Source organism: Callospermophilus lateralis, chromosome 8, assembly GCF_048772815.1.
Source record: "Callospermophilus lateralis isolate mCalLat2 chromosome 8, mCalLat2.hap1, whole genome shotgun sequence".
In the NCBI taxonomy this organism is placed as follows: Eukaryota; Metazoa; Chordata; class Mammalia; order Rodentia; family Sciuridae; genus Callospermophilus; species Callospermophilus lateralis.
This window is the reverse complement of record NC_135312.1, coordinates 6,176,518-6,418,704: the sequence shown is the minus strand read 5'-3', so window position 1 is coordinate 6,418,704 and position 242,187 is coordinate 6,176,518. Positions and strand designations below refer to the sequence as shown.

The window sequence follows — 242,187 nt, the reverse complement described above, 5'->3', positions numbered from 1 at the left end:
AGAAATAGAGAAAGCAATCATGAAATTCATATGGAAAAATAAAAGACCCAGAATATCAAAAACAATACTAAGCAGGAAGTGTGAATCAGGAGGTATAGCGATACCAGACTTCAAACTATACTACAGAGCAATAGTAACAAAAACAGCATGGTACTGGTACCAAAACAGGAGGGTGGACCAATGGTACAGAATAGAGGACACAGAAACCAATCCACAAAACTACAACTATCTTATATTTGATAAAGGGGCTAAAAGCATGCAATGGAGGAAGGATAGCATCTTCAACAAATGGTGCTGGGAAAACTGGAAATCCATATGCAACAAAATGAAACTGAATCCCTTTCTCTCGCCATGCACAAAAGTTAACTCAAAGTGGATCAAGGAGCTTGATATCAAATCAGAGACACGGCGTCTGATAGAAGAAAAAGTTGGCTACGATCTACATACTGTGGGGTTGGGCTCCAAATTCCTCAATAGGACACCCATAGCACAAGAGTTAATAACTAGAATCAACAAATGGGACTTACTCAAACTAAAAAGTTTTTTCTCAGCAAAAGAAACAATAAGAGAGGTAAATAGGGAGCCTACATCCTGGGAACAAATCTTTACTCCTCACACTTCAGATAGAGCCCTAATATCCAGAGTATACAAAGAACTCAAAAAATTAGACAATAAGATAACAAATAACCCAATCAACAAATGGGCCAAGGACCTGAACAGACACTTCTCAGAGGAGGATATACAATCAATCAACAAGTACATGAAAAAATGCTCACCATCTCTAGCAGTCAGAAAAATGCAAATCAAAACCACCCTAAGATACCATCTCACTCCAGTAAGATTGGCAGCCATTATGAAGTCAAACAACAACAAGTGCTGGCAAGGATGTGGGGGAAAGGGTACACTTGTGCATTGCTGGTGGGACTGCAAATTGGTGCAGCCAATTTGGAAAGCAGTATGGAGATTCCTGGGAAAGCTGGGAATGGAAACACCATTTGACCCAGCTATTCCCCTTCTCGGTCTATTCCCTAAAGACCTAAAAAGAGCATGCTACAGGGACACTGCTACATCGATGTTCATAGCAGCACAATTCACAATAGCTAGACTGTGGAACCAACCTAGATGCCCTTCAATAGACGAATGGATAAAAAAAAATGTGGCATTTATACACAATGGAGTATTACTCTGCATTAAAAAATGACAAAATCATAGAATTTGCAGGGAAATGGATGGCATTAGAGCAGATTATGCTAAGTGAAGCTAGCCAATCCCTAAAAAACAAATGCCAAATGTCTTCTTTGATATAAGGAGAGTAACTAAGAACAGAGTAGGGACGAAGAGCATGAGAAGAAGGTTAACATTAAACAGGGATGAGAGGTGGGAGGAAAAGGGAGAGAGAAGGGAATTTGCATGGAAATGGAAGGAGACCCTCAGGGTTATACAAAATTACATACAAGAGGAAGTGAGGGGGAAGGGAAAAATAATACAAGGGGGAGAAATGAATTACAGTAGAGGGGGGTAGAGAGAGAAGAGGGGAGGGGAGGGGAGGGGGGATAGTAGAGGATAGGGAAGGCAGAGAATACAACAGACACTAGTATGGCAATATGTAAATCAATGGATGTGTAACTGATGTGAGTCTGCAATCTGTATACGGGGTAAAAATGGGAGTTCATAACCCACTTGAATCAAAGTGTGAAATATGATATATCAAGAACTATCGGGGCTGGGGATGTGGCTCAAGTGGTAGCGCGCTCGCCTGGCATGCGTGCGGCCCGGGTTCGATTCTCAGCACCACATACAAAGATGTTGTGTCCGCCGATAACTAAAAAAAATAAATATTAATTCTCTCTCTCTCTCTCTCTCTCCTCTCTCACTCTCTCTTTAAAAAAAAAAAAAGAACTATGTAATGTTTTGAACAACCAACAATAAAAATTTTTTAAAAAGGGTCACTTTTTATTTCTAAGAGCTAGATTTTCACTGTCACTGTTAAGCAGAAGAGCTTTGCAATGTTCTAAATTTAATTAATAAGTTAATTTTTTAAAAAAATCCATGAATTATATATTTGACTTCTTCATTGTATTCATTCAAAGTTCACTTAGCTGTTATTTGCTCATGTACTCAATGGTAGGGCAGCAAACAGCGCCGCACCTCTCCTCCTTGTCTTAAGAGCTTGAGAAGCATGTGGCATCCTTCCCATGGGAACTTCATCTGCTGTCATCTGGTTTGAGAAATGTCACAAAGTTTGGAGGGCTCTTATTACACCTGCTGTTTTAAAGATGCATTTCATTTAAGTAGTCGGTGTGCAGAATGGGGTACTTTTGATTCTTTCATGACTAATATCCCTTGGGCCTCCTCTAAAACCAGCTCCTTGCTTAATTTGGGGGACACACTCGGCTTTGAGAGAAGGGCAGACGTGGTTTGTCATTTCCCTGAATTTTGCGAGCGGTGGGAGGAGTTTGAAGGAAGATTCTGGAATGAACATGCTACGTGTGGTAGAGGATATCCAGGGAGCACAACGTTCCTGAAGACGGGATGTGAGACCCACCTGGCGTGGGGGCACGGCTGGCCATTAACCCACCTTTCAAGTTCCAGCGAGATCCTGGACGCACAGAGCCCAGTATAGAGCTGGCTCCTTTCGTACCCACCTCCCACACTTCCTGACTTGCAAGGGAGGCAGAAGCCCTTCTCCCCATTCTGGTGGCCTGCATGTCTCTGGTTTCCGAGGTCCCTGGTTGCAGTGCACAGCTAAAAACAGCAGAGAGCTGCTTCAGATCATGGCTGGCGGAGACTGAGCCAGGGTGCTGGATAACAGGCTCCGACCAGAGAGGCTAGAGGAAGCCCAGTGTGGGCCAGCAGCCTGGCGGGCCTCCTTCCCTGCCTCCAAGCAGGAAACCCTGTTTCCTGGCTGGCTGCCCTCAGAGAAACTGGCTGGGTCTGTTTTAAAACATCTGAAGTTGGCTGGAAGGGACAGTTCCCCTCACTGGCACTGGTTCTCAAGCCTGCCGGGCTCAGCAGGAGGCATGCCAGCCTTTGATCTCACTTCCTTTGTGGGGAGGGTGGCTACCAGGAAACTGCCTTGCAATTATCTTGTTTAAGATGAGCAGAGGAGATATTCACTCCCTGCAGGAATAACCTGAGTTTCGGGGGAGGTCTCTTTTTACTGGGAAATAATGAATATTATTCTAGTTCAGGGTGGGGCTAGTGTGCTGGCACAGACTTCCTGGCTTCTCACCTTCCTGACCCTGTTCAAAATTCCCTGTTCTCAGCTGCTTTCTGGGGCAGAGAGAGGAGTAAGTTGCAATGACTCTCCGAAGACATGCTGATGGCTGATACGGATGGAGTTTCTCTTCTTCCTCAGGTCACCTTGGCGAAAGCAAGCTCTTCCCCACTCGAACTCCAAGAAAGGTGGACTAGGGGATATTTTTGCCCATATAGTGGAGTTTTTAGGCAAGGAGCATTTTTCAAGGTGTGCTCCGAGACTGCCCGGATCTGAAACTCCTTACCAAAGTGTTCATTCCAGTTTCGCAGCAACTGTGGCAATGAAGCCTCAACCACCCTGCACCCATCGGTCTCACTCCTAAGTCCATACGGAGCATGGAGTGTTTGTGTGCATCCAAAGAAACAGATAAGGTTAATTGGGTAGCGCTGTTCAAAAGATCCCAAGTCTGGAATCCACCCAGATGTCCATCAACAGGAGAACTGGGGAACAAATGTGGTCCATCCATGTTCAGCAATAAAAGTAAATAACTTTGGATGAAGAGAATGCATTCAGCTTGCTGAGCAGAAAATCCAGGCAGAGTGTGAGTCCACTCACAGGAAGCTCAAGTGCAGGAGAAACCATGATGGCAGAGTTAGAACACTGGTGCCTGGAGGACGGTGGAGTTCCTGCTCAGGAAAGGCATGCGGGGGACAGCTGGGGCATGGGACACGCTCAGCACCTCCTTCTGAATGGTGGTTTTTTAAAGATTTGTGCCTACATGTGCAAACTTGCCTGAGCCATGTCCTTAAGATCCATACCTTTACTAAGCAGACACACATGCCCCTCTGGACTTCATCCAAGACCCACCATGTTGGAATCTCAGCCTGGGGCCTGGGGGCAGTCCTTTGCACCCCTGATGGGTGCCCACTAACCATGTTGGAGCTGAGCAATTTTGAGTGAGGTGTTTTGGTCATTTCCTAAAATCACAGTAGGCCTCTCTGGCTTTTCCTTAGTTGGTCACTAGCAAATAAGACCAGTGAGATATTTCTCATCTGTTACGATTGGGGCAGTAGGACCCTGTGACCAAACTTGTTTCCATTTTTACCCAAGATAGAAGCCACACTGTCATGGAAATAGAGGCAGGGGGATCTTTCCCATTTTTTTAAAAAATTGAAAACCAAAACCAATTATCTCCATTGTTAGTTGACAATTAAGGATTTTAGATTTATAATCAGTCTACATGTAGTTTTTGAATCTGTCTCCTTCCCCCCGAGTGTCCTACAGTGCAGTCAACAAGAGGAGGAGCAGCTGACTATTGCTGAGACTGGCACCTGGGCAAGGCCCACTTCAGAGCCCAGGCCGTGGTCGGCAGCCTGCCATTCCATCCTGGTGGATGAGAGGCTGCTCCTCGGGTCCCTGCGTGTGGCTGCTGGGAACATGGCAGCTTGCCTCTTCACAGCCAGCGAGGCAGAGTCCCCTGCAAGACGGAAGTCACAACTTATGCCACGTCGTTAGCCATGTGACCAGGCGCACCCCTCACCTGTGCCATCTGCAGAAGCAGGTGGTAGGTCTGTCCGCCCCCAGGGAAGGAGACCCACAACCCACACCCAGTTCCAGGTCACTTGCAGTTGTACGTATGTGTCCATTCGATTATGTGTTAAACTGGTTCTACCTGCATTTTGCAATTTCGTCTTAAGCCTACAATAGCTTTCATGATTTTTATATTTTTAAATCTGAAATGAGTTTTTTGGATGCAAGTGTGCCCAGAGGCAGCCAAGCAGAAAGAAAGTCACTGCTCTCTGTGTTCAAGGTTGTGTAAACTCTGGACCTGGGTCAAGAGGTACCTGCTGCGTATAGAGGCCACATCTCAAAAGGCTAAATATTCTTAGCTCGTTGTAAAGTTAGTGAGTGAAGTTTAGGAGTTTTATTCATAATGAACCTCACTTTCTTGCCACATTTCTTGTGTTTTGTTTTCGTTCCCATTGTGGACAGCCTCTTTACTTTTAAATATGATTCTCATGGATCATTCCTGTCACCCAGGAACTGGGCTGACTTTTGGATACATACCAAGTCTCCTGATGCTTTGCTGAACTCCCACTAATGCTAAGAATTTTAGTATTTATTTTCTTAAGATTTCTTGGTACATAATGTTGACATCTGGAAACTCTGCCAGTTTTTATCTCCTCCTTCCCGGAGGCCATAAGCCCAATTGAAATCTCATGGGAGAAAGTTCTTTAAAAAGCTTTAACACTCAGAGTTATAAACCTCAGACGATTATCGAGTTTCTTAGCCTCCCTGTGTCTCCTTAAGCATCTTCCTCAGAGAGCTATTGTGAGGACTCGATAAGATAACACTTGCTGGCACAATATTCACCTCCAAGCTCATAAATGGACAAAGCATAATAATTACAATAGGAACTTAGGTAGAGACAAGTTGATAACACCATGCTGCAGGGAGGGGTCAGGTGACAGATGGCGGTGACATCTATGGAGGACCCTCCCCCAGGGACAGAGCTGTCAGTCCACAGCCTTGGGAGATAAAATGGTCCCAGACCCCATAACTAACTGGAAGGCAAGTGGGACTCGGTCCAGCTGACCTTGCCCCAGAGCCCGTGCTGGCCCTGCTGGCCATCATCCCGGGGACAGGACTGAATGTTCACTCAGCCCGAGGCTCTCACTCCCAGCTGCACCTCGGGGATGTTGGGGGATCTCCAGCAGTGGCCATCAATGTGGAGGGGCTCTGACACCGTACCTTCTCATGGCTCCCAGGTGATTGCAATGGCCAGGGTGGCGAGCCTCAGATGTCCCCAGTACCACGTCTGTAACGCATACGTTTTGGGCAGTAGTCATGGAGGCCTGGCTCCCAATTCCAGATGAATCCAAGAACATCCACCCTGTCTTTGTAATAAGTTAATGTATCCATCGCTGTGAGGTTAATTTTCTGTGTCAACTTGGATGGGCCACAGTGCTCAGCAACGTGGTCAAATATTACTCTGAGTATTTCTATGAAGATGTTTTTTTTCAATGATATTAATATATAACTCTGGACTCTGAGTACAGCAGTCCACTCTCCACTAGGTGGGCGGGTCTCACCTCATCAGTGGAAGGCCCGCTTCTGAGGCAAGTGGGATGATGCAGTCAACCACTCGGGGGCATGTGTGGCTTTAATTAAGTTCCTAGCTGGCCACGACTCAGATGCTCTGCCCACAGCACCAGGCCAGGGTGAGACCCAGGGTGGTGAATGACTAAGCTGTGTAGCTGCCACTGTGGCGGTTTTAAATATCTGACAACCTTGCTGGAGGGCCCAGCACAGGGAGCTAGGAGGCCACAGCAGCCCTTCTCTGCTGAGAATCCTCCTCTGTGCTCACTGCCAGATGTGCACATTCGCACCACAACCTCTGCCCACTGGCATGCACCCAGGCAACCACAGCCGTGGGTGACAGTTGGGGCATAACATCTGATCTTGGGGATCGGCCCTCTGAGCAGGCTTGTTAAGAGTGGGGAAAGTGAACTAGGGGCTGGGTGACACTTCAGTTTCTTTGTCTGCAAATGAGGATGTTAAAGCCACTGAGATTCTTCGGATCCCCTGGGATGGCATATAGACATGGTTACAGACCCGTTGGGTCTTTGGAAACCGACGTCTCCTCTCCTGCTTGTCCTACATCTCAGGGGAGTTCCTAGAAGAATGCTAAACGCTAAGAAAAAATGGGCAGTCAGGACTGTGCAGAGATGCAGGTGCTTAACCTTAGGGGACACACACTGGGCTAGAGGCCAGCGGGGTAGCACCAGGAGGCTGGGGCATGAATCTCCAGCTGAGCGCTGGGGTCTGCAGGCAGTTCCCAAGGCAGTGCTGCCTGGGGTGCAGCTGCCAGCAAAGGGCAGGAAGGAGGAGGCCAGGGCGGCTCTGCCCCACAAAGCCAGGGCGGGCAGATCTTGAGACAGACTGAGACAGAGATGGCCTTTATGGGTGCCAGCAGGGTGGGGGGGCTCAAGAATCTATTCCCTCCAATTCCTTCCATTCATTCTTTTTTTTTTTTTTTTTTTTTTTTAAATATTTTTTAGTTGTTGATGGACCTTTATTTCATGTGCTTATTTGTATGTGGTGCTAGGAATCTAACCCAGTGCCTCACACGTCTGAGCCACAACCCCAGAACCCCCTCCCCATTCATTCTTTTAACCCTTCCTTCCACAGAGTGCTTAGCGCTGCCTTCCTTTCCTGTGGCTGCTGTAACAAATCACCACAAACTCCGGTGGTTCAGGCATGTCTGACCTGCCGCAGGTCGAAGCCCCTGATGCGCCTCCCTGGGCTGAAATCCAGGGGTCAGGCGCTTCTTTCTCGAGCTCTGGGCCGTCTCTGCTTCCTTGTTTTCCAGGCACCAGGGTCTGCAGACCTTAGCTCTTGGCTCCTTCTCACGTCCCATCTCTTTCTCCCACTCTTAAGGACCCTGATGATCGCACTGCAGCCAGCCCAGCAACACAGGGACTTCCCATCGTAAGGTCAGCAGGTGCCAATGCTGTCTGCAGCCTTAATTCCCCCTTTGCCAGGTAAGGTGACACATTCCCGGTTCCTGGGATTTGGGTGTGTACATCTTTCAGGGAGGTGAGGGCATTGCGTTCTTGCCACCAGTCCCTGGGCTGTGCCAACACTGTGCATAGTGTACGTGGGACAGATGGGAGGTGGTCTCCTCCCTCCTGGGGAGGGTACAGGAGAAGACAAGTAGAACAACGTAGCAATGAATATCAAGTGGCGATAAGTGACAAGGAAACCTTGCTATGTCCAAGGATGGAGGGTGAAGGGTGCTGTGTGTGGCCTTTCCAAAGCACATCGTGAAAAGCCTCTCTGAAGGTCACATCTGAGCAGAGACTTGGGTGTTAAGAAGGACCCTCCAGTGGGGGTGCTGTATTCCAGGCAGGGCAGGGCAGGGGAGGAAGTGCAAAGGCCCTGAGGTGAGTTGAGGGAGTTTGGAGAAGATCAGCCATGTGGAAGGGGGAAGTGAAAGGAGATGATGAAGGCAGGGGTCAGGTCATTCATCAGGACACTGTGTGCCAAGTGGCTTGGGTTTTGGTTCAGAGAACAATAGAAAATGGCTCCCCTCAGTTTGCAGGGGAGTGTGGGTATGGCAGGGAGGGCTACAGTGATGTGGGCAAGGGACACCTGGCTGGCTGAGGGTGGAGGGTGACCTTGGGCAGCTGTGGGGAGGGTTCTAGCAGCACAGCCCATGGGACCATGCCCAGTCAGGTGGCAGGTGAGAGGAAGAGAGGGAGGGGAGAGGGTTGGACTCCTGCCCAGAGCCGCTGCAGGGCCCCGCTGACCGAGGCTGATGGAACAGAATGGGTGAGAACCAAGGTGCTCTCCATGGGCACAGGCCTCTCAGGAGGGGCAGAGCAGCCTGGGGACAGAGCCTCTGTCGGGAGGCGTGAGCTTGAGAGCCTGTCATGGGGAACAGAGGTGGATCCTCTGGGGCCTTAGGCCCAGCAAAGGACAGAGAGGCAGATTCCATCCCACCTGGACAGGTCTGAGGGACGTGGTAGAACCGTGGGGGGAGGAAGTAGCCCTGACTCTTGGAGGCTCATGTCCATGTCCCTTGAGTAGCAGAGGGAACATGGGCCTGAGGCCACAGCAATGGCCACGTGCTTCGATCTCATGGCCCCGGCTTGCTCCTCTCGGCAGCGCGTGGTATTCAGAGGGCGGCCTGGACAGCCAGGGCCAGCTCAGGGACGGGGATACTTAGTGGGGGCCGTACAGGCCCAGGGCAGAGACCAGGCTGGGAAGCGGCTGCTCTGAGTGTCATCTCACCCCTCCTTGCCCTGGGACCTGGGCTCACACCTGGGTTTCATGGGGAACCCTGCAGGGGGTGCTGAGCCCAGGCAAGGACTTTGCCCAGGGCCCCACGCAGCAGGGGCTCAGGGGCAGGAGTGTGGGAGAACTCACTCACCTCACTTTCCTTATTTCTCTACAAAAACAGGAAGGAAAACTGGGGGACATCGGATTCACAAAGTCTCCTGAATGGATTTCAGTCTATGCGATTCTTTTTGTGAGTGTGGGCTCCAGGGGATGAACCCAGGCTCACTTCCTCCTGAGCTACACCCCCAGCCCTTTTTATTTTTTAAGACACAGTCCCTCCAAGTCCTTAGGCCCTTTCTAAATTGCTGAGGCTGGTCTTGAACTTGGGATCCTCCTGCCCCAGTCTCCTGAGTGGCCAGGTGTACAGGTGTGTGTCACCATGCCCGGCTGCAGTTGTTTTTAAATAAAGCCCTGTCCTTCTTTCTTAACTTGACTCTTGGAGGACAAACAGGATTTTAAGAGAAGCTTCAGATTTTGAAATCAGAAGAGAACAATGCGCCACAGGAGGGAGTAAGACGCACATGTTCTTCCCCGTGGCTCTCCCCCTGCCTTGTTGCCCACTGAAGTTGAGTGGGCGCGCACCTGCCATGGCCCCTGGGGCGCAGCACAACAGGAGGAGCTTGCAGCGGACCCTGCAGAGGAGCCTCTTTGGAGCCCAAGCAGCAGGAAAAGGAGTGATGGTGGGGTCTTGTGGGGGGACTGGGACTGGGAAGAGGAGACACGGCCTTGAGGGTCCTCAGCCAGGAGCCACAGGGGGCTCTGGTGAGTTTCCCCTGCACCTCCTCCTGGGTTCCGAGTGGAGGGGCAAGCAAGAAGGCAGGACGCCATTCCCTGACTGGTCACCCCTGCTCCACTCTCAGGGCTGCTCCAACTCCCGGCACAAGAGCATCAATTATGTCAAGGCAGCACATTGGAGCTGGCCCTGCAAACCCCCCACAGCTACACGGGCACCTGGCTCTGTGGTTTGCCTCCTTCTGCCCTCCAGCACTCCTCCTACTGTCTTGTGTTGAACTTCATGATCAACTATTGGGAAACAGGTAAGAGAGCTTGAGTCCACAACAGCTGAGTACCATCCAGAGCCAAGTCTTGCTCAAGAACACTCTGGTAACAGTCCGCCCACCTCTAATCACAGTGTATTCCTCAGCCGTTAACTTTCATGAGCATGTTCCATGAGCCAGGCATTGTGCTGAACAGACAGACGCCCTGGTTCCTGCAGAGCACAGCTCCCATTGTCCTGGAGAGGGCAGCCCAACGCCAAGTCAGCAGGCAGGAGGATTGTAAGAGGGACAGGTATAACAGAGGAGGACTGGGGAACAAAGGGAGGGTTGGCTAGAAACGCAGAATCCTACAGGCACCAGGGGGCGCTGTCAGGCCAGCAGACAGGAGAGCAATGAAGGCCCGTGGGACAGGAGTAGTCCTGTGGTGGAACAGGGCTTGAGATGCAGCCGGACCTGGAATTAGGGAGCTGCTGATTGTTAAAGAAGGTAAAAAGGAAGCAGAGGGGACCAAGGGCATTGCTGAGGGTTCTGGCTAAACAAGGAAGCTGCAGGGCTTTTTACTGAGATTTTGGGTCAATAGGGGATGGGAAAAGGAAATATTTGAGGTGGAAACTCAGGAGGCTGTGATTATCCAGAGGTGATGGAAGGTACACCATTGGAAATGCGAGCCTGAAGCTTAGAGCTGTCTGGACTCAACATTTTTTGTCCAGATTTTGCCTGTAAATGCAAATGTTTCTGATTATTCTTCCTGATTGGCATTGACAAAATCCCTTGGCATTGACAAAATCCCTTGGCCAATCAATAGCAGCATTCCCCTGCCTAAGACTGTGTCAGTCTGCACTGGGAGACAACCTCCCTCCCACCCGCCATCAGGCAGCAGCTGCACTTGCTACTTACTTAAGGTCCAAAGTCCTAGGGTCCTCTGCTGGGATGCATGCAAATTTTGTAGGTCAGAATTTGGTAAGTCAAAGCGGGTGTTGATGGGGGACAGCTATATGCCAGTGGTGGGAACATAAGGTAAGGGAATAATTCTATAAAATGGGCCCACTGTGCTGACCCCCACATGCTTTCTTTTCCAAGGAGCAAATTTACCTGCAGCTCTGCCTGGCTTAAGAGGACAGGTCATGTCAACAACCTACCTTTTATCTGCAGGAGAAATTCAGGCCTGAAATAATTCCAGTCAGAGGATCACAAGTTACCCAGAAGGGTGGGCTTCTGTGGACCTTACACAGATCAGATCCCAGAACTCAGGGAAATAAGGATAATTCCCCCCACCATAAAATCTGTAAGAACAGGTCCCAGTTGGAACCAGTTAGCATAGGCCCAAGTGACCTAGAATGGTCACGGCAGTGGGGACTTGGAAGTCTGATGTCATCCTGCTGTAGTTAAGAGTCAAGGGGTGGAACTGGATGGGACTCTCTGGAAACTTCCCTGGGACCCTACACTAAAACTGAGGTGTGGGAGGGAGGGGTGTGCTGTCCCTCTCCTCTCTGAGGGGACCCCCTCTCTCCCTGAGAGTACCTTTTCCCCTTTCCCGTCCCTCTAATAAACTCATGCTTCTCTGAGTGACATGTCTGAGGTCTTTCTGACTTGATCACAGGAACTGGGGTTTGACGTGGGGCTTTTCATGCTGCCTCAGTTTCCCAGAAGTTCCCTGGCCTGTAACAGTAGGACAGGGACCACCTGTCCCGCAGGCGTCAGGACTCAGTGTGGCCCTGGCCTCAGCGGCCTCCTCTGCGATGTGATATTGCTTCTTGCTCCCTGGGCACGAGGTGGAAGTTCTAATTCCTGCTGATCTTTCCTATGATTGTCACTCTACAGATCAAGGAATCATGGCCGAATCCAAAGTTCTGAAGCTGTCCCCGGCACCACCCCACCCGTAGGAGTTCAATAGTTTGAGGTCTTCTATTTAGGTCGCTAGTCCATTTTGAGTTCATGTTTGTATGTGCTGTCAGGTGGAGTCCAACCCCATTCTCTGGCATGGAGGTAGCCAGTTTCCCAGCACCGTGTTGAAGACTGTCCCTAGGCCAACGTTTAGCATCGGCAGCCTTGTTGAAGATCATGGGCCACGCGTGCAAGTCAAGCATTTACTGCTGGGCTCTCTGTTGTGTTTCGTGGGGTCTGTCCTCGTGTCTCATCTCCCTGTCTTTTGTTACTTTGTTTCATAGCATGTTCTGAAATCAGGGAGCGTGAGTCTCCAACTTTGTTGTCTTTCAAGATCATTTTAGCTTGTAATTCCATACAAATTTTAATATGAATGTTCCTATTTCTGCCAAAAAATGTAATTGGGATTTGATAGAGATGGGATTGAATCTGTAGATTGCTGTTAAAGAAGATCTCTATCTTCTTTGACAACTTCTCCCCCCTCCCCCTCCTCCCCCCTCCCCCTCCTCCCATCCTCTCCCTCCCCCTTCCCTCCTCCTCTTCCCTCTCCCCCTCCCCCTCCTCCTCCTCCCTCTCTCCCTGTTCGGTCATTTTCAGTATACAAGTCTTTCACTTCCCTGGTTAAGTTTATTCTTAAGGTATTTTATCCTTTTTTGTGCTGTTGTAAAAGTTTTTTTCTTAATGTCATTTTTTGAATTGGTCACCGTTACTGTAGAGGAACACAACTGATTTTGGGGTGTTGATTTTATATTCCAAAACTTGGCTGAATTCATTTGCTGTAAGTGTTCTGGCGGAATCCTCGGGCTTTTCTAAGTACAAGAGCATGCCTTCTGGGAACAAAGAGAGTTTCTTCTCCTTTTCCAACTCCCTTTTCTTTTCTTCCTCTTTCTCTCCTGCTGGTGTTGCAGAACTTCCATTGGTGTGCTTTTAGGGTTCACTGGTGGTGAGGATGGGCATCCTGCCTACTCCTGATCTTGGAGGATCAGGCTCAGTTTCCCCATCAAGGGCGAGGGGAGTTGTTAGCGTCTTGTGCCACCCTTTGTCATGCTGTGGTAGTTTCCTTCTATTCCTCGCATGTAGAGTTTATTTCACTTTGTTTTTATAAAAGCTGGCTCTGCCTCTGTTGAGATGATCATGTGCTTTTTGTCCCTCCTTTTGTCACAATGACTGATTTCTATGTGTTGAACCATCCTTCCATTCCAGGCTCACACCCACCTGGTTACAAGGAGCAGGCTTTCACTGTGCTCTCAAATCTGTTCTGCTAGTGTTTTGTTTAGGATCTTTGTGTCAGTACTTATAGGAATATTGGTCTTCAATTTTCTTTTCTCATTGTGTCCTCCTCTGCTTTTGTGTACCTTTGTCAGGGTAAATCTGGCCTGGTAGGATGGGTGTGGGAGGGGCCTCTTCACTTTAGTTCTGTGGGAGTGTTTGAGAAGAGCTGTGTTCCTGCTTCTTTCAATGCTTGTAGAATTCTCTGGTGCACGCGTTTGGTCCTGAACTTTCCATTGCTGGCGGGTATTTGATTACAGCATTCATCTCCTCACTAGTTACAAGTGAGCTCAGATTTCCTATTTTTTCATGATTCAGTCTTGGTAGAGTGTCTGTTTCTATGAATTTATCCATTTCTTCTAGGTTATTCAATTTTCTGCTCTTTTTTTTTAATTCAAAGTTATATACTAGTAGAGTATATCTGAGCATGTCATGCCAAATAAAATTATTAGTATGATTTTAAAAGGATCGTCCAGCAAAATAGAGCATGAGCTACTTTGCAGTTGTGGGATGCAACTCAAAACCCACAAGCCACTGTCTGCACTTTATTTTAAAATGAAGTTCAATTTTCATGATCAAATGTTTCCACGATTAGAAAAGAAAAACACAAGAGATTTAGAAATAAATTGAAAATGTAAAAGAAAAGAAAAACACAAGAGATTTAGAAATAAATTGAAAATGTAAAAGGAAGCAAAACCGAACACATATTCCTATAAGTACTGACACATTTCTGGAAAATACCACAAACAGATTTTGGTATTTGGCTCATAACCATTTGTTTGTTTACCGAGTACCTTGGCTGCCCCTGCAGGGGACATGGACTCTACTGTTCAAACTGCAGGGCCTGTTCAGGCGGCCACCTCCCTGCAGTTTCTTACAAAGGGCGGGTTCTGTTCTTGGCAAGGGAAGTCATCCAAACTTCTGCGACCTCCAGGCCTCTGGGCTGCCCGGCCCCTTCCGTTCTGCTCCGCAGCCAGGCCTCATTTCCTTTCCCTCCTTCTCTTGTTTGGCCTCTGTGGGGACAAGCAGGAGCAAGCGAGTCCCCAAGACTTTTCAGTTCTAGTGAAAAGTTCCAGCAGGTGTTCACCAAACCAGTGCCAGGGCTGGGCGAGTTGCCTTGGCATAGGAGAGTGGACCAGGGCCAGCACCCCAGCTGGACAGACTCTCGGCAGAGCTTCCCTCGCCAGCACACGGAGAAAAGGGTCTGGCTGGAGAATCCGCGTCCCCTGTGCCACCTCTTGAAGGTGACGTCCCGTGAGTACTGCTTGAAGGGTGGCTTCGTCTCCCTCCGACTCAAGTCACAAAGACAGGACATCTTGCAGTCAGTCTTGCTGCTGGAAGGAAGATGTCGAACTGAGATTTGTCTGTGGCTTGGCCGACAGCCAGCGGACACCACAGGTCACACAAGAACTGTCACTTAGAATGCTTTCAGGAGGCTCCTGACCAAATGGACCCCAGGGGTCCGGATAGGAGGGCTCACCTTCTTCTCTCCAGAGTCTAATCACTCAATCTCTAAATGGTCCTAACACCAACAGGAGCTGAGAGCTGGCTGGTCTAGGAGAGTTCCAGTCTCCTCTGCTCCTTGGCTCTTAATCAAATTCTCTAAAATTTACAAGAAATTCTAACTCTATTGTGCTGGTGAGAGTGCAGTAACTGCAGTTCAGTTTCTCTCATGTTTGGAGGGCAGCCTGGGGTGGGAAAAGATGGAGGAGGGGTCTGCCCCACTTCAGTTCCAGTTCCTGGCTATGTGACCTCAGGCAAGTAATTTGAGCTCTCTGAGCCTTTGTTTGTTCCTGTATTGCAAGAAAGCCAAAGTAGTTGAAGAAACCCTTGCACCGCAGATGATGAAGGCCAGCTTTCTCAAGGGGAGGTGAGCAGTAACTGGAAAGCAAGCTAGTTCCTCACAGGGCTCAGGGCTTTTCCCTTCCAAGGGCTCTTGGCTTGGCATCGCTCCATGCTTAATTCTGAAGATCACTCAAACAGTTACAGTTAAATGCGGATCAATATCAGTTCTCAAAAACAGAAGCCACTGCCACTTACTCAGCTGGCTGAGCGTCAGCTCTGAGCCTGCCACAGGCACTGGGTTTAAAGACCTGGATCCCAGAGGGGCATGGGGCCTCTGCCTGGGGCAGCTCACAGGCTGCTTAGGAAAGTCCAGCCAGTGAGTGGGACCTGGTCAAGTGAGGAGAGCAGGCCAAGGGAGGACCTTGCTGTGACGCTGCATGACAAAGCAGCAGTGGAGAAGAGGCCAGGGTGTGGGAAGCCCAGGGCTGCTCTGTGCCTAGGGCCAGGGTATGGATGGGGCATGGCCAGGACGGGGGGGTGCTGCTGGCACGACGATGCCCAGAAGAGGCCTGAGTAAGGGCCGCCCTTCCCTTCCCCTCCCCCTCCCCCTCCTTCTCTTAGTCTGTTGAGTCTTCATCCAAAAGGAAGTGGGAGGCGTTGAAAGCTTTGGAACAGAGCTGTGAAGGCATTATCAGTCTTTGAGGTAGAGTTCTCCAGGGGCGCTTCTCTACAGAAGCAGAGGGCGGAGACTGGCCATCGGGAGACCCGCAGGCTGATGTCCTGGTGGAGAGGCCAAAGGCCTGGGCCGGGTGGGATGGAGGGCTGGGTTGGCCAGTCCTTCAGCACTGAGTCGAATACCTTGATCATCAAGTTGTAAAGAGAAGAGGTTTAGCTTGGCTCGGTTTTGGAGGTTCAATCAGTGGTCGGCTGGCCCCATTGCTGTGGGCCCATGGTGAGGCAGCGCATCATGGAGGGAATGTGGGGGAGCAGGGCTGCCCACCTCATGGACAGGGAGCAGGAAGAACAGGACAAGGAGAGGAGCTTTTCCCCATGGTCCCCCTCGAGAGCACACCATCCAACAGCTTAAAGTCTCCCAGGAGACCCCACAACTTGAAGCTTCCACCAGCTCCCAACAGCAGCTCACTGGGGACCAAGCTGCTAACACAGGGACTTGGGGGACATTGAAGACCCGAACCATAGCAGGGACCATTAGTGACATCTGAGATAGGATGTGACATCAGGAGAAGGAAGGAGGTGGGAGATGAGGTGTGAGAGAGGGCTTGTCACAAAGAAGGCGATGCCACAGGGCGGACGTCAAAACCGTGGTGCTCAGGGGAAGGAGCCGGACACGGCAGGTCACACACTGCGCGATTCCGTTTTTCCAAAATGTCCAGAAAAGGCAGCTCTAGAACCTACAGAGACAGAACCTGGAGGACTGTTGCCAGGGGCTGGGAGCAGAGAGTGACTGCCGATGGGGCGATGGCAACCTCCCCCAAGTTAGACAGTGGTCATGGTCACCGACTCCCTGACCGCACTGAACGCCTTCAGCAGCACACTTACAAGGGGTCTGTTTGACGGTGTGAAAATCATACTCAACAAGCTTTTTAAAAAAGAGAGCAGTATTGAAAGGCCTCGAGGAATCATGGAGGAGAAGCAGCCTGGTTAACGCTGCCGCTGAGAACAACGGACCTCTGTCCGCCTCAGCCCTGTGAGAAGTGTTCATTCGTCGTCTCTTTTAATCCGGACACAGTGTGAAAAATAGGTGCATTTTTTTATTCCAGTTTTACAGATGAGGAGACCAAGACTCAGGTTTAAGGGAACATGAATAGGGTCGGGCAATTCACACGTGTGAAAATCCAAAGGTTGGACTCGTCGTCAGTGCTGGTCTAATAGGATCAGTTAACTCTTCCCCGTGCAGCCATCCCTTGGTACCCACAGGGAACTGGTACCCGGATGCCCCACAGATACCAAACTCCACAGAAGCTCAAGCCCCCTCTATAGAATGGCATGGTATTTGCGTATGAGCCCTGCACGCCCTCTTGTGGACTTTAGATCATCTCTGGGTGACCTACAATTCCTAACTTGATGTCCATGCCACATGGGCAGTTGTTACTGTGTTGTTTAGGGAATAACGATAAGAAAAATGTCTGTGTTCAGTACAGAGGCAGTTCTTTTAAGGGTACTTTGGCCAGTATAGGCTGAACCCACATGCAGAACCTGCAGGCATGGACAGGTGACCTTGTCCCTGGCCGCAGCCACGGAAGGAGCCCTCCCAGGGACAGCTCTGTGCTGGTTGCTCTTGTTCTCATTTTACAGATGCAGAAGCTGAAGTTCAGAATTGATCAGTGACAGCTCAGGGCCAAGCAGCCAGGGAGGAGGCAGCTGGGACCCCGAGCTCTGAGCACTGAACACCTCCTTCCCCAGGGTCTGGGAGTCCCGGGACTGAGAGAGCTGGCTCAGGGCCAAGGGCACTGTAGAGGGAGGACTTCAGTCTGCCTTCTGCTGAGTCAGTGGAGGGGGCTGTGCCCAGAGCCCATGGGCCAAAGACCAGGAATGTTGGTGACAGGCCGAAAAAGAGGCTTAGCACGGCAGCTCTGGGTGCTGGCAGCCCTTGGACCTCGGACCTCAGAAATCTGCAGGCCACACTGTTTTGCAGGGCATGGAGTCAAAGTGACAGAAACCAGAGAGGGCAGAAGATAGTGCATTGCCCAAGTTCAGTGTTTTCAACAGGCTGACGAGGCTGACGCGGGAGCCATCATCTAAGTTGGCCTAAAGTCAAAGGTCAACAGCCCCACCAGGGCTTTGTACCCGAGCTTCCCATGCCCAGGCCGAAAGAAAACCTGTTCCTGGAGAGCCAGGGGACTCCAACACGCCTCAGGAGCCGCTGTGGCCGAGGAGCTCAGCTTAGTTGTCCCTCTGCCTTTTTCTTGCTGGGTGACTTTGGGCCAGTAGTTTCACCTCTCTGGGCCTTGATTCCCCAACCTGTGACCAAGCATTTTCAGGCCAGATTCTGTCGGTATCTGTCGAGTGAGAAAATAAGTAGATGAGTATGGAGCAGGTATTTTGCTAGTCTAAGCAGGCAATGGCCCATTTGGATAGCCAACCATGGAGTCTCCCTTAGGTGTGAAGAAAGGATTCTCCACAGAGAGGGTGTGAGTAACAAATGTTCCAAAGAAGCCAGAATGAACGTTGTGCTCAATGGCATCTATGCCGGGTTCCTTTTTTTCTTTTTTTCCTTGTTTGGTGGGGCTGAGGCTGGAACCCAGGGCCTCACACATGCCGAGCAAATGCCCCATCTGTGAGCTAGAAATACAGCCCCGGCCCCTCAGGGTCTTTTCCCCTCTTCGTCCCTATCAACACTGTCTCCCTTACGGTTGAGAAAACCATGTCAATAAAGGATGAACTTGCCATTTTAAACTCCGTGGAGTCCCGGGGCATCTGGGGTCCTAGAGCCTCGAGTGCAGGGTTCTGGGTTGGAGGATGGAGTCATTAGCTCCCCGGCTGTGGCTGTTGGACGAACCTGGGAGGGAGGTGGAGGCAGCATCTGGACAGGCGCAGAGTCCAGGAGAAGCTGAGGTGATGGGCAGGAGGTTGCCGTGAAGCACGTGCTCACAAAGCAGGGCACGCGGCAGCGAGGGCCAGCAGGTAGGCCCCTGGGGCCACCCAGACCCCAGCGCCGAGGAATACCTGCGGCACTGTGCCCAGAAGGATGCTGAGGATGAGGCCACTGTGGGGACCAGGGATCAGTGGAAAGTGGCCTGATGGGTTCAGAACATCTGCTGCAGTGTGGGAGGGGAGTGCAAGGGCAGGAGCGATTTGCTCCTTCTTGGCTGATAGAGTCTGGAGAGGCGGGGGGACCATGTGCAGCCTGCCGAGAACTGAACTTGATCATGGGAGCCAGACAGGCAGAATGGAGAGAGAAGCCGCCCAAGACTATACGGGCAGAGCCAGGAGCGGGGAGCCAGGGTTGGTGGACAGGTGGGGTGTCAGGACTGCATATCTACCTGTCGTTGCCGGACAGCCTTCGTGCCTTCCTATAGCACAATCCAGCGTGACAGAGTCAAGTAGGCTGTGACTAGTCACCAAGTGGAAATTTGATTTCGACAGAGCCCCAGACAAAAGGAGCAAATTGAGTTTGGCACTCAGGGTCACGTGGAGAGGAGGTGCACCCCCACAGCAGAGCTGAGCTTCCGTGAACAGCTCCACAGTGTCCAGCTCTGGGCCTGGAAAGAGAGGTCAAGTTTTTGCTTTACAAAGAAAGGCACCTGCAGCTCTGCTTGGCCGCATGGCTTGCCATGGTCACCGGCTGTGCTGTCAGAGTTGGAAACCAGCCAAAGTCCATGTGCTGCCCGTGGAGCTGAGCTGCTCCCTCCATGTGGAGGAGGGTCTCACTTCCCTCTGCAGCCTGGTGTGCAGGCTGCATAGTCCCAGGTAGTGACAGTGGCCAACACAGGGCTCCTGCTGGCATGGGCCAGGCACCCTGGAGCTAAGCATGCAGGGGCCATCTCCTGCCAACCTGAGTCCACCTTCCAGTGATTTACTGTTACTGGCCTCAGCAGCAGTAATAGTCTATCTTTTCAAGGACCAGATTAATCTTCCTGCTTCCACTGTGTCACCATCTTCCAAATCTCCCCCAATCCCCACATCCCAGCTCCATGTGACCACAGGCAGAACTTTGTAAAGAGGTGACCCGATCTCCCCACCCAATGCTTTCCATTGCTCTCAGGACCCAGTGCCACTTCCCTGGCCTTGTCCCACGACACAGCCGAGAGCTCCAGCCACCCAAGTCTCTCAACCCCCAACTCAAGCTCCCCCCAGCCCCAGGCCCTTTCTTCCCGCTGTTCTTCCTGCTAGCCCACCCCACTTCCGGCTCGCACCGCGCCCCACCCCCCCCAGTCTGAGCAGTAGACCGGAGTCAGCTGGCTCGGCCTCTCCTCCTAACCTGTACCACTTCCTAGAGTTCACCTTAATTGATCTAAACGCCAATTAAGAGGTGTGGTTGTCGGTGACTAATTGACGCCCACTGGACTGCCGGCTCCTTCCTGCCTTGCACAGTGCCTGCGATCAGTGGGCCAACCATGGGCAGGGCTCAGCACACCACTGGGCGGACAGCAGGGCAACGAGTGGAAACCCAGGCTCATGGGACATCAGCCAACGCGCCCACGCCTCCCCAGCCCCGGCTTTATCTGTGAGAAGGAGCAGTGCATGGGGAGGGTCCCAGTGCCCCTGAGCCCACCCCACACAGTGTTCGGGGCAGTTGAGCCTGTCCACGTCAGCACCCTGGGTGCTGGGAGTCTGGGTGCCGTCCTCCAACAGTGCAGCTACCGAGCCGCTTGTGGCCAGTTCTACAAGGAAGGATTTCTGCCTGGCTCCTCTGTCCCTCCCTGGCAAGGACTGAGATTTGAGAATTTTACAACTGGAAACACTCACTGTTTCCTCCTTTAAAATACAATTAATGTGGGGGGTCCCTCCTGACATTCTACTGGGCTTCTGACCCTCCTCAAGGGTGGAAGATAGAGCCAACTTGGGGCTGGGAGCGGAGGGGCCTCCCTAACCACTTCGCAGGGCGCAGCTCCTCGCGCTCCACCTGGTCTGGAAACCTGTCCTCAGGGACGGGCTATGTCAACAGCGCAGGCTGTGTTCAGACTGTGCACAGCTTTGGAGAGATTAGGCTCTCCCAGAACTAGAGGGCACGGCGACCCAGCAGGCAAACCCTTGACCACCAAACCCTGGTCTTCACGCTGCTGATGGCAGCTTGGCTCCTCTCACAGGGTGAAGCTGCTTCTTTTTTCTGATCTTGGAAGTGGGAGGCGGGCAGAGGCAGGCAGTGTGGAGTGGCGGCTCCTCTGGGTGTGACTGGCCCTGGGCCCTCTCTCTTAGCTGATGTGCAGCCAGTGCACCGCCAGAGCCCTGGCTCCCCGGCCAACTCTGCCAGGAGCCCAGCCACTCACCCCTCTGCTCAGGACCTGGCAGAACAGCTTGAGAGGCAGAGGCTGGCAGCTGGGGCTGCGTCCTTGAGCTCCTAGTGTCTGAGAGTCAGCCTTCAGGAGCCTCTAAGCCTCAGTTTCCTGATCTGTGAAGTGGGGAGGTGAATGGCCTCTGGCTGAGGGCCACTGTGGGGACCAGAGATCCCACGTGGTCTGGCAGGCCCAGTGGACTGGAGTCAATAGGAAGAGTTCTGTCTTTTCCTAGACTTGGAACAAAAAGCCCTGGAGGGCCTTCACATCTGGCCCAGTGGTTCCCAAACCAATACAGCAGGACACCTGGGTTGTTGTGGGGGAACCGTCTTTGTCATTGTTTTAAGAGCACTTCTAGGTCATATTGACTCTGGGAGGAAGGTGCAGAGGTGCCCCACATGCCCCGCCCCCTCCACATGGGCAGTGCTGGTCACTGCGCTAACCCAGGAGGATAGACCTGCGTCCTGTCTGCAGTGGGCAGCCCGGGGCTTGGGGAGGAGGGAAGGAATGAAGAACGAGGAAGGAGACATAGGGAAGGATGGGCAATGTAAGTTTAGCCTGAGGTTCCACACACCTTTCCAGGCCTGTCCCTTCCCAAATTCTGGGACATCTGCCACTCTTAAAGTCACCATGAACTTAGGCACTCCTGAAGGTTCCCTGGTGCACAGTTAGACAGCCCATCATAGGCAGAAACCTGCAATTCAGGGGCCTTTCCAGTGTTATCGACTGCGGGATAATGGAGACCTGTGGCTGTGGCCTTCTCTTTGTGAAATCACAGCCTAAGTCGGCCATTTTAAGGTGAATGACGTGGTGGCATTTAGCCCGTTCCATGTTGTAGGACCACTGTGTCCATCTAGTTCCTGAAGGTCTTTTTCACTCCAAAAGGCGACGGTTACTCTTTAATAGGTGCACCCATTCCATGCTCCACCCCACCCTGGCCAACCACTAATCTGCTCTGTCTCTGGGGATCTGCAAATTCTAGGCATTTCGTATAAATATCATCATACAAGATGTGGCTTTCCGTGAAGGCTCCTTTCACTTAGCATGACGTTCCCAAGGCTCAGCCATGTTGTGACATATGTTGGTCTCACATTCCTTTTCATGACTGAATAATATTATTCCACTCTACAAATAGACTAGATTTTGTTTATCCCTCCGTTTAGTGGTGGACAGTGGGCTGTTTTCACCTTCCGGGTGCTGTGGAGAGCGCTGCCCTGGACGTTTGTGTACAAGCGTTGTTTGAACACCTGTTTTCACCTCTCTTGGGTATGCCCGAGGAGTGGGATTGCTGGATCACATGGTGACTCTGTTTGCTTTTTCAGAAATCACCCAACCATTTTCACAGCAGCTGAAATATTTCACGCTGCCCCTGGTGTTGTATGAGGGTTTCATTTTTTTCTCCATCTTTGCAAATACCCCTTAAGTCTTTTTATTTTTTAGATGGGTGATAGCAAGACATTTTCCTTCGTCGCCTGGAAGGATCCAACAGGGGAAGACATTGTGTGTGCTGAAGATAAATGGGATCACCGCTGCGGAGAAATTCAAGAGGACAAGAGGCACATGCCCGAGACCCAGGGAGGGGTCCTCCAAAATGAGAAGTCTGTTAGGTGTTGGACAAATGAAATGAGAAAAGAGAACTGCCTCTGCCTGCAAGGCCCTGGAGGGTCTCTGGTGGGCTTGTCCCCCTGGGTGAGAAGCTTGCCCACTGGGCAGTGGGGGAGAAATGGGATTGTGGGTGGTCTTGTTTTCAACGTCAGCTCTCACCCACAGATGTGGCTTTGGACGCGTGGTCTAATCCTTAAACTTCAGTGTCCACAGACACACAGCGGAATGCTCTGCTCTAGGACTCAGTGAGGCTTATGCATGACATGTGCCTGGCATACAGTAGGTGCTTACTAAATGTAGGTCCGGCTCCTTGGTTCATTCTTTCGATACATTGTGAATTATTGGATAGAAGTAACAGATTTACTGCTATTTGCAGCCTTCTTAGCTTCTAGCCCTATGCTGGGTCCTTAGTAGGTGCCCCGTAAACATTTGAAAATGAATAAATAAATGGAAATAATAATAAAGAGATATATTTCCCCTACAGGATAGTGAACATTCTAGACACTTGCTACATGGCAGGCAAGCTCAAGGGCAGTATCTCATTTGATCCCCCAGACATGACCTTGAGGAAGTAACTCCTTCCCCCACTCTGCAGAGGTGTGGTGTGTCCAGGGTGACTCGGCTAGGAAGAGGCAAGCTGGGATTTGGACCCAAGACATCTGACATCCAATCCCGGGCAGTCCTCATTGTGTCCTGTCCCTCTAGGTGTGGCTAAACCGTTGGCTGACCACCCTGGAGTGGGAATCCTGTATTACAGCTAAAAAGAGCCCACGTGCTAGCTGGGTATGCAGGCAAGGTCTGAAGGTCCTGGGAAGGCAACTCTTCTGCCCAGAGGCCACCTGGGCCTTGGTGCCTGTCCTCTTAGGCACAGGAGAGCTCTCCCTGGGCACAGAGATGCCATCTTCCTAGTGCCCGGGGGTGCGACATTGGAGGTTGATTGCTACAGACATCTCCTGCAGGCGTCTCCCACGGATTCGATGGCTTCTTCCTGCACTAGGCCACCCCTTTGTCAACACCATGACACCAGGGAAATGGAATGAGCCCAGAGGAGGTGGCCTGTTGCTCTGAACTGATGTTGGGGAAATGAAATAGGCCTTTCCTGGTTCCCCAGAGACCTGTTTTTCCAGACCTGAGTAGATGGCTGAGCTGGACACAGCACCCCTCTCCCTTGGGGCTGGGACCCGAGGTGCCCTTCCTTCCGTACTCCCCCTGAACACCGCCCTTGGCTCCCTGTGCCCTCACCTCTCGCAGGGATGGGCCTGAAGGTGGCTTTTCAGCCCTGGGTTGGGCTTGGATCCTGCCCTGGCTGCCCAGGTCACTCAGCTCTTCCTACCATGTCCCTCTGCCACTTCAGTGTTCCATGTGTCCCAGGCTGTTGAAGAGTGAGAAGAATTAGCAAGTGCGCGTCACTTTGGAGCTCGGGCGAGACGGCAACACGGTGTTCATGAAATAGCGACGACGGCAGTGGCCGTGGCACAGCACTGCACAGGTGGCTGCTCTAGGCGTTTCTCCACGGCTGAGTTCACGCCAACATGGACAGAGGAGCAGGAGCTCCCTCCTTGTGCGGCTCACCTGGACTCAGGGCTTGCTGTGCCTGTTTCATGTGTCCCTGCTTGGGACCCTTCCATGACACCTCATCGGACCCTCCCCTCTGTTCCAGCTGGGTCTCCACTGGAACCTCCTCATGTCAAAGAGAAGGGGTCTCAGCTATCCCACTCCTCGGTCTATGCCCAGAGGAATTAATCAGCATACTATAGTGTCGCAGCCACATCAATGTTTATAGCAGCTCAATCCAGAACATGCTGAGCCACACCTGGGCATGTGTGTTAGTCAGCATTTGTCACTGTGACCAAAATGCCTGACAAAAACAACTTCAGGAAAAGTTTATTGGGCTCACGGTTTCAGAGGTTCGGTCCATGGCCACCTGACTCCATTGTCTGGGTTAGAGGTGAGTCAGGACATCATGGTGGAAGGATGTGGCAGAGGAAAACTGCTCACCTCCTGGCAGCCTGGAAGCAGAGAGAAAGACGGACAAACAGACAGACAGAGAGCGGGAGGAAGGAGCCAGGGGAATAAGATATAGTCCCCAGGGGCACACCCCCAGTGACCTATTTCCTCCTGCCTACAATTCCCATCGGTACCGTGTCCTTTCCCATTATTAATCCAGCAAATGGATTAACCCACTGTTGAGGTACAGGTCTCTTAATCTTAGGTCACCTCTGCACATTCCAACATTGTCTATCCCATGAACTTACTGGGGGATACCTCCTATCAAAACCCTAGGAGCATGTTCTTAATAAACCCAGTTACCCACAGATAGCTAGCCATTAAGCTTATCAAGATGGGCATTAGAGACGTTTGTGGCAACAGCTGAATGCAGTTTAATCATTAATGCTGCTGTCTTTCACAATTTCTCCAGTATAACCGGATTCTATTAGGAGGTGATCTGTCGGTGACACACATCCCATTTGCTCTTTAGACTGGACAGGTGAGGAGAGCCCAGGACTCGGGTGAGTGATGCTCGCCGCATTGGGCCTGCTTTGGAAGGGTGTCTGGGATGACTGGCATTCACAGCTGGAGTGAGGGGTTTGACAGGTGAGGGATTTGAAAATCAGTCTTACAGGGTTCTGGGAAAGACTAAGCCAGAATGCACACAGGGTCAGTGGGGTGTCCCTGACAAACACTGATACGGCGTAGCGAAACCTACGCTGCTGACAGTGGCTGTGGTTATTACTGCAGTGTCTGATACCCAATGTGGTCACTCCCTCTCATCCTTCTCTCCTTCCTTCCTTGTATCCTCCCTCCCTCCCTCCCACTCCTCCTCCCCCACTACTCCATTCCCTTCTTCTATCTTCTCCCTCTTAAAGCTTCCATTTATCACATCTTTCAGTTTCTTGTTTTGGAATTGGCTTTAGTCATGGTGAAGTCAGCAGGGGCCCCGGAAGTGAAAAGCCAAGTCAGCCACTCAGTGGAGAGCTTGGGGCTCGGGTTGGGGTTTTCTGCTGAGAGCTGGTGGCCAGCAGCTTGCGGGAACCACGTGGCTTTGCTTGGTGGGGACAGGGAGTATAGTGGAATGCAGGCACTTCGGAGAAGGCGGCATTCTGTGGCCCATGCCAGAGAGGGAGAGGAGCCTGCGGCTGCTGTTTGCTGACCCTCTGTACACATCCGTGCTGGCCATGACTTTTCCTTTGCCTTTATCCTTGCACCCAACACAGCTCTGTGGGAGGCTCTGACTTTAGGCTGTCTGGGCTCAGATCCAACTTCTGTGACGGCTTCTCCTAGCATCATGTCAGAGGCAGGGGTTTAATATCATCGATGGCAGAAAGGGTAGTAGCCGAGGTGGTTATTTAAATATTTAACCTCGGGACAGCCTGGGTGTGGGCCAATGGGACTGCCTGGAGCAGAGTTCTGGGGCTCTGCTGTGCTAGGTATTAACCCTGCCACTGCCGGGTCCTGGGGAGCACCCTGGAGAGGGACATCGTGTGCTGCTGAGGTGGCAGGTAGGCACTCAGGGGATGGGGCAGGGGGCTGTTCAACCATGGGCACAGCAGCACTTTGCTCTAAAGAACTTGTATGGCCACACTGATGGGCACCGGCAGGCCGCTAGTCTTAAAGAACAGAGTTATCAGTGTTGTTTCTGGGGGTTGGAGACAGGGAGCTGACGGTACCATGCACAGAGCTCATGCTTATTTATCGTTTGTATTTTATTTTATTTACTCTTACTCTGTTTAAGCCTTAGATAATTATTTTGAGGGAGCTTAGGGTTCTCTATTTAAACACTGCATGGGCTCAGATGGGTGAGCCGTCTTAACCATCCTGAGGTGTCATCATTGAGTCAAACCGGAAGCGCTGCACCTGTGGTCTGGGAAGGCCATCCGCTGTGCTTCCAGAGGTGATCACGGTGGCTCAAGGGCACCTGACATCTGCAGCGTGCATCAGTAATGAACTCACTTCACCCTCACAACAGCCCCTGGGGTTCGTCCTGTTATTACCCCCATTTGAAACAGGAAGAAAGGGAGCGCAGAGGAGTTCAGGGTCTCTGGTTGGTTTACTAGCTGTAGAACTGGGGTGTGAACCCAGAGTCCCACTGTGCATGCTGCCTGGGCACACGCTGCCCACATGAGACCTCGAAGTGCCCCAGCAGACAGTCTCCTGCCAGTCATGAGAGGGCTTAGGGATGATGGGCATCCTGGACCCTGCCATGGTCTCGGCAGGATGAGTCCACAGTTGAGGGCTGTGCTGGGAGCAGCTCCCTGGCGGGGAGCCTTGTTGACTTAGCAGTCTCTTCCTCTTCCTCACTGGTGTGGGTGAGGAGAAGACCAGAGTTGATCCTGGAAGAGAAGGAAGCATGGGCCCCGCCCACGTCCTCCTGGTGCCCCACCCTCCCAGTTTGCGGCGTGTTTCCTGGGAAGATTGACAGACTCGGCACCCGAGCTGCAGCGCTCCTCGTCTCCCTTGACTGTGTGGGGCCTGCTGAGCTCACAGTCCAGTGCACCCCAGGCCCACGTTCTGGGTCCTTGTTTGTCACAGGGCAATGTTTTGCACACCGTAATTTACTGCCGCCCACTCCGTAGCTTCTCCCCCCGCACCCTGTCCCTCCCTGTGCTCATTCCTTCCTCAAACACCTGTGACCACACCTGCTCTGACCTTGATTTCCAGGTGGCTCCATGTTGGACGATTGTGGTGGAACCCAACAAAAGCCACACTCTGGTCACAGCTGGAATTGTGTTTTCTCTCCATGGGTAAACTCAAGAAGCCCGGGGGACGCTCTGAACACCCACCATATTTTCTTCCACTGTGGAGCCACGAGGGGTCCCTCAACACCAGCCCAAGGCCAACTGGACCTGGGTGTTAGGGCTGTTCCCTGGATTCCCTTATGACTGCTCCTCACCTTCCTACAACTGCCCGATCGTCCTCCTCTTTCCCCTTTCGTCGGTCACTTTACCTCACACTTCATGTGGACGCCATTGGACTATAGATGGTGTTAGACAGGATATAGAAGATGCTAGAATACAGGAAATTTGCACGGAGCTCCTGTTTTCCCACTTCCCGATCTGAAGTCTTCACCACACTTACCCATGTTCCGTCCTTGTCCCCACATGCCTCTCCCTGCACGGCCCTCACCTTCCCATGGCTGAAGCTGTATGAAGACCTGTCTTCATATGGGCTCCTCTTCCAGTGCTCCATCACTCCAGGGCCATTCCATCCAAGTCACCCTTGAAACAGTTACCAGTGAGTGGCCTCTGTGTGATCAAATACCCTGGACACTTTTCATCCCTCTTTCTTGACTGCCCTCAATCAATGTTGACACAGATGACCCCTCACATCCTCTTAAAGTTCTTGTCTTCTCCACACTTGGCTCTGCTTGTTTTTTCCAACTCAGTGTCCTTTGTCACTTACAGTTCCTTGTCTTCCCCCCAGGCTGGGTTCCTTAGGGATCTCCTCTTTCTACACTCCTTCCCTGGGTGGCCTTACCCAGTCCTTTGTCACTAATTCCCACTTAACTCATGTCCAGCCCAGACTACTGCTTGAGCACTCTTATTTCCAAGTTCCCAGGTGACATTGAGTCGTAGATGTTCCACAAACTGAAGGTCAGTACTTCTAAACAACCCTTCTTTCTTCCTACCCACAAATATGTCACTTTCTGAGTCTTCAATAGCCCCTTGAATGGCAACTGCCATTCATTAGACACCAAGGATTTGGCAGGCCCCTCCCAGGGCCACCTGAGTTCAGGATTCCTCATCTAACAATCACACTATGAGAGGGTGGCAGCTGTCTTTGACTGACGGACAAGGAAGCAGACTCGTGAATTAGTAACTTGCCCTCGGTCACAGTAGCAAAGCCAGATGGAGATCAAGATCTCTGTAATGGCCTCGTTCTTTCCCCTCTACTCATGTCTTTTCAAATCCTGGCTTCCGCTTCATCATTGGGAGACCATCTTCATTCTTAGGCACATGTAGGGCCACCATGTTGCACAATTCCAGGGGAAAGTCACAATGTCATCTGTGTGAATGGTGGTCCCTGGGTGGCACCGTGGCAGCCTTTCACTGAACTAGAATGGGAACAATCCCCAGGAGGCAGGCAGGGTGGTAGCCACAGAAACCGTCACTTAGCTCCCTCTGTCCCATTTTCTCCTTCTTTCCCTCTCCTCCTCCCCACCCCACCTCTTCTGCCTTCTGTGCACCTCTTCAGCCGGCATTCAGTCCGACTGTGGACAGGAGATGGACCACTGAAGCCCTCAAGTGTGAGAAGTAGGGGAGGGGGTGACTCAGGGTTCTGCAGGGAAGCAGAAGCAATGGGTATGCAGGTCCTCTTGTCTTTGTCTCTGTCCCCTGTTTCCCCTGGAATAGGCTCAAGCAATGGTAGGGTTGCCAAGCCCCAAAGCCAGAGGCGAGCCAGCAGACTAGAAATTCCAGCAACGCTGGGGTTTTACTCTTATTCCAAAAGACCTCTATTACAGTTTGAGGCTGAATTCCTTTTTCATAAGGGACGTCAGCTGCTTCTCTCGAGGTCTTTAGCTTAGTGGATGAGGCCTTCCACATCATGGAGGGCCATCTGCTTTACTTAAAGCCAGCTCACTGCACGTGCTAACCCTATCTAAAAGACACCTTCACGGCACATCTAGACTGTTCTCTAGACATCTGCTAAATGACAGCAGCATGGCCTAGGCAAGCTCACGGGTAAATGAGCCTCACAGGTAGGGACCGTCCCTGATGAGATCTCAGACACCCTTAGGCCATGCAATCCACTGGCTGTGGGCTCTGGGATGCACTTGAAGAAGAAACCCATAGATGATGGGAGGAGGTGAGCCTTGCAGGGGAGGCAGGGGAAAGGGAAGAGCCCTCCAAGCCCAGCAGCCTAAGCTGTGGCCCAGAGGCCTGCAGATGTCAGGAAAGCAGGCACAGGGCTGGAGTGGCCCTCCAGGTGGGCTGGGGTGGGACAGGTGTGTCAGCCCTTCAAGGCAGGGCCTGCAGTAACACTAAAGTGGAGCTCAGGCAGCTCACCAACCTGCATCCTTGTCAGACGGCAGAAATGGCTTCTGGATCCAATCAAGCTGCATCTATCCATCCATAGAAAGGCTGTGTCCTTCCAGGGTTGTATTTTCTGCATTAGAAAGAAGAGCATTCAGAGTTTATTATTATTATTATTATTTAAATTTTAACTCTACTTGGCAACTTGAGACTGTTAGGGCTTAATTCCGTTAAGAAAACTATTTTCTTTTTAATTTAAAGCAATTACAAAAACTTATCTAGTTATAGCAGTATTTTATTAGGGCCACCATGTTGCACAATTCCAGGGAAAGTCACAATGTGTGGAAAACTAGGAGAAAACAATAAGATATTAATTGGCCACAATACCACAGCCCAGGGGTAACTGCAGGTCATTTCCGGCTGTTTCTGACCTGTTTTCTATGCCCATAAATATGTGTTTGTCCCCTGAGCATCTCTACAGTCCTCCTCCTGCCTCCCCATGCTGGGCCACCACTCACCTTCCATATGTCAACACGGTCTCTGAATGCTCTTCTGATGTTTCTCTCCTCCTGACACCAGCTCCAGGAGGACGGGGGGTGGGGACACCCTGGCTCAGGATTATCCCCATAGCCTACCCTAGGGACTTAATATCTGTTAAATAAGTAATGCATAAATATTACCTTTTAAATTGAAGTAAGAAAACATGCAAAATTTAAGCACATCTAATGTTTCATTGTGTAAACCTATGTATGTATATTTTTAGTGTTGAAAAAAAGTATGTTCATTTATATATCTTCCCTTATTTGTCAACCACAATGTATTCTGAGCATCTCTCCGTGGCATCCAGTGTTCTTGTAGAACATAATTTTTAAGGACTACATAAATTTCCATCATGTGAATGTGCCATCTTGTAGTTAAACTTTTCTGCTAGGCATTTTTTATTTTTCTTTTTTTAAATACCATTTTTCTAACACACACACACACACATGCTGCACTGAATATTTTGGACTTCCATCTTTGTGCACACTTTTAGTCCTGCTTTAGGTTAAATCTTGTCGAACGAAGTTGTTGGGCCAAAGGGCAATAGAAACACATTTCCAAACTCCAGAAAAGCCGCGCAGTTTCTACTTCCGTCTCACCAGCGATCAGGGTGACGATGCTGGTGATCGTTTCCACTTGACAGGCTGTGAGATCAGCACTGGGTTTTCATTTCCACTGATTTCATTTTCACCTCTTGGAGACAGACAGTCTAGCATTTCTGAAATGTGCTCCTTCTGAAGAGAATGATGTGGGAGCAGCCTGGGTCTAGTAAGCCCTGGGGCAGGAGCAGGATGCACCGCAGCTCAGCCCAGCCCCCATCTTGTAAATGGGCCAGAGCAGGCAGGTGCCAGGTCCCAGGGCCTGAGTGAGGACACTGCAGTGTCTTACACTGGCGTCCTTTACACTGGAACGAACCTTTTGGAGGCCATTTGGAACCACCTGCTGTGACCTGCCATCTGTGGCAGCAAGTGTCTAATGGCTCCGTCCCTTTTCCTCTTTCTCAGCAACAACATCAACAAGTCCCAAATCTGAAGAATAAACCATGGAGCTCAGTGAAAAGGACACAGCAGAGAACAAGGAAAACAAATCGACAAGAAAGAAAGCGGTCAGTGCTGGCTTCTTGCCCTCCCCTTGCATGGGCATTCTGGTGGCCTGGGCAGTCCCTCCTGTCCCCCCTCGCCCTCTGTCCTCCAGGGTCAAGGTGAGGCCAGCAGAGAGAGGATCGAGCAGGGGCTGGGAGCAGAGCCCCGTGGGCAGAGCTGGGGGAACGAGAGGGGGTCTGCGGCTAGGCTCAAAAGTCGGGAGCCTCCATGGTACTGATCTGCTGGTGGCCTTCTGGACTTGGAGCATTCTTAAGGTCATTTCTCAATGAGGGAACATTGATGCTGACAGTGATATGTCATTGTCCTTATGAGAGACATGGAACCCCTTCCCTGCTCTCTCAGATGGAGCCAGTCTCAAACTTCAACCCATGTGTGCCTTGTCACCTCCCAAGGGTGTGGACGTAACCACAGATTGCAAGAAAAGATGTCCATATTCATAATAAGCCTCTATTTGGCAGGACAAAGATCAACACAAGTCTACTTGCCAAATGGCCAGGCTAGTGTGGAATTGGCAGTGTGGACACCATGGGCCCCATACAGTGTGTAATGACACCACCTGCCTCAAGTCACCCAAGGACATGGGAGAATTGTGTTAAGTAGATGGTGATTCCCTCTAAGTGATACTGTATCTTTTGGTGCTTATCTTAGGTGAGCCGAGCATCCAGTGCCTAGGTGTTTGGTGGAATGGGGAAGGGAGGTAGTCATTTCACGCATTCTGGTTAAATGACACTCAATAGAAAGCTCCTCTTTCCCCCAACACTTCCCTACTAGAGAATTGTCGCCATCTCTAAGCTAAACTTCTAGCCTTAGAAGTTATTTCTAAGTCAAACTTCTAGCCTTAGAACTGCTCTCTAGATGATTTGAGCTCAATAGCAAATGTGTATCCAGGGACCAGAGGCTGAGGCCGATGTGCGTTTGCTCAGGCTGCCGTGGAAAGCCCCTGAGACAGGCTGGCTTAAACAGTAGAACCTATGGTCTCACCGCTCTCAAGGCTGGAAGTCCAAGACCAAGGTGTGGACGGACTGATTCCTTCGGCGGCCTCTCTCCCTGCCTTGTAGATGGTGTCTTCTCCTATGTCCTCACATGGTCCCCCTGTGTGTGTATGTGTGTATCCTAATCTCTTCTTATATGGACACCAGTCAGATTGGATTAGGGCCACCAAAAGACTTCATTTTGACTTACTACTTCTTTAAAGACCCTGTCTCCAAATACGGTCACATTCTGGGATACAATTTCAGAGATCAGGACTTCAACATGTGAACTTGGGGGGGACTCACAGTCCAACCTGTGTGATGCACACAGTCCCTGGAGGCTCCTGTCCAGAGGGGAAGGCATACTTGAGTGGCAGCACATGGCCCAGAGAAGTGGCAGAGGGAGGTGGGGAGGGAGCTGAGCATTGAAGGGTGAGAACGGTTAATAGTCCGAAGGGCCCGAGCCGGGGCAGGGAAGCTGGGTGCGAGGGTACTCATTCAGTGCTGGGAAATGGTGTGTGAGGAAGCACTCGGTGGAGAGCAGGCTGAGTCCAGACCCAGAACACTGCGGAACATGGGTTCTACACCTGCCCCACCCCTAGAACACCTGGGATCTCCTTCATACCACACCTGTGCCAGGAGTCGAGCTTCTGTAGGATTTACTGCAGAGTTCAGGGCCACAGGCCACACGGGACAGACACTGCTCTGGGATTCGGAGGCTGACAGCTCCACGCCCTCTCTGGACTTTAGTTCACAGGACTAGCAGCTCCCCCGGGTCGAGGGGGAGGTGCAGGTTGTGGGGAGCCCTGGTTGCTGCCTCTGGTTCCTAGTGGGACTCCATGTCCTCCCTCAGGCTTGATGCCCAGCTCTGGGGCCCACTGTGTTGACAGCCTGGTTCCTGGCACCGTTGGAGTTTGCACCTGCAGCGGGAACTATGGAGCTGCTCATACAACAGGCATCCAAGCCGGCAGCCTCCACCCGTGCCCTTCCCCACTCAAATACCTCCCCAGGCTCGCCCATCCTGAGTGTGCTCCGGAGTCACCTCTCCCAGAAAGACTCCCGGATCCAGCTGAGATTGGCGCGGTGCCTCCCCGGCACTGTCCCAGGGAATTCTCGGCCCTTGCAGGCATGTGGTAACCCAGTGCTTCTCACTGGGCTCCTGTTCTGGACCCGCCATGCGGTGAGGAAGGCAGCCAGGTGACTGGAAACCAAGTCAAGAAATAGCCTGCTCTCGCAGAGGCGCCCCCCCCCCCCCCGACCAGTGCCCAGAGCGGCCAGGTTGCACTGCTCTGTGCCCCAGCCTAACTGTGGAAGTCTGTTAGCCATTTGCTCAGAGCAGCCGCTGTCCTGCTGTAGGGCAGTAGGGGCTGAAAGCTTTCTCACCCACGTGCCATTATGGCCCCCAGGACGCCTGCAGTTCTCCCCATCTTTTTTTTTTACGTGTGCTTTGCATTAAACCCAGTTTGCTGGCTTCTGCCCCTTATTTGTGGCCCGAGCACTCTGAATTCACCAAGCATGCCTCTGTCCCTTCCCAGCCTCTGTGTCTGCCAACTGCTTCCAGGAGCAAAGAGTAGAGGCCACCTGTCCTCGCCATCATGAAGGTCCTTCTCTGACATTTGGGGTGAATCAGCCGTGCCCTGGGTTCATCCTCACTATGTCGTGCTGAGCACCAGGTCCCAGCCTCTTGGCTCCTTTTACTGAGTCAGCCAGGGTGGTGCAAGGAGGGGTCCGCTCAGCCTGGGGCTGAGTAAGCAGGACAGAGTCATGGCAGCTTTTTGTTCTTGGGCTGCAGGGCTGCCCACGTCCATCTCCAGCATGCTGCTAGGGGTAGGGTGGGCCGTGGGGTTTCTGTTTCAGCCCTGGAGTCCCTCTGCAGGCAGCTGGAGTGAGACCAACAGCCCGTCTTGCACTGGTAATAGCAGCTCGGAGAAGTAATGGGACTCGCCTGAAGTGGAGGAGTCAGGACCTGAGCAACACTTGAGCCAGTTATTAGACCTCTCCCTGCCCCAGAGATTAGAAAGGTGCCCTGGGTTCATGCCAGTCTCCCCACCTCTGGAATGTTGGACTTATTAAAGAGAGAGAAAAAAAATGATAACAAAGAAAAAAAATCCATACCCTGGGTGAAAGTCCCCAGAGGACAGATTTCCTTTTTAGGATTTTCTCATTGCTGTAATGACTTAGAAACAAGGAAGAAAATGTTGCCCACTTCCTGTCCAGGCATGACCCAATTGCCCCATTTCCTGTCGGGTGCTCCAGGCCTCCTTCCAGTGGACTCTGCCTCCTCATTCACGGAGATGCCCTGGCAGAGTCCAGGGTCCTGGCCGAGCCGTCAGCTGGGCCACCAGGGCCCATAGTAAGGAAACCAAACATGGATTCCAGGGAACTGAACTCTGCTCCCCTGACACACGACAGGAGCTACCTTGGCCCTCCCGGATCAGGCAGGAAGCCGCCAGAGTGTCACCACCAGAGGAGGAAGAGCAGGGTGCCAAGTGGGAGGAGAAGAAAGGTAAACACTGACAGCCGCTGCGGCGGTGCACAAGGGCAGGCTGTGGGGAATGCAGGTGTGGGTGGCCCTGCGGGACACGTCTCCACCCAGGCCTGGCAGCTGTGTGGCTAAAGAGCCTTGGGCTCTGAGTTAGGGAGGCCTGGGCTTGGACCAGCCACTCTGACCCATGTGACCTTGCATGGTGTTTTGCTCTGAGCCTCTGCATCCTGGGCAGGCTCCTGGCTGCCTGGCTGTACCCAGAGAACATCCTCATGAGGCCCTGTCCTGTGTGTGCTCCGCTGCCCCTTCTCCCTCCCCAGGCATGGCCAGGCAGCAGCATGAGCTGTCAGGTGCCAGGAGGGGAGGCAGCAGGCTGGGCTGGCCACCCAGGGGCAGGGGGCTCCAGAGAAGCAGCTGAGGCAGGAAGGCCATGTGTCCTCCTCCACCCTCTGCCAGGGGCCCTCACACCCGGAGCTCCCATTCTGATGGGTGCTGATGAGAGGGAGGAGACCATGTCCTCTAAGGTGACCAGGACTGGGATCGAGGGAGTGTAGGGCCCAGATAATAGCACAGGACAGCTGGTGCTGACGGCTCAGGGAAACTGGCCGGTAGGATGAGACACAGAGAATGATCTTAGAGAGAAGAGGCGATGGAGACTGAGGGCTTTTTCTGAAGGGGACTCTGTCCCATCAATGGATCTCATTCAGCTCAAGCTGCTCCAACTGCAGAAAACCATGCCAGCCCCATTTCACTGGGCAACACCATCCCCCTGGCCACAAGCCCTTCCTCAGCCCTCCACCTGGTCCCTGAGCACCTCTTCTGCAGCAGGCTCAGAGCCCAGAAGCAAAGAGCAGGGAACACAGCAGCTGCCCTCCAACAAGAAGACTCCAGCCACCATCCAGCCCTGGCCACTGACACTCATGGGCACCCAGCAAGTGCCAGGCTCTCTTCTGACCCACTTAACACCTTCCCTAAGAAGGGGGTTCCAATATCATTTCCGTCTTCAAGATGAGGAAACTGAGCAGCCCTGCAACAAGCCAAAGATTACAGTCATAAGTGGCAGTTGAATGACAGATCTGTAGTAAAACAAGGAGGAGCAGCTTCCAGGAGATGGCAGGAGAGGAGAGGCTGGCTGTGGGTCGCAGATCTGAAGCTTCTAGGAGGGGCACTTCAGGTGGACCAAGTAGAGAGAACTCTGCCTGTCTGTTTGAGAAGCAGCTGGACCAGAGGGAGTGGAGAGAGAGGAACAAAAGGAGAAAACACTGTTCTGAACACTGGTGACATCTGGCAACCACTGACCCTCAGTGACCTGGGCAGCAATGTGGCATGTTAGTAAGAGCCCTTTTACAGGCAGGCAAGCTGGACTCTGAAAAGTCACACTGCTTGCTCAGTGTCGGCTGCTGGAGCCCCTCTAGGGAGGTTAACGAGGTGGTGGAGAAGGGAATTGGGATCAGGGACCTGTGTCCCTGTTCACCTGTCCTGCTCACTGCTGCTAACGCTCCCAGAGCTTCATCAGGGCCTGGCACCTAGAAAACACACAGACATGCATGCTCAATGGTAAATGATGGCCAAGAAATTGTCTCCCAGAGTGCCTGGTCCCTGTCCATCTGGCCCATGTTTCACAGGGCAGCCCGGGATGGTCAGTCTTTGTCAAGGGGCCAGATGTTTCTGTCCTGGCTGTGGCCATCCTTGGATGGAGCAGCAGGAAAGGCCCCTGTGGGGGCAGATGCCTTATTCTCAGGACCAAGTTCTATCTCTCTGTCTTCAGGTCCTTATTCCAAGGTGCTTGGACCAGGCTGTCGATCCATGCCTCAGCGTGAGCGTGTGTGCATGGGCATGCCTGTGTTCCAGACACGCAGGCAGGTGGAGTTGGGGGATTGGGGAGGAGCTGCAGCTGTGACCACCAGGTTCCTGGCCCCGCCCCAGGCAGCACCACAGACAACTCTGTGCCCTTTCCTCACTTCTGCAATAGGGTGCACCGGCACTGGTGGAGGGATTCCAGATGACGCCCAGAAAGCTCTCAGAACAGTGCCTGGCAGGGGGATCAGTGAGCACCGGGCACTGCCCAGCAGCTTAATCTAGCTTTGCTCTCTGCTCCTGTCTGGGTCAGACCCTAGCTACCTGTAGCTAAAATGATGCGTGTGGCTGCTTCCAGATGGCTTGCTAAGGGCAGCAGGCGGGCTTCTGTGCTCCCCGGCAGCCTGGCTGGGAAGACAATGGTGTGTTGTGGACCTGGAGGGAACCCTGACAGCTGCCCCCCACCCCCACCTTTCCATCTGCTCCCTTCAGCTCCTTTTTGGCCCCAGACAAGGAATTATATCAGGGAGGCCTCCCCCAGCTAAGGGGGACCGTCCAGGCTCTGCACCCAAGGGCCTGTGCTGATGTACTCTCCTCTCCCTTCACAGGACTGGTCCTGCTCCCTCGTCACCGTCTCTCTGGTGGGCGCCTTGGGCTCCTCCTTCCTCTATGGGTACAACCTGTCCGTGGTGAACGCCCCGACCCCGGTGAGTATCCGTGAGGAGTCTGCCCGGCAGAGGGCACTGGGGCCACGGGGATGCTTCGCGCAGCCCTGCTTGGGGCATTCCTATCTGCGACCCTCTATGGGATGATTGATCCAGACCTTGTGCGGGACATTAAGGGGCAGGGGACACAGAGTGGGACCAGCGCCCGCCCTCCGGGGGCAGATAGGAGACATAGGAGCAGACAATGGTGATGGTGTCTATGTGTGTTGGGGTTCGGATCCTTGTGGCTGAAGTGCGGGTATCCTGGGGGAGTGCTGGGGGGACCCTCCCCACCCCACCCCCACCGCAGGATGGATTCCTGAGGACTCTCATGCTGGGGAAGGAGCAGGAGAGACCTTAAGCCATGGAACTTGCACGTTGTCTCGACTTGCTCTCTGTTATCTCCAGATCATCACTCCTGTACCCAAGACCCCTCTGTGGCTTTTGCTTCAGCCTGAAATCAGTGCTAAGTGCGGATGCCCCAGGCCTCCTTCACAGGTGCTGGGTGCAGTGGGTTTGCTCCCTTACCTGAGCTGTTAGGGTGCTGCTCGGCTTCTGGGCGCGATGGGTGTGTAAGGGAGGATCCCCATGCAGGTGGTGGCTGAGCCCAGCCTTGGAGGTGGGGGCTGGCAGCCAGGCCTGAGGTCTGGGAACAGCTAGGAAGCACAGGTAGCAGCAGGTGGCTGCAGCCCAGGTGTGTTTGGAAGGTGCACAGGGGTAGACAGTTTCATGCTTTTTCTTATTTTGGGGCCAGCACCCCTGCATGCCAAATACAGGGGCCAGGGCCTGTGGGTTCCAAAGGAACCCTGGGATTTTGTGGAGGCTCCATTTGTGCTGGAGCAGACCTGGGTTCTGTTTAAAAGTTCTGTTAACTGTCTGACGTTTTGGAGATCTGTGAAGTTTGATCTGGAAAATTGGCTGTGGGCTGAAAAGCGCTTGGAAACTAGGGGCCTGGTGGCTTCTCCAGGTACCTGGAGCAATCCGCATTTAGCTTTGTCATTGTAGCATCATCCTGAGAAGGGGCTCTGACTGGCCCTGACTTGTCTCTGAAAGAGGACTGGGAATTTGGACTCTGCTTGATCCATTCAGGGTGTGGGAGCCTGTGCACGCACAGTTTGTGGAGAAGACATGGGAAATTTGAACTTGGAATAGCACGATGTGTGTTTCAACAGTGATGGTGGGGACAGGAGGGAGGACCAGTTCTCATGGATTCTTGCAAATATTTATTGAGCACCTATCACATGCCCAATGCTGGGAATTGGGGCAGGCAACCTGGAGGAGGCAGCGTTTGAGCTGAGCCCTGAAGGACAGGTAGGGCTCCCTCTGACATGAGAGGGAGGGGTGGGGAGCTAAAGCACACACACTGTCTGGTGTGTCATTTTGGTGGCATGTTGGGAACAGTAGAGGTGTGATGTGCAAGTGCCTAAGGGAGGGGAAAGATGGGATGGAAGAAGAGGCGGGAAAGCAGGGTGGATCAGGGGAAGACCTCAGCTCTCAGCCGAGAAGCAGGATATTGGTCTATGGGTGCCGAGGAGCCATGGCACATTCAGCAGGTGGGACAGAGGAGCAAGCGGGTAGGAGATAAAATTCAGACCATCCATGTTACCTCCATTTCACCACAAGGAAAGAGAGACACAGAGTTTAATCAAATTGCTCAAGATCACGCAGCTAGGAGAAGGAGGTGCTGGAATTCAAACCCAGCTCTGCCTGAATCCATCCTGTGCCCCTTCCACCCCCATGATGGACCACAGGGCCAGGACCCCACAGCCCAGCATTCTGGAGCCTTGGCATGGTCAACTAAGGCAAGGAATCAGCCAGGGGAGGTGGGAGGGCCACAGTGCACTGAGTGGGCTGTTCCCTGCCCTGCCCACCACCCCAGTACCTGTGCTGGGTTCTCCCCACAGCAACTCCAGGGTCAAGGGCGAGTTCCAATGATGCTCAGTGGCATTACAACAGGGACCTAGATTGTCAGAATCCCACCTGATCCTCCTGCAAGGAGCCCTCATTGCAAGGAGCCGTTCCTGTAAAGTGCACAATCCAACAGAAAAATGAAAGGCAGCTTTATTGTTAGCTGACCAGCTCCCCAAGTCTTGCCTTCCCATGGAGGTGTGGGTCACTGTAGCCCCTTTCTCCGTCTGAAGGCCCCAACGTCACGGGTTTCTAAATGTTTCATGGGGTAGGCTTCGTGGGGCAGGCAGCCTTCACTGGGCATTTTGTTCTGTCATGTGGTCAGGTGCTTGTTAGGGAGGGGAACAGGACACACGTCCACATCCCCCAGGGGCCCCATCAGCAGCAGCAGGGACAGACACTCCAGAGTCCACCCCACAGTGAGAGGCGGGCTGCGGGGTCCTGTGAAAGGGCTTCATCCTACCTGGGGAGTCGGAGGGCCTCGCTGGGGCTTTCTGGGCACGGTGAAGACCTGGGAGTGGCTGTGTGCTCCGAGGGGTGAGGGAGGAGGCAGGAAAGAGGGCCGGTGCCAGCTGGAGAAGGGTTGCAAAGGCCAGGCCTGGGGCAGGATCCAGGATGCCCGGGCTATGAGCACAGAGGTGGAGAAGGCAGGCTGAGGGCCAGACTCACCCCGGTGCCCTCGCAGGGCAGAACCACCCGCAGCGGGGCCTGCACAGGAATCCAGGCTCCACCCCTGAGCTGCCTGTGCAGAGTGTGGTGTGCACCCTAGTGAACTAGCTGTGAGAAGGAAAGCAGACGTGATGCTGCAGCAGCTCAGCCGGGTGTCCAGCGGGCACTCTGATCCTCTTTCCCTGCGGTAGGCAGAAGGCTGGGGAGCAAGGCTGTCCTAGAGGCAGGGGGTCAGGAGTGAAACAGGGACTCTGAGAAATGGAGCCCAACGCAGGTCAGAGGACCGAGCCTGGCAGGGCATGGGGCATTGTGCTCTCAGGAGAGCAAAGGAAGGCCTGGGACAGAGAGGTGTGGATACTAGGGCTATGGATGCCACCAGGGGTCGCTGTTAGAACCAAGATGCCACATGGACACAACCCTGGCATTAGCACAGGCACAGGCTCCTCAGGCCCCTGCTGGGCCAGCCTCTGCTACGGATAGCTGTGGTGCAGGGCATGGACAGGGGGCTCCAGCTGCTGGCTGCTCGCCACAGGCAGGCATGTCTCATTATTTGTGCCATTATATCCACATACACACCCTCCTTCCCAGTTACAGTCCTGGGGAGCCACAGCTAATCCCCCTGTATGGAAGAGGGCACTGAAGCAGGGGAGGTTAACGTGGCCAGGCTCCGAGGCTGGCCCATTTCCTCCTCAGTACAGTCACCCTACATGAACTGCATCCTGTCCACCTGGCTTCCAAAGAATCCCCAGAACCTGCCTGTATGGGACCCCTTTGGAGAGAATACTGGGTGTCTTGTGCATCCACAAGCATCTGGACCACTTTGGTCCCACGGATGTGAACTGAGTGTGCACGAGCCTGTGTGTGGCCTGTCCTCAGAGGACCCCGTGGGTCTTCAGTTCTCTCTTCCTTCTGATGGTGTAAGAACAGGACATAAACCTTCAGGAAATTTTCGTTGTCTTTGGCTGTTGAAAGCTGGGCTTCTGTGCAGGGGAGGAGTTGATGGCTTTGATTGAACCCAGCTGCTCCCCTCCTGCAGGCCCATCTGTAGCCTGTCACACCCTGGGGTCTTCTAACCTTCCCCGTCTCCACCCGACTCCTGCAGTTCATTCTGCACTGAAGCCAGAGAGGCACCTTGGACAAGTTGAGGTGGATCATATTGAGCCTCTGCTCAGAATCCGCGGCTGCCCATCACACCCAGAAAACAATCCACACTGCTGTGGCCCTCAGGGCTGGGGTTTGCTCCTAGTCACCTCTCGGTTCTCACCACCCAGTACCCCCCACTCCCTTTGCTCCATACACATGGCCCTCTGCTGCTGGTTGCCGCCCTCCAGAGCATTAATATTTTAAGTTTTGCAAAATTATATGGTCATTTTGCAACTATTCAACTGTACCTGTGCACTGAAAAAGCAGACCTAGACAACCTGTAAACTTGGGGGGGAGGCTGTGTGCCAATAAAGCCAGGCACAAAGGCAGGTGGTAGCAGGGAAATGTTGTCTGATCCCTGCACTTGGGGTTCTAGGAAAGGCGGAGCACCTGTAGAATCTCGCCATCTCTAGACCTCTGGGCAGAAGGCAGGCTGGCTGGCTGCACAGTTCTTCCGAGGCCTATGCTCTGTGGCATCTAACATGGGGGATAGATCTTCCTGCAGCCATTGTGTGCATTAATTGCCGATTATCCGGGTTTTTGTTTTTTCAGTTTCCAGTGTCTAATTCTAATTGGCATAGCAAGCTACTTAGCTAGCCATTGTCTCTATCATCTACCTGTCAATCTATCCTCCATCCATCCACCTATCTACATATGTATCTAAAGCATTCTGAGGGCCTTGTAAGAGACTGAATAAGAGCTGGAAGATACAGCGCACTGGTAGAGCATTTACCTAGCAACCACAGGACCCTGGGTTCAGTCCAAGGCCAGTGTGCACACAAGTCAGATGTGTAGGATGCCTGCCTGGATTTTCAAGCAGCCGAGCAAGCGGACTGAGGATGCTAGTCTGGAACCTGGCGCATGGTCTCAGATTTATGTCATTTAAGCTTTGACCTTTAGTAGGAGAATGTGGCTCTTCCAGAACCTGCTTCATTAGTACTGCCAGAAGAGTCTGGGACTGCAGAGTTGTAGTGGGAGGTGTCTGGATGGTACTGTGGGCCTGGTGTCTGCACCCACCTGTGAGCCAGCCGGTGAGAGCCAGGTAGACAGGAAGGCTGTGGCGGGGTTTCTGAGCCCCAGGGGCTGCTCTCTGGAGGCCTAGGCAGGGCTGGGCAGGGTGATCATGTCTGGGCAGGGGATGGATCATAGCGCTTCTTGTGCATGAGTGTCATCCAGAAAGCCTACAGGAAGGCTCTAGAAGCAACATCCTAAAGAAATGCAAGCTCCAAGCCAGGGTGGACAACATGGAGCCCAGCTTCCAGGACAAAGGGGCCCGGCAAAGGCCCAGTAGGATGGGGCTCAAGAGTGGGCCACGTGTGAGAGCCTCTGGCGGGGAGTGGGGGCCTGCTAACGCCAAGCTTCCTGTGCTGTGGGAGGAGGCCACAGGGCAATGAGCCTGGGAACAGCCGCCAGGCAGGATGGGCACTGGGGTGGATGTGAGGAGGGCCACAGGGAGGACAGAGGGTGAGTGGGAGGGGCCTGGAAAGCAGGCCTGGGATGTGCAGCCCAGGACAGAGGGAGGTGGGAAGGGCGAGCACGCCTTCAAGGAGAGAGGGCAGACTCCTGGGGCCTGTTTGCCCAGGAGGCTGGGGGAGGGCTTGGAGGCTCGGCAGACACACAGCAGACAGGACCCCCAGGGCCTTCCAGACCAGGTGTCATACAAAAAGCAGGTGCCCCGGAGGTTCACAGTGACTTCTGACACCAGCCGCTCAGACGCAGGCAGAGTTCACAGTCACCAACCGCCCTCACTCCAGATGCCAGACCCAAGCTTGGGGGTTCCCAGACCACCCACACCTGAACATCTGGGTCCACCACCCTTGGGTTTGATGACATGCAGAGTAATTCACCCATCTCAGGAAAGTGCTCTGCTTGAAATTATGGTTTCATTATAGCAAAAAGGATGGAAATCAACATGAGTCCAAAGAAGAGATACATCCAGTGGGGTTAAGAAGGTACGAAGCTTCTAGCGTTCTCTCCCAGAGAGTCAGGCACCCCCACAGCAGTGGGACTCCATGCCCAGAGTGCCACCTGCTAGGGACACCTCCCAAGCCATTGGGGCTTCCTTTTATAGGGCTGATGGATCTGATCATTGGCTAACTCGGTCTCCAGTCTCTGTCCTCCCCAATAGCATGAGGCTCAAAGCCCCACCCTCCATCACAGGCTTACTCTTTTTAGAATTCACCAGTCCCTGCCCTGAATCCTCTTTGCATACACCAGTCTGATACTTTGGATACTAAAGACACTGCCATGATTCAAGAAGTCCCAGGGGTGTGTGTAATCCCAGCTACTTAGGAGGCTAAGGTAGGAGGACTGCAGTTGGAGTCCAGCCTCAGAAATTTAACAAGATGCTGTTTCAAAATTAAAAGATTCATAAAAGGGCTGGGGACGTACTACAGTGGTAGAGTGCCCCTGGGGTCATTCCGCAGCAACACACATGCACACACACGTGCGCGTGCAAACACACACACACACAAGAAAAGAAAGGAGAGAAATCCTAAGGACTTAGAGGCTACTTCCTGTTATGGTCTGGATGTGAGGTGTCCCCCAAAAGCTCACGTGTGAGACAATGCAAGAGGGTTGGAGGAGAATTGATTGGATTATAATCATCAGCCTTAAACTAATCAATCGATCCCTGATGGGATTCGCTGAGTGGTGACTGAAGGCAGGTGGGGTGTGGCTGGCAGAGGTGGGCATTGGGGGCGTGGCTATGGGGTAGGTATTTTGCATCTGGAGAGTGGAGTCTCTCTCTGCTCTCTGATCACCATGTGAGCTGCTTCCCTCTGCCACACTCTCCCACCAGGATGTTCTGCCTCATCTCGATCCCCAAGGAACGGAGGTGGCCTTCTATGGACTGAGACCTCTGAAACCCTGAGCCCCCAAGTATATTTCTCCTCTCCTACAGTTGTGGTGGTGGGTGTTTTAGTCATAACAGCGAAAAAGCTGAGTAAAACACCTCCCAAGCCCCAGGGACCAAGCCCAGTCAAGTTCTTTCCTAAATAACCATTCAACTGTTTATTGTTTAACAATGTACATCATACAAATGTGTATTTTAAACGTAAAAACACTTCAAATGTTTATTAAATGCCTCGGTGAATGAAAGAAGGAAGGCCTGAGAAAAAGGAATAAATGAGAGTATAGTTTTGGGGGTCTAATGTGTTGCCCCTTTTGTACCCACTTAAATTAGGATCTATTTGGAGAAAAATATTAGAACCACAGAAATAACAGTGAATGGTTTGGCTTTATGGTGAATCCCTCACCTTTCCAGTGGTTTCTGAGTTGGAAATGCCATGTCTTGAGAGAAGCCTCAGATCTTGGCTCCCTGGTGTTGGCAAAATAGGCCCAGGGCTTCCGTGGTGCAATCAGTTGGGCTCCCCATCAGTTTCCCAGAGAAATGGTCCGTTCTATCACCTTCCTCTCCCCTGCTGCTTCCCTGAGGACAGATAAGCAAATGTGAAGAGTGAAACCAACAGCTCTCTCTACTCCAGCAGAGCTGCCTGATTAGCTGCAGATGTGGGGAGCTGGGCCAAGAAAAGATTCAAATGAACCAACAGCCAGCGAAGCCAAGTGAGCTCTGGGGTTTCGGGCTAGCTCTGTTGGCAAGGCCCAGCAGCTCTCAGATCAGGAGCCCGCAGCAGGTACCTGCATGGCCGGAGGCCCATTCTCAAGGCTAGTGGGAGGGAACGGTGACCTTAGGTGGTGGGTGACCTCAGGGCTCTGGTCAGTGGAGGCGGGGTGGCTGGACTCACTTAGTTGGAGAGGCCAGACCAGCCGGCCGTCACGACAATGAGCCGGTCCTACCTGCAATGCAGAGACTCTTTCCTTCATTGCCTCATTCTTTCTTCCTCTTGGTTTTGCATGGCCTGGTCTCAGTGTCATCAAAGCGACAGGCTTCTATCAGGAAAAGAAAACAACTCCAAGGCTGACACTTATTATAAGAACTACTGGCATGAATCACGTCCTGTGAGTCAGGGGCTGTCGCTCATTTGTCTACCAACCACGTGGGACAGACATTGTGAAAACAACCCCATTTTACAAATAGTGGGGAGACTGAGTAGTTTGCCCTAAGCTGTGAGGTTGGGAGCAGACTTGGGTCTGAGCATAGTGCAAACTGTGGCTCCTCCCAGGGCCCCCCGGGTAGTGCTTTCTTGAAATCCGAACCTTTGGAAGGACCTGCACATATGCTGTTCTGTATACTTTCTGGGCATCTCTCCACATTGTTGGAATTCCTGCATCACCACAGTGTCTAATAGCCTAGTGCCACACTGGTGGCCTCTCTGCCTAACGCAGGCCTCCTAGGTTGCTTCTCATTTTTCTCTAATAGAAGAGGCTGCTGCATTGTCTCAATTGGGAGCTGTGGTTCGTGGCTTGGTTGGTTTTCATCAGAGCAGATGGAGCCCCTGGCTGAAGGGAGGCCGGGCCTTCTCAGGCCTGCCGCTGGTGTGGGGGTGTTCCAGGGGCTGCCTGCCCGCCAGCCTGCTCCATCCCCTGGAGGCCGCAGCTTATTAGAGCCAGGCAGCCTGCATCTTTGCTTCAGAATTTTCTCATTTCGTTGTTTCTCTGAGGGAAAAAAAAATGCCACTTTTTCTGGCCTAACAGGGGAAGGCCCTCAGGCCCATCAAGCTTGCTGGGGTAGGGCAGTGGTCCCTGCAGTCAGAGCTGGGGACAGCTGACCCAGCAAGGTGGGAGGTGGGGAAAACCTGGAGCTGTACACCTGTGATCCCAGTGACTTGGGACCTTCGGTGGGAAGATAGTGACCTTGAGGCCAGCCAGAGCAACTTAGCAAGACTCTAGTCTTAAGTTAAAAAATGAAAAAGGGCTGAGAATGTAGCTCAGTGGTAAAGCACCGCCGGGATCCACCCCCAGTGCTGAAGCAAGCTCACAAACACACTTGGAGGGAGGTGCTAGAGAGGGACGGCGCACAGATGCAACCAGGCCGCCTGCTGACCAGGGGAGCCAGACCTAGGAGCACCCACTAGGGCCGGCACCCTGCTGGGGACTTCACCCACCCCATCCTTCTAGTGGCTCCATCTCGAAGCTTGGGGTCTTATTCTTGTTTACAAATGAGTTATTCCAGAATCTGCTCAAAACCACCAACCTGAGCTTGTAACGGATCCGATGCCTTTTGAAAGCCACCATGGACTTCAGGTGGCCTGTCCAGCCAGGAGCAGCCTGTCTGGTAATGAAAACACCTGCCCTTCTCTTCCTGTGGGCCAGAGGACATGCGGAAGGGGTGGGGCAGGGGGACACCACCTGTACGCTAATGATGGGTCAGGGCAATATAGTGACCCTCATGGCCAGGATTCATCACAGTGAGGGACACAAAGCAAAACCAGCAGAGGGGAAGGCACGGGGGCCAGCACAGGCCTGCAGGAGCCCTCTCTAGTGGGGAAGCACTGCGTCCCCAGCAGGGAGTCACCGTAGCTCCTGTGGCATCAGCTACCAGGAGGCTCCAGAGTTTGTATTAGGGGCTGGTCACATGGACCCCTCTGCTCAGCAGGTAAAAACTCCTCAAATCCCAGAGGGAAGCAGGTTCAGACTTCAGGGGACAGCATTGACCACACTGCCTGCAGACTAGGCACCGCGAGCCACGTGTGACAACTCTCCTGTGTCCTAGTCCCCAACCCTAGCCCAGGGCCAGCCTTGCCAGCAGGCCTTTCTGCGGAGAGCAGATTCAGGGCAGCTGTGAGAACTGCTGTCTGCAAGGAAGACTTGGTGTGGGAAGCCAGATGACATTAGGTGGCACTGCCAGGATTTTGTGGTTTGGTGGCCAGAACTTTTGTAAGAACTTTGGCATCGTTCTCCTCAGGGAGCAGTGGGGTCCCTGGTGCAGACCGTCTTTACAAACCCTGTGGGTTCCAGGGCGTGATGTGCTCTGCTCTGCAGCACGGGGGTGCCCAGGCCACCCACCAACTGTGCTATTTATGTGTGTTTTTATGGCACCCCTGGAAGGCGTGACATCTCTTTGTGAGTCAGTCAAGAAGATTAATACCGTGAGATAGGCGGCCTGGCAATTTCCCTCCCATGGTCTGGTGATTTCCACAGTTATTTGGAAGATGGAATCACACAGTTCAGTTTCTTACCAGAAGCCCGGCCCCAGGCTGGGAGATACTGGTAGATTACTCACAGATTATTGGACCTGAGAAGTAAATGTGCCTCGACCTTCAGTTTACAACTACAGAGATAATGACAGGGACACCCCCATTTCTGTCTTCCATTGCACGTGGACCCAGAGCTCTGCATTACATTTCCTCTCACAAAGACCCTCACAATAGTCCCTTTGAGAGGGGCAGTGACCTCACAAACAAGTGTCCTGAGGCACAGAGAGGTTAAGTAACTAGATCAGTCCCCCAGCAGAGAAGGGGCAGGGACAAGCGTGGAATAAAGTCATTCCAGGTTCCCAACCACTGGGACACTGCCCAAAGAGGAGGAGCACTTGAGGAAGGTCGCTGAAGGTCAGAGACGGACATAGGGATACAAGCAAGTCTGAAACCCGGGGCTCTTCCTTCCGCCTCCTTTTCTTACTTCACGTGGCCTCTTTTTCATTTCCTTGTGGCGTGGGCTCTGGTTAGTTCTCGTCCTATATAAACACTCCTTGATGAATTCATAAGAAATCTCCACCAGCCTCATGATCTCTCACCAAGTGCTGCAGCCTCCTCACCAGCCTGGCCTCATCTACTCTAAACTCTAAAATGGCCTTCACACCACACCTGCGATGAACACTCTGGAACAGATTAGAGCATTGATCCCATGCTTCCTGGCGCCCGCAGGGGTAAGTGTGGGTTCCTCGGTGAGCAGACGGAGCCAGGATACCCAGCTCCTGCCTCCTTCTCCAGCCTTCCCTGATGCCGAGCCACCCTCCAACCCCACTGGCCACTTAAGCTCCTCTAGTCAGCTCATGCTCCCCAGCTTCTGCTCCTTGAGAATCCTGGGCCCTCTGCCTGAAGGTCCAGCCTGAGCCCGCCCCACGGGCCCTCACTGCTCACCCCATCTGGTTCCATGGCTGGGTTCCATAGCCTCTCCTGGCTTCCTGCTGTCAGAGCAGTCCCACTGTGCTGAGTTTACACACGTACACAGCTGTTGTTCCCACTAGATCCTGAGCTCCTTGAAGGCAGGAGACTGGGACTTGTGTCTAGAAGACAGGAGGCACCCTCGTGGGAAGGAGGCAACTTGCAGCCCCACCAGCAGTGTATGAGTGTGCCTTTTCCTCTACATCCTCGCCAACACTTATTATTGTTTGTATTCTTGATAGCTGCCATTCTGACTGGAGGGAGATGAAACCTTAGAGTAGTTTTGATTTACTTTTCTCTGTGGTATATAAACACAGTGAAATATCACTCGGCAATAAAAAAGAACGACATTATGGCATTTGCAGATAAACAGGTGGAGAATATCATGCTAAGTGAAGTAAGCCAATCCACAAAAACCAAAGCTAAATGTTTTCTCTGATAAGTGGATGCTAATCCATAGTGGGGTGGAGAGCATGGGATGAGTGGAGGAACTTTGAATGGGGCAGGGCACGGGGGTAGGAAAGATGGTGGAATGAGACGGACATCATGACCCTTGGTACATGTGTGATTGATGAATGGTGTGACCCTACTTTGGGTATAACCAGAGAAGTCAAAAATTGTGCTCCATTTGTGTACAACGAATCACAGAACATTCTGCTGTCATGTATAACTGATTAGAACAAATAAATTAAAAAAAAAAAAAAAAAAAAAAAAAAAGAATGGCCTCTCTGAGGAGGCCTGATGGAAAAGTAAAATGTGGAATCTGGAAGGAGATGAGCTACAGTGGGCCTAGAGGTGGCTGTCACAGTGGTGTGGAGACTCTTTTATTGCAGAGTGCTTTCTTCGAGTGAAATCTCACAAATTCTCCCAAAACATACAAGGAAAACTCTAGGTACGGGCCCATATCTCCAGGCCTGCCCATCCTCAATGAAGGAGTTGGCTTCAATCTTGCTCCTTCTTCTTTTTCCCGCCAGGACCTTGCACGTGCTAGGCAAACAGTCCACTGCTGAGCTGCATCCTCAGCCCTTTTTGATTTTATTTTGAGACAGGGTCTTGCTAAGTTGCCCAGGCTGGCCTTGAATTTGTGATCCTCCAGCCTTCATCTCCTGAGTAGCTGGAATTACAGGTGTGAAATGCCATGTCTGGTTCATTCTCTCCTTCTAGAAGCCTCCTACCACAGTGCATGTGCTGGACTTTGGCAGTGGGTTGACTGTGTTCAGGAAAACCAGCTGCTGTAACAGATAAGCCTGAGCTTCAGTGGCTTAACACAGTGAAAGTTATTTTCTCATTTGTGTCACTATCTAAAACGGTGAGTAGGGGCACCCCTTCCCGGAAGCCATTCGGGGACTCAGGCCTGTCAATGGAGTGTTTCTCCTCTAGGGCTTTGGAGACCTCTGCTGGCTCCCTCCAGAATGGCCAGCTGACAAGGAAGGAATGAGCCTGGACAGCATTCCACTCCTAGATGCAAGGCACTGGGCAGTGTGGCTGGCCGTGTGACCAGGGAGGGGAAAGCGTAGGCGCCGAGAGGCCTAGCAGGCTTTTCCATTCCAATGGATTCCCCGTGGCTGAGGCTGCTTCTCAGCTCCAGGTCTCCGCTCCTTAAGGAGCCTCTCAGCATGCCTGCAGGGTGAAGGGCAGTGAGGTGTGCAGGGCCTGCCACGTGCCTAGCAGCCCACCAGCCCCAGGCCTCCCCTTCCATCCCATCCCTACCCTTCTCCTCCTGTCCAGTCTTTGAATTTTGCGGGTTAAGAGTTAGGATAAAGCAGTGGCTAAGACTGGGTCTGGAGTCCACCTGCCTGGTGGACTGGACTGGAGTCCACTTGAGCCCTGACTACACCCCACAGCAACAGTGTGAGCCTGGGAAAGACTTTACATCTCTCTCCCATTCCTCACCTGCCAAGAAGAGAGCTACAAAGATGGTGCCCTCTCACAGGGTCTTGGAGGGGAAATGGGTTGGTTGATGGGTGAATAGCACTCAGCATGTTGAAATATGATGAATGGGGCACCTGGTTGTTGTTGTTGTTATTATTATTATTACCTATCTATTCATTGTGTTACAGCCCAGCCTGCTTTTTTTATTTTTATGATTTTATTTTATATGAGCATTACTGACACAGTGGAAACTCAGTTTAAAACACAAACACGAACGTAAGCATCTGCTCCATGCCACTACCAGTCGTGTGTTCGCAGATATTTATGTCATGAATCTTAATAATGGTTTGAGCAATTAATTAGCAGAACAGTCCCTATCACCTGGGTCCCTCATCACCAGAACCTGTCATCAGGCCATTGCAAGCTTTTCAGCTGGAAGATAAACATTAATCACCAAAGGCAGCACTTGAAAACAGCTTTCAGGGAACTTTCGAGAAATGTGTGCAGGGGGCACAGGCTGTGCTGCAAGTCCTCCAGCTTTCTGTGGAAGCTTCTGCTCTGTGCTTTCCTAAAACCAGAGCACAAAACTCTGCAGACCCCTGAGGCAACACCTGGCAGGGAGTGATCTGAAAGTCCTCCTTTCCCCAGAAGATGTCCGGTGCAGCACTGCACAGAGGAAAAGAGGTGATTTCCCGCAAAACGGCATCTTTTAGTTTCCTCACTTTAATTCCAGGAGACTGGCCACTGCTGTAAGCTAGGCAGTCAGAGGCTCTGTGGAGCCTGTCTTGGCCAGACTCCTTGCAGGAGAGCTGTGATCAATGGGCGCAGCACTGCAGTAGGGACCAAGGTCACCCCCAGGAATGACCTTTGATACATGTGAAGGACAGTCAGGTGGCAGGCGGGTTGCCTGTGAATTCCTAGACACTTGGGTATGTGCCAAGGAGTGGGATGACTGGGTCATGATGGTTCCATTCCAAGTTTTCTGAGAAATCTCCATACTGCTTTCCAGATTGGTTGCATCAATTTGCAGTCTCACCAGCAGTGTACAAGTGTGCCTTTCCCCACATCCTCGCCAACACTTAATGTTGCTTGTATTCTTAATAATTGCCATTCTGACTGGAGTGAGATGAAATCTTAGAGTAGTTTTGATTTGCATTTCTCTAATTGCTAGAGATATGAACATTTTTTCATATAGTCGTTGATTGATTGTATTTCTTCCTCTGATCAATTCCTTTGCCCAATTATTTATTGGGTTATTTGGTTTTTTGAGTTCTTTATATATCCTGGAGATTAATGCTCTATGTGAGGTGCGTGTGGTAAAGATTCTCTCCCCTTCTCTAGGCTCTCTCTTCACATTCTTGATAGTTTCCTTTACTGTGAATAAGCTTTGTAGTTTGATTCCATCCCATTTATTGATTCTTGATTTTATTTCTTGTGCTTTAGGAGTCTTGTTAAGGAAGTCAGTTCCTAGGCCAACGTGGTGAAGATTTGGGCCTAGTTTTTTCTTCTATTAGGAGCAGGGTCTCTATTCTAGTGCCTAAGTCTTTGATCCACTCTTGAGTTGAGTTTTGTGCAGGGTAAGAGATGGGGTTTAATTTCATTTTGTTACACATGGATTTCCAGTTTTCCCAGAACCATTTGTTGAAGAGGCTATCTTTTCCCCAATGTATGTTTTTGTCTAATATGAGATAACTGTGTTTCTGTGGGTTTGTCCTGTGTCCTCTGTTCTGTACCATTGGTCTATGTGTCTGTTGGTGCCAATACCATGCCATTTTTGTTACTGTAGCTCTGCAGGTCTGGTATTGTGATGCCAACTGCTTCACTTTTCTTGCTAAGGATTGCTTTGCCTATTCTGGGTCTCTTATTTTTCCAAATGAATATCATGATTGCTTTTTCTAATTCTATGAAGAATGTCATTGGGATTTTAATAGGAATTGCATTAAATTAGACTTGATTTTGACTCTCAGGTTTAATATTTACTGAACAAGTCACTTGGTCTCTCTGAGCCTCAGTTTCTCTGTCTACCAAATGTGGTAAACTTAGGATCCATTCCCTATCTTTGTTAGAAGAGTCTCACACAGCATTTACCAAAGTGCTCAACGTGAAGGAATTGCTCTGCACAAGCTCTTTTGTGTGTGTGCCAGCTAGCTTCAAGCACAGGATGGAACAGAAGGAAATAACATGGCTTGTTGTTCATTTCCAGTATATCAAGGCCTTTTACAATGAATCATGGGAAAGAAGGCATGGACATCCAATAGACCCGGATACTCTGACTCTGCTCTGGTCTGTGACCGTGTCCATATTCGCCATCGGTGGATTGGTGGGGACACTAATAGCGAAGAAGATCGGAAAGTTTCTTGGGAGGTCAGTAGAGGACTGTCTGTGTTGGGGGGATGCTTCACAATGATCTTAATACAGCCGTACCACGGTCAGATCTCAGCAGACACAGAATTCCACTCCGACAGTTCAACTGGAGAGATGTGAAGGGGTAAGAGGAGGAAATGGGGCACAAGAGCCCAGGGGAAACTGGAGCCGGGGATGACTGGGCGGACAGCAGGGCTAAGTTGTGGAGGTGCTGGGCTGTGGCAGAGCCATAGAGCCCGAGTGATGGGGAGCAGAAAGAAACGCCTTGACCTCGCTCCCCGCCTTCCTTGAGCCATCAAGGAGGGCCAGCTCCCTGGGTGCAGAGTCAGGAGGAAGGGAGGATGGATCTGGATGTGGGGGCAGATGGAGAGCAGCCCACAGGGAGCCTTAGCGGATCTACAAAAGCACATAGAGATCTGTTTTAAAGTGAATCAGCCTCTTAGATTGTCTTCTGTTATGTTTATTTAATCACTCTCTAGTTGATAAACATTCGGGCTATTTTAAATCATTTTCATTATAAATAAGGCTGCAGTGAGTATCAAAACTTCCTGTGGACATTTCCACCCAGGCCCTCTCCAATTAGATCCACTTTACCTTGTGAGCTCACTCCTCGTTTCCATTTGAAGGGAGGCATCTCTCTAGAGAAGGTTGGTTCAGTAATCGCCCCAAATCCATGCTTTTTCTGTACCATTGCCTCTAGCAACAGCCTTCTGGGAACTACTGAGGTGTGCCTGGAAGCAGAGAGTCTCTTGAATGTTCATGTCTGACCTTGAATCTTGTGTCTTCTACTTACTCGCTGGGGGTCTTGGTCAACTCATTTAATTTATTTGAACTGAAGTTTTCTCATCTGTAAAAAGGGAATGATAGTCCCCACCTGTGGGAATGTTATGAGTGCTAGGGAAAATGAACACAGAGAGAAAGTCATCCTTCATAGTAGGTGCTCAACCAAGCTCCATACTGCATTGACTTGAGTTGCAGAGGAGGTTCATCATACCCCAGGACATCCCCCAGACCCAGGGATGCAGAGATGGTGCTGAGAAGGGTCCTACCTCTTCCTTTACATTCTGCCTCTCATACATCCCACCCAGAAGCAAGTTAGAGCAATGAGGCTTCAGGGATGGGGTGGTGTCTCATGAAGGTCTGTGGGACCCAGTAAGTGCTGACATTTCTCATATCCCCAAGGTCACTTCCAGAGCAGTAACTAATGGGGACTCAGTACCAGGAAGTACAACTGTCACCTTACAGAGTGCCATTTTCTGAGGTCCTTCAGTGCTCCAGGTACACATGTACCCTCAGAGAAGTGAGGGCATCTGCCCAAGGCTAGCTGGCTCTCACATGGCTGAGGTCACGCTGGGACTAACCACAATGTCCTCAGCACCTGATCTTTCCCCTAGCGGAAGGAGCTCTAAATTAAAGTCCTTTGGCAGTGGTCCTTCCTTCCTTCCTTCCTTCCTTCCTTCCTTCCTTCCTTCCTTCCTTCCTTCCTTCCTTCCTTCCTTTCCCTGGGATTGAGCCCAGGGGTGCTCAATCACTGAGTTACAACTCCAGCCCTTTATTAAAAAATTTATTATTTAGATACAGGGGTCTCTAAGTTGCTGAGACTGGCTTTGAACTTGAAATCCTCCTTTCTTAGCCTCCTGAGCCTCTGGGATTACAGGAGTGCACTACCACACCCAGCTTGGCAATGGTATTGTAAAGTCCATGTGGTGGGGCAATTGATCAGTGCCTGACCAGCGTCCAGACTCGCGCCCATGGTCAGAGGCTCTCGGGTGCTGTCACTAAGCCTGAGGTTCTTTCATGAAGCCCTCGGCCCAAAGCTAGACCCTGTTCACAGCCCTCGTGTCTATCCTTGTTCGATGGAGCCACCTCCTGCCTCAGGCTCCGTGGATTGTGATGCTGTGTTAGATTTTTGCCACTGTGACCAAACTTAGAGGAAAAGTTCACCTTGGATCCTGGTTTCAGAGGTTCAGTCCATGGTAGGCTGGTTCCATCACTCTGGGCCTAGGGCAGGTAGAGCATCGTGGCGGAAGGGTGTGGGTGAAGGAGCAGCACTCTGTTCACGGTGGCTGAAAGCACTTTTCTGGCCAAACCACAAAGTTTTAACATCCTTTAGTTCTTCTTTATGCTCTTGATGCTCATAGCAAACCTGCATAAAAGTTGCCAGTAATATCCATGCCAATGACTGAGTGCTGTGCTGCCTTGACATTTCTTCACCAGATTACCTCCTCCATCAGTTCTAAATCCAGCCTTTCACAAAGCTTCAGGACATGGATGAAATGCAGCCAAGTGCTTTGCCACAATATAACACCAGTGGCCTCTAGTCCGATTCCCACTAAAGTCTTCATTTCCCTCTGAAACTTCAGGGGCACAGTCTGCACTTCTGTCTGCATTCTGGTCTGAGTTCCACCAGATTTTCCCATTCCGTTCTGATTACAGCACTGTAAAGTTTATAACCTGCATCTCCAAACGCTTCAAAATTCCTCCTGCAAACCATTTCCAAAGTCTTCTGAGCTACAGGGTCAGGTCAGACCCAGCAACAACCCCACTTCTCAGTACCAACTCCGATTTTAGTTAGGTTTTTTTGTGACTGTGACCAATACCCGACAGGAGTACCTTCAAGGAGGAAAGGTCTATCTGGGGCTCACAGCTTCAGAGGTCTCTGTCCACAGATGGCCAACCTCATTGCTTTAGGCCCAAGATAAGGCAGCACATCGGGGGGATGGGCCCAGCAGAAGAAAACTTCCCAACTCATGGTGGGGTCAGGAAACAGAGGGGATGGGGAGGGGAGAGAGAGAGAGACAAGAGGAGGGGGAGGGAGGGGAGGGAGGGGAGGAAGGGGAGAGAAAGGAAAAGGGACACAGGGAAGACGTACACTTCCAGCACATGTCCCCAGTGACCCACCTCTTCTAGCCACACCCCCCTTCCTACAGTTACCACTCAGTCAATCCATTCCAACTAAGATGGACCGATTAGGTTCTAGCTCTCATAATCTAATAGTTTGCCTTTGAAAATTCCTGCATTAAGAGGAGCTTTGTGGGACACCTCATATCCAAACCACAATACCCCATTTCGGCATTTGGCCTTTGTACTCAGGAAAGACACAGCTGTGGCTGAGGGCTGATGCTTGGGCCGGGGTGTTCAGGACCCTGAGTGATTGGTGATGCAAGTCACCACGATCCTGGGCAGCACTACAGTGGGTAATAGAGATACAGGAAAAGGCAGCTGGCTGGCTCTTAGTTTTTAAATCTGTAAAGTACAGATAAGCAAATCCAGTGTTGGGGGGATTTCCTGAGGGAACAGCCACGGTGGGCGTCTGAGAGCACATTTACAGGGTATCTCATGTCATTCAAGAGCTTTTTGAATGCCTGTGGCAGGAATGCAAATCAAATTGGTTTAAGGCTGAAAGGGAATTAATTGGCTCAGATAACTGAAACGTAATTTGGTTGAATCCAGTTATGGTTTTATGTGATATCATAAAATAATCAAATCTATCTCTTTCCCCCATGTTCCAGCTGTCATCCTCCAGGTTGGCTTCATCCCCAGGTCCTTACTCCCATAGAGGGTCACAGAGGCCCAGCATGGAGAAACTGCCCCTTCCAATAGTTACAGTGAAGGTCCCAGGCAGAATGTCCTGAGTTAAGGTGCATGTCTTCAGGGTTCCCAGTCAGGGGACAGTGCACACCAGGCGGGGACTTTGACAATGTCTGGAGACTTTTTTGTTTGTCACAACTGGGTGCTGCTGGCCTCTAGGAGAGGCCAGCGAGGCTGTGAAACACCCTTCAGTACACAGGAAGCCTCAACACAGAATCCCCCAGCCTCGGGTGTTAATATGCTGAGGTTCAGAAATCCCCCCAAATAACCTTCTCATACACCAGATGAGAGCGTTTTGAAGATGTCGGGTGAGCCCTGTACCATGCACCCAGCTCTAGAGCCATAGTGAATGGAGACCTGAGCTCCACCGGCCCCCACACTGAGAGTGTGGGCAGGACCTGGGGTGGGAATCCATGGGACTCCTCCGAGAAGGATGGAGCTTGACCAAGCACCAACAAAAGGCATCCCATTCAGTATTTCAGGAAAACAGCAGGTTCTCAAAAATACTGTTTTCTCCTCATCGTATTCTACCCCAATCTTTTCAAATGTGTTTTTAGTTTATTGTAGTATAAAATAACTTGAGCTCCTCATTTAGCTGGGGGAGTCTGCCAAGCCTGTGCTCCAGCTGCCTTAACAGAACATCACAGACCTGGGGGATTAAACAGCTGACTTTGTCATCTCATAGTTCTGGAGGCTGGAAGTCCAAGGGGAAGGTTGCAGTAGGAGTCATTTCTCTTAAGGCCTCTCTCCTTGGTTTGCCGATGGCTGCTTCCTTGCTGTATCCTCATAGCGTCTTTCCCCTGTTGTACATCCCTGGAGTCTCCTTAGCTTCTTAAAAAGACACTCGTTACGTAGGATTGGACAACCTTATTAAGACCTCATTTAACCTTCATTAACTCCTTAAAGACCCCACCTCCAAATGCAGTCACAATGGGACTAGGCCTTTGACATGGGAACGTCAGGGGACACAGTTCAGCCCAGAATGGAGCACATACACTGTGCTCCTGAAGGTTTCTTCTTTTCAGCTGGACTTGTCTCCAGGAGCAGAGCCTGCGGCAGGGGTTGGGATACACGTTTCACCCAGGGAGGATCCTTTAGAAGGACCCTGTAAGGTGAGGGAAGCAGAAGAGGTCGGGCAAGGAGCCAGCAAGGCTCTGCTCTCAGGTCAAGTTCAGCCTCACCTGACCCAGGGGTGGTTCTGGAGCCAAAGTCACACCAGAGTTATCCCATTCAAGACATCCCACCACTGTCTGTCGTCAGCTGCAGGCTGCCTGGTAGGGAGGATCCATCTCTAGGCCAATGTCAGTCTCCTGAGAAGGGCCAACCAGGAGCCTTTGGCAGCCAACGCAGAGCTGGGGGCAGTGCGGGGTGGAGAGTGGTGGGTCTGGGAAGGAGATGTGGGCAGCTAGAGAGTCACCAGCCAGGAACTTAGTACTCCAGCCCTGGTCCTGGCTGCCTGCCTTGGAGGGCTTGCTTAGTATAGTGAGAATGGCAGGAGCTCTGGGAGATGGAAACCGTCCTGGGTTCATTACAGGCCTTAAGAAGGAAGCCTGGGCATGATTGGTGAGACCAGAGGACTTCAGGAATGCAGGCTTCTAGAGATGAAAACAGTCGGCAGGAACTCCAAGCACAAAGTTTCTTTGGTACTAGTTATTCCCTATTCATGTCTTTTCTTATGGACATGACCCATTTGGTATTGTAGATGCTGGAAAAGTGTGGCTGAAAATCATAGTAAGTCTTTGCCCTTGCTATGCTTTTTATGTGGTTTAAGTGTGTCCCCCCTCCCCAAAGATTCATGTTTTGAAAGCTTGGTCCCCAGTGTGGTGATGTTGAGGGGTGGTAGGACCTTTAAAAGGTGGGGCTTAGTGCAGGGTAATTAGGTGATGTGACATCATCCTTGGCAGGGTTTCATGTAATAGTATGTGGTTATACAAGTGAGTCTGACCCATGTGTCTCTCTTTCACACATATTCCTGCTCTGATGCCATCTGTCCTGTGGCCCTCACTAGAGGACAAATCAATGGAGCCACCCAATCTTGGACTTGCAGTTGCCCAAACTGAGCTAAATAAATTTCTTTTTAAAAAAAGCACCCACCCTTAGGTGTTTTGTTAAAGCAGTAGAGATGCACTCGCGTAACCTGTCCCCTCTCCTACCACATGTCTATGAGAAGAACCACGCTGGCCCTCTCTGAGCTCAGGCAGGACCTTCTGTTTCCCTGTCACATCGCGCAGCATTTTGTGCTGTGATCACTTTATTACATTCTGCCCTCCCCCGAGAAGGGAGCTCCCCAGGGTAAGAACCATGTCTGTTCAGACCCCAGCACCTCGCGCTGCAGCTTATACACAGCAAATTAATGTTGGGCGTGTGGGAAGAGCTTGATGTCCTTCTACTGCAGTCGCCCAGAGCGGCCATCCTGTGTCCAGGAAGCCTTTCAGACTTGCCTACTTTTGTTCCTTCACATGTATTTGCTGAGCACTTACCATGGGCTGAGCCCTGGGGATGAACACGGTTGTCGGAGTCCCTGCCGTCCCAGGCACGCAGTCCAGTCAGGCCACACAGGCAAGCAACTGGCACGTGGAGTATGTCACTTGGCCTGTGACAAGAACCACTGAGAAAAGCAGAGCAGGTTAGGAGGTGATGAGGTGCGGGGCAGAGGTACCGCTTGCTGGAAATGAGAGGCCTCTTGGGTGGGAGGGAACGAGCCACGCTCATGGCTCATCTCGGGGTGACAGCTCTTCAGGCAGAGACAACAGAATTGTAAAGGCCTGTGGGGAGGAAGAAGGAGAGGAGGAGGGGAGGGAGGACAGGCCCAAGAAACGGTGTGGGGACACAGCTGGGTCAGACCCTAGGGGCCAGGGTGAGAAGTTTGGCTTTTCCTCTAAGGTGGGGAATGACTGGGACTTCCTAAGGACGGGTCTGACCTACATTTTGGAAACCATGCTGTCCTCAGGGGACCTGGGAGGCTGCTCAGGAGAGCTGCCAGGTGAGAGGTGATATGTGGCACCAGGGTTGCCGAGACAGAGTGGTGGGTGATGAGAGGTAGGAGCAGGGATGGCCTGCTGGGGCACCAGGGAAGGCAGGGGCATGGGCACAGAGCAGGAAGGGCAGGGCATGCGGGGAGCATGAGGAGGGCCCCTGGAATGGCTGAGAATGGAGAGCAAAGTGACCAGCTGAGAATGAGGGAAAGAGGACTTGAGAGGACAGCAGGCTGCCAGATGGACCAGGAAGCTGTAGAATGGGCCACCCGAGGTTGGTGGTCATGAATTTCAGCTGAGACCAGTCCACAGGGTCATAGGTTTCATCCAGCTGCACTGAGCTTGCAGATGCGGGTGCACAGCGAGGAGACATTCGGCCAGGTGGGGTTCAGCCAGGTACATGTAATGAAATGGAGAGCCATGGACTCCAAGCTGCGGAAGCAGGAATGGATGGACATGAGGGTGGCAGAGTAGAAATATGGTGTGGTCTGGGCTATAGGACTCGGGAGGCTAAAGGATTGGAGGCTGTGACTTGATGATAGCTCACTCATCTGGCATGTGTGAGGCACTGGGTTCGATGCTCAGCACTACATAAAAATAAAATACATAAAATAAAGGTGTCCATCTACAACTAAAAAAAATTTAAAAAAAAGAATTTGTAGAAGAAATGTGAAGGCAGCCGGTATTTCCAGCATTCCCTGGTTTCACAGGGGATTGGTGAAAAGGACATTCCAAATTCAGGCTGAAATCGTATTCCTTGTGTCTTACACTACCTGATCTCTTCCTTGTGTGTCAAGAAAAACATGATGTAGAAGAAGGCAGCTCTCAGGCTTTCTCTGACCTTCCTTGGTCTGAGCTGAATGTCCCCAGTTCTGCTGAGCATCGTCTCAGGCAACCTGCTCTCCAGTCTCTTGAGATTGTCTGCCTGAGAACTGATGGTCTCCTGGGTCTCACAGGGAAGATTCTATACTCCTGGCAGAGCTCAAAATAATGAATCAGGGTCCTGGATAGAGTTCCAGGGGGTCCTGTGTCGTCCTCTCAGAATCCATCTCCTTGGTTTCTGTTTCTGAGTTCATCTTTGGGAAAAAAAAATGGAAATTCATAATTAAAGTCCCCATCCCTGCACCCCAGTGAGTCAGCTTTGAAACATTTGCAAATAAGGTTTCCATCCTCCTGGGAAGCTGTCAGGCTGGGGGTTATTTGGGGAAGTAATGTATCAATATGATGGACTTGCTTAGAAGGTGCACAGTCTCACTAGCAAGTGGGTCAAGTCAGACTCTGAAGCTTCCCTGCATAGGCCAAAGACACTCTCATGGCTGCTGCAAGAGCTCAAGCCAGCACCCTGGGTGACATTCTTGGCTCCTCTCTTTCTCTCTACCTTTGTACAATCCATGAACAAATCCCAGCAATCCCATCCTCAAAACACCCAGGGTCTCACCACTTCAACTTTCCTCCATTGCCACCCACCTGGTCCAAAGCAGCATGGTGTCCCCAAGCAGGCCTCCTGTTTCCACGCCTGCCCCTCAGGTCCATGAGCCACACGGGAGACTATGCATCTTGTTAAAACGTAAGTCAGGACCCATCATTCCTCTCCCGGGGGTCTCGCAGGGGCTGCCTGCCAGACCCAGGGTGAGGGTGGAGACCTAGTCTTCATGGCAGCATAAAAGCCCCTTCAGGAGCCCCTCAGCCACTCTGCTCCCCCATTCACCTTCTGCTGCTTGCTCTCTCGTCCTCCATTCCTCCAGCCATACTGGACTCCATGGTGGACTCCATACTGGACTCCAGAAGGGCCCTGCCTGGCTCTCTGCCTTGAGCGCTGCTCCCAGATATCCATGCGGCTCATTGATTCTTCTTCATGTTGGTGCCCAGGTGTCACCTCCTTGGGCACTCCCTCCTGGTCCACCCTGTAGAAGTCACACCACGCTCTCTGCTTTAGTTGTCTCCACAGCATCCACCACCTCCAGCATGCTGTATTTTTCACTCATTTATTGGGCAAAGCACAAAGTCAGGGACTTTGTCACATTCGTTGTTGAATGCCAGCCCTGGATGGTGTCCAGCGCCCAGTCCAAGCTGAATGAGTGAATGATTTTTGAAAGAATGAGTGGTTATGAGTGAATTGGTGGCCACCCCGCAGGTAGTGGAGCATCATGGCTACTGGGCTAGTAGGTCTTTCATTTGATAGTGTGTGACCTTGACTTGAGATTCTTCCAGATCTGTGCCCTCCAACGTGAATGGAGTGACAAGAACCTCCTCAGAGGGTAACTTTACACGATGAGTATAAAGTTCCTAAAACTGTGCCTGGCCCACAGTAACCCTCAGTGTTTGGCAGTTGTCATTATTGCTTTTATTTATTTTGTAATTTCTTGAGTATCCAAACAAGATCCAGGGGCCACCCAAAGAATTCCACATAAATCATCTAATTCTCATGGGAGCCTGTAGGATAGGAATTGTGATAAATTTTATAGTTAAAGACACCAACACTAAGAGAGTGTAAGTCATGAATCAGTAGGTGATGGGGTGAGTCAAGAAGTGACATTATTTGGAGGCAGATTGGGGAGAACCCCATATTTCCTGTGCTCAGAACTAGAAGTTGGACTGAGCCTTAGGACAGACCAAAGCTGGGTCACATGGAGGAAGCCTGGCCCAGCATGGCCTGGCTCCTAGAATCCATCCTCTTGGTTATGCAACAGGTATGTATGGGGCCCCTGCATGCACAGAAAGGGACTCAGTGGCAGGGTCTACAGTGGCAAGACAAAAATTTCTGCTCTCAAGTAGCTTACATACTAGTGGGAGAAATGGGCAGCAAACATGAAAACTCAGAAATGTACAGTGTAATTTCTCAGGTGTTGAGAATGGGAAGAAAAGAGCAGGGTTGAGGATGGGGCGGGTGGGCTGTGGTTGGTAGGGATGCTGAGGTGATCTGTGAACTGAGAGTAATGAGATAAGTCAGTCATGCACCAAGCAGAAGGGACGTAGAACCCGAGAGGAGACAGCAAGGACAAGGACCAGGAGTCGGGGACCAGCCTGGCATGCCCGAGGGACCATGGAGGCTCAGGAGTGCAGAGCAGTGGAGCGAGCCTGAGGGTATCAGACGAGAGCCGGCGGCAAAGGCCATCTCAGGTGGGGGTCAAGGCCCTGGTGTGGAGTCTATCTAAGTTCACTGAGCAGGGACCAGATGGCTTTAAACAAGGGATGGACGTCAGCACATGCTTTGAAAGGATCATTGGGCTGCTCTGTGGACAGTGAATGACTGCAGGGCAGGAGTGGAAGCAGAGCCATCTGGGGCCACTGCAGTGGTCTGCAGTGACATGGCCCCCACCCTGCCACAATGTGGGACTGGAAATGAGAGGGGTGGTTTGATTTGGGACATGATTTGGAGGCAGTGATGGATTGGATGTGGGCAGTGAGGGAAACAGAAGGTGCAAGTCTGATTGTTGGCTAACACCATGGGGAAGATGGGCTGAGTTTGCTCAGACGGGTGGACGGTGGAGAGGGGCAGTGCATGGGGTCGGGGTCCTTGGTAGTGAGAGCCGAGAGTTGGGTTTTTGATGGTCAGTGTGAGATGCCCCGAGGCATCCCAGAGGACAGATCTAGAAACTGTTAAATATGTAAGTGTGAAGCAAGAGGTGAGTCTAGGCCAGAGAGTTGGGGATTGTCATCCATTAAGATGACATTTCATATGAGACTGGGTGACACTGTCCAGGGAAGGAGTGCAAAGGGGAGAGATGAGCTGGAGCTTGGGGACACTCCATGTTCAAGGGGCAGGAGATGAGTGGGAACCAGCCCAGGAGAAGGGAGAAAGCAGAGGAGGGGACCCAGGCGTCTGGAGAAGATCATGTTTCCACCAAGAGGGGCCATCCAGCCTGGCAATGCAGCCAGAGGCCGCCAGAGGCCATATGAGCGGAAGACAAAGTCAGCAGTGGGCTCTGTCAGAGTAGATATTGCTGATGGCGCCTCAGGAATGGCCTCTCTGGGCGGGGGTGGGTGGGTAGGGATGAGCTGATCCAGGAGCAGCCTGGAAGGAGCAGCAGGAAGCTCACAATTGATAGTGAGTCTCCCCCTAAAATGGAGCAGAGGAGCAGGCAGGGATGAGGACAGAGAGGCAACGCGGAGGTGTGTGTGTAGGGCGACTGAGCAGAGGTGGAGTGAGTCTAGTGGGGAGACCCCACCCCAAGGACACCCACACGTCTTCTGCCAGAGCTCATTGCTGGCAGGCGGGCTGCTGAATTTGAGGCTGTCATCTGATAATGGCCTTTGCTTCCCCTTCTGTGAAGACATCCTTAGCACAGAAAGCTGCAGGTGGTAGATTAAGTGAGATAATCTGTGCAGACGCCACGACTTTTCTGGTATCATAGAGGCCTTGCGCAAGTCTGCACCGAGGAGTGAGATTCTCCGAGAATCTTTTTACAGTCACACGATGATGTCTCGGTCAAGATTCTCGTGAAGTAACATGGTGGCCGCTTAGGTACGTTAAGCACGCTGCACGCTGTCCACACATGGATGAAATTGCCTAACAACGCATTTCTAAGATGTATCGCTGTCACTGAATGACGTGACTATACATCAAGTGCCTTTGGAGAATCTGATGAGCATCCAGGCTGCACAGCCACCGGGAGGCTAATGGTGTGTTCAGGGCCAGTGTTCATGTCATCCAGAGCCAGGTGTCGTTGGCTGCAGAGGGCCGGGGAGAAGGTGTCTGGGAGCAGGAGCTGGGTGTGGTTTCTAACGAAGCCTTTTCTTCCTCGCCGTCTGTAGAGCAGGGAGCACACTGTGCCACCCGAGAGCCTGGCAGAGCATCCCACAGACTCATTTGATCTAGACCCTGCACAGCAGGGATGTGTCCTGTGGGGCCTCGTGGGGTGAAGCGGACCCTAGGTGGGAGCTGCAGGGAGAGTCGTTTGGCTCTGGTCTTTGATGTTTTACAGTCAAGCTCCTCCCACCCCTGGGATGCAGTCAAAATGGAGAGGCAGCATTTATTGGGGTTCAAAGGCCAGAGCCACCCTCTGGAGGGTCCAGGCGGCTGGGACCACAGGGAGAGGGCTGGTGGCCAGAGGAGTGAGGCTGCTGCTGTGGCAGAGGGGGAGGGAGACCTGCTCCTCCCCGCCCAGCCCTGACAGGAGGCTCTCACTGGCCCATCCTGCCTGGAGCTGGGAGGTCACAGGGTTCCAGAGGAAGGGGAAGGGAGGGAGGGCAGATGGCAGCTCTGTGCAGTGGCCTCCCTTGTGTGGTTTCTCCTCCCACAGCTTCAGCTACCTGCAGTCAACTGTGTTCTGAAAATATCGAATGGAAAATTCCAGAAATGAACAGCTCCTAGGTTTTTAATTGCATGTCATTCTGAACAGCATGAGGACATCTCACTGTTAAAATGTGTGGCTCCACTTTGGAAAAGACCCAATGGATGTAAAATTAAGGGTCCCTTTCCACTCTGCCCTCCGGTCACTCCATTCCCCACCCAGAAGGCTCCCAGCATTTCCAGTTTGTGTGCGTCTTTTCCAGCTTTTTGTACCTAGTCTACAGACAGACAGACAGACACACACACACACACACACACACACACACACAGAGCTTTTCCACACACGTTGTTGCACATTTACACAAATTTCTTCCCCTCTGGCGCTTGTACCTTGGGGTCTTTCCACATCTCAACCTGGAAAGGTCCCTCTCTGAACGCCCCACTAGGGGGAGGTGTTGCAATTTATTTAAACAGTCCCCTAACAGAGGACACAGGTTGTTTATGTCACTGCTACTACAGAGGATGTTGTAATGAGCCATCTTGGTACATAATCATGGAGCCACAAAAGTCAGTGACTAGGGGATTCTTTAGGAAGATGTAAAAGGGGGAGAAAATGTAATAGAAAGTTTGAGACAGATAAGTGGGATAAGTCAGATAAGCGGGGCAGGCTCTGGTGTGGAATCAAGAGACCTAACTCCTAAAAGTAATAACGAGTCTCCTTCCAAGCCCCTGGCTTCTCACAACTTACCAAACAAGACTATGGAGTCCAGTGGTTCCTTTGTTTGTTTTACTTTTCCAGTACTGGCGACTGAGCCCAGACCCTGTGCATGCTAGGCCAGTGCTCTACCACAAGCTACAGCACTAGCCTTTATTTTTTTATTTTTTTTTAATTTTGAGACAGGTTCTTACAAAGTTGTTGAAGCTGGCCTTGAACTTGGGATCCCCCAGCCTCAGCCTCCCCACTCACTGGGATTATAAACAAGTGCCACCACACCTGGCTCACTGAGTCTTTAGAGAGAAATAAGCTGTGAGAGCTGAGTCATTTCTCCAGCTCCTTGACTTGTTAATGGTACGACTAAAACAAGTTTCTGATTTGCCAGTGCCCTAGTTAACATGTCCACAAAATGGGGATAACAAGAATAACTACCTTAGCCAGGTGCTGTGGTGCACGCCTGTAATCCTAGCAGCTCAGGAGGCTGAGACAGGGGGAAGGTGAGTTCAAAGCCAGCCCCAGCAAAAGCGAGGTGCTAAGCAACTCAGTGAGACCCTGTCTCTAAATAAAATACAAAATGGGGCTGGGGATGTGGCTCAGTGGTCGAGTGCCCCTGAGTTCAATCCCCAGTTACCAGCCCCCACCAAAAAAAAAACAGTAACTGTCACTGGGACATTTGAGGATTAGATGAAGCTTATGGAAAGTGCTTAGAACAGGGTCTGTCATATAGCCAGAGTTCCATAAATGTGAGCTATTATGATCTTTTTGCAAGTGAGGAGAAAAAAACTGAGCAAAGATTCCCACATCCTAAAAGGTAGAACTGGTGCAGGAATCCAGGTCTCGAGGTCTTAGGATATGCTAGTAAAACAGCCATCCCAGTTCCGATACATGGCAGTTAATACTGATTATTGCCCTGGGAATTCACCTGCCCTTGTTCTAGGGGACACCTTGTTCTGCAGTTCATCAAGTCCAAGATGCATGGGGTAAGAAGTAGTGTTATGTATGCACCATGGAGGGGGTGGAGGTGGGGAGGAAGGAAGGTAGGGAAAGAGAGGGAGGAAGGAAAGGCAGAGATGGGATGGCGGGTGGGGGAGGGAGGCAGAAGAGGAAGGAGCCCAGCAGAGCGGCAAACACCATGCTCCTTATGGAGCCGCTGTCCACTCCACATACCCTGCTCTGCTCGGCTCGCTCAGCAGGCTGGGGCCGGGGCCTGCACCCCCCACCTCCATTTATCCTTTGCGGGCAGGAGCCCTGGAGGAGGAGAGAGGACTTGCTCAGCTTGGTTTGCCTGAATTTTCCACCATTCCCAATAATGCCCATGGCGGTTGATCACAGCTTCCAGCTCTTGTTCACACCTCGGAACTGTGCTCAGAGTTCCCCTTGGGGAAGCAGTACCAGTGGGCAGTACCCATGCCCAAGCTCTGACTGGTCCTTCAGGGCCTCTCTTTCAAAACCTCAAGTTATCAGTAGAATGTGGGCAGCATCCGTCCTCAGAGGTCCCCCTTTTGACATCTCACCACCCCCATACTTGCTTAATCAATTCCCTGGGTTAAATTCTCTCCATTAAAATAACTAGAGCATGGGGCTGGGGCTGGGGCTCAGTGGTAGAGTGCTCGCCTAGCGCGTGTGAGGCCCTGGGTTCGGACCTCAACCCACATAAAAATAAATAAAATAAAGGCATTGTGTCCAACTACACCTACAAAAATATTAAAAAACATAAAATAACTAGAGCGGGTTTGGCACCCCTGCCTGGGACCCTGACTTATGGATCATAAGAGGGACCTTATTTCCTGAAATCTTATACGAAAGGCTTCAAATTGATAAAATAAAATCCCACAACAGGGGATTCCCGGGGGCCAGGGCTGTCGGAGCTTTGGAAATGACCTAGTTGAGCCAGCGGGGAACCCAGAGGGAAGGAAGGTCTCTCAGCTCAAGTGGTGGGGCGGGGTCCTGACTCTCAGGCAGGTCCTGATGCTCCTCCATCTTTCTGCTTTGAGGATGGATGGGTCCTTGACATGCCTCATAGTGGGGTCCTCATCAAACCCCTTTCCTTCCAGGAAGAACACCTTGCTGGTCAACAACGGGTTTGCCATCTCGGCTGCACTGCTGATGGCCTTTGCCCTCCAGGCGGAAGCCTTTGAAATGCTCATAGTGGGACGCTTCATCATGGGCGTGGATGGAGGTGAGACCCCCGTGAGGTGGATGGGAGCAGTGACTCGTTCCTAGGAGGTGTCTGGAACTGCCGGCGGTGTTGGGGGCTGTCACAGACTGGGCTCCTGATGGGCATTGACTTGGCAGGACCAAGGATGCTGGAACTCTGCACAGGGAGAAAGTCCAGTGACATGAAACACTGTTGGCAATGCCCTGGCACCTGACTGAGAACCTCCGGCTGGCAGACCCCGTCAGCCCGCCCAGCTGGAGGTCTTCAGCACTTTATGTCCTCCTTCGTCACCTCCATCATGAGATCCATGTTCCAAGGAAATCTGGGTTCCCAGGAAGCTTCTGCGAGGCCCGTGCTTCCCGTCTGCCTGACTCACTAGTCACCCAGCACATCTAGGGCACCTGCTCTGCCTTGTGTCCTCGGGCCGAGACACAGCCATCGAGAAGACTCTTGTCCTGCAGCTCACATCGCAAGGGGTGGACAGAAAAGAAGCAGATGCACACATCCTAGGAAGAAAGCGAGGGGGCAGGGGTGGCACAGGCTACTCTATAAGGGCCAGTCGGAGAGGAAGCACGAGCAGAGACCAGAATGAACCCAGGGTGAGGCCAATACCCAGGGCAGAGTGATGCAGAGTGTGAGTGAAGCCCTGCACCAGGGAACCTGTGGGGAAGGGCAGCCAGGGAGGGGGTCAGACGCCAGGAGAGGCTATTCAGGTGTGGGGATGCTTGGTTCAGCACCCAGGGTCCAGAATGACCAGCCATCCTGGTCTGTCCAGGACTGAAGTTTCCTGGGATGGATGGTACTGGGCAAACTGGGATGAGCTTCTCATACAGCCCACCTCCTCCACCACTGCCTAGCCTCGGCTCTGTCCCGTCCCCGTGACATTTCACAATTGACAAGCAAGAACAGTCACCATGTATTGACAGCTTGATGTATGTCAGCGCTCTGCCAAGCATCTCGCACTTACCCAGCGTGTGCACAGCCCCCGTAAAGGCAATGACATCACTGTCCCAGCTTCACGGAGGAGCTAGGAAGTCAGCCCACGCCCTCCGCCATGACCCTCACTGCCTCTTCCATTCTGACTTTCTCACTCCCTCACTGTTTTGGGGAGTTGATGAGCATTTTGCCCCGTGAGCAGGAGGGCATCAGGGTAAGGAAGGTAACAAGATACTCAGGTGCTCATCAAGTGGCCCACGTGAGCCAGGAGCCTCATGGGCTGCCATTTCCTTCCCACCAAGCAGGAGGAAGTGAGGGTCCTCACCCCATCTTGCAGATGAGTAAGCTGAGACTGAGAAAGGGGTTCAGTCCACCCAATGAAGAAACCGCAATGCTGGGATCCAAACTCATCACAGCACGTTTTCCCCTTATTGTCCCGCCCACTGAGCACCAGGTGCTAAATGCATCGGGAGCCAGCTTTTTACTAGGAGGCCAGTTGCTCCTAACATACATGTTTTGGATAAAAAGTTCAAATTTCATCTGGTAAATTTTGTGACTTTCCAAATAATTTCTGTCTCTTGGCTTTTCAAGCTGTTTTAAGTGCTATGTCCTGGGCTAAGATGCTGTGGATGAGATTCTGAATTTATAATTGATATCCAGGTCATGTATTCACTTTCCTGGTCCCTCCACCCCTTAGGAAGGGCTTCCTTGGATACCAACAAGGGGGATGAACTCAGCTCATCTTGGAGCACACTTATTGGTCAGGAGCTATGCTAGAGGCAATGGGAAGCCAAAACTGGAAAGAAATTTTTGATATTCTCTCAAATTGGTAAAAAAATTAGACAATAGTTGCAAGTGCTGACAGTCTTAATTTGCACAGCATTTTGGAAAGAGGAGGTGCAGAGCATATCTGAACTCTCACAGAAATCCCGCAAAACTTAAACTCAAACCTTATCCCCTTCCACCTTGGGGACGGGAAACTGAGGCTAAGAGAAGCTCACAGCTTCTTGCCCCAGGGTCCTGCTGCTTGTGTGTCACAGGGCTTCCAACCAGGACCTCCAGAACATGCCATGGCTCCAGAACATGCCCCCAAGGGCTAAAGTCAGGAATGCACCTGTGGGAGCACTGCTACCAGTTTAGGCCTACACAGGGCCTTCAGAATAGCCCTGCCGGGCACAGGGACACCAGGCCTGAAACCAGCAAGGCCTCATTTTTATCAACAGGTGTGTGCAGTGTTTTTGTAAACCATTTTTGTAACTATGACTTTTACCTGACACCTGTCTGATAGGCCTCTGACATATAAATTTACTTCACAGGCACTGAGGTCATATGGGGGTGACCTATTCTGTAAAATAGGTCTGTCCCTATCCGCTGTAGCCAAGCCCCATAACTGAAATGAAGAGGCAATTCAAGCTGGTGGGAAAAGCTTAGGCTCCAGAGCCAGGGAGCTATTGGGACTCTTTGGACAAGACAACATCTTTGGTCATCTCTAGATGCCACTTGGTGATTAGGAAAGTTACTCAATATCTATGCCTCAGTTTCCTCATCTTTACAAGAGAGATGATAGTATATTTACTTCAGAAGGTTATAGGAAAAGCAAATAAGTTAATAGATGCAGAGAGATGGGTAGGACCCCAACTAATGGTAAGCACTATATGTGTTGATTATTATCATCATTATTACCACCCTCATCATCACCATCACCATCATCACTACCACCATCATCCCCACCACTATCATCACCTCCACCACCACCACTACCACCACCAACATCATGATCACCTCTACAACCACCATCACCACCACCATCACCTCCACTGATACCAACACCATCATCATCATCTCCACCATTATCATTAGCACCACCACCATCATTACTTCCATCACTAACACTACCACTGCCAACATCATCACCACCTCCACCAACACTACCACCATGAACATCCCCACCATGATCATTAGCAACACTACCACCTCCACCAACACCACCACTATCAGCTGTATCCTCTCCCAGGAAATGCACCTCCCAGCCATACCCTGTGGGGGGAAGGATGGAGTGCCCAAGGAAACCCTACAATTTGTGCAGCAGGCTGGGAATGATGCTTTGGCTCCAAGGTTGTCTGTCATCGTGAGCAGAGCAGAGGCTAGCGAGGGGCTGGGACCAGAGCGCTCCCCCAGGGAACACCGCTTTCTGACAGCTGTGTGCCTCCTCCTCAGGCGTCTCCCTCAGTGTGCTCCCCATGTACCTCAACGAGATCTCACCCAAAGAGATCCGCGGCTCTCTGGGGCAGGTGACCGCCATCTTCATCTGCATCGGGGTGTTCGTGGGGCAGCTGCTGGGCCTGCCTGAGCTGCTGGGAAAGGTGAGTGTGGCTTCTGGCCAACCCCGTCACTTCCTCTCACTGTTACCCTGTGCGTGAGTCCTTGCTCCAGGAGCTCATCCCCACGAGCCCCATCCTGAGTGGTCAAGCCCTTTACTTGTTATTGGAGAGAAGTGGTTGTGTGTCCCTTCATATTTTTAAGACATAAAGAACACAAACTCAACAAGCTCAAACCGTACAGGATGTTCAGATCCACCTACCCAGTGACTGTTGCCAGCAGCTCAATTCGCCTTTCATGGGCGTTTTCTGTGCTTTGAAAACCTACATAAACATCCATGGTTTGTTGTGGCTTATTCCATAGAGTCATGCCATACACATTGCTTTGCAACTTGCTGTTTTCATTTAATATAATTTGGGCACCTTCCAAGATGTTAGTTAACTATATTTCACTCTTGCGGTTTTTTTTTGTTTTTTTTCTTTTTCCTAAATAAGTAATCTTGCAATCTTCTGGTTTGGCTTGCTGTTTGGTGAACAGGAGACTGGATTCGAATTCCAGCTCAACAATGTTCTTGCAGTGTGGTCTCAGCAAAAGAGAAGGGTCTCATCCAGGTCGGGGAGGGGTGGGGTGAACTTCCACTTCCCAAAGGCAGTCCTCAAAAGTGGGCCCCCCAGGGTGAGCAGGAGCTAGGCCAGCGGTGGGGGAGGGGTGGGAGAAGACCCTCTGGAGAAAGGGAATCACGGAGAAGGCCCCAAGATGGGACAGAGCCCTCAGGAAACAACTGGGAGGGCTTGGGGGCTGAGGAGGCAGGAGGGACCTGCTCACTGGGCCCAGCCAACTTCAATAGGGGGACAGGGAGCGCAGGTGGCCCTAGAGCAGGGGATGACCAGATTCACACTGGAAAGGGGCTCTGGGTGGTGATGGGGAAGCACAGGCCACAGTGGGGAGGGGGAAGAGGGATGCAGGAGGCTTGGCAGAGGTCCCTGCTGCTGCGCTGGGCGGTGAAGGTGGGCTGGGGCCCCGGGGATAGGGAGGAACCAGTGGTAACCAGGGAGGAAGCAGGGCTTGCTGCCCGGTATTGGATGAAGGTGAGGGAAGGAGGGAGGGGTCAGGATGCGTCTGGGGGAAGAGCTCATGATGGTGGAGAGCCCAGCATGTGTCCAGCACGTGTTGCAGGTGCTTGAGGACCTCGGCTCCTGCGCTGCTGAATTCTAGCGGGAGGCGCAAGCAGTGGAGACATTCTTAGCCAGCAGGCTCGGCATGGAGTGCACTGGTGCCCGGCCCTTTGATTCCCGTGTCCTCCTCAATAGCAGATATGATGGCATGTCCCAAGTCCCTGAGCTCTGCTCAAACATTACTTCCTCTGGGAAAGTATTGCTGCAAAAGTGACTGTTCAGTGTGTCCTCAGAACACCTCATGCACGGGCCTCTCCTGCACAGTGATTTCTGTTTGCTTCTGCAACCTGCCCCTATAGTAGAGCAGCCAAGCTGACATGTGTGCAGGAGCCCAGAGGCGGTGGGTTTATCCGCCCACTCACAGGTACTTACAATATGAACCAGGCGTTGGGCTCCGCTGCTGGAGTGGTGGGCAGAGCCACCCTGCCCTGGGCAGCTCACAGGAAGGCAGTGGCCAGTGGGCATCACGTGATGGGAGGCAGAGGTGTCTCCGTGCAGGGTCAGGGATGGTTTTCCTGCCGAGTGATGACTAGGACTTGTCTGGGCCAGAGCTGGTGGGGAGAGGGACAGAAGTGGGTGTTGAGCAGAGGGAACAGTTTGGGGAGTCCCCAGACTCTAATTTAGAGGCAGAAAAACCAGAGGACCAGGGCATAGTGGTGAAGGAAGGGAGAGGAGGAGAGGAGGAGAGGGAGAGGAGAGAGGGAGAGGATGCAGGAGAGAAGAGGGAGAGGGAGGTGCCTTGGAGAGGTGGGTGGGTCAGACCCCTGGGACAGGAGGGCCACACCTTTCTTGTAAAAAGGACAGAAGAAGGCTTCAGAGGCCTGAGTGCTTGGGGAAATGCTCCCAGTCCCTCTGTGTCTCTGAAGCCCCTCCTGGTAACCACTATTTTATTTTATGGATGAGTATTTGATTTAAAGATAATTTTTTTTTGGTCCTCATGTAAGATCAGGCAGGATTTTTCTTTCTGATCCTGGCTGAGTTCTAGTATAAAGTCCTTCGGGTTCATGCATGTTGTGGCTGATGGCAAGACCTACTTCTTTCCCAAGGCTGCACAGAAGTCATATACATTCTTCGTTCAGTCTTCCACCCAGAGGCGCTTCTGCTGTCCCACACCCTGGCTGTGTGAGCAGGCAGTGACCCTGGAGAGCAGGCATCCATATGGTGTGGTGATTCTGTCTCCTTGGGTGTTCCCAGAAGAGTGACAGCATGGTCACAGGATAGTTCTATTTTTAACATCTGGAGGCACCTCCATGCCATTTTCCACAAGGGCTGGCCCACCCCTACCTCTGTCTTGATGAGAGCCGACCCCGTAGCTGTGAGGTACCAGCTCATTGTGGTTTTGATTGGCATTTCCCTGACCGCGAGTGCTGCTGGGCATCTTTCCATATACCCATTGGCCAGTGTTGTGTCTTCATTGAACAAACATCTATCCAGGTTCTTTTCCATTTTTGAAATTGGTTGTTTGTTTTTCTGCTATTGAGTTGTGTGGATTTTTTAATATATCTTGATACTAACCCACAGTCTGCCATTTCATTTTACTGGTTGCTTCCTTTGCTGGGTAGTTTGATGTAGCCCCATTATTTACATTGCACTTTTGCAGCCTGAGCTTTTGAGGCAGTATCCAAAAACTTATTGGCAAGGTCAATGTCAAGTGGCTTTTTCTCTATGTTCTATTTTAGGAGTTTTATGATTTCAAGTCTTATGTTTAGGTCTTTTATCCATTTTGAGTTGATGTTTGTATATAATAAAAGGGTCCAGTTTCTTTCTTTCTTTCTTTTTTCTTTTTTTTTTTTTTGCATATGGATATTCAGTTTTCCCAGCGCCATTTATTGAAGAGACTGTTCTTTTCTATTTTGTCTTTTCAGCAAGCTTCTCAAAATTTAATTTTCTATATGTTTGTTGAAGTTTATTTCTGGAGTCTCTTAGGTGTTCCATTGACGGGTGCGTCTGTTTTTATGCTCCTTTGATTACTAACACTGTGTAATATAATTTTAAATCAGGGAATGTGATGCCTCCAACTCCCCCCCCCCCTCAGAATTGCTTTGGCTGTTCAGGGTCTTTTGTGGTTCTGTGTGAACTTTAGATTTGTTTAACACACACGTACATGGGAAGGTCACTCTCAGTCACGGATTGGAAGAGTCAATACTGTTCACCTATTCATGCTATCCAAAGCAATATACAGATTCAACACAACCCCTACCCAACTTTCAGAGGCCTTCTTCACAGAAGTAGGAAGATAAACATGCTTAAAAATGCTCTTGGGCTGCAGCAAGGAGAAGACTGGCTCTCACCCAAGACCCGGGGGCTGGTCAGCCATGAGCCGCTAGGAGCCAGGATTAGAGCCGGTGGACAGGTTGAGTGAGGTTGGTGGGTGACGGGCACTGTCCCTGCAACTGACCCCTCTTCAGGTAGAACAGAGGGGCCAGACACAAGAAGGGGCCGGGGAAGAACATGAGCAGCTTTGCAAGGATCAAGAGGACAAATTCACTAACATGAGCAGCCTGAGAGGCAGAGCTGGACCAGGAACCTAGATTCCCAGGCAGGGGACTCTCCCTGGAACCACAGGGCTCACTGGCGGGATGCTGGTCAGGCAGCTGCCCGTGCCTGCCCCCTGACCTCCACCAGCAGAGAAGCCTCACACTGAAAGGTCCCTGGTCCCTGCAGGCTGTCTCTTCCCCATCAGGAATTTCCAGACGGTCTTGACTCTGGGAGGAGGGTGTGTGAGCAACCCATTAGAACCCTTTTTTGTTTGTTTGTTTATTTCATGCTCTTGGGAGGTGGCTATTGGGCTTCTGGTCCAGGCAGGAACATCAGGTGGAAATTTTTCATTTATCTCTTTGGGGATTTACAATGTTCCAACCAAGTGAGAGCCACACTTATTCGGCTGAGTTTCAGAATTTCACCTTCTGTATTTCAATCATGTTTGTCATTTACCTTCAAAAACTGAGACAGCTAAGCTTTGAAAAAAAATTAAAAAATAGAAAAGCTGTTCTTCTGTGCAGGCAGCTACTTTGAAACATAAAGGCTGCAGGAAGTGGGAGAAGGTGGTGCTCAGAAGAGGCCCCAGAAGGTAGGAGCGGGAGCAGGGTGGACCCTGGTTGCAGTCAGAATGTGCTCAGAGGCACTGTGAGACAGGTGGTGGATGGACACCCATGTGACACTTCATGCTTCCAAAGGATATTTTTTAAAATGCATTAAATAGCTATTTATCTTGCAAAAATGAAAATAAAGGAATTTACAATAGTCATAGGCAGACCTATGAGAAGAGAGATGGGAACAATGTGGGTCAGGAATGGTCACATATGCTAGGGACATCCATTCAGATGCAGTGCCGGGGGAAAGGCAAAGAGAAGCTCAGAGCCAATTGCTATTGTGTGGACTTCACACCCAACTCAGTCCCTATTGTTCCCATGTAGAAGAGTTTGTGCTCATTTCAGAACATTTAGAAATTAAAAAAAGGGCTGGGCACGGTGGCCCATGCCTATAATCCCAGCAGGTCAGAGGCTGAGACAGGAGGATCACAAGTTCAAAGCCAACCTCAGCAACTTACTGAAGCCCAAGCAACTCAGGGAGACCCAGTCTCAAAATAAAATATGGAAAGAGCAGAGCTGGGGATGTGGCTCAGTGGTTAAGTGTGACCAATCGACTGGTTCAATTCCCAGTACCGAAAGAAGCACTATAGAAAGGAAGCAAAGTCATTGAAATTCCATCGATGGTTTGATTTTTATGACTAGGATGAATCCACACCTAATGTATGCAATATGGAAGAGTTTGGAAAGTGAAAACATTAAGACTTTTATATCTCACTATCTCTGGGTGATCATCTTAACAGTTCTTAAAATTTGTTTTCATTAATTTTTCTAAGATCTCACACAATTTGATTCATTCCACTTCTAGCTTTTTGTGTGATGATTATAATTATTTACCATGATAATGTTAATAATTATAAAATAGTTATTCTATGGGGTCCTGATATTTGTTCCATTGTTCTTTATTTGATGGACGTTTGGATAATTCACAATAAGGTGGGGGAGGGGGCACTAGAGAAGAATAGCGTTACCTTAGAATAGGTAGAGGGAAGTGACGGGAGGGGTGGGGAAGGGATGGGGGAATAGGAAAGATAGTAGAATGAAACAGACATTATCACTGTATGTATATATGTGACTGCATGACCAATATGATTCTGCAACATGTGCACTCAGAAAAATGAGAAATTATACTCCATCTATGTATGATATATCCAAGTGCATACATGCATTCCACTGTCAACGTAAAACTAATTCAAACAAAAAAAAATTAATAATTTTTAAAAATTTTTAGAATAGGGTCTAGTTAAGTTATTTATGGCCTTTGACTAGTTTGCTGAGGCTGACCTCAAACTTACAATCCTCCTGCCTCAGCCTCCCAAGTCACTGGGGTTACAGTATGTGCCCTGGCGCCTGGCTGCTGCTGATTTTTAACTAAGGAAATAGAAACCATGATTCTCTTAAGATGTTCTCTATTTTGTTGCTGCTGTTGGAATTTCCTTTTTCATCATCTGTTCCTAACTGGTTATTAACAAACCATGGGAAAGCCACTGACTGACATATATGAATCTGGAATTCCCCGTGCTTTCTAATAGTCTTTGTTTGCTTCCCTAGACAAATCAAATAGTGATTGTTGACAGCATCTTCAAAGAGTGATCATTTTCTCCTCTTTGCCACACATCTCATTTCTTTTTACTGATAGGTCTCATTGAATTGCTTAGAATATCAATGATGATTAGCATTGTTGGCATTTTTCCTGATCTGTTGGCAATACCTGTTGTGTTTCATTATTGTGATCTTTTATTATTTGAAACTGACAATTATTTTGACAAGAATTATCTGTCTCATCTTAGTTCTTAGAGACCATCAGCAATGAGTGAGATGTTTTCTGATATTTATTAAGCTATTAATACTTTTTTGTTATCTGGTAGCTAATTATTGGGTGTTATGCCATCAAAGTGCCCTTCATGACACTGTCCTCACAACCCCCTGGAATACATCTTCCTGGTCATGGTAGACTCCTTTTTTCTTTCTTTATGGTGTTAGAGATCAGACCTGGGACCCAGCACCTGCTAGGCGAGCTTCAGAGCTACATCCCCAGCCGACTCTTCTTTTTATATATTGTCAAATTTGGTTCATTAATATCTTATTTAGAATGAATGTGCTTACACATAGATTAGATATGTATAGAATATTTTTAAAATTATAGTTCTAGATGACAGCATGCCTTTATTTCATTTATTTATTTATTTATCTTTATGTGGTGCTGAGGATCGAACCCAGTGTCCCACACATGCTAGGCAAGTGCTCTACCACTGAGCCAGCCCCAGCCCCTATATAGTGTTTAATGGTTAACCCACACTTAGATCATCAAAAGACCTTCCTTGTAAACTGTCTCAGCCGGTTGTCCTTTGGGGAGAAGTTCTTTGAAGACCTTTACCAGTCTTTCTTTTCCTTAATTAACAATTTATTTTTTTCCTTTTTTGAGTCAATTTTGTTATTTTCCATCTTTTCAATGGAGTCGCATATATCACTAAAATTTTCCATTGTGTTAGCATACAGCTATGTGGATTTTAATGTCTATTTATATTCTAATTTCTGTTTTTAGATCCCTTTCCTTGATTTAATTTAATGTGATTTTTCTCCCTTTTTTTACATAAAATTTCCAAAGGGTTACCTACAATTTTGTTTCCTGAAAAATCAAACTCTTTGAAATACAGATTTCAGTGTTCTCCAGTGTTACTAGTTCTGCTTTGTCGCTACTATTTGTCCTTTTTAAATATGACTTTCAGTGGTCCAGAAGTTTTGATGGGCCACATTCTCAGTGACAGTTTCTTGAACACTCTGTCATTGCGATTCCACCTTTAGAGTGTCCTCAACGTCACACCTGCTGTTCTGTTGTGGTCACTCATTTTCACCTTTGTTTTTCTCCATAAAGACAAAGTGATCCATAAATTCCTCTTCGGGGACCGGGTCCTGGTTTGCCTGCAGGTGCCAGCTCTTTCTGGCTCATGATAAAATACAGACTTGGCATCACAATACGATGGTTTCAGCAGTCACCGTTGTTGATCCACAAAGCAGAAAGGTGCTCAGACCAGAAGCGTTTCCCATGAGATTAAGAAGGGGTGACATTGTGTGGTGGCTATGTCCTGGAAGAGTGAACTCCCGCAGGAAGACCCCACATGGCTTTGTGCTGCCTCTGCCCCTGACACCCTGGCTCTGCATCCTGGCCTTCCCACCACTCGCCATGGGTCCTTGAATAGGCAGCTAACTTCTCTGAGCCTGGGTCCTTGCCTGTATATCGGATTAATGGTGACATATCTTTAGTGGGGACTCTATAAAGGGTTAAAAAAGAAATGTGCACCATTTGGAACAGCGCCTGGAGCTGGTGCAGAACCGATGTCGGCCACCATCTCCTTTCATTCAAGAAGCAATACCCAGGAGTGAGTATTGCTAATTTCTGTTTCGCAGATCAAAAAAGCTCAGACTCGGGGAGCTTCACTGCTTACCTGAGTGGTGCAGCAGGGCGGCAGTGGGAAATGGGCTTCCTCAGTTCCCAGCCGGTGATTTCTCTGTACTGGGGCAAGGCCTGACTCGATAGGGAGCTGGCAGGTTGTCCAGTGGTTAGGGCCCTGGTAGGAAGTCAGGTGAAAAGTCCTGTTCGGTCTCGTTTGTCTCACATGGATGAAGACGTGAGGCACTTGTCTTCCGTGAGCTTTTCAACTCCAGACCTCATTCGAACCCAGGAAGAGAGGAACTTTTGACTCTTGTCAAGAATACTAGAAACATGTTCGTCCCAATGAGAGTTGTTTGAAGCCCCAGCCGCACAGCAGCCTTCTCACAACTGACCTTGGCAATCACACTCTTCCTCCTGGAGATGAAGCATCTCATTTGTGGCTTGCCCAGGTGCTTTCTGCGGCTGGAGTAAAGGGTCAGGTGGGCAGGGAGCAGTCGTGCAGAGAACTGCCTTTGGAGGGAAATGGGACAAAAGCCCCCCCCCCCCGCCGCATTCCTAATGCCAATTCTAAGTCCAGAGTCCTTTAAAGGGTTCTGGGTCCTGACTCTCCTCTTTGGGGAGCAGTGAGTCCTGCAGTCTTGCTGTGTCCACTGCAATTCATCCTCCTCCCTAAGGGTAGGAAGCAAATGCTCTCCTGGGCAAAGTGCTGCCACCTGCTGGGCAGCCGGGCTGGTGTCTTGAAGAGGCCTCACGGCTGCAGGAGGATATGGCCCAGGTGCGCAGGGTCTCCAGGCTGCTCCAGGGCCGCACATCTTCATCACCAGCCAAGGAACTTTCCAGAGGGGGCGGACTCCCTCCCCGCCCGGCCCCATCCTGCGGAGTCAGATCTCTGAGATCCAGGGGACACAGTGATGGCAAACGCTTTCCTTTACCCAGGGGCCTCCCACCTTGGCTTTAATCAGCTCTCAGCAGCAGTTTTGTAAAAAACGATAGCCAGGTATCCTGTCCACATTCAGTCCACGTGTATCGCCAGCTCCCTGGGACAAGGTCTAGACTTCCCAGGGGGTGACAAGCCCGGCCTCTGTGGCCAGTCACTCCTGTGTGCTTCTTACCTCCTTACCCTCCGTCTCACAGAACATGAAGCCAGGGGCATCACCTTGGAATCACCTGGGAATTGTGAACCAGGCTTCTCGCCCCACTCCAGGCCTGAGCTTAAGCCTTAGGGGTGGATCCCAGGAATCTGCATTCTTATCAGACTCCCTGGGGCCCTCTGGAGATGGCTCCTCTCCTGACAGCCACCAGAATTAGCTATTCCTACCTCAGTGTTCCCCGGAGGAGACTCCTTTGCCTCTTAATCAAGTCCTCATTCACCTGTTGCTCTTGACCAGGGGCCTAGGTCAGATACAGAGATGAGACCTCTTCCCCATCCATCCAACTGCAACCGTGAGCTGGCCTCCCAATGAGGATGGAAGCACACATTTCTCTTGACCTTGGAATTATGAAGACCCTGGGACTGAACCCAAGGGCACTTTACCACTGAGCTACACCCCTAGTCCTTTTTATTCTTTGAGTCAGGGTCTCACTAAACTGCTGAGGCTGACCTTGAACTTGCAATCCTCCTGCCTCGGCCTCCCAAGTCATTGGGAATATAGGCATGTGCCACCACACCTGGCCTGACCCGTGATTTTGCTAAAGATTCTTTGCTTCTGAGAACACAGAGACCCCCATGTTCACCTGCAGAGATGTGCATGTTCAAAGTTCAGGCCACCAAGTACCCGGAGTGCTAAGACTTGGGCCGGTCACCTCTCCTGACCTCCAGCTTTCTGTGGATCAAGGGAGGCCTGCTGAGTCTCTGATTTGATGGCTAATGCTGTGCCGATACATCCTGGGGCAGGGGCACTTCAGCCCCTTGGTCAGTTCAGCTGCTGTCTCTGTCTGCAGGCAAGGAAGGTGGGAGGGAAACAGAGAGAGATGTAATAGCTCTTGAAGGCGTGTCAGCTGGAATTTTAAAGGAAGTCTTTGAAGCTTGTCTGAACTTTGCTGTGTTATCTGTGAGGCAGCCTCTGGGGAAGCAATTAGCTCAGCTGCCCTTTGAGTAGGTGGCCTCTAGTGGAGGCTGGAAGGGGGTGACTCGGGGTGGGCTGCACAGCTGCCCGGGAGGCCTGTACCCCCTGCATCTCTCCACTGAGCCCAGCCCTGTCCCCCGCACCACGCATGGCCGCTCTGTCTTGGCAATAGTTTCCCGAGCTCTGCGCTTCCCTGCTGCTTATGGACGCCCTGATGAGCCATCTCCTGCTGTCCCTCCCACTCAGGCAGGGGTACCTGTGCTACCGGTGACAGGACCAGGTACCTGCAGAGATGGGAGCTCAGTCCAGGAAAACAGGAAGTGGGCCCAGTGGGAGGAAGAAAGTCTCAGAGTGCTTGCCCAGTGCCAGGCTGGCCGTCAGCCCTCCATCTCTGCCCACTCTCCCCTCTGCCCAGGCGGGAGGGGGTCAGAAGATGGAGACTTGTGGGGAAACCTGTCCGGAGTGGCTAGTGACCCGGGGCCATGTGTCAGTCACTCGGCGTCTCTATGACCTCAACACCTGGCATGAACAACCTCAGGAGGAAGAGCTGAGCTTGGCTCTTGGTTTGAGTTTCAGTCCAGGTCAGCCATGCCTCGCTCTGGGCCCCAAGTGAGGTGGGGCACCAAGGCTGAAGGGCAGCGGCAGGGAGAGCTGCTCAGCTCACGGTGGGGGTGGGGTCAGGCAGCAGAGAGCGGGGGAGAGAGCCCCAGATGTGGCCTTCTAGTCACTCCCGACCTGTCTGCAGTTGCCACCCAGCTGTCCACTCAAACTAAAACGGACCGATTAGGCCACAGCTCTCAGAACCCAATCCTCTCTCCTCTGGGCGTTCCTGCATCAACACAGACCACAATCAGGGTCTGGGTGGGCGATATTAAGATGTGACGGCTCGTGCGACCTGACGGTGCCTGGCATCTCACAGTCCAGCTGCTGCCTCCTTGGGCTCCTCTCTGTGAGGGCAGGAGGATCCAGTTCACCTCTCCTGACCTCTCACAGCCCTGAAGACAGGACCAGATGCTACTGGACGAGTGGGTACCAGGCCCCTCCTCTGTCTGCAGAGGGCTTGCTTCCTGTCAGGTCTGTGCTAGGTCTTCACCAGCATGGCCTCATGCAGTCTCCACACTGCACAACGATGCTACCAGGGTGGGGGGATTCTGGTATCATGCCCATTTTGCTGAAGGTTGGAGAACTTGCCCAAGGCTACGTGCTCAGATACCAGAAGCCAGGATTCAGCCAGTCTCGCCCAGACCTTGCTCATGATCACTCTGTCTATAACCAAAGTCAGCCCAGGACCATACGTTTTGGTGCATACTTGTTAGGACAAGTGAGCCCAGAGGCTTCCAGGCCTTGCGTGTGTGGTGTGGGGTGCTAGGTCAGAATCTGCCCCGGGACCAGGCACCCTGCAGTGGGCACAAGCCCCAGCCTGTGACTTGGACAAATTTGTCCATTCATTATCCACTTATTCATTGAACGAGCATTTATTGAGCACTACTGTGTGCCTGGCACTGGTCTAGGTTCTAGCCAGGAGTGAGCCTGGTTAGTTAGACTCCTTCCCCTCACTGGCCTTGCGTCTTAGTGGAGGACACGGTTAGAGACAAACGCACACGAGTCCTGTGAAGCAGAACGGGGCAGGAAGGAGGCAGGGTGGCAAGGGAGGCCTAGTGGGCGTAGATAGCATGGCCATGTGGGAGCAGGGAGGCCTGAGGCCTGGGCGCAGTGCAGGCTTGGCCAGCAGCTCCCTGGGGAGGGACCCCAGCTCTTCCCCAGCAGGGACCCTGCAGGCCGCCTCTTCTCATCCTGGCTGCTCCCGCTTCCTGCTTCCTGCTGGCCCTCCAAGGCTCCCTGGTCTCATGTGTCCTCTCCCCTCCTGCCCCACCAAGTGCCCCTACATTCAGACCTCCTCACCTGGCTTTGGAGCCTCTGCAGCTGGCCTGCGTCCATCACCTCTGCCTCCTCCAGCCATAGCATACGATCGGCTCCTTCCATGGGATTCACTGAGCTCCCAGTGCCCGGACCCCAGGGCATGAGTCAGGCAAAGCCCCTGCCTGCAAGGCACTCGGCGCCAGAGAGCCAGGTGTCAGCTCCGACGGCAGAGGCCGGGGTGATGTGACCCACAGGCCACGGGGGAGCCCACGAGCGGAAGGGCCCTGGGAAGGGCCCTAGCACAACACAAGAGGGCGGTGGAAAACTTTCTAGAGAAGGTGCGTCCACCTTGCAGTCTAGGAGACAACGGTTTAGCCAAGTGGAAGGGCCACACTACGCTGGGTGGAGGGAAAGGTCAGTAAAAAGGACCAGGAAGGATCGAGAGAGAGCTCAACGTGTGTGGAAACCAAGAGTGGTTCAGTCAGGGTGCCAGGGAGACAGTGACCGGAGAGAGGGTGAGCTGGGCCACCCTGCCCCTGCATCCATCCACCTGTCCTCAGTCCACCTGCCCCCCATCTTCCCATCATGCACTCTGAGTGGGGCGCTGCAGCCCCCCAGAGGCAACGCCCTGACTTGGAAGTTGGGAAGTTGCAGACTTGAACTGACCTCTGTGGCTTGGACTAGGTACTTCAGTTCTTGGTATTTCAAAGGGGTGACAATCAGCCAGGCTCCGTGGAGTTATTGCAGCGGTTAAATGAGGCCCCCTGACTGAGTGCACGTTCACCTCTCTCCTCACCCTCTCAATCGCGTCACTCAGCCTTCAAGAAAGGTCCAACAAAACAGCAGAAGTGATCGTCACCGCCTTCTGAAAACGGGGAGGGGAAGCCAAGCCCCGCTGGAGCTGCACCCCACAAAGCCTCCTTCCCCTGTCGAGTGCTCACAGTAGGCGTGACAGGGCCTTCGCCAGGGGCTGCCCTGGGCGGCACCATCTTCCTGCCCCCCTCGGACTTCCCTGAGGGTCCTGGCTGCTCTTGTTCAGATTCTCCTTTCTGTACCCGTGGCGTGGTGAGGGTGTCACTGAGATTGTCCCCGACTTGAGCACTAGGTGAGGACGGCCCAGCAGTGCTCTCACTAACTGAGTAGGCTGGAGGGCACCTGGGGCCAGGGCGGGAGATGGCTCCCAGGAGGGGCCTGTTTGTTCCTCCCATGCTGGGGCCAATCTGCCAGTTTGAGTGGCATCTGAGTGACCTGGGGAGGGGCAGGTCCCGGGGAGATGCAGATCCAAAACCTGTGTTTCCTAACCAGGCGAGGCAGATGCTGCTTTTGGCAGATTTCAAGTCCTACCATGTGGGAGGATTAGACTCCTCTCTCAGGAGCCTCCTTGCCTCTGGGCTTCCTAAACAGCGCCCACTGACTCAACGCTTTCCCAGGCTTTGAAAGCTGAGGCAGAACAGCACCCAGTTAGCCTGGGTCCTTGCCGAGCAGGGCTTGGTGTTGAAACTGGACAGTGATTGGAAAGAAATCCACTTCTTTAGCTGCCAATCAGACCCAGGGTGTGACTCAGCCCTTCTGAGAGCTGTTCCTCTCCCTGGCTGTGTGGCTCACCTGCAGCTGGTGGAGCCTGAACATGGAGATGGGTCTCACCACCTACAACAAACCTCCAGGGCGTGCATGGCCTCCAGAAAAGTATCCCCTAGAAATTATTCATATTTCAATTTTATATCTGTCTTAAAACTTCAATTGGTTTAGTCATAACAATAGATAGAAATAGTTCAAAACATCCAACACACTAAAAGTCTTGTGGTGGAGAGTGGAGGGTCATTATCCCATCTCCTCAAGGCCCCCGACTGCCTTCCAGTGGTACCCCGAGAACACTGTTACCTGTTTTTTTAATAATTCCCCCATATTTAAAAATAATCGGGTATGACACTACTTCTAGATTCATTTGCTTTTGATATTGTCCACTAGTGGCCTCCTATGATAGTTGAGATCTTAGCATTCTTATACCAATATCCCTCCCCTTTCTCTAATCTACCAATATAAGTATAACCCAACTTTTGACTAACTCACTAGTTAACATTTGTATTATTATGAGTACATATTGAGTACTTTTCCTTTTATACAACTTTATGTTTTTCCTAGTGTTAATCATTTCTTTGTTATTTTTTCATTTGCTTAGAGTTTTTTTCCTGTGCCTATGATTAATCTTTTCCAAATGTTCTGATATTAAAGAGCTGATAATAAATTTGCAAAATGCTCATATATATCACAGACATTCTAGAAACTCTATTTTCCTACCTCGGCCCTCTAACCTATTCCTTCCAACTAAGTGGGTAGTTGCTGATCGTGGTCTAGAACGATCCTCCTGGGCTCTTTGCATTTGATTCCCGAGTAGGATCCTTTGTTTCCTGGACTTTGCATCTTTCTCTTCTTGGTTTATTTCTTCATCTTGTGGAATAATTTCTTCTAGTACTTTCCTAAGAAAGAAACAGGGAGGTTAAAAGCTTTTGAGACATTTCACATCTAAAAATGTCTTAATTCTACCTGCACACCCCTATAGATAGTTTAGCTGGATATTTTTTTCCTAAGGATTTTGAAGGCACTGTCCTCTGGCATCTGGCACTGCTGATAAGAACCCTGATGTCACTTTTATTTGAGTTATTTCTCTCTGAGAATTTTTACAATCTTCTTTTTGTTTCATTTTGAAATCTTTCCATTCTTTGGTTTGGGTCATTTTCTTTTGTTGTGCAGAGACCTCAGTCCTGTATCCCCCTGTCAACCTACGTACTAACTTCCTCTTATTCTGAGAATTCATTGTGTCGCTCCTTTGGTAATTTTCTCCCTCTCATTTTTCTATTCTCACACAATTTCTCTGAAACTCCTTGCAGTCAGTAAGACCACTCTTCTAATTCTGATTTTAATCTTTCTCTCCTTTCCTCTATCTTTATTATTTTGTTAATTTCTCAAATTTAACTTACATCTTGCCTAAGACATTTTCTTAGTTTCATATTTTTAAGTTCTAAAGGTTTTTCTCTGTTCCTTTCTCATAGCATCTGTTCTTGTTTGCTAGTTACAATATTTACACCTCTATTAATGAGTCTCACCTAGCCGCTGACTATATCAGGATGCCACTGGGAAGGAAGCTCTGGAGCCGTGGTTTGGAGGAGAGGTGGCTGTGCATCAGGATGCCCCAGGATAGTTTTTAAAAATCCAGAACTATTAATGATAGGAGTTTTTCCCCTTACATTTTGTTCTGCTGTATGTTTTCTCTCTTGGCTCCAGATTTCTTATTTTTCTTTGGTTTCTTTCCGCCCCTCTCCTCTGTGTTGGAGACTTTTTCAAATATCTGCTGCTTTCACTCACGTTTCAAAAGATGAGCAGAAGCCTGGGTGAGGGGCAGGTTCCACACTCAGCTGATGAGTATATGTGCAGCGTTTCTGTGGGGAGAGCCCCCCCATCAGTGTGTGGCTGACTTTTCTCTTGGAAGCAGATGCTATTCTGGGTGTAGATCCGCTGCAGGTGGTGGAGGGCTCTGAGGCTGGTTTTCCTGTGTGTTTGCCCTCTCAGCTTGCTTCCATGCCTGGAATTACCACGGGTCCACTGACTGTGCAAACAAACGTGGACTCCCCCTCCTGTACGAGGTCTGGCTGGAGCGAAGCCGTGGCGTGTAGTCTTTCTCCAAATCTCTCCATCTTCCATCTGCGGCCTTACCCTGCCCAGTGGTCCCTTTGTGCTGACCCACTGGGGTCTGGGGGTGAATGTCCTCAGTGCTCTACAGAGGCTCAGAGGACTCTTCCTCCTCTTGGTTATTCCATCTCCCAAAGCTGGACTGGAAGTCTCATGCCGCTCTTGCCACTTTCCCCATGTCCTCACCCTCACAGTCGCTGCCTTGGTAATGCCTGTGCCCCCAGGTCTAGGAATTGGAGAAGACAGACAAGTGCGGACTGCCTGCCATGTTGGGAAGTTTCCTTTAAAAAAATTCTCTACTGCTCAATAGAGAACACGCAATTTAGAATGATCCAATTGTAAGGTCTGAAAACACTCTAAGCAAAGCTTGAGCATTCATCTCAGAGCAGGGAGCTGAGTCTCACCTAGCCGCTGACTATACCAGGATGCCGCTGGAAGGAAGCTCTGGAGCCGTGGTGGGGGAGAGGTGGCTGTGCATCAGGATGCCTCATGATAGTTTTTAAAAATCCAGAACCTTGAGCCCTGCCTTGGGCCTTAGAATCCTTAGATGCATGGGGTGCAAAAGGATCACACTGAGCCAAATTTGGGATCTTTGAGAGACTGAGGCAAGGGTCAGACAACACCTCTTCTAAGTGTTAGGGTTGGTGGGAGGGCCCGGCCCTATGAGCAGGAAGCAGGCTGCTGGGTCCCTGCCACCTCCATCCACAAGAACATTTGAGTCTGTAGAGTGGGCACTCACCCATGGTCACTGCCACTGCCCGATGCAGGGGAGGGGGCAGAGAGAGGCCTCACCCCTGCGTGTTTAGGCCCTTACTAGATCAGCAACTCCACCAGCCAGCATGGACCAATGGCTGTCGCCCAATAACCCAGTACCCAGCTGTGCCTTAGGAGGAGCCTGGGCAGGGCGGGAGGCCAGGAGCATGCAGCCAGGTCCTCCTGGGAGCCCAGGGCAGTGGGAGCAACGGCTGCCCCTCCTGCTTACTGCAGCAAGCAAATGGCCAAGTCTTCAAGGAGCTTCCACGCTTGAGTCCCCTGGGCGCTAAGGCTCCTTGGGTTGCTTGAGTCGGTAACAATGGCAGCTGCTGACTGTGACGAGGAGCCAGGCCCAGGACAAGCACTTGACGTGAGCCTCTTGATCCCGTGCAGGCTGTCACAGGGTCCTGTTATCCTGCTTCACGGATGGGGAAGGGGCTCATGGGAGTTCAATGCCGGGTCCAAAATCACGAAGGGAGCAGGCAGTTCCGCCGAGTCAAACCAGGTGGGTGGGCCCTTGTGCCCACACCTGCCCCTGCCCCGGGCCTCCATGGCTGGGCCAGCTCCTTCAGGGGCAGGTGTGGCTGGGCTTTGGGATGGAGGAGTGGCACAGTGAAGGGCCTCTCCTCGCTGCCCCACTGTGCTGCCTCTGCAGGTGAGGCACTCACTCTGGACTTTGACCTCCACCTCTTCCCTGTGGCCACCTGGGTCTTCAGTGCCAGTAGGAAAACAGTAGGAAAACCTTTGTCAGGCTCCCAGACAGAGTGATCCGCATTGACCCAAACCCCCTAAAAACTTGGATTTTTAGAGTCTGAAGAAAGTAAGACTCAGAATTTGTGCATCACAACAGCTTGGTCATAGAACGTGTTCACCCCAGTGCGTGTTCCTAGGGTTGTTTCAAAGGATCTTGCAGAAAAGAAACGATGGCTCACTAGAACTACAGGACGTTCATCAGAGAACCCGCAAGTAGAAAATGAGCTTTGCAGAGATGACCCGACCCCTTCCAGAGTGCAGACACTGCCCCCTAAACTACCCTCGTATGGTTGTATTTGCTATTTGTCAAACACACATGAAGCGCTCCCCACACGGGGACAGATGAGCACGCTGAGCAGCAGAGGCCTGGGGTGGAGCATCTGTGGTGTCCGTGAGTGGCAGAGCCGGGATTCAGGACCCCAGCCTCGACTCCTCCAGCACCAGGGACTTGTGGGCTGCACCGTGGGGCTCAGAACCGCAGGGCTCTGTCTCCTGCCTCCCCACCACGCTTCTGCTCCAGCTATTTTAGTCCCTACTCTATTCTGAAATGATTCATTCACACGTTAAATGAATCCATTGTAAATTTCCTGTCTCCATCTGATAATTTCACTTGTCAAGTTATTTTTCTCAATTCCATGTCAAAAACTTTCATGTCTCCCTCCTCCTTTCTTGGGGGATAATAAGAAACATTTAAAAATTTGATTTCTCACATCCTAAGCTTATTCTTTTAGAAAGAAGTGTGTGTATATTTTTTTTTAACACAGAAATGACAGTTCTCAAAAAAATCCAAAACCCTGAAGTTCATTATTTAAAAAAATTTCTTTCTAAGCCCTTGGTTACATCTTCACACTCACCCTCAAGTTTCTGTGCATAGAACTTGGCAAATTGGACGAAGGTGGAGGTTTGCTCTGGCTGTGTATTTTCCTCTTGATGTGTGTTTTGAGATGATAAAGGATGTTTCTTTGAAAAAGAAGAGAGAAAGAGAAGAAAGGGGACTTAATTTTCTAATCCAAAGTGATTCCGACGTGTGTTATTCAGTTTTTTGTCACTGTGACTAAAATACCTGACAAGGACAACTTAGAGGAGGAAAAGTTTGTTTTGGCTCCTGGCTTCAGAGGTGTGAGTCCTTGGTGGGCGGACTCCATTGCTCTGGGCCCAAGGTGGGGCAGAACATCATGGCAGAAGGGCCTGGTGGAGGACCCGCTCTGTTCTTAGCAGCTGGGAAACAGAGAGAAGGGGGTGGGGGAAGAGGCAAAGGGAAGTGGCACCCCTCCAGGCCTGCGCCCGTGAGCCGCCTCCTCCAGCCAGGCCCCTGCCCACAGTTACCACGTCATCCGTCCATTCCAACTAGGTGGACGGACTAGGTGGGAGTCTGATCGTTAGAGTCTAAATATTGCTGCGTTAACCCAGGAGATTCGGGCGCCAGGGGAACGAGCATGAAAATGACATGGGGACCGTTTCAGAAAATGACATTTGGGACAACAGAGATGAGGAAATTGGTGTGGACACCTGAGACAGAAGTGGCTGTGACTTCAAAATCCGTGTTGGAGTCGTTCCAAGTTAATTAGCATCTCACTCAAAGGTGAGGAAGAGGCAGTGGCCGTCCGTTTCCCATTAGCTGCTCTGGTGACAGCCGTGGTAGGAGAGCTGTGGGGACGGGCCGAGGCGAGGGTCACTGGCGGGAGGGCTGGGTGGAGGTGCCGACTTCTGGGATAGACGTGCATCTCCTTCCCCCGCCCCCACCAGTAAGTTCTGCAAGATCAGAATCCAACCCCCGGGCCGAGGGCAGTCCCTGCCCCTCCTCTCTTCCTACCCAAGGCTGTATAGAGCCCAAGGCTGGCACGTGCTCTGCCGTTCTCCCTTGGGCCCCTCTTCAGCTCCTTCTGCCTGGGGAGGCCCTGGGATGACCGGTCAGCCCTGGGAATCAGGACTGTCACCTGCCTAACTTTCTGCTTAGTCCAGCAATCTGCGTGGAAGCAGAGTCTCTGCTGGTGATGGCTGTCCTCTGCTGGATCACGGTGAGGGGCCCTGACTGTCCTCTGAGTCCAGGGTGCCTCATGTCCAGTCCTCACGGAGGTCTGTGCCGCCTCTCCCATTGGAGGTTCTGCACCCCGGGAGCTTCAAGCAAGCTGCGCTGGAGCTAGGCCAGGGCAGCAGCCAGGGTCTTCATGCCTGCTCCTGGGACGCGGCTCCTTCTTCTCTCTCTTCTTCTCTCCCTTGCAAAAAACACCGGGATTCTGGGCTCCTCTCTAGTCTTTCCTTGGGAAACCTTGGATGACCTTAGATCCTAGACTACAAAAAAAACACATTTAGCACTCAAAAAAAAAAAATGCTCTTCATCTTTCCTAAATAACAACACAGGTTTCTCAGAAGCAGCAATGTGCATCCCCCCCATGCTTTCAAATCCTGCTAGTTTCTCTGCTTGCTATTTCCTGCTTGATTCCTATTTTACTCCTGTTAAACACAAGAATTGGAAAATAAGTTATGATTAAGAGTTGCTCCCATAGACTGAGAGGTTGTCAAATAAACAAACAAAACAAGTGCAGATGCTGGCCATGGGAGGTGTGATCACACAAACCAACCCCCCCCCACCACCAAATCAAACCCAGAGACCATCCCCACCACCACCACCACCAAATGTTAAAAAGGGAACAGAGGGACAAGAACTTGCAGCCCAGGAGCATCCACCCCAGTGGCAGTTCAGTTCCTGGGCTGAAGGCCATTGGGCCACCCTCTTAATGTCCCACTCAGAGACTCAAGGCAAGGTGCAGAGCTAGGGGATTATCTAGCCTGGAGGTCATTATCCAAAATTATCTAGACTGCTTGCTTCTCTGAGGGACAGCACTGAAGGTGTGGTCTCAGTGGCCAGAAGAAGCAAGCCTGCACAGATGGGCAGGAGGGTTCTGGGCCAAGGGCAGCAATGGCAGGCCCTCCCACGGCATGTCCAAGGACATGAAGACAGGGCCGGGTTCTGGAGTGAACTGGGAAAGAAGTACGAGGTGGGGCCGGAGAAGCGACGGGGACTAGATACATATGTAAACATGACGTGGAGACTGCTGCTCCCAAACACGATTAACCCTCCCACCCCAAACCCCTTGGAGATAGCAAAATCTGTGAAGCAGTTTTCACCCGCTGGACTGCAGTCAGGAAGGACCAGAATCAAACCAGGAACAGGAGAAACAGGAGAATGGGCTTGCATCTTTCCCAGAGGAGTTATAGGAAAAATATCAGAGAGGTGTGCGTGGGGGTGAGGGGGGAGAGAGAGAGAGAGAGAGAAATGAGAGAGGAGAGAGAGAGAGAGAGCGGGCGGGCATGTGCAGCACTCTAGGTGCCAGCAGAGGTGCGCTCAAGTCTAGCTGGATAATGATCTTCACATGCATCTGATAAAATGACCCAAAACAGGAATGGAAACGTCAGAATAAAAAGTAAGCCCAAGAATATCAGGAGTTCACACACATCTGGAAATAGTTGGGTTTCAACTGGGCTCAGTGGAAAGACCTCCTCCTATGCGGGCATTAGGCAGAATCCTCAGTAGTGGGGCTGAATCAGTCTGATATCGAGGGTGCTCAGAATTCCCTGGAATAGACTGTAGAGCTTCTAAAGAGAAACTGATTTCAAGGACCTCGCTATGTTCAAGAACAAAATTCAGCACTATCTAAAGAAATAGAGGAAAATGCCACAAACAACTATGTAAAACTCACAATAACTAACACCCAATTAAAAAAATTACCAGGCATGTAAATAAGCAAGAAAATGTAACCCCTAGCTGGAAAGAGAATCAACCAAAGGAAACATAACCAGAAATGTCGGACATGATGGAATTTTCTGGCTATGGTGTTAAAGCCCCTGGTACAGATGCACTCCATCTGTAGCAGAAGGAAGAGGAAAATATGGGCATGATGAGAGGAACAGAAGATGGAAACAGAGACCCAAGCCAAGCCTCCAGAGATGAAAACTGCAGTGTCTTATGCGCAAAGCATGCAGAATGGGATTAAGAGTCCATCGGACATCGTGGGAGGAAAGGCCAGCAACCTGAAGGTGGAGCAGCAGCTATCTAAATCGAAACTGACGGAAAAAGACCAAGAAAACGTTCAACCTGAAGTGGGCGTTTAGGAAAAAACTGAAACGCTACACTGCCCTGGAGAAGACTGGATGCCTGTTTAGTCAGCTTTGTCGCTGCTGTGACTAAAGGACCCAACAGAACAACTGTAGAGGGGGACGTTTTATTTGAGGGCTCACAGTTTCAAAGGTCTTAGTCCATAGAAGGCCACTCCATTCCTCGGCAGGGCTTGAGGTGAGGCTGAGCATCATGGTAGGAGAGTGCGGTGGAGGGAACCAGCTCACATCATGATCAGGGAGCCGAGAGAGACTTTCCTGGCCACATACAAATATATACCCAAAGCCACGCCCCAAGTCCCGCCTCCTCCAGCCACACCCTGCCATTTCAATAACCACTCACTTAATCCCTCTCAGAGGATTAATTCACTGATTGGGTTAAGACTCTTACAACCCAATCATACCTCCTCTGAACCGGCTTGCATTGTCTCACACGTGAGGTTTTGGGGGTGAGGTTTTGGGGGACACCTTACATCGTAAGGATGCCTTTCCCTGAGACCTGGAATGAAGCAAGAATGTTATCTCTCATCATTCCCATTTAGCCTTACAATCCAGGGCAATAAAGCATGAAATACAAATAAGAAACATACTGTTTCTTTTTTAAAAAAAGGAATCAACACTGTGGGTATTTGAAGATGACATGGCCATCTGTATAGTAAATCCTAAAGATTCAACAAAAAAGTCGGAACTAATAATTAGGCTTATTCAGGTTACAAGACACTAGATCAGTAGACAAATATTGATTGTATTTCTGCATGCTATCAACAAACAATTAGAAGTTGAAAAAAATCACATGCAATAGCATTAAAATGTGAAATACATATAAATTTATCAAAATATATGTAAGATTCTACACCAAGACATGAAAATACTGATGAGAGACATTTAAAAAGATATAGAAATAGAAAAATAAACCATACTCATGGAGTGGAAGACTTAATATTGTTAAAAGATCAATTTTCCTCAAATTTATCAATGATTCCAATGCCACCCGATCAAAATCCAGCAAGCTTTTAAAAAACTAAAAAAATTGATAAGCTGATTCTAAAATTCATATGGAAATTAAAGGAGCTGTAATAGCCAAGGCTATTTGAAAAGAAAGAACACAATCAAAGGTCTCGTATCACCTGATTTAAGACTTAAGTTAAACTCTAGTAATCAGTACAGGATCTAGAAAATAGATCAACAAAAAGAGCAGAAAAATTCAGCCATACGTGTCCATCAAGGTGCTGAGGAATTCTCAGGAAGTGGTTCCTGGGGGCTGGACATTTATATGGATCTGAGTGAAGCTGGGAGGTGGGTGATGGGCTTGTTCAGCAAGGGCAGGAGGAAGAGCTGGTCTGGGCTCTCTGGCTCCCTGCTCCTTCCTTGCAGAGATACTCTTCTTGACCAACAGGAGCAACACAAGTGTGTTTTTCTGGGAATGTGCACCATCTTAAACCTTCCACTTTGCAATGCTTTGCTTCAGATAAACATTGTTCTCCACTTGAATAGCTGTGGCCGTTACCCAAACTCCAGCTCCCACACCCACTCATCAAAAAAACAAAATCAGGGAATCTTGGGTTCACAGATCCTACAATGTGTCACCAAAACCCTCACAGTTTGGTCTACCTAGAAGGAACAAATCTTGAGCTCCTCAGCAGGCGTAGACCTCTCTCTGCAAAAGCTAGGGCTTACAATCAATCCTGCACTCAACTGATGGCCAGTGATCTCCCACATGACCAGCTTCTTGATGAGCTGACCCCAGTGCATGAAGCAGGCTTGAGGGAAACATTTACCCAGCGCCATATTTAAAAGGCTTAAGAGAGGTATGTGCCCGGGGAAGCATGGGAAAGGGACACTCTGTGTCTGTGGATACAGGGTGACCCCTGTGGAGCAGGTACTGTTGCAGCTGGTTTAAAAGAGAAAGCAGAAGATGGCTAGGGAGGCAAGAGAAGTCAGAGGTCTCCCTGATGGAGTGAACAGCACCTCCCAAGGCCCAGTGGTCTCAGGGAACAGGAGCTCTTGGAGCAAGCTGGACACAGAATGTGAAGGAGCCCCAGGCAGGAGCTGAGGCTGCCTGGCCACCACCCGCAGTCCCTCGTATGTCAGGGTAAAGAGCAGGGGCTTTGTTCCAGTAGTTTCTCTTCCCGATGTGGTGTATTCTCTCCTTCTCAGAGCCCTGGACACAGGCCACACCATGCTGGCTGGGCCCTGTGCTTACCCCATGTACTGGCTCACTTGGACTATGTGTCCTGGGAGGGGGGAAGCCCAGGAGGGGCCAGCGGCAAGAAGCCAGGCCAGAAAATCACCCTGGGTTTGCATTCTCCTTACCTTCTTTGTCCTCCCGGCCTTTAAGGTATCACAGGTGAGGGTGACTATACCCAGGGGCCACTCCTGTTTGCCAGGCCCCCACCAGGCTGGGATATGCTGGACCGCAGCTCTGTGGAAGGCGGGTGCATTGAGAGCAGGGGAGTCAGTGCCACGGGCCTGTGCCAAGGTGCCCCCTACTACTGTTTTGCTGTCTCAGACCTTCCCATCCTTTCTGGGAATGTCCACAGATAGAATGAATGATGTCCCGTACGAGTGGAGGGATTGACGTTTTCTTTATCACTTTGAAAACCAAGCTGCACACCTAAAGAGCGTCCCAACGGAGGGTGCTCAGAGCCCCAGGGCATGTGCGATGGTGCCCAGAAGGGAAGGTGCCAGGCTCGGTATCAGCAGTTCTGTAGGACCTGACGGAGGTAGGTAGGAGGTACGGGGGGAAGCCAACAGAAGGCAGGGCAGACCCCCAGCAGCCCCAAGGGACCTAGTGATGGTCACCAGCGCTGGGTGAAGGGCTTCCAGGTCTTCTCCCTAGTGGCACAGACACCCGCTGTGGGCTGGCTGGTGGGGTCACTCCCACGATGCTCATTTCGCCCTTCCTTCTAATTCAAGGAGATGGGAAGAGAGTCCTAAGATCAGTCCCATGGTCTTGGGATCCTTGTCACAGCACACACCCAAGACAGTGAGTCTAGAATAGCACATTGACTGCAGTGAATGGGGGCATCTTGGGAACTGGATGGCACTCTCTAGCTCAGGTGTGGCCATGACCGCAGACTGACCCTTCAGGGCCAGTGGCAGGTTGATGCAAACAAGGCTACCCACATGCAGCCTCCAGGGCTCTGTGAAGCTGTGGCCACAGGGTCCTTCCCTGGAGGGTGGTTGGGGGATGGTGAGGGCTCCATGGGCATTCATGGACAGGTGCTGCCTCCTTGTGGGACCAGCTCCTGTGGAAGGGAAGAGTGTTCAGAGGGGTAGAAAGCCACCCTCTCCAGGGAGCGCAGGTTGCCCACACCCTCTCCTCCACAGATGGTTGACACACGCTGTGCCTTGCCTCGCAGTGGTGGGCCCTGTTTGGTAAGGGCTTGAGCTGTGGGAGCTGAGCTTGAACAGTTCCGGTGAGTTCCCATGGAATGTCCTGTAGAGGGACGGGGACTGGCTCTGTCCACTATCCTCTGCATGAGACTCCCTTTCAGCTGGAAGCCAAGGTGAACCGTTTGGTGCTGCTTTGTTCTGAGAACCACAGGAGCTTAGGAACAAGGTCAAGAAAGTAGCCCCAGGCTCTCATCCAGCTGGTCCCCTCTTAGTGACAGCAAAGGACCATGACTTGGTTTGCCCCAGAGGCTCTGGACTCAGCCCCCATGTCTCCAGCATGCCCTGACCCTTCCTGCCTGGTGGTCCTGCCGCTGTGTGTGCACATGCTGTTCCTGCCCAGGCTGTCCCATCTCCTCTCTGCCCCTCACCCAGGGACACTCCAAAGGAAACCGTCCCTGGGACGTGGCCCTCTGTTCTGATGATATGGGGAAATGGGGCTTGACTCCCACCTGTGTGGTACTGGCCGGAGGCCCCAGCACGGGTGTTTCCCTTGTCCAGCCCCAGAGTGCAGCTGCCGTGCCGTCCCCTCCAGACTGCTGCGAGGTTGACTGTCAGAGACAATGACAGCAGCCCTCGCACCCGGCCTGGCGCCCGCCAGAGCTTCCTCAGGTGGCCTTCCTTGCCTTTTCTGCCCTGCTGCCTTTGCCTTTCCTGAGAAAGCAGCCAAACTCGGAGAGAAACAAAGTCAACGCCAACAACACGGCTAACAGTCATCCCTCCTGTACACGCAGGGTGGCTCCTGGGTTCCCACGGGAACCAAGATCTGCCAAAGCTCCAGCCCCTGCGTAAATGTGTCCCACTTGCATGTGACCTCTGCTCACCCTCCCTTATGCTTCAAGTGCCCTCTCAGTTACTTACAGTAGCCAATGCCACACAGAAGCTGTGTAAATGGTGTGACTCCGTCTCCTTGAGGGAATAATGACCACAGTGTTTTCAATGTTTCCAATCCACTAACAGAGGGCGACTCTATGTCCTCCTTCTTTCTCCCATGGTTTCAGACTTTTAAATTGAGATAATTTGCATATCATAAAATCCATCCTTTTACAATCGATGATTCAGCGGATTTTAGAATACTCACAGAGTTGCCGGGCCGTCAGCCTGACCTAATTCTAACATATTTCCCTCACCCCCAGGTGAAGCCCCTGCCCATTAGCACTCCGCCCCACTGCCTGCTCTCTCTCCCTCTGGCCCCTGGCAGTCCCTGGCTGCTTTCTGTCTCCTCCTGGGAAAAGCCAGTCTAGTCCTGCGGGTCCCCCGTCGTGCAGGCCCGTGGAACCAATGCAGCTAGATGAATAGCAATGGCCACTAGGTTCAGAAGGGGACCAGTGCCCGGGAGGTCGGGCTGGACCAGCACTGGCCCAGTGCCCCTGTGGGCCTTCCCAGCTCACTCTGCACTTCAAGGGTCCCTGCTGCTCTGCCCTTGTGGGGTCCAGGACCTCGCATGGGGTCTCTGCCATCAGGGACGCTACAGGGAGGAATTCTGCAGGAGGAGGGGGAAGGGCCACTGCTGGTGCCCAGGCCCTGAACTGGTGGAGGCTTCGCCAGGACTTGAAGTCCCTCCAGGTCCCAGTGTGCCTGCTTCCCCGCCGTCTCCTTTTCCTCTCCTAGGATAAACCGTCTCCAGAACTTGGTTCTCCCTCCTGCCGTCGCTGTCCTCTTTCAGTGGCGCTGAGAGGGCTTACTGTGACGCTGGGCGAGGAGAACTGCGGATCGGGGAGGGAGCAGCCTCGATGGACGCAGTGGCCTGGGCGAGCACTGCTGAAGCCACCAGGTTCCCATGAGCGGTGCCCGTTGCAGGGGCCTGTTGCTCTCAGAGCCGGAGGGGGAAGTCCCCTGCCTGAGGGCAGCCTGAGCCCCCAGGGCCTCCATCCTGGCTTCCAGACCGGGGTGTGCCCGACCGCCCTTCTTGTGTCCCCACCAAAGATGGTCGATACAGCGGCTGCAGAGGGGTCCTAGGGGAGGCACCAGCGCTGCCTCGGTTCGCCTGCTGGGCGCGGGGCTCTCAGGAGGCATCCGCTGATCCACACCCAGGCACCTGCACGGTGGCCCTGCTGGAGAGAGGCGGGCCCCGGGGCGCTCAGGCCCACCTGGGTACCTGTGGTGAGGGAGTCGGCCAGCGCTGCCCTGGTGCCTGGCCACCTGAGGCCCTCAGGGCTGCCCTCAGGTTGCTGTCCACAGAGGGCTCAGGACTGGCATGTGCTAAAATGCCCTGTGTGCAAGGCAGGTGCCTCCCTGGCTCAGTCCCCTGCCCTGGCCTCTATTCATGGGACCATGCTGGGTAGGGAGGCCCTTGGCAGAGTCAAAGCTGCTCAGTCCAGTGCCCAGTGCCCAGCACAATGACCAAAGGGCACCCTTCAGCAGCATCTTCTCCCCACAGGAGAGCACCTGGCCGTACCTGTTTGGTGTGATCATGGTCCCCGCTTTCATCCAGCTGGTGAGCCTGCCCTTCCTCCCCGAGAGCCCTCGCTACCTGCTCTTGGAGAAGCATGACGAGGCCAGAGCCATGAAAGGTAGGGCCACTTCCCCTCGTCACACAGCTCTGCTTGCACACGGAGCAGGTCCAAGCTGGGCACGGGGAGGGCACCACGTGACTGCTCTCTGCAGGCACCGTGTTGGGCAAAGAGGACATCTTCCTGCTGTGGAGGGCAGAGGGGCACGGGGAGTCACCTAGGGAGTCTGGAAAAGCCAGCTCAGACAGGATAAGACCAGGTCCCCTGCTTTACAGCCACCTCCTGATGGCATCCACCCCCAGAGGTGGAGCAAGTAGCCTTTCCCAGTGGCTTGGGTGTGTGGCCGCGCCCCTTGTCTTCGCACTGAAGGGAAGGAGAAGAGGTGAGCTCAGAGTAAGTGCACCGGCCTGAGTGCTCCTGTCCAGTGACCCTGGGGTGTCCCCAGTGGCCCTGTGAGGGAGGAAGATTTTTATAGGAGAGGATAATGAGGCTTGAGATGAGGATAAGGAGTGGGCTCAGGTCACTTCCTGAGACCCCTAAGAGGCAGAGTGCTGGACCAGGTTCAGAGCATGACTTTCAGAATCAGAGATGTGCCGCAGAGACCCCGGGAAAATCTCTTTGCCCCGAGATGGCCAGTGCAGAATGGATGACCAAATTCTTATTCTTTTGGTTTATAAAACAAGACCGGCTGACAGTGCTCTGGTGAAGCCTGAGGGCTTGGAGCAATCGGGCAGCTGTGTACCCCAGCTCGGCCTCTGACCTTGAGCAATTCGCCCACCTGTCTGAGCCTGCAAACCCTGGTCTCTGACAGGAAATGCCATCAGCCTCCTTCAGGGGCTTGGTGAGGACTGAGTACACGGGAGGTTCAGGGCGTTAACCGCTGTCTCACTCCCGAGGACCTTGCCCGGTTTTTACCCACAGTCTCTCCTCCAATCTAAATCTCACTACTGCCCATGCCCAGGGAAAATTCTGAGTATTATACACATAATTGTGCAGCATCCTTTAGAACTTAAATTGCCAGAGAGACCCTAAGCAACTTAGTGAGACTCTGCCTCAAGATGAAAAATAAAAAGGGACAGGGATGAGCTCAGAGGTAAAACACCCCTGGGGTCAATCCCCGGTACCCACCCCCAAATTTAAACTACCTAAGTGTTTTTGAATTGACCAATCGTAAAGCGAAACATTAATAATTGTTTATATTTATACAAACAATATTTATATTTATCAAGCAGCTTATGGTCCAGATCTTCAGATCTAGTTTCTTATCTATAAATAACATTTCCTTGAAGTCAAGTCAGAGGACGTTGTCATTACTTTCATTTTGCTGTTGAGGAAACAAGGGCTTTAACTAGGGTCACCAAGACTCTGGTTTGGGCTTATAGAGGCTCACAGAGGCCTTTATTAGAAATGAATGCCCAGTGCCCCTGTACGCCGGCTCTTGCCTGCAGCTTGGAGATGGACTTGGGCCTTAAGCCCCGGGCTCCAGAAGTCACAGGGACCCTGGTTAACACTCTGCCCTGATTCACAGCCATTAAGACAGGCGCCCAGGGGCTTTCTTCCCTGCCCTGGCAGGCACAGAGGCACACTGGGAAAGGCAGCTAGTGGGCGCTCTGGGTGACTCCCTGCAGCCAGTGGGCAGGAAAACCACGCCAAAGTGGGGCTTCCGATGGCTGGAGGCGCTGGAGTGAAAAGGAGGCGGCTGAAACAGAGCCCGGGACCCGGTTCCAGGAAGCAGCAGGCTTGTAGGGAGAAAGCAATCCTTCCATCAGAAATGCAGTCCCCCGCCCTGGGAGGGCCGCCCACCCCTGGCTCCCCAGGGACGGCCCTTGGAAAAGCTTCCTCTGGCACAGAGGGAGGGGCAGTGCTGAAAGTGCCGGAGTGAGGAAGGCTTTAGAGGGTTCTTTCACAACACAGTAGAACGCGAGGGGGCGGGGGAGTGCAGCTGGGAGACAGGATGGACATGATGAGTGTGCTTTATATAAGGAGCAAAAAATATCAGCGTCAGGTTGAAACAGAATCTTGAAATGTACATTTCCACTAATAAGAATACCAATTTTTCTTTAGCAAACAGTAGATATTTACATGCCAGGCATTCTGCCAAGCAAGTGCAAAGACAGGGACATTAGATGGCACCCCTGCCGTCCAGGTGGGAGGGTGATGTGCCACGGTGGACAGACACACTCGTTCATGGCTCTCAGGTGCTGAGAACTACTTGACTCTCAGCACTTTCCCTGTATCAGCTCATTAAATCCTCACAACAGAGAAAGTAGGTCCCATTTTTATTCCTGTCCCATGTTGTGTCTGTGTAGTGAGTAGCACACCGCCCCCCATAAAGATGTGCCATTACTGCGCGTCAATTAAAAGTGAAAACAAATCACAGGAAGGAGATGCAGAAAAGGGGCAGCTATTGTGGGAGTGGGAGTTTCTGGGGTTTCTGAGGACTGAGGATTGGGGAGGCCCGGGAACGGAGCAGGAGGTGGCACCCCGCGGAGGCCCAGCCCTCCTGCTGCCTACCAACCCTCTCCAGCCTGGTGCTGCTTTGCAGGAAGAGAGACATCATGATGCAGCCTCCTCAAGTGAAGTGCCCGGGGTGGCTCCGTAGCCTTACAGAACCGCCAAGCACGGGGAGCCGGTTGTACGCACTGGCCTTTGGGATTCTGCCTCACCTTGCATTTGAAGAGAGGGATTCTATGGCTAAAAGGAGTGTGGAGCCTTTGCTCTGGGGCTAGAGAATCTTTTTTAAATGTTGGGTGGAGAAATCGCCCCCTCTCCCCCTCAGCTCACAAATCAACGTTGTCCCTTATACCTGGGTAGTGTGGATTCATCCACCAGGTTGCTTTTATCCTTCCTGTCCCCTCCCATCTTTGTGTCCTAAGCATGTTTCCTTGTCTCTATCTTTATATTGTCACGTATGACCAGTGGGACACTGGCCCCAAATATGTTCATATCCTGATCTCCACAGCCGGTGACTGTGTCACCTCAGATGACAGAGGGACTTTGCAGGGGTGATAAGGATTCTGAGATAGGAGGTCACCGGGGATTATCTGGAAGAGCCCACTGAAATCACAACCTTCTTGTACGTGGGAGCAGGAGGCAGAGGGTTAGGGAAAGTGACGTGATGCTGATTGGAAGCAGAAACCCAAGAAAGAGAGGAAGGGAAGGAGAGAGAGGAGAGAAGATGCTGAGCTTTTGGCTTTGAAGATGGAGGGGCCGTGAGCCAAGGAAAGCAGGCAGCCTCTTGGAGCTGGGAAGTCAAGGACATGGTCCTCCTTCAAGCCTCCAGAGGAATTCAGCCCTATTGTCCTCCTGATGTAGCCCAGTGAGTCCCACTTCAGTGTGTGTGCTGAAAATGACCCCACACACACACCAAGACAAATACGTCAGTCAGAGACGGTTGATCCACTGGCGACTGGGTTTCAGGCTCAGAAACGTTCTGCCGGAATGTTGTGGTTCATGCATTTGAAAAGCGCCAGTGTGCATCTACTGCATCAAAGAGCAGTTAGTGAGTGTCTATCTTCCTAAATCTAAAAATTCTCCCCCAATGCCAGCTTCATCCACTTAGTTACAAACAGTCATAGGATAATCGCAACATGACAAAGTGGGCTAAGCACACAGCGTCCTGTGGAAGAAAATAAACATAAATAAATCGCCATCACCAAAATGCAGACACAGGTGCGGGGAGGGCAGGAGGCTGGGCGAGGGATAACCTCAGAGGCAAACTCTGCCCTGTCCCCTGCCCAGTCACTTGCCTGCCAAATGTGCCCACTCAGCCAAGACAAGCCTCCAGGACAGAGGCCGTGGTGACCCGCTTCTCCCAGGCCCCGCTGCCAGGCTCTTACCTGGAGCCCCTGGGCATACCTGCACCCACCTGGGGGTGACCACAGAGCAGAGGATGCTTTTCCCTGTCGCTCAACAGATGGCGCTACTTCCTAAACTTGGGAAGGGAGCTGGGCAGAGGAGGCATGGTCAGTTTGCCTCCAAGCCCTCAGGCTCTGTCTGCCGGCAAAGTCACCTACTCCCCCAAGGACACCAGGGTCCTCTCTGGGGTCACTCTGATTTTGTCTTTAAGGTGTGAGCCCAGATGGGTTAGCTGGAGAGGCCTCTCGTTTGCCCTTGGACTTGCCACGTGCATCCTGGCTGCCTTTTCCCTGGCTGGAGAGCAGCGGGGTGCAGGGAACTGAGCAAGGTTCTCTGCCTGGGAGAGGGGCTCCTTCCTGCAGCACCTGCAAGGGCCTAATGGGGCAGGCAACAGTGGGGAGCACCCTCCACACACCCCGCCTCTCCCACAAAGGCAGGCCTGCAAGGGCTCCAGGGTGTCTGCATCCCAAACAGCAAGCACCTGAGCGTCCACCATGAGACTCCTCAGACCTAGAGAACGGCTCTGGGTGCCGCTGGGGCGGGGATGCAGCTTGTCCCACCTGAGGCTGGTGCACCTGGTGTAGCTGCTGAGCCGCTGGGGTTTCCGCTCCCTTGAGAGCCAGGAGGAACCACCTGTCTGACCTGGGGCACAGACAGGTTCAGCGCCCTCTCCTGGATTTCTCTGAGGTCCTGCCCCTTCCTGAGCCCCAAGCTGCCTCTGCCTCCTGGGCACCAGCTCTGTGGCATCCTCCTCTCACAATAACCCCAACCTGAGACCAGCGCCTCCAACAGCAACTGCACCCCCAACCCCTGGGGTGTTTAGGGAAGAGTTGGGGCTGGGGGGTCACCGGCTCCTCCTTCCTTCCCCTCTCTCTGCCTCTCAGAGGCCCCTGGAGCCCTGGTTGCTTCCCCCTCTAGCGTGTTGAGCAGCTGCTCGGCTCCCAAACCCGGAGCCAGCTGACGTGTAGACTCGCGCCGACACCCTGGGTGCCAGGCACTTATGAAAACCTTCTCAGCCCAGGCGGCACCTTCCTGGAGACATCCTGCTGAGCCGATGAGCACTGCTTCTCTCGCCTGCTGTGTACCTGCTAACGTCACAGCTGGCAGTGCTCCCGGGCTCCATGGAAGGCCTGCTGCGTGCCACCGTGGAGGGTCGCCTGGGAGTCCTGGGAGCTAGTCCAGCCTCCCTGCCCTGCCCCTAGCCGTGCTAACCCTCTCCCCGGCAGGCTGCCCAGGTCGGAGGTCGGCTGTCTCACTGTGGAATGGAAGCAACACAAGTGCTTATCTCCAGGGACCAGAGGACGGTGGAATCCCACTGTGGACGTGGGGATGCTTGGCGGTTTGCACAATGCCACAGCTGCCCCGGTTGCAGGGACTGTAATCGCATGGCCGACATCAGACCATGACAAGCATCATCATGTATTAAACAGGTTCTTGTCCAAAGAGTGAAAGAATTGACTTCTGAAGCTGCTTCAGGCACCTGGACCCAGCCAAAACCTCAAAGTGGCACAGAGAGGTTTGGGCCTGAGGGCAAGACCCTTCCACCATCCTGTCACCCAGAGGCCTGTCTCAGTAGTCACAGAGGGCAACTGAGAGGACGGGGGATGGCTGCCCTGTGTCAAGTGCTCGTCCTTCCCGTGGGCCAGCTTGTTCCCACCTTGCTGGAGGCCAAGTGCTCGTCCTCCCCGTGGGCCAGCTGTTCCCTTTGCTGAGGCTCATGACAGCTCCCCAGGAGTACGGGCTTCTAAGTGTCTGGTTCACCACATATGTCAGTCTGGTCCCCCCAAGAAATAGACTGTCTGAAATAGACCCATTTTCTGTTGCTGTAACTGAATACCAGAGACGGGGAAATTTATAAAGAAATTTCCTTCTTGTCATTCTGGAAGCTGTGAAGTCCAAAAACACGAGGACCGCGTCCGAGAGGCCTTCTTACTGCATCGCAACGTGGCAGAGACATCACATGGCAAGACAGAGCCGTGCCTAGCTCAGGGCTCTCTTCTCCTCATAAAGCCACTAAATATCATGACCCCATCTAACCCTACTCAGCTCCCAAGCCCCACCCCCACATGCCCTAAGCAGAGGAGCTCAGTTGGAGCCCCGCCCTCTTAATACTGTCCCAATGGCCACTAAATTTCTCATATGAATGGGGGTAGCTGGGCACATTCTAGCCATAGGGCAGAGCACGTGATTAAAGGAGAGGGGACGTCACTGGAGTCAGTTTCCTGGTGAGAAAACGGGGAGAGTCCAACCCCAAAGGGAAAGGAGGGACGGAGGTTGGGGAGAAGCACCCCCCACCCCCGGTTGCTGTACAGTATGAGGAGGGTCCAGAGAGGCCCCAAGAAGTCCTGGAGCCACCGCTGCTCCCAGGGCCACCGTGCCTCCCCAGAACAAGGCTGCCTGGTTTCCCTGCTCTGCCCACCACTGCAAGAGAAGCCCTGGGGCGTGCGGCCTGGGACCCGGGGGTCCGTCCTTGTCAGCTCCCTTCCTGAAGCTGCAGGCTGAGGCACATTCTCGGGCCCCAACACTGAAGCCACCACCTGCCCCTGGAAACCGCGTTCAGCTGAGGGCTCGGTGGGGAGAAGTGCACTCTGCCGCCCCGGGCTGGGCCCAGGACAGCCCCTGGGTGGCTCAGGGCTCCCCAGGGACACAGGGCCAATAGGACGCCCTCAGAGGAAGATGCATTTTCAGGAAGTGGCTCATCGACTGTGAGGCTGACCAGCTGAGCTTCGCCAGGCAGCTGGCCGGCTGGAGACCCAGGGCAGCGCTGTCCTAAGGCCGAGGCGGAATTTCCTCTCCCTCCGGGAGTCGGGCCTTCTTTCCTGAGGTCTTCAACGGTGGAATGAAACCACCTTCCTGGGGGAGGCTGCTCTGACTTGACCTTGAATGCTCCCCAAAGTCATGTGGTGGGCCTCGGTCCCAGGCCAGCACTACTGAGGGACGGAGGAGTCCTCAGGAGATGCACCTAGTGGGAGGTCCCTAGGTCATTGCCCTCAAAGGGGACCGTGGTACCCCAGCCCTCTCCTCTCGTGCTTCCTGGCTCATGAGGTGAGCAGTTCTGCTCCAACAGACTCCCCCACCCTGATGTGCAGCTCACCAGAAGCTCGAGTAGTGGGATCAGTCAGTCATGGACCAGAAACTCCAAAACCGCGAGCCATAATAACCTTTTCTCTTTATAAGCTGATTGCCTCAGGTATTTGATGATAGTGAATCAACAGATGGGATGGTATCAAACTAAAAAGCTTCTTCACAGCAAAGGAAACAAGAATGTGAAGAAAGAGCCTAGAGAAGGGGAGAAAATCCTTGCCACTTGCACCTCAGAGAGAGCATTAATCTCCAGGATACACACAAAGAATGCAAAGAATTGGACACCAAAAGAAAAAAAAAAAAAAACCCTAATCAATAAATGGGCAAAGGAACTAAACAGATACCTCACAGATGAAGAAATATAGCTGCTCAGCAAATATATGCAAAAATGTTCTAACAATTACAGAAGTGCAAATTAAAACTACACTGAGATTCCATCTCACTCCAATAAGGAAACAAACAAACAAACAAAAAACCAAGAGGAAGTGGATCAGGAGAGCTCAACAGCCTTCCAGCTCTAAAAGGGGCTGCCACTGGCTGAGTTCCGTTTATGTGCCAATGTGGAAGGCAGAGTAAGGGCCTGTGCCCCTCCCCACCCCCAAGAGAAGCCCACCTCCTAGCCCCCAGAACCTGTGACTGTGTTGGGCTCCGTAACAAAGGAATTGAGGTCACACGTGGAATCAAGGTTGCTAGTCACTGACACGCAGCCTCCCAGGCTTGATTTTAGGGACCTGCATCCGTTACCTGAAGCCTGACCACCCACTCCCTGCCCTGCCAAGGCTCCAACTTCCGACTTCTTACGTTATGGAGGAGGAGACCAGGGCGCAGAGGCATGAGGGCCTTGGTCAGTAGTCCACTCAGGGAAACTGGGACTCATTTTTCAGAGCAGCAGAATGATCGTGGAGGGCAGAGGGGCTGGGGCAGCCAGGACAGTCGGGCAGCGTTGCCCTCCGCATGGACGCTGCTCGATGCTCACCCACAGCGCCTGGGCAGGTGCTGGAGCTGCTGTCACTGTTTGGCTGATGTCTTTGCTGCTAGTGATAGTCCAGTCATAGTCCTGGAGTCTGAGCAGGAGCAGCCACCGCAGAAGGTGCTGGGCTTTGGCTGGGAGCAGGAGAGGACTTCTTTGTCCTTGTCCTGGCTCTCACAGCCTCGGGGGTGGCTCTAACTGGGATCTGCCACCCCGGCATCAGGGAATGGGACTGCAGGCTCCTGGCCAGCCATGCGGGAGAGATCAAATGGGAGTTGCCGGCTGTCCAGCGGCCAGACCTGGGCAGGAACAGCAGATGGCTGGTGCCCCTCATCTCAGCGCCCCTGCCCCCGCTGGCTCCTCTCCAGGGTCTCTGCCTGGCCCACACTCCCTCTCTTCCTTCGCCTGGATCCCCACTAAAACGACCTCTTCCCCAAAACGTCTCTCTCAGCTGCAGCAGCTCAAACCACATCCCTCTTCCCACCGTCACCTGCTCTGATGGTCTTTTTTCTCAGCCCTGACCGTGACCTGAAATGGCCCGTTTATGTCACCTTGATCAGTATCTCTGTCCCCACTGGGAGGAAGAGCTCCAGAAGGGCAGGGACTCCCGCTTGGCTGACTGCCCAGCACAGTGCCTGGCATACAGTAGGTGATTACTACGCGCATGTTGAATGGAGGAAAGAGATCAAAGTGCACCTAAAACCAAGGCGTGTACTCAGCTCACGGAAGCCCTCTGCTTCTCCAGGCTCTGTCTGCACAACAGGAGGGCAGGAGGCCGAGGGAGACAGGAGGGGGAAGCTCCGGCCAGCAGCCCTGGTCACTGGGGAGGCGTTTCAGACAATTGCTTGGGATCTCTTGTCTGGATAGTTTCTACCTCTGCACCTGAGAAGTCTTCCTCCAGGTAGGGGCTTCGCAAACCAAAGCAAAGCATGGTGGATGGACGGATGGATGGAGAGATGGTCACTCCCATTTTGTGTCTTCTTGCAGTGGCAGGAGGGTTACGCAAGGAGGGCTCTGAGGTTTTGATGTGAGCAGAGGGAGAAGGAACCAGACAGTGAAGTATTTACAAAGTGCTAAAAAAGGTATAGGCTCTTCATGCTTAGGAGGGCTCCACTTTAAAGCAGTTTAGTTGGACATTGAAATTGACAATGAACTCTACAAAGGAGGACCTTTCTATCAAGTCAGATCTCATGCACTAATTGCTGAGATTAGGACCCGACTTTTGGCATATTATTAGAGCTCTCTTTTGGCATATAATAGCTGCTCAACGAATGTGCATTGAAGAAATGAACAGATCGATTAAGCCACTCAAAACACAGTTCAGTGCCCTGGGAGGGGGAAGGACAGGGCCTTGTCACATACTAAGGACCTGTGGCTACAGGTACCTTCTCTAGGTGCCCCTGTCACTGCATTGTCCAGTGCTAAGAGATTTACACATGAGAAAACAGAGGCTCAGGAGGCTGGCGTCAGCGGTCAAATGCCACTCAGTCTGTAAGCAGTGGGGCCACACCTTGAGCCCCAATGCACCTGACACCAAAGCCTGTGGATGGTGGGACCTAAACTCTTGCACGGAGGATGAGTGGTTCAGAGGATTGGCTGCTGTGACCTCCTCCCAGCAGTGCAAGCCCCTGAGCCAGGCATGTACCACCCCTGTGGATGCACAGCAGTGCAGGGGTGGAAACGCTAGCTCTCCTGTGGGACTCCATCCCTCTGTGCCTCAGTTTCCCCATCCATTAATGGCAGTGAAGTTCCTGACCTGGAAGCCGTCCCTGTATCCAGCACCGTGCACCTCAAGGGCAGGGGCTGGCTGGACCGGCCTCTCCTTCCCTGACTGCAGCAGATCTTTGCTCCCATTTCCTGGCACACGGCAAGACCGCAGAAGCTCAGGTTCATGGAGATGAACTGAACTTGATTCTGCAGCTCCTCGGTTCTGCAGTTCCTTTTCATCTATCTTTTGAGGTGTGTGGAAAGAGAGTAGGTCAGGGTCTCACCCCAGCTTCTACCTGGGTGATCTGCGGGGCATTTGATAACTTCCCTGAATGCAATGGATGGAGCAGTGCTCACCAGCGAAGGCTGTGGAGTTGCGAGGGTCTGTGGGACACCGAACCCTGAGCCTGGCGCACAGTAGGTTCACGACAGCCATCAGGCGCCTCACCCTGCTCCTGGCTGTAGCTGGAGCCAGATCTGACCACTGGCCAGCTTCCTCTCCCAGCCCAGTGTTGGGGTGGACCGAGCTGCCCAGGGGGTTTCTCTCCAGTTGGGAAATGCAAATTTTCTTCCTTTCAAGTTCTTTGGAGCTGGTGATGGAATATGGCTAGGAATATGAATGAGGTGTGAGCCAGGGAAGGCTTCTCACTTTCAAGCTGGAGAGAGCTGGGGCGTGAGCCCTGGGGAGTCCTCGCATGAACTTTTATCAGACTAGAGAGGCACAGGAATGAGCTCTGGCCACGCCACTTTCCACAAACCAATGTCTTTTTGAGATAAGCTCAGAGACTCCAGGTTGCTTGGGTCATTTATCTTCTCTCCAAGGTCAACCAGTGAAAATCTAAAGTCTGTTCCATCTCCTCCCACCCGTGGAAGCCATCGTCTCCCCTCCATCCACGGAGCCTCACACTCTGGGACCTGGGTTTGCCGGAAGACCCCCTTTTGCATCTGCCTGCCGGTTCCCCCCGGGTGCACAACCCTCCCACAGCTGGTCCTCGAGCTCCCCTTGTTCTCCTCCAGACATGGAGGACTCCCTGCTCCTAGCAGGCCGTCCTTCCACATGGTGAGCCGATGCCCACCGTCACCCCCTGCCCGGTCCTGGCTTGTCCTACAGCCAAGGACAGCAACCCAGCTGCATCCGGGCTCCTCCTCTAGGATTAAACATTGGCAAATACGAGTAGGGCTCAGTTACCTTCATCCTACATGGTCTGAGCACCTGCTGGATGTCAGGCCCCAGGCCTTGCAGGAGCACAAGCAGCCGCCCTGAGAGAGCCAGGAGAGGTGGCTGCCCCTTACCTGCAGCAGCACCCCTGCTGTGCCTGCGGCACCCCACTGTGTGCACTTCCCGCCCCTTTGTGAGTAGACTCCGTTCCAGAGGCAGCTCCCAGGCCTTCACCTGAAGACTGGCGGGAAGGGGACACAGTTCCCTGCAGGCCCAGGGGAAGGAAGGCAAGCGCTGAGTCCAAAACTCCTCACTGTGCTCACGTGCCCCACGGAAATCCACAGCGACCTGAGGCGCAGGCATTTCTCACTCAAGGGAATAAACCCCGGTCTGGCAGGGGTGGGTCTGGAGAGGTCCTGGAGCCCTGGCCCCCAGCACCATAATGCTCAAGGGGCAGGGGCCAACGGGTGGGGGACCAAGGCCAGGGATGCTTCTGGTCTTTCAGACACTCTGGGTGTGGAATGAGATCCAGAGGGCAAGGGAGCACAGAGGAGAGGCAGCAGGGGGACAGACTGCCTTTCCAAGGCTCTCCGTCCCTCTGATAGACTGAAGACTGCACCCTCAAAGTCCTGCACGGAAGCTGTGACCCCCAGTGGGATGGGATTTGGAGGTGGGGACCTTGGGAGGTAGTTAGGGTCAGGTGAGGTCATGAGGGTGGCCCCGTGATGAAATTCGCGCCTTATAAGAACTCCTCCTGACCACCACCACCCCAGCTCTCTCCCTCTGGCCTGCGAGGACGCAGTGGGAAGGCAGCTGTCTGCAGCCAGGAAGGAATCTGCTCCCTGTCCAGGGGACTGAGTCTGCTGAGACCTGGTCCCAGACTCCCGACTGCGGGAGATGCACGCCCACTGTGTGGCCCCCGCCCATGACCAGTGCTGCAGCAGCCACACTGCCACAGTTTTGTTCTCTTTTAATGCTGAGTCATATTCATCGTGTGTATGCCCACAGCTCCTTTATCCATTCATCCAGTGACGGCACCTAGGTTGGCTCCATAGTTTAGCTATTGGGAATTGTGCTGCTAGGAACATTGATGTGGCTGTGTCCCTGTAGTCTGCTGTTTTTAAGTCCTTTGGGTATAGACCAAGGAGAGGGATAGCTGGGTCAAATGGTGGTTCCATTTCCAGATTTCTGAGGAATCTCCATATGCTTTCCAAAGTGGCTGCACTAATTTGCAATCCCACCAGCAACGTATGAGTGTACCTTTTCCCCCACATCCTTGCCAGCACTTATTGTTGCCTGAATTCTTGATAATTGCCATTCTGATGGGGGTGAGATGGAATCTTAGAGTAGTTTTGATTCGTATTGTTCTAATTACTAAAGGTGTTGAACATTTTTTCATATATTTGTTGATCGCATGTATTTCTTCTTCTGTGAAGTGTCTGTTCAGTTCCTTGGCCCATTTATTGATTGGGTTATTTGGGGTGTGTGTGTGTGTGTGTGTGTGTGTGTGTGTGTGTGTGTGTTGAGTTTTTGAGTTCTTTATCCATCCTGGAGATTAGTGCTCTACCTGATGTCCTGTGGCAAAGATCTGCTCCCCTGCTGTGGTCTCTCATCACCTCAATGATTAGCAGCCCACACTATCTAAACAGATCCCAAGGACCGCCAGGGGACATTGGCAGGGGACTCCAGGAGCACCAGCAGAATGGGGAGATGAACTGTGCCTACCTCAGGGAGTCACGGGATAATTGAATAGGAAAGGCACCCGAGCCTGCAGGCCAGAGCCCAGCACAGGGCCACAAGCCTGAGCCGAGGTCACTTGCCTCATTTGGCTCTGGCATGCCTACTGGTCTCCTGACAGGGCTTGACCCCTCAGAGAGGACAGTCCAGGTATTCCCTTGCTGAGCCAGGCTCAGGGATCGGGCTCTGCTATGGCCCTGGGTGGCAGTAACGGTGCCCTAGACACACAACCGCGTAGCCACCTGTGAGCACCAGGAGCAGGGGATGAGGGCTTTCCCGCCCGTGGTTGGGGGCTGTGGCAGCCACAGGGGGTACGCTGCTGCCCTCCCTCAGCAGCTGGCTCAGCTTCCTGCGGCTGCTGCACAGAATTCCACAAAATTAGGGGCTTAAAGCCACACTCAGTTAGCATTGAAGTTCCAGGGGTCAGAATTCAAAGTGGACCATGCAGAGTTTGCCTTGAGGGTCACCAGGCTGCTCCTTCTGGAAGCTCCAGGGGAGAGTCCACTCCGAGCCTTTCCTGCTTTCTAGCATTCCTCTGTGGGTGTTCACATGTGGCAAAAGGTGACCGTTTCTCGGGGGCTGGAAGTTTGCATTGTTCAGTTTGGGAACAGCATCAACAGCAGGCTGAGTTGGAATCCGGGAAGACGTGCCCTGTGGGACTGTGCTCATGGTGCCCGGTCCAGAGGGCGTGGGAGGACCTTGGAGGCGGAGGTTCCTTCCCCTCCAGCCCTTGGGGCATCCTGGCCCAGCGGGGATCCCGCTCCTGCTGGAACCTCCCATAAGGCTGAATGTCAGGCCCCAGGCAAACAGCAGGCGCTCAATGAATGTCCAGCCAGGCAGCAAGGGTGCAAGGGACCCCGGGGCACCTGCCGGGAGGTGCCTGCTGGGCCTAGGGGCGTCAGAGACCAGGTTCTCGCTCAGCCATCTGGGTGACCTCAGCAAGTCACTGTGCCCCTCTGGCCTCTGATTTCCCATTTCTAAATAAGCGCTTGGGCCCCGGGGCTTCAAAGTCCCCAGACAAGGGTGCAAGTGGTGGGACCGGCACCTCGGGCTGCATCGGTCATGGGACATCCTTGCCCCGCCCTCAGCCTGTGCCTGTCCCTGTTCACAGCCTTCCAGACGTTCCTGGGCAAAGCGGACGTCTCCCAAGAGATGCAGGAGGCCCTGGCCGAGAGCCGCGTGCAGAGGAACGTCCACCTGCTGTCCGTCCTGGAGCTGCTGAGGGCCCCCTTCCTCCGCTGGCAGGTCATCACCGTGGTAGTCACCATGGCCTGCTACCAGCTCTGTGGCCTCAACGCGGTGAGTGCTGGGCCCCCACCAGGTGTTGTGCACGGGAGCAGGAACTGAGGAGGGAGGCGGGTGGCTCAGGGCTCGGCTCTGGGTGCCCAGGTTCAGACCCAGCTCTGCCAGCCTCCATGAACTCGGCAGCATGGGGCAACCACAGGACTTCTCTGACCCTCGGTGTCCTCCTCTGTGGGATGGATACAGTGATGTGGAAGGAGACGCTCCAGGCACGGGACCCAGTCCCAGGCTAGAGCCAGCCCCCCATCAATGCCACTACCATTCTGGAGTCCTGCTCCTCAAAGAAAGGGACACTTAGGAAGTCACCACGCGGAGACAGGAGAGGCTGAGGTGACTTCCACAGAGGAGCATCTTGGCTGGGCTGCCTCCCGCCTGCGACTCTGGCCTGGGAAACCTCCAGGCTCTCAGGGGAGCCCCGGGCCTGAGCTGCGGCTCTCTCCGGGGTTCCAGACCCGGCTGCCTGCGGCCACCCCTTCTCTCTCCAGGGCAGTGGCAGCTTCAGCCCTGCTCCCTGCTCCTAACCCCTCCAACCTCCAGGTCAGCTCAGCTCTTTACAGGCCAGGGGCAGAGGCCTGGCTTCCTGCCCCCATGTGGCCATGAACCTGCCCTGAGAAACCCCTGCCAAGCACGTCCCCACCCTGGCTTGGTGCCCTCAGCTGTACGTGCACATGTATTAGCAGGAGCCGTCCCATGCCAGCCCTGTGAGTTAACCCCCACTGTTAGGCACAGAGACATCAAGATGCTTTCCAAAGTCACACAGCTGAGAACAGTATGAGGAGGACTTAAGCTGTCTGGCCCCAAGGTCTGGGTGCTTAACCCCTAGCAGGGAGGTCACCAAGAGCCCCTGAGAGGATCCCCCATATGTCACTCAGGCTGTCTCCAGCTCACCCCCAGGCAGCCACGAAGAAAGTCCAGCTTCTTGCATTTGTGGTTGGAGCAGCAAGTGCCAGCCTCCAAGCTGGTCCCTGCCCATCTGGGTCCAGGGTCTGCCCATCTGCTGCCCTCCAGTCCAAACCCGAGGCCAAGGAAGAGAGCAACCAGATCGACACCACTTGTGCCCTGTGAACTGGCTTGAACCCTCTGTTTTACCAGAATTCACTGGGGACACGGCCTGTCCTTTGGGACCTTAGTCGACTTGGCCAGGTGCCTACTATTTGTCACCTTGCTCCAGCCCCAAGCCTTCTTGCAGGGCAGGGGCACCATCCCCGTTTTCTGGATGAAGAAGCTGCAGCTTCCCGAGGTCAGGGGCCTGCCCGGGGTCCCAGGTGTAGCACCTGCCCTGGCAAACTCCTCTCCAGGCCTGTGTCTGGGGCGTCTGCTGGCGTCCCTGGGTCCTCGGCTCCAGGAACAGGCAGCACTTCTGAGCCGCAGGACCCTGGGGGCCAGAAACTTCACTGTCACAGGGGCTGCAGGATGCCCAGCAGTGTCCTGGGCCTCTCACCCCTGGGTGCCAGTGCCACCCACCACCTGTGACAACCAAAGTGTCTCCAGAAATGCCGAGCACCCCCTGGGGGCAAAGCAGGCCCCACTGAGAACCGCGACCTAAACAAACGTGACTTTTGCTCAGTGACTCCGGCTGAAGCGTCCCTGAATGGCCGTCCCATGCTTTAGCAATCAGTGAAGTTGAGTTTAACAACACTGAGCTATTTCCAAATCTTTTTTCCTCTGTGACTCACAACAGCTTTCAAATCCCAAAGTTAGACCTGTCACTTAAAATCACTCACCTTAGGCTGCTGTCCCCCCGAGCAGCCTGGCCTCTGCGTGGACACTGGGCTTCTGGCCAGCTCCTGGGTCAATGTCCTTTTAGCGCATGCCATTCCCAGGAGGGGGGGTTCTGTAGGGAAGAGCGGGAAAAGTGGGCGAAGGGTGGAAACCGAGGGGCCGCTCACACAGCTCCAGCGGTGGCTGGATTGGATGTAGGAGTTACAGCAAGGTCACACTGACCTTCCTCTTTCTTTCCCACGTTACAGATTTGGTTTTACACTAACAGCATCTTTGGAAAAGCTGGGATCCCTCAAGAAAAGACGCCCTATGTCACCCTGAGCACGGGCGGGGTCGAGACCTTGGCCTCCATCTTCTCTGTAAGTCCTGTGGGGGATTCCCGGCTGGGGTGACACAGGACCCAGGCAGCCACGGTGGCCTTCCCAGGGGCACGCCCCCCTGTAGGTGGCCCTCGGGATGTCTGACCAGCTGGGAAGGTATCCCTCGGTACTGTCACCTCCTGCTAACCCCTCCCCGGTCACAGTGACACAGTCCACCCCCTGTGCCTGAGGCCCTGTCCTCCCTGGGAGTTCAGGACCTGTGTGTCTCGGATCTCTTGCTCTGACTTTCAAAATGCTCCACAACCATCATCTGTCACCTGGTCACCCCAGACAGGTAGGAGTTTAGGAAGCAGAGGAGGAAGGGCAAACCCCGTGCCGGTGAGGGCCAGGTGGGTAACGGTGCTCAGAGCAGAGACTTGGAACCCCACTCTTTCTCCACCAGTGTATGCTAAGTAACATTTGCGGGGATTGGGGAGGGGGAGGTCCTGGGAGAATCCGGAGTCTAGGAGGAACTTGTCCAGGCTTTGGAATCCGGCCAGACTGGATTGAAGTCCCAGCTCTGCAACCCCTTAGCTGTGTGATGTTGAACCATGTGCACAAACTCTCTGAGCCCGTTTCCCTCTTGATGCCTGCTCAAGTCCCTGGGGTCTCTCTGGGTGGGTCCATGCCCTGCATTTTAGCACACAGCACCTGGGGAAGGAGCGAGGACTAAACCAGAGAGCCATGCCCCCTCCAGGGGGCTGCTCCCCAGATGGAGCTGAGGGTGTTGATGCCGGTGCAAACAGGCAAAGCTCCTGGTCCTATTTCTGACTGATTTCACTCTATCTTGCTCCTTGTTCTTATGGAGTCATTCTAACCCAATACTCCTGACTCCAGAAGTCGCTCCTTCCAGCCCCACTCTGGCCAGCAGATTGTCCTCGTCCTTGTTAACAGCTGATATTGAGAGAATTCCTTGGAAGTGCCAGAAGGGAGGTCAACAGCTCCACCCTCCAGGAGAGGAGGAGGGACTGTCTAAGCTCAGGACTCTCCTGGACTCTGGAGAGTGCTCCTTCCAGCCCCTGTGCCTCCTCCAAGTGGCTCCACAGTGGATCTCAGCCATTTGGAGCCGGGAAGGTTCGTGATGGTGCCCATCGGCCCGCTTGAGTCCAGCTGCTGACCTGTGCACCTTCCTGTAGGAGCTCACAATCCAATGGAGGCGGGCATGACCCAGGGTGGAATGAGGTCGTGCCTCTAAGGGCACAGCTCTGTGGACCCTGAGGGAGGAGCAACAACTTCCTCGCTCTGGGGGTGGAGCCATGTAACCAGGCACCTGTCCACTTCACAGTCACCCTAGGAGCTCTCTACGGACTAGGGGTCACCCTCAAGTTGTGGTGATCTAGAGAGAAAGACCCAGAACAGATAATGACTGCATGCAACACTGAGTCAGCTCCTGCGCGGAGCTTCAGGAGGGCTCCCTGGAGGGAGGGGACCAGGAAGCCTGGAGCTGAGGGAGCCACAGGACTCGGGAGAAGGGGAGTGAGCTGGGCAGCTGCCCACCTTAGCTTCTAAAGGACCTGGAGAGGCGAGGGCAGGTACAGAGCAGTCCATGGAGACTGCTTCCCCAGCCCTGGACACCCATGAGACCCCATGCAGCACAGTGCTGGGATTTGGGACGGACGCTTCTGCTGAGCAACTCTGAGCAAAATCCTGATCCTCACTCACCAGCTGAGCGGTCTTGGGAAACTGCCTGGCATCTCTGACTCTGCTTGCTCATTTGCAAAATGTGCATAACTGTGGCCATCTGTGGTGGGCACAATTTTGGCTCCCAAAGAGGTTCACATCCGAACTCCAGGAAGCTGTGACTATGTCCCCTTGCATGGCAAAGAGGGACTTGCAAATGTGGTCAAGTTAGGGATGTCCAGATAGGGAGGTCATCCTGGATGTCTGGGTGGCCTCGGGGTTATGACGGGTTCTTTTAAGAGAGAACAAGAGGGTCAAGAAGAGAAGGAGGCAGGACCCTGGAAGCTGAGGCAAGAGGGAGGCCATTGCCGCTTGGAAGATGCCCTCAGGAGCCGAGGACCTCTGGAAGCTGGGAAGGGGTGGAGACAGATCTCCAGGAGGAACCAGCCTGCTAACTCGGTGATGCTTTTCCCTGGGGCATGCTACACGTGGGTTATTCTAGGCTAATAAAGTTGGTGGTCATTGGTGACTGCAGCAATAGGAGCTGCCTTCTGGTTGCCATGGAAACTAGACTGCATGGGTGTGAAGGCCACTCCCTCCTCCCTGACGGTCAGCACCCAGCGGATCCCTTGCTATTTCAAAGTGCTGCTGACCTTGTTCCCAAATCATCTGACCTTTCAAGTTAACCACCTATCAAAAAGGACCTCTCAATGTTTTCATTTGCACTGAAATTCTGACAGCTCAATGCACTGGCTCTGAGCTGGGGACATTGAGGAGGAAACACTGTGCATCCTAACCGCGGTTTGTTCTGGCCAAGGCTGTCACTCGGCAGCTTGGCAGATGCACTAACTGCCACCCTGCGGGATGACTGCTACTCCAGGTTGAGTCTTCTGTGTGGCATTACTCTCCTGAGCAGTGGACGTCCAGCGAGTGTCCTCCAGACCAAGCAAGGCAGAGGTCTGCAGCCACATGAGGTGGGGGTGGAGTTCACAGCAAGTCCTTATTCATGGCAGGAGGCATTTGTAATGGAGGTGGGGGGCTGTGCCCTAGGACTGAAGGCAGTAAATCCTTACTAGGACTCACTGCCCACAGTCCACCCACTCCCAGCCAATCCCATTTCAAAGTGAAAGCCTTCAGATTTCACGCCTGAGGCTCAGGACATGGGATCATGCACGTGGGCCAGGAGAAAGTGGGCAGAGGTAGCAGAGCTAAGTGGTGGAGCGTTTAGGCTCTGAGGTTCTGATTTCCCAACTGGTAGCCTTGGGCCAGATGCGTGGCCTCTCTGATTCCCATTTTTCCTCCTTGGGAATGTGAGGTAATAACAGTTCTAGGTGTTATTGTGAGAACAGGGCAGTAATTCCCAGATCTGTGTACACAACAGGTGCTCAGTAAATGTGATCCAGCAGACACTTCATAATGCAGTTATGGTTGAACCATCTCCATAAATTCACATGTTGAAGTCCCCAAACCTCAGAATGTGACCTGATTTGGAAGCAGGGTCATTATGGATGTCACTGGTTAAGCTGAGGTCATACTGGACAAGGTGAGCCCCTGTTATGGTTTAGATGAGGTATCCGCCAAAAGCTCACGGGTGAGACAGTGCAAGAAGGTTCAGAGAGACGACTGGGCTATCTCCTTAACCCAGCCAGCGGATTAACCCCTGGTAGGATTGACTGAGTGGCCACTGAAGGGGTAGGCGGTGCCTGGAGGAGTGGGAATTGCAGTGCGGCTTTGGGTACGTATTTGTGTCTGGCAAGTGGAGACCTCTCTGCTCCCTGACCCCCATGTGAGCTGCTTCCCCTGTCACACTCTGCCTCAGCCTCACCTCGAGCCCCGAGGAGCGGAGCTGGCCTTCTGGGGACTAAGACCTCGGAAACCCTGAGCCCCTAGGTACACCTTTCCTCCTTTACAGTCGTCCTGTTGGGTCCTTTAGTCCCACCAGTGAAAGGCTGGCTGAAACAGCTCACATTCCACATGCGTGTCCTCATGGGCGTGGAGATGCACACACAGGGACAAGGCCAAGCAAGTATCAGGGCTGAGCCGGCAAAAGACAGGGAGATCCGGAAGCGAGGGCCCAGAGCACCCTCCTAGCACCTTCAGGGGGGTGGCAGGTGGCCCTGCCAATGCATCCATCTCCTATCTCTCCCCTCCTCTGGCCTCCAGGCTGGAGACTCCACATTCCTATTGTTTAAACCCCTCAGTTTGTGAGGTTTGGGACAGCAACCCTGGCCAACGAAACACGATTGCTATCGGTTCTAATATTTTGAAGTGAACCAAACATGGAAAATGCTTAAGCCATTCAGCCTCTCAAAGACTAGAAGATGAGGCTGGGGTCACATTCAGCCAGTGGTCATTGGCTGCCCACTGTGGGCCAGGTGTGGGTCCATCAGCAGGGAAGTTCCTCATGGGGAGTGGGCAGCAGACACAGGTGGGTCAGGGCTTTGGACAGGAAGGCGCTGAGAGAAACTGGGGGGCAGAGAAGGGGCAGAGAGGTGGGCGGTTAGCCTCCCAGAGTTGGGCGGGCCAGGGGCTGGCTGCCTGGGCATCTGGGGAAGAGCCTCCCAGCAGAAGCAGCTGCAGGAAGAGAGGCCAGCTCTTCCCTCTATCCAGGAACAGGGAGGGGAGTAGGATGGGAGGCCACCGCTCAGGACCTGTGACCTTCAGTAGAGGGACACGATGTCCCCGCAGCAAGGGAGCCGGGGATGGAGCTGCAGCTTCATGCTCTCCCTTGCCACCCCCTGATTTCTGACTGCGGAGCGGATTTCGGCTGGACACCCCTGGAGGTCAGAGGGCAGGGGACCTGTGACGTGACTTCCAGAGCAGGGCCAGCGTGAGACTGGGGAGGTGAACAGAGGGTCCCAGAGCAGTCAGGGCGGGGAAGGAAGGCGCCTGCGCATTGGAGGAAGCCCAGGGGCGGGGCGGGGAGCAGGGTGCCGAGGGCCAGTACTGCGCCTGGTCTTTGTCTCATTCTGACTTGGTCGTGGTGTTGTGTGGGTGTCGCTCAGTTTGTGTTTTGGTGCCAGGATGGACCCCATGCCTTGCCATGCTGGGCATGCACTGTACCCTGGGCTTCACCCCCAGCTCTTTTGTTATGAGACAGGGTCTTGCAAAGTTACCCAGGCTGGCCTCAAACTTGTGATCCTCCTGCCTCGGCCTCCCCAGTTGCCAGGGTTGGAGCATGCTCCGCTCAGATCATGTTTAAAGGACCCTCTGGCTGCCAAGAAATAAACAAAGACAGGCGAGGGGAGAGAGGCGGAGGCAGAGGGGGTGTCCAAGACGCTTGGAGAAGAGCCGGTTCCCCACCAGTGTTCTGTGCCCTGACACTGTCATGAGAGGACAGAGTCGAGGTAGTCCCTCTCTGAGGACATCCATTTTTCACTAATAAAAATTCTGAGGCATTTTCACGGGCCACACACTGGCAGGAACCCCCCACCCCCACCCCCACACATTTACACATCCACCAAGATATTGCATCGTTTCCGGTTTACTGAGCAAAGGTCACAGGAACTTAGCAGAAGGTCAGGACCACATCAGACAAAACAGAGCCACCTTCTCCCTGGCCCCCACCCCAAACTCCCTGGGGGACATGGTGGCCCCCAGAGGCTCCCTGTAAACTGGGCTGCACCCACAAGATCTGAGAAATTACAACCCAGGCTGAGCAGCTTTCCACATCTGGTGTTTCCGCCATCATCATAGAAGCGCTGATGGACCTAGGACCCAGGAAGCATGCCCCTCCACCTGGGTCTCTCCTGGGCTTGGAGGGGAGGAAGGAGGAGGAGAAACAGGACAGGCTCTGGCATCCGCGCTGTGTCCAGGATTTGCCAACCCAGGTTCATTCATGCCCCTCTGCTGTACAGGACACTTTTTAATCAGGTGGCTCTGTGTCTGAGCAGAGGGAACCCAGAAAACTAAGGTTGCCACCCTAACTCAATGGGGGAAGGGGAGTCTTTTCCAGAAATGGTGCAGTACACACTCAGCATCCACATGGGAGAAGAATGGCAGCCCTTATCATGGCAGATACAAGAGGAACCCAATGGACCACTTTTCCAAACGAAAAAAGTTAAAACTATACAACTTCTAGACGGGAACACAGGAGAATGTGAGATGCAGGGATTTGTAGATTCTTTGTCTGGTGAATTCAAATAATGAGACTCCCAGACACAAAGACTGAGGGTGAAGGAACAGCAAGAGCTTGGGGGTGGGGAGCAGTGTCAGGTGCCACTGTCTAGGGGCCTGTGTGATAATGTTAGGCCACAGGTTAGAGAAGTTAGAGTGGGTCTTTGAGTCCAGTCACACCAGGGCACCTGGTGTCCATGCACCCCTGTCAATCAGGGTGCTGATCACAGGCTACTTTGCCCCAGGGACTGGCTAGGGTCCAGCCTAGACCTTCAAGCTCCAGTGGAGTCGCTGCTCACGAGCTGTCACCCCATTTGTGGTGCCTGCCTAACACACCCCTATCTGCCTCCTGCTCCCAAGAGCTTCGCAAAGTTGAGATCGGCATAGGTTCCTTAGATAGGGTGGAAAAAGATTTTTAAAAAACAAATACTTTGGACTTCATCACAAATGTTTAAAACTGAACATGTTTAAAAGCTGGGTCAGCAGGGACGTGAAAAGGCAAGCTCCTGAAGGGGACAGTGAGTGAGCACACGTTGCCCAGGCCTCGGCTCAGGACACGCCAAGCGCTCCTAGAGCTCAGCAATGCGGAGCCCCCCAGGAAATGAGCACAAGGTGAACACGTGCCTTACCCCAGCAGACCACCAAGGGTCAAACCCAAAGACTCATACAACGACTGCACCATTCGTCACTGGGAAGGTTAAAATGGACACCCGCACTGAGAAGCCACCACTCACCATAAGGACAACTCAAATGTAAAGGGCTGGTGCTTGGGGTGCTGCCGGGGAGTGGGGACACTGGAGTCTCACAGCACCGGTGGGGACTTAAAGTGGTCCTCCCCCAAAATTTTGGAGTCTCTTACAAAGCCTTCGGCCAGGCCACCCTGCCAGTCCACTCGGCCAGTCCACTCGGCCTGTCCACTCGGCCAGTCCACTTGGCCAGTCCACTCGGCCAGTCCACTCGGCCAGTCCACTCGCAAGCATTCGCCCGGGAGAACTCACACAGCTGTGTCTACCAGAGCCCAGAGCTGGAGACCAGCCAATGTCCCTCATTCGGCGAATGGAGAGACACCTTGCACCGTCAGGCAGGGACACTGCTGGGCATGGAGGAGGAGCTACCGATCCACACCACGACCAGCACATCTCCAACCATCACCAGGAGCAACAGGAAACCCCAGCAGTGGCCAATCCCACCTACCTCTGGAAAGCAGATCAGTGCTGCTGGGGGTGAGGAAGGGGCATGAGGGAGTCTGGGGGACACTGGGAATGTTCCAGGTCTTAACTGTAGTTGTGCTTACAGGGCATGAGAACTTGCCCAAAACATCAGACTGCATGCTGGAAATGGGTACGTTTTCTTGAACAAAAACTATAACTGCATACAGTCGAGTCCTGGAATCCCACCCAGAAAACTTGTGGCCATTATCATTCCATCAGAGGTCCTGGTGCTGGGGGAGCGAGGCGGGGGTCGGGGGGTGTTGCTGACAGGATGAGTGACCCTGTGGCTCCGGGGGAGTCCCCGGTGGGATTCTTGGTGGCTCAGGGGTCTGACAGCGGGTTCCCAGGTGACGTCAGTCAACTTCAGGAGTGGCTGTGGTCTTGAGCTGATGTCTTCACCAGTGACTTCGATGTTGAGGGGAAGTACCAAATGCCCTGACCCCTCCTGACAGGCTGCACTAACAGGGCTTAAAGCGGGAGGAGGAAGGAAGGGGCTGGCAGGCTGTGCTGTCGCCCATCAGGATGAGGAGGGCTCTTTCAAGTTTCTTCAGGGTCTCGCTTTGAGAGGTGGCTTCCAATCAGAGTGTTTCCAGCTTCACCTTGGCTCGGCTTACTGGTTCAACTGGAGACTTCAGTGAAATGAAGCAGCCAGGTCCCCTCCCCTGCTGCATGGAACATGGCATCTTGGTGTAAAATAACCGCCACTGGATGGCTTTGTGCTTGGGCACACTTTCAGGCACTGAGATTTTTGTGGCTCACCTGAGGAAACTTTGTTTTCTTGAGCGTGATAGGCAAGTGCCCCACACTGAGCTCTACCCGCAGCTGAAGACACTGTCTGAAAAACTCTCAAAGCAGTGAAATCAGCAACCAGCATTTAGTAATTTCAGTAGCGACGTAACAATGTAGCAATGTGACACACTGACCTCAGGTGAAGACATCTTAATCTCCGTGGACAATGTAACACGTGCTTATCTCAGGGTAACAACATACTGCCTAGTATGCTCCATGTTACAGTACACTAATCTCAGCATGACTGACATGACTTTAGTCTGGGTATAACTGTGATGTATGTTAACATCGGGGCAGCAGTGTAACTCTGGTGGTACCCCCGTCACAGTGGAACATGTGTTGGTACCACTGTACCCACATCTCTCAGTGACTGATGCTGCCCAGTGGTAATTTCTAGTCATTTCAGTACATGTCACCATTTCCAGTGCTGGTTTGAGTTTGGGCAGGGCCCTGCTAGTTGCAGAATGGCTACAATATCCTTAGACTGCAGAAGATCAAACTTTGCCAGTGTGGGTGTTAGGGGACAGGGATTTGCATACCCACACACTGACTTTGTTTAATCTTTTTTTTTTTAAGTAAAATGTCTTCAACTTAGAAAAAATTAAAAATGATTTTAATTTTTAGGGGCTGGGGTTGTAGCTCAGTGGCAGAGCACTTGCCTTGCACATGTGAGGCACTGAGTTCAATCCTCAGCACCACATGAAAATAAATAAAGATATTGTGTCCATATCGAAAAAGATCTTTTTAAAAAAATTAAAATAAACAAGTGAAGTAATAATCATATTCCCCCACCAGGGATGGCCATTAAAAACTTTCTCCATACGGGTTTATTAGTTGTAATATATATAACTGCATATATCCTGCTTTGCTTAAAACTGTAAAAAAAAAATTAATAATTTTTCCAAGTTATCCAAAAACTCTTTAAAACTATGTTAGTTCCTACATATTCATCATCTGGATATTCCAGTATTCATTTTTACCAACTCAATTGCAGGTGAACCTGTAGATCATTTCTATTTCCCCATTAGTATAAATAATCCAGCAATGAAGCTCTTGGGCTGTAAATCTTTTACCTGTTTCCTTAGGATAGAAATCCAGAGTCTGCCTGACAGAGTTCAAGGGCACAGATGCTTCTCAGTCACCCCTTGAAGTGGGAGAGTGTCCACCCCAATTCCTCATCACCTCCATGTGGCTTTTCAGGAATCCCATCATTGCTCTGGGCCTCTGATCTTGGGTGTTTCTGACCTTCTTCCGTCACCTCCCAGGGGTGTGGCTGTCCCTGGGCCAGCCCCGCTGCCCACATTGTTCTGGCCCCAGCATCCCATCAGTGTCTCCCCTTGGTGGGTCCAGTTCAGGAGGACCTGGCAGGAGGGGGGCTTATTTGCAGTTCTCTCTCTCTCTCTCTCTCTCTCTCTCTCTCTCTCTCTCTCTCTCTCCCTCCCTCCCTCCCTCCCTCCCTCTCTCTCTCTGAAATGTCTGCTCTTCATGGCCACCACTGCCCTGACTTCCCTCCCCAATTCTACTTCATAAGGATGGAGCTTCCTGTCCCTTCTGCCCTCTCTGGCCTCCCCATGTCCCCTGGCCTGAGAATGAAGCATGCAGGGATAGGCACTCGCTCCGTCCGCAAGTGTTGGCTTGACACCTACTGTCAGGCATTCCTCGGGTTCTGGGGAGCAGGAGGAAGGCCCTGGCCTTCAGGTGTGGAAGGGTGCCAGGGGGCGGGAGAGAGGCGCACCAGCAGATGGTTGAGCACTCTTCGTCTCCGTGTTCAGGAGTTGAATGTCCAGCCCCTGCAAAGAGGGACAGTGGGATATTACAAAGTAGTGGCTTTATGTACATCTAGTTTGGGAAATAAATCTTAATGTCTCAACAATCAGAAAAGACTTTGTGAATGATCCCAACTTTGCCACTTACTAGCTATGTGACCTGGGACAAGTTCCCCAAGTCTCTGCGCCCCAGGATTTTTATGCATATACTGAGATGATTAATAGGAATGACTTTGTAAAGTCATTGCAGGTGTTAAATTAATTGATGCATGCCTGCCTCAAACATAGGTGCTCAGTAAAGAGCCACCAACTATTTTTTATCTAGACTAAATGCGTTGGCATCAGAAAAGGGGAGAAATTAATTCACAAAAGAGTTGACCAACTTTTTCAAGGCCTTACAAACAGCTAGAGGCAGGAGCTGAGGCCAGACCCCTTGACTGACAGGAAGAGTTCGTCTTCTGCCCTGCCTTGGAAGCCCCTGTGGCCAGGAGCCTGCTTCAGCCACTGTGCGTTCTCTCCCTCTGATCTCAGCCCCTGCAAAGAGGGTGCTTCCATTCCCACCTTTCAGGTGGGGAAACTGAGGTTTAAATAAGCTCAGTCGCCATCCTTGGTGCAGGGACGGCTAGTGCAGGGTTAGGACTTGAACCCAGGTACTTCTGGACGTTGCCTATGCTGCCCTGTTGGCCCAGATTTTCAGAGGGCTGAGTCTGGAGGCCTTGGTCAGCTCCGCCCAGAGCCAAGCCTTTCGGAGAGCAAGTCCTTTCCCTGCGGCGTCCATCAGCCAGGCCTGCTTTCCTCCTCACCCTGACTTTCTGCCCCAGAGACCCCCTCCTGTCCCCCAGTGCCTTGCCTCAGTGACTGGGAGGCCTGTGGCCCCAGAAGCACCGCGTGGCCTGGCGGTCTGGGCTCTAAGCAGAGCAGAGCGTGGGGCAGGAGGGAAAGTCAGAGGCGCTGATGTCCCTGCAGTGAGCCTCCCTGGGAGAGAGGCCCCAGGGCTTTGGGGCAGCTTGCAACTGTCCGTCTCAGTGCTCTGGCTTTTGACCATCGTTGGAAGGCCCATGTGCTTGGCTTCTCCTTGTCCAAGCCAGATGGCCCTCTTGGAAGGGGCTCCAGCCACCAGGCCTCTGCCCCTCTGCCTGACAAGCTCCCTCCATCTCTGCCAGCTATTGCCTCTTCCAAAAAGCCGCGCCAGATTGCTCACTGAGCCAAACCATGAATTTCTGTACAGACAACCGAGATTCAGTTCCTGGCTCTCTCACTTCCCAGCTGTGTGGCATCTGCTGAGTTACTTCACCTCTCTGTTTCTCTTCTCTTTTTGTGAAATGGGGATGGGAGGACAGCCCCCGACATAATCAGAGTACCTAATGTGTGTGCCGCGTGCAGTCTCGTTTAACCCCCGCCCCTCCAGACACCCTTGTTGGAGGTGTTTTGGTTCTCCTGTCACAGATTAAGGCCCCAGGCCTTTGGGAAACTGACCCTCCAGACTTTGGGGGAGGAGCAAAGGACCACACCTTCCCCAGGGCCTGCTGCCCTGTGCCCAGCCTCGGGAGTCTGACCCTATGGAAGTACACCATGGGGGGCCAGAGCAGTGGCCTTGGTGGCAGGCTGGCTCTGCAGGGCGAAGGGCTGCGGTGACCACATCCTTCCAGCAGAGCAGGTCCCCTGAGGCAGAGCAGGAAAGAGACAGCTGACCCACGCGGGCACTGGAAGCTTCTCTCCCTCCTTTCTTTGTCATGAACACCCTTGCTCCTCCGGCTGTGGCCATGGAGGACGGGGCCAGGCTGTCTCAGGGTCAAAGCCAGCCTTGAACCACGGCCCACACGGGTTCTCAGGGCCGTTTCCCTCCTGCTGTGAAGGTGAATAAGAGCGAGCTCTCATTCATTCTCTCTCTCTCTCTCTCTCTCTCTCTCTCTCTCTCCCCCCCTGGACTAGGGCTTGGTCATCGAGCGCCTGGGACGGAGACCCCTCCTCATAGGAGGCTTCGGGCTGATGGCCCTCTTCTTCGGGGCCCTCACGGTCACGCAGGTGCTGCAGGTGAGTGGGTGCAGGTGCTGCAGGTGAGTGGGTGCAGCTGCCACCTCGGGGGAGGTCAGCTTGGAGCTCCTTCCTGGCTTCAGCAACTCGGGTCCTTTGGTCAGCAGAGCCCGTCTGCCTCCAGGCTGCCTGTGATACAGCCCTCCCAAGGGGTCAGCTCCAGAGCAGCCGGCTGGTCACCAGAGGTCTGGCTCTGGTCCTGTCACGGCCACTGATGAGCTGTGTGATCTTGGGCAAGATATGACCCTCTGAGCCTCAGTGTACCCATCTGTTGGATAGAGGAGATTGCACAGATGACCCTAGGATGCCCCTTCCAGCACAGGGCGCCATTAGGTACCTCTCCATTGCCACCCTGTAGCCTGGAGTCACCCCGCAGGGGCCCTGGAGCTGGACCACCTGTGTGTGAATCCTGGCCTTCCCACTTGCTCACCCCGAGACTCGGCAAGCCACGCACCCTATCTGCTCCTCTTGGGGCCCCATCTCTAAAATGCAACCCTTGTCCCTATACCCTGGGGTGCTGCAGGGGTTAAATGAGACAAATGCTTGTTGAACGCATGTTTTGCAGAGGGATGGCGATACTCTTCATCCTTGTGAGTTTATCGTTTTCTCCTTTTGTGGATATGAGAAGCCCCCAGTATGCACGTAGTCAAATGAGCAGAGCTGGGGATGGATCCGGAGTCTTGGGTTCAAGCCCCACTGACCCCTGTGCCGTTCAGGGCAGCTCACATTAACTGGGCACTTACTTGACATCTAAGCCAGTCCGTTGGCAGCAAGCAGCATCTGTTAGCATTTTTCTAGAATGAATCTCAGTGTTGAAGTGGTACAAGTTTCTCACCGGCCAGATGTCTTAAGGTCCCAATGTGTCTACAAGAGGCGATCGTAGCATGGTGGGGACCAAGGGACCTTCAGAGGGGAGGCGATAGGGAATGTGCTGACCAGCAGGAGGAGGTTGGTTCCTTCCCATGGCCAGGCCTGAGGTCGTCCTCAGTGAGGGTGGCCATGCAGGCTCCTGGACCTCAGAGGTTCTGAAAAGCCACATGGGCAAGGTGCTGGGCAGGGTCTTCTGCTGCCGCATCAGATGCTCGAGAGGCTGCAGCACACGCCCTCTCCAAGTCTTGCTTCACAAGGGTCCAGAGCTCTCCAACTGGCCACCCTGGCCTCCAGGGCCACTCTCCAGGCAGATAAGTGGCAGCCCATCCAGACACCTTCCACGGTGTGGATGAGCTCCCCTCCTAGCTCACAGGATGGCAGGGGTCCCAGTGTGGTGCCGTAGGTAATGAGAGGGACAATTGAGAGGACTGTGAACATTCTCCCACTGCCTGCTTCAGGCAGCACCCTCAGTCAGCCGAGCTCTTCATCTAGTCACCACTTCCCTGTGCCCAGGGCTCCAGGGACTCTGCCGGCGCCATCTCATTGCTCCTCCAGGAGTGGGAAGTCAGTGGATGAGATGTTCTGAGTAGTCCTCATTGTCTCCATGTCATGGGTGTTGAAAATGGGACACACAGTGGCCTGTGGTGGTCATGCAGATGCACTGAGCCGGAGGGGGCCAGGTCCTCCTGTCACACCTCGCCTCGTCCCCAGCCTGCATCGCCATCCTCCCGCAGGACCATGCCGCCTGGATCCCTTACCTGAGCATCGTGTGCATCCTGGCCGTCATCGCCGCCTTCTGCAGTGGCCCAGGTAAGCCCCCTCTGCCTCACACCTGGACCCGGGCTCGTGACTGCAGCCAGCAGAGGACTGGCCTCACAGACGGGAAACCAGGACCCAGGCAGGGGAAGGAAGGGGCCCTGCCTTCCCCTGAGCCTTAGTAAACAGGGGGCTGCCTTCATTCCACCCAGAGAGGGCCAGCAAGTGCTGACCAGAGGTGAGTGGACAGCACCGTACACAATGACAGCTCTCTGAGGACTGTGGGCCAGATCCAGAGCTGGTTTGTGGTGAATCGAATCTGGCTGAGGTGCGCTCTGCCCAGGGAGAAGTTGTGGTTAATGTGGAGGAGGGAACAGTGAGGTGTCTACACTGGACTAACGCACACTAGGTGTGTTAACTCACTTCAGACCCTGGCCATCTAGAGGAGGCAGAGGCAGAAGGTGACTTTCAGGAGTGAGCAGGTGAGGGCGCTGCCTGGCCGCAGGCTCAGCCCTAAGCACCACCTTGTGTGGGGCCTGCGTGAGTCTGGGGCGTGGAGGATCCTAGCCCCGCTTGGTCAGGACTGCCATTTCCTGGCCACGGGTCATTGGGAAAGTCCTTCGTCTTCTTGAGCATTGGTGTGCCCATCTATAGGATGGAATGCTACCGAGGGCTGTGCCACTCCTTGGCCCTGTGTCCACGTCCAGCAGAGGCCTCCATAGAGGTCAAGGTAGGGCAAGGAGATGGGCCGGGGCAGGGTCTGATGTGGCTGTGAGCTCTCTCCATGAGATGATGTTTGTGGCTCTTGGTTTTTATTTCTCTGTTGATGAAAAGACCAAGTTTCCATCAAAACCAATGGAATTGAACTTCTGTCTTTGTGCTGCTGATTTTCATGGTCCTCATGTTCTAGATTCTGTCATGTTTGTGATGGATGAAAAGAATTTGTCCCTGTCCAGGACATTGGGTGGCATAATGAGGTGGCAGAGTGGTGATGCAGTGGTTGGGGAGGGCAGTGGGCACATGCACACATCCATACCGTGCCAGGGGCTGGTCGGAACAGCCGAGGCAACAGAAGCCACCTCCCAGGTGGGCAGAGAACAGCAGGTGGATGAGCAGCGGCTCACGTGGGGTTAGCTGTGGATTCAGGAGTCGCCGTGCCTGGACCACAGCGTGTCTCCCCCTAATAGAAAACAAGGTCCACGAGAGGCCTTGTCTGCCATCCTGATCCTGTCCTGAGAAGCTGGAACTGGGCCCAGGAGAGAGGAAGTGCTTCATTAAGGTCTTTTAAATGAGATAACTGAGGGAAGCTGGAAGGGGCCGTGGCAGTTGTGAGCGGGTGAACGGTGGAGCCTGTCCGGCCGACAGGATCTTCCAAAATGAAGCCTCGGGGGCAGGGGCGGGGGGGCATGGAGACCAAAGGTCCTCCGTTGTGTGATATCCCTGGAGCTCCAAGAAGAGGCTGCTGGGGTTTAATAGCATCAGAAAAAAAGGTGAAGCCAATCGATCGCATGTAGCAAAGGGGTCAGTGGAGCCAGTTCAATTCTTCATTAGAGAGAGAACAGCAAGAAGGTTCGATCCATTCACATGGATTTCCAGGCTCTGCTGAGCACCTGGGGGAGGGGACAGCAGGCAGAGGCAGGGAGGTAGGTGAACTCCACGTGTGAAGCCCTTGCATCGACCTTCCTTCCACCTCGGCCGGGCGCTCCTTCACTGCCAACCTGAAGGGTGGTCTTGGGACTTCTAACCAAACTTACTCACTTAAAAACAATCCCGAGGTGCTGGGGCTGGGGCTCAGTGGTAGAGTGCTCACCGGGCACATGTGAGGAACTGGGTTCAACCCTCAGCACCACATAAAAATAAAGATACTTACAATGAAAAAAAAATACATATTATACATATTTTTTAAAATCCCAAGGCCACTGACCAAGAACAGTAATCCTTAGTAGCACACTCAAGCAATGTGCCTTGAATGCTTGCTACTGTAGTCCAAATTCTGAGCCACTTGAACAGCTCGTATTAGTCACTGTGGCATGAAAACATGTGCCCAAGCGGTGGTGGCTCAGCACAGCAGACATCCATTTCCTACTCACGTGACCGTCCGTGGCTGTCGCCCCAGGCAGGTGGGTGGCCTGGGTCCAGGCTCCTGTTGTTCTCTGGCTCTGCCAGCCCTGGGGTCTCATAGTCTGCATATCCAGTAGGCAGGAGGGGAACGGACTGGGCAGAGAGCTTCCTAGAAGCCTGGGCCCAGGGAGCCCTTCTCGTCCACTCCTGTTCCAGCACGTCTCCTGGCCTGACCTAGATGCAGGGTCTGTGCTACGAACACCAGCTTCCCAAGAAGCTCAGCACTGGCCTGAATCTAGAAGGTCCTCAGCAAGGGCATGTGGGTGGATTAATTATGACCAGGGAACTCTGAGAGAAGGGGCCAGGCAGATGCTGTCACAGCAGAGAGCAGTGAGGTGTGGACAGCAGAGGTGCTGAGCCCACAGGATCCCCCAGAGTGATCAGCTCCACTGGACGCAGGGGCTTGGGTCTGCCCAGCCCTGTCCTGCCCTCTGCTGAGTCCTGGCCAGGCTTGCTCGGTCTCCACTCACTCCAGCATCAGGGCACTGAGCGTTCTTGAGCACTGACTTTAGCCCACACGCTGCCCTGGCTGGCCTGCATCCGTCACCCTAGACTGCATGAGAGCCTTGCAAATTAGAGCCAACCACTCCTTTTACAAGGAGGATGCTGAAGTCCAGAGAGGTTGCAAGGCCCCACGAGCATGAAACAGCTAGTATGCGTTGAACTTGGGATTTGAACCCAGATCTTTAAAATCTTGTTCCTTTCATTCCATTGCAAAGCATAAGAACTTGAATCCAGGCACTGCCCTGAGCTTTCCTTCATATGTTCACATCTTTTTCTGTCTTAATCTGTTGTGTGTTGCATTTTTGTTTGTTTATTTTTAAGTATGAGTGATTATTCTTTTTGTTAACTAGTTATCCATGAAAGAATGCATTTTGACACATCATACATAAATGGAGTATTACTTCTCATGATGTAGAGTCACACCAGTCATGTAATCATGTATGCGTATAGGGTAATAATGTCTGATTCATTCTACTATCATTCCTACTTCCAAACCCCCTCACTTCCCTCCACTCCCCTCTGCCTATTCCAAAGTACCTCTATTCTTCCCTATCCCCTCTCCTTTATTGAGAATTAGTATCCACATATGAGAGAAAACATTCAGCCTTTAGTTCTTTAGGATTGGCTTATTTCACTTAGCATGATATTCTCCAGCTCCATCCATTTACTGATAGTGCCATGATTTCATTCTTCTTTAAGACTGAGTAATATTTCATTGTGTATGTATACCACATTTTCTTTATCCACTCATCTTTTGAAGGGCACTTAGGTGGTTCCATAGTTTAAGTATCATGAGTTGAGCTGCTATAAGCACTGATATGGTTGTGTCACTGTAGTAAAGCATAAAAAGTAAAATCAAGAATCAATAAATGGGATGGAGTTAAACTAAAAAGCTTCTTCTCAGCAAAGGAAGCAATCAATAACATAAAGAGGCAGCCTACAGAGTGGGAGAAAATCTTTACACCTGTACCTCAGATAAAGCATTAATCTCCAAGATATATAAAGAACTCAAAAAACTTAATACCAAAAGATGATAATAACCCAATCAATAAATGGGCTAAAGAACTGAACAGACACTTCACAGAAAAAGAAATAGAATTGATCAACAAATATATGAAAAAATGTTCAACATCTCTAGCAATTAGAAAAATGCAAATCAAAACTAGTCTAAGATTTCATCTCACTTCAGTCAGAATGACAATTATGAAGAATAAAAGCAACGATAAATATTGGTGAGGATGTGGGGGGAAAGGTTCACTTGTACGTTCCTGGTGGGACTGGAAATTGATTCTTTTTAATTAGCATTTGTTGATTCTTTATTTTACCTCTTGTGCTTTAGGAGTCTTGTTAAGGAAGTCAGTTCCTAAACTGACATGGTGGAGATTCTGGCCTACTTTTTCTTCTATTAGGCACAGGGTCTCTGCTCTAGTGCCTAAGTCCTTGATTCACTTTGAGCTGAGTTTTGTGCATGGTGAGAGACAGAGGTTTAATTTCATTTTACTACATATGGATTTCCACTTTTCCCAGCACCATTTGTTGAAGTGGCTATCTTTTACCCAATGTATGTTTTTGGCGCCTTTGTCTAGTATGAGATAACTGTATTTATGTGGGTTTGTCTTCTATTCTCTATCATTGATCTATGTGTCTGTTTGGTACCAATACCATGCCATTTTTGTTACTATGGCTCTATAGTATGATTTAAGGTTTGGTATTGTGATGTTTCCTGCTTCACTTCTCTTGCTAAGGATTGCTTTGGCTATTCTGGGTCTCTTATTTTTCCACATGAATTTCATGATTGCTTTTTCTAATCCTATGAAGAATGTCATTATAATCTTAATAGGAATTGCATTAAATCTGTATAATGCTTTGGGTACTATGGCCATTTTGACAGTGTTAATTCTGCCTATTCAAGAGCATGGGGGACCTTTCCATCTTCTAAGGTCTTCTTCTTTTTCATTCTTTAGTGTTCTGTAGTTTTCATTGTAGAGGTCTTTCACCTCTTTCATCAGATTGATTCCCCATTTTTTTTTTTTGAAGCTATCGTGAATGGGGTAGTTTTCCTGATTTCTCTTTCAATGGATTCATCGCTTATATATAGATCACATTTGATTTATGGGTGGTGATTTTATATTTTGCTGAATTAATTTATTAGTTCTAGAAGTTTTCTGGTAAGTAATCTTCGACATGTAGAATCATGTCATTGGCAATAGGGATAGTTTAAGTTCTTCTTTTCCTATTTGTATCTCTTTAATATCTTTCTTCTGGATGCCCTTGCTAGGGTTTCAAGGATGATGTTGAATAGATGTGGTGAAATAGGGCATCTCTGTCTTGTTCCAGTTTTTAGAGGGAATGCTTTCAATTTTTCTCCATTTAGAAAGATGTTGGCATTATAGCTTTTATACTATTGAGGTATGTTCCTACTATCCCTAATTTTTCTAGTATTTTGAACATGAATGAATGCTGTATTTTGTCAAGTGCTTTTTTTTGCATCTATTTGGATAATCATGTGATTATTGTCTGTAAGTCTATCGATGTGATGAATTACATTTGTGGATTTCCATATGTTGAACTAATCTCTCAGACGAACCCCACTTGATCATGGTGCACTATCTTTTAAATATGTTTTTGTATATGATTTTTCAGAATTTTAATGAGAATTTTTGCATCTAAATTAATGAGAGATACTGGTCTGAAGTTTTCTTTCCTTGATGTGTCTTGTCTGGTTTTGGTATCAGAGTGATACTAGCTTTATAGAATGGGTTTGTAAGGGTTTCCTCCTTTTCTATTTCATGGAATAATTTGAGGAGTATTGGTGTTAGTTCTTCTTTGAAGGTCTTGTAGAACTTGGCTGAGAATCCATCTGGTCCTGGGCTTTTCTTAATTGGTATGTTTTTGATGGTGTCTTCTATTTCATTTTTTGAAATTGATCTGTTTAAATCATGTATTCCTCCTGATTCAGTTTGGGTAGGTCGTGTCTCTAGAAATTTGTCAATGTCTTCAAGATTTTCTATTTTATTGAAGTATAAATTTTAAAAATAGTTTCTGGTTATCTTTTATGTTTCAGTAGTGTCTATAATGATATTTCCTTTTTCATCACAAATTTTAATAATTTGAAATTTTTCTCTTCATTAATGTGGCTAATGGTTAATCAATTTTATTTTTTTCAAAGAACCAACTTTTTGTTTTGTCTGTTTTTTTTTCTGTTTTTGTTTTGTTGTTTCCATTTCATTGACTTCAGCTCTGTTTTTAATTATTTCATCTCTTCTACTGCTTTTCTTGTTGATTTATTCTTCTTTGTCCAGGGCTTTATGATGTAATGTTAGGTCGCTTATTCGTTGACTTTCTATTCTTTTAATGAATGACCTCAATGCAATGATCTTTCCTCTTAGCGCTGTCTTCATAGTGTCCCAGAGATTTTGATAAGTTGTATCACTATTCTTATTTTTACCCTTTATTTCTTCTCTTATCCATTCATCATTCATTACTGTATTATTTAGTCTCCAGGTGTTAGAGTAGCTTCTACGTTTTATTCTAGCATTGATTTCTAATTTTATTCCATTATGATCTGATAGAATGCAGGGTAGTAGCCCTACTTTTTTTTTTTTTGTATTTGCTAAGAGTGGCTTTGTGACATAATATGTGGTCTATTTTAAAGAAGGATCCCATGTGTTGATGAGAAAAAATCATATTCACTCATTGATGGATGGAATATTCTACATATATATCTGTTAAGTCTAAATTATTGATTGTATTATTTAGTTCTATAGTTTCTTTGTTTAGTTTTTGTTTAGAGGATCTATCCAGTAGTGAGAGAGGTGTGTTAAAGTCACCCAGTGTTATTGTGTTGTGGTCTATTTGATTCTTGAAATTCAGAAGGGTTTGTATGATGTATGTAGATGCTCCATTGTTTGAGGCATAAATACTTACGATTGCTATGTCTTGTTGTTGTATAATTCCCTTAAGCAGTATGAAATGGACTTCTTTGTCCTCTCTGATTAACTTTAGCTTGAAGTCCACTTTATCTGATATGAGGATAGAAACCCCTGCTTATTTACGAGATCCATATGAATGATATGCTTTTTCACATCCTTTCACCTTCGGTCTGTGGATTGCCTATGAGGTGAGTCTCCTGGAGACAGCATATTGTTGGGTTTCATTTTTAATCCAATCTGCCAGTCTATGTCTTTTGATTGATGAGTTTAGGCCATTAACATTCAAGGTTAATATTGAGATATGATTTGTATTCCCAAGCATTTGGGTTATATCTGGTTTATAATTTGAATTAGTTCCTCCTTTGATTGACTATTCCTTTAATGTAGTTCCCCCCTTTGCTGGTTTTCACTTTTTTAAACTTCATCTTCATGGAATATTTTGTTGAGAATATTCTGTAGCACAGGCTTTCTAGTTGTGAATTGTTTTAACTTTTGTCATGGAAGGTTTTTATTTTATCTTCAAATCTTAATTTTTCTGGGAATATTATTCTTAGCTGGCATCCATTTTCTTTCAGCGCTTGATAATATTATTTCAAGACCTCCTAGCTTGGAGGGTCTGGGTTGAGAGATCAGCTGAGATCCAGGTTGGTTTCCTTCAAAGTGTTAAAGAAAAACTGTTGTTTTTCTCTGGCAGCCTCTAAAATTCTGTGTTAGTCTTTCTTATTATAATGTGCCTTGGTGTGGGTCTGTTGTAATTTTGTACATTTGGGGTCCATAAGCCTCTTGTATTTGATTTTCCATTTCATTATTTATGTTTGAGACATATTCTGGTGTTATTTCATTGAAAATATTGTGCATTCCTTTTGTTGGTAGCTCCATGCCTTTATCTGTATCAAGAAATCTTAAATTTGGTCTTTTCATGTTATCTCATAATCCTTGGAAGTTCTGTTCATGGTTTCTTAACATTCTGTGTGGTCAACTTTATTTTCAAGATTATATAGTTTGTCTTCATTGCCTGAGGTTCTGTCTTCCAAGTGGTCTAATCTGTTGGTGATGCCTTACATTGAATTTTGAATTTGGTTTATTGATTCCTTCATTTTGAGGATTTCTGCTTGATTTCTTTTCAGAATGACTATCTTTATTGAAGTAATCTTTTACCTCCTGAATTTTATCTCTGATTTTACTCCTTACATCGCCCTTTGCCTCACAGATCAATTTAACTATGTGCATTCTAAACTCCTTCTCTGACATTCCTTCCACTATGATGTCACTGAATTCTATTGTTGGTGCATCTTGGTTTGTTTGAGTTGATTTGTTCCCTTGTTTTTTTCATGCTGTTTGTGAATGTAAATCATTTTGACCAGCACAGTTTCCGGTCACCACTGCTTCATGTGTTGTCTCAACACAGAAGCCAGAGGCAGCCCTTGGTCTTTGTCTATTAAACCAGACCCCAAAATCACAGGACTTTGTGTGGATGGATGGCTATGCCCATGCATGCTGAGCTTCAAAACAAACAGAGGCAGAACAGAGAAGGAGAACAATGTCAGAGCTGGAGGGGACCCCAGAGGTCACTCAGAAAATGAGGGAGCATTTCAGGGTCTGGAGTGATTTAGAATTCAGGTGTCTCAAGTTCGGAAGAGGCCAGAAGATTTTCTAGTCCAGTCGTTCATTGGAAGCTTAAGTTCCAGCTATGGTTTCCTGGCCATGAATTTGTCCAGCTATGGCTTGATTGCTCCTATTGATAGGGAACTCACTACCATCCAAAGCAGATAAGATCCAGCCCATGGCCTATTTTGCATGTTATGTCTCAAAGGCAAAAAAAAGGAAGTAAAAGGATATATGTCAGTGACCATGTGTGGCCTGAAAAGTCTCATACAGCAGAAAATCTGTGTGAGATTTTCTCTGAAAAAATCTCTTGTTACAGCGATTATCTACTTTTACAGGAAAAAAAAAATTGACAATTGACTCTGCAGTCCCTTGATTCTGACATTCAGAAGTAGTGAGAGTGAGGTATTATATGAGGGACACATGAAGGAATTCAGGCAGCAGAAATAGCCAATAAAACTGTCAGAGATAAAATGAAGTTAATATCAATGGAACCACAAATAAAACCACTTAGGCCAGAGTTATATTGCTCAAAAATGGTTCTATCACCTAGAAAAGTTTTTAAAGCCCCAATACCCAGGCTGCATTGAAGTTTAGGCAAGTCACAATCTCTGGGGGTCAGCTGCAGGCTCAGGATTTTCTAACAGTGCATGATTCCAAAGTACAGCACCTTAGCTAGTACAGGGCTTCTCAAACCTGGCCAGATGTGGTAAGACCCACTGGGCAGCTAAAATACCACAGCTACACTGGCTTCATCCGACATCCACTGAGAGGACATCTGGGTGGTGCCCAGCAAGACCCACCTGGCTGAGGTTGGCCCCTTACCAGCCCCTGCAAAGGGTCACGCGCCTTGGGGTGAGTGCAGGTCACAGGTGCAAGGAGACTTCCCCTCTCACTGCGTGGTTTTAGAGCTTTCAGGCTAACTTGGTCTGCAGCAGCTGCTTTCCCAAGAACAATCAATGTCCGCCTTGTGCCTCCCTGAAAAGCCTGGCCTTCCTCCTGCCTATCTGTTCAACAAGGAAGCCAGGTGCATCCACGAGCCTGCCCAAGGTGCTCTGCTGACCAGACCACAAAGCTCTGCCTTCTGTGTCTTCTCAACCCTCCCCACCCTTGGGGTGATGAATTCCCCATCGGGTGTTTGCAAAGTCCTTATCACCCTTGGGGTGGGCTGCATCTCCAGGGCTCCACGTGCTGAGTCCCCACAGAGTTGAGGGGACTCCCTCCAGGGAAGGCTCCGGCACCCCACAATCACAGATCAGCTGTCAGCCCCTGCCCTCCACTTCCCGAGTCCCCCCGTGTTCACCGGCAGCCAGGCCGCCCCAGCTAGCCACGACCTTAGGCTGGGTCAGGAGCGTCTTCCAACTCACCCTGAGAGTCCACAGCTTGAGGCCCTGTGAAATCAGCTGTCTGGGGGGAGCTGCTGCTTGGATTGTGAGGTCATCTCCCTCCTCCAAACTGGACAGGAAGGAGCAGACCAGTGAGTGAGGCTGGGAGACGCCAGTGGTGGAAGCCGAGACTCCTCCTGGTTTGGGGCTGCCCTCATGGTTGAATGGGCCTCCAGGAGGGAAGCCGGGCATCTGCCCGAGCTTCTCTGGGGAGCAGATCAGTGTAAGGAGACTTAGCAGGGAGTTAAAACTAGGGGCAGGGGAAGAAGGAAGGCAGTTTCCTGCCATGTTTATTGGTGTGTATAACCCCGAGGCAGCGGGCGGAGAAGTGGCAGATGAGGCCCAGTGGAAGAGCCTTTCCTTCTGGGGAAGGAGGTCATTGCCAATGCCTGTCATTCTGGCTTGGAAAATCTTATTATGGCCTGATAGCTGCCCACACTAAACCTCCCAAGGGGAGAACAGGCCAGCGAGAGGGACCGTGGTCAGTCACTGTGAACATAAAGGTGCAAATTAGGTCCTGGCACTCCAGGAGATATGCCAGGCTCCTGCTCAGCAAGGCCTGGCTTGAGAAGAGACTCCTGTTTATCATGTGGATTTCTTCTGCAAAGACATAAGGGACCTTTGTGATCTGTCTCTGTCTGCCCCACCTACCTCTTCTCCCTCTGTGCACCTGTGCATTCTCCCTGAGCTCCAGCCACCCAGAGCCAGAGGCAGCTGACACACCCTACACACACACACACACACACACACACACTTGCATGATCACAGCCTTTGCACACGCTGCCACCCCCACCCACACAGACCACTCTATTCAGCCACTGCAAAGACGCTTCCCATCCTCACCAAATCAGCTCTGACTGCATCTCCAGCCTATCCTAAAACCAGACAGGCCCCCTGTGTGGGCCCTGGATTCATGCAGCCAGTACTGCAATGGCTGCTGTGCTCAGCTCCTCGATATCTGGGCTGCTTCGAGGAGCTGTCTCCCTCACTTCCTTACTACACAAAGTTCAGTTTGCAGCCACACATCAGAAACCAAGACGCAGGTGATGGTAGAAAAAGAACTTTCTCACCATGAGCTAGCTGATCACCCAGTCAGAATGGCAGCTGTCAAGAACCCAAACAACATTAAGTGTTGGCGAGGATGTGGGGAAAAGGCACACTCATACACTGCTGGTACGACTGCAAATTGGTGCAACCACTCTGGAAAGTAGTTTGGAGATTTCTTGGAAAGCTTGGAATGGAACCACCATTTGACCCAGTTATCCCTCTCCTCGGTCTATACCCAAAGGACTTAAAAACAGCATACTACAGGGACACAGCCACATCAATGTTTGTAGCACCACAATTCACAGTAGCTAAACTGTGGAACCAACATAGATGCCCTTCAGTAGATGAATGGATAAAGAAAATGTGGTATATATACACAATGGAATATTATTCAGCAATAAAAGAGAATAAAATCATGGCATTTGCAGGTAAATGGATGGAGTTGGAGAATATAAGGCTAAGTGAAGTTAGCCAACCCCAACAAACCAAATGCCAAATGTTTGCTTTGATATAAGGAGGCTGATTCATAGTGGAGCTGGGAGCAGGGGCGTGGGAGGAATAGATGAATACTAGATAGGGCAGAGGGATGTGGGAAGGAGGGGGAATGGGGGTAAAAAAGATGGTGGAATGAGATGGACACCATTACCCTAAGTACACGTATGAAGACACGAATGGTGTGGATATACTTTGTGTACAACCAGGGTATGAAAAATTGTGCTCTATGTGTAATATGAATTGTAATGCATTCTGCTGTCATGTATAACAAGTTAGAGTAAAAAAACAAAAATAAATAAAAGAAACAACCAGACTGTGGTGCTAAGGACTCTCTTAGAGGACAAGAGCAAGCTAAGGACTTATACAGGAAATTGAAAGAAGTGTATTTTTAGCCACGGACAGGTGGGCACTAAAATAATCGTTAATCCTCCGTGGTCCAGTTCTTGGATGCACATTCTGATGTCATCTGAAGGTCACCAGATGTGCTGGGTTCTGCAGATGATTGACTAGGAGCCGTGGACTGTCCCCAGGAACAGGAGTGATGTATCTTTTGCTCTTTTTTCCTGAAATAGTTGACTCTGTCTCTTAATCATTTAGCTGCAGCTCTTCTTTAGAACCGAGAATGCTGGGCACTTGCAAACCTAACACATTTGCAAAGGATAAGTTAACATTTGGTGGCTTTAATTCTGTACCCTGGATGCCAGCACCTGATGCCCGCTCTGCCTCCGCAGATGGTGGTGCGTTTCCTGCACCCATTCCACACGCACGTGCTCAGTTCTCCTTGTGTGGTGCGTGGGGACGCTGAGTGTGGGTGTTTTGGACACCGCGTACATGTCGTGACTGCTCGTCAGGCCTCCGCTCTCCAGCACCAACAGGGAGCAGGACCGGTCACTTGGATTCCAATGCTCCCTGCCCGGGGGGAGCGTGGACTCCACACGTTGAAGGGTTCATCCTGCAAGTCCCCATGTCAGTCAAAATTGGGGTCCTCAGGTGACCCATGCTTCTGTCCTGAGTTTGGGGACTCCCAGGTCCCCCTCCAGGTTTGTTAACGTACGAGGATGCCTCACAGAATGTGGGGATGACTCTACTTGAGGTCACAGCTTGGTTATACAGGGTGGCCAGGAACCCCAGGGTTAGAGACCCGTGGGGGGGCTGCAGAGCTCCTGAGGCCTCCCAGGTGTGCCCCTCCCAGCACCAAGGGCGGCCCGCCAACCGGAAGACCCCACCCGTGGTCTTGAGGTTTCTGTGGAGGCTTCATGAGTAAACATGATGGATTCCATCACTGGCCATTGGTGATCGAACCCACCTCCAGCCCTTCCCCCTCCTTCCTCTAAGCACGGCCAGCTCTGCCTCGGGGGCCAGGCCTGGGTCACTCGTTAGCATAGACCGAGGTGCGTTGGAAAAGCGCACCTTGTGAGTAGCCAAAGTCACTCCTGTTCCTGGGGACAGTCCTCGGCTTCGGGGGCTCTGTGCCAGAAACCAGGAACAAAGAGCCAATATGCCAAGTCCTTATTCCACCCCCGGGCCAGGGCCTGGGCCAGGAGTGGAGAGGAAGGCTGAGCGAGACAGTGTCCCTGCTGCAGGGTCAGATGTCCAGTACGGACAGCTTGACCCCACGTATGCCTGGCACTGTGAAGCCCTTGAAGTGGGTGGCCACAGAGGAGGGACGGGAACAGGAGCCCTCCTAAGTGTCAGCGGCAGGTCGACGTGAAGGCTGAGAGGAGCCCTCTTCCCAGAGGACGTGAGAGCCCAGCCTGGCTCTGCGCACAGTGGGTCCTGGTAGGTCCTGAGGGGAAGATTCGGGCCCAGCAGACCCAGGGGAAGCAACTAGGATGGGATGGTCAAAACCACGGCCTGCTCCATGCTGACTGAATGCAGTGCTCCACGAGGGAGGACGTGGAAACTCCCCTGCCCGGGGGAGTCCACAGGGAGAACCCTGTTCACTGGAGCCCCGGGAGGGGAAACCAATTGTGCTGAGGGCCCAGAATTTGTATATACGTCATTCATGCATAATTCCTTTTAATTCTGTCACACCTGCAAGGCTGGATCTGTGATCTCTGCTCATGAGCAGAACTGCCATGACGTTGACAGGCTGCCAGAGAGAAAGGCCCCAACTCCCTCTCCTCCAGTCCTCCCGCATCCTGCCAGTGGCTCTATCAGTCAGCTCAGGAGCCAGCCAGAGGATTGGAGGCCCACATTTGCAGTCCATAGGGGTCCAGAGCAAGGCAAGATGGGGGATAATTGAATTAGGGTAAGGGGAGCAAGGAGAGCAGAGCTCGGGGCTAAGGCTATTTTGCCATCTGTGTTAATCAGCTTTCTGCCACTATAACAAAATACCTGAGATGAGCAACTTATAAAGAGAAAAGGTCTGTTTGGCTCACGGTTCTGGAGGTTCCAGTTCATGACTGGTTGACCTTTTACTCTGGGCCTGTGGCAAGGCAGCGCATCATGGTGGGAGCACAGGGCAGAACAAAACAACTCACATCCCAAGGCAGGAGTGGAAGAGAAAGATGAAGGGCCCCCAGCCCCTTGCAGAGCACACCCCGTGACCAAACCCTCCCTCTCGGCCCCCTCTTGAAGTTTCCACAATCTCCCAGCAGCACCACCTGGGGAATGACTGCAAGACTTGGTCTGTGAGGGACACTAGGAGCCAGGATGATCGACTCATCCAAATAGGTCCTCACATCTTCTAGTTTTAAAGATTTTCTTTGTTCATCACCTCCTGGGTTTTGTTTGCTTGTTCGTGTGTTTTGTTTTGTTTTTGCAAAAACTATTGCGTTCATTTCCCAGGGATGGCATCACAGGCTACCACACATGGGGTGGCTTAGCGTGTGTTCCCCCACAGATCTGGAAGCTGAGGTTCAGACTCAAGTGGCCATCGGGGCCAGGCTCCCTCAGAAGGCTCCAGGGAGAGCCCCCTCCAGCCCAGCCTGCCTTCCACTGCCGCAGTTTGGCTGGGCAAAATAACCGGGGTTGACAAGCAACTTGTGAAGATTGATACAGCGGGAGCCGCTTTATTGTAGGACAGCAGGGGTATATATACATAACTGAATACACAGCTTGTTTCAATTTGGCATCATCCAGTTACAGCAATCAGTCATTAAGGAATCCTCATCATCTTAATGATCACACACAGCTTAACTTAACTGACATAATCTAGACACAGCAGCCAGTCATTAAGGAATCTCCATCATCTTAATGGCTCATTGGCGTTGGCTCAGAAACCACTCCTCCTAGCATACTGCCAGGTACCATCTTAACTTGGTTGTGGCCCTCATCATTCCACTGGCCATGACCCTTCTCTGTGTGACCATCGTCCTTCACTCTGGCCTCAATTTCACTTGGCCACTGCTGCAAAGACCCTTTGGCTAAATAAGGCCACATCCACAGGTACCAGAGGCTGGGGCTCCAACGTGCAATTCAACTCACAAGAGCGATGCACGCACATAACAGAAAATTCAACACAAAACCACAACCCGAGAGGGGAAAAAATGCCCCTCCTCTGCAGCCAGACAGGATCGTGATTAACACTCTAATATAACACCAGGGAGGATTCAATAAGCACTTGCAATGTCGTAGGTATTATTCAGAACCCTCTATGTGAATTATTCCACTTAATCTTCAGAGCATCTTATAAGGTAAATGTTATTACCATCCTCATTTTACAGATGGAAAAGGTTACACAACTTGCACGCGATTACTCATGTGGACCATTAGCAAGGTTCCATCCGAGTGGCCTGACCTCAGAGGGGTGTAGGAGGGAAAGAAGGGAGAGGGAGGAAGGGAGGGGAAAGTGAGCCCCAGCCTTTTACAACACATCTGTCTGCATTTAGACAGATGATAGACAGAAACATAGAATAGCTATGTAAATGGGGACCATTGTTTCTCAATTACTTCTCCATTATTGACCCCAAGGATGAAAGTTTAAAATTTAAATTTAATGGAGATTAATTTTAATCAAATCACTTAAGCTACTTGAATTACATTAATTGACTAAGTGGTTCATAATTTTGATTGTTTACAATTAATTTCTCCATAATTGCATACTAAGAGACAACATTTTTGTCCAAAGTGAGCTTTGAAGTTCCACAAGCCACTGTGAGATTTAAGGTTTCTTGCTCCTCCCCCAAACCCAAAGTCTACCTCCATGGAAAACGTGTACTGTAGATAAAGACAGATCCATTTCTGATTCAGACATAGATTCATTTCTGTGTTTGCTTTAAAAAAAATCATTCTAGGCCCTGAATACTAAGCAGATAAATTCAACAATGTGTTTTGCTGTTGCCTGCAGCCTGGTTGGGCTCCCCAGCTCAGCCCCACACTTGGATGTTGTTTTACAGGCAACTCCTGGTACCAGTGTAGGTATGGTCAACAATGCTGAAGAGGCCAGGTACAGTGGCCACGCCTGTAATCCCAGTGACTCGGGAGACTGAGGCAGGAAGATTGAGAGTTTAAAGCCAGCCTCAGCAATAGCAACTCAGTGAGACCCTGTCTCTAAATAAGATACAAAATAGAGCTGTTGATGTGGCCCAGTGGTCAAGTGGGTCTTGGTATGGAGAGGCTTGGTAGGATGAATTCAGGGAGCTCATAAAGGAATTTGTATCAGTTAGCTGTCACTGTGTAACAAATAATCCCCAAACCTACTGGGTTAAATCACAGCCTGTTGTTCTTGTTCCCAAGACTATGCGTCAACTTGGTGGTTTTGCTTTTGTGAGTCAGACTCTTCTGATCTCTGCCAGAATTCTTGTGTGTTCAACCAGCAGTTGGTCAGACACCAGCTAACTTAAAGTGGGCTCACTCGTCGGTGTGGCATGAGTGGGGTGACACGGTCACATGTCTGTCATCACCTAGTCTGACTGAGTTTGTGTACAGAGAAGAAGAGGAAGTGTGCAAAACTGCCTGAGCTCAGGCCGGGGGGCCTTCTGCTGCATTGTCTGAGCCACAGCAAGTCAGAAGGCCACCCCAGAATCCCGGGGTGGAGAAGGAGACCGTACCTCTCACCGGAGGGGCTACAGAGAACTCTGGTCATTTTACAATCTCCCCAGAAGTTTTAACCCTCCAGTAGGCTACAGGTGACAACAAGGACTCCTGTCACAGGGAGGAACAGCCACCGTTCGTTCAGCTATGTACCCTGCACAATTGTCGCGTGCCTGCTATGGAGCAGGCATCCTCCGAGGCCCAGGGAGGCACTGGCGAACCCAGCACATGAGCGCCAAGCCTCTGCCTTCAGGAGATGCAGGTAGCCGTCAGGGCAGGGCGCCTCCACCCCGGGAACAGGCAGCGCTCTAAAACTGGGATAATTTGAGGAGTGTTTGATGAAGCAACCAATCGCAGGGGCCCAGGAAGGCCCTGGAGCAAGCTAAGCACCTTATTATCTTGGCAGCTTCAGCGTATGATGCTCGCTGCCCAGGGTCCTATCCTCCGCCTGTAGCTATGCAGGAAGCAAAGCCAATTCATCAGAAGTCAATGCGCTGAATGGTCAAATGGCTGGAAGCCAAATCCAAAGAAGAGCAATTTCCTGGATTTACCTTAGTTCTTTTAACAATTCCCGAGGAACGTGCAGAACTATGTGTGGATTGACTTTAACAGCTGTTGTAGATTTCTGTGAAGCTCTTCTTTTTGTCTGTATCATGGATTCTGCATTTTTTTCCCTCTCCCTAAACCCGGCTGCTCCTCCCCAGCTCCCCTCCCTGGGTCTGAAGGCTGGTGCTCCTGGTGCGGTCCTTGACCATGGACTCACCGCAGACTCTCTCCAGGGGGGGTGGTGTCATTGTCCACTCTCCTCTGGGGGCTCCCAATCCGTGTCTCCCTGCAGTTTTCTCCTGAATTCTGGACCCAGGTGTCTACTTCCCTACAGAGCAACTCCACGGGAACATAGGCCCCCAAAACTCACCGTGCTCAATCAGAGGTCCCCACTGTTCTCCTTGAATCTTCTCTTCACCTAGCAAACCCCCAGCTAGGAGAAGACATGCTGTTCCCTAACTTCATCCTAGACGCCTTGTTCCCAGCTCTCTCATCCCCCACTTCTACACTGGCTGTGGTCTTGAGGTGGCCTCAAAATACCACTCTCAGTGTTTAACAGGGAAACTAACAGATCTCAGCAGGATACTGAAATTAGACAGTTCTCTTCATCATCACCACCACTATCATCATCACCATCATCACTATCATCACCTCCAACATCACCATCACCTCCACCACCATCATTGCCTCCATCATCATCACCACCACCATCACCACGCCCTGTCTTAGTCTATTCTGGTTTCTATAGAAAAAAAGACCACATACTGGGTGACTTAAGCAACAAACAATTATTTTTCATAGTTTGGAGGCTGGGTGTCCAAGATCAAGGTACCAGAAGATTCAGTGCTGGGCGAAGCCTGGCTAATGGGTGCTGCCTTCTTGCTGTGTCCTCACATGGCGGAAGGAGCGAGGGGGTTCGTCATGGTTTCTCAGAAGGTTATTAGTGCTGTCTATGAGGACCCCACCCCATGACCTGCTCACCTCTTCCTGCCATCCCACTGTTGGTTAGGATCTCAACATTTGAGCCTCTGGGAAACACAAACATTCAGTCCATGACATCCCACCATCCCCACCATCATCACCACCACTGTCACTGTCACCAGCACCCTCATCACCAGGCCGTTCACAAGCACCTATGCTCCAGGCATGGTGCCACATACTTCACCTGCGTTATCTCCCTACCGAGAAACCCAGGATCAGTGTACGGAGACCATGGGGCTCTCCGCTTTGTTTGCCTCGGCTGGTGGTGGGAGCCCCTGGTGCGGACCGCAGGCTGGCGCAGGTGCTGGAAGCGGCCGTGAGGGCAGCGTTCATTTCTTCTTTCATGGTTTTAATGACCCAGCTCTTGTGGGAGCCAGGGATCAGCATTCACCTTTGTTTTAATTTGCACCTTTCCAAGTGAGATGTGATTATGTGATAATGATTCATTTCTCTGATGTGTCAAAAATCAACTGCTAAAAATGGAAATGTGGCCCATCGCCCTCACGAGCCGTGCGTTGATGATCTGCTAATCTGAGGAAGGCAAGATTCACGCTGCTGAGTACTTGGAGGGTTTCTGTCCGTCTCCCCATATTGGCCGCAGTATGACCAGCATTGGAAGGAGATTGAAGGCACCAAAACCTGAGTCTTAAAGGGCACAAGATGACTTTGGGGTGGAGACTTGGTGGCTCTGAGTCCACCGGCCTCCGTTTGAATCCCCCAGGCAGGGACAGTGTGGTCTTGACTGTTCTTACCTCCCTGTCATTTTGTCACAGGCAGGATGGGGCATGGGCATGGTGAGGATTAAGTGAGACGCCATAACAAAGTGAGTGTAAAGTGCCACTCCCCACATATGCCATGTGTCCTTCAGATCTGCTCCCTTCTCCTCCTGGGGACAAGTACCGTCAATCGGCACTGTGACCACGGTCATGGGTGTGCCGTTCACCAAGTATCCCAGGTCTGGCTGGTCTTCCCGCCCCAGTTCTCAGATGCTTGCTCACCTGAGCCAGGAAGCTAGGCATAGGAAAGAGACAAAGTGGGCTTTCTGTTTTAGGAGTTTGGTCCACCTTGTTCACATCCGCCTTTCTGCACCTGTCGATGAGAGCCACGCAGGTGGAACAGCCCCGGGGAGCTCCACATCCAGGCAGGGAGCTGGGCGACAGCCACCTTATAAACAAATGTGAGCCAAGTCACAGCAAGTCCCTGCAGGGGGAGCATGCTTAGGAATAGAGTGACAGAACAGAGTAGTAAGGGAGGGGAACATGCATTGTAACTGAAGTCACCAGGAAATGCCTCCCTGAGCCTGTGACGTTTGCACAAAGACCTGCAGAAAGTCAGGAACTGAGTCCTGTAGGCAGCTAAAGGGGAAATCGCCCAGAGAGAAGGGATGACTGAGACAGGAACCTGCAGGGTATGTTCTAGAATGGTGCTGCCCAGCGGGGGTGAAGTGAAAACCACCCAGGTGACATTGCAGTTCTAGTAGTTACATTAAAAAATAAACGTGCAAAAACACTTTAAGTGTTCAGCCCAGCATACCCAAAACGTTGTCATTGGAGCACACAGAAAACATCTCTGCTCCAGGCTTGGTCCTGGGAGGCGGTGCGCACCCCCACGCAGACCTCAATTCCAACCAGCCACGTTCCGAGGGCTTAAGCAGCAGCACGTAGGGCTCGAGGCTGCTACCTGTGACGGTGCAGGTCTAGAAGCAAGGAGGCCTGGAGTCAGGTAGGCAGGGAGAGAGGGAAATGAGTCAGAGAGCAGGAGGAACCCGTAGCCGCTGGAATCCAAGTGCAACAGGACACGACTGGAGGGCTTGAATCCAAGGCCGACTCGATCCAATTTCTATGTCAAGTGGTGCCTGTGGCTGCAGTGCGGCAGGGTTGGAGGTGTGCTCAGAGTGCACGGCACAGGAGAGTTGTGCAGGGGCGGGGGCGTGGGGGCTAGCAGCCAGTGCCTTGGTAGTAGTCCCAGTGACGCTGCCTGTGACTGTTTCATGAGCAAGGCTGTCACGTGCATCAGGGCCCACACCTGGGGCTCAGTGAGTAACAGTGTCAGCGCCAGGACTGGGGCTCTCCCACACCACAGTCCCTCCCATGCTGACCTGTCCATCAGTGGCGGCAGATCTCCAAAGACTGTCAAATGCCCGGTCAGCTCCCATTCACTGTCTCCTGGAAGAGCAGAGAGCTCACCCCAGCCCCAGGGCACGGAGGGAAAGGCTCCCCTCACTACTGGTGAGACCCTGGGAAGGCCTTCACTCGCCATAGGGATGATGTGAGGTCCCCTGAGCGCTGCACACTGTGCCTGGCACAGATGGTGGCCGGGGAGGGGTAATCCCTGTCCTCTTTCCGTCCCCTTATTAGGCAGGTGTAAGTGCATACTATAGCAGCACAAATGGTAAATTCAGAGTTCTGGAAAGAAATGGTTAGTGGTCTGACAGAAATTTGTGGCTTTCTTTTTTTCCGAAATGATGAGCATGTGACAGTTGCATGAAGCTCCTGCGTGACTGCCTGGGACCTTCTGCGGCAGGCTTCTCCACCCAGCACTGCCGGGGCATTTTTGGAGCCAAAAGTACATTGCCGTGGGTTCTCACCCTGGGCACTCTGTCATGTTGCACAGCCCCCTGGCCTCTACTCACTAGCGGCCAGCAGGACTCCCTGCCAAAAGTGTCTCCAGACATCTCCAGGTGTCCCTGGGGTCAAATCCACCCTGATGGAGGATCTCTATCAGCCGCCACCTGGTTCTGCAGAACAAGTACCAGCTTGGACACCTCGAATTTGCTGTGTGATGTGGGGCAAGTTGGTCCCACACCCTGTGGCTGTGATTCCCAAAGCAGCGCAGAGAAACACCAGAACCAGGGAAGCCCACGTGCTGACGCTCAGCTGCAGAGGCAGACCACTGGGCCTCATGTCCCTCCCCTGGCTCCATGCCAAGACCTTTCTAAGTCACTGTGTCCAAGACACCTGGATCACCAGGACTCCCCCTGTCCTCCTGACCCTTCGCTCACCCACATCTGTGAAGTCCTTATTGCCATGTAAGGTCACAAGTCCACCTGGCCTGGGGACCAGCACATGGACCCTGGGGAGAGGGGAAGGGGCTTCATCTGTCCAGCACAGTGTTCTCTATGTGCTGAGTGTATCGGGGGAGGAAAAAATGGGACTGGGTGATGGCATTTCTGCTACTTGGTCCTTTCCAGATGAGAAGCTTGAGCCAGTAGAGGAATTATTGGCTGTGGCCTCTCCCAGCCTTGGACTGGAGAGCCAGGACCTCACTTAATGGCTCTGTGACCTTGGGCAAGTCAGTTCACCTCTCTGATCGGGGTCCCACCTGTAATATCAAGGGCCATACAAAGCACTCAAGAAGTGGCAAGGATTGTGACTTCCTGAAGCTGCAGCTCAGCTTCCTGAGGTTGGGAGCACTGGCCCTACTGGGTTGCCCTGTGTGGAGCAGAAGCCTGGCTTCGAGCAACTGTCCCCAAGGGTGCTGGGACTTGGAGGCTCTAAGGAAGCACAGGCCCAGGTGCTGAGGCAGGAAGTTGCCTGCAAGCTCTGGAGATGCTGGAGCGTGGGCAAGACAGAGATGTCCCCCAACCCTCACAGGTCCTCAGTTGGAATGAACCCTTGTAACAAATGACAGACTAATAAGAGAAAATCAGCCGAAGCTTGTTAATAGGTGTGTCTCACAGGCACATGGGGGACACTCAAGGCATGCATCGTTCTCCGAGAAGGATCTTTCAATTCCAACTTCAACAAAGAACAGGAAGTACTCAGGGAACTGGCAAGATGAAGGAAAAGGATCACAGCAGCAACTGTGGGAGCAGAGGCAGATAAAGGTTAGGGAGCACAGCTTGTGGACACGGAGTCCTCTGGCTTCCCCAGGCCAGGCCAGGCCATTTGCAGTGGTTACCCGTTGCTCTCCGTGGAGGGGTGGGTGGGTGCCTTTTGTCTTTGTAAATCTGCTTTAGGCACGTAGAGGGAGCACGGGGGTCTCTCACCCCTGCCTCTTCTTTCTTAATGGATTTCAGTTCAGCAGTCCTTCCAGATCCTCTGTCCTTCTCCCTCATATTTTGGGAAAGCATAGCCTGGCCTCCAAGGAGAGAGGGAAAATGAGAGATGAAGTTGGAAGGACGGTGGGGATTGATGGAGGGTCTCGCAGCACCCTGGAGAGGGGCTGGGTTGGTTTTCAGTGCTGAGAAGCCCCCTGCATCTTGCAGGTGGAGTCACAGAAGCATCCGTCCCTTATCAAAATGCAGCGATCTGAGTTCGAGCACAGCCAGTCAGGAAGATGCCGAGGCAGGAATGGGTTCGTAGCATGCGGCAGAATTTTCTGGAAACTTTCTTCTCCACCTCTCTGAATCTCGGCATGGCTGGCATATCGAGCTCCTGCCCCTCCAAGCTCCCAGACCTACTTCACATTTGAACCAAAGAAAGAAGAAAGATGATCGTGCCGTCCATGAAAGGAAGCCAACAGGAGTCTGTCGTGAGCGGTAAATGCAGACACGACTCCTCTGCCATCTCTGTCCTTTTGAACCAAGGCTGCTGGCAAAGGAGCCCGGGATCTGGAGGCAGGAGACCCCGTCGTGACCTGTCCCCCCCACTCACAAGTGGGCCAGTACCTCAGGGGCCCCTCCAGGCCCCGGAACCTGCGCTTCCCACACTGAAGTAACAAGTCTTCATTCATGACTGGGCCACAAAGAGGGACTTGACAAGGCACAAGAAATCATTTTTGTGTGGATATTAGAGTCCATAAAAATAGAGGCCCAGATGGAGAATCTGAAGGAATTCCCTATTCTGACCCTGCCCCAGTCCACAGTTCTGAAGCCTGCTGTTCAGCACCCTCACAGCTACCACGAGAAACGCCAGCAACGGACCTTCAGGAAGCTGAAAAGCCACAGATAGTAGGAAAACATGGTCTTCCCAGCCTCGACTGTGGCAAATATATAACAAAATGAGCAGGAAAAAAATAGTCTTTAAAAACAACTTAACTAGTCAAGAGGATTTTGAATGTTCCCAACACAAAGGAATGGCGAATATTTGAGGTAATGGTGGTGCCAGTTATCCAGTCTGATCACTGCACACTGCACCCACAGTCTGTATAATCATTATGACAATTAAATTTTTAAATTAGATTTTTAAACACCATCAATGCAAACAAGAAACTTCTCCCAGGGGGAAAGCCGTGGCCAACAGCAGCCAAACCAGGAAACATACCACAGGCCTTAGAGACTGGCACTGATAAAGGGTGATTCCACCGCTGTGTGTCCTGTCTCCACTCTTAGAGGACAGCCCTGGTCAGAGGAGGACACCCATGAAACCTCAGAACTCCCCCAAGAAGCCCGATTTGGAGGGCGAGGACAAGGGAACAACATGAGTGGCAATCCAGGGGTAAGACCGAGAGAAACCTGCCCCGCCACAGCCTCTCCGGGGCCCTGGCTGGCTGTTTTCCAAGACTTGGTCCTAATTTGAGGAAACCAGTTAAAGCCCCTGGAGTGGAATCCACCCCGAACCGTGTGGAACGGGTTCCAGCGCAAGTCACCCTACAAAATCTCAGAGGAAAGAGCAGAGCCCCAGCCCCCAGAAAGGCGTGAGCAGCCGCAGGCTGGCCTCCTTCCACCCCAGCGCTCCTCTCCTGGTTCACAGACGCAGGGCTGGAAGGCAGCCTTCCGTCCACCCTGTGGGGCATTGGCCACCTCGGAACACGCATGTTGAGGGGGACATACAGCAGGCGATTGGGAGAAAGGTGTCAGAGATGAGTCATCTGCCATCCACGGACCCTGAGCCCTGCTCCAGCCCACAGTGGCCCTGAAGCAACAGAGACATGCGGGGACGGAGGTGGCCAATGCCCTCTGTGTCACAAGTCAGCTGCCATACTGAGGTTCCAGCGGGGAAGTGCTGTGGAGTCTCCCGGGTGCTTCTGAAAACACCCCTGGACGTCCAGGGAGGTGGCGCTCCAGTTCCCAGCCGCTAGGGCTCCAGTCCAGCTGGGAGTGCTGCAGGGTCCCAGCTCTGCTAGCAGCGAGGCCACTGGGGGTGTGACACAAACACCTCCTGGCATGACATCTCGGCATCGGCAGGACCTGGAGGCTGTCTTAGCACATCTCAATGTGTCACCACTGTCCTCACACACTTTGACAGACACCTTTCCCCTTTATTAGAGCATCATAGCTGCACACGGTAGCTGGGCTCCTCCCCACAAAATCACCCACGCTGGAATCTCACCACCCCTCCTCAGTCCCGGCTCCTCGCTGCCTTCCTCCCACCCGACCCCCTCCACTCTGCACATCCGCCCCTTGCTCGTCCATTCATCAGTCCTTGATGGGTGCCGTCCACACACTGATGAAATCCCCCGTGGTGTGTTTCTGTATGCACTTAACATTAGTTTGTTCAATTCGCTCTGCACTCCCTCCCTCTCCTATCCCTCCTCATTCCTCTACCTCCCTCTCCACGGACATTCCCTTTAGGAAATCCGACCCCCTCCTGGCTTCTTTCCCTTTCTCTAGCTTCCACAGGTGAGAGGAAATGATCAACCCTGGATTTTCTGAGTCTGGATTATTTCACTTCCCGTGATGTTCTCTGTTTCCATTCATCTGCCAGCAAATGTCATGATTTCATTCTTCTCTCTGGCTGGGTGAACTCCACTGTGTATCTACCACATCCTCTTCATCCCTTCATCTCCTGACAGGCACCTCGTCTGGGGAGTAGTTAGGCTACTGTGAATCGTGCTGCTGTGAGCACTGAAGTGGCTGTAGCGCTATAGGACGCTGAGTTTAGTTCTTTTGGCTAAACACTGAGGAGTGGGTAGCTGGGTCATATGGTGGTTCTATTCCTGTCCTCTGAGGAATCTTCACTGCTTTCCAGATTGGCTGTACTAGTTTGCAGTCCCACCCATGACATAGGAGTGTACCGTGGTCCCCACATCCTCATCAACATTTATTATTTGTATTCTTGACAACTGCCATTCTGACTGGAGTGAGGCAAATTCTTAGTGTAGTTTTGATTTGCATTTCCCTGATTGCTAGACATGATGAGCGCTTATTTTCATATATTTGTTGGACAATTGTGTTTCTTCTTTTAGAAATATCTGTTTGGTTCTTTAGCCCATTTAGTGATTGAGTTGTGTTATTTTGGGTTCTGTTCTCTGTGTGTGTGTGTGTGTGTGTGTGTGTGTGTGTGTGTGTTTTAACATTTCTGAGTTCCTTATCTGTTCTGGCTATTGGTCGGAGGAGTAGCTGGCCAAGGTTTCCCCCATTCCTAGGCTTGGCCTTCACGCTCCTCACTGTCTCCTTTGCTGGAGGGCCTCCCATGTATTGATTTTCAGTTTTACTTCTTGAGCCTTGGGGTCTTGTTGTGGAAGAGGTGCTGCACCTGCATGCTGGAGTGTTGACCTTGGTTTCTTCTAACCCTGCACAGTTTCTAATTCCCAGATTTTTGACCCATTTTGATTTGACTTCAGTGCAGGGTGAGAAAGAGGGATTTAGTTTCACTCTTCTACATATAGATCTCCAGTTTTCCCAGCACCATTTGTTTAAAAGGCTGTCTTTTCTTCAACATCTATTTTGGAGACTTTTGTCAAGTATCTGAGGCTGTGAGTGTGTGGGTTTGTCTCCGTGTCTTCTATTCCATTCCATCGGTCTTCATCTCTATTTGATGCCAACGCCATGCTGTTTGGCCACCACAGCTCTGTGGTATAATGTGAGAGCAGGTGTTGTGATGCCCCCCACATTGCTCTTCTTGCTCAGGACAGGTTTGATAGACAGCTTTAAGATGTGGAGTTTGGCTTTCTACATGGCAAACTGCATGGCCGATAGTCCAAATCGTGAACATTTAGTAAATATCGATGGTATATCTGACGCCTATCAAACATCCCAGGCAATGGAGCTGGTGCCGGCCCAGGGGTTTCACGGTTAATGGGTGATGGGGTGATGCCTCACCTGGATCACCTGTGACTTGCTGGAGTCCAGGCGCACTGGCAGCAGGACAGAGCAAAAGCCCTGGAGAGGGCCCGGCCTGCGCTGCTCCTGGCTCTGTGGCTCTGGGTGCTAGGTGGGTGCCCGTGGTTGAGTGCGGTGCTCACACAGGAAGCTTTGCCTCCACGGGCTGACGAGTCTCTGAATCTGGCCCCTTGCTCTGCCTCCACGGCCACCAGCCCCTCCCTCCTGCAAAAACCATAGCTGAAGCTCCACCTGTACACCTTCCCCCTCTCCCCAAAGAGCAGAGATCTCCATGAAATGCACAGCGCACCTCCGCCCCATGTGGAAGCCCTCAGTGGTCTCCTCCAGGAGCAAAGCCCTCTCCTGGGTCTACAGGAAGCTCCTCCCTGGCCTGGCTCACCTGGGCCACTTCAGCCCGTTCCTGTCCACTTCCTTCAGTGTCCAGGCAGATCCACCCAGTCCTGGACGTGACCCCATTCTTTCACCCAGGGCCTCTTCCCTCCCACCCCTCCACCTGGCGAGACCTCCATGGATCTTCGTGTCCAAGGCCACCTCCCAGGGCTGGGCACCTCCTCCAGGGGGCACATCCCACTTGGCAATTATTCATTCTCTCCCTTCCTGTCAAGAGACAGATCACTCTGACCCCCCCCCCACGCGAGGGAGTCCACCAAGGGAGGGGCCTTGCTGCTCTTGACCCCAGCTCCCCAGCCAGAAATAAGTGCTGACAGAACCGTGAGGCCAGCCCAGGGATTTCTGAGCTGTGCCTCCTAGAGCTTGGTAAAGGTCCCTCGGGGGACCCCTCCACTACTCACCCTGCCTGGTCTGAGGAGTGCCAAGGTGCAGATCTGATTGGCAGAGTGGCAACTCCAACTGGGGGCCCAGGGGTGCAAACAGGACCCCAGATTCACTGAGCAGCAGGTGCCGTTGGGGAGGGTGCAACCCAGGACGGCAAATGGGGTACATGCAGGTGGCTTAGGTTGCCATGGTATTGGAGAGGTGGTAAACATCCTGCACAGACGGTCTCTGGAAATAAGGAATCGTCCCACCTCAGTGTCAGTAACACTGAGCTATGGGGCCACTTAGGAACAGGGGACCACCTCACCCCCAGTCAAGGAAGTTAAGGCGCACAAACAGGAACCAACTGGGCCGGGGCGTCTCTCCTCTCAAGTAGGGATTGGCAGGTGGAAACCCGAGACTTGGAGGCCAGGGTCTCAAGCCTGTGTTCTGACTCAGCTACCTGGGAACTGGGTGACCTTGGGCAAATCTAGTGACATCTCTGGGCTTCAGAGTTCTCACCCAGGGATATGGCAGCCAATTCCTGCCTAAGTTATTCTGAAGATTAAATTGGAAATATCCTGACACAATAAACAGATGGTCCCCAACCTACCAGGGTTTGACTTTTTGATGTATGAAAATGACATGCACTCAGTAGAAACTCTACTTTAAATTTTTATCTTTTCCTGATCTAGCAATGCAGTGTGGTATTCTCTTCAGATGCCTGACTGTGCGCTAATGCAAGTGTTCTGAGCGCTTTTGAGGCGGACTACCCTAAGCCACCGTACTTGGTAGTTCGGGTGTGCAAGATGCATTTTTGATGTCTTCAGCTTACCGTGGGTTTACTGGGACATAAAATCCCTCTGTTAAGGAGCACCTGGACTCAGTGATAGTCGGTTGTGTTCTACGTATCGAACTTGCACACGCAGTTCTCTATTTCTGATGGACTGTGGCTTGACTGAGAGGGCATCCAGAGAGCCGAGAGGAGGGTGGACCTCTCACTTGGATGGTCAGGGGAAGGTTTGTGTTTTTAGAGCTTCCGCACCAGGATCACCTCGCCGCAGCACCCCTCCTAAGGCCACCCACCAGGGCAGGGCTGGCTTGCTAAGAGAGCAGCCCCTGGTGCCTGGGTGTCCTGCAGCCTGCCCTTGGGGAGGAGACTGGGGGTCTGGCCTGCTCAGGTGATTGATCCGGTCCTGCCTCTGACGTTGCAGGGGGCATCCCGTTCATCTTGACGGGCGAGTTCTTCCAGCAATCGCAGCGGCCAGCTGCCTTCATCGTGGCGGGCACTGTCAACTGGCTCTCCAACTTCGCCGTCGGGCTGCTCTTCCCGTTCATCCAGGTTGGTGACGGAGGCTCGGGGCCGGGGAGCCCATCTGACTCTCAGCCTGGGAGGGGCGGTCAGGGGCACAGGTGGCTCTCTCCTGCTCCTGCTGGTATCCCAAGGAAGAAACTGCGGCCTGGAATTCCCGTCTCCCCTGTCCTTTCAAGCTGGCCCTCCTGGCTGTGGTGGCCTGGGAAGGCGGGGCCGCTCCCTGCTGAGGGCTTGCGGGGAAACCTAGAGGGACCGCCACTTACCTACCATCCCTGGGCTGGACATGGTAAGGACATGATAAGGGCAGTGCACGCTGCAACCCTGCCGTGCATCGGCCTAAACGTAGCTAATGGGCCTCCATCCCAAGGGCGCCAATGATTGGTAGAAAATGCCCGTATACTTAGGTACCAGTCCTCCTGGGCAGGTGGAGAGTCCACACATCACTGACTTATTAATTCAGCCGGTGTCTACTGAGGCCCTGCGCTTCAGGCTGTGGGGATGGAGCAGGAACAAAGCTGTATGACAAGTCCTGAGCCCAGGGGAGGCAATGGGGACAGAAGTGCCACTTGAGAAGGAGTGGCCCAGGAAAGCCACTCAAAGGAGGTGGCAAGGAGCAGAGATGTGAGTGCAGTGAGGGAGCAGAGCACTCCTCACAGGGAGTGACAAAGTCCAGGCCAGAGAAACAGACATGCAAAGGCCCTGAGGTGGCCTGTGGAAGGAACAGCAGAGGCTGAAATGGCTGGAACAGCGTGAGCAAGGAAGATGGCAGAGCAGAAAACGAGAACGGAGCCTGAAGGAGGGGAGGTGACACGAAAGATCAGGATCTACAGGGTTCTGCACAGAGCAACGGCCAGCAGCATCTGCCTAAGGAGGGTGAGGCTCCCTGCTCCAATGCCCACCAGGGCTGCCTGCTGCCCAGACAGCCAGTGACATCACCTGGTGAGGCCCCCTGGAGAGGGCGAGACTCCGGCAGGATCCTCTGAGAAAGAGCCACCGAGCCTCCTCAGGGGCCGTCAACCCCGCCTCCGGCCAGCTCCTCAGAGCCTGTTTTCCGTCTGCCTTACTCACACCAAGCCCAGCGCAGCCCCGAGCCCCTGCCAGCAGGGGGACTGAAACCAGCACCCAGCACTGCAGCTGGCCTGAGAGAAGCACCCACCCTGCACCAGAGTGTCCCAGGGCAGTCCCCCCCTCCCTTCGGGTGCCTCCGCCCAGCGGCCCTTAGACATGACCTCTGTATTTTCAACTGTCCTCAAACCTCAAGGCCAGCAGAGCCAGGGATGAGAGGTGCCGTTTCTCCCTGTGGAGGAAACCCACGCCCAGTCAGCCCTCTCTCAGCGCCTTTACTAACGAGGGGAGATTCCAGAGCCTTCCACAGCCTGTCACGTGGGGCCGACCACTACCGTCTGAGGGACTTGGGGGCGGGCAGGTGAGGGTCTTGCAGTACCTCCAGACCCCCACGGCCACCTCATTTCCCACCAGCACCGACAAGCCTCTTCATCACAGCGCTTATGGAGCACCTGCTGTGTACCCACCAGGCCCAGCCCCTCAGGGCGAGGAGGAGGTGATGCCCTGTCAGTCCATGGGACAGACCCCAGGTCACACTGGGAACCGGCAGAGCCTCTCATCTTTACCAACCAGACCAGGGAGAGAGGAGCCCTTGGCGAGGCCACAGGCCGCCCCATCCAAAATCATCACAGGCACATCCCTCACGGGGCCCCTGCGGATACTGAGTTCCTTGAAATCCTCAAATATATCGCTGTACCTCTCCCAGAGAGGCCTCCAGCTGCAGCTGGCCGCCCGACCTCCACTGCCCAGGGCTCAGATCTGGCCGGACACAGCCCGCCACGGCTGCCCTGAATAGTGACACCGTGCAGTGTTTCCCGTGGGGTCGCTTAAGACTCCACGGGTCTGGGCCCCTGTTTTATGTTCAGTTCCATAAATTCTGCAAATGCTCCTATCTCAGCCTGCACAGCTGGATTACCTGACAAGCAAGAGGTCAGGGAGGGACAGTGACCGTGAGTTGAGCATTTATTAGGTGCCATTTGTCATGTGTACTCACCTCACGGTGTGGCCAGAGTTTCCTTCCTCTGAAAGCCTGTTCTCTGCCGTCCGGTTGCTTCTCAATGCTTTCAAAGTCGCCCCAATTAGCACAAGTGCCAACTGAAGGTCAGTTTGTTCCCGGGGTTGGGGGTGTGTCGGGATGTGTCATAAGCCGGCAGGTCAGAAGTCCAGCAGCAGAGTCCTGAAAGCATCCAGGTCCCTCCTCCTTCCTGTTCATAGGTCAGATGTTCTGTGTAAGTAAAAGCTTCCAAACTCAAAAAGGAGGAGGGTACAAATGGATAATGCATAAGATGATTCCAGGTGTATTCAAGCCCCACATGTGAAGAGTAAGACGGAAAATCCAACAGGAGACAATGCCCAGTGCCGGGGGGCGTCTAGGGGACCCAGGCTAGAGAAGGGCAAGATCCCAAAAACACAAATAATAAGGACAAAAACGAGGTGTTCGATTTTCAGAAGGAAGGAAGTCTGCCCAGTGAGGAACGGCGTGAGCAAAGGCCCTGCGCACGACAGAGCAGGGGAGTCGTTCCCAACAGCTCACACTGATCAGGGGTTAGTGCCTGCAACATGAAGGAACTCCGCAAGTGAGCAAGAAAAACAGGGTGCTGCTCGAAAGGTGGGGCGAGAAGAAGAAGGGCACTCACAGAAAGGGAGGCCTGACTGGTACCTGGGAGGGAGAAGCGCCCTGGACTCTCAGTGTTCAGAGAAAGGCTGACTGAACAATGGCAGGCTTCTGCATATCACCAAATTACCAAAGGCAGAGATCTGAACGATAAGTGTTGGTGAGAACACAAGGAAAGGGGACCCCTGTGCACCGGTAAGAGAGGACAGTGACCATGAATTGAGCATTTACTAGGTGCCATTTGTCACGTGTAGTTACCTCATGGTGACCCAGCTGAGCATCCATCTGCTCTAGGCCCCGAATCCACCTCTGATTACATACCACGGGGAACCTGCAGAGGTCCATGAGATGGAACCTACAGAATATTCACTAGTCCATCACTCGTGGCAGTGGGGACCTAGAGGTGGCTTGGGTGGCCATCCAGAGGGGAAAGCAGAGCAGGTGCACTCTGCAAAGAGACTCGGGCAAGGAGCAGCCAGGAGTCGGATACGCCAGGCACCTGCTGGACCGACCCTGCATGCGGAGGAACCCCGTGCCGGGAGAGCAGGGCAGAGTGGGTCGCAGCCCATGTACTGTTGGTGCAAATGGAAAACACACATGAATCAGTATCGTGGATTTCCATAAGGAGACAGATGACTAATAGACAGACAGACAGACAGACAGAAACACAGGAAGAGCCCAAGCTTCCTCCGCTGGCATCTGGGGAGAGGTGGAGGCGGAGGTGCTCCCACAGTCCCCACCCTGTGCCTTGGAGCACTGCGAGACACCTGGGGCCATCGTCCAGGGACACCAGTGCTTCCTGGAGCATCTGTGTGTGCGAAACTCCACTTGAATGACGGCATGCACTTCCTCCGGGATCCTGGCCCAGTGCTTCCCCCGGCTACTATCTGAGGGTGTCTGAGCGGGTCCCTGGGAGCAGGACACAATGCTGCCTCCTAGTTCCCAGAAGAAGAGCCATGTCCCTCACGGGGATGGGGGTGCACGGGGCTGCACAGGGAGGTAGTGTCTGGTGGGGAGAAGGGAGAGCACTGGCAGAGCCCGGGGCTGGCAGAGCAACGTCCAGACAACTTGGAGCCTTGATGGTAATTCCAGAGGGAGCACAGGGAGGTCAAGGCCAAGGACAAATCCTTCAGGCCTTGAAGACCTGAGAGTCTCAGGGTTTATCCGGGGACTCTGGGAAGCTGCTGCAGGACTCCAAGGCACGATCTGTTTCACATTTTTTAAGGACCTCTCTTTAGCTGCTAGCAGGGGCTGGATTGGGGGAAGCTGCTCACTCTTGGAGTGAACAACGTGTTTATCACCATAAAACCAGGTTACTCTGCGTCTAGGGCAGGGGGAGCATTTGCCTGGGAAGCAGCGCAGAGCACTTCCTGACTGGGAGATGGGTTCCATATCTGGATGGAGGTGCTGGTTACACAGCTCTATGCTTTTTTTCTAAACAATGAAATGCAGCCCTAAGATCTGTGCATGCCACTCTACGCAACTTCTGTCTAATTTTTTTAAATGTCACAGGGCAAAGTCATCAGGACTTAACAGAGAGGGAAGAAGCAGTCCAAGGTGATTTCCAGGTGTCCTGGGCAGGTGGGAAGAGGGCAGGCCTCTGCTGGGAACAGGCAGGGGAGGGGCAGCCTTGCTGGGGAGGGAGGCGGGGAGGCCAGTGCAGGCAGGGTTGCTAATGTGGCCTCCAGCAGGCCACCGCCTGGATGTGTCTACTTCAAAGGCTCGTGGACAGCTCCAAGATCTTTAGTCTACAAATGACAGTGGCTCAGGAACCTCAGTGCACACCAGAGATGTAAGCCAGCATTACGATCCCTGCTCCCTTCTGGCTAGCCCGTGAACATCCTAAGCTGCAGGTCTGCTCTGCCCATAAAACAGGAGAACACACACCTCACAGCTTCCTGCAGATGGAGTGAGCCACGGGCGTTTAAAGCGTTTGACTTCCCATCAATCACTAATGGCAGTACAAGCACTGACTCCTGCAAGGCCGCGAATCACCAAGAGCCAAGGTCAGCCCTGTGCAGGGAATGGAAACCCCACCCAGGCTTCAGAGGAATTTCAGTTTAGTCACATTGTGACAATCTAACAGGACTTTCTCTACCTCCATGCGTCTCCATAGAAGTCCTCTGACTCCATCCAGGCATCCTTCATGCAAAACAGTTATTAAGTATGAATCAGGCACTGTCCAGGGCCAGGGGACACTGGAGGGAGAGCAGGTAACGCGTGGAACCTGAGGTCTTAGCCAGCCGTGATGACCTGGGTCTGTGACTGTAGGCGGCTCCTGGCTGGGCTTCAACAGGATGTGCAATGTCCCACGCACGGGGGTGTGTGGGTGAGCCTTTTCCACTTTCAGAAACGATCTTTTCGTCAACCTGTCAAAGAGGCCTGCAGGGTACACAACGCCACTGACCTTGCCTCTGCAGGGCCTCCGCTCAGCTGCGACCCCATCCTTCAAGGCTCAGCTGAGAAGTGTCTACTGCAGGGTGGCTCAGCTTGCCAGCCTGGCCTCTCCCCGGCTGTGGACCGATGGCTTCCGCGCCCCCACTCATGTGGCGAACCCCCAATCCCTAATGGGATAGTATTCACAGGAGGGCCTTTGGGAGGGAGCAAGGCTTCTATGGGGTCCTGAGGGGGGTCTCATGATGGCATTAGTGCCCTCATAAGATAAGGAGGACCAGGCTCACCCCTGTCTCTTGGCCACGTGAGGACACAGAAGGCAGCTGCCCACGAAGCCAACAGGAGAGTCCTCGCCGGCCAACTGAACTGGCTGGCACCTTGACCTTGGACTTCCAAGCTGCAGAATTTGGAGAAGATGAATGTCTGCTGTTGCCGGGAACAGTGGCACGGTGACACAGGCCTGTAACCCCAGTGACTTGGGGGGCTGAGGCAGGACGATGGTGAGTTCAAAGCCAGCCTCAGCAAAAACGAAGCGCTGAGCAACTCGGTGAGACCTTGTCTCTAAATAAAACACAAAATAGGGCTGGGGTGTGGCAGTGGCCAAGGGCCCCTGAGTTCAATCCCTGGTACCCACCTAAAAAAAGTCTGCTGTTTAAGCCACCTAGTCTGCGGCATTATGTCATGGAAGGTTGACACCCCACCTCCTAAGTATACTGGAAATGAAGAAATCAGGACACCTCTGAAAGGTGGAGAGCAGGTGACCCATGGAGGACACCTGGCCCAACCTGCACCCAGGACAGAGCTGGGGAAAAGGACTGGCCAGGGAACAGAGCAGAGGAGTCCCCAGCCTGCAGGACGACGAGCCCAGCACACTGCCACAAAGTCCTCCGAGACAGGATGCCGTGGAACTGCAGACCCTGGGTTACAAAGAAACCCCTAAACGTGTTACATGGGGAAACCTGAGAAGAAATGACAGCACCGTGGCAGCTCGCCTCTCCTGGCCAAGGCTGTCCCTGGGAGCCGGGGGTGCTGACCTCAGAGTCTTGAGAGGAGAGTGTTCCGAGGTTGGAGTCTGAACCTGGCCAGGGCAGCCTCCAGGGTGAGAGCAGGGAGGGGCCAGCTCAGAAGCCAGAGGCCGCCGAGTGTTTCCCTCCCATGGTCAGAGAGCCGAGTCCTCTCTGCTGGTCCTCTCCGTGTGTGTAAGTAACTTAGCTGGACACGCCACACCTCCAGAGCCTGGCCCACAGGCGCCCGCTCACTCTGTGTTCACGTGACCTTGTCGTGGTGTGCACCCATGAAGGGAGGGATCTCTCTCCCCCTCTTACAAGGGCACCAAGCCTGTCAGTGTAGGACCTCATTTAACCTTACTGACCTTCCAGAAGCCCTCTCCTCTAATGTGGTCACTGGGGTTGTGGCTTCAACACAGCAATTGTGGGGAGGGGCGCCATTCAGCCCCCAGCAAGAGGGAACCTCAGCGCGGCAGGTTGATTTGCTTGCTCATAGTCACCCACTGAGCACCCAAGCTCTCCACATGCTGTGCTGGGCACCAGGCCACGGGCCAAGCAGACACAGACCTGGTCCTGCTGCCCTCGGGGAGGGTTCCATCTGGCAGGAGGCCATCCTGGATCAGGCGCACCCTGGGAGATCACTGCAGCCTGAAAGGAAAGAGGGGAGACCTGGAGGGGTGACAACAGGGGCCTGGTTCAGGGAGCAGGGCAGGCTGCCCGGAGGACGAACATGGGAACCAGAATGAGGCAGAGGAATGGCAAGGGAGGAGGCAGGGAGGCCCAGGAAGCAGTGTGAGGCGGCTCCAGGAAGCCTGCAGGGGGGGGGGGGGGGCGGCGGCAGGGAGACCCCGCCCAGGCCTCAGGGCCAGCCAAGGAAGGGGCCTCCATCCCGGGAGCAGTGGGAATCCATGGGAGGCGTGAGCTGAAGGAAGGCTGGGGCGTAGCTTGTGTTTCTGAAAGCCCCTTGGGCTGCAGAGAGGCCACAGGGACAGGGCCACAGTGGAGAAGGGAGGGGTCAGCGATGAAGTGGGCACACCACTGATTCTGGAAAGACAATTCAGCTATTGAGATGGAGCCTTGTACCGACACCCAAGTGCCAGTGTCCATGGTTACTCTCAAGCACAAGGGCAGAGCCATGTGGCCCTGACCAAGACCATGTGGCCTGCATAGAACCTTGGCCCACCCCCAGGCCAGACTTCCAGAGTGGACATGAAGCCATGAGAGGCTAGACCAGGGGGCAGTTAAAGAAAGGACTTGAGGAGGAGGCCCCACCTGGGCTGTCGAGGGTGACTCTCAGGTTTCCGGTTGGCAGAGCCCATCCCCATCACGTCATCTACCTTGTGCAGAGCCCCAGAGGGGGAAGAGCGGCACCCTGAGCCCAGATGGCAGCCGCTGGAATGGCTGGGACACACTACCAGGAACTCACACCAGAGCTGTGAAGGCTTAAATGTGAGGTGTCCCCTAAAGCCCAAGTGTGAGGCAAGGCAAGAGGGGCTTAAAAGTGGAATGAGCCTTAACCCAACCAGTGCCTCCACCCAGTCAATAAGGATTAAGTTGATGGAAACTGTGGGCAGGGGGCCTGTGGCTGGAGGAGGTGGGCCACGGGAGGGTGCTTCGGGGGTGTATATTTTGTCCCTGAAAAGGGAGCATTCTCTCTCCCTCTCCCTCTCCCTCTCTCTCTCTCTCTCTCTCTCCCCCCCTCACTCTCCCTCTCTCTCTCCTTCTCACTCCCTCCCTCTCTCTCTCTCCCTCTCCCTCTCTCTCTCTCTCCCCCCCACTCTCCCTCTCTCTCTCCTTCTCCCTCCCTCCCTCCCTCCCTCCCTCCCTCTCTCTCTGTTTCTCTCTCCCCCCTCCTGGTGCCATGTTCTCAGCTGCCTTCCTCGGCCACACACTTCTGCCCTGATCTGCGTCACCTCAGGTCCTAAAGAACAGAGTAGGCCACCTGTGGACTGAGCCTCTGAAACTGTGAGCCCCAAAATAAACGTTTCCCCTTCTTATTGTTCTTGTCTAAAACAAGAGCAGTTCACCCCCAAGTGTCGTGGTGAGCTCTGGAGACCCGGGAGGACTGACATGTGCCCCCTGCCCCAGGGAGCTCTCTGCCGGGTTGTGACAGCCACTAACAGTGGGCCATGGACGAAGAACACTTCCTTGCTCTTGACAAACCGATTCAATGGCTACTGCTAAATTTAACCCAGAATCACATGAGGTTATTATTTAGGTACCTCCAGAGAAAATTGGCTCTCTGTGACGAGGTTTCTGGGCAACGGCCACGCCCCTCCCCTGGGCCCACCCAACACCACGGATCTACAGAGGAACCCGGGGTCTAATTTGTGGGAGCGCAGGGCGACATTCCCAGCATGCACTTCTCATCTATTTTCCTTCTTTGTGGAAGTTGTTACATTTTCACGCAATTCAGATGAAAGGGAGTAGAAAAAAGCTGAGATTTGTCTTTAATATCCAGGAACTTTGCCAAAATTGCCTTTTATTTTTAGCATAATTTGACATTATACCCTATTTTGAAAAGAAATGTTCTTCTTACGATCAGAGAACATGGAACATTTCATGACCATTTCTAATAACATAAAAGATATATTTTTTCAGCAGAAGTAAAAGAACTACAGTAATAGTTTTTATGTAAGAGGGGAAGGGAGAATGGGAAAGAGCTTTCGCCTTGGCGGGAGGACCAAGAGGCCACCCCAGCGGTTCTACCTGTCTATCACTTTCCCACTGCCTCAGTTGTCTTGGGAGCTCCCGGGAGGTCCCCAGGCATTCAGGGGTCAGCTCTGACCTCCAGAACGTCCTCAGCTAACCCACGCTGGTAAAATTCCATTTGAAGCTGATTCAGGTAAAGTTCCATTTGAAGTTCATTCACCTTGTGCAGATTGCTGCTTGGTTTTCAGCTTATGCTGTAGACGCTACTGTATCTCTTCCCTATTTGTGACTCAGGAACTCACTGTCTGGTGTCTTTTGAAAAGATGTACTTATTTTTTTTCTTAAGAAATTTTTTTTAATTTTATTTATTTTTATGGGATGCTGAGGCTCGAACCCAGTGTTTCACAGGTGCCAGGCAAGCGCTTTACCAGTGAGCCACAACCCCAGCCCCCGTCCTTAGTTTTTTAAGTAGCCAAATTGATCAAATACTTTCAGGATGGGTTACACTTTTTAAATTGTGAAAGTGTTTTTACAGAAATCCTCCAATGGGATTGTGCCCATGTGCTCTTGGGCAACAGAAGGCCCAATAGTGGGGGTGCTTCCCGGGTCACATGATAGGTCGACTTTTTGGTGGAGGCAGATATAGAATCAAGTCTGGTGGTGGGGCGGCACTCACTCCAGAAGTGCCATCTAAAAACCACTTGCTGGAGACACTGGGCAGATCCTCCCTCCAACAGGAGCCCAGGAGAGACTGGCTCGCTCTGAAGCCCCTGGACACACGCAGGCTGCCGAGTCCCTTTGGGGTGGAGGAGGAGGCGGCAGGAAGAGAGTAGCCCACATGCCCTCTGCGGGAGCCCTTTCCATGGTGGCCTCTGCTGAGTGTGCATGGACAGGAGAGGCAGGTACAGAAGCAAGACTGTGGCTTCTGGTCGCCCACCTGGGTTCGAATCCAGATGCAACCCCCACAGCTGGCCGCCTCTGGTACATGGTCTGTGAGAGAAGGTGCCAGAGCCCTGCCTCACAGGTGCAGTGGGGAAGCCCCGTGGGACCCCAGCACCCTTTGGCTGCCCCCCCATGTATTCCAGGGAGGGAGTGGGGGTAGAACCCGCAGAGAGCAAGAGCCGCCAGCCAGGCTGACCCGGCCCCAGCTGTCCACTCATTCCTCTGTGGCCTTGGACATGTTTCAGCAGCACCCTGCAATCCCCAATTTCATCTCTCGTAAAAAGGAAATGAACAGCTGTGTCCAGCGTGGCCATGGGGGTCACACCACGTAATGTCTGTAATATCGCTGGCACGCAGTAGGTGCTTAAAAGTGCATTTCTCTTCTCGGATCATGTGCAATCGCTACTTGCAGCAGTACTGGGTTGTTGCCTGATCAGGGGCACAAAATTATTTCTAGCAAACACATACCAACAAATGTCCGTCATCTGCCAGATCTAGGTGACTTCCAGCTCCTAGCTGGGAAGGCTTGGGGTCAGCCCCATAGAGGGTCTTGCTCCTTCTGTCCACATCGCCCTTCTGTCCTGCCCAGCCCTGGCCCTGACCTTCTCTCTCACCTCCAGGCTTGCGGGAGCTAAAGGCTGTGGTTTCTTTCCCCTGCTGTCCGTGGCCAGGCCTCTGCATGTCTTCTCACGGAGCCTTCCTTTCCAAGCATTGAGCACAGTGTGGCAAACACAGGCTCCGGGGTCAGGTGGCCAGATTGAAATATCAGTGTTGCTGCACAGTGTCCCACCTCCCACCCCCTCCCCTAGAAAAACCTGGACCAATGTCTTAGCCTCTTAGGGTCCCCATCTGTAGAACAGCACCTGCACCCCAGGGTTGGGCGGAAGGTTGGGGGCCAGCAAGGCCCCACTCAGCAAGCCAAACCAGACCCCGGCTGCTCTGTCACCAGCCTTGCCCTCTGCTCTCAGCCAGACCCTGGTTCCCCACATCTTCACCCTGGAGGCTGCAGGCCAAGCGTCCTTTCCTTCCCAGGATGGCCGCGACAGTCGTGGGTTCTTAACTCAATCCTGGGAAACAGAATGACCTGAGCAATGCCCATCGGGTGTCTTGGGAAATGAAGTCCAACAGGCAGCAGCTCTGTAGGTGGCAGAGAGGCCTCCCACATCCCCACAGGTGACCTGGGAGCCCCTCTGAATCCAGTCCCTTGTGAATTCAGTAAATGTCTACTGAGGCTCTGCTGTGCTGTCAACCGCCCTTGGGATATAAGAAAATGTCGGAGCCTGCCCTCAGGTAGCTTGCCTCCTGTGGGGAGAGGGCTGATGAACAGGGGGTTCCCTACGATAGTGCCGAGCAGGGGTGAGTGCTGGGAGAACAGCGGATCCCAGCTGGGAGGGGCCCTTTAGACATGGGAGCCGGAGAGACCTTTAAGCTGAGATGAAAGGAAAGTGAGAAAGCAGGAGGAGCAGCTGTCGCAAAGAGTATTCTGGGAAGAGGGCCGGCAAGGGCAGAGAGCCTGATGCCTAAGGAAAATCACAAGAGCCAGGAGAAAGCAAGAAGAGTGAGGTCAGAGAAGGAAGGGGCTCAGGGTGAGTAGGCCTGGAGGCCATGGCAAGAACTTCGGCTTGACACAGAGAGACTTAGGACATCATGGTAGGTTTTGAATGGAAGAGTGAGAAGGACTGGCTGGCCTCAAATGTGCAATCCTCCTGCCTCAGCCTCCAAGGCACCCAGATAGCAGGTGTATGCCATCACACCCAGCACCATTATGCTCATCTTACAACCATGGAATGGAGGGGAAGAGTCAGACTCTTTGTCTGGTGGATCTGGAATGCAAGCTAGAGGTCAAGCTCTTCAGCATCATGCTAGGCTCCGACGAGAAATGTTTTTCAAATCAAAAGAACTAAATGAAATGGACTAAACTTCAGACATTGCTTTCTGTGATGCATCCTAAGACAGTGTCACTTTTCTTTGGATCAGTAGATGGTGTTGCGTGAAAGAGTCACATCCCTGACACCTAGAACCAGAAAGTCTTTCACTGCACAGACACCAGGAGCCACAGAGGTGACCGTGTCACTGTAAAACTCAAGGTCTAATCCAATCGGTAATTAGGCACATAAGATATGGCTGCCTCCAATATTTCTCACTCCTGGTCTCCCCATTTGTGCAAGACTGTCAGTGTACTAGTCAGTGTGTTAGATCTTTTTGCATACTAGAAAAAATGATATTTTTCTTGGCCTAAACTATGATCCATATTTTTCTTATGATCTGAGATATTTCTCTTCATGTCTGGCTTACCTGTGTCTCATGTGCATAGCAGAAGAGGAGAAAGAATGTGAATAACAGCAACTATAAATTTAAGATAATATTCAGCATTACATTTTGCTTTCGTGGTGATTCATTTTCAAATGCCTAATTTGCAAAAAGTAAATAAAACCTGTCATTTCCTCATCTTTACCAGAGCAGGGAGCTGGTTTATTCGTGCTTCATTTGGGAACACAGCAACACAGCCCCTTGCCTCACAGGGCCAGCCTGGCATGCATGGTGTTGTGTCCAGGAATACTGACATTTGAGTGGGAATCGTGAAATGGAGCATCCTCCCAGAGATGGTTTTACAGCCACATAGTTCACTGATAGCTTATCTGATCTTTTCCCTCTGCTTTTCCACAGAGAAGTCTGGACACCTACTGTTTCCTAGTCTTTGCTGCAATATGTGTCATAGGTGCCCTCTACTTCTATTTTGTTCTGCCTGAGACTAAGAACAGAACCCACGCGGAAATCAGCCAGGAATTTGCCAAGAGAAACAAGGCGAGTCCGCCAGAGGAGACAGGGGACACAGCCGTGGCTGAGAAGGCAAACGGAGGGCCAGGACCGGACTCCTCCTCCACGCTGGACAATGGTGTCAAAGACAGAGCTGTCTAAGTGGACCACCCCCCATTTCAGGAAAACATGCATCTCCACATCTGGAGGGCTTGCACCTGGCTGAAGCCGTGCACCTCTTACATTACAAGAATCAGCCTGTGATCCTCCAGCACGACACCCTGTATTCACAGCTGAACCACTCAGACTTGAAGTCATCTCATGGTTTGGAAGAGCCAACCTTCTTCTCACAGCTTAGTGGCCTGCCTTCTTCCTGACTTAGCCCAGTATCGAAAATTGGGAAAATGGTATCAAAATTCCATCTGAAAAGAAAAACATCCAGTCTGATGAAGGACTCATTGGAGCAGAAGTCACAGGCTGAGGTCCTACTCCCTGCTTCCTCGAGTAGCCTTGCCCCGCCCTCTGCCTGGATCCTGGAGCTTGGTGATCCTTGACTTTGGTCCTGGAAGTAGTCTTTCAGCATTCATGGCAACTCTTTGTACCTCCTAACAAACACCTGTCACCAACCTTTGGCTTTGCCTGTGGGCCTCAGACTTAGGAGCGCCTAACCCCAGTGCACCACCCTGAAGCGTCTGCCTTCCCCAGACTGTTTCCCTGGGCTCGAGACTGCCAGGTCTGAGTCTGTCTTCAGCTGGGATTGTTACAGAGGCCGTAAAGAAGGTCAATGTGGGGAAGGCCTAGAGAAGCAGCTGTAAGAAAGCACTTCCCAGTACCTGGGGCAGGGACTGCAGGTTCAACTCTGTTCAGTTAAAACACAGCATTGAGAATGATTCTGAGCCTCGACCTCGGCTGATGGGAAACAACACTGTGGCTGATAGATGGCATCCAGTTCAGGTGCAGGAGCGAGACATCAGCTCCTGTGGCCATGTTGGCCAAGTCTAAAGGGATTCATCTGAAGATGTACTGAGCTGCCTTGAAAAACAGCTAGCCCACCATCATTTCAGGTGCTCAACAAAGGCTGCGTGGAGACTCGGCTGCTGTTAAGGAAATCTAAGTGACAGTTTTAGAAAGGTAATTGGAGTAGACATGCCTGTGTGCCCTTCCAACGTGCCAGGATCGTGTAGCTGCAACAACCTACAACCCATCATTGTCACGCTGACCTTATGATTTGGCTGACTCCATATGCTCACCTCCAAAATGAACCAAAGTGCAAATGACAAATTTCATAAGTGACAGTGTTCTTGAATTAGACCCATATGTTTGGATTTAGAGTGTCACAGCATGTCTGGGGCCAGAGAAGAAAGACTCTGGATCTAGCAGCTCCACCAAGCCCTCCGTCTCCTCTGACCATTCACAACAAAGGATGTGACAGCCAAACCCGAGTTCTGATCCTTCTTTCCGGTAAAGCATTCTTGCACCTGGTCCTCTCCTTTGGCTGATTGCTGACTGGCTGGATAATTTGGGCAGCATTTGTCAACGTGGAGAGGAAGTGAAGTGTGGGTACCAAAAGCATGTGAGACTAAACAGAGCCAAATAAAGTGTAAAGTGGGAATCTTAACTTTAGCCTGTGGTCACTCCCTTGGAGACCTGGGACAGTCAATAAATATTGTCAGTCACCTACCATGCACCAGGCACTAGCTGGGCACTGATGCTGCATACGCAAGGTAATGCCCTGCCCTCACCTGCACACGCACGTGTCTGACAAAGAAGGTGGAGAATCAAAGGATTGTTAGTAAGATACCCTCAGGAATTGGGGAGGGGACAATGATATAGGAACATGCGACAGGAATGGTTGGGGTGACAGGTGAGAAGCAAAAAATCTTCCCAAATAAGCAACCAAAATAAAAGAAGGTGACAGAAGAGGAAATTTTCTTACAGGTTGTTACATTTGAAAAGATAGTAGAGCCACATTAAGAGTTTTTAAAATAAAACAGTAGAACACACATCATTTCCTGTGCTTCATTCTCCCTGACACGACCATTTGAATTTCCATACAATCATGTCCATTTTGTCTACTGTTTACCCAGTTTCAATTGCAGGATACATAAGATACAACTGCAATCGTCTTTCTCTGATCTTCTATTTTTTCCACTTGATATTAAATCAAAGTGCATCATCTCAATTCTAAAGCCTTGCTCATGATCTAGTTTATCCACAGCTGTGACCTTTTTTAATAGTTGTTTTTCAGACACTGAAAGATAATGCAGAGTGATGAGTCAGAGAAATAGACATTTCTGGGAGCTTCACCCCACGGGCTTTGGTGCTTTGCTGAAAGGCACCAAACATTCACAGCACCCTGTATGTGTGCACAGAACCAGAAAGAATCTCTAGTCAAATTGACAGGCCCCCTTTCCTAAATCCTGCCCAAATGTTAAGGCTTAGGTACTGTTTTACCTATTCCCTGTATTCAAGCCATGGAGGCTGGCATTTCTTCCTTTTAGGTGGCTGAAAGAAAAAGTAAGTCTTTCTTACTTAGCTTTAGCTAAGATGAAGTAAGCACACGCCACCCCACTTCTGTCACTTGTTAGAACTAAAAACCCTGGACAGAATCATAATTCAAACAGGAGCACTCTTAAAAAACTGTAGCAAGCAAATGGAGGAGGGAGATCAAAACTAAAGCACAGCTAACATGGCCGGGAGCTTTCTGCTTTCCCCTCCCGTGTTTCCTGGCTTACACTCCAGGGCAGGCCAGTTCCCAGAACTGCACAGTCAGCATGGACAGAAGATGCTCAGGAGAAACCTTCCCTGTGTCCCTGTCCAGAGTGAAGCAAGAGATGAATTTATGGAAGAAAAATATGGACCAAGGCTAAATTGCTAATACGGTGGCAGCTCTGGTGACCACAGACACACCTAAAGAAAATCCTTCTCTCTGATACAAGGACCTAGAAGAATGGGCCTCTGTGGGCCAAATAGGGTGGAAAATGCCTGTTACTTTCCTCTCTTTTTTTTTCCTATTGATGCTTCAGCTGTCACAAACAACAAGGAGGACGAAACCTCGAGTGTCAAGCTGAAAGACCAGGAGAAGTGAGAACTGGGAAATGGAGAGGGAAGGGAAAATCATGGTGAGGAGAGGATAAAGGGAGTCCCTAAATCTATGTCAAAATCCTGGGCTCATCTGTAAAATCCACATGTCTAAAAATTAACTGCAAGTAATATGTCAAAACCTTTGAGAATCAAAATACATTACAGACACTTTCACAGTTTTGGACCCCCAGGTGGTACCCACACAGAGCAGACCCAAAGAGTTCCACCAGTACTTTCAAAATTAAACTGAAATTGGAATCACAGTCCACAGAACATGGGTGAGGACTTTCAGTCTAAAGATAACTAGCGAAACAAGTTTGCCTGTTTTAAAATGAAGTTGTCCAGAAAGTTTTAATAGCACCTCATGTATAACACTCAAAATATCCAAAATATAATCCAAAATTACTAGACGTAAAATAATCTAGGAAAACCCCACCAAGTCTCAGAGTAAATATGAACAGGTGCCAACCCCAAAATGATCCAGACACAATAACTACTCTAAAGTAACTATTATAACCATGTTCTGTGAATTGAGGGAAAACAACTCTGGAAATTAACAGAAAAAAATTAGAAGTTCTCATCAAAGAAATAAAAGTAGATTTAAAGAAATAATAATTGAAAACTACCCAAATGTGGTGAAAGACATTAATTTACATATTCTAGATCAGTGAACTCTAAAGAGAATAAATTCAAAGAAAATCAACCTCAGATACGTCATAATCAAGGTGATGAAAAGCAAGTTTAAAGGAAAAAAATATCAAGAAGGTGAAAATCAGCACATTACATACAGTGACAAAATGATTTGTATGATTACAAACTTCTCATTAGAAACTGGCCAGGTGATACTGGAACAATATTTCAATGTTGTTTAAATGCTGAGAAAAAGAACTATTAATCTAGTTTTAATTTATAAAAGACCCATCTCTATGCTCTTTCTAATAAGCCCACATTAAATTCAGTGTAGATAGGTTAAAAGTAAGAGTAAGAAAATATGTAGCATGCAAACATGAATAAAGGAAAACCAGCAGGAGTGCTTGAGTTTAGAAAAAGTAGATTTTGGAACAAGGAGAATTGCCAGTCAAAATGAGGGAAATGATGGGGTTAGAAATGGGTCAAAGCACAAAAGACATAAAAAGTTTAATTGTGCATAGACTCCAAAGCAAATTTCAAAATACATGAAACAAAAGAAGGTAGAACAGAAAGAAAAACTAAACCAAAATATTTGAAGACATCAGTGGTCTCTCTTTGTGATCAATAGAACAAGCAGGAAATAGCAAGGCCATAAAGAATTCAAGCAACACTATGAAATAGCTTGATCTAATTGACATTTGTAGAACACTTCAAATAACAAGAGTAAAATATAGAAAATAGTTCCATATCCACTTGAAGAAACTGAATTCATAGCTAAAATTTTCCAACAAAGAAAATTCCAGGTCCAAATGTTGTTACTGGAAAATCTTTCCAAATACTGAAGGAAGAAATCATACTGATTCTACATCTCCTCCAGACAAGACAAAAGGGTGAAATATTTCCTATCTCACTTTATAAAACTAGCACAAACCTGATGCCAAAATCAGACCAAAAAGAAAATAAAACCCAGACTAATACCCATTATAAACACAGGCACAAAATTTATCATTAAAATATTAGCAAATTGAATCAACCACATAAATAGAATAAAACAATGGTCCCCCCTTCTCCATTGAGGATGTGTTCCAAGACCCCTGGGGGGGATGCCTGAAGCCACAGATGGTACTGAATCCTATATACTATATGGGTACTGAATCCTTTATACTATTTTTTATACATACATACAAATATTTAATGCCTTCCATCTTAGCTAAGCTCTCATCATGTCCTGTGGCTGTAACTTTTGCACTTTGAGGTACAACCGAATCCTAGCATGAATTTCTCTTGTTCACAATTTAACAGAAGAATGGGTTCTTACTGTGCATCTTAGCAACCTCAGCATATGATTTTTTCTTCCTTATCAAATCAAGTACTTTTCCATTTTCATTTGAAGGAAGGGGCTTGGTGGCTGCTCGTTGGCATATCCAAGTTGTCAGCAACATGAACCTTGCGCTTTGGTGCATAAAATAGGGGTTATTTGAGCACAAGGACGGTGACACCATGACCACGGACCTAATGGCTAATACGGTGGCAGCTCTGGTGACCACAGACACAAGGTGGCTCGACCATGGGTAGCATACAGAGCATGCTGTAGCACGGATGAGGGATGACTCGGATCCCAGGGAAGATACAGAGAATGGTGTGAGGTTTCCTCATGTACACAGAAGGCAAGTAGCTTGAAACTCACACTTTTTTCTGGAATTGTCCATTGAATATTTTTTGGACTGCAGTTGATCGTGAGAAACTGAAACCACAGAAATTGAAAGTGTAGGGTAAAAAACCTCAGATAAGGGGTGACTATGTATACACAGCTGTAAATTCATGTATCTTATCTGATTAAAAAAATCTGAACTAGAAAATAGTCTTCAATTTTTAGAGGAGAAGTAAAAATGGTTAGAGAAAAGAAGTTTCTGTTAGTAGAAACAGCAAGACAAAACATCACCAGATTTCCCAATATTTCTACATTTTATTTTTTTCAATTTTTATTATCATTGACAAAGATTTAGAGTGGTCGACCTGATGCTTTGATATAAGTACACGTGTGAAAGGGCGACCCCGGGCCAGCACCTCACCTTACCCGTTCCTCACACGTTGGGCTTATTCTTTTCCCTTTGCCAGCGGTGGCCACACTCAAAGTCTAGCCTCGAGCCGACTCTAAGCTGCATCATGGTTCATTGCTGTGCCCAAGCTGCTCATTAGAGCTCCAGTACTGACTCACCTTGTGGAACCAAAACATCACAGCTTCCAGCAACCAGCCCCGGGTGACCAAGGTGCTCCTCCTTGCTAAGCCACTAGGTTTGTGGTGGCATCTGACAGCGGCCAGAGGAAACCAAGACAGATGCCCCCAAGCAGTCGCCTCCATGGTGGGTGGTGAGCAGGCGCCCACAAGAAACCTCACTGGGTGTGAGAGGAAAACAGGGGGAAGGCTTCTTCTATCTTTCTTCTGAAGTGAATATCATTTGACTCATTTTACATGAGGCAAACCCCGTCCCTGCCCAGGCCAGCCATTACAGAGATGGCGTGTCTCAGCTCCTTCTCCCCGCAGACATTTGGGGGGAACTTCTCTTCCTCCTCTCCTCAGAGTCCTGGGAGTGCTGACTTTTAATCCTGCACCTCTAACATCCTTTAGTCTCTCAACAGCACATAGTAGGCACCAGAAAAATTTGTCTATTTGGAGGAATGAATCAAAGGACAGGGGTATAGTGTCCCCCCCCACCCCCCCACCCCCCCACATGATGTCGAGGGCCACACCCAAGGGTGTGGGCAGTGGGCTGGACGGGCCCTGAGGACTTCATGAGCAGAGCCGCCCAACAGCCTGGGCTTCCCCTCCAGCCTGGGCTTCTGACAGTCACGACTTCTGTCTTAGCTGCTCTTATCTGGGGTTCCTCTTACTCATGAGGAAACCTAAGCTTGATTCCAACAGGAAAGAGCCCGAGGCAAATCAAACATAATTCTTCAGACACTTGGCAAGGGACTCCCCAGGAGCCCAGATGCCTCAAGGTGAGAGGTGATTGTAGAGTCCCTCAGCAGCAGCGCCCCCCAACCACCGCAGGAGGCATGGAGCTGTCCGTGGTGCTGACCCAGGCTGCTTCCTGCCTAAGAACACTGAACACTGAGTCTGAGACGATGCTTTCTTACTATTGCCTGTGGTGCTGGGAGTGACCTGTGGAGCCAGTGTTACTGGTTCATCTGATCTAGTCCAAACCCCGTTCTTCCAGCTCCAAGATCAGCCAAGGTCAGCGCCCCTATCCCTACCCCCATCCCTACTCTGTTTCCCTACCTGTGGGTACTACATTTACATGTTAACCCCTTCCACAGCCTGACACCTGCTGTCCTTGTGGTGGACGACTGTAACATTAGTGGCCTTGCTGAGTCATCCTCCTGGTACTACCACCCATGGAAAAATCCATGACCGCATTGTCTCTAGACTTGGCCACACGTTTCTTTGTCCATGGATACATCAAAAAAGGTGACCCAAGCAGAAAAGTATGATCAGTGTGCCCTAGAGACTTCCCTCTTAGACGTTAATGCCGCTGTGTGAGCCAACTCAACCCAGCTCCTTGAGATGGCAGACCACAAGTGAGAGGCCCAGGATCTCCACGGTCCCAGCTGAACCCCCATCCAAGGGACCATCCAGTTGAACACATCTGTATAAGAGACTCCATAGAAAGTAACAGAAGAACCACCCACTGGATTCCCAGAAATACAAGAAATAATAAATCACTGTTCCGTCAAGCCACTTACTTTTGGTATAGTTAAATAGCAATAGGTAGCTAAGAAAGACCCATTACTCATGATTTCTGATTACATTTTTCTCATTATTAAGTGAGTTCCTTAGCACTGTTCAAAGCCCAGTTGCCCAAACAAGAGCAGAATTAACATTCTCTGGATTAATGGCTTCTTCATTAATCTCCCAAACATTTTGAGCACCTAATGTATGCCTAATAAGATGAAAAATAAATGAAACCAAATACAACCTTCAAGCAGTTGAGAAAATGGAAGCCAAGCCATTGACAACCATCCTGCATTAACTTTCCCTCTGTGGAGACTGACTTGCTCCTTCTTTTCACTTGGATAACTTCTACTCATCCTCCATGACTATGCAGAGGAGCCCCTGCCTCCAGAACTCTCTAAACTCTTCCCTTGATTTCCTTTGTCCTTGACTTTGTCCTCTGCTGAATCTCAGATCCTTCAGTACATCAGATTTATCTCAGGACCCCAGGTGCCTAGGACCTGGTAAGGGCTCATTACATATTCAGCAAACAAGCAAACACCATGACACTCGTATGGGCAGATGGGGGAGTGAGCCTGGCCTGAGTGGTTAGGTCAGGTGCCTCTGAATGGAACCTGAGCCACATCGCAGATGAGGACTAGGACTGAGTCACACTGAGAAGAAGGAAGGACAGGGGAATGAACAGGCAGGTGGCCTATGCAGAAAAGGGCAGTCAATGGCTTAGTCAGACATGGTGACCATGAGGGTAAAGGTGGGAGACGAGACATGGACATTGTGAAAACCAGGACTGCCAACACCACTTGCTAAACAATCCTGGGGTGAAATCTGCCCCACGTCTTCCATCCAGGACTAAACATGAGTCTATGCCAAGGACACCTGATTCTGTACTGCCACTTAGTTGAATAAGTGATGAGGCTCTGGAAGGTCAGATCAGCACAATCAGTCTTCCTCTCACTCTGCCTCCACTGAACATTCATTAGCTGTTGTGAACCCCAGAGAACAGAGGTCACACTGAGTGACAGAAACGCAGCAGCTGCTCACATTTTAGGCATTTGCTGTAATTTACACGAAGATGTGGATGTAATTATCCTTATCAGAATAACTTCCCCTGGCAAATTTGTACATTAAGTCAAGTAAATTTCTTCTCATTAAGTCATAGCATTTGGGGACTACAGTTTGTCTCAGCCAAGAACTAGAGCTTAGAAGTAATAAAGGCAAAAAAAAAAAAAAGAACTTGGGTTCTCACAGGAAGTGTGGGTGGTGACAACAGAGGCAGTATTTCAGAAGTGTGTTGGAAGCCCAAACCTCCAGCAGCTCCGCGATGATGTGCCTCTTCAATTTAGAGCAGTCCTAAAACTGCGGCACTCCTCAGCTCTTCTTGCCTCAACATTTGGCAAACTAAGAATGTCGCATCGGGCTGGGGATGTGGCTCAAGCGGTAGCACGCTTGCCTGGAATGCGTGCGGCCCGGGTTCGATCCTCAGCACCACATACAAACAAAGATGTTGTGCCCGCCGAAAACTAAAAAATAAATATTAAAATTCTCTCTCTCTCTACCTCTCTCTCTTTAAAAAAAAAGAATGTCGCATCCATTAAGACCCAGAAGCAGACCAGGACATATGAAAGAAGACATGTCCCACGATGGGAGCAGGTACTTCAGGGAGGGGCTGATAGTGTCCTCCCAAGAGTGAGAATGAAAATCAGTGTTTGTCCTGGAACTGACTCCGGCTCTTGAGGGAGCACATGCTGTCTGATCACAAACGGGCAAAGGGGGTGAAAGGCATCAGCGTGGCCAGCTTTGTAAACCACCTACCACACCCAATGTCCAGGTGTGGACCTCACAAAGATTCCGATTGGCCCTTCCAGGTCACATATGTTTCCCTGAGTGACAGTGGCCTGGGAGGACAAGTTGCTCTTGTTGGCCAGCCTGGAAAGTACAGCCAGCATGGTCCAGGGCACGCTCCAGGCTTCATAAATGATGGCCAGGTGTGAAAGCCTGAGATGGAGCTCAGAACATCAAAGGGCACTGCCCATTGGCCCCATAAGGACGAGGATGCCCTGACCTGCAGACTCCACCTGACTGATTGCTCCTTGTTTTATAAGTGAAAGCATGACTCCCTGAGCCTGGTGTCAGAAGTCACCAACACTGACACCAATTAGCTCACGTCCCTTTTTCTCATTCCATGACCCCGTGACCCCTTGGCAGAGTTCTGATCATAATTTAGTTTTCAGCAAACTGGTCAAACCAATATGAACTCTGATGTTTCCTAATAATTATATTTTATAGAAAATTATCATGGCTGATATATATATATATCAGTCCCTTGTGAGACTAGAAGCTATGAGTCCTCTCCCAGTTTGACTCTTTCTCTGACAATAAGACAGAACCACCCAATCTTGAACTTTCAACCTCCAAAACATGAGCTAAATAAACCCCTTTCCTTTATAAGTTATACAGCCTCAGGCATTTTGCTATAGCAACAGAAAACAGACAAATACAGGTGGTCAGAGAAGAATAATACAACAACATGAAAGTGTTACCCATAGGCTGAAAGTATCCACCAAGAAAATAGAATGACTGAACAATATGACATTGTCTTCATGCATAAGCCCAGCTGGGTAGACTGCTGATTCACACATCGCGTGAATAAAGGACTTGATGGGTGCAGACAGGTCAGCATTCATCCATCAGGACAAGTTAAAACCATTAACAGTAATAGCAGCACCTATAATTTATTGATACTCTGATAAGTGCCCCAAATGAATCATCTCTTACCCTGTGACAGTCCAGCCAGTGTAGGTATTAGTCGTACTATTTAAGCACTGAGGAAACTGGGATTCCCTGAGGATTGAGATAACTCATTCCCAGATAAGATGAAAGGCCAGAGCGCCATGAGCCCTGTGGATGAGTTGAAAGGTTGTTTGGAATTTGCTCAGCTGTGCTTCACTTCTTCCTCCTCCATCTGGCCACTCTGTCCCCTTTTGCTGCCACAAGACATGCAAGAGGCTTGAGACCAGGCTCCCACTGGTCAGCAGAGCATTTCCGTTTGGATGGAAGGACAACTGGCTACCACAGCCAGCACCACTCCCTCCAGCCCTCACTAATCAGGTGCTTCCCCGGCCATATCCCAGCACTAAGGGTCCCTCCAATGAGCCTAACAATGGGACAGCTGGGCTGGGACAGCAATATGGAGACCAAGGACTTAGCTACACCCACCGTGCCACCACCTTAAGGCAGGAGTATTTACTGGGGATTTCCCAGCAGAGGAGTGACAGGGTTTAGATTCAACACTGAATACCCCTAGGCCCTGGGCTGATATGCAGGCCTCATGATCTCCAAAATATGAACAGGTTTTCCCACAGGGCAAATCAGAGTCCTCCTCGGCATGAAGCTCACACACCCATCTTTTCAATTGCATCACAGACCTCCCAAGAAAGACCAGTCAGCCCCCACACAAAGGGCCCTCACGTCCAGAGCTTCAGTGAAAACCCTGGCATCGGGTACGAGAAGGAACTGGTGCCTCCCAGATGGGTCCAAGCTGATGCTGCATCTTTGGTGTGACCGGACAGCAGCGCTGACTCCAGTCCAACAGGACAAGGGGAGAGATCTCCTCCCAGAGTCACACGGCTCACCTCAGAGCATGCTGCAAAAGGAAGAGACCAAACCTCTCAGAGACTGGACCCATTAGGCTTCCTGCTGCATGTGGAAGAGCTTTATCTGTGGGTGCAGGTGCTAGCGGAAGAATCGCCGTGTCACATGCCTGTAATCCCAGCACCTTGGGAGGCTGAGGCAGGAAGATTCCAAGTTTGAAGCCAGCCTCAGCAACTTAGCAAGGCTGTGAGTAACTTAGTGAGACCTTGTCTCAAAATAAAAAATAAAAAGGGCTGGGGGTGTGGCTCTGTGGTTAAGCACCCCTGAGTTCAATCCCCAGTAATAAATAAACAAACAAACAAACAAATAAATAAGGAGCCATACTTTTAATCTCAGGCTGTAGGAGGGGTGTAAGAGACAGCACCTCCTCATAAACTGGACAGGACTCCCAATTAGGGAACTGCTGGCGGCTGATAACCGCTCTGCCAGAGAGCATGCTGCAGCAGGAACTGCAGCGCCAAGCTCTGCCTCGGCCTCCCTGCGCCCTCCATGAATTCCAAAACCATGCGGGAGAACTCGGTGTGGGGGCAGCACCGGGGATATGGGCAAATCCAAAGTGCCCCCTGTTAATGAACTCTGGTGATAAAGGCAGCCAGGGGAACCCACTCAGTGGGGGAGAGTGTTGGCAGACAGCAGGGCGTGGGGCACCAGGGAGCTATGGCAGAGCCCCAAATCAGAGACTCAAGAAGTCTTCCTGAAGGAGAGGCCTCTCCCTGGATGGAGCCGGAGATGAATGAGGGGAGGGCCAGGAGCAAAGGCTCACAGGGAGCTGCGACAGGGGCTCTATGGTAGGGACCACTGTGGCCCATGAGGACACACCTGTGTGGACCGCAGGATGTTTCTGTGGTGGGAAGATGGAGCAAGATTCTAGACTCAAGCACCAGGCAGGACCTTGAGTTCCCTTTGGAGGAATAAGGGCTTTGTGCTAAAGGCAAGCTGCTCCCTGGGATCCTGGCCACCAGAAGCCCTGGGCAAGGGTGGCTTGAGGGGGCTGGGGATAGAGCTCAGTTGGCAAAGTGCTTCCCTCGCATGCACAAAGCCCTGGGTTCAATCCCCAGCACCACACACACACACACACACACACACACACACAAGTGGTTTGAGGGTGAAATGAGTCTAGGGAAACCTTCACACTATTCAGTCTCCTGGGGAGTATCAAGGCTGATTAGCATACTAATAAGAGCTGTTAGCTCTGCCTCCCCTCTTCCCAGAATTACAGACACCCCACAGGCCTTCCTGGGCTGTCCCTCAGAAGGCTGGGGATCCCAGGACCTCGGGAGACTTGGGATGCTTTTGAAGCACAAGACCGGTGTGGCTGGGTGGCTGTGGTGGAAAGGGAGTGGCCCTCTCGTGCCTCCTCTGGGTTTCCCCAGGCATGTTGCCAATCGCACATGCTATAAATCAGGTGACCGGAGCTTCCACAGTGCCCCCCTTCCTTACCAGCTGCAGTCACTGCTCAAGGCACAGTTCAGATGTCACCTCCTCCAGGAAGCTCTCCTGGCCCACCAGGAGGTGGGATGGCCCCACTCTGGCCCCAGTGAGTTGTGACACCCCAGCCCCTGGTCCTGCTCCCTCTCTGAGCCCTCCTGCCGAGTCCCTTGGCTGACCACGAGCCGGGCCGCAACTTCAACCTTCAGCCTTTCTCACACCAAATGCTGTCCCCGGACCACTGGTCTCTCAGGACTGGGTTTCCGTCGTTCTCGTCTCGTTTCTAGGTCTCTACCTACCCACCTGAGTCCAGGGGGTCATCCTACGAGCAGCCCCTTGGCGTGGCCACACAGGTGCAGTTCTGGGCTCAGCCATTCTCTTGTTATGGGATCAAAAGGAAGTGACTCAACTCTCTGAGTCTCCTGTGTGTAGACTGGGAATAGGGAGACATGGGGTACGTGGAGAATCCAAGAATTCAAGTAGGTCCTGCTGATCCCCAGGAGGGGTTGCCTGTCCTGAGGGATACCTCTGTCCTTGTGATGTTCACTCTGTGGTGGGGATGCCCTTAGGGCCGAATCCCTAGTGCTCTGATCACTTCCTGGGAGCTCTTACACACTCATGTTACCGCACACCCACTGAGCCGTGTACTTCTCCATCCACCCCATGTGCTTGGTCACGTGCTTTGCCTTGGCCCTTAACGTGTGAGGGCACAGAATGAGCACCACACCCAAGCAAGGTCAATGAGTGTTCTCGTGCCATTTACACAGCCTCTTGGGATCCTGTCCTCTGATGTGAGGTGATAATGCCTCAGATGGGCGCTGCTGCTGCCCTGTTTCCTCTGATGAGCACCAAGTGAAGCAGACACGCACCCAGTCTCAGTCTAGGGCCAGGCTCACTGGGATCAAGCCAAGCCCAGCAGAGTCCCGCAGAGCCACAGATGACCTTGAATATGAGAATCAGTGTGTGTTGTCAGCACTGGGAGGGTGGGAATTTTTAATTATGCTTTATCTCTCACACACACACACACACCACACACACACACACAAACTGCCACTCATTCAGGGCACAAAATGTCTATCCAAGGCAGTGGACATATTAAAATGAGGCCATCAGAGGAGCAGCATCCATCGATGTGGCTGATTGCAATTCCTGTCTCAGTTCTCATAGATGGATACGAATAACAAACACCTCTGCCTTTAGCACTTTCCAATTCATAACCCAGCCACATCCCATTCATTATATCTAATCACAGCAGCCAGAAGCCTTAAATAAAATGGATAGATTGACATTTGGGGGCGAGGTAAAGAAGCGACGCTCTGTACATAATAATTCTCACAGTGATTTGGTTATAAATAACCCATGAAGACAATGAGCTTCGTCTGGAAGGACCTAATGGCAGGGGGTGTGGGGAAATTTATGGGTAGGTCCCTCAGTGCTCCAGAATTGGTCTACTGGTCTCAGAGTGGCCTGTTCTTTCACACAGTGCCATCGTGTCGAATAGTGCGTGTTGATTGTTTTCCCTGTGGCTGGAGCTAAGAGAAACAGGATCAAAATGGTGGGACTTACACTCAGATTTCAAAACGGCCTTAGGTAGGCTGCAGGGTCTGGAGAGAGGATAGAACAGCGGACCTGGGGGGACCACTGGTCCTTGATGGTACCTGTCATGAGTGGATGGTGGGATGCCTACTCTTAAAACAGTCGGAGCCAAACCTTCCAGGATTCCTGGAAAAAAGGAAGATAACAAAGAGATTTGCCCAGAGTAAAATAGCCAATAAGTAGCTGAACCAAAACTCCACCCTAGTCTTCTTTCCTTACGTCTAGCCACGAAACCACCCCATCTGCCTGGATTAAAGAACTCTTAGCCATGGCAGAGTCGTTTGTGAAACCATAACAAGAAAGTGAGGCACTAAATGAAGGGACTGAGTTAGCAATGTAAGTGGCCACTCCAAGACCAACGGACCAACCCTGGAATATTTGAGATTTGCTCACAAATTTCTCATGGACCAATAAAAAGATAATTCCAACTAACTGTTTTAATCTGATTCATTACAAATATTGCTACAAATCATCAATAAGAAATAAAACTGGTTGGGCTAGGGATAATAGCTCAGTTAGTAGAGTGCTTGCCTCACATGCACAAGGCCCTGGGTTCAATCCCCAGCACACACAAAAAAAAAAATGAAAGAAAACTGGCAATCATAAAATTAAATAGAAAATTGCTATAAAGAACTCTCTTCATGCACACACAAAATACAGTGGCAAAAGATGTCAATGAAATTTTATGTGGAGGGGGAAAATGATCAGTACACCAGATCTTCATTGTGGAGTTAGTTTGAAAAGGAAAAAAAAATTGATTCAATAAGAATAAGTATAGGAAGATAAAAGCAGAAAATGAAAAGTAGCCCAGAGAATGGCTTGATTACACCAAAGGGAAAAAACAATCGATAATCAATGCATTTAATTGACTCTGTGCCTTGTGCCCCAGAAGGTACTTGTTCGGGGAGATCTACCCACGTTGATATGCTCGCAGTTCAAGTGTTCTTTCCAGAGTCGGACTATCTTCACTGTCCAAACACCCCTCCGCCTGCTCAGATGCCCGTTCCTCTCAAGGTCTAGTCCACCTGTCACCATGGCGACAGGTTGTTTCTGAGGCCCCATCCAGATGGGAATGCGCCCTCCTTGAGCTTCCTACCTCGTGTCACCTCTTGTGGCACCAAGGACTTTCAGCCTTGATGACAGTTAACAGAATCAAGCAATTGCCCTTCACACTGGAGTCTACACAGCCGACCCACCTCTGCAGTCCCAGGGCCAGTGAAGAACCCCAGCACCTGAGAGCTACTCAGGGAACTACTGGGGAACACCAGGTGGATAGAGAGCCAGCACTGGTCACCGCACACCGGTGTGAATTTAAGTCCATGTGCCTTCCCTAAACCGTTCTGCCTCTTTGCATGGGATAAACTCCCTGAGCCCCTGTCGGATGATTCCTGGACCATGAGAACAGGTGCGGCAGATGTTGTTGGAGAGTGAGTTTCCATATCAGACGATGAAACGCTCACCCAGAGGTGATGCGTGTTCCACTGAGGCTTCTGGTCAACCTCGTTCATCTCTCTTCCCCTTCATGTCTTGCACCTGAATGAACCAGGCCCCTTGTGTCCATTAAAACCACAGAACGAGCTTTTTGGAGAAAGAGCAATGGAAATGGTCTGAGGAAATGCTTCAGAATGACAATGTTAAAGTCAGAAAGATGCTCTCAATCACCTTAAATGATTGCTGACCCTCACACGGACTTGAGAAGACATGGGACTTGACGTCTCTAAGATGGGATATTTGATGACCCTTTCTTGGCCCCCAGGACTCAGGCCTGAGGTGGCAGGAGCCATATGGCCACAAAAGGCAGGGTTTAGTGGGAAGTGTGAGTGCTGATCCTTCTGCTGGATCTGAGTCCCAAATCCACTGCACATACTGGGTGACCTTGGATCACACACCAAATCTATTGATGGATGTATCACCTGCAGGATGCTGACATTACTAGACGGTATTACCTACCTCCTGGATTTGTTGGGAATATTAGAGGAGCTAATAGTCATACAATGCTTAGTCAGAGCCTTTGCATGTAGCCAGCCCCCCATGTGTGCTCTTCAGGTCCCCCTGAGGTCTTGGGGAGAGACAGCGCGTAAGAATTCCCTCGGTTCATGCAGGGAAACAAGACCTGGGACTGGGGTCTGTTGGACGGGGTTAAGGCTGCAGACCTCCAATTGCTTTACAAACATATTTTCCTGAGGGCCCTTCAGCGTGGCCATCACAAAATGTTTATAGCTCTCAGGGAGAAAAATTTCTGACACATGCTAAGTCCAAAATAATTCAAATGAAGCAAAATCAAGTCACCAGAGAGAGTGGCAGCAGACTGAGTGGCTCAGACAGAGGAGCCACAGGGCCTAGAGGTGAGATTGACCCATGACTGACCAGCAGGGAAGCCCAGGATGGCGTCCAAGGAGCATCTTCCTTGAGGTTTCAGCTTTTGCTTCATGTGGTTGAGGAGTAAATTCCTTCACCATGCCATGCTGCAGGGACAGTGCCAGTTCTGTCACAGTGTCATTGTGAGGACTGAGTAGGCTAATACGTGGGGACCTTGGGCAGAGTGCCTGGCTCAATTTCAGCAGTCAGTGAGTGCTGGCCACTACCTGTGTTCCCCAACCCTGACCTCCACTCTGGTGCTTGCTGGGAGCCATCAGCCAAGTAGGTATGACAAATTCCTTGCCAGCTTACTCCCATGCTGTCTAGTGGAAGGACTTCTGAAAGGTGACCTTGCTCAAGGACCAGAGCAGGATCCGTGTTTAGGGTGTTCCCCCTTTAGAATAGGGCAGTTTAGCATAATAGGAGAGTAGGGTGTTTCCCCTTTAGAATAGGGCGGTTTAGTAATAGGAGATTAGGGTGTTCCTCTTTTGGAATAGGGCGTATCCTGCTGCTGAGTTCCTCTTGAGTGCTTAGGGTCAGACAGTATATTTTTGGGAGACAGAAGCCCATGCGGTGTGGATTTAGGCAGGAGTGGATTTGGGCGGATTGGATTTGGGCAGAGAACCTGGATTCCCCCAGAACGTGTTTGTAGACTGCCGGTGTGAGTTCGGGAATAAAGAATTGCTGTTTGAATCTACAAGCTGTGTGGAGACTCGTGATTTGTGCCCAGCCGAAAGACTGCGGCAGGTGCTCACCTCAGAAGCCCACCCGAGTGACCATGTGCTCCTTAAGCCTGAGACCAAAGCCAGAAAAGCATCAGGCCCCTCTGCGCTCCACCCTCAGGCCACTGAGGGCTCCACATACAGTGACATTGGGTCCATGGAAGTGAGGCTGATGCTGACCTGTCTTTAATTCTAGGTTCTAACACAAAAGCACACAGGGAACCATCAGTACCTTTTTGGAGTGTATGGGTTTTGTTTTTATATGTAAAACTTCCCCTGTGGGGTACTGTCCAGCTGGCTAGGTGTGGGTTTGAACCCTCCCTTTGTCACCTGTTAGCAGTGTGACCTTGAGTGGAGCTTGACCTCTGAAATTCAGCACCCTTAGTTTTCCAATGCGCATGAACAGAACCATTCAGGGGGCTGCTTCAAAGGCCCAAGGAGATCACTCTGTACAGGCCTAGTATGGTCCCTGGTGTGGAGTAAACTCTAGTGAGGTTTTTGTTTTTTTGTTTTTTGTTTTTTGCATTAATAATGACATTGCACTGTAAGCATGATATTTTCCAGTATTAGAAATGAATGTCCCAAACTCAGAAATCGTTTACTTAGAGTCACAGGCATGGGATCAAACATGAGCCCTCTGTTCCGCAGTCTGATGTTCGTTCTTTGTTGCCTGAAATGTGCAAATTATTTTACAGAGAAGAGGAGGACACAAAATTGCTTCAATTCCTGACTTCACCTTAACAGCCTCCACCCTGCAGGAAGCTCGCTGTAATAAAGGCCTAGTGTCTTGAGTTTGGTTTTGATCCATTTTTAAAATCCTCTTTCCCCCTTAGCTCTTCTTTGAAACTGGCTTCCTGCCACTTTGCACAGAAAAGCCTGCTTTCTCTCTCTCTCTCTTTCTGTCAGTGCAAAAAACAAACAAAGCACAGGCCTTTGAAATGCTGTTTTGGCCCCTTAAGAGCTAACATTTTCAGTTGTAATTATCACTCTCCAGGCCTTCTCCAGTCGAGAATTAATCAGGGTCCTCAAATCCCTGCACATCTGTAGCTGATCCACAAACAACTGTCCCACCAATGTTCCACCTTCACAGGGGATCACTGTGGGAGAAGCATAAATGCCACCTGCTTCTGCACTTGGAAGGAGCAATTCAGAATGAACTTCCTTTGCACTCATGGTCTCCTTTGGAAATGCATCCCAAGGACCAGGGGAGCTCCCCCCACCAAGGCTGCACAGAGCCACAGAAAAAGCAGGGACCTGGGAGTCCAGAGGCCCAGATTCAAGAACACACTCCTCTGTCGGGTACTCAGGCAAAACTTTTAACCTCTCTGGCCTCGTTTGTGCATCCTGCAATGAAAGGCTTGGAAAAGTGATCTCTTAAGTCTCCTTGGGAGTACACATGACTCCTAGAAGATAAGTCCTCCCTACCTGTGGGCCTGTGAGGCTGAGGAGACCCTCTGGCTTCATGCACCCCGCACACCCTGGCGAGGCGGGCACCGGGTAGCTGCCGTGTTCTTTGCCTTTTTTTCCCTCCCTAGATTTTTAACAAGTATTTTGATTTTTTTATTTCACCAATTCATTCATTCAACAACTATTTATTGGGTATTTACTATCTATTCCTCACTTTTTTTTTTTTTTTTTTTTTGCATTCCAATTTTACCAATAAGAAATCTGAGAATTTAGGCAAACTCTTAATGTCTGGGTTCACTGGACTGTCCCCTCTGAGTGAAAGGATCCCTGGGGCTCTCCATCCATAAGAAGTTCAAGCCTCATCAGCAGTGAGCTTTGAGTGGGTTTGGCTATTTAGCTCATCAAGTGAAAGAGTGATTCTTTGAAATCTTTAATGTGGCAGAGCATCTAAGAATAATTCAAGCCAATAAGAGGCCTAGAGTGTTGCTAGACATGGTCATTTCTAATAAGACCCTCCCACTGAAGCCAAAGCCCAGCTCCAGGCAGCGTGTTGGGATCAAGGCAGGTAGATCTGAAACGCACCTGATGATACTAAGGACCAGCTGTGTTTCTCGCGTGTGGCTACACAATGCAGCACATTTGAATTTTTGAAACACCAAAAGGTGTTTAAAAGGTTAAAAAGGAAGAGGCTTAGACCATATTCCTCAGAAATTATGACTCAGCTGATCTGGAGGGAGTCTCAGACATCAGTATCTTAGCCCTCAGATGGCCCCACGGGCATAGGGTTGGGGGCTACTGGTGGACCCAGAATGGCGGACACCTAGAAGTCATCATGGCACGCATGCTCGCCTCCAAAGCCCCCAACAGACATTACTGCTCAGCCAGTCCCTGGCTCCCACCTGGATGGCAGCCTATGAGTCTTCTCATCACTTGACCCCAGGCAAGCACTACAGTGAAGCCACATGGACACACAAGCTGGACATCCCTGTTGTTTCCAACAGCCCACTTTGGGTGTGATTTTCCTACTTCACTTTGGGCGTGATTTTCCTACTTCACTTTGGGTGTGATTTTCCTACTTTAGAAGTTGTCTAGGGTGTGCCAGGTAGGACGCCCCCATGCTGAGAAGACCTCACCTGGCAGAGACAAGTGAGGGCCCATGACCCGCGCGTTGTTAAAGGTCCAAGGGAGAGAGAACTCGCAGCCAGGTCTGGCAGTAGATGGCTTCAGAACCCCAGGGTGCTCAGCCAGGAAAGGGCCTGAGGGCCTCAGGTGTGCAAGAGTCCACCCAGGTCTCTCCAAGGAGTTTCTGCGGGGAAAGCTCTCTTCAAATCCCACGGCTGTCACTAGAAGAAGCAGGACCTTGCACAGAGGAGTACTGTACCCCGGAGCCTCTGCCCCTCAACACTTTTAGAATGAGGACAATGGTGCTTCCTTAACCTGGTGTTTGTATGAGAAGCCAGACAAACTCCACGCGGAGTCTGTGGCCAGCAAATGTTGGCTACCGTTCACCTTGATTCTATTGCTGTTGGAGTGCTGGTTGCAGTTCCCTGAGAGCTTTGAGGGTCTGGATGCTCCTAGAGGAGCATAGTAAATAGTGTTCTCAGTGTTTCCCCCTGGGCCCAGCATTGTGTCAATATCCTGCAGAGGGGACCCATGTGTCACCAGGCCCATACCAGGAATGTTAAAATTGTGTCTCATTAACAGGGTTAAAGCAGAGGTCCAATGACCCTGGCCCCTGCTTGTGAGTGGATGTACTCAGGGTCCTTTCATGTCCTTCCCCCCAAACCAGCACGGAGACCTCGCAGGGCCCACACGGGCTTGAGACTGCTCTCTTCACTGGGCCCACATGTCAGTCATTTCCTCATTATCAAGCTCACCACCTTCTCTGGTTTCCTGGGCAGCCATTCTACCCTCCTCCTAGATCTTGGCCCTGTGCTCTTGTCCCCCAGAGCTCCCTAAAATGAAGCACAGAACACTACACAGAACAAAGAGGTCCTGCCCTGTGCTCTTGGCTATTGAGGGCACAGTCACAGAGCTGAGGGCTTTAGAGCTACCATGAAGACGACATTGACTCCTCACTGTTGAGCGCTTCTTCTTATACATTCCACATGCACCACATCACCCGGCCCTGACAACACACTACACGGTGAGCAACTTAACATTTAAATGTGGGTGGGGAAAACCCAGGCAGGTAACAGCCTCTTTGATTTCTAGGGCTCGTGAACAGGAAGTCAGGGAGTCAGGGTTGAGCCAGGCAGAAGGTTGTACCACACGTCCCTGTGGGACTCGAACATGTCATTAGCTGGACCTAGAAATACACACAGGGGCTTCTGGGTTTGTATACACGCACATAGGAATCTTAGGAACCCGTGTGTGTATATACACAGGCATCCATTTCTCAGCTGTCTTTTGAGCAGGTTTAGCGATGTCCCAGAAGCAATGAAAACCTCAGAACCCAAATCTTGCTTTCTAAATACCTTTCTCTACTAAAAAGAAATAGGGCTCCTCAGAGAAATGGCTGGCTACAGGACTTAGGCAGAGAATATCCAAGATGTGCCTCAAATACCTTGTGTCAAAAAGTAGAAAAATGCTCAAGAATATTAACACATGTCTAAAACACACAGGACATGGATTTGAAAGGGTTCTCACTGGCCAATCTAGGACCTTGTGAACATCATAATAAATATAGAGAGTAAAGGATTATCACCTATTGGAAAAACGAGGAACCCGATAATCTACATTGATAAAAGCAAACACATAAATGTTCTTCTTCACAGGGGAAAACCAAGAATAAACTTAGAAAGTTTATTTATTTATTTATTTAGGAATTTCTTTTAATAAACATCCCTTGGCAGCCACAATAGTAATTTATTTAGAAAAGGATCGTTAATAGGTGCTAAAAGGGAAGGGTGAAAGTCTAAGGATGAATAGGGTATCTGAAGCCGTGTATTTCTCCAAAGGATACATACTCATTACTCAGGGCATTGATCAGGGACACCACAGTCACGCCCTGAGCAATGGGAGCACTGCTACTACTGGGCTAATTGACAGCACCGTCTCCTGTGATGGCACTGGAGAGGGACTTTCTAGCTTCCCGGAGGAGTTCCGCTCCACACGCGTGTCAGAATCCAACCAGGACCAAACACCAGACACCGAGCTTGAGGACAGCCTGCCGAGTGACTGGTGAGGTACCATTCACACTGTCAACGTCATGAAAGACAAAGAGGCAGCAACTGTTTCAGACTGAGGGGGGGAGGAAGCACGGTGACTTAACGCGCCCTCAGGCTTGGCTTGTCCTGCTGTGGGGGGATTAGCAGGAGAGCTGCTGGAGGCCTGTGGGTTAGACAGGGAGTGCCCTGGTTCCAGACAACCTGCGCCCAATGTCGGGGGAAATAGGTGTCACACTCTAGATGATGAGGAAGAGAGAAGTGAGATATTCATGTTGGAGGACTCTGGGTCAACGAGTTCCTTATACTATTTTGCAACCTTTCTCCAAGTCTGAGGTTATATCCAAATAAATGTTTTGAATGAGGCAGCATGAAGCATCTCCCTGGCCAATTCTTTGGTGCTTTTCCCATAGAGAGGTGAAGTCCAATCCGCTCCCCCTTGAACATGGTCTGGATGTGGTGACTCCCTTCTAAAGAGGGAGTGTGGCCAGGGAGGCCAGGTCACAAAAGGAGACCCAGCGTCCACCTGCTTCTCCTCTGCTGCACGCATCTGGAGCCCTGGGATATTGTGCAGGAAGTCCAGCCACCAAGAAGCCACCAGACTGGGAGACCTCCTCAAGGTGGACATGGCTGGGGAGCCTCTGCCATTCCTGGGAGACAATGGTCCCCCCCAAAAGCGGCCACATTTTGTCTCACCAACTGGCCTCAGAACTTTTTCAAAGTGGGGGACAGTTTGTTCCTGTCATCACATACACCAGGACTAGAGTCAGGCAAATAAGATGGAAAGGTGGTATATGTGACTGCATGGCCAATATGATTCTGCAACCTGTACACGCAGAAAAATGAGAAATTGTATCCCATCTGATTCAAATGCACAATATGTCAAGGTCATTACCGTCATGTGTAACTAATTAAAACAAAAAATAAAAATCTAAAAAAAAAAAAAAAAGAAGAAGAAGGAAAGGTGGTGGGAAGGTGCAGGAATGACAGGCAGGCACACTCAAATTCAGTCTGGTGTCTCTGGTTGGGTGACCTTGGGGCATCCCTGGGGCCCTCCCCACCTCAACTGACTCAACCAACCAGCAGGCAGGTTGCATGGCCTCACCCAGCATTTGAGCATCTGGGGATCCTGTGGAGGCCCCTCCCTGGTGGACCCCAGGCTCCACTGTGCTGCAGCTCATGGCACTTCCTTCCTGGGGAACCCTTAGCCCTGTACATCCTCCTGGTCCCAGATCAGTGCTGACCTAGACTGAGACTTGCTGAGCAAATCACCGAGATACTGCCTCATTACAGCACCCAGCACTGGGGGACATAGGGGCCACACATGTAGAGAGAGAGAAATAGCACTCACTGGGCACCGCCCTGTGTAGACACGGTTCCAAGCTGAGAAGGTGGTGCTGGGCAGGATAGATAGCTTAGCTAGGAGGCAGCTCTAGTTGGGCCAGGGGCCTCCAAGTCCTCAAGGCACAGAGCTCTCTACAAGAAGAGGATGGGATGACACCAACGTAACCTCCGCATTACCTGCGCCTCTGGTATCCATGTGCCCATCGCTCAGATATAGAAGTAGAAGCTCAGAGAGGTGCCCAAATCCAGACAACCAATAAATGGCAGAGCTCAAATTCCAACTCAGGGTGGGGAGCTGCAAAGTCCAGGTAGGGTGGGCTTGGGTGGGCGCTGGGACCTGGAGTCCCTCAGCCTGGGCTGAAGCCCCTGCACCATGACACTCTGTGCCTTTGGGTCTAGATGACTCTCTGTTGTAGGGCTGTCTGTGCACCATGGGATGCTTACAGCATCTCCAGACTCTGCCCACGAGAAGGCAGGAGTACCCTCACCCAATTGGGACAACCAAAATGTCTCCAGGCATAACCAGATGTCACCATGCGAGAGGGGGCAAATTCCCAATTGCCCCCAATTGAGAAACACTGGCCTAGATGTAAACACTGGCTCCACCACTTCTCTATGACCTTGAACAAGCAATGTAACCTTTCTGTGCCTCAGAGTCCCTGTCTGTAAAATGGAAAGATAATAAGAACATGTGAGGTTAATGTGAAGATCAGATAAGAGTCCAAGAAAGCACATGGCCCCTCCATGTCAGGCTTGCTCCATGGCTGTTCTGCCCACTACCCTCAGCTGCCTTCCCTTCAAGCCTGGATCAGGTGCACATGAAGGTCCGCTAGCACCTACGTAGGAATGAACCCATCAGCCAGTTAATGCAAGTGTGCAAACAGTCAGATGTTACAAAATGAGCATCAGAGCATCTGCTGATTAGGGAGGTCCTGGCAGCCTCTCTCATCATCAAAGGGCAGTTAGGATTTAAGAACCTAGGGCCCGGCTCCCTGGGCTCAGTCTAGCTCTGCCACTCACGAGTAGGGTGACCACCGGCCCATGATTAAGCATCCTCATCTGTAAAATGGGTAACAAAACTGCTGCATGGGGTCATGAGGGTCAGATAAATCAATGTATGTGTGGGGCCTGTGCAGAGTGAGTGTCCCTATTGCTGTCATTTCTGTTAGCCCAGCACACTCCCCTCTTCACCGCCACTCTGGTCACCCTCCTCTTCTCGGCTGTGCAAAACACAAGCCAGTTCCAGCGCTGGCACCGCCTTCCTCTCCTGCCTTGCTCTGCCTCCCAGACACCGCCAATGCCCAGCCCCGACTTTGTCCCAACTTCCTTCACCATTCCCTCCGCGAGGCCTCCCTGGCCATCCTTCACACAAAAGCAGCTGACCACCCTGCTGGCTCTATCTCCTGGTGCCTGATGCTGCGCACGGTGGTCAGCAGAGTGCAGTACAACACGCCCAGGATCCAGCAGCTTGGGTTCATTGGTGTGGCTCCCCACAAGTTCCCAGATGCAGAGAGGTTGACGAGAGGCCTGCCCAGCCTTCAAGGCAGTGCACGCATCCAGGAGATGTAAATAATTACAGGACGTGAGGATGATATTTACAGAGGGAATTCCAACGTCCTCACGTGGTGCATTCTCCCCAACACAGAACTTATTTAAACAGGAGCCTAGAATGGCATTTGCCCTGAAAGATTCTGTTCGTGACAATCTGTCCTGTAGAATAGAATGGCTGCATGTTAGACAATTCCAGACAGGTGTTTTTAAACTGTGTTCCCTGGAACTGCTGACTCCAGAGAAAGAGTGACAGAATTCTACCAAATGAGGATTCATAAAGTCAAAGACACTGGGAAACAAGGCAGAATCCTCCCGCATTTGGGGACTCGTAATGCTTAGGAAATGCTCTAAGGCCCCCTGTAAACAGGCTCTGAATATGAGTTTACTGGGTTTATTTTATTACAGACCCTGCCCATGAACATTAGCATCACAGAGCGTGGTGATCTCGTAAAGGCCTCCCTAGTGCACACAAAGTGAGGCCCAGAGAGCTTAGCAGACTCACTCAGGGTCACACAGTCATCTCCCAATCCTAAAGCATCGTTCTATTCACTGGCCCTGATGTTTTGCTTAGCTATTTGTTCATAAAATGTCAAAAAAACAGACTTCAGATTCCAATATCAGTTTTATGAAATCAAATATGAAAATGAATGTGCCAAATGGGATTTTGCTTTCCATCGCACTGTTCCAGAAATAGTTATTCATTCAACAAATATTTATTAAGCATTATGTGCCAGGCACTGCACATTCTGCAGTGAACAAGACACGGTGACACACAAGACCAACAACAAAATTATCCTTGAGGGGACCAGAACAGATCGAACTGCCCTTGACAAGGCTGCTTCAAAGCCGGGACTTGTGAGAAGCTACCCATTCCCATTCCATTTGCTCCCATCAGCAGTTTTTACATTTAGTCTAATGGCAATAACACGCCCCCCACTGCAGCGGGGCTGGAGTAAGAAGCCTTGGCTCTGCACATTGCAGGGGGAAGCGCAGAGATTGGTGTGAGTTGAGCTCTTTTACTGAGCAATTCAACCTGCAGATTTTCCAATTTCAAATTCATTCCAATGTCATCTCAGTTAAAATGCATCCTCTTATTTACTATCGTCTGCAAGTAAACGTGTCTATTTAACAGTGGGATTTCTTTTTCAAAGTGTATTGACTCACAACACTCAAAGCCCTTCAGAAAACAGTGTACCAAAAGCCACGTCATTTTAAAACACACCCTAGATTAGAGATGGAGGAAAATAGTGCTGTTATCCCGGATGACCTCTTCAGTGAACTGACAGCCACCATCTAGGAATCAGAAGAATCGTCTTATGTTCTTTTAAATAGAAAATGCCAAGTGAGAAAAAAAAATCAGAGCCCCAGGCTTAAGCAGTCCACGTATCTAATGCTGTAGCTATGAAACCAGCCTTCGATACATACTTGAAACGTGTTCATCTAACAAAAAGAAATCAGAAGCTCTTCAAGGTCCTTTGTCCTGTGTGTTCATTTAAGGTCAAAATAAATACACGCTTCTACACCCAGCAAACATTTCTGGTGCTTTTTAAGGGTGTACTCAAATCCCAATTCTGGGGAAGGAGGGCATGCCATAGCATCTCCAGGGGCAGTCCTGAAAACCAGCCTTGCCAAGCAACAGGATTCACCCCACCATACACATGCCTTGTGTTTATCAGACACCAGAAGCACTGAGGAAGAACTCCTCAGCCTCAGTAAAGACCCAGCAGAAGCCCAGGACCAGAGAAGCAAGACGCAGACACCCCACTGCACCCCAGCATCACCACTCACACCGTGAACATGGTGTTTAAAACTCAGCCAACCAAATAATCACTGAACAAGTTCTTTGTTTGAAAGGGGAAGGGAGAGTGTATCTTTAAAGGACCAAGCTCCCCATTTTCTTCTAGGACCACTGGTCCATCTGTGCTAGGCTGGATCTATTTGACCCAGATTATTCCCACTGCTTCTGCCAATGCTTTCAGATAAGAATCAATAGGGCGGAGCTTCTAAGCATGTGCACACAGAGACAGAACAGTGAAGAACCGAGCAGCGAGCAGCGCTGAGACTGTGAACATGGTGAGCAAGAGTGTATGCTCACAGAGGTCTGTGGGGTTTGTAGTCCCAGGAGGGCACTTCTTATGCAGTATCAGGCAGTCCATTTGGGGTGAAAGGTGTTATTTTGCCTAATGAAATCTCCCCCTCGCAGTCCAGGTCACAGACAGATTCAGCAGCAGGATCACCATCTGGGGGCGTCTGAAAGGTCCCGGATAAGTGATCTAAAGGGCCCTCCTCCTCCTTCTCCTCCTCCTCGTTGTCCACCTGCCTGTCTCCGGGCGCCACCGCGTTGGGAATCATATGGATATAGGGCCCTACTATCTCCTTGTGGAAGACCGTGTCTTGGTTGTAGGAGATGAGCTCATTGCTGATGTTCACCGTCTCCACACGCGTGCGGGAGCAGAGGTGACTGCACCCCAGCAGCTGTGCGAACACCTTCCGGAAGTCAGCGTTGAAGGCGTAGATAATAGGGTTGAGTGAGGAGTTGGCCCAGCCAAACCAGACAAAGACATCGAAGGTGGTCTCGCTGACGCAGGGGAAGCCGGCCTGCTGGTCCCCGTTGCAAAAGGGAACCATGCAGTTGAGGATGAAGAAGGGCAGCCAGCAGCACACGAACACCCCCATGATCACAGACAGGGTCTTGAGGACCTTGGTCTCCTTCTTGATGGAAGCCCGCAGGTTGGTGTCGGGTTCTCCTGGGGCTCTGCTCCTGCAGCTCTGCGCATGCTCCGCGGCCCTCTCCAAGGAGGAGATCCTGCGGATCTGCACCTGCGCGATACGGTAGATGCGCGTGTAGGTCACAATCATGATGGCCACAGGGATGTAGAAGCTGATGAGTGAGGAGGAGATGGCGTAGGTTCGGTTCAGGCTGGAGTCACAGTTCTCTGCCCTCGCATTGGGCTCCCCGGCTTCCTCCCAGGGCGTCCCATTGGCCAGGTTGGATGGAAGGTCCTCCTGGCCCCGGGAGCCCGACTTGTCTCTGTGCCAGTTGAACTGGACAGGAATGAAGGAGATGAGGATGGACAAGGTCCAAGCCAGACCCACCATGACTAAGGCCACAGTCTGGGTCATCTTGCGCTCATAGCGGAAGGGCCTGGAGATGGCCCAGTAGCGGTCCACACTGATGATGCACAAGTTCAGGATGGAGGCCGTAGAGCACATGATGTCAAAGGCCACCCAGACGTCACAGAATACCCCAAAAGGCCAGTAACCAGCCACCTCGGCGACTGCCTTCCAGGGCATGACCAGCAGTGCCACGAAGAGGTCGGACACTGCCAGAGACACGATGAAAACGTTGGTCATCTTCGCACGCAGGTGGCGACTGCGCACGATGGCGGCGCAGACCAGCACGTTGCCAAACAGGGTCCAGACAATCAGGAGTGTCAGGAGGCCGGCGGTGACCACCTGCACTGGCCCCAGGGGCGCGGCCCCAGCTGAGCCGCCCAAGGCGCCCCCCTGAACCAGTTGCTGCTGCAGCCTGAACCGAGCCCAGTACGCGGTGCCATTGCGCCCGGGAGGCAGCATGTCCGGCTTGGGGGCAGCGGCAAGCTAAGCGTGGTTACAACTTCAGCCCTGTGTCCCCCAGGAGGCCCCATCGGGCACCCCAAGGGGTGCCCCAGGACCCGCAGCCCAGAGACCCCTGAGCCCCGAGGAGCGCTCACCGTGCACTGCGCCGGGACCCGGAGCGGTGGACGCCTTGAGCCCTCCAGTCCCGAAGCTGGGGCAGCAAGCGTCTGGTGCCCGCGGGCGGCAAGAGCTGTTTCCAAGAGCCTACAGCGCGCCGGGTGGCGGTGGCAACAGCGGCCGTGTCTGGTTCGGAGCCGGGGAAGGGAAGAGCGTGCCGCCACCGAGGGGCGGGGGCCGGGAGCCGCGGGCGCAGGGAGAGCGCAGGAGCTCTGCCGCCCGCCGTCCCGCGCCGCTCTGGGTCCCGCGCTCCCGCCCTTCGCCGCGCGCTCCTTTCCCCTGCTCCCGCCCCACCTGGGCCCTGGCTTTCTAATTCTCTGCGCTCCGTCTGTCAGAGCCCAGGGGCAGCCCACACTCTAGAAGGTGCGCCAGTGCCAGACCCTCGCCCGAGCCAGGGAAGGTGCCTGGCCTGGCCCAGCCGTGCAGCCCCCGCCCTGGCCACGTTTGGGAGGCTGGGTGGGGGGGTGGGGAAGCTTTGTAGAGTGAAGAAGGCCTCCTTGGATTTCTCACTGACCTGAGCCCCAAATCCAGACTTATTCCTGGCTGCACGACCTTGAGCGCCCCATCTAACTTCACCTGGCCTTGGTTTCTTCATCAGCAAACGTGAGATAATTATTCCTACATCTCTGCACATGTCAGGACCCAGGGACACCACCCAGGAAAAGGCACAAGTACCTACAGCATCTCCTGGACCACCCTGCTCCTCCGAAACTGCTTCCCCTGACCCCTTGAAGGGAGGCCTTTCCCCACCACTTCCAACCTGTGAGCGATTTTTCCTTTAAAAAATGATTTTAACTGAACTCAGAAGAAAAGGGAGGGGAGGACCCTCCCCAAAGGCTGGAGCTGCCTCCTGAAGGCACTTTCACATTCTCTTCTTGTTTTAATCTTGGGAGGGATAGATAATAATAATAAAAAAAAATCTCAGCGTTTTTCAGGAGAGGAAACTGAGGCCTGGAAAGATGTTTCAAAGTCTAAGCAGGTTGGGGAAAGCAGGTGGAGGAAGAGTGAAGAGAGACAGCAGGCTTCCCAGCCCTTAGAGCACCTCCCAGAGGACAAGTCCCACTGGGAACCACTCCAGTCTGGCTGCTGGTGTGAGCTCAGCTGAGCTGCAGGGAGGGAGGTGGATGGGAGCAGCCTGCTCCTCGCTCCACCTGGGACACACACCTGCAGCATGTGAGGTCTGCAAGCAGGACTGGAGCTTCTCATCCCCTCCCTCCCACCACACCTGCGCTGCCCCCTCTGCCGCTGGACCAGCACCTGCAGGAGCCCCAGATTCTCAGCCTTGAACACCCCCCCCCCCAGTGCTTCCTGTGGCTGGACATGGCAAGACAGCTGTCAGGGTGACTGAACTGAAACTAGAGAGCCCTGCTTCCTCCGGTCTCTCCTCTCTAGCATTGCCGCCTGTGCAGGACTGGGTCTTCTGTGCCCTGTATTACAGTGACACCATCTTAGCCTCCAGCCCTGATTCTCTGACCACCCACCACTGAACCACAGGTAGAGTGCTGTTTCTAAAACCTGGCTGTGACCGTGTCCCTGAGAGTCCCAGCCCCGGCCAGGCATGCAAGATCTTTCCAACATCTTGCCCATGCCTTTCCCACCGCCCTTGCTTCTCTCCTGCCACTGCTCCACATGCAGCCTGCAGTGGAGACAGCACCAGCAGTAGAAGCAAAATTGATCACTCACTTGCACTTCCCCAAATGGGCTGGGTGGTCATTCCAGAACCCGAAATGACCTGCTTCCCCTCTGTCTTCCTGAACAACACTAACTTGTGGTGCAGGAGATGAACTGGGACTTTTAAGACAGGGGTTTGAAGTTTGGCTATTCATTCTTGCATTCAGCACATACTTATTGAGCACTTACTATGTTTCAGATGCCATTTACACACTGGGTATATACAGAGAGAGGTATAGATATGACTTTCCTTTCCTCTAGAAGTTTGCAATCTGATGCTAAAGATAGATGTTAACCTAAGGATCATCCAAGGAAACATACATTTTCAACTGAGATGCCTGCTATGGAGCAAGTTTAAAGTGTTAAAGAAGTACACACTAGGAGGGGGCCAGCCAAGACAAGATGTTTATTGAAAACCTCCCTGGAGAAGTTTCTCTTTGCATTTGAGTCACAGGTGAAGTAGGCAAAGAAGAAGAAAGAGAAGGAAAGACATGGCAGGCCGGAAGAACAGGTACTTCCCAGCTTTGGGGTCCTGGGAACACCATGTGGTCTCTCCTGGCCTGTTTTCTCGTCTGGAAATGGGGAATGGTGGTAGTTGAAGTGGTGAATGTGATGAGACCAAAAGACCTGATCACAGGTGTTCTGAGCTTCCCTCCTTCCCTGCTCGACACCTGTGCCACACCTTGCCCCCGGCTGCTCTCCAGGGAGGATTCTCCCCTGGCTTTTGTGCAGGCAAGTCCCAGAGTGGATGCTTTATTGGAGGCTGGAGGAGGAAAGAAGGGTCCCAGAAGGAAGAGACCCTGTGTATCTTCACAGTAGAGACAGTGAGGTGAGGAAAGGGTCCAAAAGTGGGACAGTGTCTTTCCAGGGAAGACTGTGAAAGAGGTGAGGCTATGGGAGCATGGGAGAGGTAGATAGGAGAGCAGGAGGGACCAGGAGCAGGACGCCCCACTGCACCGGCAGAAGCAAGCAAAGAGCTTGGGTTTGGAAATTACCTCTCGGCGCTGGACACGACACTGCTTGGAGACTGCCACAGGGATTGGGCTCTGCGTCCTCTGGGATTTATGGCAATCACCTCTTCTGGACCAAGCAGGAGTGCTGAGCAGGGGGCGGGGGCTGGCTCACGTGGCAGCTACGGTGACACTGTATCTGCATCTCACCACTCACTGCAGGGCTGCTGGCCCGCCAGGCACTTGGCTTCTTGAATCAAGAAACTGTCTCCATGTCTTGGTTCTTTGCTCCAATACAAAGATTGGGTGCCTGACAAATCTTCACTGGTAGATGAGCGGAAAAGGGGAATCTGCCCAGTGCTGTGAAATCAATGGACAGAGGATTTAATTAGCCAAGAAAGGTACACACATGCTCCATACACAGTTCTACATTTGACTTCAGATGCTTCTGGGAAATCCATCCCCTCGTTCATGCAACAAGCCCCATTGATGGGGGAGGGTACAGGATGACATGTCGTGGCCAGGGTAGGTTTGCAAAATGGTTACAGGAAAGTTCCAGCAGGAGGTGATAAAGTACACCGAGCAAGGGCTTTCTCTTCCAATTAGCACAACATTACAGTTGGAGCTAGGAACTGAGCTGTGACTCACAATCCCTGTCTAGACCTTGGAGATACAGGAGAATCCTGTAATGGAGGGAATGGTGCAAGCATTCGCTCAGAGACATGAAGCTGCATGGGGGGTAATACAAATTTCCAGAGCTGTGATCCAAAAGACCATGCTTCTCATCACTCTTGGAGACAGCGTTTTTCCTCTGCTGCTGAGACTGTGCTAAAGTGAGCTCCAGGGTCATGGGGCCATGGTTTCCCATCAGGACTGGCTGCACCGTCTCACCTGGGCTCTTTTCCACGTTGTCTAAAGAGCCTGGCAGAGGAAAAGCAGCTGGAAGCCAGGGCATCTCTCCAGCCAGCCTCAGGAGCCAGCCTCCTGGGCAGAATTCTAACCACCTAGAGGGTTAATAAGCCCCTCTTTATTTATCCCAGGCAGAGCCCGGATCTCAGGGGACACAGGTGGGAAATGGTCCTTCCACACATTGGTTTCTGCAAAATTGGACTAAGAGGATTTTTGTAGAATATTTTAGCACAAAGGCGGTTTTCCTACTCTGGTCAGCAAATAGTCTTCTGTCTGAACTCATTGATCTCCCTTTGTCTGAAGACATATTTTAAATGGGATTTGCTTCCCTGAGACAAATGATAAAATCAGTAGGAAAATGCCCAGGATTTCGCTGCTGCTGCTGCTGCTGCTGCTGCTGAGATCAAAAGACTCAACTCTGCTTTACAGCAGGAAAAGCTCCACTCCTTGGCTACAAGATGCCTCTGAGCCCCCAGACCCAGTCCTACCCATGCACCAGCTTCAAAGGATGGAAGCTGGGCAGAAATCTGCATTGCCTTGAGCCCAGACCCACTGTGGTGGTTCTGATACCCCCTCTTCAAATAACAAGGTCAGCCCCTGATCCTTCCTCTCCCCAACTCAGGAGCAACAAGGCTTCTGACAGTCAACATGTCCCTTCCAGAAGTTGGTTTATTCATGAGGTAGCACTGTGTAGATAGACGGGAGGGTAGGGTTCCAAGACAGTCCTGGATTCAAATCCTTCTCTGACATTTTAGCTGCGGAAACTTGACAGAGTTACTGAACTCTTAGAGCTTCAGTTGCCTGATCTGTAAAGCAGTATTGATACTGTTATTACACCATGCAGAGATAGAATAGAGAAATGAGAAGCTACACTTAAGAAATCCAAGTGTGGCCAGGCACAGTAGTGCACACCTGTAATCCCAGCAGCTCGGGAGGCTGAGGCAGGAAGATCACAAGTTCAAAGTGATCAGCAATTTAGCAAGGCCCTAAACAACTCAGCAAGATTCTGTCTCTAAAATATAAAAAGGACTAGGGATGTGGCACAGTAGTTGAGTGCCCCTGAATTCAATCCCTGGTAACAAAAAAAAAAAAAAAAAAAAAAGAAAAGAAAAAAGAAAGAAAAAGAAAAGAAAGAAAAAGAGAGAGAGAGGAGCGGGGAGGGGGAGGGAAAAGAAAAGAAATCCAAGTGGGTGTATTTGTTAGGTTTTGCTACAATGATGCTACCTAATAAACAGCCCCAGGATTTCAGCAGCCTAAAACAGCAAACAGCTATTTCTTGCTGACTACCACAGTGAGCTGGGAAGCTTTGCCTCAGCTGCAGGTCAGGCTCTGTTGGCTCCAAGTCTCTCTCATTCCCAGGCCAGCGCCCCCTGGAGTTGCTCTTCTCCTGGCACAGAAGAGAGCCAACAGGGCCACCCAACCGCAATTCACTCAGAGCCTCTGGTCAGGCGGGGCGGGGCGTGCAGGAACTCTGTTCCAGCCCTCAGACTTGTGGGTCACGTGAGTAAACAAGAACTCTCCTCTGTCCACAGGGAAGCCAGGCAATGTAGCGGGGGAGCCAGGAAGAACTGTGAGCTGATGATAGGGCCACGCAGTCCCCAACCAACAGAAGCCTTGATGTTCCATTACCCCGAGGTGGGTCCACAGCCACCCCTTCTGTCTGTCACCTCTGCCCCTCTCTAACTCAGATCCTCCCTGCTTTCTGCCTGCATGGCTGCCAGAGCTTCCAGCAGCTTCTGGAAGCTTCCAGTGCTGTCTTCCCCGGGCCCATCCAGCCAATGCTCTGCCCTTCGTGTTCCCAGGATTCATCCTGATCCACATTAATAATTATTAACCCAACCAACAGAACTAGACTCATTAACTCCAGATGCCTTAGTGTGGTCTTCACCACCTGGCCTCCACCTATGTGCCCCACCCACCTCTGGCCACCAGCCTTCCTGCCTCAGTAGAGCCCATCTCTACCACCTGGGGTCCTGTCTTCCCCCAGCCCAGCTCTTCCCGGCCCCGTGCCTGCGCATGCTCTCCTCCCTGTCTAAATGTCCTTCCCTCTCTTTCCTGGAGTCCCACTCACCTGTCAACCTGTACCAACGCACGGTCCTTCCCAGGACTCCAAGGAGGGGGCCACTCCCTTTGTGCTCCCACCACCCACTCGCCCCAGGCCCACCTGTGGTGTGAAATGTGCCCACGTGTGTCAGTGTCACACCCACGGTGACGTCATGAACAAAGGGAGAAACTGGAAGCTTATTCCTCAGGTCACACGAGGCAAGGACATGCCCTCACCACTTCTGTCGACAGAGTACAAGAGTCGTCCTCAGGAGCAGTTAGACAGGGGAAAGAGAGCCACTTGGAAAGCAAGAAATAAATCCCTTTTACCTGCAGGTGACGTGGTCATATGAGGAAGACCCCAGGGACTACACATACACACACACCCACACACACACACACACACACACACCCAGAAAGTCAAATCTAATAACTGAATTCATAAAATTTCAGGATATAAAATCAACATATAAAAATCTTTGACATTTCTATATACAAATAACTACCTAGACAAAAAAGAGAAATCAAACCCATGTATGATGGCATAAAAAGCTGATTAAATAGGAATAAATTAACAAAGAGGTGAAAGGCCTACACATTGAAAACCATAAAACATTGATGAAAAAATTAACATATTAATGGACCAAAAGAATTAATATTGTTCAAGTGTCCATATGACCCAAAGCAACATACAGACTCCACATAATCCCTATTGAATTCCCAATGACATTCTTCATAGAAACAAAAAACAAAATTCTAAAGCTTCTATACAATATCCCCACCACCTCCCACTCACACAACACACACACACACACACACACACACACATACAGCCAAAGCAGTTCAGTTCTGAGGGGAAATCCAAGGAGGAGGCGTCCTGCCTCCTGGGTGTGAGTTGCATTACGATGGCTGGGGCGCAGCGCAGTGGTAGAGCATGCGCTTAGCGGGTGCAAGGCCCTGGGTTCAATTCCCACCAACAAATGTGTGTGTGAGAGAGTGAGTGTGTAAACAACCCTTCCACAATGTCAAACCCATTCAGCCTCCAGAACCTGGCTGGCCAACCCTAGCCTGGCACCTTCGCATGCCTCCTCTGCACCCTCTCCAGCCGAGCGGGTCCAGCGCACGCGGCTGAGACCATCAGGCAGACCTGGCACACAGGGGCAGCTGCTGCTGTCAGAAAGGCAGCGCGAGTCCCCTTCCTCCACCGAGGAGGGGGCCATTGACTGCTGGCCCACCCCTGGGGAGAACAGAGCCCGCTGCTGAGCTCCTGTGGGCCTGTCCCGCTGTCCCCTCCCTTCCAGGTCTGAGAGCAGGAGGAGGGAGAAATTCAAGGTTCTGTGGGCCCCTCTTCAGGGCCAGGTTTAAAGCGCCCTCTTGTGCCTTGAAGGCGATCAGAGGGTACATGCCTGCCAAGGCCTCCCGAGCTGAAGGAAGGTGGCAGTCCTGAGTGCCACAGTGTCCCCAGCATCTTCTCCTGCTGTGAGGGCAGCCCACATGGTCATGCAACTGTTCAAGGCAGGCCCTGGGAGAGGAAGGCAAAGCTCCTCCCTCCCCTCCCCTCCTGGGGGCTAACCCTAACCCTAACCCCCCAGGTAAAGACAGAGGCAGAGGCCAGTCCAGGACTGGGAAAGGGCCAAGGGGAAGTGCAGCAACAGGGGTTCTGTTGGGTAGTGGTTAGGACTTCACTGCAGAGGGAGAAAGAGCTGATCCTAGCATGAGGCTGCCCATCCCAGAGAGGCACGTGCAAAGGTCCAGAGGGGCAGAGGTTGGGGGTATGGGAGGCAGAGAAGGGAGCTGCCTATGGCTGCAGCAGGGCGCAGAGAGGGTGCAGGGGAAGGGGCTGCAGGGGATGGGGGCCACATGAGATGAAGCACCATAGGCCAGGTGTGGAAAGGACTCACTGAGCCTGAGCAGGAGTTTGTACTGTCCTCTAAAAGCAGTGGAGGGCCATTGAAGGAGTCTCACTAGGTGGTTTGATTTGATTTACATTTTTTGAACAATTAGCATTATTGTCAAGGTGGTCCCTGTGCTATCAATGTCACTAAAGCAGAAAGCCACTTTTCAGATTAAAACACTGCACGGCCCCTCCTCCTTTCCCACCCCCATCCTCTCCTTAGGGTGTGCTCTTAGCGGGAGCTGATAGCCCTTTCACTCCCCAGGGGACCCGGCAGAAGGGGCCCCCCATCCGCAGCTGCCCCAGCCTCCTCCCTGACTCACTTCCACCCGTGCAGCCCATCACACCCCACGGGAACCTCCTGCAATCCCCGGAGCCTTCCAACGCCTCTTGACAGGGACAAGGATGCCCACAGGGAGTGACAAGCCTGTCCCCTAGAGGGAACATCCGTGGGGACCATCCAGGCTGCCCTTGGCTTCCCTAAGAGACCTGGAAATCCCCACCCCCATCCTTCACCTGGCAGTGGTGACAGGCATCTGTGATACATGCCACGGGGGTCCTAGAGAGCACGTGCAAGGGGGGCTCTTGCGCCCGCCCCTCATCTGTGACTCCCAAGGCTAGGGCCCACCCAGGCCCACCCACCTGCTCCTGGTCTTTGGTTTGGGCTCCAAGGTCGTGAGGCAGCGCGGCGGGAAGGGCACCGGCGCCCCCTGCTGCCCACGCCACCGCAAGGCTCCCGTCCCTGCGGGAGCACCAAACGCGCTGCGCAACTTTAAACCAAGTGTAGTATTTTGTAACTGGGGACAGTGTCAGCTGATTTTCCTGAACACCTACGCCCAAGAAACAGCTCTGAGGGGAGAGGGGGTGGTTAACTGTGCTGACTTTGTTGTTAAGATGATAAGGTTGATTGAAAGGTAAAGGGCCAGGTGCCTGACCATACCTGTGATCTCAGTGACTCAGAAGGTGGAGTCAGGAGGATCCCAAGTTCAAGGCCAGCCTGGGCAAATTAGCAGGAACCTCAGCAATTTAGTGAGACCCTGTCTCAAAAATAAAATAAATTTTTAAAGGACTGGGAATGTAGCTTGGTGGTAAATGACCCAAGTTCAATCCCCAGGGCCCCGGAGGAGGCTGGGGAGGGACAGCGTGAAGAAAAGGCAGCGGAGTTTTAAAATCTGGCAGAAGCATCTATTGCTGCAACTTACTAGCTATGTGGGCATGGCCCAAAGTTCCCCCGTGTCCTGCCTGAGTGGCCATGCCTACCTGACCAGGTCACTCAGCCAACTCAGCTGGGACTCATAGACATGGACAGCCATAGCTGTGGACATCAGAAGAGCTTTGAAGTGGGGAAGGTTGTGAAACCGAAGACAGCAGCTAGCGCAGTTCCAACTGGATCCTCTACCATCTGGGTGGCCAGACACAGGAGTCCCGATGCACACGTGGGCGGCTGGGAGGTTTGGCTCAGCAGTTTGGAGGCCATCCTGTGGCAGGGATGCCTTTCCTCGTGCGCACCAGCTACCACAGGAGCCAGCTGTTCCCTGGATGCCCAGCTGCACAGTCCCGCCCCTCCACTCGGCGGCTCCAAGAGCCCCGCACCAGGAACACGAGTCCAAATCCTGGTTTCAGAGCTCAGGCACACGTTGAAGCTGCCAGAGGTGCCCGCTCCCTCTGCCTCTGCATAAGGCCACAACAGAAGGCGTCGTCAACTCAGGCTGCTATGACAGAATGCCAGGAACTCAGCGGCCTGTCAACAGTGGGCATTATTTCTGGCAGTTGTGGGGGCTGGAATCTGAGATCAGGGCGTGAGCACAGGTGGGTTCTGTTGTGGGCCCTTCCCGTCGCAGATGGCAGAAGACAGCTCTGACTCTCGCTCTTCTTACAGGGCACTAATCCCGTTCCAGAGGTCCTCACCATGGTGACCTCCTACCTCCCAGGTCCAAACAACGTCACACTGGGATTAGGAGGGGTTTAACCTACAGATCTGAGGGAGGCTCAAGCAGTAAGAGAGGATAATTTGTGTGCCCCTAGGGAGAACTATGGGGACGGAACCAATGTCAAGTTCCCCGTGAGAATCGTCCCTGTGGAGCCAGGCAGCTGCTCTGAACAGCTAAGCACTGAGCTACTCAGGAATCTGCCCGCCTAGGAGCCCAGACGATGCTGGCTTGGACGCCCACTGTTCAGCCATGATGGGTGGACACGGGAAGTGACCGTCTCTGATGGCTCTAAGTTCATCTCCCTTATGGTGACTCTTTTTTCTTTCTTTCAAATTTTTTTTTACAAAATGTCTCCTGCATATGAAAATGTACCACGGAAAACCCAACAGACGCCTCCTTCATGTAGTCTCGGTGCTTCAGACAGAAGGCGCTTCAGATGCAGCCTGTGCTCCGCCCTTGGTCTCCATCCAGCCTGCCCTCCAGCTCTGCTGAGCCCGGAGCCCACTCCTTCCTCGCGTGTGGCTAAATTTGACTCCCTGTGGATGTCATTCCAATACCGGGGAGTGTTTTGCTGTTGACCTTGTCAGTTGACATTGTTTGGGGGATGGTCCACGTGGACACGTGGAGTTCTGCCTGTTTGTTTTCACTCCTGTGAAATCAATATTCCCCGTAGGAGCAGCCCCTACTCGGTCCAGACTCAGGCTGTTTCCCAGGCAGGAGCAGCGCAGCGGGAACTGCCCACACACCCGAGGGGGCCTCTGGGGATCGCGCTGGGGAACGGGGTTCCAGCCTTCAGGAAAGCCCAGGCTGCCCACTGCTCTCCCATCTTCTACCAGCTTTCTCTCTGGCCGTCCCTCACATTGCTACAGTTTGGTTGTAGTTGTCCCCAAGGGTACATTGTCTCAGAAGCCTGGTCCCCAGTGTGCCAGTGTCAAGAGGTGGTGGAACCTCCAAGAGGTGGAGCCCAGTGGGAGCAGGTAGGTCACTGGTCATGTTGACATTTGCTGTTCACATGGTTCCTGGGGGACCCTAAGTTAGTTCTCATGAGGGGGTTGTTATGAGAGGGAGACCCTGGCCGCTCTTTTCCTTTAACTTCCTATCTAGCCACGTGATCTCACCTGCACATGTTTCTGCCTTGGGACTTTCAGCAGATGTAAGCAAAGACAGCCTCCAAACTGTCAAAAACTGGTTTTTCAGCCTCCCAAACTATGAGCTAAACAAACCTTTTTTCTTCATAAACACTCAGATTCAGGTATTTTGTCATAGTAACAGAAAAGACTAACACATGCATCCTGCCACCTTTGCTAATCTGATGTGTAGGAAGTAGTATTAGTTATTGTGGTCATTTGTCTCCCCTTATTATAACCCTGAGATCCTAACACTTGTATACTACACACGCTGGCTCCTCTCCTGCATGTTGCTTTGGTGTGAAACAATCCATTTTCCCGGTTGCCTAAGCCAAAGTCAGGAACTTGTTGACTTGTGGGTGAAGCTGATGACTGAGGCCTCACCCCTCTGTCTGCTTGGACTGAGAGGCTCCAGTTTAAGGTCCACCCTCAGAAGCTCAGAGCCCAACAGGCTGTGCAGACTTGCCAAGCTCCGACAGGGCCGTGCGACCAGCCTGACACTGCCACAGCCCGAATCAGTTGTTCCCGGCACCTCTCCCTTCATCACCTCACCGTGGTGGCAAAGTCCCCAAACCAGAGGCTGAGGCCCCAGGGTGCTTAGAGCCCCGAGAGCATTCACGCCAACAAAGACGGAGACCAGAGTTCTCCTGCAGTGCCCGAGTCAGGGCAATCCCGCATTTTGTCCCTGTGGGCAAAGACTGCTAGGAGCTCACCATGGGGGCACTCGTAATAGCAACCCAAAGAGGGAAGCCACCTGAGTGTCCCCCCGCACAATCGGCTGAATGAAGAAACGTTCGCTCCTCCAAGAACGCATTGAGAGCCACCCAAAACCATGGGGCAGAAGAGCACCCCGGTCAAGGGAGCCTCTCAGGAGCCTTCCTGTGGGTCCTCAGACCCCCTGCAGCCCACGGGCCTCTGCCGACCGCTGCCTCTGAATGTCAGCGGGCGGACAAGGGTCCCGAGGGCTCCCAGAGGTTCCTGTGCACACTAACAGGGTGAGCTCGGCACCACAGGGCCCAGGAAACACTCAACAAGCTCACTGTGAGTTAAGAGGAAGAAAGCAGGTTACATGGCGATTCAGTGCATGAAAAAGTGATCCCGTGTGTGTGTGTGGTGTGTGTGTGTGTGTGTGTGTGTGTCCCGACAGGTGCCTAGGAACCCCGCTGACAGCAGTTACCTATGCAGTTACCTCCAGATGGTGATTTCTGAACCTCGGCTCCATCCCATCTAGGGCCTGGTGATTCTGGGGGGGCGGCTTTCCTGGTCACTGCAGGATGCTCAGCGCGTCCCTGGTCTCCTCCACTAGAGGCCAGTAGCACCTAGCAGTGATGGCAATCCACGGACACCTCCTGAGGGCCCCAGGCAGATGGGAACCAGCGCTCCAGATGGAAAGCATCACAGGGGGCCTTTCCCTGCTTTTAGGATGTGGGCCTGTTTTTATATTGTTTGTTGCTGGTTTTCACTAAAATGAATATAAAGTATTTACTCATATTAAAAATGTAAAAAAAAAAAAAAAAAAACTTGGTGTTTCTTAATGGTCCATGGCCTGTGCTGTCAAAAAATAAAAACACTCAGATAAGACATTCGTCTTGGTACGTACAGTAAGTAAGCCAATTTTATTAGCATTTTAAAATAGTTATGGAAAAACATAAAAGTCCTACCCAAATGTCAATGTCCTTTAGGAGACGTTAAAATATTTCTAACCTTTGGACAAGGCCTCTGGATTTGAGGCGTCCAGTTGTCCTTTGGTGTCCTCAGGGCTTGGTTCCAGGGCCCGTGTGGGTACCAAAGCCTGAGGATGCTCAGGCTCCGGTCCTGTGCACAAGTGGCCTGGTGTGACCTACATCCCGTGCACATCCTCCATACACTTTGCCGTCTCTGGATTACTTACAATGCCTGATAAGGTGTACGTGCTGGGTAAACAGTGGTAACACCGTGGTGTGCAGGCTAAGCACAGAGACACCTTTCCCTCAAATGTGGGTTACAAAATTGATCATCACCGAGCCGTATAACAATCAAAAGAATCCCCACATCCTCCTGATAAGAATAAATACATCCGGAGGTTAAAACATAACTGTTTAATTGGATAAAACCATCACAGGTGATTTTTTTCCCTAATATTCTGAAGTGTCCAACTTTGCTATAATAAATATGTACACATTTATAGTGAAATAAAGAAGAGTGAATTTTATTTTTAAAAATACATCAAAATGATCACAAAATTTCAGGTAAGGAATGTGTCTTTACATTAACCTATACACAAATTTCCATCCAGGTGATCAAAGTAATTTTGTTCAAAAATTAGACCTACTCAGAAACTAAAATATTAACCAAATGTGTCTGTAGCTACAGTCAATCAGCTCTGAGGACAAAACTGAAGTGCTTGCTCTGTGGATAGATGGTCAGTAATAAGGCTGTAAGTGGTCACTGATAAATTACAAACAGGAAGTACTTTTTATGAAAAACAAACTATGCATTTTGTTTTGACATTTTTTTCCCAGCCTAAGATCACATTTTTCTAAAATAGAGGGTTTCACTCAGAAGGAAATAAAATGATTTGGGTTTGATTAGAATCAACTAACCAAAGGACGGATCTGGGCCTCCTGGCAGGCTTTGATCTAATTGTTTGCCCACAGGACACACAATCACGCAGACAAAGGTGCCTCCTCAGGTTAGTCAGGCGATGTTTGCCCAGCCCGGCCATTCCCAGGTGGCCCCGGGCACTGCCCTGCCAGCTGACCCCAATCCTGTGTGGACCAGACTAGATCTTACAATAGACTTCAAAGAGAGAGGCAGCCGCGTGCATTCGATAGAAAATAGAAAACGGCATGGCCAGGTTGACCACAATTATCCAGGGTTCGAAGCCGAAGACAACTTCCTCCAGTCCGTTGTCGTACTCAGGGCGACAGCCAAAGGCGGGAGGTACCCAAAGCTGCAAAAGAAGAGGGAGTCTGTCAAGGTGAGCGGCTTCCCATCCTGGAGGAGGCCGCACTACCGCCATTCACCACAGGGGAGCGCTGCCCAGATCCAGGAGCCTGTGTCACTCCTGGCAGGATGCTGAGCCCCCCAGGTTCCTGTCTCCATGGAAACGCCCACCCACCAGCCTCCATCCTCACCCACAAGTCCTGGCAGTCAGTACCGTGGGCACCTGTCCCCTCCTCTCCTTCCCCACCAACCCACCCAGCCTCAGTTTCCTCATCTGTAACACAGGAAGTCTTAGCACCTCTGAGAGGCCCTAGGTGAGAATTCAGTTGGTAAAATGTACAGAAATGACCCGCACGCCGGCCCCACCCCCCTCAGTCTGGCCAGGCCCCTTCCCCTCCACCACTGTCAGTGCACCCTGCTGGGTCCGGGACTCTTGCTCCTACTGTATGCTTCTGGAGCGCCCTCCACTCCCACTCCCGGCAGCAGCCCCTAGCATGACCCCAGTGTCCCCAGCTCCTGGAGTCACGGCCTGTGCAGTTCCATCCCCTGGAGTGCAGGAGAGCCCACTGAGCACTCCTAACAGAACAGGGCAAAAGTCACCTCCAAAGTCAGATCTGCCATCTGCAAGAGAGCAGGCTGGGGTCCTAGACTGTCCCAGGCTGAGCCACCCTCTGGAGAGGCCTGGGGTTGGGTACAGAGAAGGTCTCAGGCCAGTAGCCAGCAAGGAACACAGGCCCTCAAATAGCCCCGAAGGAGCAGAATCCTGCCAGTAGCCATGGGATCGGGTCTGGAATGAGATCCCCAAATGAGGCCTTGGCAGGGACGCGGCCTGCCCACAGCCTGCAGCCTGGAAGGGCCCTGAGCAGACCCAGCTGAGCTGCACTTGGATTTGCAGAACTGAGACGCCATGAAGTGGTTAATGTTTGTGGTGCTGAGCTGCCAAGCTTGGGGTGGCTTCTTACTCAGCAGAGGTCACTGACACGTGTGGCCTCATAACATCCCCAACAACTCCCCCAGCCTGCTCCCGAGCCTCTGGGGGCCCTCCTGCCACTTCCGCTGGTCCTTTCCAGTCCCTTCCACCGGCTTCTCCTTTGCTCAACCTCTTATGGCCGTCAGGTCCCAGGCTCTTCTGGGCCCCTCCCTTCTTTGCATACGTGAGCCCCAGAGCTTTCCCCTGTCCCTGGTTGTGACTGCCACAGGCCACCAGGAAACTCCGGCTCTAGAGAAACCCCAGGAGCAGGCCGGCTTTTGTCCCTACCTCTTCTCTCCATGCCACCACTTCTGCCTTGGTTCACGCCCGTCCTGTCCTGCCTGGGCTGCTGCGGGCCTCCTCCCAGCCGCCGACCTGACCTCTGCCCCCTTCCTGCACATGGCTGCCTGGGCATCTTTCCAAGACGATGCCAGAGCGCCCCGTCCTGCCCTCAGCACCAAGGCTGAACCCCAGCCCAGGCAAGGAGGCCACTCACGCCAGAGCCCACCCAAGGGGACCTCCCCTCCTGTGTCCCACTCTGCCTCTCTGCTACACATGGATGTGGTCCATGCTCTGTGCTCCCAAAATATGCCACAGTGTCCACTGCCTCTGAGTCTTTGCACATTATAGGCCTCTGCCCAAAATGCTTTTCCCTGTCTTGGCCACTTGGTCCCAACCAGTCCCTGAGGCTGAGTCAAGCAACTTTATGTGAGTGACCACAGCTTCTCCATGATTGGCTTCAGTCACGGGGCTGGAAAGCAAACTCTCCATGCTTCCAGCATCTTTGCAGCAAGGGGTGGCCATGGGAGAGACACTGTGCAGCATTAACCTGTCCCTTCTGTTTCCCATCTTGAGCCCAAACCTGATGCCCAGTACTGCTGCAACCATCTTAACACCATGTGGCAGCAAGCACCATGCAGAGTATGGCTGAGAGGAAAGGTGGAGTTCCATGGCATGATTCAGCTTCAGACCCAACCCAAGCAGAAGATCCTCAGCGTCCTGTGAGATTGGTAAAAGTCACTGAGACATAAGCCCATCATCTGCAACCAAAGTAATGCTGATACTGACAGGATCCACCCTCCTATTGCACATGGCAACCTGCTCGACCTTCCCAAGGGAAGAGCTGGCGTCCTCTCACCTACCCTCTGCGTGCCCTGAGCTCTAGCAGGATTCCCAGGACTCAGTCCCCTTTTAACCTCACATTCACTCTCGTACCACCCACCCCCACCCCTGATTTGGAAAAGGTGAGGAAAACAGATTAGCTGATTGGCAGGCCACCCCAGGAGCTTGGAGAGATTACCGAGATGTTGCAGAGGAACAGGAAGACGGCCACATTCCTCAGGACGCTCCTCCTGGTGCTGCCCTGCAGGACACGAGGCTCGCGAGGCCAGCGGCCCCGCTCCTCTTCCTCTTTGCCACAACCGGGCTGCAGACTCCCGTTGACTGCCCCGGCCGCCGCTCCCCTCCGGGGGCCCGAAGAGGCCAGGGAGGAGGTGCCGCCGCTGCAGACGGCGACCACGCGGAGCGTGCGGATGTCCTCGCGGAGCGGCTGGGGCTCGCGGTGGACCGACTCGATGATGAAGAGGTTCTGGATGTACTTCTCGGCGATCACCAGGGCGGAGTAGGGCAGGTTGAACCAGGTGTAGCGCGGGCGGGTGGTGGCGCAGAGCATGGCCAGGATGGAGCCCCAGGAGATGAGCCAGGAGCCCGAGGCCGTGCCCACCAGGAGGTCCGCGTCCAGCTTGCGGGCCGGGTTTTTGGACTCATCCAGCGACTGCTCGTCCATCCTGCAGATCCAGATTCCCAGCAGCCCCGCGGCGCCCATGAGGGTCAGCAGGCTGGTGGCCGACAGGTAGAAGAGCACCAGCGCCCACTCGCTCTGGGTCCTGGAGCGCCCGATGTGGACCAGGTACACGGCCACCACCCCGATGGTGGCCGCCAGCACGCCCAGGCCCAGCGCCGCGCCTGCCATCCCCCGGCGGAACCGGAACCGCATCTCGGGGCGCGCGGGGCTGTCCACCCGGCGGCCCACGTTCTTCCACAGGACGTAGAGCATGGTGGAGGCCAGGATCTGGTACTCGATGTTGAAGGGGTACAGGTAGTAGATGACGCGCGACACGGCCGGGCACAGCGCGGGCGGCGTGCAGTTGCACTGCGGCGTGTGGTCGTCCAGGACTGGGGGGACAGGAGAGCCGGCCGTCAGCACAGAGCCGCCACCCTGGACGCCAGGTGGCCTCCCACCCAGCAAGCCGCGGACCCCAGCCGGCCGGCCGGGCAGGGAGTGCGGTGGCCCTGTCCCTCCGCGCGGAGAGCACGGGCAGCTGTAGGACCGGCCACCCCCAGTGCCCCCAGTGCGCTCACCGGCTGCTCTGAACTGAAACAGGGCCCCAAGAGGAGACCCTGCCTCCACCTTCGAGAGATAGAGACTCGGCTGACACCTCCGCAGGCTGGTGGCCCACAGCTAGAAGAGCACCAGCGCCCACTCGCTCTGGGTCCTGGGGCGCCCGATGTGGACACGAGCCAGAGGGGAGCCGTGGGCACAAAAATCCCGCAAAAGGGAAGGGATTTCTGTTTCCCTCTGCGTTGGCTTTTCTGTATTACTGAATTTTCTCGTGAATATGACTGATGTGTGTGGTTTTAAAAATTAGTTTTTAAATGCTCTGTAGGTAGCAAAGGCTTTCCCTGAAGACACAGCCCTGGGCAGAGTGGCAAGGGATGGGCACACGCAGACACCGGTGCCGGCGGCAGAAATTGGCACCAGCGCTAGAAGACAAGGGAGCCACAGAACAAAGGGCCACTTGACCCAGCTATCCCACTCCTCAGCATGTACCCCAAGGACTTCAAACCAGCATGCTATAGTGACCTGGCCACATCAATGTTTACAGCAGCTCAATTCACAATAGCAAAACTAGGGAACCAACTGAGGTGCCCTTCCACAGATGAATGGAAGGAGAAAATGGGGCATATATACATAATGGAATATTACTCAGCCTTCAAGTAGAATGAAATCATGACCTTTGCCAGTAAATGGATGGATCTGGAGACTGTCATGCTAAGTGAAATAGGCCAGCCCCAAATAAAACAAAGGCCAAATGTTCTATCTGATATGTGGATGCCAACACACGGGGGAGGGAAGAATAGAAGTTCAGTGGGTCAGACAAAGGGGAAGGAAGGGAAGGGAGGGGAGGTGGGAATAGGAAGGACAGTGGAATTAATCGACATCACCTTCCTATGCTCATATGTGAATACATGACCATTGAAACCCCACATCTTGTGCACCCACAGGAATGGGATCCTAATTGCAGTGAGTTATTCTCCAATATGTATAATATGTCAAAGCACACTCTACTGTCATGTGTATCTAAAAAGAGCAAAAAAGAGAAACCTGCTGAAAAATGAATTTAAAAAATCCATGCCAAAAAAAACTTTACAATATTCATTTAAGACTTAGAGTTAATTAAAATAATGGCCATAATCATAAAAAAACAATAAAGTCAGGCACAGAGGTGCAGGCCTATAATCCCAACAACCTGGGAGGCTGAGGCGGGAGGACCACCGTTCAAAACCAGCTCCAGCAAACTAGCTAGGCCTTAAAGATAAAAAATAAAAAAGACCTGGGGAGGAGGCTCAGTGGTTACCACCTCTGGGTTCAATCCTTGATATCAAAAATAAAATAAATAAAAATTAAAGCAAAGATTCTTTACAAGTGTGTTTTAATGAGACTGGAAAATAATCATCTTACAAGGAAGAAAAATTGTATAGCCAGCATTTTCTAAGTGCTGAGTAAGCCAATATCAGATTGTGAAGCCTACTGAGAGGGTAGCAGCCAATATTTTTGTGGACCAAATGAATTATAATGGAATAGAATAGAGATGGAGAGAACAGAGTAGAGTCAAATGTGCTGGAAACTTGAGTGTTTCAGCAGAATGAGAGGAAGCCTTACTGCTGCTGTGATACCAAGGGGGAGTGAGCCCCGAGAGACAGGAGGGCTTCCCAGGAGTGAATTTGTCACCCTCACTCCCAGTGGGGAGCAGGCTCCAAGCAGCTCTCAGGACTGGCCTGGGGTTGCAAAGCTAGACCTGCAGCTCACTAAGCAGGAAGGAGACTTTGAAAGTACACGGTCCTCCGATTTAAAAGAGAAAAGGTGGGCTCAGAGAGGTCACATGGCTTCCCAGGGCCACACAGCTAGGGCCAGGTGAGGGCAGAACCAAAGCTCCCAGGACATTGCAGTCTCAGGTGTCCCAGGATGTCCCAGGACAGAGGTGATGGGTCACAAAACCTTATGAAAGGAAACAAGAAGACTAATACTGTAGGTTCTCAAGTAGAAATGGGAGGGTATCCATGGGCCCGGAGCACTGGGCAAGCCCAGCTCAATGAACACTTCCTGCCCACAACGCCACCAAGCCCAGCCTGCCATTACACTCCCAGGGTCCCTAAGCCATGACTTTAGTAGAAAGACCTCACCCCAGAGGTTTAACCAAGAACCCCAATGGCAGCCGCCGCCCATCTCCCCAGTGGAAAACAGAGTGTCCATCCCCAGGCCGCACCCCGCCAGGAGCAAAGGCAGCCGCTGATGGCCCTGGGCTCCAGCCCTGGGTCACAGAGGCCTTCCTTACGCTCAGCGACCCACCTAGAGAGGCAGGGACGGCGGGGCTTCCTGCCAGTGAGGAGCTGGTGGAGCCCACTCGGCCACCCTAGCCACCTGGGCCACCTCTGCCACCTGGGCCACCCTGGTCACTCTGGCCCTGTGGCGAGGGCCCCGCTCACCTAAGGTTATGTTCCCGAAGCCCAGAGTGAGGAGCCGCTCCTTGTGCTCGTTCAGCTGGTGCTTGGACTCGTTCAGGACGCTGTTGGCCCAGAGGAGCAGGTTGGTGACCACAGAGTGGATCACCCCGAACCTGGGGAAGGACACGGGGCTCGGCTCTTGAGTGGCCCTGGGACAGATCCAGGCCCCCTGGGGTGAGAGGGGTGCACACGCACACACGTGCACACATGTGCGCTCACACGTGCGCACACCTGCTTCTCCCCTCTCACCCCCCACCCCCCGGGCTCTGGGTGGCTCTGTCTGGCTGGGCGAGGCAGTTCCCGGGACCTTCCAAAACCACAGAGTTTTCGCATTCTGCCTTCATCTTGAACTCCCTGGACTCAACTCATTGTCTAGGGGACATCAGAGAACTGTCTTGGAAGCTGGCCTCTGGGGAAGAGACTTCAGGATGAGAAGACACCCCACCCATAGCCCAGGCCTGTCCTCCAGAGGAAGAGGAGGGGAGAACAATGAGAGGAAGAGATGGAAGGGCTACTCTGGATACCTGGAGTGTGGGTACAGCTGCCCTGCTGACTGGCCACCCAGCTACCATCACCCAGCCTCCTGCCTTCCCACCTACCTTCCCACACACAACACAAGCCAGAGCCTTGCTGTCTGGCTCCTCTTGCAACCAGACTTAGCCATTCTGGTCACTGGGATGTGAGGCTCAGTCTATGGGGCACTACTTAAAAGCTTTTGCATTTTTTGATGAAAGAGGTAAGAATGAGAGAGGTCTAGCTCCCTCTTATGACATTCTTAAGTGTAGACATGAAGGCTGGAGTTGTGGCAGCCATATTATGACCATGAAGCAACCAGGATGCGATGAAGTACCAACTTGCTGAGAATAGCAGAGCAGAAACCTAGAAAGATCCTGCTCAGTGATAATATCGTTGAGCTTCTGGAGTCCCACTGAGGTTCAGGACTTAACCTATAGTCACACATAGAGTAAATAGCCACTCTGGCTGGACTTGTCACCAAACACTCCACCAGCAAGGCTGAGGCAGTGTGAGGTCCCTGTCCCACTCAGGTGGCAAATCCTGGAGACAGACGCCTGAAGCATGGCCCAGAGTAGTGCTGCCCAGTGAAAAGACGATGCAGGACCACATGAGAGCCACACAGGACGCTCCAGAGCACCTGTGGCCATACTTCAGAAACAGTAAAAAGGGGCAACTCAAACAGTTGTCATAAAACTTCATTAAACCCAGCACACCTGAGGCCACATCATGGTGACATACAATCAAACCCCGAAATCCTACTGAGGCGCTTTCCGCCCTGTTTCGTTCTAGACTCTGACATCTGCAGTGTATTCCACACACACAGCACGTGTCCATCTGGAGGGGCCACCGTTCACGGGCTGGTCGCCCCCAGTGGCTGTGGGCTGCTGCGCTGCCCAGCCCAGACCTGAAGGCAGGGCTGAGTTGGCCTCTGCTGGAGGGACAGGGTCAGGGCCGCAGTGTCCTGGGGCCACAGTCAACAGTGGCTGGAGTGAGGAAAAGCACTGCTCCCGCAGCCCCTAGGGCCACCACCCACCTGTGACAGAGTCAGCCGGGCTCAGCCAATGCCCAGGTCCAGGGGGGTGGAGGTGGGGCTTCCGGGGCTAATAAAACCGAGGTCAAAATTCACTGCCAAGGCCACCACAGGGACCACTGCTGCCCAGGGCCACTGAAGAGCGCCTTTCACAACAGCCAAGGATGCCCTGTGCCTCCTGGCTTTTCCCATGGCACACAGGAAGCCCCAAGGTGCCCACACACCTGATGTCCACCCTGTTCTGCACAGTGAGGTGGGCAAAACCTATTTCTATTCAACGGCCTGTCGAAGCAGCTTATCCAGTGGTCACCCGCAAATCAGTGTTTTAATATCAGCCGTCACCTGATGCCACCAAACCGTGGTGAGGGGGCTTCCCTTCCTCGGGGAGAGTCTGTAGGCAGGAGGTCATTCAACCAAGCAAATACTGGTCACCTGAAGCACCCGCGTGGGCCCGGGGCCTCCTGGAGATGGAGTCCTCCGACCTCACAGTCAGCAGAGCCAGGCGGGCCGTTCAGAACAGACCCTGCACTTGCCAAGCCACTAGTCCGTGTCCACTGCCTCACTCTGTCTCCAGGGAAGGCCACCGAGTCGTCCCCATTGCACAGATGAGGAAACGGAGGGCCATGAAAGGGAACTGGTGCAGATGGCCAAGTCAAAACTAAACCCTGCTCTACCTCCAGGGCCGTCCCAGGAAGGGGCTGAAGCCGGGGTCCACCAAGAGGGCTCCGCTGTCCAGCCCTGAGCAGACAGGGGGTCCCTGAGTTCACCACCCAGCAAGAGGCAGCTGTGAGGCTTGCTCCTTCTAAAAGAACCCCAAATTCAACACGCGCGGCAGCCCCCCAGGTTTTACCTTTCCAGAGTTTTGAAAGACTGGATGATATCCTTGGCATGTCCCCAGAGAAAATACACCTAGGCCGAAAGGAAGAGGAAGTGACATCAGTGGGACAAGTGTCCTTGGATTTGCACACTTGGGGAGTTTTAAAACCTGAAGAAAAGGTCCAAGAAAACGCTGGGGACATGAATGACCTCCCACCCCAAGAAAGGCAAGTGGCTTTCCTCTCTCAGGTGCAGCATCTTGGCCCCATGGGGACAGTGGGCTGGGAGCACTGGGGAGAGCAGGTGGGGCCTCGCGGGTCTCGGGGGAGGGGTGCTGTGGTTGACTTGTGCTGTCTTCTTTGGATGGAGTTCTGCAGTCGACTGGAGATGTCTGCTGTGGGGCAGGGGTGGGAACGGAAGTGGCCTGGCAGGAAAGCACCTGAAGTCTGATGACAGCACATTTGTCAGGCTTTAGCCAAGAAATATCCATTGAACAGAGCCAGCGCCCAGAAATTAAATGTTGAGCACTTTGAATGAAGAACAGGGTCCTGTTCCCCTGTGCTATCCAGCCCCGGCCACAGCCCCCAGCAGCAGCATAGGGCAGGGTGCCACAGCTCTGTGGCTGGCCCAGGTTGGTCCTCTCTTATCTGAAATGCTCCGGACCAGCAGTGTTTCAGATTCCAGGTGCCAGATTTTATTTCTAATTCTTTCAGACTTTGCAGTACTTGCATATATGCCATGAGAAATCTTGGGGATGGGACCCAAGTCTAAACCCAGAATTCATTCTCTCTGTTACGCCTCATATGCATGCCATATGTTACATGATTTTGTGCACAAAATTCAGGGTTGAATTTTCTGCTTGCAGCAACCTGTCAGTGCTCAAAGTTTCAGATTAGGGATGTTCAATCTGTATCAGACCCGAGTCCCTCTTTGCCTGGCCGCAAAACCTTGGGCTAGCCTGGGGGACCTTTCTAACTGCTTGCCACCTGCAAAATGAAGATAAGGAACTTGCCCTGGAGGCACTGTGAGCCATTAACTGAGAGAATCCATTCTGATCACTTAAAACCGGCTCCTGGAATGTGAACATGTTCAGCAAATATCCTCCTGTGCCCGCTCACTCACTCGTTGACATTGATTGAGTGCCTCCTGTATACCAGCGTTATAGGCACTTTTAAAACATCTAAGGCCTGATTTTAGAAACAAACACATATTGAGCACCTACTCCATGCCAAACACTGCTGAGCCCTTTATATATCTCCCTCATTTTCTCTTCGGCTTCCACACGTGAAGGAGCACACAGGAGCCTCTGTGCCTGGCTCACCCACTTAACATAATGTCCTCCAGGCCCATCCCCATTGCTGCCTGCCCAGGATTTCATTCTCTTTAAGGCTGGATGATTTCCGCTGCACACATGTGCCATATCTTCTTCATCCATCCATCCACCAACGGACGCCGAGGTGGTTCCATACCTTGGCTGCTGTGCAGAGCCCACACCTGCTGTTGAAGGTAGCTGGAGGGATCGCACACAGAGATGGGGAAAGCACTTGGCATATTCGAAAACTTGGGTCTGCAGCAGCTCTGGCTGCTCCCACTTGCCACGTGTCTCTATGGCCAGGGACTTCACACACCTAGGGACGCGCTTGATGACACTTGACAACAATAGATGACGTCGTTAGTATTGGTGGATTACCTGCAGCAGAGTGTGCACCGCGTGTGTGACAGGGAAAACGCCTTCCATGGCCGAGAGACACTCGGAAAATCCAATGAAGTAGCCAACTTTGAAGCACCCCAGGATGACGGTGATGATGGCAAACAGTGAGATGCTTCCTACGCGGGCAGGGTAGAAACATGCGTGCGTATGTGTTAATGTGCACTGTGTCATTTCAAAACCAACCATAGTACGCCATCAGATGTGGGTCAAGGATTTCTGCCAAGGGTGCCAAGACCACTCCACGTGCAGGGACAGTACTGTCAACACCTGGTGCTGGGAGAACTGGATAGCCACATGGAAGGGAATGAAGGACCCCAACCTATGCTGCACGCCCAAGTTAGCTCACAGTGACTCAAAGACCTAAATCAAGGCTGGAAGTGCAAAACTATCAGAAGACAGCGCAGGGGAACGCTTCGCAATATTATGGACTATACGGTAGTTTCTTGGTCCTGACAGCAAAAACAGACAACGGACAGATGGATAAACTGAGCTACCTGAAAGTGAAGAGGGTTTGTGCATCACAGAAAATACAGTGAAGAGGTGACCCAAAGAACAGGTAGAAATACTTGCACATTATGTACAGATGATGCCATTAATATCCACAATATATAAAGACACCTAAAGTTCAACAACACCCACAACTTCCATAGGCAAAGGATGTGCATGAACATTTCTCCTAAAAGGATATGAAAACAGCCGACAAGTTCATGAAAGGATGATCAACATCACCAATTATCTGGAAATGCAAACCTAAACCAGGAGATGCCACCTCACCTCTGTTAGGATAGCTACTAAATAACAACCACAAGGCATGGTGGTAGGATACGGAGAAGCTGGAATCTCTGTGCACATGGATGGGAGTGCAAAATGGTGCAGCCACCATGGGCACCAGTGTGGCACTTCCTCAAAAATTAAAACTGCAGCTCCTGGGTGACCCAGCAATGCCACTTCGGAGCATATACCCAAGAGAACCAGAAGCAACAATACAGTGGACAGCGGACACCTACACTCGTACCTTAGCAGCACCGTGTGCAACAGCCAACAGGTGGGAGCTGACCGGGTCCGCACTGTGGGTAACTGAGTAAAGAAAGAAAGGTCTGTACACACAACACAGAGCCACCCACCGTCGGAAAGGAAGGGAATCCTACACACATGACACACGGGCAAGTCTCGAGGACATCATGGGAACACACAAGTCACAAGGGACAAGTGCCGCAGAACTGCACTCACCTCAGCCACCTAGAGCAGGCGAATCCATAGCGAGCATGTGGATAGGGGCGCCAGGGGCTGGAGAGGGCCCCGACAGGCAGGGTAGGAAGGAAACAGGCAATGCCAATGTACTTGACCTACTGAACCGCACTCTTGGAAAGGATTCAGTCAGTCAATGTCAGTTGATTATTTATATATATTATTTATATTATATATAATATATATATATATATATATATATATATATATGTATATGTATATGTATAATCATAAATAAAAGACATATATTAGTAAAATAAATTCTACTCTTGGACAGATGAACCTAGAATGTAGGGATTGTCCCGCTCATCACTGTGCCCACCCTATGAGTTTCCCAGAGCCTGACAAATGATAGGTACAGTGGACCCCCCACACAGCCTGGTTCCCAGACCCCAACAAACCCAACGCTGAGGACCCTGAGTGCCCTGTGCTCAGTGGCAGAGCACTTTCCAACAACCTACGCCCATCTCCCAGGCACGCGCCGTCTCTAGGTCACTCTGACACCGGAGACGACGTGAATCCGTGCAGATCATCCGTGAGCTGCATGATTAGGAGCAATGGCTGGGGGTCTGTGAGTGTCCAGGGCAGACGCAGGGTGTTTTCCAACATCTTCAGTGCCTGGCTGGCTGAACCCATGGACGTGGAGTCCACAGATAAGGACTCAACGAGTGACGGTGGACTGCGCCAACGGAAGGCCTGGAAGCTTCTCTAAAGAGATCTAAGAGCGCGGCTGCCCAGCTGTAGCATCTCCATGCTCTGGTCCTAAGGTCCTGAAGGAGGTGCAGGGCGGTGGGCACGCGGGGACGCAGGGCCTATGCAGCTCTCTGTGTGTCGATAGCTTTCCTAAGGTAGAAAGTCTACTCCAGAAGCTCCAGGTAAGGGGCCTGCAGCAGCCACCTGGGAGGGGCCCACAGGTTAAGACCAAGAGGTGAAAACACAGGAGTCTGCCTGTGGGAACAGACGGAAAGGAACCCAGGACATCAGGGAGAAGAGCAGGACAGAGGCACCTGCGCAGTGTGGAAGCTCCTCGTCCTCCTGGGCCAGCGCTGACCCCATCACAACTCTGTCCCATGCACAGGGGAACCTGGATGTGGGCTGTGCGCAAGGGCACCATGGAGCAGCCAGCGGGAAGGAGCAGGCAGTGAGCGATGAGGTTACACACACACACACCCCGCCCGTGACAAGTCCTGCAAGCGCCTGGCTCCTTTCTACTGCCCAAAGCCACCAAAACAACTCCAGCTCACCTTTTCTTAAACTATAGAAAAGCCAGAAACTCTGAGTGCAGATTGGATCCCAGGGCTTTGAAATGTCTTGACAAATGCCAGGCTCGTTTACATTACAAAAAAGAAACAAGAACACAGCTGGGGCGGGGGCTGGGGCCAGGACTGGGGCAGGGGCCAGCCAGGCTCAGCGGCAGAGTGCTTGCCTCGCACATATGAGGCCCTGGGTTCCATCCTTAGTACCACATAAAAATAACAAAATAAAGATATTGTGCCCATGTATGACTAAAATATATTTAAAAAGAAAAGAAACAAGAACAGAGGAAGCCGAGGCAGGCAGCTGGCCTGGCGCAGGGCCCAGTCCTGCAGCTCTGGCCCCAGCGCTAGTCCTGGAGGGCATGGAGTTCCACAGCCACATCCCTGCCCCCAACTTCAGTTTCTCCCGCTATGATATGAGTCACATCGCTGAGCTGCACCCCCAGTCCCTGACCCTCAATCTGCACACGTATCTAGTTCCAGGCAGGGCTAATGGGGTTGGCCTGGGACCCGCTTTGAGAAGCAGAGGTCTAGAACACCCCTGTAGCTGGCGGGCCAAGCATTCTGTGAGATGCCTCATATTCCTTCAGTAGTCTCCAGGCCCTCCCTTCCATGGATCCACTTACCACAAGTATTTGGAGGGCTCCTCCATATGGTCTGAACGTGGTTTGAGTGTGTCACACAAAGTTTCATGTGTGAGAAGCTTGGTGCTCAGTGGGGGTGATGTTGAGAGGGGTGGGACCTTTAAGGGGTGGGGCCTAAGGGGAGGTGGTTAGGTTAGGTCCTGGGAAGCACCTGGCGGGGCTGGTGCAGTTCTCTCAGACCTGCTTAGCTGGTTCTCAAGGGAGCAGGTTGTGTGCTTCGCCTCTCCTCCACATGGTAGGTTCCCATTCCACTTCTCTGCCATGACTCGATGCAGCTAGGTACCCTCACCAAGATGCCAGCACCAAGCTCCTTGGACCCTCCAGCCAATAGAATTATGAGCCAAATCAACCTCTTTATTTATAAAGTTCCCAGCCTTAGGTGTTTGGTTATAGCTGCACAGGATGAACTGAGACACCTTGTGTGCATGAGGCATTGTGCCGGGGGCTGAATGACAGAAACACAATGCTGGAGAACCAAAAATACACAAGCACAGCACTGCTTAAATCAGGTGTACACAAAATATAGAGGGATGAGCTGGCACCAGAGATATCATGTGCAGCCCTGGAGAGCAGAAGACAGTGGAAGGTTGCAATGGTCCCCTGCAAGGAAAGGGTGCCAGCCCAGGGCTCTGTTCACAGTGAAGATGTCACACCCCCACCCCTATCAGGGCAGTAGAAGAAAGATATTTGAAGATATGCAAAGTGTACTTATCAGCAATTATTTTCTGAGCATCAACTCTTGAGCCAGTTGCTGTCCCAGGCACCAGGATACAAAAAAACAATAAAATAGGGGATCTTCCTTTAGGAGTTTAAAATTCCAGTGGGAGAGACAGGAAATAAACAGGTGAACAATAGACATAAAAAGAATGTCAGGAGGTGCTAAGTGCATGAAGGAACATGATCAGGAAAGGGCACTGAGGCTGAGGGTGTTTGGTCAGGAGAGGACTCTCTGAGGCGGATAGCTGAACAGAGAGTAGAGAGGGAGAGAAAAAGATCATCCGCATAACTCATCTGCAACACCAAGCCAGTGAGCTAGGAGAGTCCTCAAAATAGGGAGAGATGAAAAGGAGAGGAAGCCACTTTGCAAAAGAATGGAGGAGTGCACGGAGTGGGTGGGTGGGTGGATGGATGGATGGATGGATGGTTGGACTGGATGGATGGTTGGATTGGATGGATAGGTGGATGAATAGATGGATAAGTGGATGGATGGATGGATGGATGGATGGATGGATTAATGGATGGATAAATGGATAGGTAAATAAGTGGGTGGATGGATGAATAAGTGGATGGATGGGTGGATGGACGAACAGTTGGAAGGGATGGATGGATGGATGGATAGATGGATAAGTGAGTAGATGGATAGATGGATAAAAGATGGACGGATGGATGGGAAAATGGATAAATAAATTGATAGGCAAGAAAAGAAGATAAGTTAATCCAAATGAATGAAGACAAAATGCCTGGGAGTGTACAATTTGCATGCTACATAAAGACAATACAGAATAAACATTCTAAGGGCAAATTCTATCAAGAATTGAACTATATCTTCACAACCTACAGATTGGAGATGGACTGGGTGGGGAACCGAGAGAGAAAGCCTTTTAAGGTCTCAGGCTAAGAAAATGAAAAGAGATGGGGAAGTAGGGAGAGGAAATAGGGAAGAAGGTCTCCTAAAGGTCTTTCTCAAGGGTGGAGAGGAAGCGGGAGGAGCAGAGCATCTCAGGTGGGAAGCAAGGTGATGGACAGGGGCAAAATGTTTGTTTGTTGTTTTTTTTCTTAAATAAGAATGGAGTGATAGGCACCTGATCATGGGAAGGGAAGATGGTCATTAACAGAATAGAGAGGCACAATAATATCTTCAAAGGCCATCATGCAGAAAGGGAAAATGAGAGAAATGGTAAAATATATCATGATGATCTCCATAAAGGAAAAATGGAAACAACACAGTCAGGATACAAATCATTATAACTGGAAGGATCTAATCTTCCCATCCATTAGTAAGCAAGGGCAGGAGGATCCAGTTCAAAGTAAAATGCAAATACATTCCCTGTATGTGACCACCTATTAACTAAGGATGAAGATTAAGAATTAAGGATGGCCCACTCCTCTGAACTGGGCCTCGGCTGCCATGGGTAACATCGCTGTTATGGATGAGATGGAAAGAGTGGTTGCTGCCAAGAACGACATCGTTGTCAAGGATGAGATGAAAAGAATGAGCGATACACTGGAGCCATTGGCATCGAGTGGGACTATTTTGATCCTCAGCAAGGAGCAGGTGGAGAAGCTGGAGGAGCACTTCCTGAAGGACCTCTTTCCATCCCACAGTACCCTGGTGGCCCTGGACTCCCGCCTCGGCCTAGAGGAGCAACACGTGCAGGATTGGTTTAGTGTGCAACGTAAGATAAAGCATAAACGAGGCTATCATCTGTATGCACGAGGCTATCATCCATATGCAGGACACTTCCATCGGCCCTCACACTCCTCCTGCGCCCACTCATCCTGGTCAAAATTCTGTTGTATATGCCCATCCTGCAAAGATAACCACCCTCCCAGCTCCAGGAGACCCAGAAGGTTCTCTATTCAGGTCCAGGCCTGTGAGAAACTCCGGGGTGGTTCCCAGCAGAGTTCCTGGCCCCTGAGGGGAGTGGAAAAGGAACTAGAAGCCACCTTGAAGAGACTCTCCACTGCAGAGCCTGAGGAAGGTGACCTTGAAGACACAGACAAATCAGGTCCAGGAGATTTCTGAGTGGATGGGGGTCCTCCACCTGCCCCATTCCACAGGTCCCTCAGGTCCTCTCTCTGGCTATTATTCATCACCTGTCATTTGAGTCACCTGGGAGTGTCTGGGTCTCCAGTCTGGGAGTGGAATGGGTGTTCCTGGGTGCACTTCCTTCCCTTGATGCTGCCCCTGGCCAATGTTATCACTATCTTTCCTGGTTTATGGGGGTCTTGGTCTGCAGCCCAGTGCAGCGGTTGCCTGCATCTCCAGGAATGAAGGACCTCTGCTCTCCCACAAGGATTTCCCCACAGTCTCTGCTGAGCCACACCCACATCAGATCCCCACCCCCAGCTGCGTCTTTTAGAGTCCATATCCAATCCAATTCCATCATTTTGAAATAGTTTGGAGCTTTGTCTTAATTTAGGTATTTTTTCCTTCTTATTTCCTTTGTCTTTGCTTTGTTACTTGTTTGAGGTTATTTTTCTGCTGATTTTCCTCGATTTTCAATAAAGTTTCTTTTGCTTCAGTGAAAAAAAAAAAAAAAAAAGAATTAAGGATGGACAAAGAGGAACCAGCAATGCGCATGAAATGAGAGTGTGAGTGGCAAAGTGAACACAGGCCAGGAGGGATTTAAAGCTATCAATCAACAGGATGAAGAGCTCTTTTCTTTTTATCAATTCATATCATAAAAAAATAAGGAAATAGAGCAGTCACACACATACCAAAGTAAAATCGTTTCTGCTTTATCTATTTAACTGCTCTTAATGAAAAAAAAAAGTGGAAACTTTCAGAACTAGGAAGATCAAAAAGATAAAGTTGAATTCCACAATCCGTGAATTTGATTTTCTCTCTGCAGAATGCCTTAAGGACAGAGTACACCCTGTGGATGTCCATGGAGCACGGATGAGCATCAGAGATACTACAACACAGCAGGAAGCAGAGTGGTAAAGGTGGCCGGCCAACACCATGTCCTGCTTTCTGCCACTTGCTGACTGATGACCAGGGGCATTACTTGGCTTCCCTGTGCCTCAGTTTCCTCATCTGTAAAGTGTGGGTAATGACAATGACACCTATCTCCTGGGGAGTCCTTGTACAGTGGTCACATGGCATGTGTGCTATCTGGAAAGTTCTGTAAAAGGGAATATTACTACCAACATTGCAGCATCATTGGGCCACAGAGAAAAGCTTAGTGAATTAGGACCCACAGGAAGTTAGCCGGCGCATTGGGATCCAGGATATTGTCCCGCAGGATCTTAGGGGCGGAGGTCTCCACAAAGCTAGACCATATCTCCATCCCATGCAGGGATGCTTCCCAAGGCATCGCCTGGCCTCCACGGGGACACGCAGGCCGGGCGGCTCCAAGTGCACCTTCCATCACCGGCTGGTGCTTACATCCAAAAGTTCTGCCTCATATTGAAGAGCTGTTGGCCTCCCAGAGCAGTCACCCTCTCCCCTGGAGCTTCTGGTGTTTTCCATTCACACATTCATCCGTCCATCCAACCCATCCGTGGTTCAATGACTCAGCAGATACCAGTGGGCACCTGTGTCACATGAGGCACGATGCCAGGCACTCAGGATGCCACGGGGAGCACATGCAGTCAGTGGCGTCTCTGCCTTCAGGAGCTCCCAGTCCTGTTAGACCAGGAAACAGCTGCTGGAGAGTACCTCCCCTGCCGCCCAGGGCTGGGGACACCAAGAGCAGCTTCTGGGAGGACCTGCAGCTGGGGAGCTGCACCTGGCCTGGTGTCAGGAGAGGCTCCTGGGGAGAGGGGGCTCTCATTTTCCAAAAGCCCAAGGATGACCTGGAACTGACGAACACCAACTTGCAGCATGGTCCACCCTGCAGCCTCATCCTTCTGTCCTCTGGACCACTGTCCTACAGGTGCCCACGAGACACTGGGGAGACAGGACCCTCCACATGCGCGCTGGCTCCCCTCCCAGGGAATGGAGGACCTGCATCTGCGTTTTCCCAGCCACGCTCTCTTGTTGCTGTTGAAATCCTAACCTTACATTGATATTTTCTGATAGACCAGAAACCCCATCAAAAAAAAAAAAAAATGTATAAGAAAATGCATGCAGTCTGGTGGCACTCTCACAGAGATGCCAGGACCGGTGCTGGGGACAAGGCCACCTTCCTGAGGACCTGCCCTCTGCAGCCTGATCTGCTCCTGAATGTCCCACTGTCGCTTCAGCTCAGCTCTCTGTATCCAGTGTGTTCATCAGTTTAAAACACAGAGCAGCTTCCCCGGAGCTTAGGTGTTCTAGTTCCTCTTGGCTCCTAACTGACCTCCGGCCTTTTTTCTTACCCCTCTCAAACCCAGGTCCCACCTGCAGGCAGAGTGATTGCTCTGAAGTACAAATACGGTCACATCGTTCCCTTTCTAAAGCCTTCGATGCCTCCCTATGACCCACTGGGTGAAGTCCAAGTCCAGTGCCTGCCACATAGAGTTCTACACAACGCGGATCTTGCTGGCCTCTCTGAACTACCTCCAAACACCACCAGAGATGGAAAGTTCTTCTCTGGGGGCCTTTCCCTAAGCCGCCAAATCCCCATCTCCAGGCTCCTCATCTGTCTCCCAACCCGTGTGTCACAAAACTCATTTATTTGTGATAATAGCGTGTTCCTCTTATTATGTGCCAGAAGCTGTCCTCAGCACTGCACAGGAGGTAATGCCCCAGTTCCCACGGTCCCCCTATGTGATAGGTGGCAGCAGCATCCCCATTTTACAAATGAGGGAACTGAGGCAGACAAGGGGCACTCTGTGCCTTGTCAAGGCCACAGGCTCAGCCACATGCTCTGACCCCTTGGTGTCCCACCTCCCCTTCCTGTCTGTGCTGGGCCATGCCAGAGCCTCCTTCCACCCCCAGAGCCCAGCAGTGCCCAGCAGGCAGAGTGGGCACCCAGTCCAGGCTGCTGAACAGAAGCGAACCTAAGGGCGCCCAGCAACAGTGCCCTCTGTGCAGGGCTTGGCTCTCTGCTGCCCTCTGCAGGTGTCAAAGGCCCTCCCGCTCAAGGGAGAAGACAGAGGCAAAGTGGAACTGCACCCCTTGCCCCTTGGCCCTGTCTGTCACCAGCCGATGGCACACATCTGCTCCCAAGCAAGGAGCTTATCCCTCCTCTGTTTCTCACCCCACCTCCACCTGAATATTTCCAGTAAGGGGGAGTCGGCCCTCCTCCGGAAGCCGCTTCTGCTGCCTCACCAAGTAGATGGAATGAGCGCGCCCCCTCCAGCCCTGCCAACCTCGAAAACACGGTGATTGAGGGAAAAGGCCACACGAAGGCCACACGTTGTGCCACTGCATTCGTAGGAAGAGACCAGAACAGGCCCCTCTGTGGGCCAGGAAGTGGACCAGCAGTTGCCCAAGGCGAGTGGAGAGCAGGGGTCAACGGCTATGGTACAGGGAGGTCCTTGGCAGTGGGAGGGCGTTCTCACCATGGCTCTGGGTGGACACATCCACGCACGTCCTAAAAACCCTGGCTTTAGGGCTGGACTGGAGCTCAGTGGCAGAGGCCCTAGGTTTGATCCTCAGCAGCACCACAGAAAAATAAAACGAGTATTCTGTCCACCTACATCAAAAATTGAAAACAAACAAAACAACACTGGCTTTGAATGGGTGAATTGCAAAGCGTGCAAACTCTGTCTCCATCAACTGTGATCAGGGACAGCACAGAAGCCCAAAGAAGTGAGGCACACGTCTGGGAGGCTGTGCCCACAGAAGCAGGGAGCTGCATAGTTGGGGAGGGGTACGTTCCCAGGAGAAAAAGCCAGGCGAAGCCCGGCCGTCGAGTCCAAGCTCACCCATGGGGAGCCCCCCACCCCACCTCCTCAAGTCTTCACGCCCTACCACAGGACCCACACGGGCTCTGCAACCCCCACACCAGCCCTGGCTGTGAGCTCCCTGAATGGAGGGCTGCAGGAACCTTCCCTCTCCTCTGCTCTAGTGTCCTCTCCCCCTCCTCCTCTGCTCTTGACCACCATCCCTGAGGGTGCCCAGCCCTACACACACACACACACACACACACACACACACACACGTGCTTGGACCCAGCCCTTTCATCAACCTTCACTTTCTTACCAGGTGACAACCTCCTCCCCCCAAAATGACCACTGCACCCCCACTTGGACCGGATCTCCACAGCTCGCCTGCCACAGCTCACAGCTGTCCCCTGTCTGCTAAGCCAAGGGACCAGGACCAAAGTGCTCTGAGCAACCACTTCCAGGTGGCCTGTGGCTGGCACACTGGACAAAGGTGAGATGAGTCACAGACATGGGCCGGCCTCACTCTGAGGCTAAATGAGGATCTGAGCTCATGAAAGGAACAAATCTGAGGGTGACGACTCACACGCACAGCAGAAGCACTTACTAGTAACCAGAGGGTGCTTGTAATGAGCACAGCCTTCCAAACCTCTCAGCAGCTGTGGCTAGGGCTCCTCCCACCACTGTTCTCACCACTTTCCTTAAAACACTTCTCTGGTCTTTGGACAAGGGGAACATGGCCTCACTGTGCCAACCTTACATAGAAACCAAGAGAAACAGGACCCTGGCCGCTACTGGGGCAAAGTGGTCTTTCGTTAGGTGGCACCAGGTGTCATGGCAGGCACCAGGTGTCAGCTGCCATCGCTCTGGATGAAACCAGTCCCTTCGTTTAGCAAGCGGAGAAGCTGGGCGAATAAGCCACTCTGCTGCCATTCTTCAGGTTGGTCAATACTCTCTGTTCCAAAGAAAGTCTTCCCTTTCCCACACCCACCTGCTGGACCAGAGTCCTCCCTGCCCTGAGGGATGCCTGGCAGCCACCCAAGCCCAGAATCTCTCTAGAGAACCTCAGGGCCTGGACTTTCACGGGTGGCTCTTTCTCAGAGATTCACACACGTAGAAGATTCTGGCACCAGGACAGGAGACAGCTGAGTTCCCAGGCCGACCCTCTCTTTCCAGCTATGAATCCAGCAAAACCTCAGCTCCTACTGGATGGAGAGTGCCTCCTCTTGGCACCCAGTCCCCTGGCGTTCGTAACTGCTTCGTGTTTTCTTGATGAACACTCAGATCATCCATGGGAATGGAGAACTGCTTTCCCTCGGCACCCCCAGCTCCTCCCTAGAGGCAGCAGCTGCAATTCTTCTTCTTTTTTAACTGTATTTGTTCATTTTTTTAATGTGGTGCTGAGAATTGAACCCAGTGCCTCACACATGCCAGGCCAGTGCTCCACAACTGGGCCCCAGCCCAGCCCAACAGCTTACTGGTGGGAACTCAGAGGTGCTGGGGATGGGACAGAGGCCCCAAGTCAAGACTTCCAAGGCCAACCCCTTTCCAAGGTCCCTGTGCCTCGCCTGGATGGATGTCCTGAGGGGCGACCTGCTGAGTGGACAACAGCCACCCCTTACTGGACGCCCACTCTGTGCTCTCCCAATCTTGCCTCATTTATTCCATCTCTACTTGAGGTCACAAAGACGTGCCCCATAGAGCAGGGCCACCAGGAAACGCAGTTCTCTCCCATCGTTTCCTCTGGCTGCCCACGCCTGGAACAGCACAGCCACTTCTGCCTGGACTAGGGCCCATGCCCTAAGTAAGCCCAGAGGAGAGGGAGGGGGTGGGGCAGAGGTGGGGAGAGAGGAGGAACAGGGAGAGAGGAAGGAAGGATGAGGCCCGGGAGGGAGAAAGGAAGGAAGAGAGGAGGAATGGAGGAGGAGAGGGAAGAGAGGATGTGGGGAAGAAATGGGTGTGGAGGGATGTGGAGGGAAGGAGGGATGATGGAAGAAATGGGGGAGAAAGAGAGCAAGAGAAGGACAAAGACAGCTGCTTCCCTGCCGGAGAGTGCAGGCACACCCTGGGGCTTTCTTGTTTAAGTTATGTGGATGGATATCCTAAAACACCGTCCCAGGTCCTGCTGGGTGTGTCTGTCGTGTGTGGCAATGGACTCCCTGTCACTCAGAGTCCTAAAACCACGAACTATCCTAAAACAGCCATTTTCAGAGAGGAGTTTGGGCCACCTGGAATCGACTCCAGTTTCCCCAAAGACTAGACGTGGTCCCTGTTAGTCACAACACGAGGCAGAAACTGATGAGGGACAAAAGAGCCCCACAAAGAGCACCTTGTGGCCACGGGAGGGAAGAGCCCCTCCTGCCAGGCACAGCGGGGGATGGTGGCACTGGGGCCAGACCAGGGGGAAGGACCCTGGGAAGGAGAGCTGACAGTACTGGTGCCCACTCTGTGCCAGCAACCTCAGCCCATCCAGGGTGAGAGCTCCGCTGTGCAGGGGCGGAGGCTGGGGCCCCCAGTGGGCGAGGCCACCAAGTCACCTGCCCACTCTCATGGAGATTTAAATTCCCATCCAGCCTGAGAATCTGAGTAGAGGTGTGTGGTGTGTCCAGACCTCTTGGTGTGCAGGGCACTGTCCGCTCCTGGAGGCTCTCTCTCACAGCCACTCCCACGGCCCCCTGTGGCCCTTGGCAGGTCTGTCTCCTTCACCTGGCACCAGGGCTAGGAGCGGCAGCTCCAGGAGGCAGGGCTCCCACTTTACAGTGTCAGCGAGTGTGTCCTGAGCAGTAGCCAGTGCTTCTCTGCAGGCAGAGTGGCTCCTGGGTACCGGGCCCCTTCCACAGCCTCACTTCCTTAGCACCTGTTCCACCCCAGGCCCCGAGGGGGCTCTAGTGCTAAGGAAAGAGTGTCACCGGGCTTCCCGGGAGTGGTGGAGGAACAGAGGCTTCAAGAACAGTGACCCTCCCCCAGGCCAGAGCCAGGAGTGGAGGGCATGGTCGGAACCACAAAGTGGGGTGTTGGAAAAACTCCCCTGGGAAGAATAGGGGAGGCCAGAGCCCCGGCTGGGAAAGCAGCAGGGGACAGGGCAGGGGGAAGGCATTCCCGCAGGAGGGAGCAGCTGGCGTGAGGCAAGTGACACTGAGCCTGGAACCGAGTCCGGACAGTGCTCCGGAGGGCAGGAGAGGAAAGGCGCCATCCGTGCCAGATCTCAGAGTCCTCCGGTGCCAGGAAGGGGGTGCCAGGAAGGGGAGCGTGGCAGGCACCCTGGGGTCAGTGACACCACTGCAGGGCTGTACTCAGGGAAAGCTGTGAGCACTGTGTGAAACTGTGACTTTCATGATGTAAGGCAAGAGCTGAAGACAGAGGGGACCCAGGTTTGAAGCAGAGACGAACCTCGGGAAGGGAGAGCCAGAAAAGAGGCCCAGAAAGAGGGAAGGAGCGCTGGAGGGGAGGGCGCGCGCGCTGCACTCACCGCGGAGCCACCGCGCCCCGGCGTGCGCGTCCTTGGGGCGGATGAGGCGGCGCTGCGCGTAGCTGCGGCCCACGTACCACAGCATCCAGAGCAGCTGCAGCAGCATGAGCGCCGTGAGGAAGCAGAGCAGGTCCCGCTTGCCCACGCCCGCGGCGTGCACCGCCCAGGCCAGCAGGAGCAGCAGCCCCGCCACGAACACGTTCAGCCCGTACTGGCTGCTCAGCGTCTCCGCCAGCTTTTGCGGAACGCTGGCGCGGACCGCGGTCTGTCGAGGGGCCGGGGATTCCGGGGACTCCCGAGTCAGGAGCGGGGAGGGCGGGCAGTCTGGGGGCCCCGATGAGCCCCGGTCCGAGGCGCTCGCTGGTGCTCCCGGCGAGGCGGATGTCCCGGGGCCCGCGGGCATCTTCAAGAGATCTGGCCTGGTCTCGCCTGGAGGCGTGTGAGGCCGTCCCAGCCTGTTGCTCCTGGCTTCTGTCCTTGCCTGGAGCCCTCTGTCAATCAGCCCCCTCACCTGCTGCCACTCTGATCCCTGCCCTACCCTCTTCTGCCCCGATGCCTGGTGCCCTCTGCCAAGGCACTCCGGTCCCCTCACCTCCCGCCCCCTGCCCCAGGTGTCTACGCGCTCCGGATTTCAACTGTCCGCGTCCCCTCTCAGCAGCCGCGACCCCTGGGGTCCTCCCAGGACTCTCCAGGCTTCTGATCCCGCGCTCCCAGGCCAGCCCTGCCCGACACCCGCCCACAGCCACCCCCGCGCGCCCGGGAAACGCAGAGCAGCGAGAGTTGCCTCTCGCCCACTGGTAGAGTTGGTAGTGTAGGGACAGGGGACACAGAGGGTCGCCCTGTTGTAACCCTAGGGAGTGAGCTGGGGGTGTGGCTGCGGTGGAGCTGAAGTCACAGCTGCAGGGCCGCCAGTGCAACCGGCAGCTGGACTCCCAGAGCTGGGGCGAGCCTGCGGGTGTGCGTGCGTCGGTGCGTCTGTCCTGATCCCTGCGGATTTCTGCTGTCTGTGGTCTCTGTGTGGGTCGCTCCTGTGTCTGACCCGGGTGGGGAAGAGGAGGAGGGGCGTCCTTTTGTGGGTCTCTTATTTGTCGGGCTGGTATGCCTGTATGTTGGGGGCAATATGATCAGACGCGGAACAGGACCCGAGCCACTTCCTAGGAAGAGATCATCCCTCGCCCTCCAAGGAAGTGGGGACTGTCTCAGCCTCAGGACGGAGCTGGGACAAGGAACGCTGCCCAAATCCCTCGACCCTCAGTCCCTCAGTCCCGGGGCTGCCCTTCCAAAGCCCTCAGTGCGCACCTGGAACAGACCCCTCCCAGAAGCAGGCTTTGTTCCCTAAGGACTCCACCCTGGTGCCACTAAGAGGAAATCCAGGCAGGTTTCTGAAAAAACATAAAATAAACCACGTCCTAAGGTTGAAGGTGACTAAGATGAGAGGCAGGGACCTCAAGGGCAGGAGAAAGAGGAATGTAGAACCTGGGTATCTGAACCCCCAGAAAAGGCAGGAGGAGCCTGGCTTGTAAGCACCTTGTGCAGTACCCAGGGTGGACTCTCATATGACCCCTGCCCTGTGGACTTGTAGGGACAGACGAGGCAAGGCACTGAAGATAGCAGGAAACAGTTTTATTTGGCTGCAGACAGGTTCAGAGGGCACAGCTTTTGCTGTAATCAATTAATCCCCTGAACCCCGAGTTCAGGGCGTTTCAGAGTTTTATACCCAGCGTGTAAGGGGAGGGACTCAGAAGTTCACAGTCTGCAGAAGTTCCCATAAAAGCAGCTTTTTCTTTCACTGTTCTGGGCAAGTTAATTCTTCAAGGACAACCCCTGAGAAGGGGAGAGCTTCATCTCCCCTTTCTTTCCTCCCCCTGCCAGCTGTTACCATGGAGCCCATTTGTAACTTATCTTAAAAATGTAGACATCTCTGTGAAGCTCAGCTCAAGGCCAGAGGCCTTGTTTGCACATTTCTACAAAGTACTATACTGGATATGTTTGTGAAAAACTAGTGAGGGGGTGTCCAGCACCTGGAGTGCTGGTATCTTCCTGGCCAGTGGCCAAGTAAACAGGGCGACTCGAAAATAGGAAGTTTATCTACATTGGACTCTTTTGCAGAGACTCTTTTGCTGACAGTCCTAAAATCAGCAATGATGAAGAGGGCTTTTCTGTGGAGAAAAGAGGTGCCACTTCAGTCTAACACTTCTCTTGCTGTCTTGAAATTCTTTATTTTTAAACCAGGGGCCCTTTTCCAGTTCGTATTGGGTCCATCAAGACACAATAACCTGTCCTGACTGCTACAGGGGGACCTGAAGCCCTGGGCCCCCGCAGAGAATCAGCCTGGAGACCTGCCTTACCTGCCCCCCCACACCTGCCTTTGATCTACACACTTCTCCACAGTGAGGTTCCGTTCCAGGCACTCGGGATTCAGCAATGAGGGATGCTGGTGTGGAGCTGCTGTGCAGATGGAGATGGGCTCCAGGGACACCTGACTTCTTAGCACTGGCTGGTGAGCTGAGGCTTAGCTCTCCCCTTCAAGGAACCCAGGTCTCAGAGGGGGAGACAGAGGAGACTGCTAGGAGGGGAGGTTGGAAGGAGGGTTGAGGTTCCCTGTCTGCCAGGAAGGCCCAGAGGTCAGAGAGGAGAATACACCTGCACAGGCTTTATATCCAGGAATAATGGGTCAGGTGGAGCCAGGAAGGGCACTTGGAAAGATGCCCCAGCATGTGGAGAGACAGGAGCGTGACACACAGCCTGGACTCAGGCCGTTTCCGCCGGAAGCCCTGTGTCCTCAGTTGTGCCCAGAGCCCAGCCAGCATACACACTCAGCAAGTAAACCAGTGGCTTCAAGACTGAACCACTGCAGGGGTGCAGGAGCAAGCATAGGATGCCTGGGTCTCCTCGCCGACCACAGAGGGTGTGGGACCGACCCCAGGAGAGGCAGCTTGCCCACCACACCATGCCGTGCCCACATACCTGGCCCGCCTTCTCACCAAGCGCTCCTGCCACACAGACACCTGTGGCCTCTCTCCCACTAGAACAAAGGCTCTGTGGGAAGGACTTGGGCTTGGTCACTTCCATGTCTCCAGCACATAAGACAGTGGTGCCCAGCACATAGTAGGTACTCAGTGAAGATGTGTGGGATGGGTGGGTGGATGGTAGCTGAAATAAAAGGTTCTTTACTCGGCCTGCTCTCCTGTGTTCCCTGTGGACTCGCCCCCCTCTCCATCACATTTATTTCTCACCAATCACAGTAACTGTCTGTATTTTAACTCTTTCTGACTCTGAGCTTCCTAAAGACAGAAAATGTCTGGTTTTGCTCTTGGACACCTAGCATGTGCTTTCTGTGATCCATGGAGAAAGGTGCTGAGCACCTGCTGTGTGCGAGGTCCTGTGCCAGGCCTGGGGACAGCAATGAGAAATTCACAGTTTGTGCCATGTGCCATGAGAACCCAGGAGAGGGAGAACCTGGTGCCTAGCAGGGGACTGGGACCCCAAACCTAAGCCAAACTGATTTTATTTCACCTCATAGTTTAACAAAGCACTTTCCCATCCATTATGTCTCTTGTAAATTGGCTTGGTTTAACATGACTTTGTAGGGAAGGAAATATTAAGAAGTGATTATATAGGGGAGTTCTTAAGTCAGGCTTTGGGATGTGGATTGGATTCCATCACTTACTCCTGTGTGACCCTGAACAAATAATAAGCCTTTCTGAGTCTCGGTCTCTACATCTATAAAATGAGGTTCTTAAAAATGACTATGCCTAATGTTTCTATAAGAATAAAATGAGTTGCTACATCAAAAGCACTTGGGAAGTTACCTGAGATTTTCAGTGTACCAAGACAGTTTGGACTGAGCATTCCAGGTGTCAGACACTGAGCTGAGGCTGTGGCAGAGGCAGCCAGTGTCCATCAAGTGCTGCTTTTCTATCTTGTAGTTTCTGGGAAATGACAATCCAGTGGGGGACTCTGCTTCCCATACCCCTGGCATCTAGAATGACCAAGTGGCTAAGTTCTGAACAGTGGCATATGATCAGAAGTGATGTGCACACTCCTGGCCCAAACCAGGAAAACCTCCTCCATGATCCTCCATGTTCTGTCCTCCCCTCCCACCAGCTGGATGTCGACACCAACACCTAGAGCCACCTTGCAGCCATGCTGAAGATGGCAGAGCCTGTCAGCAGAGTTCCTGCTGAAGCTGGAGCTTACACAAGTGAGAAAGAATGTTGGTTAAATGATAGTTTGAGTTAGACAGGATGGTAAATTCAAGAGATCTACTATACAACACAGTGACCTAATTAATAGCAAAGTATACAATTCTTGAAAATTGCTGAAAGTAGGTTTTAATGTTCCCACCACAAAACAAGGGTAAATATGTGGAGTAGTGTGTTAATTAGCTCAATTTAGCATTCCATAATGTGTACATATTTCAAAACATGATATGAGGTGGGGGGAATAGAGGTATTTTGGACTAGATAGAGGGGAGTGAAGGGAGGGAAGGGGGTTTGAGGGTAGGAAGGATAGTAGAATGTGCATATATGATTATATGACCTGTGTAATTCTATATCATGTACAACCAGACAAATGAGAAGTCATACTTCATTTATGTGTGATGTGTCAAAATGCATTCTACTGTTATGTATAACTAATTAGAACCAAAAAACATGACCTACATGATGAGCAGATACAATGTTTTGTGTATATATAAAAAGTGCACAAATCAGGGCCAGGACTGTGGCTCAGCGGTAGAGCACTTGACTAGCGTACGTAAAGCACTGGGTTTGATCCCCAGCATCACATTAAAAAAATCAAAAACAAATAAAACAAAGATATTGTGTCCATCTACAACTAAAAATATATTTTTTTAAAGTGCACAAATTTTACAATTAAAGAAATAAAATGTTAGCTAAAATATTATTTGTCTATATAATGGGAACTCTCCAGGTATGGTAAACAGAAGCTTGACTGGAGCCATTTGAGGGATAGCCAAAGCTCTCACAGTTGGTGGGCTTACCCAAGTCCCCTGTGATGGGGGGCTGGTCTGTTAAAACTCTGTGACGTGCTACATTTGCATCATGTGGACCTTCCTCCAGGCCTTCCCAAATGCAGCTACAGCATCCTCCCGCAGTGCCCACTCCCTGGCGAAGGTCAGCACTAGGTCTTTTTTCTTTTGAAATCATGCTCTTCCTGTAGTAGAATTGCAGAGCTAATGTGGGCATTGCTTCTGACCTTGTGCCCAGCTTCCCTAACCTCTCACACCAAGGTGAACGTGTCCAAACTAGGAAGTCAACCTTGAAACACTACTATTAACTAAACCCATACTTGACTACATTTAGCTACTTTTTCTACCCATGTCATTTTTTTGTTTCTACCCAAGCCTTCTGGAAGACACTAGACATGGGCTCTGATGCTACAGTCCTCTCTCCTGCTAGGAAATAGACTTTTTCATCAGAAGCAAGGTTGTGTGGAATCTCATGACCTTGATAAGACACCCCATAATTGTGCAGATGGGGAAGTCACAGAAGCATGACCGGAAAAAAAGCAAATGCAATTTCAGAACATGCATCCAACGCAGGGAGGACAAATCCTCACCTCTCCATGGTGGAAGGGGTCAAGTATGAGCAAACTGGCAGCAGGCAGGTCTCCCAGGGTAAGAAGCCCTGTCAGTGGCTCTGCACCACTTTTTGCTGCTGCTTCCTGCTCTGTGGCCAGGCACTTCCCAACTTAGTGACCCCTGACAGTCACCATTTCATCATACTCAGGGCTGTCACGGTCGGGACTCCAACTTTGCTTTTCCTTTGCTCCACGATGCCTAGCACTTTGTAGGAAGGCTTTCTAGGAAGGCTCAATACTGTGGACAGACTATTCCTCCAAATTCACCTGTTGGAACCTAACCCCAGGGTGATGGTATTGGGAGGTGGGGCCTTGAGGAGTCTTCTGTCACGTGAACTTACAGAGAAAAGATGGCCAACCATGGAGACCAGACCCTCACCAGACATCATATCTGCTGACGTCTTATCTTGGGCTTCACAGTCACCAGAACTGTGAAAAATAAATATCTGTTGTCTATATGCCACCCAGCCCATGATATTTTGTTATAGCATCCCAGACATACTTAAACACTTGAATAGCCCAGGGTGACCCAAATGGCTAGGCCAGAGCCATCAGAAAGCCCCTTGACCCACATTCCTGCTTGGAATAAGACACCCAAAGGTTAAGCCCAGCTGGAACTATGGACCAGAGCACCTACACAAGGCCCCTTGTGTGGCTTGATACTCTCACAGCCTTGCGCCTGGGCTTTGAGAGCAGCCCAGGGGAGACTGTATGCCAGGAGAACTTCACAACCTAGTCTTAGAAGCCACCGAGCTTCACCTTTAACATGCCGTCTTGGTGAGACACAGCCACAAGTCCACTCAGATCCAAAGAAAGAAGAAAGCACCCTCACTCAAAGGGAGGAGTCTCCAAACATTCAGGGCTTCTTTTGAAGTCATTGTAGCAGGATTCTGCACTCAGTGCTAGTGGTGACCAGGGGACCTCTGTTCCCGAGCCCATGCATAGCCTCCGTTCCTGCCACCCTGTACCTGGGGAAGGAGGCTGGACTGCAGATGTCCACAGGACCTGCCGTTTGACTGAGAATGGCCTCAGCAACAGCCAGCTAGGAAATAGTAATGTCCTGCAGTTGGAAAGGTCTGGATTCTGCCAACCTGATGGCAAGGAAATGACTCTCCTAGAGCCCCAGAAAGGGACATAGCCTGGCTGGGCATAGCAGTGCATGCTTGTAATCCCAGTGGCTCGGGAAGCTGAGACAGGGGGATGGTGAGTTCAAAGCCAGCCTCAGCAATGGCTAGATGCTAAGCAACTCAGTGAGACCCTGTCTCTAAATAAAATACAAAATAGGGCTGGGGATGTGGTTCAGTGGTCAAGCGCCCTGAGTTCAATCCCTGGTGCCCCCCCCCCCCAAAAAGAACACAGCCTTCCAACATGTTGACTTCAGCCCAGTAAGGCCCATACCAGACTCGTAACATATAACGCCCTAAAATAATCCAGTTCTATTGCCTTAAGCTGTTGTTTGTGGTACTTTCTTTCAACAACAAGCAGCTAATGTGAATCTTCACTCCTAGATCCCAGCTACTCTGCCATGAACCCAAGCTGCCCCACTGAGAGGTCCATGCAGAGGGACGTGGACAGCTGGTCCTGACTCACCAACCTCAGGAGAACCATCTGGGAATGGATCGGCCAGCCTCAGGTTGAGGCAAATCCCTCTGGAGAGGAAATAAGCAGCTCCCACCAACCACTGCTCAAATCTCACATTTTTGAGCAGGCAAAAAAACAGTGACCATTTCTTAAGCCATTTATATTTGGGTGTGGTTTGCCATGCAGCAACTGGCATCTGGAACATGCAGGTGCAAGTGGGCATCGGAGGTGACCTGGGAGGCTTTCTGTACTGACCACCATCGGCAGGTTCACAGGTCCTGACGGGCCCGAAGATATCATGGGAACCAGGTTGTATTTATAAGAGAAAGGGAAGCTGTGAGTGTATGGCTCATGCTGGACCTTGGAGTCTACCCTTCACTCCTGCCACTGGGCAGGGACAAAGCCCCAAGGGGCCCTGTGGACTCCTCTCCACCATCCATGTCCATGACAGAACACTAAGTCCACTTTCCGTCTCTATATGTTATAATGAAAGGGTTTAATGAGAAGCAGAGTTAGAGATAGTGAGCACAGAGAGCTCTGTGGTGAAGTTTTGCCACAAAGGGGAACAAAGAAATGGGTGACAGCTGGAGAATCATCAGGGAAACTGATTTCGTTTTGATTTGTTTGGAGAAGGGAAATATTCGAACGTATCTATATGGTGATAGGAATGATCCACCTTGAGAGATAAAGAGTATGCACCAAGTGAGAAGGGAAAAGATTCGTCAAAGCTGCAGCTGCACCTAAAATGCGTTGCCCAGGTGGCCTTGGCAATGGGTCATCAGCTGCGCATCCCATGAGGCAAGAATGGGAGAGGCCACTCTTTGGCCTCAGAACCGAATCCAGGAGATGTAGGTGAGAACTCGAGTCCGTTTCAGGAATGATTTACTCTTCTGTTCAACTCTTCCCTTCAATCCTCAATCTTCTTCGATCAAAAACCTTCATTCTGCTTCTCTAAAATTATTTGTTAGCATATACAAAACACTCTGGCTTGCTATTTCTATAGTATTTCTAAAAAATCTGTGTAGACAGCTACCAGAATCCATAAATGAACAAGTCAGCGTCCTCAAAAATAACTTTTTAAATTGAAGAGCATTTATCCTAATGGTGAGCACTGAAGAGGCTCTCTGATAACTTTTAGGAACCAGACCTTGAGCCCCTCCTACTACTGCCCCCTACACCTTGTCCTTCAGTGCTCCCCTGGATTCCTTCCCAATGTATTTCTCTTTTGCTCAAGTATAACCAGAGAATGGTTTTTGTTGCATAAAACAAAGACAGGAACTTTAAGTCCAATTTCAATCTCTCTATAAAGACCACTGCCTCCCAAGCTAGGTCCCAATCACCAACTTGGCGGAACTCCAATTGGGTTTCTACCCTAATGAACTAAGTTAGATTCCATTGTCCTTAGGTTCCTGGCTTCTACAGAGATGTCTCCATCCAAACTGAGTGGAGAGGAGGGTAGTTTTCCAACCAGGCTGCACACTGGAATTTTCTAAGGGGTTCTTTAAACAAGATGACAGTCTCACCCACAAGAAGAATCAGAACTTGTGCACTGGGCAGCTTGTCACCAACTGTCAAGTCGGAGCACATGCGAACTTCCTCCATACTGCTGACGTGGATGATAGGTTTACAGCTGCTGATTGGTCATCCATCACTCTTCTAAGGGGTACTCCCCCCAACCAGCTTATTCAGGGGCAGGGGGATGACTTGACACAATTTTTAATAGTTATAAGAAAAAGTAAAAACGGCTCATAAATAATATTCATAAGCTATTTAATGGGAGCAAGGGCCAGGCAGAAGTGTATTAAATATCTTTTTAAGTTGACAGAGGCATCTCCATACCACTCTAGTTAACTACAGTATCAGCCCTTAGCTAACTGGGTTTTAACAAATTGTATTAAACTTAAAATCCCAGTCTTAGATTTCTATCCAAATAGTAAAACTACCTTTAAGGGGAGAGAAAAAAAAAAAAAAAAGATAGCACTTGGATCTGGAATGCCCTCCAAAGGCCCATGTGTTGAAGACTTAGTCCCAGCTGGTGGCACCACTGGGAGGTGGTGGGAACTTCAGGAGGCATAGCCTTGTTGGAGGAAGTAGCTCAAGGGACGGGGTGGTGTTGAAGGGTTTATTTCTCTTTCCCTGCTTCCTGGCTGCCATGAACAGCTCTGCTCCACCCCTCCCCACCATAATGTTCTGCCTCACCACATCCTAGAAACAAGAGAGCCAAGTGAGCATGGACTGAAACCTCTGAAAGCATGAACCAAAATAAGCCTCTTCTCCTTTGTTTTCCTTGAGTATTTTGTCACAGCAATGGAAAGGTCACTAACATAGGAAACTCATACCAGGAACTGGGCTGTTGCTGTGACTGTACCTGACAATATGGTTCAGAAGCCTATGGAACTAATACCTGGGAGGAGTTTGGAAAGGTTTGGAGATGAGGATGAAGAAGGCCTAAAATGTCTAAGCAGCGCTTAATGCATGATTTTGATGTGAACTGGGAAGGTCAGAACACCAATAGGAATGTGAAAACCATCCTCACGAGGTTTCAGATGGGAATGACGACTCCACTGGGAACTGGATAGAAGCCATTGGGGTTACATTCTAGTAAAGAACTTGTTCACACTTTGCCAATGTCTTGAGACTTTCAGTGAGGCTGAGTTTAAGGATAATGAACTAATCGGTGTGATGGAAGAAATTTAAGGCGGCACAGCATTTAGGAGATAGAATGGGTATTGCTGCTGATTTATTTTTTAAAATATTGTTTTTATGTTTTTAGTTATAGGTGGACACAATACCTTTATTTTTTACGTGGTGTTGAGGATCGAACCCATTGCCTCCTGCAGGCAAGGCAAGCACTCTACCACTAAAGCAACAACCCCAGCCCTTGCCGGTGTTTTTTTTGTTTTAAATATTTATTTTTTAGTTATAGGTGGACACAATATCTTTTATTTTTATGTGGTGCTGAGGATCGAACCCAGTGCCTCACGCATGCTAAGCATGCCCTCTACCACTGAGCCACAACCCCAGCCCCCTTGCTGGTGGTTTTTAACCAGATTTATTATAAGAATCAGGAAGAAAAGGGAGAGTAGGAAAATTTGAAAACTTTGCAGTGTGGCCAGAAAAGTGTCCCGTGTGAAATTGGGGCCGAGGAAGGCGCGGTTGCTGGAGAGATTAGAATCATTATAAAGAAACCAAGTGCTTCATCCTGGGATAGTAGGAAAGATGCCTTGGAGGAATTTCAGGAATTGGGCAGACTCCACCCAGTGCAGGCTCTTGGGCATAAAAGTGTAAACTTCTTTGAAAGACTTTGCTTTGAGAAGAAAGTCCGCGGGCAAACTGCATACACACGGCCATATAGGAAGTTGTTCCCAGGAATCATTTCAACATGTTCAAATGTCTAGGCACTCAGAGGCCTCTGCAGCCATGGTGTAAGTGGGCCCAATTACTGTTCCCCCTGGCATCAGGCCTTGGCATTGTCCACGTGGTGCTGTTTTGCAGGTATGCAGAATACAAGAGCAACTGGGTAATGGAGGCTTCCACTGAGGTTTAAAAGGAAGGCCTGGGAAGTCAGACATTGTGTGACAGGGCTGGAATTCTTCCAGGCAGCCCTGAGAGGGCAAGCTGTGAAGCTGTGAAAGTGAAATTGAAGCTGCAATGGAAACCCTGGAATGCCAGGAGTGTAACATCTGCTAAGGGAAGCTGAATGCAGCAAACAGAACCAGCCCAAGACTGGCCATGTGGGCTGCTACCAGCCAGGCCACAGGGGCAAGGCTGCTCAGCCCCTTAGAGCTCACATCATGCACTACATGGCCCAGGTGCCTGACCAGGGAGCTATAGGATTTGATGTTTGTCCTGCTGAGCTTTGGTCTTGCTTTCTTGGTATTCTTTTGTTCTACCCTTTTGGAACCAGAATGTTTACCCTGTGCCATTGTATGCTGGAGGCATACAGCTTGTTTTTGTTCTGGAATTCTTTTTTTTTTTTTTAAAAATAGAGGTTCATGGCTAACAGTTTGCTTTCAGACTCAAGAGACTTTGGGATTTTGCACGATGCTAGAACCATTACAACTATGGGAACTCCCAGAGGTGGATTGAATCAATTTTGAATTGTGAGATGGATGAGCCTCTGGGGGACAGGGGCAGGATGTTATAGTTAGAATCTAGAATGTCCTCCAAAGGTTCATGTATTGAAGGTTTGGTCCCCAGCTGGTGGTGCTGCTTTGGGAGGTGAGGTCTAGTTAAAGAAGTAGCTCCTGAGGGAGTAGAGAGGAAGGCCTTCAAAGGGTTTATTATCCCCAGGCCCTTCCTTTCTCTTTTCTCTACTTCCTGGCTGCCACTGTAAAGGGACAAATAAATGAGAATGGTGGGGACTGAGGTTAAGAAAATAATTC

General features: G+C 51.6%; 3 protein-coding genes across 3 annotated transcripts; 1 reads left to right on the top strand and 2 right to left on the bottom strand.

Annotated features, from left to right (window-relative positions):
* Positions 1–14,212: 14,212 nt before the first annotated feature.
* Positions 14,213–167,445, top strand: Slc2a9 (solute carrier family 2 member 9). The gene is made up of 13 exons (XM_076864316.2): positions 14,213–15,064; positions 31,057–31,157; positions 37,017–37,115; positions 51,915–52,075; positions 66,644–66,768; positions 69,901–70,046; positions 96,669–96,801; positions 110,368–110,555; positions 112,529–112,639; positions 124,074–124,175; positions 125,780–125,855; positions 153,307–153,434; positions 165,750–167,445. Exons 2-13 carry the CDS (start codon positions 31,095–31,097, stop codon positions 165,999–166,001), a joined length of 1,584 nt encoding a protein of 527 aa, XP_076720431.1. The 5' UTR covers positions 14,213–15,064; positions 31,057–31,094; the 3' UTR covers positions 166,002–167,445.
* A 25,198-nt stretch (positions 167,446–192,643) lies between these two features.
* Positions 192,644–194,086, bottom strand: Drd5 (dopamine receptor D5). The gene has a single exon (XM_076865138.2). It carries the CDS (start codon positions 194,084–194,086, stop codon positions 192,644–192,646), a length of 1,443 nt encoding a protein of 480 aa, XP_076721253.2.
* Positions 194,087–207,531: 13,445 nt separating this feature from the next.
* On the bottom strand, positions 207,532–231,020 carry Otop1 (otopetrin 1). Its single transcript, XM_076865084.2, has 6 exons — positions 230,618–231,020; positions 217,503–217,639; positions 215,847–215,905; positions 213,433–213,563; positions 209,966–210,840; positions 207,532–207,702 (listed from the first exon to the last, which is right to left on the bottom strand). Exons 1-6 carry the CDS (start codon positions 231,018–231,020, stop codon positions 207,532–207,534), a joined length of 1,776 nt encoding a protein of 591 aa, XP_076721199.2.
* Positions 231,021–242,187: the final 11,167 nt, after the last annotated feature.

What these genes read in the sequence shown, in the direction of transcription:
- Slc2a9 (XM_076864316.2), top strand. Translation starts at nt 31,095, where the DNA reads ATGGAGCTCAGTGAAAAGGACACAGCAGAGAACAAGGAAAACAAATCG. An exon ending in CATCATGGGCGTGGATGGAG is followed by an intron (nt 66,769 to 69,900) that starts GTGAGACCCCCG and finishes CCTCCTCCTCAG; the next exon opens with GCGTCTCCCTCAGTGTGCTC. An exon ending in CGCCTTCTGCAGTGGCCCAG is followed by an intron (nt 125,856 to 153,306) that starts GTAAGCCCCCTC and finishes CTGACGTTGCAG; the next exon opens with GGGGCATCCCGTTCATCTTG.
- Drd5 (XM_076865138.2), bottom strand. Translation starts at nt 194,086, where the DNA reads ATGCTGCCTCCCGGGCGCAATGGCACCGCGTACTGGGCTCGGTTCAGG.
- Otop1 (XM_076865084.2), bottom strand. Translation starts at nt 231,020, where the DNA reads ATGCCCGCGGGCCCCGGGACATCCGCCTCGCCGGGAGCACCAGCGAGC. An exon ending in CGGGGCGCGGTGGCTCCGCG is followed by an intron (nt 217,640 to 230,617) that starts GTGAGTGCAGCG and finishes CTGCCCGCGTAG; the next exon opens with GAAGCATCTCACTGTTTGCC. An exon ending in CGGTGCACACTCTGCTGCAG is followed by an intron (nt 215,906 to 217,502) that starts GTAATCCACCAA and finishes CTTTCGGCCTAG; the next exon opens with GTGTATTTTCTCTGGGGACA.